This window comes from Zalophus californianus, chromosome 3 (assembly GCF_009762305.2).
Source record: "Zalophus californianus isolate mZalCal1 chromosome 3, mZalCal1.pri.v2, whole genome shotgun sequence".
Classification (NCBI taxonomy): domain Eukaryota; kingdom Metazoa; phylum Chordata; class Mammalia; order Carnivora; family Otariidae; genus Zalophus; species Zalophus californianus.
In genome coordinates this window covers 128817303-129085315 of record NC_045597.1, presented here as the reverse complement: position 1 = coordinate 129085315, position 268013 = coordinate 128817303, and the positions used below count along the sequence as shown (strand labels likewise).

Genomic DNA, 268013 nt, shown 5'->3' with positions numbered 1-268013 from the left:
TAAAATAAAATAAATAAATAAGACCAATTTCGGAAGTTGTCACTACATTTGGAATTATAAAGTGCTTCTTAAATTAAAAAGAAAGGAAGGGCATAGTATCTTTACACACTAATGTAAACATCTAACAATACATTTCCATCAAAGGTACGGACTGGATGATACCCATGTAACTTGTGAATTGGATCCTTGTCCATGTAACAATTTATGATAGGATCTTTTATCTCAACCCTAACTTGAACCATCTTCAAATATCAGGGAAGGTAGACCTCTTGCCTCTGCCTGTTTCCAATGGTGTCAAGCAGTAATGGTTGCCTCTTGTCTTTCCTATAAGAACCCTGAAATCCAGGTTATCCAACTAAGAAAATCCCCACTAGTCCTCTGCTGAAGACATATTGTACATATCAATTTAATTAAAGATTAACTTATCGGACAGGAGTAGGCCTCTTTCTGGTTTATCTTCTGCCATCTTCTCAGGAAAGCAATATTAGTCTGTGTGTTTTGTTTGTTTGTTTGTGTTGTTGTTGTTGTTTTTATGAGAGCTGGCCACTGAGAGGACCTGGTGTTGCAGGGTATTCCAAAAGTGGCTCAAGCATGGGCCAGCCAGCGACCATGAGGTAGGGTACTCATAAATACTTCACTAACTGTGGTGGGGGTAATAATTAGCTACACCAGTCAGATAAGCTCCTTTAAGAATGTATAATAATTCTGAAAAGTGTATAAAGAATTTACCCTGATAACAGAGCAAACATGCAGAATGGACGAGAAATACCTTGAGCTAGGGACCAGCTAGACTGGGAGAGAGAGGAAAGAGCACATTCTCTGGAGCAGTGGTTCTCAAACTTCAACATGTGTCTGAATCCCTAGAAGGACTAGTTAAAACACAGAATCCTGGGCCCACTCTACAGAGTTTCTGGTTCAGTACTCTGGGGTGAGGCCTGAGAATTTGCATTTCTGGAAAGTTCCCGGGTGGCGAGACTGCTGTTGGTTCAAAGATCACATTTGAATAAGGTTGGAGGTTGGACATAAGAGAGTTGCTAGATGGTGGTATCTGTTTAGAGGCAGGGCAAAATAAAAGCAAGATGTAGAAATGCCATGCTGGAGCTCAGGGAGGAGACCGAGATTGAGGATAGCAGAAGGAGAGCTATTGGCACATATTAAACGTCCTTATGCTTTGTCTCTGAAAAATCATTTGGAGAAGCTTACAGAGGGAAGAGAAGAAACCAAGACCATAAGATTAGTGAAGAGTAATGACAAGGGAGGGGAGGAGAGTTAACAAAAAGAAACGGAGATTACAGCCTAAAGTCAACACAGCTGCAGTACTGTAAGCCTGGTTTCGAGCCTACAGGCATTCAGGGAAGATTGCCTGAGCTTCATAGGAAGAAAATAGGGAAGGAAATATTCCAGTTCCTCAAAAGTACACCAAGTTTTCCTAGGACTGAACTCTCAATGGAAAGTCTTACTTGGAAAATTACATAGGGAACATGAGTATCACTGGGCTGGATTCATAATAACATCATGCAGATAAAGAATTCCTGTAGCAGTCTTGGATAGGACACTTTAATAATCATTCCACTAATGTTTGCTCAACCACAATGAATATTATCAATAAATTTAGCTTTGGAGTTTTTATTATATTATTCATTTATAATAATATGCTAAGTGCTCTTTTAAAACACGTGTGACACACACACACACCACACGGATTTAGTCTGACATTTCTAACTTCCACCTAATTCTGGTCCTTACCAACTCACACCTAGACTAATGTCACAACCTCTTACCTAAGTACTCTGCCTCTAGTCTGTTCTTCCTTCAAGGGATTTGTTTGTGCATCACTCTGAGAATCATCTTATTAAACTGACATTATTAACATGATGCTTGGTAACACCACTTGCTTGTTCAAAAGCTTTCCAATGAACTCTTATGCTTATAAAATAAAGTACAAACTCCAAACTCCAGTCTGTATTCAAAACTTTCATAATAAGGCCTCAACATGGCATTCTGGCCTTATCTCCCGAGACTCCAGGAATGGACTCTCTAGTCTAACATAACGAAAGCATTCCTTTACACTGACACTGCTCTGTGCCGCTTTTGCCTTTGCCCCTAAATTCTTGGCATTCTCTTATTTGAATATCCAACCCCTTTCTCCCATCAAAATTCTATCAGTTCTTCGATGTTCTCCCTGTGCCCTACCTGACAACTCAAGCTGCAAGTCAGTTCTTCCTCCTTTGGGAATTCTGTAATTCTTATATTATATGAGGAAATCCTGTCTGTCTAACCAGACTGAAAGTTCCTTGAGGACCAACAGTGTGCTTTAAAGCTTCTTTTTATTCAAATCTCATGGCAAGGAGCCTTGTAGTAAACACGTATTTGAAGGGAGATTAATGGTGTAAAAGGGAAAATGGTTAATTGTACTAGTACCATATACATTATTTTATTGGATTTTTTTTCAGCTATAATGATTGTCATTATAAAGTATAATAGCATTTTAATGTGATGTAGTCAATCATCCAACAAGCTGATTTAGATAATTAAGTTGGGTCTCTTATTTTGCTTTATTATGCATTGAACCTTCAGAGAAATTATTTGGGATATTCTTAAAAGGACTCTTTGAGTAAATACCAATCAGGACATATCTTTTCATTTCTTTTGACTGCTAAATAAACATTTGCTTGTCTCTTTCTTAATTATAAGCTCCTTGAGACCTAAGACCATATCATGTTTAGTTTTCTTTTTTGCCAGTGTATGCTCATATCTTATTCATAATGCTTGATAAACATTGAATGACTTGACTTTATCTAATTTATATATATTTAACTCAAATTTATAACCCACCAAGAAAACTCACATTAACCCCTTTATTTAAGATTATTCCTTAAAAAATGAAGCACCAAAACTTTAAACCAAATGTGTTTATGATTTAGGTACAATTATCACCTTGCCTAATCTCAGCACACAGCTCAATAATTTCATAGAGCACTGAAAAGAAGAGGTGATTTAGGAACATACAGGCAAAATTTAAGAACAACACTTCAGGCAACATATCAGTTTGCAGTTTTAAGTTTGAAAGGCTTTGGAAATGTTTATATCCAAGATACAGTGGCAGCTATGTATTTATCATTTTTTAAATTTCATTCTGCCAGAGGACAAGGCCAGTTCCTGAAAAACAAATCCAGCCCAGGCTTCTTAGAGTCAGGTCCCATTGCAAAACATTGTTCTTTAATCTTTATGATCTGAGAGAGAAAATAGTAAAGCATCCACAAAAAAAGTCACCGTTTGGGTGACTTCTGACTTTTCTTGCACAAGTTTGCATTCTTGTCAAGTCTTAAAAAGAATTTTCTACATTACAACTTTTAACTATTGTTCCTCCATGTACAAAACGTAGATAAGCTGGAAGTTGAGTGAAATGATCTTGGGTTTTATGTGCTCTGTCTCACAGCATTTCAAAATGAACTTAGATTTATTGAAAAAGCCATAAGAATAGACAAGGAAAGGAAATTACCTTTAAACATTTAGAAAAATAGGGCTTAGGAAACCCTGGATTTTCTAGAAGGGGCTGCTTGACTGCATAAACACAGTGGGAGAGTCTCCCTATTCTAGAAGACAATCTGACCTTTTAAAGTAGACTTTTTTTTTTTTTAAGATTTTTTATTTATTTGTCAGAGAGAGAGAGCGAGAGCACACTGGAGAGAACAAGCACAAGCAGGGGCAAGGCAGGCAGTAGGAGAAGCAGGCTCCCCGCTGAGCAGGGAGTCCGATGCGGGGCTCGATCCCAGGACCCTGGGATCATGCCCTGAGCCCAAGGCAGACGCTTAACGACTGAGCCACCCAGGCACCCCTAAAGTAGACATTTTAAAATGAGAGAATAAGAAAGTAAAAATATTGGCTTCAGGTGGAAAATTTCCTTGGAATAAATGCTTTTATATGTGTAATCTAAATGGCACCTGAGAATTCCTTGCCTCCAAGGGATCTGGTTAAACTTGATATTAAACCCCATTCTGTAGTCAGGCGCTTACTCCATAATTTCAGCAAATTCTTCTGACTTACTTTCTCATGCTTCTCTATGCTATCATAAACCAGTGTTCTTTTGCTCTTTATCTGTAAAATTCCACAATACTGCAGATGCAAGACACAATCCCTTCATCAGTTTCCATAAAAATCCACTCACATCATGCATTGTGTAAAGTTTTAATTGTTGCATCTTTTGAAGATTTAGAGTGATTATAAGGAAGGGTCACATGCTGGAGCATGGCTTTTGACCAATCTTTAGGCTTCACCATGTAAGTGCCTCCTTTACTCCTCTACTTTGTGTCTTCAGCCATTGTAATTTTTCACTTCAACACCAGTACTATTCTCCAAATAACAGCTGTGTGTCTGCCCACTTCCTTTGCAATCTTGATAAATCTGGCCTTTCAGAATTACATTAGAGCAGGCCCAGCAGTAGTGGGTGGATAATCTACAGTAAGGAATATCTGAATATCCGAAAAGTTTCTCTACTCACTTTCTCAAATATCTTTTATGGAATGATACCAAGGTGTCTGACATATTGTTGATTGCCTTTCAGTATATAGAACACAGACATCCCTTAATACTGGGGCATAGATTAGAGGATCCAGATTAACAATTAGGAAGAGTAGCTCTAAATTCTAAGCTCTAAGGGTGGCTCATGAGAATGCTGCCCTCCCCACTCCTTGCCACCTCCCTAAATTCCAGCAGAACTTCAGATTTTGCCCAAATGCCTCCTCCCCTGAAAGGTCTTCCCAGCCTTCTCCAGCAGACCATAGCTGTTCTTCTTCTGCAAGACTATAGGTATAATCTGACGGTTAATAGAAAGAACAATCCAGTATAAATAAGAACTTTCTAACAATTAGAGTTCACTAATGTTGGCATGGGCTACCCTGGGATTCAGTGAGCCTTTTGTGCCTGGAACAACTTAGAGGTTGGAAAAACAATTGCCCACAATGTGGTAGGGGCAGTTTATTGTTGAATAAAAACTGAACTTGATGATCTTCAAGGTCTCCCCTAATGTTGTTTCTAGTTACTGCCTTGTTCCGCTGATGAAATAAAATACAGAGCCGTTCTGCAACTACTTCATTATTTTTGCATGTCTTTTTAATTTTTTTCTAAGTAAATATGAAACAGCTCAGGAGCAGCAATCTTGTCATTCATTCCTTTTCAGTACTTAGACCACCTTGTACAAAAAAAAAATTTATGAATTGAAGGGAGGTTAAGAAATGTAAGGGAGGGGGCACCTGGGTGGGTCAGATGGTTAAGCATCTGCCTTCGGCTCTGGTCATGATCCCGGGGTCCTGAGATTGAGCCCCACATTGGGCTCCCTGCTCAAGTGGGGAGCCTGCTTCTCCCTCTCCCTCTGCCATTCTCTCCACTTGTGCTTTCTGGCTCTATCTCTCTGTCAAATAAATAAATAAAATCTTTAAAAAAGAAAAAAAGAAACGTAAGGGAGGACAACCTGGAGACAAAAAAGGAGATATGGAGCTACACCACAGCATGACATTTTTGGGATCAGGTCCCACTGAAGGACAGGAGCTCACAGAGCATTAGAACAATCCTTCAACAACCTCAATTATTCTACCACTAGGTCCATGCAGAAATTATTGCTGCCACTGCTGACCAGCATGCAAAAGCAGTTCTCATTCTCTTCCTTCTTTCATCATTCCTGATTTTCTACATATTGAGAAAGATATTTGCAGGAAGCACTAAATAAAGTGTTTAATAATTATGGCAAATATATCCATAAATTCTTTAATTGCCCCCCTTTGATTGGAGGAAATTCCATAAAAGAAGAATAGAACCCAGTCACAGACAAGATAAAGACAAATACATCAAGTCCATAATTGGGTTCACAGTTGTGCAGCATCTACTGGTGATTAAAAGCTGGGAGGTGGTTATACTGCCTTGTGCTGAAAAGAATGGTTTGTGGATCACCAGCATTGGCACTGCCTGGGAGCTCTTTAGAAATGCAGAATTTCAGGCTCCGCTTCAAACTTACTGAACCAGAATCTGCACTGTAACAGCCCAAGGTTTTTCCTGTCCAACTTTGAAAAGCACTAGCGTACAGGGCCTTGTCTTTTGGGAGAGGGGCTGATCAGAATCAGCTAGGAAAATTGGTTAAAGAAAAAGCACCTCCTGAAGAGTCTATTATGCCCACACTAGTGCTTCTGTTACTGATGAGAATTGTGATAACATATTTCTGGGGATTTGGGGAGGAAAAAATGATTGTAAATCATTGACCTGTGGCTATAACACTGAAGCCCATTTCTGTTTATTGTGTTTTTTGCAGAACAATCATGCAATCAAAAATGAGGGCTTTTTCCCCAACATTGTCTAAAATTGAAACAAACTAGTCATACTTTTTCTTTAGATCAAAATGGCAATTTCTTTTTAACAATGCTACAAATGAAAAATTTTAAGACATCCTGTTGACTTCTAGTTGGTATGTAAAAAGCCCTAATGAATAAGTCAGAAAGTTTTTAGCATGGGAATGTGCTTTGAATTTATGAACATATCTGGGGAGTGGAGAGTGGAGAGGATTATCATTGCATTAAATATTTAAAGCCTGAACATAGCATTTATATTTGCTATAATTCGTGGAGAGGATAAGTTAACAGGTAAATGTATGAAAGTCACCAAAAATACTCTTTATGTTGTTTCTAGATTAAGCAGTTGACTAAACAAAATACTCACTATCATAAGACATGTTCTCCAATTGAAGAACAGCTTAAAATACATTTTTTAAAATAAAGATGAGCATGTAATTACTTTGTTAACATTAAAAGCTTAATGGAAAAATATGCTCTATTTTGAAGCAAAAAATAACTGAATAATATAATGTAATTTAAATTTAGTTAGGGTCTGGTATTCAGAGAATGGAAAACATTGCTCATTCTAATTTCAAGAACTCTTGACTATGAGGGGGAGCCACAAAAAAGTTCCCATCTAGGTGACAGCCACTCAGATTTCCTCAGTCATCGGTGTGAGAGGTCATGAGGTCTGAGTTCAAAGTTAGAAGAGTGAATCTCAGCTTTGTCCTTATTCTTGTAAGCAAGTAATTTAACCTTTCGATCCTCACTTTTTTATCTGTAAAATGAAGAAATCATTATATATGATTTCTATGAGAGTTTTTTCATATGTTTATTGATAACATGAGTTACTATATATATTACATTTACTTATTGTCTCTCATTGTGGCTTTTGCTTTTTTTTGGATGAAATGATATCATGCCTTTATGAACAATACATGAAATAATTTTAAAAATTTGGTATTTACCTTTTAATTTTGTTAATCATCATTTTACCTAACAGGTTTTTAATTTTATATAGCCAAATATATTGTTTTTAAGATTTTTCAATTGTTCTCATAAGTCATCCTTTAGCTCAAGAGAAGATAATACTTTACACAAATAATCTTCTAGATTTGAATTAATTATAATTTACTCATGTCTTTTAAAGTACTTTTATTATAAAATCATAAAGTGCACATTGTAAATAAAAATATTTTGGTTTTGCTAATATTTTGCCATATTATGGTTAATATTTTGGTTTATTTCCTTTTAGTCATTTCTCTATGTAGATTTTGTCCAAAATTGGGACAATACTATTATGACATAATAAGAAATATATATTTGGTCTCTGCCTCCAATTCCTGACAGGGTTCCTAAAACCCTCATAATATTTTATAAGTGATAGAGATGCTAGGAGCATCTTCTCTTCTAATATTTGGTCTTTGACCCAAATTCCTGACACAAGAGCTTTTAGACCCTTGGAATTTCTGGGGAGATAAGGGTCTCTTTTTGTATGCTAATGAGATGACTGGTGGCTAGGGGCCTCTAGATAGCTTCAGGTTGGGGGTTGTTCACCAAAAAGACTAAGGCATGAGTAGAAGGTTGAACTATCATCCCTACCTTCAACCTTTGGGGAGGGGAGACAGGGTAGACTTAATCACCAATGGCCAATGATTTAATCAATTATTCCTAAGTAATAGAACTTCCATAAACACTCTAAACAACAGGATTCAAAGTGCTTCTTGGTTGGTTAACACATGGAGGTGCTGAGAAGTTGGTATGCCTGGAAAGGGTGTGGAAGCTCTGTATCATTCACCATCCCCAATACCTTGCCCATGCATCTTTTCCATTTGGCTGTTCCTAAGTTGTATCCTACATTATAAACCAGTCACAGTGAGCAAACTTTTCTTGAGATCTGTGGGTTGTTCTAGTAAGTTATCTAATCTGAAGAGGGGTTATTAATATATATATATTAATATATGCTTCAATTTGAAAGTATTTTATCTTAAAAGAATTAAAAACTTATTTCCTGGCTCTGTCCACTGCAAAGGCTTAGAAGTAATGACCAATACATAACATATTAAGCACAGCAATGTCAAACTGTGGTCTCCAAATACCTTTCCCACTAAAAGGAACAAGGGCTCCTTAGAAAAATGTCTCAATGCAGAAGTGGAACAGAAATGTGCAAGGTAAAAATAGAGCATCATTTGATAACAGAAAACAAACAAGCAGAACCATCAAAAGAACTTGGAAGTCAACTTGAGGGGCTTTTTCCATTGGTCAAAGATGAGAGAGCATGAGCATCAATCAGGATAATAGCAGTGGTTTGAAATAAATCCTGTATGTGTTTAAAAAAACAACAAATAACTCATTTATCATCTTTGGAGGGCTGGAAAGAATGAATGTATTATTTGAAAACTAATAAACAAGGAGGAAATCAAGTATTTTTGTAGTCTTCCTTTATAAGCTGCATTACTGGGTAACCAAAGATTCAGTGGGAGAAAATTTCTCTTTATTAAAGTATTCTAAATAATAAATGAAAAGGAAATAATAGAATTAAAATATTACCATTTTATGACTTCTAATGAATGAATAAATGCAAGCAATGATCATCAACAGTGGTAACATCACAAAAAAAGATAACCTGATATGGTTTATCACCAATGGAAAAGCCACAACTCCACCTATCTAGTCGTCAAAAAGAATAAATAAATTAAATAATTGAAACTCAATTATCAAGACTCTAATATCTAACTTCTAATTTTTAGAAAAGAAAAATACAGAAGAACCTATTAAATGATATCATCGGAATTCAATTGGCAAAATTCAGACTATGGAAAATTCTTCAGAGCAAATAACTCAGTTTCTTCAACAAATTGTAAAAGGAAAAAAACACAGGGAGAGGAGGAGGGAAGGAAAGAGAGGAGGGCGAAGAGAGAAGAGAAAAGAGGAGAGCCTATTAATTATCAGAAACTGAAGAGACATAGAATATACTTCATTTTTTACAGATACATACTGAACTATTTATGGGTGAAATGATATCTGAGATTTGCTTTCAAAATAGTCCATCAGGTAGAATGACTTCCATTTTATACCAATGAAGGTATAAATGAACCAAGACTGTCCAAAGGTGATAATTTTTGTATAACTGGGTAACAGTGACATGGGCCTTTATTATACTAATCTCTCCTTTTGTATGTGTTTGAAATTTTGTACAATAAAAATATCTTAAAAAAGAATAAAACACTCTTGGAGTATTCCCCATGAGAAGAGAAGAAGGAGTGAATCTAATCACAAATATCCTTCCAGACCCACAGAGAAGAAATTGCATAGTCTGAATTTTTTTGAACTATTTTTTGAGCATTAAAAAAAAAAACAAAAACGTGTGAGCTCATAATCGTCTGGTCTTCGTGAGAGAAATGTTATCCTTGAGCCAAAATGTGTGCCCAACTTGAAGAATAGTGTAAGACAATGGAGATAGCTCTTAAGAGCTCAAATGATATTTATTTTTTTTTAAAGATTTTATTTATTTATTTGAGAGAGAAAATGAGAGATAGAGAGCACGAGAGGGAAGAGGGTCAGAGGGAGAAGCAGGCTCCCTGCTCAGCAGGGAGCCCGATGCGGGACTCGATTCCGGGACTCCAGGATCATGACCTGAGCTGAAGGCAGTCGCTTAACCAACTGAGCCACCCAGGTGCCCTCAAATGATATTTATTAATGATACTTATTTTCTTGGGTGCAGAAATGAAGTAGAAGTGAAAATATGGTCATCAAATATTCTCCTTTCTTAGCTCTCATTATTTCTTTTTTAAAATTAAAAAATAAGGGCGCCTGGGTGGCTCAGTCGTTAAGCAACTGCCTTCGGCTCAGGTCATGATCCCAGTGTCCTGGGATCGAATCCCGCATTGGGCTCTCCGTTCAGCGGGGAGTCTGCTTCTCTCTCTCCCACTCCCCCTGCTTGTGTTCCCTCTTTCGCTGTCTCCCTCTCTGTCAAAAAATAAATAAAATCTTTAAAAAAAATAGTTTGCTAGGAAAAAAAAATTGTTTGCTAGAACACAGACTAACCAAGCTTATCCTCTACGTTGAAGACTTACAATTATTATCTGCCGTGAATTTATTTTTTTAAACTGTTTGCCAGTGTGCGAATCAACTAAAAGACATACGGTTTCCAAATGGAGTCCTCAAATTTGAGGCACGAATTGATGTCTCTCCTCAATGGGGTCCCTCCAACACTTGCTTTGAATAAGTTTCTGGATAATCACAGGAGATCACAGTCTTTCTTTTCTCACTTTTCTTCCCAGCAATACCCAACCTTGTGCTGTCCCCAGAAATGGGGAACCCTCAGGATGCATTAACATACACAGAACCATAGACTGAAATATCTGAAAAGGCTCTGAATCTTTGTTACAGGGTGAGAAAATTTCAGAATACAAATTATATAGGGTTGAGGTAATTTACAAGTACACAGTCTCACATTCCTCGATTAACTTGGCACAGGTTTAAAGCCTTATCAGTCTGTTGTTGGATGGCTTCACTTGTATTCTTCTCGAAGGCAGCTGGTCCCGCCTTTGGCCTTGACTTAGGGTCAATGTCCTTTCTTGCTAGGCAAACCATCACCCGAGGCCTCCTCTGAGTTTTACTTCTATAGGTTTCCTAGGACTCCAGAGAGGCAGGCTACTTTCCATCTGAAAGCCCAAGTCAAGTTCTCTGCACTCACATGGAAACTGTTCTGGCAGCTCCAGATATGAGCTAAGAATTTTCTGACCAGCCTTCCTCTGGAGTCTGGGCAATGACAGTTTACCTGAGCTAAACATCCTCCCTTAATGAATATGTTCTACATATTTTGTATTTTACTTTTTCCTCTCCTCCCTATGCTTCAAATTTTCAAAGACCTTGTATTATCCTCTTTTTTCTATTCCTTATCACAGACACCTAAGGGCTCCCTACCACCATTCTCCACTCCAACTTCAATCACAGTTTCCAAGAAAATGCCCAAGCTCTAAATATATCCTTGGACTTGTAAACTCTCCCTCACAGTTGAACCCTTATCATAGACACTTTGGCCCAGCAAAACGGAGAATCACATTTCCCAACTTGAATGAAGATCCGTGACAGTCCTGGGTAGCAAATACCCCTGGGAATCACCTAGCCCCTTGGATCCTTTCTTTGGAGAACTGACCTTGAACTGGCAGAGCCCCTTCTGCCCTTGCTCTTTGTACAGAAAAGTGGAAGTGCCTGAGAAGCATTACATTCCTGGGAAAACCCATAGCCAAGTGCTGACTTGTGTAGGAGTTTGACAGCCTAGACTTTGCCTCAAAGTGGGACACATCTGAGATGTCATTTATGTTCCAGGGTACCCATGAAATCAGTCTGAGGGTGAGAAATAACTTGAAATTTCTCTCCTGCTCATTTCCTTCCCCCTTTTCAGTCCTGCTTCTTCTACTCCCTTACCTGCTTCTCCTGGGAGCACTTCCTTAATAAATTCTGAATATTTATATATGAATTCTTATCTCGGAGTCACCTTCTGGAGAATTCAACCTAAGAGATCATTCAACCATGCCATAAAAACATTTTTTTAAAAGATTTACTTATTTTCTTTGAGGGAGAGAGAGAGAAAGAGAACACACGAGAAGGGGGAGGGGCAGAGGGAAAGGGAGAAGCAGACTCCCCGCTGAGCAGGGAGCCCGATGCAGGACTCGATCCCAGGACCCTGGGATCATGACCTGAGCTGAAGGCCACCCAGGTGCCCCTATGATATAGTACAGACAATATAACCAAAGAAAATAGCAACATTTCTTAAAATATGTAAACTCACATAAGTTTTTTTTTTAAAGATTTTATTTATTTATTTGAGAGAGAGAGAGAATGAGAGAGAGAGAGTACGAGAGGGAAGAGGGTCAGAGGGAGAAGCAGACTCCTCGCCGAGCAGGGAGCCCGATGCGGGACTCGATCCCGGGACTCCAGGATCATGACCTGAGCCGAAGGCAGTCGCTTAACCAACTGAGCCACCCAGGCGCCCAAACTCACATAAGTTTTATTGATTTCCCAATACATCTACTATAGTCCATAAAGAAAATTTTAGAGGATGGTTGTTTATATTGAAAATCACAAGCTATGCTTCCCCAACCTAGTAGATGGCCTGATACTGGAACACAATTCGTATTTGCTAAATAAATGATGCCTTATGGTTAAAAGTAGCTTTTATTTAACCTATTGTGTTAATCAACTGCTTAGGCAAGATATTTCACAATGAGTAACAATAGGTGAGGCAGGCTTTTTGGTGCTTATATTACATATAGAAATTCAAAATTAATATCCACTTGTAAAAACCCCTGAAAACCTTTAAAAAGGAACATCTGTACTCACATGAGCATATTGAACATTAAACAGAAATACAAGAATTTCATGTTTGTATCCCCTAAATGCAAACATTAATGTGGTAATAATTTGTTTGAGGTTTACAGTTATTGTCATAATCTTGCTATCATTTCAATATTTAGTCACTGCTTTTAATATTACAGTTCTAAGGAAAGCCTTTAGTTATGAAAGTGCTCTATTGACTGTTGAGCACATTTGATTTCAATTTCAGGATCCTCATACTTCAAATGTGAACTTGCCTTAATCCACTGGAAACAATGTGGAGACTTATGGAGCCAATTTAAGAAGTCGAGCACTTTTATTGGAAGAGTTGTATTCTCATATCAACACTAGATAAAAAATGGCTTAGTGTTGATGTAAGAATTTCAGTCATTTGCAGGAGACTTTCCACAATTATTCTTCCCTTACATTTTTTTCAAATATATTAAATATGTGACATTTTTATATCAACACTCGAAAAGCACTAAAACATCTATAATAGCAAAATATCACCGAAGTATAACACCCCCCGAATTTTCACTCAGTCATCACTGACATAGCAATTTTTTTGGTCCAGCTGTTCTGTCTTCCAAGAGTAAAACCATAGCAAGAATGGGTTTAATTCTCAGCAACAAAAATGAGGCATCACAGTAAAAGCAGTTCTAAGAGGGAAGTTTATAGCAATAGACACCTATCTCAAGAAGCAAGAAAAATCCCAAATAAGCAACTTAAACTTGCACTTAAAGGAATTAGAAAAAGAACAACAAACAAAACCCTAAACTAGCAGATGGAAGGAAACAATAAAGATAAGAGCAGAAATAAATGATATAGAAACTAAAAAAACTTGGGGCATCTGGGTGGCTCAGTCGGTTAAGTGTCTGCCTTCGGCTCAGGTCATGATCCCAGGGTCCTAGGATTGAGCCCCACATCAGGTTCCCTCCTTCTCCTTCTCCCTCTGCCTGCCACTCCCCTTGCTTCTGTGCTCTCTCTTGCACTCTCTCTCTCTCTCTCTCTCTCTGTCAAATAAAGAAATAAAATCTTAAAAAAAAGAAACTAAAAAAAAACAAAACAATAGAACAGATCAATGAAATCAAAATCTGTTTTTTTGAAAAAAATCAATAAAATTGATAAACTTCTAGCCAGATTTATTAAGAAAAAAAGAGAAAGGACTCAAATAAATAAAAGCACAAATAAGAGGAGAAATAACAACCAACACCACAGAAATATAAACAATCATAAGAGAATTTTATGAAAAATTATATGCCAACAAATTGGACAACCTAGAAGAAATCGGTAAATTCCTAGAAACATATAAACTACCAAAACTGAAACAGGAAGAACTAGAAAATTTGAATAGACTGATAACCAGCAAAGAAATGGAGCCAGTAAATCCCAACAAACAAAAGTCCAGGACCAGATGGATTCACAGGCAAATTTTACCAAACATTTAAAGAATTAATACCTATTCCTCTTAAACTACTCCAAAAAACAGAAAAGGAAGGAAAGCTTCCGAATTCATTCTATGAGGACAGCATTGCCCAGATACCAAAGCCAGATAAAGACACCACAAAAAAGGAGAACTACAGGCTAATATCCATGATGAACACAGATGCCAAAAATCTCAACAAAATACTAGGAAACCAAATTCAACAATATATTTAAAAAAGAATTCACCACAATCAAGTGGGATTTATTCCTGGGTTGCGAGTGTGTTTCAATATTCACAAATCAATCAATGTGATACATCACATCAATAGGAGAAAGGATAAGAACCATATGATCCTTTCAATAGATACGGGAAAAAGCATTTCACAAAGTACAACATCCACTCATGATAAAAACCCTCAACAAAATAGGTTAGAGGGAACAAACCTCCACCTAATAAGGGCCATCTATGAAAAACCCGCAGCTAACACCATCCTTAATGGGAAAAAAACTGAGAAATTTCCCCTAAGGTCAGGAACGAGACAAAGATGTCCACTCTCACCAATTTTATTCAACATGGTACCAGAAGTCCTAGCCATAGGAGTCAGATAACATAAATAAATAAATAAATAAATAAATAAATAAATAAATAAATGGAATCCAAATCAGTAAGGAAGAAGTAAAACTTTCACTATTTGCAGATGACATGATACTATATATAGAAAACCCTAAAGACTCCACCAAAAAAAAAAAAAAAGACAAACAAACCCTGCTAGAACTGATAAACAAATTCAGTAAAGTCACAGGATACATAATCAAGGTACAGAGATCTGCATTTGTATACACCAATAATGAAAGAGCAGAAAGAGAAATTAAGAAAACAATCCCATTTACAATTGCACTCAAAATAATAAGATATATAAGAACAAACCTAACCAAAGTAGTTAAAGACCTATACGATAAAACTATAAAACACTAATAAAAGAAATTCAAGATGACACAAAGAAATGGAGAGACATTCTATGCTCTTGGATTGGAAGAACAAATATTGTTAAAATGTCTATACTACCCAAAGTAATCTGCACATTGAATGCAATCTCTATCAAAATACCAACAGCATTTTTCACAGAACTAAAACAAACAATACTAAAATTTATATGGAACCACAAAAGACCCTGAATAGCCAAAGTTATCTTAAAAAAGAAAAGCAAAGCTAGAAGTATCACAATTCCAGACTTCAAGTTGTATTACAAAGCTGTAGTAATCAAAACAGTGTGGTAATGGCACAAAAATAGACACAGATCGATGGAACAGAATGGAAAACTCAGAAATAAATCACAATTATATGGTCAATTAATCTTCAACATAGCAAGAAAGAACATCCCCAATAGGAAAAAGACAGTCTCTTAAACAAATGGTGTTGAAAAACTAGACAGCAACATGTAAAAGAATGAAACTGGACACTTTCTTACACCATACACAAAAATAAATTCAAATGAATTAAAGACCTAAATGTGAGACCCAAAACCATAACTATCCCAGAGGAGAACACAAGCAGTAGCTTCTTTAACATCAGCCATGCAACTTCTTTTAAGATATGTCTCTCGAGGCAAGGGAAACAAAAAGCAAAAATAAACTATTGAGTCTACATCAAAATAAAAAAGCTTCAATACAGAAAGAAATTGAAAGAAACAATCAACAAAACTAAAAGACAACCTACGGAATGGGAGAAGATGTTTGCAAATGACATATCTGATAAAGGGTTAACATCCAAAATATATAAAGAACTTATCAAACCTAACACACAAAAAACAAAAATTCCAATTAAAAAATGGGTAGAAGACATGAACAGACATTTCTCCAAAGAAGATGTCCAGATGGCCAACAAACACATGAAAAGATGCCCATCATCACTTATCATCATGGAAACGCAAATCAAAACTACAATGAGATATCACCTCATACCTCTCAGAATGGCTAATATCAACAACACAAGAAACAACAGGTGTTGATGAGATGTGGAGAAAGGGAAACCCTCTTGCACTGTTAGTGGGAATGCAAACTGGTGCACCCAATGTGGAAAATAGTATGGAGGGGCCTCAGAAAGTTAAAAATAGAATTTCCTTATGATCCAACAATCACACTACTGGGTATTTACCCAAAGAATACAAAACATCAATTCAAAGGGATACACACACCTCGGTGTTTATAGCAGCATTATTTACAATAGCTAAGATATGGAAGCAGCCCAACTGTCCATCAGCTGATGAATGGATACAGAAGATGTAGTGTCTCTGTGTGTATGTGTATATACACTATTCAGCCATTAAAAAAAAGAATGAAATCTTGCCATTTACAATGACATGGATGCAGCTAGAGAGTATAATGCTAAGCAGAATAAGCCAGTCAGAGTAAGACAAATACCATATGATTTTACTCATATGTGGAATTTAAGAAACAAAACAAACAAACACAAAAAGAGAGAGAGAGAGAAAGAGACAAAGCAAGAAACAGATTCTTAATTATAGAAAACAATCTGATGGTTACCAGAGGGGGGTGGGGGTGGGGGAGATGGGTTAAATAGGTGGTGGGGATTGAGGAGTGCACTAGGTGATATATGAAACTGAAACTAATATATATACTAATATATTGCACACTTGACACTAATATAACACTGTAGGTTAACTAACTGGAATGAAAAATAACTTTAAACAATTCAGCATCAGATAAAGCTTCATAGAACAAAAAACAATGAAAAAGCTGACTTAATATGAGACATGCTACCATAGCAAGAAGGTCTGGAGAGTCGGTCTCAGGGCATCTGAATAATAGAATAACTGTCAGCATGTAGTGGACATAACTGGCTTCATGCAGAACTATGTCATTTCTTGAAGACACTTCCAATTGCATGAGCTTGTGATTATTTATGGAGGAAATTCTTTTGTATCATTTATAAAAAGTTTGACGTCTACAACTTCAGCTTTATGGAAAAAGTTAGACAAAACTATTTTCCAGGCAATGATTTAAGAGGGAAAAATATTTACGAGGTACTAAATTGTGATGTCTTGTAATGTAAGGTGCAATAAAACAAATGAGTTTTTTCTTCATCCAAGAGGTAGTTTTCATTGATTCAGATTTAAAAATATATAGTTAAGTACATATGTACATTAATGAAGTATTTGAAGGGAGAGTTAACATTTTAATATTACATGTGATTAACGATGTCTTACATGAAGTCCAAGCAAGAAAAGTCAGTGTGAATGACCTCTGAATTGAAAAAAAAAATGCATGCTGAAATGTCTTCAGTGATTATTTTGGCTGCATAAAGTCTGAAGCAATGAGAGAGGTTTCAAAGTTCTTTTATAGAACCCATAGGACTTAATATATCATAAGCAATAAAGTCTTGGGAAGAATTATGGCTACTTATTTAGATTAAAGTATGACAACTAGTAATAACATTATTCTAGTTGTAGTCATCATGCACAGCCCGCCTTTGCCAAATTCATGAAGCAATGAAAAACGAAAACAAAAACTTTTTGAGTTATTCTAGTAATTTTGTACAGCTGCAACTAGTCCATGAGAGCATAATCTTGCCAAAGATATTTTGTCATGCCCTTTATTTATCATCCAGTCAAATATTCCTTATATTTCAATACCAGTTAATCTTCTTTCTTATTTCTCAGAAATATGAATGCAACTAGCCAGGCCAAAGACGGTGTCAAGCTTTTCATACTGTCTCTTATTCATTAATCGTACATATGAAACACCTAAGATATTTAACTAATTAAGATCAACACTTAGGTTGAAATCCTGGCATGGTTCACTGCCACAGGGATGAAATGTAGAGCACCCCAGGGACTAAGCATTTCTCCCAGTGTGTGAAGGCCCGTTGTAGCACTCTTTGGGGTTTTGATGTTTGTTCAAATATAAGCGAGTAAGTTGTGAATTTTAGCTCATCTGTGTCCTTAGCCAGTTTCCTTTGCCCTACATCCCTCTCTTCTACTTAGAGATTCACCCTAGCTGACTTTTCCAACTCTAGTCTGAGGAGTGCCCTCTGTTGCCCTGGCTGCACACCAAATTTACCCAGGAAAGGCCAAAACAAATAGCACCATTGAGAGACATTACAAAATGGCTGTCACTTTGCCAGAAGCTCCAGCAGACTCACAAGCCCTCAGGGGTCTCTAGGGATGAGTTGAGTCTAACATTCAAGTCTCCAGACTTTCTGAAACTCTGCTGCCCAGGGATCAATGCTTTTCTCATAGGTAGAAGGTGAGGATAATTTCAGGATGACTTTTCTGACTCATGTACAGAGCTAGCCCATGGCCTCTGAGTAGAAGAAAGGTAAAGACAATGTCCTTTCAAGTGGAGATGGGTAGGTAAATGGCTGCCTGGTCACACCAGGAAAGCAAAAGCACTTCAAACTCACTGGGTTATGCCTACCCAATAAGACCCATTATACAGTATTTTTGAGTAATGTTACTAATCTAACAATGGACAACCCCTGGACGACTTTGAGAAGAGAAAGTGTGTTTTTAAAAGGTTATTCTGGCTGCCCTGCTGAATATAGACTGAAGAGGCCAAGAATGAGAGGGATGAGATGAGTCCAGAGTCCACCATAGTGGTATGGGTAAGAGAGGATGATGGCTTGGTTTAAGGTGCTGTTATGTGGGCAATGTCTACAAGAAAACAGTGTTCCATTTTAGAAGAATTTTATCTGAGGACCTTTTTTGTGGAAATAATCACAGAGCACAGCTGATTACAAAGGCCACTTCTAGTACCCTAAAATGTAACTATGTCATCTATATATAGTAGTGTGCCCTTAGCTAACCTCTCTGTGTTTCAACTTCCTCTTCCATAAAATGGGTTAATCATACTACTTACCTCATGAGATTGTTTTGAGAATTAAGAGCATTAATATATGTAAATCTCTTAGAACAGAGTTTTGCACATAGAAAGTATAAATAAATACAGCTATTATTAATTTTCTATTCTCTATATTACAGAGCGACAAGTGGGAGGGCATAGATAAAAGTCTTTCAAAATTTGCACAAAATCATTACATTTTACATTATAATGTAAAAAAAAAGGATAAAAAGACAACCTTGCTTTACCACATTGATAAATATTATCTGATCTCTTATGAACTAATCTTTATATTTACTGACTCTGACCTTGCAGACTGTCACTATTGAACAAAATTCAGTTCAGGTATGGCTAATTCCTGTCCTCAGTATCAAAACACAGAAGAAGTCTTCGAAAGACTAACAGTTCTCCTTGCAGGGAGAAGTGAGGATATTTCTTCTCTTCTTGTGCCCTAAGGAATGACAGTGCCCATATCTCCTCCATGGCTCCAGCTCTTGCTGGTAGCACCCCCAGCCCTTGTCCCCAGCAATCACTGCTCATTATTATCCTAGCTCCACCCTCAATCCAGCTTCTGGTTTCTAGTAACCACATATTCATCTGTTGTCCCTTCAGACTAAGAATGATTAGAGCTTCTCTGGGTTGCCTTAACCGACGCTTGTTTATCTTTGTTTTCCATCACCTTGGTGATCACTTCCCTGTATTAATTCCCTCCATCTGAAAGATGGAGGGAGGCTTCTGTTTTTCTGGCTGCATGCTGAATGATAGAATGTTCATGGAGGTGATTAAGTAGAACACACTGGCAAAGATCAGATCCCACTACACACAGAATTACATAAACTTTTGGAGGCAGGAAATTTGGGGAAGATACTTTACCATGAGCTTTCAAAATAATTTTAAATGATGTTTAAAGTTTTGTTATAAAGATATGGCTGCTGGGGTGCCTGGCTGGCTCAGTCAGTGGAGCATGAGACTCTTAATCTCAGGGTTGTGAGTTCAAGTCCCACATCAAGTGTAGAAATTACTTAAAAAATAAAATCTTTGGGGTGTCTGGGGGGCTCAGTCAGTTAAGCATCTTTCCTTGGCCCAGATCATGATCCCAGTGTCCTGGGATTGAGCTCTGCATCAGGGTCCCTACTCAGCAGAGAGCCTGCTTCTCCCTTTCCCTCTGCTTCTCCCTCTGCTTGTGCTCTCTCTCTGTGTCAAATAAATAAATAAAATCTTTGAAAGAAAAAAAAAGATATGGCTGCATTTTTTAGAAAAACACAGAAGTGTCAAATAAAAACATACCTATTAATTACTATTAATATACCTCTCCTATATTTACTGTGCATTTTACAGTCATATTTGGGATGGGTGCCAGGGAGAAGCAGTATTTACATTTAACCAACTAAATTATGGCTTGTTAGATTTGAGCTATTTAAGATAGCATAGATACAAATTTAACATTAATTCTATGATACCAAAGCTTGAAAGAGGTAGGAAGGAGTAGAATGAGGATCTATTAATCAAGAATCATTTAACCCCCTCTTCTGCTAAATGAAACTAGCAGGACGCAGTGGCAATTACAACAGAGGAACAAGTAGTCTTTGTAATCCAGGGGCTTTCTGCTAGCACGGAACAAGAAAACACAGAAGGAAGCTTCCAACTTCATAGTCCACCTTAATTCCTAAATAATTTCTCTTCAAAAACATACTCTTGAACTTTCTCTTTTTATCCATGAACACTCTACATCACATATAATACGAGGATGTTGCTCACAGGATTTCAGTTTAGTCTTACAAATTAATTATATTCTTCATGGTAATAGATATATTCCAAAGATCTCAAAAAATATATATAAATTAAATGTTCGAGAATCACTCAAGTTGAAAGAACTTACCTCTAAAAATATAAAATATTCTAGAATTTGAGGGAATGTAAAGAATTTATTGCATTGATCATTTAGTCAACCAAGAAAGTCTGTATGCCAACCAAGAATCATTATGAATTCATCTATAAAAATCCTCATTAAAATGCATTCCTTAATTTCTCTTCATTACTTGCTTTCTTGTTAATGGCTATTCTATCACCTTAGGATTCCAGGAAGAGGTCAAATAGCAAATGGGGGTCTTGCCCTCAAAGGGAAGAACTTCCTTAATTTTACAAAGGCTACAGACAGCCTGCCTTCTGTTCTGGAGGTCAGAGAAGAGTGAAGCAAACTCACTGTCCTGTTGGTAAGGTAGAGCTGAGTTGGCAGTTCCTCTCTTAATGACTGAAACCCAAGGCCAAATAGCTCGACAACTTCTTGTTGTACTAGCTTCGGTTCCATGGAGCACAATTTGGAGTGTTCCATTTTTTAAAAGATTTAAAATAATAATATGTTTTACAACTTTCTACTACAGTAGTTTAAAATCAGAATATGTTATCAAAGTGAGGATGTGGAGAAAGGGGAACACTCTTACATTGTTGTTGGGAATGCAAGCTGGTACAGCCACTCAGAAAAATGGTATGGAGTTTCCTCAAGAAATTAAAAATAGAGCTACCCTACAATCCAGCAATTTCACTACTAGGTATTTACCCCAAAGATACACAGGTGTAGTGATCCAAAGGGGCACCTGCACCCCAATGTTCATAGCAGCGATGTCCACAACAGCCAAACTGTGGAAAGAGCTGAGATGTCCATCAACAGATGAATGGATAAAGATGTGGTGTATATATATATATATATATATATATATATATATATATATACACACACAATGGAATATTACTCAGTCATCAGAAAGGATGAATACTTAAGTATTTATATTGATGTGGATGGAACTGGAGGTTATTATGCTGAACAAAATAAGTCAATCAGAGAAAGACAATTATCATATGGTTTCACTCATGTGTGGAACATAAGAAAGAGGGCAGAGGACCATAGGGGAAGGGAGGGAAAACAGAATGGGAAGTCATCAGAGAGGGAGAAAAACAATGAGAGACTTAACTATAGGAAACAAACTGAGGGTTGCTGGAGGGGAGGTGGGTGGGAGGATGGGGTAATTGGGTGATGGGCTTTTTAAGAGGGCTCATGATGTGATGAGCACTGGGTTTATATGAAACTGATAAACTATTAAACACTACATCTGAAACTGATGATATACTATATGTTGGCTAATTGTATTTAAATAAAAAGGGGGGGGCTGGGTGGCTCAGTCTGTTAAGTTTCTGCCTTCAGCTCAGGTCATGATCTCAGGATCCTGGGATCTAGCCCCACATCGGGCTCCTTGCTCAGTGAGGAGTCTGCTTCTCCCTCTCCGTCTGCCTCTCTGCCTAGCTGGTCTCTCTCACTCAAATAAATAAAATCTTTAAAAAAAAATTAAAATTAAAAAAATAAATAAAAGAATATGTTATCAAAGGTCATCTCAGTTTGACATTGACAATAAATTATCAAGAAGTATTACAAAATTATGAACCAACCAGCACAATTAATCATATTTTCTACTGGAAAGCTCTTTCTCTTTTTATCTCTTGCTGCTTCTTTCTTTCTCTTCCTCCTCTTCTCCTTTCTCCCTTTCATTTCACTTCTCCTCCTTTCTGCCCTCCTCTTCCTTCATATTTCTTTATTTCACATAAAACCTGGTCCCTAACACTCCCTCAAGTTCCAACCCCATTCCTGACACCTAATTATTTCCTTCTCCACAAAATGTCTTAAAGTTTTATCTATACTCACTTCCTAGCTCTTTAAACCACTTGAAATCAAGACTTTACCACCACATTTTAAAATTTAAATTATTTGTGAGTTATTGACACTATCCCAGTGTCACCAGCAACTGACAAAATCAACAATGACAATGTTAGAATATCATTGAGAAAATTCACCAGCTATTGGAAACCAGTTGCAATGTGCCATATCCCAAATGTGATCTATACACTATACTCAGACTCTAATCAGGTTTTATATTCACATAACAAAATTTCTGCAGATATTAGAATAACTCAAATCAAACCAACTTTGAGTGATAGACTAGTAAGGGTCACAGGCATACTTGGGGTGAGACCTGAGTGTCCCTTAAAAGAAATTAATATTGCTGTTATCAATCATGGGAAATGAGGAAATGAAGCCTGGGGGAAGGATGCCTTACAGCGGGGCGAGGAAACAAATATTTAGTCTTTCTCTAGGGCTGGTGGTCAATGTGGACTCGTAACCATAGTGAGCTGTGGAAATTCTGGTGGTGGGGGTGAACAGCCCAGGTCATGTGGCAGCCAAGAAAATAAAGCTTGAAGCCAGTGGGCCTGGGCTTAGAACAGTTGTAAATATTCTCCGTGTTTTCCTTCCATTGTATAATTCCCTTCACTTTTGCTTTTTTTTTTTTTTTTTTAAGGCATACCCTCATCATATTTGTGCAATGAGTAATTAGAAAAAGTTCTGTGTCTCAGTCTGGACTGAAAAGGTAGTGAATACAGCATTTCCTCTCCCAAGTCTGAATTGGGCAGAATGGCAGTATCAGCAACAGCAGAGGCAGCAGCTCAGGGGGGAAATGAGGAGGCCTAGCAGAACCATATGGAGGTGGCCTTGTTTCTACAGACCCCTGAGGCAATAAACAGAAACTCAGGAAGAGCAGAGGGTGCTGGTTCCTGACAGAATCAATTGGAGCTCAAATTAGTGTGGTGTGGATTGCATTTATGTCTATATCAAATTTAAAGACGATTAAAACTAATTCATAGGAAACTCAGGCAACAGAAAACTGTACAGTGAGTTTTATGGATTTTAATCCAACACAGTAAACATTCGTTCAGTGTTTTTCTATGTATAAGGAAGGAAGTTATAGACTGTGCTTTTGAGAAATTTACAATCTACAATAACAATTCCAAATAAAGGGGCGCCTGGGTGGCTCAGTTGTTGGGCATCTGCCTTCAGCTCAGGTCATGGTCCCAGGGTCCTGGGATTGAGCCCCACATCGAGCCCTGCATTGGGCTCCCTGCTCAGTGGGAAGCCTGCTTCTCCCTCTCCCACTCCCCCTGTTTGTGTTCCCTCTCTCACTGTGTCTCTCTTTCTGTCAAATAAATAAAATCTTTAAAAAAAAATTCCAAATAAAAAGAGGAAATAATAAAAGACTTACAAGTAGCTCAGAATTTAATGGGCATACAGAAGGAAGAAAATTTTATTTCTGAGCCGGGTATTCAGAAAAGGTTTAATGTGTATCATGACAGGGCCGGTGATGATGTAATCCAAAAAAGAATTCAGGCGACAAAGCATAGGTGTGAAACACACTTCCATCATGCACCAGTTGGAAATTGTGCTCAGGTATAAACAACCGAAAACCCCATGTGTAAGTGAACTGAATTGAACGTTCATCTTTTTACCCAACAAGAATTTCTGGACAGGTGTCAGTGCAGTGGCTCTCAGAGCCATCAACATCCCAGGATCTTTCATCTTTCTGCTCTACCTTCTTTAGTGTTCCAGTGTTCCATCTCAGCCAGCTTTCTAAAGGATAAGGAGAAAGAACGAGCCATGGACGAGACAAGAAAATGTTGCCAAAACCCCCAGCGGACTACCATTTACGTCTCCTTGGCTAGAAGTATGTAGAAAGACTTCAGTCCTTAGGGCACCTGGGCTGTTCATTCAGTTAAGCACCCGACTCTTGATTTTAGCTCAGGTCATGACCTCAGGGTTCTGATCTCAGGGTCACGAGACTAAGCTCCACATTGGGCTCTGCAGGATTGTCTCTCTCCCTCTGCCTCTGCCCCTGCCCCCTGCTCGCGAGTGCGCTCTCTAAAGAAAAACAAAAAAAGGCTGGCTCCATGTTATCAGGAAGATTGAGATATGTACTTTTTGTTTTCTTCTTGTTTTAGCTGATCACACTGTTAATACCCCTTCCAAAAAAATAAAAATCAGGGTTCTGCTACAGAAAAAAAAGGAAGAAAGAATATCAAGTTGGTAACTACCCAGATGTGCCAACATCCCACTCATTAACTATGCAGCCTAGGGTGAGAATCACTAACATTTCTGTATGGCAGTTTCCTTACCTGTGAAATGGTTATAATAATATATTCCTAGTATGTGTTTGGGTGGGGATCAGGGACTATGTATTCAGGATGTTCAATATAGTCCTGACAAGTTAGGAGAGTATGATAAATTGTAACTGCTGTTATTGTTTGGTTAATTGGTTTGTTGGTTGGTTGGTTAGGAATTGAAGGAGGAATCGGGTTTCAATAGGTAAATATTGGAAGAATAAAATTTTAGATGAAGGAAACAAGAATGCAAAAACATGGAACTAGAAAAAAATATGTAAGAAAGTTTAAAGTGTGTTCAGGAAATTTTATATAGTTCAGGAAGACTGTCACTCATGTGAAAGGGAGAAAGTGAATGGTAACGTTTGAAAGTTAGGTTGTAACTGGGTCATATGCAGAGTGTTGGCAGGTGGTGGGGGGGGAACAGGGGTATAAGAGCCAGGTCAAGAGGTATGGATGCCTTGGCAGATAATGTGGAAGCAGTGAAGGTTTCAAGGCAGGATTAAGTGCAAGCTGTGCTTCATGCTGACCACTTTGACAGCAGTGCATAAGATATACTCGGGAGCTGGAGAGAAACCAAAGCAAGGAGAAGAGTAAGGAAATTAATTTATATCCAAGCCAAACGTAGTAAGAGCCTGAAGTGAGACAGCAGCAACAGAATGGAAAAGAGGGACTGATTCAGGAGTCATTTTTAAAGCATTAATTACAGAATTTGGCATCCAATAGAATAGAAAAGGTCAGGGAAAAGATGGTGCCAAGGTGATGAGCTAAAATTTCAAGCTTAGTGGTGTCATTACCCAGGGAGAAAGAGGACCACATTTTAAAAAGTGGAAGGAAAGAATGGAGAGAGAAGTTGAAGAGGGGAGAGATGGAAAAATACTGAGAGTAGAAAGATTTAGTCATGCAAAATAAGATGTATAAAAATGGTTATATTGCAAGGGGTTATTTAATCCATAAAAGGAATTTTCTCAGGCAAATTAATGAATCTGTAACAGCTAGATGCCTAAGCTGAGTCATGTGCTAATCTGGCTGTGTGGGGAGGCACCGCCCCTGTCCACTTTAGAACATTTACTTGCTGTTGCAACAGCATTAGCATAGAAATAGTCCAAAAGTATGCAAACAAGTTTCTGAAGGAAATTCCCACTACTTAGTCCTTCACTCTCATTAGGATGCAAAATTATTCCTCTGGAACTATTTGGGCACAGTTTTCCCTTCCCAGAGGCAGAGGGATGAGTTAATTTACCACTTTAGGATCCCTTGCAATGTTCAGATCTTGTGATCAAGGGCTCTGGGCTCAGTTTCAGCAGTTAATGGTCACAATGGAAAGCCAAGGCGAAAGCAGACGGGGAATCGCTGCTGGAATTAAGGCACTTTGTCACATTGAGAAAAACAGAGTAAGGAACATTAGTGGTCTATTGACAGTATCGTTTGCTTATCATTTTTGGCGCCTGGCATTTAAAAATGGGCAGGAAACACCTTTGAAAATGATCATCCCAAACAGTTTAGACTTAATACAGTATATTCATCTCCATTTCTGGGATTTGGGGTCATTTAGATTTTAACATTGTAGCCTTAAATCACCTAAATATATTCTTAAGTTTGCAGAAAGGGATAATTAGATTCTAGGATCATATTTTTGAAGAATTATTCTGAAAATGCTTTTAGTGAAAGCTTTTATACAGACAAATATTTTCAGTAATTATTCAGCATTATTTCAAGTAAAATGCTAGTTTGTTTCAAACTTCAGAAACCTCTTTAAAAACATCATGTGTTTTCTTCTAGTATTTTGGTTTGCTTTAGAGATAATCATTTCTCCCTAAATGAAGTCACTGGAATTTACTACAGTATTTAATTTGGTACCTGCTCTGTCTCAGGCACTTAATCAGCACTGATGTAAAAAGGTACAATTTGATTATGCTAAATTATCTCACTTGTGATTAGGACTAGCTAGTTTCAGGAGTCAAAGTGATTGTAAATAAATTCATATTAGAGGGATGAATGATTGGAAGTCATGTTTTTCTCATCTTTTTCAATGTTATTACAAGTGAGGTTACAGATCCCATGAGTTTATGGCACTTAACCTAAAAGCAGTAAAAGTACTAAGCTGGGTATATAATGATATTCATAAATCACCTTATAATAGAAAAAGACTGTTTGTAGCATATCTTCCAGTTGGTAGCTGTCTACAATGAAACTAAGCAGTCCTCTTTTCTCCTTCCTATTCATGCAGGTTAATCTGCTAGTTTGCATCTCACTTGAGGTTCCCAACTCCTTTTTTTTTTTATGTTATGTTAATCACCATACATCACATCATTAGTTTTTGATGTAGTGTTCCATGGTTCATTATTTGTGCATAACACCCAGTGCTCCATGCAGTACATGCCCTCTTTAATACCCATCACCAGGCTAACACATCCCCCACCCCCCTCCCCTCTAGAACCCTCAGTTTGTTTCTCAGAGTCCGTTGTCTCTCATGGTTCATCTCCTCCTCCGATTTTCCCCACATCATTTTTCCTTTCCTGCTATCTTCTTCTTTTTTTATTTTTAACATACAATGTATTATTTGTTTTAGAGGTACAGCTCTGTGATTCAAGTCTTACACAATTCACAGCGCTCACCATAGCACATACCCTCCCCAATGTCTATCACCCAGCCACCCCCTCCCTCCCACCCCCCACCACTCCAGCAACCCTCAGTTTGTTTCCTGAGATTAAGAATTCCTCATATCAGTGAGATCATATGATACATGTCTTTCTCTGATTGACTTATTTCGCTCAGGATAATACCCTCCAGTTCTACCCACATCGTTGCAAATGGCAAGATTTCATTCCTTTTGATGGCTGCATAATACTCCATTGTAAATATATACCACATCTTCTTTATCCATTCATCTGGTGATGGACATCTTGGCTCTTTCTATAGTTTGGCTATTGTGGAGATTGCTGCTATAAACATCAGGGTACATGTACCCCTTCGGATCCCTACATTTGTATCTTTGGGGTAAATACTAAGTAGTGCAGTTGCTGGGTCGTATGGTAGCTCTGTTTCCAGCTTTTTGAGGAACCTCCATACTGTTTTCCAGAGTGGCTGCACCAGCTTGCATTCCCACCAACAATGTAGAAGGGTTCCCCTTTCTCCGCATCCCTGACAACATCTGTCATTTCTTGACTTCTTAATTTTAGCCATTCTGACTGGTGTGAGGTGGTATCTCATTGAGCTTTTGATTTGGATATCCCTGATGCCGAGTGATGTTGAGCACTTTTTCAGGTGTCTGTTGGCCATTTGGATGTCTTCTTTGGAAAAATGTCTGTTCATGTCGTCTGCCCATTTCTTGACTGGATCATTTGTTCTTTGAATGCTGAGTTTGTAAGTTCCTTATAGATTTTGGATACTAGCCCTTTATCTGTTATGTCATTTGTAAATATCTTCTCCCATTCTGTCAGTTGTCTTTTGGTTTTGTGGACTGTTTCTTTTGCTGTGCAAAAGCTTTTTATCTTGATGAGGTCCCAATAGTTCATTTTTGGTCTTGCTTCCCTTGCCTTTGGTGATGTTTCTAGGAAGAAGTTGCTGCGGCTGAGGTCGAAGAGGTTGCTGCCTGTGTTCTCCTTTAGGATTTTGATGGACTCCTGTCTCACATTTAGGTCTTTCAACCATTTGGAGTCTATTTTTGTGTGTGGTGCATGGAAATGGTCCAGTTTCATTCTTCTGCATGTGGCTGTCCAATTTTCCCAACACCATTTGTTGAAAAGACTGTCTTTTTTCCACTGGACATTCTTTCCTGCTTTGTCGAAGATTAGTTGACCATAGAATTGAGGGTCCATTTCTGGGCTCTCTATTCTGTTCCATTGATCTATGCATCTGTTTTTGTGCCAGTGCCATACTGTCTTGATGATTACAGCTTTGTAATAGAGCTTGAAGTCCAGAATTGTGATGCTGCCAGCTTTGCTCCTTTTTTTCAACATTCCTCTGGCTATTTGGTGTCCTTTCTGGTTCCATACAAATTTTAAGATTATTTGTTCCATTTCTTTGAAAAAAGTGGATGGTATTTTGATAGGAATTGCAATGAATGTGTAGATTGCTCTAGGTAGCATTGACATCTTCACAATATTTGTTCTTCCAATCCATGAGCATGGAACGTTTTTCCATTTCTTTGTGTCTTCCTCAATTTCTTTCATGAGTATTTTATAGTTTTCTGAGTACAGATCCTTTGCCTCTTTGGTTAGATTTATTCCTAGGTATCCTATGGTTTTGGGTGCAATTGTAAATGGATCGACTCCTTAATTTCTCTTTCTTCTGTCTTGTTGTTGGTGTATAGGAATGCCACTGATTTCTGTGCATTGATTTTATATCCTGCCACTTTACTGAATTCCTGTATGAGTTCTAGCAGTTTTGGGATGGAGTCTTTTGGGTTTTCCACATAAAGTATCATATCATCTGCAAAGAGTGAGAGTTTGACTTCTTTATTGATTTGGATGCCTTTGATTTCTTTTTGTTGTCTGATTGCTGTGGCTAGGACTTCTAATACTACGTTGAATAGCAGTGGTGATAGTGGACATCCCTACCGTGTTCTTGACCTTAGGGCAAAAGCTCTCAGGTTTTCCCCATTGAGAATGATATTTGCTGTGGGTTTTTCATAGATGGTTTTTATGATATTGAGGTATGTACCCTCTATCCCTATACTCTGAAGAGTTTTGATCAAGAACAGATTCTGTACTTTGTCAAATGCTTTATCTGCATCTATTGAGAGGATCATATGGTTCTTGACCTTTCTTTTATTAATGTATTGTATCACGCTGATTGATTTGCAGATGTTGAACCAGCTTTGCAGCCCAGGGATAAATCCCACTTGGTTTGGGTGAATAATCCTTTTAATGTACTGTTGGATCCTATTGACTAGAATTTTGGTGAGAATTTTTGCATCTGTGTTCATCAGGATATTGGTCTGTAATTCTCCTTTTTGATGGGGTCTTTGTCTGGTTTTGGGATCAACGTAATGGTGGCCTCATAAAACGAGTTTGAAAGTTTTCCTTCCATTTCTATTTTTTGGAACAGTTTCAGAAGAATAGGTATTAATTCTTCTTTAAATGTTTGGTAGAATTCCCCTGGGAAGACATCTGGCCCTGGGCTTTTGTTTGTTGGGAGATTTTTGATGACTGCTTCAATTTCCTTAGTGGTTATAGGTCTGTTCAGGTTTTCTCTTTCTTCCTGGTTCAGTTTTGGTAGTTTATACATCTCTAGGAATCCATCCATTTCTTCCAGATTATCTAATTTGCTGCCATATATTTGCTCATAATACGTTCTTATAATTTTTGTATTTCTTTGGTGTTGGTTGTGATCTCTCCTCTTTCATTCATGATTTTGTTGATTTGGGTCATTTCTCTTTTCTTTTTGATAAATCTGGCCAGGGGTTTATCAATCTTGTTAATTCTTCCAAAGAACCATCTCCTGGTTTTGTTGATTTGTTCTGCTGTTATTTTGGTTTCTATTTCATTGATTTCTGCTCTGATCTTTATTATTTCTCTTCTCCTGCTGGGTTTAGGCTTTATTTGCCATTCTTTCTCCAGCTCCTTTAGGTGTAGGATTAGGTTGTGTATTTGAGACCTTTCTTGTTTCTTGAGAAAGGCTTGTATTGCTATATACTTTCCTCTTAGGACTGCCTTTGCTGCATCCCAAAGATTTTGGACAGTTGCGTTTTCATTCTCATTTGTTTCCATGAATTTTTTTAATTCTTCTTTAATTTTTAATTCTTCTTTAATTTTAATGGGTTGACGCATTCATTATTTAGTAGGATGCTCTTTAGCCTCCATGTATGTGAGTTCTTTCCGACTTTCCTCTTGTGATTGAGTTCTAGTTTCAAAGCATTGTGGTCTGAAAATATGAAGGGAATGATCCCAATCTTTTGGTACCAGTTGAGACCTGATTTGTGACCTAGGATGTGATCTATTCTGGAGAATGTTCCAGGCGCGCTAGAGAAGAATGTGTATTCTGTTGCTTTGGGATGGAATGTTCTGAATATATCTGTGAAGTCCATTTGGTCCAATGTGTCATTTAAAGTCTTTATTTCCTTGTTGATCTTTTGCTTAGATGATCTGTCCATTTCAGTGAGGGGGGTGTTAAAGTCCCCCACTATTATTGTATTGTTGTCGATGTGTTTCTTTGCTTTTGTTATTAATTGGCTTATATAATTGGCTGCTCCCAGGTTAGGGGTATAGATATTATAATTGTTAGATCTTCTTATTGGATAGACCCTTTAAGGATGATATAGCGTCCCTCCTCACCTCTTATTATAGTCTTTGGTTTAAAATCTAATTTGTCTGATATAAGGATTGCCACCCCAGCTTTCTTTTGGTGTCCATTAGCATGGTAAATGGTTTTCCACCCACTCACTTTCAATCTGGGGGTGTCTTTGGGTCTAAAATGAGTCTCTTGCAGACAGTATATTGATGGGTCTTGTCTTTTTACCCAATCTGATAGCTTGTGTCTTTTGATTGGGGCATTTATCCCATTTACATTCAGGGTAACTATTGAAAGATATGAATTTAGTGCCATTGTATTGCCTCTAAGGTGACTGTTACTGTATATTGTCTCTGTTCCTTTCTGGTTGATGTTACTTTTAGGCTCTCTCTTTGCTTAGAGGACCCCTTTCAAGATTTCTTGGAGGGCTGGTTTTGTGTTTGTAAATTCCCTTAGTTTTTGTTTGTCCTGGAAGCTTTTTATCTCTCCTTCTATTTTCAATGACAGCCTCACTGGATATAGTATTCTTGGCTGCATATTTTTCTCATTCAGTGCTCTGAATATATCCTGCCAGTCCTTTCTGGCCTGCCAGGTCTCTGTGGATAGGTCTGTTGCCAATCTAATGTTTCTACCATTGTAAGTTATAGATCTCTTCTCCCGAGCTGCTTTCAGGATCTTCTCTTTGTCTCTGAGACTCATAAGTTTTACTATTAGATGTTGGGGTGTTGACCTATTTTTATTGATTTTGAGGGGGGTTCTCTGTGCCTCCTGGATTTTGATGCCTGTTTCCTTCCCCAAATTAGGGAAGTTCTCTGCTATAATTTGCTCCAATATACCTTCTTCCCTTCTCTCTCTTTCTTCTTCTGGGATCCCAATTATTCTAATATTGTCTCGTCTTATGGTATCCCTTATCTCTCGAATTCTGCCCTTGTGATCCAGTAGTTGTTTATCTCTCTTTTTCTCAGCTTCTTTACTTTCCATCATTTGGTCTTCTATATCACTAATTCTCTCTTCTGCCTCATTTATCCTAGCAGTTAGAGCCTCCATTTTTTATTGCACCTCATTAATAGCCTTTTTGATTTTGACTTGGTTAGATTTTAGTTCTTTTATTTCTCCAGAAAGGGTTTCTCTAATATCTTCCATGCTTTTTTCAAGCCCAGGTAGTATCTTTAAAATCGTCATTCTGAACTCTAGTTCCAACATCTTACTAATGTCCATATTGATTAGGTCCCTGGCAGTCAGTACTGCCTCTTGTTCTTTTTTTTTGAGGTAATTTTTTCCATCTTGTCATTTTGTCCAGAGGAGAATAGATGAATGAGAGAACAAAATGCTAACAGGGTAACAATGACCCCAGAAATATATACACTAAACAAATCAGAAGAGACCTGAAAGCAGGGGGAAAGATAAGGAAAGAAAGAAAAAAAGAAAAAAAAAAAGAAAAAGATAAAAACAAACAAACAAACAATAAAAAAACAGAATATGATCAAATATGATCAGGCTGGTGCATATATCAGTGCCACACACTACATTTTGGGTGTATTTTGGTGTGTTAGAAGAAAGTGCCTCTCAAAATTTTAAAGAAAGAAAAACTTATATATGTACAAAAATAAGGGTAAAGACGATGAAGGGATGGAATATGACTGTAAAGATGAAAATTATAAAAGATTTTATAAAAGGAATTGATAAGATGTTGGTTGAAAAAAGAAAGAAGATTAAAAAAAAGGGGGGGAGAGAATGTGATCAGGCAGGAGACTAGAACAAAGCCATACACTAGACATTTAGGGTATATTTTAGTCTGTTAGAAGAAACTGTATCCCAAAATTGTAAAGAGAGAACAACACACACACACACACACACACACACACACATATATATATATACACCAAAAATAAGGTTAACTACTATGCAGGGATAGAATATGATTCTAAAAATGAAAAAAAAAGATATTTTTAACAAGGAATTGATAAGATGTTGGTTGAAAAAGGGAAAAAGCAAAATTAAAAAAAAAGAAAGTAAAAAAAAAATTAACTTTGAAAGACTAACGAATCATGGGGAAAAAGCCATGAATTCTATGTGCAGTAATCCCTTACGGCTGGAGTTCTGCCATTCTCATTGATTGGTATTGGTCTTGGCTGGCTGTTCTTGCTGATCTGGGAGAGGGGTCTGTCGCAGTGGTTCTCAGATGTCTTTTCCAGAGGCGGAATTGCCCCGCCCTTGCTGGGTCCAGGCTAAGTAATCTGCTCGGGTTTGCTCTCGGGAGCTTTTGTTCCCTGCAAGCTTTCCGTACAGCTTTGAAGGACGAGAGTGAAAATGGTGGCCTCCCAATCTCTGTCCCGGAGGAGCCGAGACCTCGGGGCTCCGCTCCTCAGTGCGCCCCCAGAGAAAAGCAGTCAATCACTCCTGTCTCCCTGGTCTCCGGCGCACTCCGTGCTCACCCGCCCTGTCACCGAGTGTTTCTATCTCTGGCACCTGACCCTGTGTGGAGTCTCCAAACCCAGCAGATTCCTGTGATGTGCTCCCACACCGCTTCTCCCAGGGGAGAAAGGGGAGTCTCCCCGGATCTGCCGCTTGTTGGGTCCCTGCTGGAGGAGCAGTGGCCCGACTGTGCCATGGATCATGGTTTATGGCAACCCTGAGCTGAGAGCCCACTCCTCGGCTCCGTCTCTGCACCTGGCTTCCCAGCTCTGATCCCTGGGAGCTCTGCCACACTCAGGCACCCCCGGTCTATCTATGACCCTGAGGGTCCTGAGACCACACTGTCCCAGTGAGGGTTCCACCCCCTGCTTATCCACTGGAGCAATGTCCCTCAGCGGAGCAGACGTCTAAAAGTTCCGATTTTGTGCTCTGCTGCTCTATCACTTGCTGGTAGCGGCTGACGGAGGCCCCCTCCCCCGCCGTCTATCCTCCCGAATATCACCTCGGATTCACTTCTCCACATGTCCTACCTTCCAGAAAGTGGTCGCTTTTCTGTTCAGAGAGTTGCTGCTATTCTTTTCTTCAATCTCTTGTTGAGTTCTTAGGTGTTCAGAATGGTTTGATCCCTATCTAGTTGAATTCCTGGGACCAGACGAAATTTAGGTCTCCTACTCCTCCGCCATCTTGTTCCTCTAACCAGAGGTTCCCAACTCCTAAAGTAATAATATCTTGACTGTATGTAAGACCTTCCTTGTAGAGGTTTTTTTTTTTTTTTGGCAAAAACACCAGTCAAGAAAATAGGAGATGTCTATTATAATCTCTTTTTACATCCCCATAACCACATATTTTATAGACTTAAAAAGTAAAGATTAAGTCAAGGTCATCCAGTTAGAGATTAATTTTTAACACAAAATCTAATGTTCCATTCATTACCTTATCTTTATTACCTTAAAAATCACACTCAGCATGTATTATGTTTAAGCTTTAAAAATCACAGGTTAGTATATGAATCAGGGTATCATGCCTTACAAGCAGCTTTCTTAATAAATCCATTTGCTCAGTATATAATGCCAAGTTAAAAGAATTTAAAGAACTCAGATTAGGTTGCTTTTTAGTAATTCTCATTGTGACTTACTAAATTAAATTACAGATTGAAATGCGGCTGAAATAACTGTAACTGGTGCTGTTATGGTTAACGAAAAGGTTTCAATCTCTAACACCCATCTCTGGAACATTTATTTTCGTGAAAGTCAGTTCTATTCACCAAGTACTAATGAGACATTTGTTGGGCTAAAACTTTGTGTTTGAATCTTCATTAGAAAATCACAGCAACAAGCTCAGAGAAGTAGGGGGTATGGATGGGATTCTAATTAGTGCTATTCCAATTAGCACGGATTTCAATTAGTGCTATTGATCTTCAACTACATGCCAGAGCCTGTGCTAGCCACCTTCATGAACATTATGATATTTAATTCTCCCTCAAACATGATGGGGTAGGCATGGCAATCTCTATTTCACAAATGATAAAATTTCAGGATTCTGAGATTTAGTTTGATGTTCTGTCCATAAGCTTCACAGTGGCAAAATAAGTTGTCTGAACCTTGCACTGGGGCCCAAGGATAGATTAGTATATATTATTTATTATGATGATAATATTTATCATGAATTGGTTAATTCATTTATAAATTGGGCTGATATTATTAGCAAACAAATGAAGCTATACTTGAATAAAATGGAACTTCAGTAGGGCTGTGGTAATGGAACATATTGTGGAACTTTATATATTTTTATATTGCTTAAATGTTTATTAAATACTAATTGTAACTAAAAACAAGCAAAATATAAGAAAATGATAAGAAAACTTTGGGTAGATTTACTTGAAGTCTGGGGATGTCCACTTATTTTCATTTGATGCTGGGTGGGTCTCCATAATATGTGTGGTGGAAATCAGTAACAACAGCAACAACAATAATAATAATTGCGAATATGTATGTTATATATATTCAACATGTTACTGCATGGCATGTATATTCTACATATATATATATTTTAAGATTATTTATTTTAGAGCGAGATTGTGTGCAAGTGGAGGGAGGGGAAGAGAGAGAGGGAGAGAGAGTGTCCTTAAGCAGACTCCCCATGGAGCACAGAGCCCAAAGCGGGGCTCAATCCCAGGACCCTGAGATCATGACCTGAACCAAAATCAAAATCAAGATTCAACCACTAAGCCAACTAAGCCACCCAGGTGCCCCTGTTCTCTCTATATTAACTCATTTAATCTTCACAACATTTTGAACTGGAGATAATTATCCCCATTTTAGAGATGAGGTAATTACAACACAGAGAGGTTAAAGAATTTTTCAAATTTACACATATAACAGGTAACACACATCCCAAGCAATATGCCTCCTAAATACAGGTCCTTTAACACCTACCCTCTGTCGTCATACCTATTTGAACTCTCCTATGGTGTAGTTCAATGACTATTAGGTAATGTATCACTTCAATAGTTTCACTTTGGCATTGAAATCACAAATTCCTGGGACACCTGGGTGGCTCAGTTGGTTGGGTGTCTGCGTTTGGCTCAGGGCATGATCCTGGGGTCCTGGGATCGCGTCCCACGTTGGGCTCCTTGCTCAGTGGGGAGCCTTCTTCTCCCTCTGCCTGCTGCTTCCCCTGCTTGTGCTCTCTCTTTCTCTCTGATAAATGGATAAATAAAAATCTTTTTTAAAAAACCACAAATTCCTAATCCTTACCTGATTTAGTGATTAAAGAACCAAATTACTTTCAATTCAATTAAGTACATATCTGTTGAGAGCCTGTCAGATGCCAGACAATCTTCTGGATGCTTAGGATATATATATCAGCTACCTTTGAGCAGCTGAAGTGGTAGAAGGAAAAAAAAATTATGTGCCTGAATTCTTCATAAAGTAAAGCCTGTAACCAAGACTTATGTAAGTATAAGTGGATAATTTAGAAGTATGATCTCAGTGGACAAAAGTTAGGGGCCGGGGGAATAAAAGAAGGATGGTGGAAGAATCAAATATTGGATGCAATAAATTGACTGCCACTCTTGTTCTATAACCAACGGGATACTTTGTAAAAAGTATCCAGGAACATCTGCCTGAGGGAATAACATACCCACTTCCCTTGGCCAAGAATAGTCCTGCAGGATCAAGTCCCCCCACCTTTAGGTTACACTAATTTTGTACCCAGCAGTTTCCTACAGGCAGTCTGCCCTGTCAGAGAAGCCCTAAGACAGGAATTTAAGATGTGAGTCTGAGGTAAGGCACTACATGCCTGAGTCAGGCTGCAACCGCCTGAAGCTTGTCAAAGCCCTCAGGGAACCAGATGACCTCTGCCAAAGCCGGAATCATAGGTGAGGCCAGCAGGATTGAAAGCTATATACAAGCTAAACAATGTAATAATGAACAAACATAAGTAAATCACATAATATTAAGAAAGTGACAAATGCTATTGATAAACAAACAAAAAAAAAAATAAAGCAGTTTAAGGAGATTTGGAATGAGGATAGTAAAAGAATTAGGCTGAAATCTAAATAATGTGGTCAGCCTTGCCTCATTAAGAGGGAAATAATTGAGCAATGATTTGAAGAAGGTGAAGGAACAAGCCACGCAGATAACTGAAACTTAAAAATAATCTGAATACTGTCAATTATTAAGAACTGTTGAATAAGTCCCTTCTCTAATCTTTTTACTTCAACATCTCTAGTTGGAGAGAGGTTTAAAGCTCTAATTAAAATCTATGATTAATTAGAACTTTTGGTTTGGTTTTCAGGCATTCCATTAACTTCTTTCAATTTACTGTTCTTGTTTCTTTCCTCTCAAGTAAGGCAAGCTTCTATTACTCTTAGGTAAGAAAGACTATATGGTAATGATGTAAAGAATGTACACGTCCAACCCAACTTCTCTCTTGGATGGCTGACCCATAGATCGAACTGCTAGTGACTTAGCATCTTCACATGGATGTCTAATAGACATTTCAAACATATCATGTCCAAAATTAAGCTCCGGATATCCACCCACCCCCTTACTTCAAATGTGCTCATTTTACTTTTAGTTGAGTACAATTCCATTTTTCAAGTTTTCAGTGCCAAATTCTTAGTGCCATTTTTGATTCTTTTCTTTCTCTTACTTTCTATATCTGGTTTGTAATCAAATTCTGATGTCTCTAATTTCAAAATATAGCCAAAATTTAGCCACTTCTTCACAGCCAGAGGCTTGGTTTAAGACACCATCATCCCTCATCTGTATTACAGCAATAACTTCCAATGGTCTCCTTTTCTTGCTTACTCTCCTACAGACTGTTAAAAACTTGCTTCAGATCATGTCATTCCTCACTTAAAAGACTCCAATGGCTTCCTGACCCACCCTGAGTAAAAATCAAAGTCCAACTCTGACTTAAATGGCCCTATATATTCTAACTGCTCATTATGTATCTGACCTCATCTCCTACTACTTTCTTGTTCCAAGCAGACACACTACCTGCTCTTAAGCCTTTGAACTTGCTATTTTCCCCCAGATATCAGAGGACTAACTCCTTCAGTTCCTTCAGATTTTTCTCAGCAGTCACTTTCTCAATGAGACTTTTCCCTCACTATGGAGAACCCAACACTTCTACTTCTCTTTCTCTGCTTTATTCTTCTCCATAGCATTTATCACTTTCTAATACCTTCCCTATCTCTCTCATTTATTGTCCACCTCTGCCACTAGCATACAAGCACCTGAAACTGTGCTGAGCACATAACATATGCTCAATAATTTTTTGCTGTATGAAAGAATAAACAAATGATTTTGGAGGCATCCATTCACCTCCAGAATAGTTATGAGGATTACAGTAGGAATCCAAAAACAAGAAAACATTCAGCTTTTGAAAACCAAAGTGTAATTTTTCAGCTAGTCAATAGGCTTGAGTATCAAAATTTGTTAAGAAGCAAAATATTTTCCAAATTTCTTCAGCTCCCATTAATATATTAAGAACAAGGTTGTGCAAACTGGCTGTCAAGATTTTATTATATACCACAGGGAAGAGGGAATCTATGATCTGGCATCAGCAAATTTCTTTCAGAAAGGAAGGAGCAGAAAGCCTTTCTCTTCCAGGAAAGGTGATATTGGGAAGGAAGAGAGGCAGAGAAAACAACCCGTTGGATGTGTGTTTTCTCTCATGTTAACATCACAGGGAGTGGGATATTAATTAGGTTGAAAGGAAAGCCAGAAGCAGGAGCTTTGGCCCATCTCCCACTGCGTACCCTGAGACCATCTTCACACTGATACTGGGGCAGGGAGAGTAGAGTTGTAGAACAGTGCTCAGGCACTGGAGGGAAGTGGTTTAAAAAGTGGTTACAATGAGGAAATCAAAGCACTCCTAGAATAAAAAAAACTTCAGTGCAGGCAGACCAGAGCAACCAGAGAGCATGTGGGAGACTCACACATGGGTGTGGGAGACACACCCAGAAGAAATAGGGGATCTGTAGTGCCATCTAGAATCAAGATAGTACATAATTGAGGGGAAACAATTAGGTTCTGATTTAGTCAGGTTAGACAAACCATAATTTCTTAGCCATAGATTTCAATGATGAACACTAACAAGATCCTCATGGACTGGACCAGATTGAGCACAAGTCAGCGGTTATCAGTATCAACCACTGTAAATCCAAGAGTTAGACCAACACAAAAACCATCATGAGGCACTCCACCCATCTGATGGGTCTTAAACTTTCCCCTCATCTAGATAGATTCCCTCTTATGAAGGGGGCAGGCACAGGACAAATAGTCCCGAGAAAGAGCGGGTTATTTAATTGACTAAATGTTTACCTAATCAAATTGTTTTTAACTAGAAAGGAATTATGTAAACTGAGAGAAAATGATGTATACATTGAATGGTAAACTGAAGTTTTGATCCCTACCACAGTTACTCCTGAGAATAAATTGAGGGCTCGGGACCATTTTATCAGTTATAGGTAAATAAAAAGCCACACACATTCTTTGTATGTCTGTATAATAATGAATTTTCTACCCTACAACCACAGCAAATACATCATCCCTTGCCTCCCTAACCAGTCCTGAATTAAAATACTATGGCCAGTCTGAAACCAACCTAATCAGTTTCTCACTTGCTCCTTCACACTGACCATTATTGGACAGGACAGAATTTCAACCCTGTCTAGGCTCTTTAGTCCACCCTTCTGAGAAAACTTACTCAGACGGGAAAAATAAGCGTTTATAACAATGGAAATGTTGGTTCTCGACATAAGTAGGAGTGCCTCAAATACAAAAATATGTATGTAGAAAAAAGATATCTACAGAGTTTAGTCAACTTTCTTCTCCCATGGTTCCAAGGAAATTCAGGACGCACTTTCCTCCATATTCATCATTTCCACCATATTCATCATGTAGTCAACCAATATCCAAACTAGGAAATGACACCCTAAAATGTTTCCAAGTGAAACACCCACCAAATATATAGTCATGTGACTTCAGGTAAAAAGTATAAATCAGGATATCCCTTAGTAAATGTAATACTTCTGAATGAAAATATTTTCTTTGAAAACAATGTAAAATACCTTGTTTTTATTTACAGGAAACTTCTTACTTTAACTCTATGTTTATCTGGGAAATACTAGTTCAATGTCATCTGTAACAGTGTCTCAGCTTTAGCATTGATCATGTAATAAAAGAATTTAACCTGTCATTTGCTGAATTTAATTGATACTTCTGAAATAAAAATAAGGAGTTATATCCTGTTGTTTTTGTTTGTTAGTAACTGGCTAAAAGACTTTCTTGGTTAAGCAATCAAGCTAATTCCATAGTAATTGCTTAAATTATAGATTGGTGTCTAAGACTTACTGGGGAAAACTGATGGTCATGAAGACTTATTGACTAATCAAGACCAACAATTCTATCCATCTTATAAAATCTCTCTCCCGGATAAGACAGGTAAGAATAATTGACATATCATTTAACAAAATACAATTTAATCTAGGTATTCAAGTCATTTAAAATACCGTTACTGGTTTTAATGTGTACATCAAAACGAAAGACATTCTGTAAGAAAACTAAAAATAAAGCAAGAAATATACATATTTTATTGTTTTTCCCATGTGCAATTTACTAAAAATAGTGTGAAAAGTTAAAAAAAAATTTACCGCTAATATCACTATCTAGTTCTCCTAATGATCACATTCTATACTCAACCATTGATATTTACTCCTCTTTCTCTAGGGCCAGCTCTCATTTACCCAATTACAGTTGCTCTTAAATAGTAGCACATCATACTTCCTATAAGCATGATCTCTCAGGTTTCTTTAACATAAAAATGACTATAAGTGAATGTAAATATCAAAGTTATCAATGAATTTACTGATTGGAAAAACTATTGCAAACTTAAGACAAGCAAGGAAACAATAAATTACCAAGAAACAGATATGATTTTTAGGTTCAAAGACAGTGATAATCTAAAATCACCAGTTGGTTTAGAGAAATATAATCTTTTACTCTCATTTAACATCACAGAAATTTCCAGAACCAAGAGCAAGGTAATTATTAAGTTACAACAGTGTTTCCTTGAAGATTTTAAAAGTTAACGGTTTAAAAAGAAAAGTTAAGCAAACTTTATGTCAGTAAAATTCCAATGTTAAAAATCATCAATCACAATAAAATTATGAAGTTAGGTATGAAACCTAAAGTGGATTTAATTATATTTTTGATAATGTGTCATTTTGAAAAAGCTGAAAACATTACTCTAACACAAATGTAGAGTCAACATGTACCAAAACTTTATTTAGCTATTACATAGGGAAGCAGGATGTTAAATCTGGTTCCAGTGGCAGAAATACCCAAAATTACTAGAACCGATAAAAAAATGTGTTCTCTCCAGTGGGCATAAAATATTTTCCAATTCACTTGGGCTCACAAATATACAAACAAACACCAAACAAATAATCCCCGAAGATTATTCTTGAAGACAAGAGAAGGCTGGTCTCATTTTATCTTGACACGTGGGTGTAGTAGAAGGTGTTAATTAACCGCAAAAGCCTCCTTGCTGAGGTGAGCTCATCTAGAGCCATATAGTGTTGAACAACTACCCATGCCAGGAAATTAAGTTCTGTGTAAATTTCATAAAGAATCTCAGATTGCATTTTCAATAACCTCTATTATTCCAGATATAGTTTTTGAATTGTTCTTAATGGCTGTTTTATTCTGAGACCAAGAAATTCATCTCAACAGAGTTTACCAGAAGAATCTATAAATTTGGGTAGATTCTTCTCTCCTCGAGGTCCTGAAAATACAATGAGATTTCTGGGCTGCCAAGGAGTGACGTTATTTACAGGCTGTAAGCTCTGGAACACATATCAGACCAATTTTCTGGGACTGTTTTATGGGCATTGGTTTCACCTGTGAAGTACAACCTTCATTCCTTCATGGTGAGCTTGTCAGAACTGATGAAATGAGATTTATTCTCATACAGTATGATACTTCCAGGTATGGTCTTGGTTGCATAATCAACTTATCTAATTGTGTCCTGGTAAAAAGGAGGACGGATTCTGGTACTAAACTGGTACAGTTAATTAACATTGCGATAAAAAAAGCTAAAAGGCTCAGGAAAGTATTTGTTCCTGAATTCTGAAGCCTCACGGAGAATAAATTACCATTTAGAAAACGTTTTATTTCAATTTGCAAAAGCAGAGTCTACTAAATTGAGGGCTAGGGAGAGATCAAGAAAAGAAAAAAGGTTTTCTCTTCTACTCAATCAGAAAAAAGAGCACTAAGAATATTATCAAAATTAGATTTCACTCCTATTTGAATATTAGAAATTAGTTCAACAGTCCTGCTTTCATGAGAGGTCCTCTTCAGGACTAAAAAGAGTATTAATAATCCTGACTTGGTCTTTTAGTGTCTGACAGTTGTCTAAGTAGTGACATTTTTAGATTCATATCTTATACCCATAAGTGTATATCTTGAAATATCAAGATAGTTAAAGGGTGCCTGGGTGGCTCAGTTGGTTAAGCATTTGGCTCTTGATTTCACCTCAAGTAATGATCTCAGGGTCATGAGATCCAGCCCCATGTCAGGCTCTGCTTTCAGTGTGGAGTCTGCTTGAGATTTTCTCTCTCCCTCTGCCTTTACCCTTCCTCCCACTCCCTGTCTCCCTCTCTCAAAATAAATAAATAAAACTAAATATATATATATATACATATATATATAAGAAATATCAGTAGTTGGGCACCTGGGTGGCTCAGTCAGTTAAGCGTCTGCCTTCAGCTCAAGTCATGATCCCGGAGTCCTGGGATTGAGTCCTGTAACGGGTTCCCTGCTCCACGGGGAGCCTGCTTCTCCCTCTGCCTCTGCCTCTGCCTCTCTCTCTCTCTCTGTCTCTCATGAATAAATAAAATCTTTAAAAAAAGAAATATCAATAGTTAAGAGTATACGGTACAGTCTGAATTTGTTTTCTACTACTAGTACTACTATACCCAAGTATAGCAGCTTAAAACAACTTCCACTTATTATCTGTAAGTTTACTTACAGATTTTAACTGTAAGTAAACTTTAACTGTAAAGTTCTATAGATCAAAAGTCCTGTTGGGCTCCATTGGGTTCAATGGTCAGGGTCTCACAATTCTGAGGTCAAGGTTTGGCTGGGATGGGCTCTTAACTGGAGGCTCTAGGAAAGCATCCCACTTCCAAGCTCATGTAGGCTGTTGACAGAATGTAGTTCCATGTAGCGGTAGGTCTGAGGTCTTCTTCTTCTTTTTTTTTTTTAAGAGAATATTAAATCATTTATTGATTACACATGATAATGGATGATACACGAGTTTTAATCCCATCTATAATTTTAACTGATACCATAATTCAATTTACAGATATTGCATAGGATGTGCCAACAATCATATTAATAACCAAATAAACTCTAGGACTTTGCTTGGGTGACCCTTTTAATGGTGAACTCCATCACAACCCATTAACTGTCAGTTCAACTACACCAAGGTTTGTGGAGACATTGGCTTCTGTGCCCAAGCAGGTTGCAAATAAATTTGGAATGGAACGGGGCATCACCTTGAAGGAATTCTAACTTCACACTGTTAGGGTAGTTTACTGTTCCAATTTTAGTGTATGTGCTGCCGAAGCGAGCACATGTTAGGGTAGCTTACCAAGATGGCTTCAGAGTAGATTAACTTTACACAGCACATTTTAAAAAAAGACACATTTATTCAGCATCATGATCAGACTTACATTTAACAATCAACAGCATGGGTGCAAAAAGAAAAAAAAAATCTAGATTAAAACGCTTTGTTGGGATGCTTTACACTTTCCACAGAACAGAAACTAAAATAACCTGTTATACAATTAGTCACAAATACAGTCCTTGAGTTTTTTGCCCAAAGACATGAGTATTGTCTAAAACATGTCTTCTTTGTAGCAGCTAGGTCCTGCCACCACTATGCTTGGCTGAGTTCTGTTGTAACCTGTAGCTTCCCTGTCACTTCTCTGGCTCTCCTCTCCTGCTAAGCTTTGTTTCCTGGCAATAATTAAAACCTTCTGCCCCTTCCACAGCTACCGCTGCTGCTGGAACTGCCATAGTCAGCTTGGTTTCATGGTTTGGCAACATATTGGCCTCCACCACTTTGGAGCTTCTGCCTCCAAAATTTCCTCCTTTCACGGGTCCAAAATTTGAGGATTGATTGTTTTAATTGCCAAAATCATTATAGCTTCTGCAACCTCCAAAGTTGCTTCCATCATTACCAAATCCATTATAGCCATCCCCACTGGCACCATAGCCACCACCAAAGCCACTTCACCCACTGAAATTCCCTCCACAACTAAAATTGTCATTCTCACCAAAACCACCTCCATGACCTCTTTGGCTGGCTGAAGTACTAACCATCTCTTGCTCAGATAGGGCTTTCCTTACTTCACAGTTGTGGCCATTCACAGTTTGGGATTTTTGAATGACAATCTTGTCTACAGAGTCATGGTCATCAAATGTTACAAAAGCAAAACCTCTCTTTTTGTCATTGCCCCGGTCAGTCATGATCTCAATCACTTCAGTTTTCCCCATACTGTTCAAAATAATCTCTTAGATGACATTCTTCAGTGTCTTCTTTCATGACACCAACAAAAATCTTTTTCACAGTTAAGTGGGCACCAGGTCTTTGAGAATATTCTTGTGAGACAGCCCTCTTTAGTTCCACAACTCTTCCATCCACCTTGTGTGGCCTTGCATTCATGGCTGCATCCACCTCCTCCACAGTGGCATACGTGACAAACCCAAAGCCTCTGGAGCACTTGGTGTTTGGGTCTCTCATTACCACACAGTCTATAAGCCTTCCCCATTGCTCAAAATGGCTTCTCAGACCCTCATCGGTTGTTTCAAAGCTCAAACCTCTGATGAAGAGCTTCCACAGCAGTTCAGGTTCTTTGGAAGACTCTGACTTAGATATGGCGGCAGTGGGAGAGGCGACTTTAACGATATATACTTGGTGGCATCCGTGTGCAGAAAGGAGTAATCTAATGAATGTATCTCTGTCTGAGGTCTTCTTGTTGGCTGTCAGCCAGGGCCCACTGTCTGCTCCTAGAGGCTGCCTGTATTCCTTCTCACCTCGCCCCCTCCATCTTGAAATAGCAACCATGAATTGAATCCTTCTCACACTTTATCCCTGGCTTTCCTTTCCACTACCAGCTGGAGAAAACTTTTTGCTTTTAAAGAGCACCTGTGATTCCATTAGGTCCAACTAGATAGTCTCTTTATTTTAGGTCAACTGATTAGTAACCTTAATTACCTCTGCAAAATCCCATTTGTGGTGTAACAGCATAATCACATGGCTCATCATATTCACAGTCCTGAGGATTAAGAGAGAAACCTTGAAAGTTGGGGAGGTAGCAGCATTTTAGGATTCTGTCTACCAGGTAATACTTTTCACAAGGCTCTTAGAGCTCTTGCCTTCTTTCTAGCCTATAGTTTAGAGCAGTCTGCAAAGAAGAAAGAGGGGAAAGGAGAAGCTGCATGTTGATGATATACCGAATGAGGTTAATTTATTAATAACTAACAATATCAGAATGGAAAAGATCCTCTATTGGGGTGTCACTTATAACTATTTCATATGGATTTGATCAATGTTTCTCTTATGAAAAAGAACATATTATGGACAATGTGGGAATTGGCAATTCCACATAGAAATGTTCTGAGTGTTACTAATAAATTACTACTTCATGATTTCAGACTCGATACTTTGTATCTACAAATGACAATTTCAGGTTACTTGGAGTCATTAAAAAATGTTAGTATGGGAGATATTTACATGTTTCACATTGTTCTTAAACTTCTCTCAAACACATGGAAGATGCTGATTTGAACTCTAGCCTCTTCTGCAAACCCCACAAAAGATGTTAAAAGAGAAAAAGCAGTTAAAGGCTACACTCCATTTTCTTTTTCTTTGAGTTCTTGCTATTCTGTCACACCAAATCATTATTTCCTTTAGAGAAACCATCCAGGTAATAACAGCATCTGTTCTGGAATAGCTTCTTTGTTAAAAGAAAGAAATGTTGCCTCTCAGAACTCCTATTTGGTAGTCCTTTGTTCTCTTCTTTTCCTGTTTGTCTCTTATTTTTAATTCACAATTGTATTATCCCTCCACATCATCCACAGAGCACAACATGCCCTACATTAGAATAGAACAAATACTGTTGTATTATTTTCTTAGGCCTTTTAAAAGGTTTGAAATGCCCGTATTTATTGAGAGCCCACACGGTAAGAGGTTCTACAAAAAAGGTGTCATATTTGTTTTCAAACATGATGCTATTTATTCTTCTCAGTAGGACAGTCAATAGTAAATTATTACTCAAACAATGCTGGGGAAATTCTACAAATCCACCTACAGATTTTTACCCTACATTTTTATGACTACTGCCAAGAATTCACTATGAAGTTAGAGATCATGAAACAAACTGATCCGTGTGATGTAGAATCTGTAGCCTAGTAAAAGAACGTGTGGCATTGGATTTGATCATTTTCTCTTCCAGGAAAGTATATTCTAAACCACTGTGCCTATGAGATTGTTTTTTCCAGATTTACACAATATAAATGTTAAAAGAGAAAATTTGATGTTTCATGTTGATGTGATAATTCACTATATCAGGGATTGGCAAACTTTTCTGTAAAGGGATAGAAGTTGAACGTTTTTTAGGCTTTTCGAGTCATAGAGTTTCCAGCACAGCAGCTACTTGATTCTGTTGTCTCATGAACACAACCACAGAAAATACGCAAGCAAATGAGTGGAGCTGTGCTCTAAAAAAAAATCTCACTTTATGAACACTACATTTTAAATTTCATATAATTTTCACATGTCTCACATTACTTTACTTTTGCTATTTTTCAACCATGACAAAATGTATAAACCATTCTTAGCTTGCATTTGTTAAGCCCTGCATTATATCATACATCAGGCAAGCTCTAGCATTTCTCAAGGTAGTATCCAGGAGTCGTGGGGACAGCTGCTCTCATGGAACACTACAGCCACAAAACTCAACCTCTTCTTAGGGTTGATAAGAATAAACTATTGAAAGTCTGTCACCTCCATTTCTTGGGTCCTTTTCTTACAAGAAAAAGTGGTATATGTTAGTAATTGCTGTTATTATATTTGTCACTCATTCCCAACTATTGTTAACACCTACTATGTACAAATTACTCTGATAGGTATGTTGGGTGCCTGACATTATGGGTAAGCATATATCAAAAAGGAATAAGGGAAGAACAAATAAAGACAGAACCACACATAATAAACTAAGAGACCATGCAACTAACAGGAAGGCAAGAGCTCATATATTTGGGGATGGTGAGTGGATTTTTTTAAGGAAGGCTATCAGATGGAGGTACAATTTTGATCTGGCTTATAGAAGGGGTACAATATCAATATTAAATACTGAAAAAGGACATTCTGATTGTAATTTAGCTAATGAAGTACCTTAAAAGCCCTGTGCACGAGTCCAAATCACCTCTTTTCTTAACAAGTGATACTTATCCACTAATAATCTATGAACTCAAATATTAGAAAGCACAAAGAAAAATACTTCAAGCACCCTAAAAGCCCTGAAAGTTTCATATATTTATAAAAATCACCAGTATTTACTAATTATTAAACCCAGAAAAATCCATCCACTTCTCCATTCAATTCAATCCAGTGTCTAAACCAATGAATTTCCATTTTGTGTGTATCTGTATAATACTGCATAATACCGTGTTTTGATTTGTGCTGTGAACTCAGTGTGTAAATAGTACTAGCTATATGGAGATGTTTGTACTAAACAACAATAAGCTATGTGCTGTGTAAATAGATAAGATTTTCTCTTTTGTATGTTGTATATTTGATGTTGCTTTACGCATTAGATGTTATTCCATTAAATGCTCACAAAAAACAAACAATAGAGTATGATATCACCTTTTTTTCACTGACTTACAGGAAAATTTCAGAGATACTTAAACACTGAAGAATTTATTTCAGATTATTGTTACAACACATTTATTTTAAAAATCCTAGCATTTATTTTTTTTTAAGATTTTTTTTTATTTATTTGACAGAGAGAGACACAGTGAGAGAGGGAACACAAGCAGGGGGAGTGAGAGAGGGAGAAGCAGGCTCCCCGCTGAGCAGGGAGCCTGATGTGGGACTCGATCCCAGGACCCTGGGATCATGACCTGAGTCACCCAGGTGCCCCCCCTAGCATTTACTTTAAAAATCCCTCTTTATACACATATTCTCAAGATTTGCTTACATTTCTACCTACATTTTTCTCTAAATTAGAGAAGCCAGCTAACCTTTGAAAAAACTCTGATCAAAACTAGTCACCCTCCATTATCCAGCTGTTGGTAACAATATTAATTTCCTGTGAGCACTGCATTAGCTGCAAACAATTTCTCATATGATGTACTTTAATTAACATAAAGTTTGAAATATTTCCTAATTGCCCTTGTGATTTCTCTTTTCACCCATGAACAATTTAGAAATGTGTTAATTTCAAAGTATTTAAGATTTTCTCTCAATATCTTATTGTTACTAATTTCTAGTTTTATTCCATTACATTTAGAGAATATACCCAGTATGATTTTATTGCTCTTGAATATACTGAGTTTATTTCATAGCTCCATGTATGGTCTATACTGGTGAACATATCATGCAGTTTTAGGGTATACTGGGCTATAAGTGTTAATTAGGTTTTAATGGTTTAATGTACAGATCATCTGTTTCTTTATTTTTTGCCTAGTTAATTAGAATTAAATATAATGCATCTCCCCCCCCTTTTTTTTTTTTTGCTCCAGTCAGGTTCTTACAGGTACCATGTTAAAAAAAAAAAAAAAAAAAGGAAGAAAAGCAATACAAGAGAGCAATAACTAACTTTAAAAGGAGTTGAGTTTATTTTTTTTTAAATTTTTTTAGAAGGAGTTTAGAATAAAAAGGAAAAAAGGAATGATTCACACATTTGATGAAAAGTGGCATTTTGGTTTTGTGGTTTGGGTTTTTGGTAAAGAGCAGGCAGCTGCTGGAGTGTTTCTTAACTGAAAAAACTTCTATGATCAAAGACATCAAAGATAGCCATCTCTGTGTTCTCAACCACACCACTCCCTATCTACAGCCAGCCAAATTGTCAAGTTGAAAGAGAACAGTTAAAAAAAGAGGGTGAGGATGGAAACAGTTGCACAGAATCAGAGGATTGGGTATGAACTTCCTCACTCTTTTTTCTCTTTCAAGACTGAATCAAGCAGTGGTTGATCATCCCTTTCTCTGCCCTGTCACGAATAAGCACATTACGTTGGATGCCTCTGTGCGCTTAATGGAAGTTTTGGCTGAATCATCCTCATCCTCATGAGATACCCCTGTGAGTGACATGGCAGGGGGTTGATGAAGTAATCTTACTGCCCCCTGTGTCTTTTAAATGATTCAGTCTCTTTCAAGTACATGTTCAGTTTTTCAGATTCCTATCTCTATAACGTGGCCTCTGGGCATATAGGGGCTTATGTGAACTCATGGAGGAAAGTGATAATGGCTCCAGAGATCCACATGTATTATCTTCTGGATCTTGCTGGGCCTGGAGGATCCCTGTACTTGTTACCACTATGATGCAACTGATGCTTACTACATTTGATCATCCTCATACACTAATGCTCTTTGTCCTGACCCCAGGCCAGCCTATATTAGGCCCCTAGCTCCCTTAACACCTTCTAAAAGTTCTGGCTAAGGAATATGCATGAGGGCAGGAGCACTGTGTTGAGCTCGCTCATCTCTCCAATCCTTTTCACCACTGCACCACATTGGATGTCACCAAGCTGGCTCTTACTAGAGGCCTCAGGATATAGGTCACATCTTTACTGTTCTCAGGTTATCCTGTACTTATCTGAGTGTTTCTAATACATTCTACTTCTGGAATTTCCACCTTTGAAGTGGGGAGATGAGGACACACAGATCTGACCTTCTTCCTCTGCCACTAAGTTTTCCTTACTTACTCTCCTAGGCTGAAAAGCTGTTTTCTACATCCCTTTCCTCTCTGCTAACACTTCAATTTAGTCACAGCCTTTTTCTTCAAGGAACACTTAGCCTGTTGACTTAGCATTAATGGCAGGTGCTGTTTCTCTACTCAGTGGAAGAAACTAAGATCTGGGCATAACAGGCATGTGTTCAAAATGCAAGCTGCTGCATCACCAGGATCTGAAGATGCCTAACTGTAAAAATGCATTGGTGCATTGTATCAAATACAGTATTTTTATGACGGATGTCTAAAAGTTTCCAACATCTGGGAACTTACTTGCTTTTTAAAGCAGGGTGAAAATATTTGTGGGGAGACCATAGAGTTGATTCTTTCTTTTCCTCCTAAATCATGAATGAGGTTGTGGATTATATGAGAAGGAGAACTTTTTGTATATAGACAAAAAAGATACATATTGTGTGTGTGTATATATCTTTTTCTGTATATATAAATCTTTTTTGTATATATATTTTTGTATACACACACACACACACACACACACATATATACACACATATATATATATCAATACCCCTCAAAGAGTCAAATTATACAGGAATACTTATATCAGACCAAATAGACTTATTTTTTTTAAAAGATTTTATTTTATTTATGTCTGAGAGAGATAGAGAGAGAGCACAAGTGGGGGCAGGGGGGGGTGGCAGGCAGAGGGAGAAGCAGGCTCCCCGTTGAGCAAGGAGCCCAATGTGGAACTCCATCCAAGGACCTTGGGATCATGACCTGAGCTGAAGGCAGATGCTTAACCAAATGAGCCACCCAGGTGTCCCTAAAATAGACTTTAAAGTACAGACTACACCGAGAGACAAAGAAGGACACTACATAATCATAAAGGGAATAATCCAACAAGAGGATATAACAATTGTAAATATTTATGCACCCAAGTTGGGAGCACCTAAATACATAAAGCAACTATCAACAGACATAAAGGAAGAAATTGACAGTAATACAATAACAGTAGAGGACTTTAACACCCCACTTACATCAATGGATAGATCATCCAGACAGAAGGTCAACAAGAAAACAGTGGCTTTGAATGACACATTGGACCAGATGGATCTAACAAATATATTCAGAACATTCCATCCAAAAGTAGCAAAATACATCTTCTTTTTGAGGGCACACAGAACATTCTCTCAAGTAGATCACATGTTAGGGCACAAATCAAGTATCAATAAATTCAAAAAGACTGAAATCATATCATACATCTTTCTGACCACAATGGTATGAAACTAGAAATGAATCATAAGAAAATATGGAAAGAACACAAATACATGGAGGTTAAATAACATGATATTAAACAATAAATGGACCAACCAAGAAATCAAAAAATACATGGAGGCAGATGAAAATGAAAACACAATGGTTCAAAATCTTCAGAATGCAGCAAAAGCTGTTCTAAGAGGGAAAATTATAGCAATATAGTCCTACCTCAAGAAGCAAAAAACAAAACAAAACAAAAACAAAAACCACAAACAATCTAACTTTACCCCTAAAGGAACTAGAAAAATAAAAATAAACAAAGCTGAAAGCCAGTAGAAGGAAGGAAATAATAGAGATTAGAGTAGAAATAAATGAAATAAAGACAAAAATAAAACAAACAAACCAAAAAACCTACAAGAGAATAGAGCAATGAAACAAAAGTTGGTTCTTTGAAAAGATCAATAAAATTGATAAACCTATAACCACACTCATAAAGAAAAAAAGTGAGAGGACTCATATAAATAAAATCAGAAATGAAGGAGGAGAAATAACAACCAACACCAAAGAAATACAAACAATCATAAGAGAATATTATGAAACATTATATGCCAACAAATTGGATAACCTAGAAGAAATGGATAAATTCCTAGAAACACATAACCTCCTAAAACTGAATCAGGAAGAAATAGAAAATTTGAACAGACTGATTACTAGCAATTAAATTGAATCAGTAATCAAAAATTCACAACAAACAAAAGTTCAGGACCAAATGGCTTCACAGGGGAATTCTATCAAACAATTAAAAAAGAGTTACTATCTATTCTCAAACTATTCCAAAAAATAGAAGAGGAAGGAAAACTTCCATATTCAGTCATTGAGGACAGCATTCCCCTGATACCAAAACCAGATAAAGACACCACAAAAAAAGAAAATTGTAGGCCAATATTGCTGATGAAGATAGATGCCAAAAATCCTCAAAAAAATATTAGCAAACTGAATCCAACAATACATTAAAAAAATCATTCACGATCAAGTGGGATTTATTACTGGGTGGTTCAATATTCACAAATCAATTAACATGATATATTACTTTAACAAGTGAAAGTAAAAAAAACCCATATGATCATCTCAATTGACACAGAAAAAGCATTTGACAAAGTACAACATGCATTCATGATAAAATTCTCAACAAAGTAGTTGTAGAGGGAACATACCTTAACATAATAAGGGCCATATATGAAAAAGCCACAGCTAATACCATACTCAAAGGTAAAAAAACTGAGAGTTTTTCCTCTAAGACCAGGAACAAGACAAGGATGTCCACTCTCACCACTTTTACTCAAAGTAGTACTGGGAATCCTAGCCACAGCAATTAGACAAGAAAAGGAAATAAAAGGCATCCAAATTTATAAGGAAGAAGTAAATTTTTCACTTTTTGCAGAGGACATGATACTATATATAGAAAACCCTAAAAAATTATATACAATAGAAAAACCACACTCATTCCCATTTATTCATTCACTTAAAAATATTCAAAACCTATGATTTGCAAGAAAATTTACATTTAAAAAATTTTTTACCTGGAAGGAAAACTGTCACCAGCCAATTAGTGGGTTACCCCTGTACCATCTCCCATTAGTTGGAGCAGAACACCTGGACTTAGGAAACCCAAGAAAATTAGAGGAGAGCCCATGCTTGGTTTGCTTTGGGCAATGGTGTTCCTGTAGCTTCTTTCTGCTATAGAGGACAGTGGTTCCTCAGTGTGAGCCAGGGGACAGGCCCGCAGGTTCTCTCCAGGCACTGTTCAAAATGCTGGAGAGAGAGCAGTGTAAAAAGCAATTAGCACCTTCACCCTCATGGAGCTTTCCTGTAAGCCAAGGAAATGTACACTAACAAGCATATAGGGGTAAAAATGATATCCTCAGAACTTCATTACTATGGGAACCATGTAGAGATGATTTCCAAGGCAACATTATTATATTGCCTTATAGGTGACACTGTGATCCTTACAGTGCAGTTAAATTTCTATTAAAAAATATTTGTTGATCTTTTATCTTAGTGGGAATGAAGACGTTATAATGTCTTTCGTGACCACTGTAATGATCATAAAGTCATTTCCTGCCTCCAGACGAAAAGGCTGGCACATGTTTTCCTAAGTGTTTTTACATTATTTTTTTTTTTTTTTAGGATTTTATTTATTTATTTGAGAGAGAGAGATAGTGAGAGAGAGCATGAGTGGGGTTGGAGAGGGAGAAGCCAGCTCCCTGCTGAGCAGGGAGCCTGATGCGGGGCTCTATCCCAGAACCCCAGGATCATGACCTGAGCCGAAGGCAGATGCTTAACCAACTGAGCCACCCAGGTGCCCCATTTTTTACATTCATTTTGATGAAGCACACCCTACTACTAGAATAATAAGTGCTGGCTAAATACTAGTTTTGATTATTTGTGCAATGACATATGCAAGGTGATGTGAACCAAACAGTAACAGATTTAAGGGTTGAAAGCTTAAAGTATTACTGAGAATTGGGAAGTCAGTAAAAGTTAATGAGATTGGAAGGAAAAATAATGACATAGATTTCAAAAGCTAGAGGTCTATGTTATTCAAAAGATAATGACATATTAGTCATGAGAAAAGTATGAAAACAGTAATGAACTCTGATTTCAACTTGTGAATTTTTACAATTTAAATATCCAATATATTAAGTGATTTAAATTATTGTAGGTGTGGATGTAAAGTTGGGATAACCATTGGTGTAGATTTGGGAGTTATTAAAAACAGAGGCTAGGCGATGTCACAAAAGCAGATGAGTTTCCTCAAAAAGTTTATACGAAACTGAAGAATATGGGTCCAGTATTAGTACTGAATGCATAAATGGGAAAAATAAAGTCAGCAAAGATATTTTCATTCATTTAGAAGTAATTCTTTAACTGCCTGCCAAACAAGGTTGAAGTGCTAAAAAGAAATCCAACCAAGAAATATATAGCAATGAAAATTTATCAGAAATGACATACTCTTGAACTTGTCTAACCACTTCTGAACATTAGTAGAAGTAGGTAAAAAGGACAGCATCATTTTACTCCCCAAAAAACCTGCTTTGGCAAGCTAGCAATCTACCTTTGCTCTCTTTTGGGTATATGTGAAACCCTCAAGGTTGTGTGCTGAGTATTTGTTCAGTTACACATTTTTTAAATTATCATTTATAAAATAAAGTTGGCCTTTTATATGATATACACATCCCACCTTTAAATTCAAAGTTGTCCCTGAGTTTCAAATTTCATTCTTCAGTTTTGTAATCACAAATGCCCCCTTTAGATTGGGTCTACGTTGTCTTTCAGACTGAGAACTTCATTCAGTGACTGCGTATCAGGTCAAGCAGCTTCCACAATCAGGAATGTTTGTGCATCTGCATTTTATCTATCCAAATTTACGTCTATTGAGGGCTCTTTCTTTAACAAAGCCTTACAGAGATTTCCTCCTAGTCAGAACTTCTGCAGCTTGCTTTCTGAGCACCTGTTGCAGTGCTGTCCTTTTCTGTGGGCATGTCTTATCACACCCAGGAAAAGGAGCAAACTACTAGAAGCAAGAAACTTGTTTATTCTTTATGTTTTTACTTTGTCAATTCAATAAATGCATGATGGACCTTATGCCCACTAAACTCTGTGCTAAGCACTGGGGATAGGAACATCCTTAAGGAGTTATGTCTACAGTCAGGAATCTCACAGTTATTTGGTGTATCCCCCAATTTCTGTCTCAGGAGAGACAAAAGATGGGCAGTAGCAGATTTTTTTTTTTTTTTTTTTACTATGGCTTAACTAAGAGGTTCTCATATTTTGAAAGGAGAGTACTTTACACTTGGGCTGTACACATGGAGGGGCAGGGTGAGAGGAAATGGGAACACTAGGAATCAATATTTTTAACATGTACAACAAGTCACTATGCTGCTCAGCTAAGTGTGAAATCCTCCATCACTGATAAAGACCAAATCCTAGAAATTTCACAGAATTATTAAAATCCAAAATTATAGCCTTATCTAAAAGATAGATATTTATCTTTTATCTCTGCTTTTGCAAGATTTTATTAACATAATTAGTGGCCAATGATTAATTAAACATTTTGAATTTACATTTTAAAAATATTGGCTCTGCACCTTAGTCTGGGAGTTTGGGCATGAAATCTTACCTCTCTGAGAGTCAAAACGGGGATTAGAATAGGAATGCTTCAAGATTTTTGTCAAGATAGTATTTGAATCTTGACATTATTTATTGGTGTAAATCATTACAATAAACATTTATCAAATAACAAATAGTGCATTTTGTTTAGGTCAGGATATTACTTTCATTAATATATTTTTATTAAATATCTAAATAGTAAATATAAATACATAAACAAAAGTAAATAATAAATGTATCAAAGTAAATGTATAATACTATTATAACAGTAAAACATATACATAAAATTAAATTAATAAATAAAACTAAATGGATAAATACTAAATAGTAAATTTATACTACTGATAATGTAGAAATACCACACCCTGCAAATATTCCCTCCCACTCACCACCCAGCTTTTGTTTTCAAAGATTTTTATTTATTTATTTATTTATTTATTTGGGGGGGGGAGAGTGCTTCAGCAGAGGGAGGGGCAGAGAGAGAGGGAGAGAGAGATTCTTAAGCAGGTTCATAGCTGGCATGGAGCCTGATGTGAGGCTCGATCTCAGGGCCCTGAAATTATGACCTGATCAGAAATCAAGAGTCCAGCGCTTAACTGACTGAGCCACCCAGACACCCCAGCTGTTGTTTTAATAGCTCCTCAATCTCTCCCCATTTAGTATCCAAAACTCAAAAGTACTAGGTAGTTAATATCATCTGTGAGCTTTTACACAAGAAGGTTAGCTTTAGTAAACTTAAATAATATGACAAAAATGAACGGCATTTTGATATATTCTTTTAAAAATGATTTATCCATTCATCCTTTTTTTTTTTTTTAAGATTTTATTTATTTATTTGAGAGAGAGAGAGTACACACAGAGGGATAGTGAGAGGGAGAAGCCGACTCCCCGCTGAGCAGAGAGCCTGCTGCAGGACAGGATCCCAGGACCCTGAGATCAAGACCTGAGCGGAAGGCAGAGGCTTCACTGACTGAGTCACCCAGGCGCCCCCCATTCTTCATCCTTCCTTAAAGGATTCCAATATATACAGTTGATGTGGGAAACAACGGCAGAAGGAAATGTAGATAAAATTAAATGTCCTTATAACCTGCAGCCAAATACTTGAGACAGGCAGAGTATAATGCTCCTCCAGAAAACTCTTAATGTTAATGCCTTGCTAGAGGGGAAAACAACTTTAGCTTAACAACAGAAGGCCTCCAGTACCCTGGGGGTCTTCTTTAGCATATGAAAATCCTTTTTGGAACTTCCCTTATCTTTTTACTTCCCCCAACCCCAAAGTATATTAATGGCTGCTCCTCACAATCCTGGGGTAGGAGCTCTTCCTGCCCATGGCTCCTGTCCCTGTGCTTTAACAAAACCACCTTTTTGCACTGAAGATGTCTCAAGAATTCTTTCTTGGCCATCTGCTCCAGACCTCAGCAACATTCCAGAACACATCAATAATTACAACTTCTTTAGAGATTGAACAAGTATTATCAATTTTATGTCGACAATTTTGAAAACTTATATAAAATGATTAAATTAGGAATTTACATGAAAAGGATAAGTTTACTCAAGGAGAAATGAAGCAGCTTAAGATCTTTGGGCCACAGTGACCTTGTAAGATAAGGCCAACTCAAGAGCCCCCGGGCCTCAGTTTAAGGAAGCCCCCTAAGTGATATACCCTGTTCTTTCTGTAACTGAATACAGTGTCAAAGTCTTGGATTTAAGTTACTGACAAAAGTGAATACAGGTTACTTGTGGTAATAAAAATATATTATAAAATACGTGAGAATCTAAAACATCACGTTTAGGTACGAATAGGGCCATAAGATGATACTAAATCAAATTCTTACTTTTTCCTAGCCAAGATTTTACTTAAAAATGACTTGAATGATTGACTAGAAGTATTCAGAAACATGCTTTGAGGAATAGCTGCTATTCAGCTCTGGTTAACAGTGGTGATCAATTGAGTTTCTTATGTTTTAGCAAAAAATTAAAAAAGAAACTCTGATTTGTAAATGTAAGCACTTTTTTAAAATTCTGAGATAATAAAGTAATTCAGAGCTTGGTAACTAGAGTCAATAGATTCAAAGCTTTCCATTTTAAACGGTTACATTGTTTCCAGTTTCTTATGAAATTATGGTTATGAAATATAGTTATTTTCTTTTCTAAAACATGCTACTACAGAGGCGCCTGGGTGACTCAGTCAGTTAAGCATCTGCCTTTGGCTCCTGTCGTGGTCCTGGGGTCCTGGGATTGAGCCTAGCGTGGGGCTCCTTGCTCAGTGGGGAGACTACTTCTCCCTCTCCCTCTAGCCCTCCCTCTGCTTGTGCTCTCCTGCTCTCTGTCAAATAAATAAAATCTTTAAAAAAATAAAATAAAATAAAACATGCTACTATATAACAATCCTTTGTAGGAGTATCTGCAAACTCCTTAATTGTTCAGATTCTACTCCTGCCTCAGCATTTAGCTAGCTATATGCCTTTTGAAAAGAATTATGACACTCTTAGTGTAGGATTGCCAGATAAAATACAGGATGCCAGTTAAATTTGATTTTCAGATAAACAACAAAAAATTATTTTGCATAATTAAATATTGCATGGGACATACTTATGCCAAAAATTATTCACTGTTACCTGAAATTCAAATGTAACTTGGTATCCTGGGTTTTTTTTTTTTTTTTTTTTGAGGAGATAAACCAATTTTACTGTCCATTACTATGTTATATAAACATCTAGGAATAACAGATGGGTACAGAAGAAATAAATGCATAGTAAAGAAGAGGGCAATGGAAATTGTTTAAGTTTGGATTATTTTCCAGGATGTTAGGCTGAAAACCATCTCAAAGCATGTGTGTGACTGATTACAGAGTCGGTCTGTTCCCTGGGCAAGGCCTGCGATAAATTGAAAGATGTTCAATGTCTTTGTGTGCTCTAAACTGGCTCTTGACAAAACTTTTGAGATCTATGAGAAAAGTAATGTATTCCTGGTGGGGCTCCAGGGCTGTGCTGAGCTCCACTAACTCATCCGCAGAAGTGTTATCCACCCCTCAGTCGGCCAAGAAATCCATCAGGGGGTCATCTAAGGCTTAGGTCATGGAATTGGTGTTGAGTGTCCTTTCACACAGACTCGCCAATGGACTGAAAGTTCATTTCCCTGATAGAGAAAATGTCACTCTTGTCCTCCTCTTCTAGCCCAACCTCATCTTCTGGGCTCCTCCTCCCCATCAAATGTTGGCAGGATGCTCTTGTGAATGTTGAAAGAGGCGGTGATCTTTTCTCTGGCAACTTTCTCCAATAATTTGGCTTCTGTCCCATTCACTTCCAGCTCCCAACCTCCAGACATCTTGGGAAGGGACTTAATGCTCTGTATCTTCTTTTCCTCTTTAATTTCATCATTCAGTAATTCAACAAAAATTTTGTCCTCCTGGGTGTGCAGAGCGTTGCAACTGCACCAGGCCCAGGTGCACACAGAGTAGTCCAAAGGTCTGCACGTACTGTCGGGGCAGCGGGGTACATCTGGCATGGAGTCCAGCTCCAGCCAAGCCCAGCCTGAGTGGCTCGCAGCACCTCAGAGGCAGCATCCCAGCAGCAGACAAGTGCAGGCGGGAAGGAAGACCCAGGCTGAAGATCCTGACCCATGTGCTGGGGGAAGTCCTGCCCCTGGGCATCCTGTATTTTTATTTACTAAATCTGACAACCCTATTTTTTTAAAAAAGATTGTATTTATTCACTCGAGAGCGAGAGATAGCGAGAGACAGCACGAGTGGGGTAGGAGGGGTATAGGGAGAGGGAGAAGCAGGCTCCCCTCAGAGCAGGGAGCCTGATGTGGGACTCCATGCCTGGGACCATAACCTGAGCCAAAGGCAGGCCTTTAATTACTGAACTACCCAGGCTCCCTGGGTAGTATAAGTCTCTGTTTTCCAAGAAATGTAATGGATGGTTCTTTTTCAGATTTAACATCGTATAATTCCTATCTGTGACAGTTAGACTTCTTTATACAGTACCATCATTTGTTACTTATTCATAATTCAAACTTTCCAACTGTAGAATATCATACCAATTTATCACTGTCTTACTGATGAAGAAACTAAAAGTTATGAAATTATTTTCCAAACTTTCCTTCAGATACGGGGATTATGAATTCCCACTAATAAAACTGTAACTGTAAAATGACTAGCTTCACTGAATTGCCTTGACTTTGAAGTTTAATGACATGCTAATGCTGAAATAACTAGGTAATTTATTGGGTTTTTTGCTAAACTTCTACAGCCAGTATCATTTGAAGCACAGAACTCACAAATGGAAGGATTGTATTCCAAAACTACCATTAGCATGTTCTACCAACTCACTTTTTAAATTCCTCAACTTCCTCTAACATTATAAAAAACAAAAAGTGAGATATTTCAGAAAGAATTGGAAGGAAGCTCTTGACTGTTGAAATAGTGTTAGCAATAGCTCAGCTTGTTCTATAGCATTGACAGATTGCAAAATTTATAACATGCACAAGAATCATGCCTGCAGCTATGAGGCAATACTTAATCCAAATCAAAATATATAGAAAATAGCCTCATATTTGCCTGACATAAAACTATGTTTTAGTAACATTCCAAATAAAAGGTCACTGATAGTCATAAATAGTTCCCATGCAGTCAGGGAATTCAGAGGTTAAAACTGATACGGTTGTATATCATTCCTTCGCACCCTCGGAAAGAACATCTTAATTCCATTTTCATGTTTTTATTCCAAAGATAACTACATATTATTTACTTAGTACATTCCCAGATCTCTGTATGAGAATATTTGTTCTTGTTGACCAAAGTTATCCACCTTATTTATTACAACAGAAAACTGTAAATACACATCTAGAAAATATATACTAACTAAATTTATACAGTAGCTCCTATAAATGATCATACAAAAACACACCAAAGAAAATCACCTTATGCAAATAATCTTCTACCTAAGTATCTTATAATGTCTGATAAATGCTATATACCCAGAAGAAAATATTTTAGTCAACAATGGTCTGCATAGCTCCTTCTACTACCTTTACTTTTGAGTACTCTTTTTTTTTTTTTTTTTAAGATTTTAGAGCACAAGCAGTGGGAGTGGCAGAGGGAGAAGCAGGCACCCCGCGGAGCAGGAAGCCCCGATGCGGGGCTCCATTCCAGGATCCTGGGATTATGACCTGAGCCCAAGGCAGTCGCTTAACCTACTGGGCCACCCACGCATCCCTGGATACCCTACTTTAAAATCAACCTTTGAGTACCTTTTTAATTCAGACTTAGACTTGTATGATCAAAGCTGCCTGAGTACCCTCGATGTGCTAGACATTCTGTTCAGTCTGTTAATGAAATAGGTATTATTTTCTCCATTAACATATAAAAAGGACTCAAAGTTGGCACACATATATAGTTTATAATTCCACCCTTTTCTGTTTCCTATCACATTTTTCCACTTCTACCACAGTCACCAGGGCAAAATAGTTAAAATAGCAATAATTAATGATAAAAAAATGAAAAAAACTATACCTGATATGTGCTAGATATAGTAATTTCTATTACTTTACCTGGACTTTTAGTAGTGTGCTTTTTCCATCATACCATCCATATTCCAAATATATAGTTTGTGAGTTATTTTCCTTGACTGGCTGCCTTTGATATTCCCAGGTAATTTTTTTTTTTTTTTATCTTGTAGGTAGAGGGAAATATACAGTGTAATTAATTTAGGTCAAGGGTAGCTCACTCCAGAATGCATCTGAATTTCTGATCATCTTTAAATTTTTGTGTTTTGCCTTTCTGACCTTCATATTTCTTGGATGAAACTGGAAACATTCACAGTCTCAAAGTCTCCCCAAACTAAAGTAGGTCTTTTGGGACAAGGCAGGTTTAGGTAGCCAGTACATTTGACCTAGGATTCAGAGATGAGAAAGGATATTCAGCATGGTATTTATATAATAATAATTTTCTGTGGACTAACCCCTTGCAGCAAGGTAACTGTAATGTTACTAAAAATAATAAAACAGAAAAAAATAACTTTTGCTCCTCATTTTCCACTTCACTAGTATTGAGTCCTCAGGCAAGTCATTTGCTTCAATTTGCAGAACTGTAAAATAGGGATATTAGTGTTTATCTCTGCAAACTCTTAAAGGACTCAAACTAGACTCAGTGAAAGAAAGCACTTTCCAAGGTGTTACAACATGAAGTTTTGTTATTAATAGTCCATATATATAAATTCAATAGTTTTTAATGCAATGAATTTGATTATTCAACACAGCTGGAGAGAAAAAGAACTGAGACTCATTATAGAGATAAGGAAACTGAAGATTCAATAGTTGAATGACTTGACCAAGGTCATCACAGGCACAAAAATCCAGAAGCTCCCAGCGTGAAGCAGGAGGAGTTCTGCTTTACAGACTAGGCCTTAACCAAGACAAAAGTGGCTCCCATTCTTTAAGGGTTTCCATCACCCTTACTGGATGCTTATTTTGCCTTCACTGAATGCTTATTCTCTCCCAGAAACAGTAACTCTTCTAAGGTTACCTAGATAGTGAGTAGCCAAGCCAGGGATGTGAACCCAAGTCTGTCTGGCTCCAGAGCCTGAGCTCTTAACTGCTGTGGTACTTAGTTAACCACATACATGCTCAGCCTCTCAAGAGAAAAGGCAGAGGAGTTGGATGAGGAGCTCCTGGCAGAAATATGCTGAGACTTGTTAGGTTTTATGTCTGGAAAGCCAGAGTCAGTGGCTGCCTCGGCCAAAGTTGTACATTTTGAGATATATGGAAACCGACAAGTATTAAGGGCTTACGAAGCTCCTTAAGGGAGAAAAATAGCTCCCATCTATAGTTACAATTCAATAGGCCATATTAAGATATAATCAAATTTACTTTTTTGTCCTTAGCCTATTTTTTTTAAGAAAAGGGAGAAAACATCCATATAAGAATGGTGTTTAAATTATAAATTACAGGGCGCCTGAGTGGCTCAGTCGTTAAGCGTCTGCCTTCGGCTCAGGTCATGATCCCAAGGTCCTGGGATCCAGCCCCGCATCAGGCTCCCTGCTCCGCGGGAAGCCTGCTTCTCCCTCTCCCACTCCCCCTGCTGGTGTTCCCTCTCTCGCTGTGTCTCTCTCTGTCAAATAAATAAATAAAATCTTAAAAAAAAATTATAAATCACCAGGTTAATTTTAACAGAGCTGATAATTTTATTTTGAACTTTTAATTTCTTTTTCCATTTTTTAAATTCAGTTAATTAACATATAATGTATTATTGGCTTCTGAGGTAGGGGTCAGTGATTCATCAATCTTATATATCTAGTACTCATTACATCATGTGCTCTCCTTAATGTCCATCACCCAGCTACCCCATCCCCCACTGCCCTCCCTTCCAGCAACCCTCAGCCTGCTTCCTATGATTAAGAGTCTCTTATGTTTTGTCTCCCTCTCTGATTTCGTCTTAGTTTTATTTTTTCCTCTCTTCCCCTATGATCCTGTTTTGTTTCTTAAATTCCAAATATAAGTGAGATCATATGATAATTGTCTTTCAAACAGAGCTGATACTTTAACGACATAAAAGGGCTATTTTCCAATGAGTTAGACAATTACTGCTAATAACAGAATTATAGAATCTAGAAACAGAAATTCATTTTGACAAAAAGACATCTTAGAGAGGGAGTAAGAAAATGGATTCCAGAAAACTTGGTGTTGATATAGCAGAATCTGTAGCTTGGAATTTGGATGGGCACTGAAAACTCTGCCCTCCTGCATGCCTATAGTACGGAATATTTTACATGTCTGCATGACCATGTATGTTTCCAGAGGCCCCTCTTCTATCCTGGAATGTGTGCATGTTAATAAGAGTCTTTGCTTAGAAATATATATGATATTATAGAAATATAGTGCCATTTATAAAAGCCATAGCACACTAAACTCAGGCATTTCTTCTTTTGATAATTAGGTTTGAAAAAAACGTTTTATTTTATCTATTGGAAGAGAGGTAGGGATCCTACAAATGACTATTGACCAATTTTCTTTAAATTTTCACTTGATTGAGTCCCACAAAAATATTATTGATGAACCCAGTGGTCTTTCAGCCCCTCCAGGGCAGAGGCAGTATCTTTGCCATCTCTGTTTCTCAAACTCAATGCTAGGTATTACAGATATTCAATAAATACTCCTTTTATTCAAAATTTAATTCATAAATATATAATCTACTTGGAAATTCTATGCTAAGAAAATATACAGGGATTTTCTAAATTTTGAAAGATAAAATATAATAAAATTGACAAGAAATCATATTTATTTTGGTATTTTAATTTTTTAATTTTATTATTTTAAATTTATTTTATTATTAATTATTATTATTATTTTATTTCAGTACTTATAGTCTCTAGGATGCTTGCATATTAGTGACCCCCAAAAAGATAAATGATATAACATGGTAATATAATTCCAAACATAAGGCTATGAAAAGCACAATTTACATTTTATTTTATAAATAGTACTATTCTTATTTTCTTCAAACTCTGATACAAGTAAACGTTAAACTTCATAGAAGAAAAATGGATTTCCTGATATTTTAGAAATGGTATAGCCATATATGACCTCTTCTGTTTAATAGTATAAAAAAACCTATAAAAAATACAACATCCTCCACACGCAAGTACCCTCCAAAACCATACGTGTGGTCTACAATACTTAAAGAGGAAATATGTATTAAACACTTAAAAATATAATCATTATATTACCATTTCATTTGAGTATGTTACTTATTTCACATACTATAAATTTTATGAACATTCTTTACACATAAAAATGGCTATGATTACCATGGTTATTAAAAACTACATAAACAATACAACCTTTAGTTATTGTATATGCTTTTAATTTTTTTTTTAAGTAAGCTCTACACCCAATGTGGGGCTTGAAATCACAACCTTGAGATCAAGAGTTGCATGCTCCATGGACTGAGCCAGCCAGGTGCCCCTGTTTTGCTTTTTTTTTTTTTCAAAGATTTTATTTATTTATTTGACACAGAGAGAGAGAGACAGTTAGAGAGGGAACACAAGCAGAGAGAGTGGGAGAGGGAGAAGCAGGCTTCCCACCGAACAGGGAGTCCTATGCGGGGCTGCATTCCAGGACCCTGGGATCATGACCTGAGTCAAAGGCAGATGCTTAACGACTAAGCCACCCAGGCGCCCCCCTGTTTTGCTTTTAAATAAATGTAATTAACAATTGCTCCAGAAGTAATTTCAATGGACAAAACTAATCTGTAAGTTTTACATACATTAGGCATTAGACAAACACACAATCATTTTAAAATTTAATCATTTTTCACACATTCCTGCAAATATATTTGTCTTCAGAGCAAAGAGTGTGCCCCCTCCGCTTGTGCTCTCTCTCTCTTTCAAATAAATAAATAAAATCTTAAAAAAATGAAAGGCATTAAAATAAGATGATAAATAAGAGAGGAAGGAAAAGCAGTTATGCCAATGGTAAAGACAGAGGCAGTGGTGATTAAGTAGAAAACCTGTCAAAGAATCCCGGCTGCCAGAGGGAAAAAAAATGATTTGGGTACTTTAGGATAAAGCTCTCTCATGGAGTATTTATATGGAAGACACTGACTTCTAACAACACTATGTTTTAAGTCATGTAGGAGTACTCTGTAAATTATAAGAACACTATAAGAAGATAAAAATGATAATAAACTATCATGTATATATTCCAGACTTGGGAATAAAGCCATGAGCCTGACTTTTAGCTCTCTGTTGTCATCAATAAACTCTCATAAAGACCTTAATAATAGGGGCTCCTGGGTGGCTCAGTCGTTAAGTATCTGCCTTCGGCTCAGGTCGTGATCCCAGAGTCCTGGGATTGAGTCCCACATCGCTTCTCTCTTCTACTCCCCCTGCTTGTGTTCCCTCTCTCGCTGTGTCTCTCTCTATCAAATAAATAAATAAAATCTTAAAAAAAGACAATAATAATAATAATAATAATAATAAAGACATGCTTGCCTGAGATTAAGGGGCTTCTATTAGATACAAAGTCTGAAGAGGTTCATTAAAATTGAATACTACCTTCCAACATCTCTGATCTTGCTATATAAAACCTCACACACACGCACACACATACATAATCTAGGAAGACATAAAATAAGCACTTTCTTTAGGCTATACTATGCAAAGTGAAGCGCATATGAAGATACTTATCACCTCTGAAGTATGATTTTTGTTTTAAATAAATCTATTCAGTGGCACGTATACTCGAATAAAAAAATACTTAAATATTAAAAAGTTTTTCATTGTCCCAAATAGTTTACAAAATATTTAGACAAACTCCAATTCTATTTCTCCAACAATTTTTGCATTGCCCACTTTATACAGTGTTTGCTTTTTATATGAGTACATACATATTTATTATGTAAACCTTTTTCTATTTCAATACTCTCCAAGCAGAAACCTGAAACCTGAACTATCATTCAAAGAGATATATAGCTAAATGGATCTGCTTTCTACCTGGTGATTTCGAAACTAACCCCATCAGGTAGCTAACCACGTGGAGAATAAGTCTCTCCCAAAAGGGACAAACTCACTATCTGTTCCATTTAAAATGGTCTACCAGTTATTTTAAATTGAAAACACCTGTCCTGATTTAAGCTCCCACGTGCCTCTTAAAATTCCCCTGAGGAATGGAATCTTAAAGGATTTCTTCACTCCTTTATTCATTCCACAGATATCTGCAAAGAGCGTTCAGTGTTCTGGGCAATCCTTTCAGGACACAAAGGATGAGACAGGGACCCTTAAGTTCACCCCCACTACACACCCGGTTATTGTGTAACTGAAAACTGAAAATATCATGGGGCCCAGGCACCACCTAACAGAATTTACTGGGGCTAAGAAAGGGAAGGACTAATTCTACCCATGTAGTCAGGAAGGTCTTTCAAAAGAGAAAATACCTAAGTACACACATTAAAAATGGTTGGATGGAATGAAGGGAGGGAGATTTCCAGAGAGAAACTGAACAAAATCTTGGAAACTTGGGTAATTTTGAAATGGCTTAGCGTAACCGGAGGGAAGGATTGGGAGGAGGTAGTTTATAGCAACTGTGATTACTGTTTTGCTAATGAACTATGTATGTAACTAGCAGACTCTAGGGAGTGTAGGTTAGTACCATATGAGAAGAACATCAGGTCTAGCCTATTAGTGATTCGGAAAGTTGTCAAACATGATTATACCTAAGGAAGGCTAAGTAATGCCGGGAATGCCTCCAGGATACTTCAGTCCTGTGCCCTTCCATCTTAATACTCAATTCCACGATTGCCGCAGCTAGGAAAGAGAGCATAGAGTCAAGCACTGGCCCTTCAGTGATTCCACCAGGAAATGAAATGTTCATGTCTGTTCACATTTACTTCCTAAAACAAATTACATCGCTATACCTAATTTCAGTGGGGTGGAGAGTGTAATCCTCCCTATGCCTAAAACTAGGACAGGAAAAATTGGTGATCAGGAAAATGCCTACAGCAGTTATGAAACGTTATGAAAATGATGTTTCAGGTTAGACAAATGGAGTCAACATTTATTAGCATGTCATAAATTAAAATCAAAACTAATTAAAGTTTAATTTTGATTTTTGTGATCAAAAGTCAATAGACTAGTTTCACTGTTACTCAATGCTTGCATTACTGTCTGTGCAAGCAACTGTAAGTCATTTAGAGGCATGATTAATTCATGAAATTGTTTAACCTTAATTATTTAGAGACTAAAAGCCAAGCACATTTAATTTGAGTAATATTTAAATCAGGTAAAATATTAAAATGCAACTTTTTCTGATTCGGTTTCATTATCTAAATAAGCTACTTCCCCCCCCCTTTTCCTATGTAAAGATACATTGAAAGGAATGTATTGTGCACAGAAAGGAATACATAGTAATGAGTGCCCATAACAGACAAATGGCATATTGCCAGGTATTTAGTATGTTAGTTTCAGCAATCTTTTTGATTGCTACAATGCTTAGATACTAAGGAGCATTTAGTCAAGACTTAGTTTTACATATCAGTTTAATTTTTACCCCCTGTCAAACGTTATCCTATCACTGGGGTGAAGTGGCCAACACAGAGTTGTTACGTGATGCTAATATCACAACAGAGGCCTCCTTTACCATGTTTTCACCTAGTCTTTGCAAGTTTATTGAAATATTTTTATTCTTAAACTGTAGTCTAAGGTTAATTTCTTAATTTCACGTTATTTTCCTGAAAGCAAGCTTTTGGGCCCATCAAAAATGCCTTGCACCTTACAATTGGCATTTGTAATATACAGGATATGCAAATATACCTCTTTGTCAGGTGTAAAGAACCATCTACAGAGCAGGCGCATAGGAACTAAAATGTACAAACAAGCACGCAGCTGTGTCTGTGATTCTTTTATTCCTGTAAAATTTCCAAGAGGTGAATAAAATCGATCATTTGTCCTTAGTTAATAGATTATCATCAGACATTATTTTCCATTCCTCATGTCACAGCTGTTATATGCTTAAAAAGCAGGAAAGAAAGAAATACGCCTCTGAAGACAGGGCAAGCTTAAACCTGCCACCGATTAGAAAAATCAGTGTCACAGGGGCGCTTTTAAACGAAGAGCAACCTTAGAGGTCAAGTTGGCGGGGGGTGGGGGGGAAGAATAGAAACAAACCGCCCTGGATGTGGAAGGTCGTACCACGGGGAGAGCGAGCTGCAGGCCCTGTTGGGCGAGTTTCTCTCCGCACTTCCGCGGCAGCCCGGGTACTCCCCTCCGGTCCTCTCAGGGCAGGTACCCTCCCTTCCTCCCCACCTGTTCGGCTCCCGCGCGCCGGGCTTCCCGAAGCGACGCCCTAGCGATGGGAATGGGAACTCTCTGCACAGGAGTTTCCTTTCCGTTCCGCTCCCCCAGCCGGACCCCAAAGACCCGAAATCGGGTGGGAGGGAAATTCCTACCCGGTCCTCGCCCACGCCCGCCCGTTTTTGTCTCCGGCTCACTGCCTCTCTCGCTCCGATGCCACCGAGCCTCGTCGCCACTTTTGGGTGGCCGACCGGCGGAGGTGGCGGCGAGCTCCGGAGCTCTGGGCAGGGAAATGGGACAGGGTGAGTGAGCCGGCTAGGGGAAGGCCCCGCGGCGCCCCGTAAGGGCCAGCCACCCCGCCTGCAAGGCAGGGGGAGGCGCTGCCTCGGCCCTGCCCGCGCGGGGCTGAGCCTGGGAGAGGCTGCCGCGCTCTCCTTCAAGTCCTGGCTTGAGAGACCGACTACGAGCGCGCGGTCCGGGGGAGGGAAGGGTGGGAGAGGAAGCCGCGCGAAAGAACAGGAGAGCCACTGGCTCCTTCTGAAAAGAAAGTAGGAGCCCTGGGTGGGAAAAGAGGAATTAGCCCTTCCAACTTTTCTTCGCGAAAAGTTTTCCCAGGGCGTTTTGTTTGTGCAAACTCGGCCAGGGGAGCCCGGAGACGCGCTGCCGGCGTGGCGGCGGTGCCTGTAAGCCTCGCTTCTTACCCTACTCCTCCTCCTTCCAGCCTGGGCAGCTCCTCTCCCGCCCCGAGAGGCGCCAAATGGCTACCCAGTAAGCCCCACGGGGCGGGGGCTGCAGCGCCGCCTTCCGCCGCCGTAGCAGCGGGCGGCAGCTAGGACCTGAGGCGGGGGAGCCCGCGGGCTGGGAGGCTCGGCCCGCAGGTGGGAGCGCACCCGGAGGCGGACCGGCCGGGGGCTGGGGGGCTCGGGCGGGCTCTTGACGCGCGGCCCGCACCGCTCAGGCCTCCAGTAGCGCGCGTCCCGCCCTGACCAGCCGGCCTCTCCCACTTTAGTAGTGACACGCCGCCTCGGAGCTGGAGCCCGCGCCGCGCCCCGCAGGGCGATGGACAGCCGAACCCCGCGCTCGCAGGACGCCCTGGCGGCGCCCACACCTCCCACCGCCCCAACTGGGTAAGCCTAAGAGCGCCGCGCCGAAGTTCTCCGGGGAGGGCGAGGGCAGCAAGGCCGCCGCAGCGCGTTTACCTGGCTGGCAACTCGCTGCGCTGCCAGCTGCCTGACTCGGTGCGGGATAGGCAGCCGAGGAGGCTGCTTCCTCCTGGCCTGCTTGGAGGCCGCCCGGGCGCGGGGGCGAAGGGATATGGTAGTTTTGATTGCTTTTCTGTTGGGGCTGCTCTGAGTTGCCGAAGGGCAGCTGAATGCTAGGAATTGGGTCAGAAGTCCTGGAGCAAAAATTGTAACAAAGAGCCCCTTGTTTGGTGCTCTGGAAGAGCGGCAGACGATACCTGTATGTGAGCTCTTGGGAAGGGGGAAGAAAGTTTCTTTGGCTGAGGGCTGAGGCCCAGGCAGGTGAGCAGTGTCAAAGTGACTGTAAGGAAGGGGCTTTCTGCGAGCGGTGGAGGGCCGCGGGAGGGCGTACCAGCTGTCAGCCCGCATGACAGTTCCGGGACCCGGCAGGGTGAGCGCCTCTGATTGGGGGTGTGCGTGCCTGTGGCCAATTGCTGGTGCCAAAACGTAGCGCAAAGTCAGACTGCAAACAACGATACTTTTCTTTGTGTCCTCACGTGTTTGAAGAGAGATTGGAGGGGAAGGGGCTGTCACATGGTAAGTTAATATTAAATGAAGCATGTCTTCCTGCCAGATATGCTAATAATCACCTTGCTAAGCGTTTGGGTAAACAGTAATGAGAACAGGTAGTTCTGCAAGAGATGGGGAGAACCTGAAAATAACCTTCGTCTTGGTAAACAGTGAAGGCTGTTTGGGCGCTCTTTGAACTTCTGAAGTGGGAACCCCTTTGATGTAGTATAACTTTTGCTACATATGTTCCCCCAACTCAGTTTCTTTTGTGATAGTTAATCTGAAGGCTCTAATGCCCTAAAGAGAACACAAATATTCCAGAAAAGAAACGCTAAGGAAAAATCGACTTTGTGACTAATGAATGAGAGTTGTGCAGTTTCCCTGATTGAAGAGTAGAGAAGTCATTTTTCCCTGAAACATGACAGGCGTTTCCTTAGAAGCAAGTCACAGCATGTTTATTCATCAGAGACCATGCGAACATTGGCAGTTGTCTAGAGGAAACATGGAAAAGTCTCAAAGCAACATGACTAATATAAAAGATATTTAGTATCATGCTTACGTAGAGGAAACATGTAGTGTATGAATTCTTTCATTTGTTCGAATTGTCTTCTCCCCTCTGCAAATAGCCCTGTTACTGTTGACTTCTGTTCCTACTTTCCAAGTGTTTTCGTTGTTCAGTATTATATATTCTTCCATTTATTCTCACATCAGGATGTGTGAGTAAAGAAATATATTGGTAGAAGGATCTTAGTCATCAAAACATGGGCCTCTAAATGGAACTGCCGAGATACTTAAATTGAAGATGAAACTTTCAGGAATACAGAAATGTATTTGAGTGCCACAAAATAAGATAGTATTAAACTGGTGGATTTGAAAATAGATTAAGTTAAGGGACAATTAAAAAATGATAGCATATGCATATACATGAAATATACTTACTAGTGTCCAGAAATCAATACTTTGAGTAAAATAGGTGAGATCAGATGGCTTTGGGATGAAGGAGTGGAGAGAGCTATCTAATGATAAGAACGACTTCAGATTTCACTTTTGAGAATTTAAAGCTTAAGCTGATACATTCTTGAAAATGTACAAAACTACTTTATCTAATTCTTCAACTATGAAGAAAATACTTTTAAGGAATTTACCCTTTCTGCAAATTTAAGGTGGGACGTCTGCAAAAATGCTTCAACATCCATCTATAGTAACACCCTGGCTGTATCATTTTACCTTACATTCTATTTAGAGAAGTGATCAATATCTGCAAAGTATAAGCATAAAAAAAATAATGTCATCTTTCACTTTTCTATCTTGTCCCTTGGCATATCCCAAGTGCCTGTTATATTTGTTGAATATTCAGTACATTATTGCTTTTGTTCTTTTTCTCAATCCCAAAACGTTAAACATGCTTTAATTATGGGGAAAGAAGTATCCTAGATATGGGTTTATGGGAGGTGGCAGGGAGCAATCTCAAAATGTTACAATAAATTATTGGGTTTGGGAAGTAAATTCCTTACTATAAAATTAATTAAACCATTACTCATCACTCTAATAACCTCTGAGGCCTAGTTTAGTCCTCCTTGGATATCCCTGCTGTAAGGAATCCCTCTGTAATTTTCCAAGTTTTACATTGTTGTAACAGGTCATTTTAAAGAAATCTAGTGCAACTCTATATTTTACAAATGAGAATCTGAAGCCTGGAGACACTGAGTGACTTTGCTGAAGTCCCAGAACAAATGAGTGGCAAAACCTGAAGGAAAACCCAGGACTTTGGTTGCCTAGTTCATTGCATTTTTTTTTTTTTTTAATCTTTAACTGACCACTGTAAGATACACTTAAATTTCAGAGAGTCATTTTCGGTACATTATCTTTAGAACTACTACTGCTTGTGTTTTTTACTTGCCCTGTCAGATACCCCCATTTGTTTTTTAATTTATTGAAATTTAAATGTCAAAACTAAATGTAGTTAACCTTGCTTTGAGGGACCTTAATATTTTGATTCTGAAACAAATTTTCAGGAATGGACCGGGGTAAAAAACCTTTATAATTTTGCAGGTTTGGAGTTATGGAGTTCATTGCAGGCGTAGAAAAAATTAAATGATTTAGCAGATACTTTTTTAAGCTATTATTTAGATGCATTGCTGGCTCTAAAATTTTACTGATTGTATAAATTGAATTCTTGTTAGGTAACATTTATTGACTACTTAGAAGTTGAGTATCTTAGTTGAGGTTGCAACATGAGAATTACCTAGAGATCTTTAAAACTAACACCCATGGTCTCACACCTGCTACCCGTTCTGATTTTATTTGGCCTATGCTGGGACAAGCTGTGGAGAGGTTTTAAATGCGGCTTCATTGATTGTAGTGTGCTGTCAGATCTGAGAACCACTGATTAAGTGTCAACATCTGAGATGGAGGGGAAGCCATAGATGGAATAAGGGTTGCTATTAAACATTTTTAGGCAACTCAGGATCCTCACTTTCAGCTTTAGTTTGCTTCTTTAAAGATTCCATTTAGGTTCTTTATAGTAATATTTAAAAAAAATTGCTACTCCTCTCTGAGGAAGTATATTAATACCACTTTGCACTTGTGGAAACCGAGGCTCTGAGAGCTAAACTAACAAACTCAGAGCCACACAGCTTTAAGTGATGAAAGAGTAACAAAAACAAGATCTGATCCCCATTCCTGTGCTCTTCCTCAGTAGGCATGTTGGCACCCAATGTTTGCCACTATGGATTACTCTGAATGGCCAAAGTATTTTTATTTAGAGTGGCTTTATAAGTGTTGCCCTGACTCTTTTTAAAATCATGTTTATATGTTTAAAAACTCCTGCAAATTCTAATGCATATGAAAAACCCCAATGCCTAGGATTTAAAAGGAACTTAAATGTTTGGTTTATGTCTTCAAAATATTGAACATTTTCATGTGTTCGGGATATTTAACACATAGTTAACTGACAGCCTTCTTTTGTCATATGACAAACTACTTATTTTTCCTATTAGGTGGCTATTAAATTTATAGTGTACTTTCAAATTAGGAATTTTTGATTACCAAATAAGAAAAATGAAATTAAGGTAATATTAGACTTTTTGTCCAAAGTCAAATTTCCTCTAAATGTGTTAGAGGATACTGAATAACGTTATGACCTTATTACAGTATTGAAATGCCAGGTGTATTTATATAATACACGTTTCATGTTATTGAGACAACTGCTTTCATTTAATTAGTCAAAACTTGTGACCCCTTACTTTATATAAAACACGTCTTCTAATCACTAGGAGATTGGCTGCCGATGTTAAGAGCTTTACCAAAGAAATTCTCTAAGTCTGCAGGAAAAGAACATGATGTTAGTATAGAAATGGTACTTTCATGTTAGCTTTAAAACATTATGTTTATGCTTCAAGCTTAATATATAATAGCTTAACTCTTTGATCAGCAAACTATGGCCAAGCAAAGTCAGTCCAGAAGACTGAAATTCACCTATTTGGTTTTAATTGTAATTTTTTGTTGTTGGTAAAATGCATATAACAAGATTTATCTTAAGCATTTTTAAGTGTATAGTTCAGTGGTACATTCATATTGTTGTACAGCCAGTGCCACCATCCGTTTCCAGAACTCTTTTTTTCATCATGTAGAACTGAACTTCATACCCGTTAAACATAGCTCCCACTCTCCTCTCCCCCATCCCCTGGCAGCCACCATTCTATTTTCTGTCTCTGTGATTTTGACCACTCTAGGTAGCTTGTATAAGTGGAATCAAAGTCTCTATTTTTTTTTTTTTTTGTGATTGGTTTATTTCACTTAGCATAATGTTCTCAAAGTTCATATTGTAGCATATATCATAATTTCTTTTTTAGGGCCAAATAATATTCTACATTGTGCTTATCTGTGGATGGACACTGGGTTGCTTCCTTATTTTAGCTATTGTGAATAATGCTGCTAGGAACATGGGTATACAGATATCTTTTTAAGACTGCTTTCCGTTCTTTTGAAGTAGAATTGCTGGATCAAATGGTAATTTTATTTCTAATTTTTCGAGGGCAACCATACTCTTTTCTATATTGGTTGTACTATTTTAACATCCCAACAACAGCGGTTGCCAACCCTTGTCGGTTTCTGTTTATTTTTTTTTTAAATAGTGGCCATCCTAATGAGTGTGAGGTGGTATCTCATTGTAGTTTTGACTTGCATTTTCCTAGTGATCACTGATGTTGAGCATCATTTCATGTCCTTATTGTTTATTTGCGTATCTTCTTTTGAGAAATGTCTAAGTTCTTTGCCTATTTTTTAGTTGGGTTTGCTTTTTTGGTTGAATTTTAGGAGTTTTGTATATATTCTAGATATTATTCTCTTTCTGTAGAGTTTTATTGGCACACAGCCATACCCACTCATTTGCCTATTGTCTATGACTGCTTTCTCATCAGAGTTGAATGGTCTAGACAGAGATCATATGGCCTGCAAAGCTAAAAATATTTACCTTGGCCACATATAAAGTTTGCTGACCCTCCTGGCCTAATTTATGAAATTGATAAATGATGTAGTGATTATTATTTAATTCAAATTTATTTACTGGCAGGATGACTTTTAAGTATTAAACTTAAATATAAATTGGGACAAAATGATTAATGATTAATGTTCTGTTTGCATATAACAAAATATATCTTATAGTAAGAGATTTTGCAGAATGGTGATTAGTGATTGATTTTTTTTTTTTTTTTTTAAGTGAAGACAGGCGTGGTCCCTTGGTAAGCATTGCAGAATTTTAACATGATATTGGAATATATTTTAAAGAGAAGTTCTAAACTTCTGTGCTGGAGATACTTTCATGAAAACTGACTAATACATAGTTAAGATGTTTTAGGAACAAAGCTGAAAGAGTTCCTATCTAGGTCTTTGAAAACTCAAAGCTACTTTATGACTTAAGTCAAACTGCCTTTATAATTTCTAGCAAGTGTTTTTGTTGTTGTTAAAGATATTTCATATCTGTAAGCTTTTAGTGTTCTAACATTAGTATGATTGTTGTAAGGCTTTTTTTTTTTTTAAATGACTGCTTTGCTAAATTTTCCCTCCATCTGTTACAGTAAAAATAAACTAAAAGTATGGGAGAAAGAAGTTTCCCAGGACTATTTATAAAGGGCCAAATGTCTTCAGTTTTGCATACAAACTTCCATATCTGAGGAATGAATCCCCTGGAAAAGCTTCTCAAAGACTGACTAGTCTTAAGAAAAAATAATGGAGTGAGTGTGGGTAATTTATTATTATTTTAATATAGTTTAAGTTCACAATGCTGTTTATATATGTAAATAAGTTAAAACTACTTAATGGCTTTATGCATAAACAAAGCTGTAGAGTTGAAATGTGGAGTAATTTTACAAAGAAAGTACTTTAATTGGGATGGTCATCTCAGGATTAAGACAGCAAAGAATGCCAAGGCAGGAGAAAAAGTCTATTAAGCTCAACTCCTAGAATGCTGAAAACTTGGTACTGTTTGTAAGTTTTAATACATTTTAAATCGTGATAAATCCTTACGAAGGTCAGAATTTCCAGGTTTCATTAGCAATAAATTACGGTATTTGGGTTTCCAGTATGTGCTGTGCCCTATGTTGGGCGACATCCTGATTATATCCATGCTTTTCCATGCTATATAACTCTGGGATATTGCTCAGAAACAGGCCTTCAGAAATTTGGTGGGAGGAGGACACATATACTACTGAATCAGGTCGGTTTCTTAACTGCTTACTCTTTAGAGAAAAAATAGAGCCCCGTTAAGGCTTTCAGGCTTGTGGTTATGAGGTGGTGACAACGGAGGTGCTAGGGAAACAGAGAGAAGAATTGCTTCAGAGCCCTCCTTTTAATTCTCCCTGCTTACTCTTGTTCTCTCCCTGTTAGAGACACTCTGCCCATTGAAATTAGAGCTTCAGAGATGATGTAAACAGTTATACATAAAGTACCATAGTCTTCCTCCCTGTCCCTTATCCATGGGTGATGTTCCATGTGTTCCAGCCCCCAGTGGACGCCTGAAACTGGGGACAGTACCGAACCCTATATATACACACCGATTTTTCCCCCTGTGCATACACACCTGTGATAAATTTTAATTTACAAGATGGGCACAGTAAGAGATTAACCACATAACTAATCATAAAATAGAACAGTCATAACAGTTATAAGTTATATGTAGTGGTCACTTTGGGGCAACAGGTTGGAGCAATGGGATGTCGAGCGGGTCCACAGAGACCACTTGGCTGAAGACAGACGGGCCCTTCAGGGGACCCACCTCAGACTAGCCATAGGCCCTAACTAACCAATGGGCTGCTTACAACCTGGCACAGTTACCAGAAAGGGAAAATTCCTTACGTCCCCAAACTTCCTCAATTTCCCTCTTTAAAAGCAGCCCCTACCCATTGCCTTCTCGAAGTCAGTCCCTCCCCGGCTGTCCTGCCCGAGGCTCCCTTGCTGCTTATTCCGTAAACTTTCTCCTTTGTTCCGCCTCAGGTGAATTCTTTCACCGCGCCCAGCCTCTGGCTTCCACTTGATCCTCGCCCCACATTTGGGGGCACCCATCCGATGGGGACAGACACCACATTATATAATATGTAATAAAACTTATGTGACTATGGTTGGGCTCTCTCACTCCCGCGTGTGCTCCTGTGTGCACTCTCTATCCGCCCCTCCCCCACATTAGGGGACTGTACTCACCCTTCCAGTGATGACGTGGGTGAGAGAACGCCTTCCCGAGGAGATGAAGCGAGGTGGGTGACCCAGGCCCTGTGACGCAGGGTGAGGCTACAGCTGACCCTTGGGAGGATTCCTCAGAAGGGGGGGGGGGGGTCGTCTGCTGACCGCTGGCAACCGAAACTGTTGATAATGGCGACTACCACTGTCTGGGTTAATAGGAGAGAGGTTTTCTTTTGTAATTGCCTCAGACTTGTAGAAAATTACTTTGGGCAGAATTAAGAGTGAAATACCATATTTTGGGGGGAGGGGGATTGACTTGTGAAAATAACAAAAGTGGTTCAGAGGCGACCCTTTGAAGTGGGGTTGAAAAAGCACCTGAATTATAATAGTTAGGTCCATGCTATGGTTAGGTTGACTTTAAACAGGGTTGAACGCCAGTGACATCAGAATATATTGTTAAAATGGTAGTGTCATCGGAAAAAGTGCTTTGTTTTTCAGTGTGATTAATTTTGGAGGATTAACACCAAGGTATGCATTCCACTGTACTTTTTAAAATTATACCATTTTACCTTGTAGCCTATTATTACAGCTTCTGCACTTATACCAAGATATATTTATAAGGAAGTAGAGTTAAGATGCTGAAACCTAAATGGGACATTTATCACCAGTCCTTGAGGATTTTCATCTCTCTAACCTGCATGCACATGTACACATGCTATTATTTCTGGAGAAATGGAAGTGAGGAAGTATGAGATGACCCCAAGGGGAGTTGTGGTGACAGGAGCCAGAATTTTAACAGCTGCTGTAGTTGTGTATCAGTTCAGATCTGCTGGAAAAACAGGAAATTGAGTTGCTAAATCGGAACAAGGCTACCACCCTACCATTCCCAGGTCTAATGGACATGCTGTAGTTTCTAGGCCAAATTAAGTCAACAGTGGTCAAGATAATTATAAGAGCTGCTGAATTTATTATTTCCCTTGTGCTAAAGTGGAAATGTCAGAGAGAGGAGCAACCCTTTGTTTCTCTCTTGTTCTTTTATGCCTGCCAGTCAAGTATCACTGCTTTAATAGGAAGGAGACAGGGTGACTGTCTTAAAGGACCTCATGGTCTCAGGCAGCCCCCATATTCTCGGGTATTCATGATTTGGTCATTTGCTGACAGCAAAACTCCTGAGTGAAGTGCCTACTAGATTATGGGCATGGTTTCTTCCAGTCTTCACTTTTATTTTAAATGTCCATTCCGAGAAAGCAGCTAGATGCTTTAATTTCAAATGAATATCTTTTTGCTCTGCTTTAGGAGAGCAAAGCTGGAGGTGGCAGAAAAGAATTTTAGCATATGAAAATAAACTAGTTTTTAAGTTTTATGTTGTGATCCCATGCTACCAGCCTTCTATCTTCAGTTTCCTCTTTCTCTGAAACAGGGCAGGTGATAGTTTTATTACCTGTGAACATTTACCCCTGTAGGAAAGTTAGGTATGACTTCACTTGAAAGACCTGAGTGATCTGAAAGGGGAAATAGACTGATTTTTCCCCTCACATTTTAATTGGGACAAATTTTTATCTAGAACTTATTCCAACCTGTAATTTACTCCAGTTTACATATATCATTTTTGAAATACAACCTTGTCTGAAAGGAGCAATGTCTAACTTATGTCTAATCATCTGTGATCCTGTGTGTATGTAGAAAAACATAGGAAATTCATTCTTAGATGATGCTAAGAAAATTTAGTCCTGAAGTTTGTGCTGGTATCCTTGTGAAGCCTAGGAACTTGTTTCCAACTAACTTGGTAGTTAGAAGTGGTATAGACTTGAAGAACTCTAAAAACGCCCATTAGTAAATTCTTTTTTTTTTTTTTTTTTAAGATTTTATTTATTTGACAGAGCATAAGCAGGGGGAGTGGCAGAGGGAGAGGGAGAAGCAGGCTTCCTGCTGAGCAGGGAGCCCAGTGCAGGGCTCCACCCCGGGACCCTGGGACCATGACCCGAACTGAAGGCAGATGCTTAACTGACTGAGGGAGCCACCCAGGCATCCCTAGAGTTTTTCTAATCAAATTCAGGATTTCGTATATAAGCTGGGGATGCACCACTTTGGGATTTTCATTTTTTTTGTGAATCATAGTGATTTAGGACACTAAGCAGATTATGCAAGTTCAGATTAGTGGCAATTCTGAGAGTTGTCTGAAGGTGTTGAATGAAATTTGCTGCTATTTTTGGTAAACCAAACCATTTATTTTTTGTGTTCTTCCAGATATTGAGCACATCAAATTGGCGGTGATGAATATTTGAATATCACGGATTTGGATTAGTTAAACTTAGGCAAGGTAGAGACCAAGTTTCTGGAGTCACACAGATAATTGGAATGGTTTGAACACCAAGACACTGTTGGTATTAAAGGATCAGCCATGGGATACTAAGAAATGATGGGCTTGCTGAAGGCATACACAGCTTGGGAGGCGGGAGCAGTACATTGATGGCTATTTAATTCCATCTTTTACCATCTGTTGATCTTCACAGGGAATTTCCTAAGATTTCCTGTCAAGAAGCAATTTTAAAAATTCTGCTGGCAGTTGGCCATTTTGTTTTAATAGTTAAAGGCTATCTAGAATGCCTTGCTCTCTGAATCAAACCTAGTCAAAACTTCTGCTTATTGTGCTGATGATTCATGCTGGTGTGTGGTCTGTGTGACTGGTGAGGAACCTGTCTGTCTTGGGCTGAGTTGTGGATGGCTTTGCACACATTCTCTCTGTGGCCTTAGGAGTATTTCCTCAAAATGATCTTTATCAGTGCAACCCTAGGTCAGACATTCTTGAGGAGTAAGAAAAGGAGGGGTGTGCTTTGCAATTGGGAATGGTGGCTTCCCCCCCGCCCTTAAACTTAATACTACTAATTAAAAAGTTTTCATTGAGGGGCGCCTGGGTGGCTCAGTTGGTTAAGCGACTGCCTTCGGCTCAGGTCATGATCCTGGAGTCCCGGGATGGAGTCCCGGGATCGAGTCCCGCATCGGGCTTCCTGCTCAGCAGGGAGTCTGCTTCTCCCTCTGACCCTCTTCCCTCTCATGCTCTCTATCTCTCATTCTCTCTCTCTCAAATAAATAAATAAAAAATCTTTAAAAAAAAATAAAAAAAATAAAAAGTTTTCATTGATATATGCATTTTAAGCTCAAAATGAGCTATGTCGGGGTGCCTGGGTGGCTCAGTTGGTTAAGCGTCATCGAGCCCGCATCGGGCTCCCTGCTCAGCAGGGAGTCTGCTTCTCCCTGTGCCCCTCACCCTGCTCTTGTGCTCTCTCTCAAATAAAATCTTTAAAAAAAAAAGAATAAATAAAATCAGCTATGTCAAAGCAGAAAAAATTTCTGAAGTTTTTTTTTTTTAAAGATTTTATTTATTTGACAGAGACACAGTGAGAGAGGGAACACAAGCAGGGGGAGTGGGAGAGGGAGAAGCAGGCTCCCCGCTTAGCAGGGAGCCCAATGTGGGGCTCGATCCCGGGACCCGGGGGTCATGACTTGAGCCGAAGGCAGATGTTAATGGGACTGAGCCACCCAGGTGCCCCTGAAGTATTGTTTTTTTTTTTTTTTTTTAAAGATTTTTATTTATTTGACAGAGAGAGACACACAGCGAGAGAGGGAACACCAGCAGCGGGAGTGGGTGAGGGAGAAGCAGGCTTCCCGCGGAGCAGGGAGCCCAATATGGGGCTCGATCCCAGGACCCTGGGACCATGACCCGAACTGAAGGCAGACGCTTAACGACTGAGCCACCCAGGTGCCCCTGAAGTACTGGTTTTTAAAATGGGAAAATTTGAAAGAAATAGTAATACCCTTTACATATGCAATCTGATTTTTCATTTTATATTTAAATACATTAAGCGTCTCTCAGTCGTTGTATATAGTACTCATTTACTTGAGCCCCCTGTGATCTGCTTATGTTTTTACACTACTGCTTCATGGGAAAAAAATTAATTTTGTAAGGTTGTGAAAGGGAATATTTCCTGATTCTTCCCCCCACCTTCTTCACCTAGCCAAGTAGATGCACTCAGTGCTAAATGGAATTGTAGAGATAATTAAGTTCTTAGTTGGGGATATAAATGAAGACAGGAACAAGAAAATGGGCAATATATTCAATGAGTGGAAAAATGAAAGAGAACAGTCTCTGGTGGTGAAAGAAAAGGCAGTGGTGTTAAATGCTAGATTTTGCTAATTTAAGCAGTTAGAGGCTTGACGTCTTTAATCTCTTGTGCTCTTATGCTCAGTTGGTAACTGCAGTTTGTGAAACACTTCTGTGATCTTAGGTTGTTACAGAGCATTTTCTGCCAAAGACCATGTATAACCTCTTCAAAAGTACCATATATGCTTTTGGGAGGAGAGATTCCATCCAAAATATAATTCATAATTATTCTAATGTCAGTAATTCTTTACGTTGGTGTTTATAGGTCACACCTCTTATTCATTATTTTTTAATAGGCAATATATCCAAATGGCACAGAATTCAAGAGGAAAATGACCAAATAGTGAGAGACCTCTCTCTAGTCCCTTGGTTGCTGGCATCCAGGTTTTCTCCCCAGAGGCATCAGTGTCACCAGTTCTTTCAAATCCTGGTAGGATACTGTTTATCAGTGCTGTCCAGTGGGAATATAATGGGAACCATAAATACAATTTAAAATTTTTTAGGCACTACATTAAAAAATTCAATTTAAATGATATATTACATGATGCAAATTAATATGATTCTAGTTCTACAAAACACGAATGTTATCTTTAACAAAATATTTTGCACTGAGTCAGTTTTGAAATTTAATTACATAAAATTGAAATTTAAATCCTTAGTCACACTAGCCACATATCCAGTGCTGAAAAGCCTTATGTAATTATTGGCTAGCATATTGAAGAGTGCATCTCCTTACACTCAGGAGGAAACAAGTGTATGTATGTATATTGTATCTCTCTTATACACAGTTAGTGCTGCTTTGTACCCTGCTTTTTTTACTTAATCATAATAAGTTGGTAATTATTCCATTTCAGTACATAAAGGACTCTATTTCCCCCCCCTAGTATTATGTCTTCGTGGGGATGAACCATGACTTATATAACTAGTCCCCTATTGATGGATACTGGATTTATTCCCCCCATACCACTCTTTGCTATTAACTGGTCATTTTAACATTCTTTACACAGTTTAAAATTTACTGTGCTAATACTCTTTGCTGGTATTTTTTTTTTTTTTCCTTTCCTGGTGTGTTTGAGTAAGTTAAATAGATTGTGAAAACCTAGAAAGCAGAGGCCATGTTCTTGACTTCTTTTGTGTATACTGCTGGGTTTAATTGAATTTCCTGCACGTACCTAGACACCTAATGATGAGTTATTGGATAGGTATTATTTGAATTTGTGTGAACCTGAGCAAGAGGTCAGTGCTGGGGATGAAGACCAGTGGGTTACTTGTTCACTAGAGGGGTAAAAGCTCAGTGACAAAAAGCATCAAACTGAGTATTTAACATTCATTTTTGTAGCCGTTAATCAAAATGAATTGTTAAACCACCATCAAATGCTACAGCATTAAAAGAGCTGTTGTAAATCTCTTAGCACTCTGTTATAAAATTCCATTCTTGGTCTGATAGAATCTTTTAGCATTATTCCCTGCAGTGATGTTTATAAGAGAAATATGCATTTCATTAGTAGTATAAGTGAAAATTCTGAGTAATGTTTCCATCTTAAACTTAGACAAAACCAAATGTTTGGCTATCATGGGGAGGATTGTTTAACAGGACATAAGTGGTATATGGTTATATACAGCCTAAATATTCCTGTTTGAATAATGATAGCAGAGTAACATTTGATTTGTAGAATATAGGTTTTGAGAATGAAGCAATTCGTCATTAATTGCATGATTAATTAGTGCATAAGAATTCCACTCATTTGTGTCAAGACCCCAAAACGTAAATGGTCAAGAGCCTTGCTATTTTGATTGTTATTCTACTGGTATAAGAAATTAGTCTTTTGATGTGAACAATAGTAGCTAAAGAAAAGAACAAATAATAAAGGGTGTTTTCTTCCAGCTCGTGAAAGAAGAGTTTGAGAATTTAAACGTATCATGAGTGGAAGAAATTGTCGAAAAATCAGTACGAGTGCTCTTTCTTCCCAGTGTTTTTGGTGAAAGTTAAATTTCAAGATGTGTACAAAACTATAAATTATTAATAGAAAACAAGTTTGCTCATTTTATTTTTCTAAGAATATTTTTGGCAGCAAATCGACATTTTACATTGTCTTCAAATAAAATGAAATTCTAAGCCAGAATTCATCAGAAAAAAAAAAAAAACCTTGAAAAAGTAAAAGTTTAATGTATGGCCAGGTGTACAGCGTTCCATAAAGCATTTTAAGTGAGGCTAATTCTCTCCATTTAACTCTGCAGTCTACTTTATAGTTGTCCAGTGTGGTGAACCAGTGTGCCTTCCAGAAGCCAGAATAACACTCAGCAGGTAGCTGTTGCAGAATGGACTTGGTGACAGAGATCTGGAACCCAGTCTCTATTCTGCCACTCGTTGGCTGGGTACTTTCTTTCCCTCATTGGGCCTCTGTTTCCTCTGTGGTGGAAGAAGATAATTATATAGCATGAAAGTGTGGAAGTAACACCAGCACATATCAGGTTTTCAGCTTATGCTTGTTAAATTATTAACATTACCTGCTTTTTAGGAAACAGCATTGTGTAATGCCGACATTGTTACTGTACTAAATGGAAACCAAGGAGTGAGAGAACGTGTCTGTTCTCATTTTTCTATCCCAGGAAATTGAAGATGGGTTTGGTTTTCTTCATTGGTCCCCCATGAAATCGCTGTGCCAGGTGCAGGGAAGTTATTCTTGGAACACTGAATACAAAATGGGTATGAATCTTAATGAAAATCACATTCCTTTTAGAGGAGAAAAATGCCCCCTCTGAGATTAGGAGTATGTTACCAAGGTGATTGCAATTCTGATTGTTTCCTCTCTTTGCCATTGTGGGAATTGCCTTATATTTTAGTATTTCACTTCTCTGTAAGATGAGAGTAACTCTAACTGCATTTCTTTGATTTTGTTAGTACTGATACGTAGTGACTGAAAATTTTCTTTTGTAATGTCATGTATAAGAACATCATTATTCAAAAGAGGGAATGGGAATTTGAGACATTTTCTAACCATAGGCTCTCACATATCAAAGAAAATCTTTTTTTACATAGTGATGACAGTGACTATCATTTAGGATGGGAGGCTAATGGGCAGCATTCGTTCTAGATTGTATAAAGCTATAGCTCTTTAGGTTCTGGTGGCAGCATGTTAGCATGGTCTGAAAGTTAACCCGACATACCCTTGACTAAAATCCTTTATTAGAGCAAATACAATTAAATAGTCTTATTAATATTTTTCTGGATTTGCTTTTTTTTGGTAATATAGGAATATTTTTCATATTCTTGCAGATAAGTTTGGATGTCAAAAAGACTTCAGAATTTAACATAAATAAGATCTGCTTTTTCTTAGTATAATGAAAAACTTTAGACAGAATGAATTATACTTATGCATAGACTCTGCACTTGGAAAGTTTCTTGAGCATTAAGGTGTTCCCAGTAAATTTTCTTTTAAATAATGTGTTTTATAAGAGAGTAGGTAAAATAATATGGAACCTTAGTTACTTCAGGGATTGAACAAATATTTTTAAATTCAAATTTCCAATAATTAAAAGGATCAGAGTTATAGTAATTTAGGAACAATGGGTAGTGGCTTACTGGACTCTGGTCATACAAGCATTGAGCATTTACTGAGCACTGACTATTCGCCAGGTACTGTGTCAAGTGCATGACAGGTGCTACTGCATTTAATAGTCATTAATCACTCTGTAAAGTAGATGTAGTTGTTATCCAGATTGTGTAGAAGAGGAACTGAGGCTTACGGTGTAATTTGTCTAGGATCACATAGCCAGGCAATGGCAGATCTGAGTGGAACCCAAATGTCATTTGAAATCCATATGGTTTGATCACTTTGCACCTGCTCTCCTGTTCCCCACACCCTCCCTCCAGAACTTCCAGGGGTGGCAAAGCCAATATAATAAATAATAGTAGGAGTGACAGTAAATGGGACTAAACACTTTCTTGCCAATTTTTTTCTGATTACAAAATTGACATGCTTATCGTAGAATATTTGAAAGCAATAGGAATATGTAAAGAAAAATCATCATTATCTAGGCTACCTGGAGATATTACAGTTGTTAACATGATTTGAATTTTAGCATTTCCCAAGGTGCTGCCTTGCACACAGGGAGGGGCAGAGGGAGAGAGAAAATCTTAAGTAGGCTCCACTCCCAGCATCGGAGCCCACCAGGAGGCTTGAGGTCAGGACCTGAGTTGAAATTATGAGTCGGAGGCTTAATGGACTGAGCCACTCAGGTGCCCTTCCAAGGTGCCTTCTGAATAAGATAGAAGTCAACTTGTTTCCTGTAAGAACAACTTCCATGTTCAAATAATTCTGTGATTGTATGAGTTCAAAATTGATCTGTTTTCTTCTCTTAAAATCTCAGAGATTTTAATGTAATATACAGAACGGACTTCCCAAATGGAAACATTGAAAATAACATTTTCCAAATTTGTTTATCAGAAGAACCCTGATTTATATCTTAAAACCAGTGTTCTTTCAGATATAGTTTAGGCAATGCTGTGGTGTGGATAGAATGCATCCTTCGAGACTTCTAAATGTTTGGATTTTTAACTATGTATTATTTTCATATTCTTTTTCTTCAGGATTATATGTTATTTCAGTTATTTGAAATGCATTTAAAAATGCTTTTTTGTGTCGGACGCCTGGGTCACTCAGTCGGTTAAGCGTCTGCCTTCTGCTTAGGTCATGATCCCAGAGTCCTGGGATCCAGTCCTGCATCAGGCTCCTTGCTCGGCAGGGAGCCTGCTTCTCCCTCTGCCTGCTGCTCCCCCCCCCCCCCCGCCCCGCTCATGCTGGCTCTCTCTCTCTCTGACAAATAAATAAAATCCTTAAAAAAAATCTTTAAAAAATAATAAAAATGATTTTTGTGGGGCACCTGGGTGGCTCAATTGGTTAAGCGTCTGACTTGATTTTTGGCTCAGGTCATGATCGTGTGGTTATTGGGCTCTGCCCTCAGCAGGGAGTCTGCTTGAGATTTCTCTCCTCTCCCTGTACCCCTTGCTCAGTTTGTGCTCTCTCTCTCTCTCTAAAATAAATCTTTTAAATTGCTTTTTGAAATAATTGTGCAACAAATCTTTTGCTTGCCTGTGTGTATATTTACATTTTTTTTTTTAATTTTCACCTGTTAGTGTTAGATATTTGGATTGTTTCCAGTGAAATCATTAACTGTGCATGATAGGGTATAAGTTTTAGATTTGGGTGAATGCAATTCCAGAACTGAGAGACTGCAAAGTCTGCAGCAGTGAAGAAACCAGTCCCAGAGTTTTTTACAGTTAGAAACTGAAAGCCTTTGCAAGTTTCAGAGAAATCTGTGTGGAAGGTCCTGTGACTTGAGAAATACAGATTTTCTTAGACCTAGGATGGGGTTATGTCCCAATAAACCCATCATAAATTGAAAATATAGGAAGTCAAAAATGCATTTAATACACCTAACTTACTGAATATCATAGCTTAGTCTAGCTTACCTTAAAGGTGCTCAGAACATTAGCCTACAGTTGGGCATAATCATCTAATACAAAGCCAATTTTTATAATAAAGTGTTGAATATCTCATGTACATTTAAGATTTTGTTTGAGAGAGAGTGCATAAGCCTGGGGAGCATAGAGGGAAAGGGAGAAGCAGGCTCCCCGCTGAGCAGGGAGCCTGATGCCCAGCTCAATCATGACCCAACCTGAAGGCAGATGCTTAACCGACTGAGGCGTCCCTCTCATAACATATTGAATACTGTACTGAAAGTGAGCAACACAATGGTTGTGAAGTGTATCAGTTCTTTACACTTGTGATCACGTGGCCGACTGGGACCTGCATTGCCCCTGCCCCACATCACTAGAGAGTATCTCTCTACTGCATACCTCTAGCCTGGGAAAAGATCCAAATTAAAATTCGAAATAGTTTCTGCTAAGTGCGTATTGCTTCTGTACCATCATAAAGTTGAAAAGTTGGAAGTCAGGGACCATCTGTAGTCAGTTATTAGAGTAAGCTGGTAAGTTGGGTGTTTGTGTGTGTAATTACCTACTTGGTTTGGAAGTACTGTATATGTTTTTTCAAATGCACTATGTGGTCCCTGGGCCAGGCTTGGTCTTTTCCCAGCAGCACTGGGGGAGCTTGGACACAAGGAGATCTTTGCTCTGGTCAAGGAGGATGAGGGCCGGGAATCTTGAACTCCACTGAAGGATGAAGAAGCTGAACTTTAGGACAGGTATGGATTTTGAGAGGGGGAGTTTTGAATTTGAATTAGTTGGGGAGGATTGGGTTTGAAGCTACTTAAGAGGTAACCAAGTATAACAAGAATAAGGCATTTTCCTGAAAGTATCAACAGCTCATTAATTTTGTTTTCATTCAACAGATACTTATTGAAAGCTTACTGTGTGTCAGGTACCCACCAGGCTGGACACTGGCAGCTAATTGTATTGAAAATATTACTATATATACATGGAAAATGTATTCATGGAATAAAATCACTTTGGATTGAAAATATGATTCAATCTTATTAAAAATACACATCTTTGAACAACTTCCAAGGCAGTGTAAACAATACTCTCTCTGTTTTAAAATAAGGAAAGTCCAAATCTCTGAAATGCCAATTACTATGCAATTTTTTTTTTTTTTTGCCTTGGTTAACATCATGTCTGGTTTCTCAGATGTCTTAATGAACCTTTTCAGAATCTTTATGCAAATATAGAAGTTGTAAATATCTATGTGCCCTTTTCCCACCCCCTTAGCACTTCCCCCTGAGATTAGTTCTTCTCATTGGACTCTGGGAAGTTGCTAGCACTGACTTTTCTTAGCCAGAACCAAGTATCAAAACTGTCTTTCTAAGCCTGGGATTATTAACGTGAGACTGGAGAATGCTGCCGTCACTGGCGCAGTGGATTGCAAGGTCCATCGGGGTGCCAAAGGGAAAATTCTTAAAGGGAATATCCAACAACCCAGGAGGCCTGAGGATCATTGCTATGGCAGCAAGAGGTGGTTCTGGCCTATTCCTTCCGTGGCTGGGGCTTCCAGGGCCCCTGGCTCAGTAGGCACAGGGCAGAGCTCCAGTTTGATTTCAGGCGACAATGGGGGTTATTCTTCATCTGACCAGACTCGAGCAGTCACCTTTGTTGCCTTAAACTAGTAAGTTCTCTGTGTGAAGTGACAGTCAAAGACATTCTAGGAATAGTCTAGGGGCTATAGGCTTGGCATTTCAGGGAGACCTGGTGTTCAATCCTGGCTCACCCATTGAGTAGTTAGGAAATTTTGGACAAGTTAACTTCTGTATATCTGCTTGCTTTTTTTATTCTTTTATCTGAAAATGAAGATACTTATCTCATAGACTCATGTCTGGGATTAATTGGAAGTATTTATACTTAAAACCTTGAAATACTACTACAACTCCTCGCCTATGATAGTAATTTTACAATTAACAATTTTGAACATCACTGTATGAAAGTTCATAAGGTTGGTTTAAGCTGCCCACTCTCAGTTTTTATTCAGTACATTAGTAGTTAATATTTGGTTAAGGATCATTGTTTCCCAAATACAAATAATGCTGTTTTGTAACTCATGAGTTCATAGAATATGATTCTTTGTAAGCAGATTTTCTGGCCCTTTACAATCATTAGAAAAGGCTCTACCTGGTAGATGTGGAGATAGTGAGCACACAATGTGTATATTGTAGACCTTTATCCCTTTTTCCTTTAGGGAAAAAAATAGCCAACTAACCAAAGATGTTCTTTTGCTGAATTTTATTGTTGGCAATGGTTCCTAATGAAAAGACCTTATCTTTGAGACCACAAGACTATCCCTCATGTATAAGAAGACTAGATTTTTATTATTTTTATTTTTTATTGTTTTTAAAGATTTTATTTATTTATTTGACAGAGAGAGACAGGATGAGAGAGGGAACACAAGCAGGGGGAGTGTGAGAGGGAGAAGCAGGCTTCCCGCTGAGCAGGCAGCCCGACTGGGGCTCGATCCCAGGACCCTGGGATCATGACCCGAACCAAAGGCAGACGCTTAACGACTGAGCCACCCAGGCGCCCCAAGAAGGCTAGATTTTTATTTTGTAACTTCCCTATCCACAGCTCAGATTCCATTCCTTTTTCAGGAAGCTGAAGTAGCAGAATACAGGGACCCTCCCGCTATTAGTCACATACTTTCCACATCTGTAAACCATAATCAGCCCCTTTACATTAAAAATGGTACCTAAGATGAGACCTGCTTATGGGTTGTTTGTTGATAATACATGTCTTAAAACAAAGTGAGTCCGTTTGAATAAGTTATGCATTTCCTTTCTAAATTCTTGATGAGGTTAGTTCTTTTGACAGCACACATTCTCCTGGGTATGGAGTGTGAGGCGACATCTGCATGAAGGTGTTCTTTCTCATTGAGCTTGTTGGTGCCATATTCTTGTCGTGTCGGATTCATTTCCACATGGATACACATTCAATTAAAAATTGTTAATGCCATTTCCAAAGAAAGGCAGGTTATTACTTTGGTCATAAAGAAGCAAACAGCTGCATTTTTTCTCATTAAGGTATTCTAATCAGGTTATCACTGGTCATAAACTATTGAAAATTGGTGAGAACTGTCAAGGTCATAGAGAAACAATTTGTGATCCTAGAAGAGGGTAGCCCACTATAATATGTTCACATTTCGATCTGGTGTGTATTTTCTAATAAATACAAGCATTCTTACTGAGACTGGCTACAATTTGAACAGTATGAACACTTGTCACGCATATTATCAGAGATATAGACAATTTTAAAGATTTGTTGAGCATCGTTGAGTTCCCTGACGGTACTTGTATATTTTATGAAATAGTGTGTATTTTATGAAAATAACTGTATCTTGTTCTTTGTACTAGACTGTTCCAAATAGAGAATTCATAGTTAAAAAAAAGTCTAGGGGCAAAACTAGAGTTTCTGCCCACTGCCCCCCTCCACCACCTACCTACATCTGAAATAACTAAAGAAAAACCTTTCCAAATATTCCATCTTTTAAAAGTCAAGGACACACTTTAAATAAGAGTCAGTGAAAACCTGTCCTCAAGATTATACACAATAGAAACATATCAAGTGTCTGAACAATTGTTTCCTTCTCTACTTAAAATGTACTTTGTGTTTGACGCTTTGGCACATTTCCTGACATTGCTGAGCATTCATTGCATTTTTCCAGTTTGATTAAAAAAAATTTCTACATTGTCAACCTTGATGGTTTTGTCTGATAAGGGAAAATGATTTTGATTATTTTAAATTTTATTTCTTAGATCATTACTGAGTTTGAGAAACTTCGAATGTTTAATTTTCATTTGCTTTTCTCTTAAAAATTCATTTCATACTTTTATGTTTCTATTTTCCTCTTATTTTGTAAAAGCTCTTAATATGTATTTTACACTAAATATGTAAAACCTTTTGTGTCTTACATTCTAAATATTCCCCCTGTTTTATCATTTATCATGCAGCTTTGTTTATGGAAGCATTTTTAGTGTTTTAGTTTTATATTAGAGGCAATTCTATGTGTTTTCCTTTGCTTAGAAATGCACGTACATTATAAGTCTTTAAAATATTCCCTTATCTTAAATTTATGATAGATTAAATATTTGACAGAAACAAACCGAAGTTTATTCTTTTGTGGTATGAGGTAGTGTCTAAATTAAAAAAAAAAAAATTGCCTCAACATGATCTATTGAAGAGTTGATCTTTTCCCCACTGAGTTTTAGATGGCACCCTTATATATTAAATTTATTTTTATTCATGTGTTAGTGGGCTTTGCATTCAGCTCCATTGATTTTTCTGCTTTTCTATCCAAAATGTTTTGTTTGCAGTGTCTCTATAATATGTTTTAATGGTCTGGTAGGGTAAGTCATAATGGCCAATGTTCTTTTTAGAAATTCTCCTGGCTGCTCTCAGGCCTTTGTTTTTTCACATTGAAGTTAGAATTGGAAATGAGAATTGATTACTTGCATTCAGTTTTCATATAAATTTCTAGGGAATTGGTATTGTAACTACCTTTTGTTGAATTTTCTCATTCGAGAACATGTCCCCAGCACTATTTTCTTCCCCTGTTGTCTCACTTTTGTCACAGAACATGAGATTTTACCGTTAGGAAGGTATGCCTTCATAGTTGCCCCTGTCAAGAGCAAATCATCTTGAGGGCTACTGAATTATCCGGATGTCTTCAATGAAGTAATTTACTTTGTTATGGTGGTATAGTGTAGTGGTTTTCGAAGTGGGTCCCTGATCAGTATCAATTGGGAACTTGATAGAAATGCAGATTTTCAGACCACCTCCTGACCTGCTTAATCAGAAAGTGGGAGGGGGGAACCCAGCAATCTGTTTTAATAAGCCCTCCAAGTGATACTGATGCATGGGAAAGGTTGAGAACCACTGGAGTCGTGGATAGAGTGTAGCTTTGGAGTTGTATAGTCTACAGTCTCACTTTAGGTCTTTATTCCAGTGTAATTTTGGGTATGTGACTTGTATATTTAAGTCTAGATATCCTCATCTGTAATATGGACTGTTATGAGAATTATCTATCATAAAGGGTATAGACAATGAATAGCAATTGTTATCAGATTGCTTTCTAGTAAGGGCTGTAGTAACGTATAATATGAGTTTTAGTAGTGGTAGTGTGCAGGGGAATGGAGGGAAAGTCTGGGAAATAAGGGGTATTGCTGATTTTGATGGGTTCTGGATAACGGGTAGATGCCCAGGAGGGCATAAAAATGCCTGATCTGGGGTGGTGAGGATAAACACTCTGTTTTGTTCAAGGCTGGCACTTTTTAAGTGGGCAGACACAGTAGGCTACTGTTACTGAAATCCCCGGATTTCATTTTAGCAATATGTGTGGGATTAAATTATCATAGTCCCACTGTTGAATAAAATAAAATTCGGACCTATTTCTCTAGTTTTAAAATCTCTATCGTAGCAAATTTCTAAGACATTGAAGGAAGGATAAGTAGAATACGCAAGTGAAATAAAGATAAATATCTTCATTCAAATGTAAAAGATTAATAAACAAAAGTAAATACATAGAGGGGCACCTGAGTGGCTCAGATGGTTAAGCATCTGCCTTCACCTCAGATCATGATCCCAGGGTCCTGGGATCAAGCCCCACATCAGGCTCCCTGCTCAGCAAGGGGCCTGCTTCTCCCTCTGCCTCTCCCCCTGCTCATGCTCTCGCTCTCTGTACCTCTGTGTCTCAAATGAATAAATAAAATCTTAAAAAAAAAAAAGTGCATAGAACCTTATCAATCACTGGGAAACTGGAACAATGTTGATTTGCTCAACTTATCAATAAGTTACTTTATGCCAGAATGTGGGCTAGGTAGAAGCCATAAAATGCTGAACATAAGTTTTAGCTATGGCTCTTGAACTGTTCATAATTGGGTGGTAGAAATTGCCAAGTGATGATACAGTTTACGGCAAGGCTAGGAATAAAGGCAGACATGGATGTCTGCCAGAGCCCCAAAGCTTCTTGGAAGAGGGACCTCTTGAGCTGATCTTGAAGATGCTATCACAGGAGAGGTATGTAGAAAATGCTCTAAGAACTTATTCAGTGACTAGTTCTGCTTGAAGGCACTAAGGGGTCTTACAGTGTAGGGTGACTTGAAGGATAAATGGGCATTGCCAAGCCAGAAAAGGAAGATGTGTATTGTAAATGGAGGCATAAACACACCAGAGTACCCTGAGTATTAGAGAATGTGGAATAGTCCAGTGTGAGTAGAGCATACAGGCTGGGCAGAAACAGGTAAGGCTACAGGTAAAACTGGGCCCAGTTGTGCAGGTTCTCCTAAGATTATGGTGGACTGAGAAAGACTTTTTGTTTAATATTTTGTCTTGTTTTTGGATAAAAGTGTTTTATCTTAGTTGGTGCTAGGTTGTTTTTTTTTTTTTTACTATCCTTTGCCATTACACTCACATTAGATAAGGAATTTAGATGAGTTCAGAAAACACTGTGATACAAGTTCATGCTCATGTAACACTTATTTATTATTTTTTTAAAAAGATTTATTTGTCAGAGAAAGCACAAGCAGGGGGAGTGGCAGGCAGAGGGAGAGGGAAAAGTAGGCTCCCCACTGAGCAGGGAGCCTGATGTGGCGTTCCATCCCAGGACCCTGGGATCATGACCTGAGCTGAAGGCAGATGCTTAACTGACTGACCCACCCAGGCATCCCTGTAACACAGTTTCAGTATGGGTCTTATTCAGCCTTTTCTCAGGATTGAAGACTTTCTAGCTATGGGTTCAAAAATTGGTTAATCTAGACAAAGCCTCTTGTACCAGTGGCCGTGACCTGGAATTATTCTTGTTACCTGAATCTCCATTGTTAAGTGTCCTCTCAGCACCCAGTGACCAGGTCTTCCCCACTGAGCTCATAGATATTTCTTATATCTCCCTGGAGCCCTGCCCTGAACTTCAGGCAATTTGGCTGGGTCCTGACTCCCTGGCTAGCTAATTTTTTCCTTTTGGGGCCTGGATTTCTGTGGCCTCAGTAACCAGCTGTGAGCCTGCTCTAAATTAGAGCGACACGCCCCACCTGCCCCCAAACATTGACCACGTCCCCAGCCTAACTTCTACACATACAAGTGCCCTGAGACCTCGGCTTTTGTGTTTCATCTACCAGATGGTATCCCTTTATTATAATATGGATGCTCCTTATAACCAGTATCAAACCTGTATTTAGCAAATTTGGGGGAGTTACCTTGATTTCGGGCCACACATCCTAGTCAACCTTGTTTACCCCTAAATCCCAACTCTGCATACTATTCACTTTTACCCGAGTAGAAGAAATGTATTTGTATATTATAAGGATTATAGATTGCTTAATCCTGTGGGCTCTTAGAATATAGTATTCTTTTTGATTTCCATTTCTTTTTTTTTTTTTTTAAAGATTTTATTTATTTGACAGAGAGACAGCAAGAGCAGGAACACAAGCGGGGGGAGTGGGAGAGGGAGAAGCAGGCTCGATCCCAGGACCCTGGGATCATGACCTGAGCCAAAGGCAGACGCTTAACGACTGAGCCACCCAGGCGCCCCTTAATTTCCCATTTCTTTTTTTTTTTTTTTAAAGATTTTTATTTATTTGAGAATGAGAGAGAGCATGAGAGGGAAGAGGGTCAGAGGGAGCAGCAGACTCCCCGCCGAGCAGGGAGCCCGATGCGGGACTCGATCCCGGGACTCCAGGATCATGACCTGAGCTGAAGGCAGTCGCTTAACCGACTGAGCCGCCCAGGCACCCCTTAATTTCCCATTTCCTGATGTTGTAGGTGAGGCCTGGACTATTTTGATAGCCCCTTCTTGCTCCTAGTTTTTATTTTTAATATTTATCATGCTACAGGATATTTTGAAACCATGAGTCAGTTCCTATCAGGCTCCCCTACTCTCCCCATAAAGGTCTTTTTGCCCACATAGTAAGGCCAGACTCTGGAGTAGGCATTGGGAAGGCATGGATGCCTCATCCTAACTTTCCTTTCTGGCCTCATCTCCCACTGTCTCTTTCCACCTAATTCTTTTCAGACTTGGAATATGGACTGTGGCTCTTCTGCATCCCGGGGAGTTTCAGCCTCCTTGTTTCTGTTTAGAGTTTCTTCAGTGTGGAATTCTACTGGCCCAGCTCACTGCCCAAAGGAATCCACACATTTTTCAAGGCCCGATTCCAAATTCCACCTTTTCCTTGAAGCTTTTACAGATCCTCAAGTCAGATTTTTTTCTTCTTCCATTTTGCTTTCATGGCCCTTTACCTCTAAGTCTGTCAGAGCAAGTATTACCTTGTCTTCTCTTTGTGTTTTGTTTATAAGCTTGTTTTCCTCACGAAGTTGTAAGATTCTTAAGAGCAAGTTTTATCTTTTTGTCCACAGTAACATTTGCTACTTTATTGCATCTTTTTATCTACAGTAGTACTTGTTCACGTTATTTTGTTCTATGTAATGGGTTTTTTAATTGTTTTGTCCATATTAGGATTTTGGTGGTCTAAGAAATCTTAGGCCTAGAGGGGTGCAATGGAGGAAACTGCCTGTTTCTTCTAGGCCTTTCTTTTCCTTCTCTCCCTCATATGTATCAGATGGAGGAATCTGGATGAATTCTAGGGGCTGTGTGAAGAGGAATGGTTTGGGATAGAATATTCCCCATGGACCTTTAACTAGGGTAGTTGTAATGCTTTGTTTAAAAATTGTTTGAAAATCATAATCCTTATCATTTATTAATATTAATACCATGGACTGCGGCAGTACTTTCACATACACCCAATACCACCGTGGGGTTCATGTTTTATCTCTTTATACAGGAGGAAACACTGAGGCTCATGCAGTTTTCTTAACTGAGATTAATTTAAGGGAGAGAACCAGGCTTTCATGGGAGGTCTGCCTAATTCCAAAGCCAACATTCTTCATCACTGTATTCTCCTGCTTTACAGGAGCCTTGGGAAGTATGCATTTCTGACCCCACCTTCCTGCACAGAGATCAAATCAAGGTTAGCTTCAAGATCAGCTCATACTAGAAAAAGTGGTTTCACTGTGTGCCTTTCTTCAAACTAGTGCTTATCAGCTTGTAGATGGTTAAGATGTCAACAAGGTAAATTAACCTATCAAGTTGAATTATAAATAAGAGAAGTTAAAAATGTAAATATTGACTCCAAGACATTTGTATAATATACAGTCAGCAGTGGACAAACACAAAGAATTAATTGATTTTGGTATTTCCTTCTTTGCTGTATGACTGAACTGGTAATTAAGAGAGCCTGTTGAAGAGTGGCAGATTTCCGAGAACAGTGAGAATTTATCTGTTTTTCTAGAGTTGGGAGTGGAATTACTTTCAAATGGAGAAGAAATGGAGGTATATGAATTGAGGTATATTTTGCATGCATGTCTGCCTAGTTTTCCTTAACATGATACATGGAAGTTCTGGATCCCCCTGCCCCCACCTCTTTCTCTTTAACCTGGGACTTCCTATGAAGGATCTTTTGTCTTCCAAGAACTTTTGATTCAAGGCATTATTGTGGGGAAAAAGATCAGCAAAAGAGATACAGTATTTTTTGACTATCAATACTTACACATTGAGATAAAAATGAATGGAAAATTATTTGATGATTTATTTCAGTATTTGTTGAGCACTTACTATATTCCAGACTCTCTACTGGGACAGGGGAAAAGATAGACCCAATAAGTTCTTCAGACAATGCTCAGTTGATGATCCAACAGAGACTAAAGACTCTTTAATTTTACATATGACAGCAAGAGTAATAATACAGAAATTGACAAATACTAAGTTCTTCTTTAGATGCTGGGTTTTATGCTAAGGATGTTAAATATATGAGAGCATTTTGTCTTTATAACAACCTTGTGTGAGAAATCGTACTTTCATTGTCCTTAGCAGATATAAAAAACAAAACCTGAGAGAATGAGAGATGAAGCAGCTTCTCCAAGATTATTCTTGGTACCTTGCTGCTGTAATCAATCCAGTCAAAATACATATGATTTTAGCATGTTCCATGTGAAAGACTTTTCTTTAGAGATTAGTTTTCCAAAACATCTTAGAAAATAGCATTCTGTCTGTACTGACTTTGTCACATAGACTCGGGTCTGAATCAGAGTTGTGCTATTTTCTTATTGGGTAACCTTTGGCAAGCTACTTAACCTCTCAGAGCCTTGGTTTCTTTGCCAATAAAATGGGGATTAAAATACATTTTGGATGTGTTTGAAAAACACAGGTCATAGGGCTCTAAAATTTTAGTTTGCATTCATTTTCCTCTTTTACTTTTCCATAAAATGACTCAAAACAATCATGTGATCCTGTAAAAAAGGTATTAGTGAGTTTTTCGGCTTGACCACCAACAATTTTCTTGTAAACAGCTTGAGGAGTTCCAGCAGACCAATAACGTCCGTTGTGATGCTGGAGAGTAAACACTGGACTCCAAACTGTGTTTAGTTTGCTACCTTATTGTCCGTTTCTTATTTTAAGAGGGATGGAAATGCTTTCATTTAATAATGAGCTCATGACTTTTTATTACTTTTGTAGTCAGACAAAGAGAAATAATCAGTACCTTCATGTTCCACCTGGGAGATGGGAGTCAGTTACATAATGGGAATAATGCTGTTTCTATCTCTTTAGCTAAACCATAATTCTAGATAAAATATTTCCACTGATAAGCTTCTTGAATGCCTAGTTTGACTTTATAATTTCGTAATGTTTGGTTACCCCCGTGAGGTCTTTTGAAGGTACATAGTTGTTTATCCAGTGGTTAAAGTAAATGAATGACTATGAAATCTTTGTTGTTGATTAAACAAAGATGTCATAGGACAGTGTGGATTTTCATTAGGGTATTGTTCTGTTTAGCTGTGCTGAAAAACTATATTTAAGGTAGCAACTGACAATAAAGATGTGTAATACTGTATTTAACATTTCCATGTACATCAATCCATTTGATGATATATAAATCATAATTAGAAGTATATGTCACTTCCTAAAATATAATTCTGGAAAAGTTGTTACAAAATCAGTTTTTTTTTTAAAGATTTTTAGGTAATCTCTATGCCCAACATGGGGCTCAAACTTAGAACCCCAAGATCAAGAGTCACATACTCTACAGACTGAGCAGCCAGCTGCCCCTAAAAATCAGTTTTTTTAAAATTTGGAAATCTAGGGGCACCTGGGTGGCTGTCATAAGGTGTCTGCCTTCGGCTCAGGTCATGATCCCAGGGTCCTGGGATTGAGCCCCGCATCGGGCTCCCTGCTTGGCGGGAAGCCTGTTGTTTCTCCCTCTCCCACTCCCCCTGCTTGTGTTCCCTCTCTCACTGGGTCTCTGTCAAAGAAATAAATAAAATCTTAAAAAAAATTTGGAAATCTAATGTTTGATCTTATGTACTGAAAGATATTATTTAAAGGAACTAATTGTGAAATCTTTGAGGTGAATAATCAAGCTCAAATTTATACAAATTATATAAAAATTTGCATTAAATAAAAAAAGACTATCTCAGTATACAGTGGATTGTAACCACATAATAACACTTAAACAATAATTTTTTTTTAATATTTATTTGTCAGAGCACAAGCAGGGGGAATGGCAGGCAGAGGGAGAAGCAGGCTCCCCACTAAGCAGGGAGCCCGATGTGGGACTTGATCCCAGGACCCTGGGATCATGACCTGAGCTGAAGGCAGATGCCGCCTAGGCATCCCAATAATTTTCTTTTTATAAGATTCATTCTATGTTAAAGTAAATCATGACCCTACTTTTTAACATGAAAATCAGCTAACAATTATCAAGTGTTTACTATAAGCCAGGCATTGCACCAAGAGCTTAATATGGATTTTATTTTTGTGGCAATTCAGAGATGGGTGCTGAGATGCTTGTTTTACAACTAGAGAAATTTAGGCAGAGAAAGGGGCGTTCTTACCAAAGTTAGAAATTTGGAAGGTGGTGGGAGTAGCAGTGTGGACCCTTTCACATTCATTAACCACTAGTCTATTCTCTAGTATTACAAAAATGTTCAACTTTTTATGAAGAGTTTTTCTGTGTAAATAAAATTTATCTTTAATATTTTATTCTAGAATATAAATAATAGATGTGAACTTACGTAGATTATAAAACCGGAGGAAGACTAGGACAATGTATACCTTACCAAATCCCTGTATAAATCATAAATGCCTAGCACACAGTAGGCTAGTTGATTCATTTATAAATACTGAATCAATTAAAATGTTTTTGTAGAATAGTGATATGAAAAAAATCACACATATATGATTTAAATTTTGTTAGTCACAGTTGAAAGGCATTCAAGCATTCTTGACTGGTCTAGAAATTAAAATGGTTTTGTTCTCTGTGGTACTGGGTGTTGGTGAAAATAAGTCTCAAAATACCTTTAGGTAGTTGTGATGTCTTATAAAAATGCTACCACAGAGAATTATGAGTTTAGATTTATAGTTGTGAGTAGATTCATTTAGAATTTGACTTGGAGAATATAAATGAAACGTTTTTTTCGCCTTGAACTTTTGTAGAATATTGTTCAGGTTCTTGATTTATTTAGTCTTAACTTGGTTACAGAAACCTGGATGTACTTTTTGGGTGTGTTGTTTTCTAAACTCTTATTGATTCCATTTTTAATGTTTTTTAGATAGGTTTTTTTTTTTAATGTAACTTTTTTTTTTTCCTGGAAGTCAGAATACCTTTTAAAAATCAGTTGTGGGGGCATCTGGGTGGCTCAGTCGGTTAAGTGTCTGACTCTTGGTTTTGGCTCAGACCATGAGATTGAGCTCTGAGTTGGCCTGCACGCTCAGTGTGGATTCGGCTTGTCCCTCTCCGTCCCTTTCTGTTCCTCCTCTGCTCCTCCCCCCCCCCAAAATGAACAAATAAATCTTTAAAAAAAAATACAAATAAAAATCTGTTGCAATAGAGCCAAGAAAATTGAAAAACTGGTGCACGTATTTGCATTTGAGTGTAGAAAATCTAACCCACTATAGAACACTGGTCACACATGCTGGATTTTAACCCTCTACCAGAGTCGTTTTTAGACATCTTGTATTTCACTGAACCTAAGATGCCATCAAATTTTCGAATCACCATTATTTTATATACTGCTAAAAGAAGAAAACTGCCAATTAAACTGGTACAGTGTTCTTAAAAATTTTTATTAAGTAATCATTTATGGTAAAATTTACCTAGTTTAATGTACTGCAAGTTTTGTCAAAGCTCTGTAGGTTTTAACATGCAGTCATAACACACCTTCACAACCACTGGCAAAATTGAGATATAGAACAATTCTATTATCACTTAGTTTTTAAATTACATTTAGTGAAATTGAAAGGGATTTTAAATTAATTTGACACATTTTCATTGTATCCTTCTTGCACAGTCATAAAAAGGAACATACAAACAAAATTTTTTTCGTAAACTTCTTATTCAGAATCTGACTCTTCTTTTAAACTCACAGTTGTCAATGACTGACTTCATTCAGTCTTGTCCTCTGTAGTCAAGAGCATGGAAGGTGATATAGCACTTCTAGAAATACGTTCTACTATTCTGGGATTTTCTTTCAAGTTGATTATGTCCATTATACAAGTTTAGACTACCATTTTCTTATTTGACTAACTTTAGTTTTTAGTTTTGTTCTTTTTTTTTTTAAAGATTTTATTTATTTATTTGAGAGAGAGTGAGTGAGAGAGCTTGCATAAGCAGGGGGAGCGACGGGCAGAGGGAGAAGCAGGCTCCCGACTGAGCAAGGAGCCTGATGTGGGACTCGATCCCAGGACCTTGGGATCATGACCTAAGCTGAAGGCAGACACTTAACCGACTGAGACACCCGGGCATCCCTTTAGTTTTTCCTCAGTTGAGTAACATGCCACTGGAATAGTTAAGCAGCTTCTGTTCAAAGTCTATAGAAACTTTCTGACTAATTGATACTTGAAACCTTAATGTTAGTCTTGCTGGAGGTATAAAGTCATCATTCTCATCAACTGTTGCTTTAAATATCTTCATCTTCTCCAAGAGATTTGGCATTTTCTTTGCCTTCTGTTGTTTTGCTTGGTTGGCAGTACCAATATGCATAGCAGTAATGTTACACATAATTGCCTGGAGTTGATGACAACATAGACACCTGGGACCACGTGTGGGCGTGCCTGCATCATGGTTGTCACCTGGACAATGGCAACTGTAAGATGCCATTGAGTGTAAGACACAACTAGATTTCATACTTGTTGAAAAAGTGAGAAAAGTGTGGATTAGAACTGATAAGGTATTATGTCCACCACTGCACGTTTTCATGCATGAGGAGATTGAGGGTATACAGGTATCAGTTTAGGGTCATAGAGCTCTTTGGGAGCAAAGCTGGACTGGCTTTCTGTCTCCTAGCTTTAAGTTGTTTTCATAATACTCTGGGAGAGATGTTCTGCTCTCGCAGGAGGCTGGTGTGGTAGCAAAAGTATTAGTTTGGTGGTCAGACTAGTTGATTGTATTCTGGTTTTTGCTTATAAACTTGTGGCTCTGGAAGTTATGTTATCTCATTTTGACTTTAGGGTCAACATGAGTTTTTGTTTAAGTTTTTTTTTAAGTTTTTTTATTTATTTGTCAGAAAGGGGGGGCGCACAAGCAAGGGGAGTGGCAGAGGGAGAAGCAGACTCCCTGCTGAGCAAGGAGCCTAATGCAGAACTTGATCCCAGGACCCTGGGATCCTGACCAAAGCCGAAGGCAGATGATTAACTGACTGAGCCACCTAGGTGTCCTTTTAACTATTTAAAAATGTTAGCTCCTGAATTTTTATTTTATGACAATTGCAAATATTTTTGTATTGCTACAGTCTTCATTAAATTTTTAATACCTATATCATATTCAATTGCATTGATGTGTCATTTAACTCTTATATGGCACATACTTCATTATATAATTACTTTTAGATTATTTTCTAGTAACTTGGATTTTGATTTATCTAATTTTTCTGATAACTTGGATTTTTATAAATGAAACTTTTTAAAAACCAGTTTCCTGATAAGTATTCTAAAAATATGGTATGTAAGGCATATATTTTTTAAAACATAATACCCCAACCCCAAATCCATTTTTCAAATCTCTTAAGAAAAAAGATTTTGAATTTATAGAATATGGCTCAAATACCAGAAAAGGAAAATATTCCATACCCAAGCATCCAAAGATATGTTTATTTGCTAATATTAGAAAATGTTAGTATTTTAAGATGATACAGATTCAGACTAAGATCTATAAAAGTGAATAATTCATTTTTTTCTTATTTTATTCTTATATTTTTTCTTTCTTTGAAAAAATATCTGATGATATGAATTTGATATTCTTTTTTCTGAGATGAGTACAATTTTCTGAACATTTGGCATTTATTTTAAAGACTCGACTTTTTGTTAAAATTGTTTACTGGAAAATATCAATGAATATTACTAGAATTATGTGACTTTAAATTTAAATATTCTAGTTATAGATGTGAATGTCATGCAAATATATTTATGGCACAAAATTTTGAGCTGGAGTATGTAAAGGTACTTATGTTTGAAAGATTACATACCATGCTCAGAGCAACTCAATACTAGAAGATGGTAACTCTGAGCATTTCAAAAGTAATACATTTGTGATATATTCAGTGAAAATGAGGATGATAGTGTGTAACTGGATAATTTATTTAGATATTTACAACATGGTATTTGTTTATAACATTGAAGTTCAATTAAAAAACAGCTCAAGAGAATGCTCTATCCTGTTATCAGTACGCCAATACATTTCAGTCTAAAATTGGTAAGTGACCAGTGTCTGGACGAAAGAGTTGCAGGTTTGTTTTGTCACTATTTATGTTCTTTAGAGAAAAATAAAATTGCTATGATAAAGTCAGTTACTTAGAGTAAATGTTGTCTTCTCATTGTCGTCTTTGGATTTCTTAATACTCTGAGGCTTGTCTATTAGTTTTTGAAAGACCAATTCTGTAATTTTGATCTGTTTTATATTTAGCTTAGGCAACTAATCCTGTAGAATTTAAGACCATGAAATGATGTTTATATTTATCTTCTGATCTTGCAGATGAAAAATTGGGACCCCCCCCAACATGACTTCTACAGAAATAAGGATCTAGGGAAATTTTATTATATAGTGTAGAAATAAATCATCAGATTTGTTATCTAATAATGAATTTTTAATTCCTTTGTAGTCCGCCACTTATACCAAAATGGTTTCTATGAATATTATTTAACATACCTACCAGAATACTAAAATATATAACAGCATATATCTTTCAACATCACGGTTTCTACAGAAATGTGGCAATAGGTTCTTGCTGAAGGCTAATTCTTAAAATTCATCAAGTGTAGATTTTATTTATATCCAATTGGAATGATATGAGTTATCCTCTAAGTCAACAAAATACTGTTTTAGATTAGCATGAGCATATTTGAGCTACTTAATGTATTGGTATTTTTTGAGGATAATATAGTCTGATAATTAAAGAATTACAAGTGTAGGGGCGCCTGGGTGGCTCAGTTTGTTAAGCATCTGCCTTCGGCTCAGGTCATGATCCCAGAGTTGTGGGATCAAGCCTTGCATCCGGCTCCCTGCTCAGCAGGGATCCGGCTTCTCCCTCTCCCTCTGCTTGTGCTCTCTCCCTCTCTGTCAAATAAGTAAATAAAATCTTTAAAAAAAAAAAAAAAAGGAATTACAAGTGTGGTCTAATGCTGTTGACTAATGTACATTGAGACTATTTAGGGAATGTTGTAGAAGGTACCACATTGTTTAGCTATAAAAAGAAACATTGTTCCTACACTTTTAAGACTTTGTGAGTAGAGCAACAAACTGGCTATGTCTGGTTGAAACAATTTCACTTAGTCTCTTTCAAATGCAGCGATAAAGAAAACACTATACTTTAAAATACTGTGAACTTTTGTGCACTATACTTAAGACAAAATTTTAAACTTAAAAAAGTCTGTTTTTATTTTTTCAAGTTTCTGAAGTACTTTAAGAATCTTTTCTGGGTGGCTCAATCAATTAAGCACCTGTCTTTGGCTTGGGTCATGATCTCGTCATCCTAAGATCAAGCCCCACATTGGGCTCCTCACTCAAGTGGTGAGCCTGCTTCTCCCACTGCCTCCCCCTCACCCCGCTCATGCTCTCGATCTCTCAAATAAATAAAAAAATCTTAAAAAATAGAATCTTTAAAAATACTTAAGTACTTTAAAGTATTTTATTAATATTAAATACTAAAGTTACACTGTACTTTGGAAAACTGAACTGAAAGCAAGGAAATAGGTAAATATGGTCAGAGTAGCTAAAGCAGATGTCATAAAGTTTAGTCATTTTTCTCAAAGATCACTAACAGATTCCTTACTCAAGTTTCAGATTTTACTTGACATTTAACCCTGACAGATATGACTGATTTCAAAAAGCAACACCGAGGGGCGCCTGGGTGGCTCAGTCGTTAAGCGTCTGCCTTCGGCTCAGGTCATGATCCCAGGGTCATGGGATCAAGCCCCGCATCGGGCTCCCTGCTCCACAGGAAGCCTGCTTCTCCCTCTCCCACTCCCTCTGCTTGTTCCCGCTCCCACTTCCCTCTCTCGCTGTGTCTCTCTCTGTCAAATAAATAAATAAAATTAAAAAAAAAAGCAACACTGATCTCTTATAAATTTGATGAAAAAGAGAACAAAAGTGTTATAATGGATTCCAGAAGTTTTTATAAGAAGAAGAATGATTTATGTTAATAGGTGAGAAATTCCAGATGAAATGGATGACCATCTAGAAAATATATAAATTAAAATTTTGAATCAAGAATTAGAGCTATTGAATCAATGAACTGTAGAAAAAATGAAAAAAGTTACCAGAGGTCTATCTTCTAGAAGGTTCTGGCATTAGTTATGGAGGCAAGACTATTTGGTTTTCTAAGGGATAGATAATACATTCTTTATAGCTTTACAGAGCGCAGAAAAAGCTAGGAACTTTGCGTTTATTTTACAAAATTAGCACATTGCTATTGGCCTTTTATAAAGAAATTGCACAAAGCGAAAGAAGCTATCTTATGAATATGGCTATAAAACGCAAAACTTAAAATGCAAATAAAATTACATTCATCAGTATATTACTCTGTCACTCAGTAGGATTACTGCAGGAATTTTATTTTTTTTTTAAGATTTATTTATTTGACAGAGACACACAGCGAGAGAGGGAACACAAGGGAGTGGGAGAGGGAGAAACAGGCTTCCCGTGGAGCAGAGCCCGATGTGGGGCTCGATCCCAGGACCCTGGGATCATGACCTGAGCCGAAGGCAGACTTAACAACTGAGCCATGCAGGTGCCCCTACTGCAGGAATTTTAAAAAATGGCTTAATGGTAGAAAACTATTCATATATCACTTTAATAAGTCCAGGAAAAAAAAAATCAGGCTCAAGGTTACAGAGTTTGTAAGTGGCAGAACTAGATGTCAAACTCAGTGTTGTAATATACAAGTTAGCCAATCATTATCCAGTCCTGGGAAGTCACTCTTCTTTCTCCTTATGAATTAAAATACTTATCCTAGACTTCTCTGAGGTCACCTACCCTATCTCCCAGTTTTAGCAAATGACCATCTCACTCATGCTGAAGTAACTCCAAGGCTAGCGGCTAACAACCTTCTCAGCAAATCTAGGTCCATGACCTCATGGTTGTCCATTTGTTCTGAGAGTGTTTATTGAGTGCCTGCTCAGGACCAGCCACTGTACCAGTGTGGGAGACAAATGTCAATAAGAGGTGGATCCTGCCTGGAAAAACTCCTGGTCTCTGAGTACTTCCCAGTATTGTAATAAACTGTTTTTGAGAAGATATGCTTTTTTTGCTTTTAGTGATCATTTTTATTCTACCCCATTAGAAAGCAATATAAATTCGTGGGTTTGATGTTATTGCTTAGAACAAAAGTTGATTAACATATATATAAAAAAACATTAATAGTACCCTAATATGACAAGTCGGTGGGTGGGTGGGGGAATATGAAATGACTCACTTGTATGAAAAAGAAAATATTAGAACTTCTATTAATATGTAATGTAAAAGAAACAGAAGTTAAGCTTTATCAGTATTTTTTTTTTTAAGGTTTTGTTTATTTGAGAGAGAGTGCAAGCATGAGTAAGGGGGGGCAGAGGGAGAGGGAGAAGCAGACTCCCTGCTGAGTAGGGAGCCCAGCTCGGGGTTCGATTCCGGGACCCTGAGATTATGACCTGAGCTAAAGGCAGCCGTTCAACCTACTGAGCCACCCAGGCCCCCAAGCTTTATGGGCACTGAGGACATCCCTCATGTTGTGGGTCAAAAAGGCTATGTGTGATGTTGGAGATGCATTGTGGGAAGAGGGTGAGCATGCTGTGCTGGGGCCACCTTGCTAGCCTCCCCTGGTTATTACCTTTTAGTACAGTGCAGTTTACCTGTGCCTGCCAAGTGTTCTACGCATCATATTATTTATAAACTAATCTTCATGATGGTCAGGTATGCATGCCTGCAAAGAAATCACACATTGAATATGATTAAAAATACAAGCACAGTGAACCACAAGGAAATAGCAAAGCTGACAGTTATGGTCTTAGTATAAGCTTTTTGTCAGATATATAAGAAACAATCAGATAATAATAAGTGTAGCCCAAGTCAGCTTTTTCCTTTCACTGATGTTGGAGGTTGCTGGTCTGGATTATTATTATTTTTTTCAAGATTTTATTTATTTATTTGACAGAGACACAGTGAGAGAGGGAACACAAGCGGGGAGTGGGAGAGGGAGAAGCAGGCCCCCTGCGGAGCAGGGAGCCGGACGCGGGGCTCCATCCCAGGACCCTGGGATCATGACCCGAGCCGAAGGCAGACGCTTAACGACTGAGTCACCCAGGCGCCCCAATTATTCTACCTGGTTTTCCTCCTTCTGGTCTAATTTTCCTCCAGTCTGTTCTTATCAGCCAGGCAATGCACCTAACATGCAACTCTGATTGTCATTTTCTTGCTTAAGACACTTTTTTTTTTTTTTTTTTTTTTTTAATGCTAAGGGCCAATTCTGTTTTTTGTTATATATACTGGTAGGGGTCCTGCCTTCCTTTCCAGCCTTACCTCCTCCCCTCCCTGTTTCTAAAGGATCTTTTTCTCTCTTACCTGTGCCTAGAGGACTTGCATCTCTCCCTTCACTAGGCTGTATCCTTCTCATTATTCGGGTATGCTGAGCTATCACTTCTCCCAAAAGATCTTTTCTACCTCTAATCCAGGTGAGGTGTGCCCTGATGCAGCCCATTGCCCAGTCAGCTTGTTGTACACTTGCTCTATGGCTTCTCTCCATTTTGATAAACTTTAGCAAGTATCTCTAAGACTTACCTCCATGACCGTCCTGGTGTGTGTAATACATATTTATGATTAAATTGATTAAAACCGTGTTTTGGAAGCAAAGTGAGATGTGGAAAGGAGCCTGTACAGTATTAATTGATAGAAGATATTATAAGCTTTTTTTAATCCCAAAATATAGTGAAGGATTATAAGCAATGCTAATTTTGTTTGACAAACTGTTTTTTAACTTTTCTGTTTTACCACTTCTTTTTTTAAAGATTTATTTTTTTGACAGAGAGAGTGAGAGAGGGAACACAAGGGGAGTGGGGGAGGGAGAAGCAGATTCCCCACTGAGCAGGGAACCCGACGCGGGTCTCGATCCCAGGACCCTGAGATCATGACCTGAACCGAAAGCAGATGCTCAATGACTGAGCCACCTAGGCGCCTCTGTTTTACCACTTTTTAAGGACAACATCACATATTGTTATTAATAATACGTTTATTGAAAGGCAGAGAAGTGTGCAATAACTTAATGTAAAATATTTAAATTAATTTCTAAATTCTTCCACAGAGTTTGGTTCTTTTTCTATGACCAGATTTACAATCTATGATAAGATCACGATGGTTTTGGATAGAGGGAATTTTTTTTTCTTGTATTTAAAGAAATATTTATGTCCTTTAAGTGAATTAAAACCCTGTACTGTAACCTTTTTTTATTGAAGTGTCAATTCCTGTTCTTCATTTAGCACTACTATGTCACCTGATTATTGTTTGATTTTGGACACCTTCTAGTCCTGTCTTCCCTTAATTATTCATTTCTCTTTTTGCCTCCCTCTCTCCTGTCCTCCCTTTCCTTCCTTCCTCCCTTTTTTGAGTTTGATTTTTAAATGTTATTCCCAACTTGTTGGTAGAAAATGTAATTGCATATTTCTCAGGTCACTGTACAGAAATTAAAAAATAGTTATATGCCAAAATACTGGTATTTCAAAGAATAAAACCTCTTAGTATTAAAATAAATTATCTCTGAATTCTACTTTTAAGTTTTTACAAGATTCCTCTAGCGTATGTCCCTGAACATAATTATGTTCTGACGTCAGCACATCATCCAGTGGACCTTACTTGGAAAGTCAGTCAACACTGCCTGATGAATAATGGAAGCTGGGCACACAACCTTCTTTTGACTTTAGTAGTCCCCATTCCTTGCTTTTTCCTGCTGCCCTAGGCCAAGTGCACTTTGTTTTCCACATTTAGATCGTTCCCTGCCCCTATATTTATTACTGGTGGGTGCACAAATGTTTGCATGCATGAATTGTTAAACCTTCAGGGTAGAGGTGAATATTTGATCTATTGGCCTGATGGTCAATATTCCTGTTTGATGATATTAGATGATACCATGTAGAATTCTGGTGAGTGCTTCCCATATGCCAAGAATTACGTTATGAGCTTTACAAAAATACAAATCTTTTATATATATATTTTGCAGATTCTAAATTGTAATTTCCCCACAAACATACTTTTCCTTTTGTTACTAGCATTCATTTGCGAATGTTAATCTGTTGTCTAGATAATTGAGAGTTGACTGTAAATAACAAACATAAAAGATGTTAAATATTTTATGTCTTTTTTTGGCATAAATTTTGATTTAGTTGCTAAACTGTATTTCTAGGTTCTAAGCTAAAATGAACTTTTACATTTATGTCAAGTGTAACTACAAAGAATCAGAAAAGACATTATGCTTATTTTTTCCTTTTGAATGCTCAAAAAATATGAGATTGAAATGACTAGATGAATTTCTAGGAATTTGTACTGTCCTATCTCCCTTTAGCCCATTATTCAAATATACAGCATGTTCATCGATAATGGAAGTAAATATGTTATTTATTTGTTCAATTCCTTTCTCACTTTAAAGTGGAATGGAGGCTGAACAAAAAGAAAATTATGTGTCAATTCCCCCCCACGCCCTTTTTTTTTTTAAAAGTAGACTCCATACTCAGGCGTGGAGCCCAGTGCAGGGCTTGAACTCACGACCCTGAGAGCAAGACCTGAGCTGAGATCAAGAGTTGGATGTTTAACTGACTGAGCCACCTAGGCGCTCCTTAAACATTTTTGATTAACATAGGTAAATTGACTTTTATTGGATGTATAGTTCTAGGAATTTTGACCCATTTAGAGTTTCTTGAAAACTCCACCCCAGTCAAGGGATTTTTTGCCATTTGTAGACCCTCTTTAGTCAACTAAGTCTTTTGATGATTTTTAAATTGGGCTGGTTGTTTTCTTGTTGAATAGTTTTTTATATATTCTGGATATAAGTTCTTCATCTAATGTGATTTGTAAGTATTTCCTCCAGACTGTGACTTGTTCTTTCATTCTCTTAACTGTATATTTTATAGAGCAAGTTTTTAATTTTGATAAGGTCTAATTTATCAAATTTTTCTTTTATGAATTTTTGTGTGTCTTATCTAAGAACTTATAATACCAGATCATAAAATATTATGTTTTTTAAAGTTTATTGCTTTTCCTTTGTATATAGATCTGTTATTCATTTTGAGTTAAAATTTTTTAAGGTATAAAGTTTAGGACTAGGTTCCTAGGTTCCTTTTTTTGGTTAGCATTCACATGTCCAATTATTCCAACATCATTTGTTGAAAAGACTCTCCTTTCTTTATTGAATTTGAACCTTTATAAAAGTAAGTTCTTCACATTTGCATAGATTCCATTGATCTGTGTGTCTGTCAAGACCATACTGTCTTGATTACTGTAGCTTAATAGTCTTGAAATCTAGTAATGTGAGTTCTCCAGCTTGATCTTCTTTATCAAAATTGTTTTCTGTTCTGATTCCTTTGCTTTGCTATATATTTTAGAATCAGCTTGTCTATATCTACAAAAATCCTGCTAGGGTTTTGACTGGAATTGTGTTAAATGTATAGAACAATTTGGGAAGCATTGACCTCTTAATACTGTGTTGAGTCTTCTAATCTATGAACATCGCATGTCTCTCCATTTAGTTCAGTCGTCTTTGATTTCTTTTATCAGTGTCATGTAGGTTTCAGAATATAGATCCTATATACATTTTGATGGAGATTCACCCAAGTAGTTCATTTTTGTGATATTTTAAAATTGTTCATTGCTATTATATAGAAATACTTTTGGTTTTTGCAAAAGGAAATAAAAAAGGCGTTTTTAATCTTTCTGTGCATTGAAACCCCTTTCCTGCTCCTTGACTCTGAACCACAGGGTTTTTTCTTGCACTCTGTCTTTGCATTCATTGTCTGCTTCTGAGATTTGAGCTGCCTTGAGTCCTGGCTGGGGTATAGTGGAGGGAAAAAGTCGTTAACTTACTGCCAATTTAGTGGTACTTTGAATTCTGGTCTTCTCCAATCCACATACCCCAATTTAATTTCAGAGACCTCAAATTGTTTCTTCATGAATTCTGAGTTTCATAGCTATATTGTAGTTTGTGCTTATCTTTCTGAAACAAGAACCAAGACCGCTCTCTTGCAGAGACTAAAATTAAGTCTTTATAATCACATCTGAAATTTTCTTTACTTGTAGCAGGCAGTCCACCTATGTGTTGAGATTTTGTAACATTTCTTCCTTGTCTACTCCCTGTTAGGAAAATTACAGTCCAGCTCTTTTCCCAATTCTGAATACTCAGCTTTTATTTATAGTCTTAAAATATTAAGGGAAAATAGAAAAATTTTGGCTTGAGTAAATTATAATTGAAGATGAAATGTCAGAGTAATATACTTGTGATGATTTTCCTTAAAGAAGAGAAGCCATGGTTATATCTGAAAAATTGTTTGAATTCAGACTGCTTCTGCTGGTAGCCTTGGCAAACTTTAGAAAGGATTGGAGGATTGATATTTTAAAAACAAATTTGTGTGTGTGAAACAAATTGTGTGAAATTTGATATTACACATTTAAAAAATTTTATGTAAGTGATGAGACATAGAGGCAGATATTTTAAAGGAATAAACTCCCCAAATTTGCACGAGCTTCAGATTTTATTTCTTTTTTATTCACTGCTTTAAAAAATGCTGATTTATCTAGCCAGAAATTCTGCAGTGAGAGCATTGACAATTTTCATATTAAAATTAGGACAAATACATTTTCTTTTCAGTTTGTTGGCCACTTTATGCTTAAGATTTGTTTTAGATGTGCCAGGCACAAGTCAGTAGAACCATGCATTTCTGACCCCATGTTCAGGAATAACTGATGCTTTCAATGTAAATTTTAATAATTCTGTAGCCCAGCATAATTATTTAGTGTTAGAATTATATAGCTTCAGTTTCAATCTTGTTGTGCCTGAAACTGAAAATATTTAGTAACATTTGTATCTATTAAGGCATGTTCTTACATGGGGAAAAAGGAAGCAAACTAAAGGTCAATTCTGTGGTAGAGGAAGAAAGTACTCACCTGCTTTTAGAAAGTGGGTTAAGAGTGCTCTATATTTCCTCTTGTTTTTCTTGGAAAAGAAATGTATCAAAGTCCAAAAAACAATCAAAGCCTTGAAAAGACTAGCTGAGAACATATTTCTGTTGTGCCTCCCTTTGGTGAAGGATAGGAATTGGAAGGGCGGAATGGGTATGTGGTCATGATGAAATGAAAGAGCATAGATTTTGGGATCAGAAAGATCTGGATTTGAGGGATGCCTGGGTGGTTCAGTCATTTAAGCAGCTGATTTTTGGTTTTGGCTCAGGTCATGATCTCAGGGTCCTGGGATCGAGTCCCATGTTGGGCTTCATGCTCAGGGAGGTCTGCTTGAGGATTCTCTCTCTCCCTCTGCCCTTCCCCCTGCTCTCTGTCTCTTGCACTCACTCTCTCTCAAACAAATAAATCTAAAAAAAAAAAAAAAAAAGATCTGGGTTTGAATCTAAGCTCTGTCACTGAAATGGTGGATATATTGCTTAATGCCTCTGAGTTTCTTCTCTTGATTACAGTTGCTTTACCTCCTTAATATGTAGACTTGTTTGATGAATTCAGCAGAAACAGTTGTAAAGGGACCTAAAACTATGCCTGGTGATAGTGGTGTACTCATTAAGAAATCGAGCCTTGGGTGCCTGGGTGGCTCAGTCCGGTACGTGTTTGCCTTTGGCTCAGGCCAATGGAGTCCCACTTCTGGCTCCCTGCTCAGCAGGGAGTCTGCTTCTCCCTCTGTCCCTCCTCCCACTCGTTCTGTCAATCTCTCTCTCTTTTTCTCTCTTCCAAAAAAAAAAAAACAAAAACAAAAAATAAAAACCCCATAGAGCCTTTATTGTACAATATCTAGAGCATAAGAGGAAGTAGTTTAATAGCTGAGAACTTTCTGAAAGAGCATGTGCTAATGTTCAACCTTGATGAATAGCAAGGAAAATGATTAGCTTATTTAATAGGGTTCCTAGGTTTTGGCCTGAATACCCAGGTTTGCATACATTCCTTAAGACTGAGATAGTACTACAAGATAGTAATGGGTTTAGAGTAAGGTTTGGGCAGGATGGTAGCCTTGCATCTGTGGGTTACGAGGCTCTTTTTTTCTTTTTTCTTTTCATCTTCCTTTAACTTCTCTTTTGAGTACATAAACACATATGTTCTCATAAACACATCTCATAAATACAGATTTTTTAGCCCCATCTCACCTGTCTCACATGATAGTATAACTTGTGACCCACAGAGGATTTGTTTAGACATTTCAGTCTTTAAGGTGAGCTTGTGATGATGTTAGACTGTTAAGAGAAGCTGTGGCAGAATAAAAAGTAATGGACTTACTGGTGATGATATGAATTTCTTACTGCATGTGCCTGAGAAAACTGACCATTTATGTGGCACCTGGAATCTATAGCTGTGTGGGTCCAATTAGGAGCTAGAAGCCACATGGTAGGTTTGATGAAAAACTTTATATAAAGAATTACTATAAGAAAAAGAGTAACTATAATATATAAAGAAACACTGTATAGTACCCTAGGCTGAGGGAGAGTAACCAAGGAAGGACAAACTCATAAAGGATGCAAGACCTCCTTAGAGAATAGTATGGTTCAGCACCCCCAAAAACAGAGAATCCTGCTAGTTTAGCCAGGTTGGAGCTGCTCTGGAGTTATTGGGCAAATAGGCCACCCTTTGCAGTGCAGGTGGGGAGCAGGTATAGACGTGCCCTGGAAGTCTTAGTGGGGTAGTGGGAGGTGGGGGAGCAGAAGTTTTTTCCATTGCATGAGTTGGTGGGGATGGGGAGGGTCAAGATGATAAAGGTTGGGGAGAGGTGTTGTAGAAGGAGCCACTCATTGGGAATGACCTTCCAGGCCATAAGTGACTGTGTGAAAGCTGAGAGGGGCCCTGCCAACAGGCTCTACATAGGCAGGAGGCATTCAGAGCCTTCAGTCTGTGTAGGGGCTCTGGTTTCTATGTCAAGAGGAACTCAGGTTATTTCCAGGAGGAGAGGCTGCAAGATCACAGAGGAATGGTGTTCTGTGCCCATGTCTGGGGAAGGCTTTACCAGATATCTCTCTATACACTCACACTCCCGAACTCCAGCCCAGGCAGGGAATTCCAGGAAGCCCCTCTATAGTGTCTCTCAGTGCTCTCTATACAAAAAGTTAACATTGTCTACTTTAAAGGAGAAATGCTTAACGGTTAACGGAATCCCATTGTTTATCACAGGGCCTGCATTGAAGGGTGTATTTGGAACTGAGATGCAGTAAATTGGTAACTCATACAGTATCTTCTTTTTTGAAAAAGTGAGGGTTTATGCCAGTATATAGAATCTATAAGCTATGTAAATGTTAACTTGATCCTCATTTTGCCTTACATACTACTTCCTATCTTCTGAAGGATTGATTTATAAAACTAATGAGAACTAAAATCATACCAGTGGTACATATGAAGGACTTGCTGAACTTTGATCATAACATCCCTTAAATCTGCTGGAAGCTGTTTAAGTTTTCAGCAGCTGGTCTCAAGTTACTGATAGTCATTTGGTGGCAGATGGTGTTTTGGGTTGTAGTTTAAGGGGAGAAGCTGCAGGTCTGATTTCCCCTCTCTATTACCCCATCACTTTCTCCTCCTACCTCACTTGGCAAATGCCAGCCAGCAGAGACCTAACATCGCCTAGCTTGGTGATGCTTACACATGAAAGGACTTTCCGTTACATTGATATTTTACCTGTAACTGATGACATCAACGGGATTCCTAGGAGTAATGCCTCATTTTCCTTCTAGTCTCATGAATAGCATTGACTTTTAGAATCTTTACAGGCAATACTAGATGTGAAAGAATTTCAATTAATTTTTTTCCTTCAGACAATTTTTTTTTTAAAGATTTTATTTATTATTTGACAGAGACACAGCAAGAGAGGAAACACAAGCAGGGGGAGTGGGAGAGGGGGAAGCAGGCCTCCCGCCTAGCAGGGAGCCTGATGTGGGGCTCGATCCCAGGACCCCAAGATCACGACCTGAGCTGAAGGCAGATGCCCAACAACTGAGCCACCCAGGTGCCCCAGAGACAATTTTATTAACTAAACTCCTTTCTCTTCATTTTAGGAGGCCAGCAACTCCATCTATCATTATGCATATAAAATAAGAAATTGCTTGCCTGGACAGAAACCCAGCCTCTTCTTAAGGCTTTTATTGATTATAATAAGTTCATGTTAATATTGCCTTCCATTGTAGAAAGTTAGAGGATATTAATAAGCAAAAGTAAGAGAAAGTAACATTCTCTTGCCTAGAGATTATCCCTATTTATACTTCAATATGTAGAATTCAGGATCTGTTTATTTCCACATATATCTGTTTTTACCCAAATGAAATGCTGTTTTGGTCATGCTGGTTTATCAACTGCCTTTTTCTTTTAAAGCTTGTCGCCTTTCCATGTTGATAATCTTATGTAATAATTATGTAATCTCAGTCCATTGTCACACTGGCTCAGTTGCCTCAAAAACATTTACAGGTACTTTGTTCTAATTAGGAGATAATAGGGACTTTGCTTGGCATCTGATTATGTCCTGTAAACTTCTCCAAGTAATGGCCCTGACTTTGAAGAGAGCAGACAATTTGCCCTACACAGTATTGCACTTTCTGGATTTTTCTGTTGCTTCCTTTGGCGGTGTGAGTGTGTTCTTAGATGCCTTTTTTTTTTTTTTAAGTTAGATATAAACAACATGGATTAAAATTAAATAGTATTTGACTAGAATGTACTGTAGGTAATGTCCTATATTTCACATGGCACATGAGGACCACCATCCCTGTACCATGTTCTTCAGACCACAGTGCCCATGCTGCTTCCTGGGTCTGCCCAGCTTCTAGTTCTTGTATTTGGTATTACTACATATTGAAAATCCTAATTTTTCAGCCTGATAAAAACCTTACACATTTTCTTTGAAAGCATTTTAAAATGTCTGAGTGAAACTTTGAAATAATTTTTAAAGAAAATATACATTTTAAGGTTTTCAGTACTTTTCAGAGCTTTCTAAGATTAAGCATGTATTATTTTAGACTTTTTAATGCAGGATCTTTGGTCTCAAGAAAATTGGAAGGCATGTTAGATATTTTAGATATATGTTCTGTATGATTTTCTAAAAAGGCCTACTATGGCAATGTATAAATGCTGTAAGAGGCTGTGATGAAGATACTGCATACAGTCCTGGAGAGAGTGAATGTAATCAGGGGGTGGCCATTGGTCAGTCTGTTTCTTCTCAAAGCAAGGAAGGTTTAAGAGATAATTGCAATGGTAATTTTAGTGAAATATATGGAAAAATGGAAATGATTAGTAGTAATACCATGAAAAATATTTTAAGTAGCATTTATTTTAATTTTCTAAACCTTGAGGAACTGCAAGTTTTTATCAAAAGTAAAAGGTATCATTTTCCCATTGCAATTTCTGTTTCTCTCAGTCTCTCTCTGCATGCGTGCATGCACACACACGCATCATATTCCTCTTCAGTTTCTATATCCTTTCAGTCTTCTTAGTGCTTCAACATACTGTGTTGCTTTAAAAAAATTTTTTTAAAAGACTTCTCCTTTTAGAAATGTTGTTATAAAGGCATAACTTTAAAAAGAAGCATCTAGGGTAGTTTCCCTTTCAAAATAAATACATTTGATTACTTGTTATGTGGAAGCAACTTTTCCCTAGAGATGAAGAGGAGAAGAGTCCTAGAAGGAAGTGGGCTTAGTGAAGACTGGTAACTGTGATAAGTATTTCTCACAATTCACTTTTGTTTGTATTGGCTCTTGCCGTTGGCATTGATTTAGAAGACTTAAACATTCATATTCCTCACTTTTCTTAACAATACTAGGACTTAAAGACTCACACATGTTGGGTGGGGAAAGGATTTGTGAGTTTAACAATGTCTTTTGCTCTTATATATAAATGGTGTAGACTTAATAAGAAAACACTAGAGCAACCCAGAGCAGGGAGGGTAGGGAAAGGGGTGTGGTGGGAAGGGGGTTGTCTCTGTCTTTGAACCATCAGCCTTTGTGTTGAGGGATGAAATTTCCTTGTGCTTCCTGGTGAGTTCATGTACCTGTGCTGTACTGGTACTGAGTCCCTGTTGTTTCTCTTCTGCTATCACTGCCGGTCATTCTGGATTGAGCACCTGATTGAACAATGGAATTTACCAGATGGTATGAAATTCACTGGGCCATCACTGTGCCTAGTAAAGGGTCACTGAAATGTCAGAGTTCTAAATATGGCATTGTATAATTCTTCAGTGTGTCTGCACTTTTCCCTCACCTGATTTTTGTCTTCAGTACCTGCCTCGCCCCATCTTCTCTCAAAAAACACCTGAAAGGAACTTTTCTTTGTATATTTCTGAAAGTTCTAATCGGGATGTCCCCCAGGTATAAGCTATGTCCCAAACTCAAGGGCATTCTTTTTACTCCTTGTAAGTAGCATTTAGACAAGTACAGTTTTCTTTTATCTCCTATCTATGGAATACTTTATGGTATGCAAAATTTAAGCCTTATAATAATGCTGTGAGAATAGGGACTGCTCTCACCAGGATACAGATGAGAAGGCTCTGGCACAGCCTCTACCCCTTCAGTTTTTGTTTTTTTTAAGATTTTATTTATTTATTTGACAGAGAGAGACAGCAAGAGCAGGAACACAAGCAGGGGGAGTAGGAGAGGGAGAAGCAGGCTTCCCTCTGAGCAGGGAGCCCGATGTGGCACTCGATCCCAGGACCCTGGGATCATGACCTGAGCCGAAGGCAGACGCTTAACGACTGAACCACCCAGGCGCCCTCTACCCCTTCAGTTTTGAGTTTTGGATTTTTCAGAGCGATTAGCACATTAAAAAAGGCAGACAATTCTTTAGCTTAACACAGAGAGCTCTGCTGTTGATTTCCTCAAATTCATTCTTCCTCCTTTAAGTATGTAGGACCTGGTGCTTGCAAATAGAAAGTCAAATGATTTGGAGGGAGGTGGTTCTAATTATGTTTAAATAATTAAGTTATATAAAAATTGTTTTCATCATCTGGCAAAACTTTTTATAATGCGAATTTTAAGACACACACACACACAAATCTTTATAATTGAAAAGTGCTTTTCTGGTACATGACCCTAATGATTTTCATACTTCGTAACAGTTTACAAAGGAAAATACTTATGATCTTATTAGTATTCCAGATACACAAAATGTTACTAACCTGAGTCTGCTATAAAATAGGTACTTATGTTTAGTTTTGAATTGTTGAATGGTTCCTCCTACAAATATTTGTCTTATTATATAACATACTAGGGTATTTTTATTTTTGTGTCTTTGGATTTTATTCTTTGCTCTATGTGGATCCATTAAAATTGGAAAGGAATTTCACATAGAACTTAACATGGAAGCTATAAAAACAAAAGTCTCTCAAAGTGCAACATGCTTCCAGGTCACTAGTGATTTCAGTCATAAGAATCTGTGCAAGAACGTAGATAAATTATGGAAAAACATTATAATAGTCTCCTATTTGTTTTCCTCTAATATTTTCCAGCAAAATAAATGTCAAGATTACATGTAAAAATACTTGAAATTAAGTTTTGCTTACTAAAGTATATAACATTTATAAAATGTTGATTTTTGGTAGTGCTGGAAATCTTAAGTTGGTATGAAATCCCCTCTTTTTTATTTTTAAAGAAAAGGCTACAACCTTTCTTTGACGGGTTTATAAACCACTGTCATGTAGCAGAGGTTTGTTCCATCTGGAAAAGATGTCCCATTTATTTCTACAATTTAAGTGGTGTAGAAGTCCCTCCAGAAGGAATAAATTGAGTATTTTAAAGATCTGAATCATGCTATGGATTGGGTCCAGCCCATAAGGGTAAATTTAAGAGTTTTTGCTCCTTGGTGGGGGGACTGCTTTTTGGAAGTAAGAAGCAGAAGATAAACTTGGTAATTCTTTTTTCTCCCAAGCTGAGTAGTGATCCCTGTTTGGAAATTTAGTAGAGTTTTGTGGTAAGAATGTTTATGGGTGGGAACTGTAGGGTGTGTCTTCCAATGGAATGTCCACTCCAAGGAGAGATTTCAGGGTATAGTCAGCCTTGGAAGGGAATTAATCTGGGGGTAGAGCAGCAGCAGGTCATTTAATCTTCCTAAATATTGATTTTTAGAGCAGGAGTGTTTGAGGGGCAAAGATCTTCACAGAGAAAGAGTATATGCTCAAAAGTGTTCTCTCTGTATACAAAGCATTAGTAAAAAATTGATATTTCAAAAATTTAAGTATTACTAGAAGTCTCTTTGAGCCAAAAAAGTTTTAAGTGACTTGAAAAGGTAAGGAAACTTTTTTCCTCATGACATCTAGTATTTGTCTAGGTACTTTACATAGGCAATTTTAATACAAATGCTGTAGTGATTTGTACTGCTCAATTTGAAAGTTGAAATTGAGGCTTAAGGAGGTTAAATAATTTGCTCAAGGTCACATAGTGAGTATTGGAGTCTGAATTTGGTCTTAGATTTTTTGAACTTGGGTTATATGTTTCATAATCATGATCCTATGTGAAAAGTTGACCGTTTACAATTATGAGATAATCAAGACCCTAACTTTTCTTTTAGGAGCCCATAGCAATTAGCTCAGGAAGTGTATCTACTTAAAATAGTATCTGTTATTTGTTTATCAAAGGTGGATTTGGGTTAAAAAATAAAATGAGCACTTATCCGATCTTTTTTGATATCTTAATATAAATGTGTATTATCAGTTTTTAGTTTTAGAACAGAAAAACTAGCTGTTTTAAACAAAAAAATACAATGATGCTTATAAAAATGTTGGCAGTTTGGAGAGGCAATTCAAAATGGCAGTATAGGAAGATCCTGAACTCACCTCCTCCCAGGGATACAACAAATATACAACTACATATGGAACAATTCCCTCTGAAAGGAACCTGAGAACTAGCAGAACACCTCACAACGAAGAATAAAAGTTCCACACTGAGATAGGTAGGAGAGGCAGAGACACCCTTGTCAAAACCCCATCCCTTGTGTGGCAGCCTTCAACAGGGGTAGGGGGAAAGTGTCTCAAAAAAAAAAAAAAAAAAAAAAAAAAAAAAACAACCAAATGAAATATAAAGGGTAAAGAGTAAGGGGTTTATAACTCATATCATTCATCCCAATCCTTGGGTCCTGCACTGGAGAGACAAAACCCAAAATCTCTGGCTTTCAAAACCAACAGGGATTATGTTCAGAGGAAACATAGGGCTATAGGCAATGAAGATTCTGCTCTTAAAGGGCTTGTGCACAGACCCAGTCATCCCAGGACCCCATTGCAAGAGCAGCAGTTTGAAAACAGCCTAGACCATAGGTGAAGGAGATTCACTTGCTAATAAGCTTAGTGTCTACAAGAAGAGAAGTCTGTGGGGACACTTTGGGGACTGAATGCTGACAGATACCATTTTTATAGGCTCCCTCTACGTTGCTGGCCCCAGCGCTGGGTGGCCATTTTTATACTATCACTATAATCACTTAGCAGCGGGTAAATGGCCCCATCTCCATGAGCCACTGGAGCAGCCCTGCCAGACACAGCCTTCTGAACTGCTTGTGCAACACCGCTAGCTGTAGTAGGTGAGCAGCCCTTCCTATCACTCCCATGCTATTTGCACAGCTCAGTCAGACAGTGGGCAAGCAGCCCTGACCCTCTGTGCCACTGATGCAACCCCACCAGAGCCAATATGTATATGCAGGTCACACAGGGGATGCCCCTTGGGCACCAGGCTCAGGTCACCAAAGAGGATTGTGTTTCTGGACCCAAGGGGTCTGACACAATAAAGAGAGAGGGCTCTGATAGACAAACAAGGACTAGGGTAAAGATAAATGACAGGGTTCATGTCCTACACAGAGGTACTTTTTCAAGACAGGTAGGGATCACTGTTTCACAATATATAGAAACAAACATAAGGAGCCAAACAAAATGAGGAAACAGGAACATGTTCCAAATGAAGGAACAGGATAAAACCCTAGGGAAAAAAACCTTAATGAAATGGATATAAGCAGTTTATCTGATAAAGAGTTCAAAATAATGGTCTTAAAGATGGTCATTGAACTCTGGAGAAGAGTGGATGAATGCACCAAGAACTTCAACAAAGAGATAGAAAACATTAGAAAGTACCAAACAGAACTCACAGAGCTTAAGAATAGAATAATTGAACTGAAAAATACACTGTAGGGAATCAATAGCAGACTAGATGATACAGAAGAACAGATCAGTGACCTGGAAGGCAGGGTAAGGAAAATCACCCAAACAACAGCAAAAAGAAAAAAATAATTTAAAAAACGAGGATAGATAAAGGGATCTGTTGGATAGCATCAAGCATACTCACATTATAGAGATCCCAGAAGGAGAAGAAAGGAAAAAAGGGCCAGAAAACTTCCCTAACATGGGGAAGGAAATAGACATCCAGGTCCAGAAAGCACAGAAAGGTCCAAATAAGATGAATCTGAAGAGATCTACACAAGACATATTATACTTAAAATGTCAAAAGTTAATAAAAAGGAAACCTTAAAGGCAACAGGAGAAAAGCAGCTAGTTACATGCAAGGGAAACCCCATAAGACTCTAAATAAGTTGATTGTTTTTTCACAGAAACTATAGGTTAGGAGGGAGTGGCTTGATATATTCAAAGGGAAAAACCTCCAACCAAGGATACTCTACCCAGCAAAGTTATCATTCAGAATTGAGGGAGAGGTAGTTTTTCAGAGAAGCAAAAGCAAAGGAGTTCATCACCACTTAACCGGCTTTATAAGAATTGTTAAATGGACTTGTTTAGGCTAAAAAGAAAAGGCTGTAACTAGAAATAAGAAAATATATGAAAGAAAAAAATCTCATTGATAAAGGCAAATATTATAGTAAAGGTAGTAGATCGACCACTTACAAAGTGGGTATGAAAGTTAAAATACAAAAGTAGTAAAATTAACAATCAGGAAGGAATACACAAAATACAAAGATGTAAAATATGTCAAGAACAGTAAACATCAAGGGAGAGTAAAAATGTATTTACATTTTTTATATTTTTTTATGTTTAAAGATTTATTTATTCTAGAAATAGCTTGAGCAGGGGGAGGGGCCAAGGGAGAGAATCCCAAGCAGACTCCCTGCTGAGCATGGAGCCCAGCATGGTGCTCAGTCCCACAACCCCGAGATCATGACCCAAAAGAAATCAGGAGTTGTGTACCCAACCGACTGAGCCCCCATCCAGGCACCCCAAAATGTAGTGTTTTTAGAATGCAGTCAAACTTAAGGGACTATCAACTTAAAGTAGATTGCTGTATATATAGGTTATTATATATGAACCTCATGATAACCAAAAACCTATAGTAGATACACACAAAAATACTGAGAAAGGAATCTAAACATACCACTAAAGAAAGCTATCAAAATACAAAGGAAGAGAACAAGAGATGAAGAAAGGAACAGAAAAGAAAATAACCAGAAAAACAGTTAACAAAGTGTCAATAAGTACATACTATCAAAAAATACTTTAAATGGACTAAATTCTGAAATCAAAAACATAAGGTTGGCAAATGTATATTTAAAAAAAAGATCCCTCTATATGCTTCCTACAAGAGACTCACTTCAAATTTAAAGACACACACAGACTGAAAAGAAAGGGATGGCCAGAAGAAATTCCATGCAAATGGAAATGATAAGCTGGGATAGCAAGACTTATATGAAGCAAAATAGACTTTAGAGCAAAGACTGTAACAAAAGACAATGAAGGGCATTACATAATGATAAAAAGACCAACCCAACAAGAGAATGTAACATTTGTAAACACTTATGTACCAACATAGAAGTAACTAAATATATGGAATAAATAGTAACAGACATAAAGGGAGAAATTGACAGCAATACAATAATAGTAGGAGACTTTAATGCCCTACTTACATCAAGGGATAGATCATCCAGACAGAAAATCAAAAAGAATGATTGATCTTAAATGACACATTAGACCAGATAGATTTCATAGATACCTATAGAATGTTTTATCCAAAAACAGCAGAATACACATTCTTTTCAAGTACAAACAGAACATTCTCCAGGATAGATCACATGTTAGGCCACAAAACAATTCTCAATAAATTTAAGAAGATTAAAATACTTTCAAGCATCTTTTCCAACCATAGTGGTATGAAACCAGAAATCAATTACAAGAAAAAAAAAACTGGAAAAGAATACACATGAAGCCTAAACAATGTACTACTAAACTAATGAGTTGATGAAAAAAATTAAAGGGAAAAAAAATCCTGAGACAAATGAAAATGGAAACACAATATTCCAAAATTTATGGGATGCAGCAAAGGGAAGTTCATATTGATACAGCCCTACCTCAAGAAACTAGAAAAATCTCAAATGAACAGTCCAAATTTACTTCTAAAGGAACTGGAAAAAGAAGAGATGAAGCCTAAAAGTAATAGAAGAAAGGAAATAATAAAGATCAGAGTTAAATGGAATAGAGGCAAAAAAAGAAAACAGAGAAGCTCAGTGGTAATAAGAGCTGTTTCTTTGAAAAGATAATCAGAGTTGACAAACTTTTAGCCAGACTCATCAAGAAAAAAGGAGAGGGCCTAAATAAATAAAATCAGAAATGAAAGAGAAGTTACAACTGGTATCACAGAAATACAAAGGATCGTAAGAGACTTCTGTGAACGATTATATACCAACAAATTGGACAACCTAGAAGAAATGGATTCATTCCTAGAAACAGTTTTCCAAGACTGAATCATGAAGAAAAAAATAATTTTTGAATAGATCAAGATAACTGGTGAGATTGAATCAGTAATCAAAACAACTTCTAGCAAGCAAAAGTCCAGGACCAGATGGCTTCACTGGTGAATTCTATCAAACATTTAAAGATTTAATCCCAATCTTTCTCAAACTATTCCAGAAAATTGAAGGAGAGGGAATGCCTCCAAATTAATTTTATGAGGCCAGCTTTACCCTAATGCCAAAACTAGACAGACACACAATAAAAGAAAATTACAGGCCAATATCCCGGAAGAACAAAAATCCTTATCAAGTTATTAGCAAACCAAATTCAACTACATTAAAAGGACCATACACCATGATCACATGGGATTTATTCCAAGGATGCAAGAATAGTTCAACATCTGCAAATCAATCAACATGATACAACACATTGATCATTTCAGTAGATGTAGAAAAAGCATTTGACAAAATTTAACACATTTATGATAAAAACTCTCAAGGTATATGTAAAGAGAATGTACCTCAACATAATAAAGGCCATTTGTGACAAACCTACACCTAACATACTCAACGTTGAAAAGCTGAAAGCTTTTCCTCTAAGATCAGGAGCAAGACAAGGATGTCCATTCTCACCACTTTTTTTCAACATAGTTTTGGAAATTCTAGACAAGCAGGCAAGAAAAAGAAAGAAAAGGCATCCAAACTAGAAAGGAAGAAGTAAAACTGCTACTATTTGCAGATGATATCGTATACAGAAAACCTTAAAGACTATACCAAAAATGGTTAGAATTAAATAAACGAATTCAGTAAATTCAGGATACAAAATGAACATACAGAAATTTGTTGAGTTTCTATACACTTAAAACAAACTAGCTGAAAGAAAAATTAAAACAATCTCATTTACAATTGCATTAAAAAAAAGTACCTAGGAATAAATTTAACCAAGGAGGTGAAAGACTTGTACTCTGAAAACTATATGACATTGATGAAAAATATTGAAGACACAAATAAATGGAAAGATATATTGTGCTCATGGATTGGAAGAATTTATTTTGCTAAAATGCCCATACCATCCAAAGCAATCCTTATCAATGTACCAACAGTGTTTTTCACAGAACTAGAACAAGTAATCCTAAAATTTGTATAGTGCCACAGAATGCCTTGAATAGCCAAAGCAATGTTGAGAAAGAAGAACAAAGCTGCAGTTATCATGCTACCTGATTTCAAGCTGTTCTACAAAGCTATTGTAGTTAAAACAGTATTGTCCTGGCAGAAAAACATGTAGATTAATGGAGCAGAATAGAGCACCCAGAAATAACCCATATAACACATATATTATTAATTAATCTATGTCAAAGTCACGAATATACAATGGGGAAAAGACAGTCTTTTGGGATGGTGTTGGGAAAACAAAAACAGCTATATGCCAAAAAAAAAAAAAAAATGAAATTGGACCACTATTTTACAACATATGCAAAAATTAACCTAAAATGGACTACGGACTTGAATGTAAGACCTGAAACGAAACCATAAAGCTCCTAAAAGAAAATATAGGCAGTCAGCTCTTTAACGTTGATCTTAGTGATGGGTGAGACCTTACTTTGTTTTACATGGCCACATTTCCTGACTTTCCTTACCCTCAGCCCTCATTAAAATATCACCTTTGGTTCTTTTTGGGGTGATGAAAATGTTCTGAAATTGATTATGTTGATAGTTGCACAATTCTGAATATACTAAAAAACATTGAATTTTATATTTCAAATGGGTAAATTTTACCGTATGTAAATTATATCTCAATAAAGCTGTTATATTTTTAACATCTAAAAAAATCACCTGCTCATGTGTCCTGTGGAAGATTTTTTAACCCTTCCTTTCTGGTATTTCAAGATATATAGGTGACAATTTTTTTCCATGCCTCTAGAGACTTTCTCGAATAAATAAATGTATAAATATTTAAAATAACTTGATTAATAGATGCAGCTATACTTTTTTTTGAGTCTGATGTTTTTCTTTTTTCTTTTTTAAAAATTTTTATTGTTATGTTAATCACATACATTACATCATTAGTTCTTGATGTAGTGTTCCATGATTCATTGTTTGTGCATAACACCCAGTGCTCCACGCAGAACGTGCCCTCCTTAATACCCATCACCAGGCTAACCCATCCCCCCACCCTCCTCCCCTCTAGAACCCTCAGTTTGTTGTTCAGAGTCCATGCAGCTATACTTTTTCTTTTTTTTTTTTTTAATTTTGAGAAGTTAGATATTATAGCATGTGCAACAGGGAATGCTAGAGCTAACCTCTAGTTCTTAATTCCCAAATACCAGAAAAAAATAGCAGATATAACTCTGGGAGAGTGTTCTAAACCTATTATATCTCTGGAAGAATATTTTTCAGAGTACTTTTTTAGAGATAAGCTGCAGAGAATCAAGCATGAGTACACAATGTAAACATACCTTTATAGTTATATACATTTTTTTCTGAATGGAAGTAATTTCGATATGCATTTTCCTGGGGATTTCTGAAGGGAGTTATCCTGTGGAAAGTACATGAGAAGGTAATAGTTCAAGTTTTGCAGAGTGTGGAAAGGAAGTAATTTCTAGGCTAGTGTTCTGTCTTTTAGCATTGTTTTTAGTTCAGGTGCTTAAACCTATCAAAAGTTTAACTGGTTTCTAGAGAGAAATAGTTCTCCAAAGCACTTTCCCCTCACTGATGGATGCTATATTATATAAACCATTTTTTTCTTGAGTTCCTTGTGTAGTCGCTTCCTTTTTTTTTAAAGCTTTTATATTTAGTAAGCAAATATAATACCAGTTATTAAAGCTTAAGGGAAAAAATTGAAGGAGTCTCTTCATTCATGTTTAGTTACAAAGGGTATTTATATTTGATATTTTTATCTTGATATTTATATTTTTGTCTTCTGTTTCCTCTCAAAGCATTTGAGTATAAGGAAGGGGGAAAAAACTGGTAAGCTTAAACGCACGCACGCGTGCACACACACACACACACACACACCAAAAAACCCCCAGCTGGCTGTTTTGGAAGTGTTCATGGTTATGTAATCAGGCCAATATGTATAAAACATCCATCAACTTAAGAGCAAGAAAGTAAGTAGTAATCTTAGAGAATTATCCATTTGTACTCAATTATTAGTTATTTTTGAAAATGTCCTATAAAAGAGGTAATTGCAGAGAGAATATCTGCAATCACAATCTAGATTTTGATATGAGAAGTAGGCTTGCTGATTATAGGTTTTCAGGTAGATATTTAAGTAATAATTAAATTACTCTTATATTTTCACCTGTTCTGAAATTTGAATAGAAATAATACAAGGCTAAAAACAGAGTTTTGAGAATTAATGGGTTAGCTACCACTAATGGGTTGGCTACAAGACACATAGCTGTTGTTTTCTAAACCCGTGCTCTCTGACAGACACGGCTTCAACTTCCCATTTCCCTTTATTTCCTCACATGATTCTTGTTTCTTCAAAAAGATTGCATTTCCTTTGGAAGATATTTATTCTCCTGGGCACAGAGGTAATATTAATATTGGTTTTTCCTTATGCCCTCTTTTTTGCTTCATATTTTTCTATGTTCTTGGAAGAGAGGGCATAAAACTCAAGAATGTCACTGCCTTGGAGCTTCATACCATCTGGCCAAATACTCTTGACCACATTCATAGCTGCTCATCTACAGTTTTTTCTCTGTCCCCTCTACCCTGCCATTATGATCTTTATTAAGATAGGGTATTTGACCCATCTACCACCCTATCTTAATGTTTTTGTTTTTAATCAGAAAACCTCTACTGTACTCCTTTAAACCATCTCTCTTGTTATTAACAGGAATTAGCATACCTCTGATACAATAAATTCAGAAACTCCACTCTACAAATTCTTATTCTCTTTTCTTTCCTGTTTAACCTATTCTCTTTATATATCTTTAACATATTTTATTTTTCTGGTTATCTGGCTTCTCATGCATTTATGTCTCTGTTCTGTCTAAATTCCAGGGTCAGTCGTTTTAACTTTCTTCAATAGCTGGCTCAATTTCCAGCTTTCTCTTTTCCCTAGACAGACTTTTGTTCAACATGCCACCAACCATAAAACTGAATCAGCCTAAATTGTAGTATCTCCCATTTCAGTTCTCCAGCTGATGGGTGCTACTGGAGGGAGAAGGTGGGCCTAGATAACCCAGTGGTAGAGTGTTTGCATATATCTTTTGTAATTTTCATAACTTCCATGGAAGCTATCATTATCACCTTTTTCTAGATTAAATAGAAGGGAGGGGAGGGAGAAGAGGAAAGTTGGGTTTGAACCCAGGCCTTCTGATGCATGATCGCACAAAGGATGCAGCAGTTCCAGATGTCACATCTGCACATCAGTCTTTCTTCAAGATTGTCAGACTCCTGGGCTGCCCTCTGGACCAGCTTTAAGACAGTCTCCATAGCAATGCTTATGGCTAGAGTAATGCCAGCCTCTAATTGAGTTGGTCTTGAGTTATTGTCAATCTCAGTGGTAAGGTTGTGAGATTTTGCTACTGGTTTTAGGGTAATTAGGGCCCACTTATGTGGCTGGTTAATGGGAATCAATCCCAACTAGTCACCAGGATAGCTAAACTGTGTAAGAAGTATGAAATTGATGCTAGGGAAGCAATTGATAAGCATTTGTTATGGTGGCTGATACTTTTATTCAATATAAAAAAAATTTTCAAATTCTAATAGTTTATTTCCAGTTTGCTTACAAAATTTTAGAAAACTAAATCATAAGAGGAGACAGTCTGAAATCAATGAAATAATTTTATAGGGTTTACTTTCTTGAGACAACTCATATGGGAGTAGGGAAGATATTTGTTATTTTAGTAATTCCAGTTTGGGATTTTATGAGCCATATAAGCTGGAGGATAAAGAATGCGAAATAATAGAGATTGTAGTTGAAAGTTGAAATCACTCAGGTGATTTGCCAAGTAGTGTATGGTGGGTGGCAAGTAAATGAAGCTAGGTTATTTATTTGAGGGGTCAGGTTCATGGGGTGCAGAGAGTAGGTACAAGATTTGAAAGGTGTAAGAAGTTATAATCAGGATAGGATATTAAAGTTTGACATATATCATGTGGTGAAATTTCAGGTAATTACAAGGTCCTGTGGTGGTGGAGTACAGGTGAAGAAGTCAATGAAGTAGATAGGGTGTTGAGTGGACCATCAATATGAGCTCTGAAATTTAAGTGAGAGCAAACGGAGGGTAAGTTTACTATGAGCCAGATGTCAAGTTCCTCAATGTAGAAGGCGACCTGAAGTTAAGTGATTAACGTGGGTAAAGCAGCAATATACCTGGAGGGCCACCCCCTTGGAGGAAGAGGAGTGTTGCTCTTGAGCTAGAGTAATGCATTCCTGTGGAAGGTGCAAGAGGGATTTAGGAAGATGCTGACTCTGCTCCCTTCCCCTGATCTGCCATTTGGAGTTTGCGATGGAAATGGCATAACTGAGGAAAAGGCAGTCTACATAAGCTTCTTGGGCATCAGAAAGCAATTCCAGAATTCCTATTGAAAGGGCTATGGGTAGGGGTTGGTGTGAGAAAGAACCTGGAAAAGTGACACGTAAGCCACTTGGTGGCAGTAATTACGATTCTGAGGCCGAGAGGTATGGAGTTAGGAAATAGACTTCATTCAGGCTCATTGTGCTGTGATTTGAGACTTTTGTTGTTGTTGTTTGTTAGTGTTATCACTGGCTATTTGAGCCACTCCTGCTAGACCACCCATAAAATGAGCTACTTGCTATTTTCCAAGTCCCGCTTATGCCTGTCTCTGCTCATATATGCAGTTTTCCAAATGTCTCTCCCACTCCATCTCAACGTCTGTAATCAAACTCCTGTAAAACCATGTTAACCCTCACCTCCTCTGGGATGTTTTCTTCATAGATATATATTCTCTGTTTTATTTGGCATGACTCTTGAGATGCTTTGTGTGTATTTATGGCAGGACTGCATATTTTAGTTCATTTCCAGTACTACTGAGCATGAGTCCATTCTCTTTGTGTGTGTAAAATACCTTGTTGAATATGGCAGTCAAAAGGGACTCCCAAGTGTAGAAGGAGCCCTCCACGTTCCTGGAGTTTTTTTTTGTTTTTGTTTTTTTTTTAAAGATTTTATTTATCTATTCATGAGAGAGAGAGAGAGAGAGAGAGGCAGAGGGAGAAGCAGGCTCCCCACCGAGCAGGGAGCCCGATGCAGGACTCGATCCCAGGACCCTGGGATCATGACCCGAGCCGAAGGCAGTCGCCCAACCATCTGAGCCACCCAGGCGCCCCGTTCCTGGAGTTTTAATCCATGTGATCCCTGATTCATTTCTCCATACAGTAGGGTCAACTTTGTTAACAAGAATTATTTGTATACTTAGAAAAACTCTAAATTGAACCTAAGACATATATGCATCTGAAAAGCTAGATTTATTTTTATAATGTCACTGTTTCATTTCAATCTCTTTATCTTCAGCTGCCTTTTGGGGGGGTGGGGATTTCCTCTAGCTATTTATTAATCAAAGAAGACTTCAGCTGTAATTCATGTATCAGCTTCCTATTTTCTTCCTGGAGAATAAGCCACAGATTTTTTTTCCCCCCTTTCTTGGGCTCAAACAGCACTGAAAACCCCCAGCAAGTAGAAAGCATAGTTAAAGGATGACTGGAATATCTGTACAAGGTTTATTTTTGCTACCATAGCAACTACCAGCAGTTACATTATCTCTCACTTTTGGAGCTCCTAGCTCACATGAAAAATGTTTGGTGGAACTGGTGGAACTTTCGGTATTAACCCCTGCTGGAAGTTGTGGCTCAGTCCCCGGTTAATCATGAAGAGCTTTGCCTTTAAAAACAACAAAACAAACAAAAACCAAACAAAAAAAAGCCCAACTCTTTAAATCTTTGACTACTTCAATTCATCATGGGAGTCTCTAGAAGTATTCTCATGACTATCTGACTACTTTTCCAGATAAATTTAGCCTTTATATTCATTATTTTAAAAATCACTTATTGACTCTTCTAATACCAATGGAATAACAAAATGAAAATCACAAATTTTTTGCCTTAAATAATCCATAATGTAGGATGGGAAATAGATGATGTGTAATAAGTGAGTGTCCTTTTCTAAGTGTTCAGTGAACACAGGACAGGGAACTAGGGTATTCAGTGGGAGGAAGGGGGAGAGATTGGGGGTGTCTTAGAGGAATTAACATTAGAACTGGCCTTTTTTGGAGAACGAGTGTTTTGGACAACAGATGCGCACATATCACTAAGGGTTTCACAGAAGGAGCTGTACAAAATATGTATACTGGGAACTGGGTATATGCTTTAGCAATGTGTAAGGAACTTGTGGGACTGAAGAAATATCTGTGAATTCCTTAAAGAAAGGAACTAAAATTTAATTACAGATTCAAAATACAGACACAAACATAGATCAGTAAGACAATCTAGGATTATATACATAGTGTTTGAGTAGCTTCCCCGTGCTGTGCCTATGGTAATAGCACTCCCTTCCTCAAGGATCTTGTTTGAGAATATAAAACATGCATAAATGAAAACTTAGCATTTTAGTCAGTCTATAAAATTAATATGAATGAAGTTAAGAGTTAAGTGCTGTGAATGCTGTGAAATGAGAGAAATCACCAGAACCTGAGGGGAGAAAGGAAGCCATAGAAGGTTTTGGTGGCCCACTTGGACCTGCTGCTTCTCTTGCCTAGATCCTGGTCTTGCCCTGGATCCTGGTCTTGCTGCTACCACCCCTTCCTCAAGTCGGCCTCAAGGCAGAACTAAGTTTGTGCACCTCAGCACCTGTGGAGTGTGTGATAACATCCACTCCCATGATTGGGGTTTGATTTTTTTTTTCCCCTTCCCTAGATTCTATATTTGAGAGAGAGAGAGAGAGAGAGAGAGAGAGAGAGAGAGAGAGAGAGAGAGTACACACAAGTGGGGGGGGGAAGGGCAGAGGGAGAGGGAAAAGCAGAGTACCCACTGAGCTCGATGTCCCCCACATGGGTCTTGATCCCATGATCTGAGCCAAAGACAGATGCTAAACCTACTGAGCCACCCAGGTGCCCCTGGTGTTTGATGGTTTTAACTTTGTGTCTCTTGAATTATAATGTCTGATCTAAATCTCGGGTGTGTTTGGAATGTCTGGGATGGAAGAAGAGATTTTAGTGTCTGGATTTTTAGTATCTAGATCTGGCCAGGCAGCCAGAACATGAGTTCCTGACACTGCTGGGGGCCACAGCCCACAACCCAAGAGGCGTTTGTCCTGCCTCTCTGAAAGAACTGTGGGATTTTGTCACTTGTTGGATTATTTCATGGAAGTCCCCACATACAGTCATCATAATCATATACTGAAGGCTTAATCTTCCCTTTGCATAATATAAGGAAAATAATCTTGAAAAGCCAGACAATCTACTGAACTATTGATAACATTTTAAACATAACCATAATAATACTGAGAATTAAACACTATAATTAAGATTATAGTCATTAAGATTATTCATACTTGGGGCACCTGGGTGGCTCAGTTGATTAAGCCTCTGCCTTCGGCTCAGGTCATGATCCCAGGATCCTGGGATCGAGCCCCGCATCAGGGAGCCTGCTTCTCCCTCTCCGTCTGCTCCTCCCCCAACTTGTGTTCTCTTTCTCTCTCAAATAAAGTCTTTAAAAAAAAAAAAAAAAGATTATTCATACTTTTGTAATCTGGAAATCTAAAATTATAAAACATAAAAGGCAATACAAAGTAACAAGGGAATTAGAAGTATTGTTTAAATGAAAAATGCCCTAATAAATTATAAGGATAAAAATTCCTTTTTTTTTTTTTTTTAAAGATTTTATTTATTCATTTGACAGAGAGAGACACAGCGAGAGAGGGAACACAAGCAGGGGGAGTGGGAGAGGGAGAAGCAGGCTTCCCGTGGAGCAGGGAGCCTGATGCTGGGCTCGATCCCAGGACCCTGGGATCATGACCTAAGCAGAAGGCAGACGCTTAACAACTGAGCCTCCCAGGTGCCCCCAAGATTCCTTTTTTTCTACTGGATAGTCTTCTCGGAGGTTAAAGAAAAAACACCATTAAGAAAATAATGCATGGCTTTGTTCAGTTTAAAAAATATATACACTGATAATGTCATCAGTTATTTAGGAAATAATTTTTACATTTTTTCTAAAAAGCAGAGAGATTTGAATATCTTATGCTCTTGATATCTGTTGAAAATAAATCAACTTTATTGGTTTTTCCCTGTGCATGTAGTTCCCTCATGCTTTAAAAAATTTTTTTTTGAGTACGGAGTACCTATAGATAAGTCATTTCACAGTTCAGGCCTTTAAAATAAAATCAGGTTGGGGCGCCTGGGTGGCTCAGTCGTTAAGCATCTACCTTCGGCTCAGGTCATGACCCCAGGACCCTGGGATCAAGCCCTGCATCGGGCTCCCTGCTCCGCAGGAAGCCTGCTTCTCCCTCTCCCAATCCCCCTGCTTGTGTACCCTCTCTAGCTGTCTCTCTCTGTGTGTCAAATAAATAAATCTTAAGAAAATAAGATCGGGGTGGAAAATTTAATTTGGAGCACATTTGAAATTTATTTAGACTTTAAGTTTAATGGATAGAGTATAGGTTCTGGATTCAAATACTGCCACCTAGGTGCCTCATTGACTCTCTAAATAGTTCCTATCCTCAGGTATCTCACACATGAGCAGAATGCCTGTTTGGCTTATTGTGCGAAAGGATGAAAGAATGCTTGAGAAGCACTTTACAAAAAGCCTCGGCTGCAGTAAGTGCACAGTGTGTGGGATCGTGACGATGCCAAAGCATTCTTTTATCTAAAAATTAAAATGTTAGGGCTCCTGGGTGGCTCAATAGGTTAAGCATCCAACTCTTGATTTCAGCTCAGGTCATGATCTCAGGGTTATGAGATCAAGCCTGTGTCCGGCTCATGCATTGGGTGTGGAGTCTGCTTAAGATTCTTTCTTTCCCTCTCCCTCTGCAGCTCCCCTCCCCTGCAAAATGTTAGCTCAGTACCGCTACTATTTGTTAATAGCAATTTTATTTTTAGTGACCTTTTACAGAACTGCTCCAGCCTTATCCATTAGTATCCATGTACTTTTTTGGGGGGACATAGGGCATTATTGTGCCTTTTTTGTCCTATGGATATAGAACACCTAAAAAATAAAAGTCTTTCTGATAAAAAAAAAAAAGTCTAATAAATCACTGCAAAGAAGATAAATGTCTGTTTTTCTCTATGTGGTATTCATTATGATGTGCATGTAAGGTGCTGGATCTTTGTGCTTTTGATTTTAAAGTAGTGAAAATTACTTTCACAATTAAAATGAAACATGAAATTCAGAATATTATGGAAGGAAACAGATTGCTCACTGCCGGTAAAATTCTGGAGGGGGCAAGTGTCTATTTGAAATTCTCCCAAGACGAAGGATAACGCCCAGGGGAAAATACGCACATCACAGGCAAGGTATTCTTAAAGGGTGTCTGTTCTGGCGTTTGACTAAGTGGAAGAGCAAATTATTGACTGAGAATTATATTTACTTCTTGCCCAGAGACCGCACAAGGCATGTCTTCATGAAAACATAGCATCTCCACTGTGTCTGTTGCTTACTCTGCCTTTTGGATTTCCACTTCACCCAGCAGAGACACTGGCAGTGCCTCCCAGGGCAAACATCATTTGGTTTCTAAATAAGGCACAAAGATGAAAATATACAAAAGTAGAGTGGTTGCTAAATGAATAGGAGTACTGCAGCTTCTGTCCGTACAATGCAGTGATAATAATATAATAATATCTGTGTCTTTGTAGAGCTTATAACCCAATATCCTAGGAACAAAGGAAAATAATCATATTTAGCTTTAAAATTAATGTTTAATTAATTATTTTCTGAGAGGAAGCCATGCTAAAAAAGTTGATCTAGAAAAAGCCCTCATGAAAAATCTCATAAAAATTTTCCATGCATTCCACCCAGAGGCCTTTAAAAAGAAGTGTGTCTATATTTATGTTTGTATCTTTAAGTGTAAATTGACTAATAAGTTATAGATTTACATTTTTTAAACTGATACACTCTTTTTAAGGGATTGCATAGAATTAATTTTACTGTCAAAAATGTTTATCGCAAAGGCCTGCTTCTGTTTTCTTTTGGGGCATTAGAATGGTCAATAAGTAGTAGCGATTTCTATGCTGCAGACACTGTGCTGAGAACTTTCTTTATATTAGCATATTAAACCCCTGCGTAGGTATTATTATTACCCCATTTTACAGAAGTGGATCTAAGATAGAGTGAGGATAAATAACTTGCTCTAGATCACATGACCAGTTAATGGTTAAGCTAGGAATCCGCCCAGGTAGTCAGCACTATCTTGCCAGACAGCTTCCGCATTTAAGCAAAAGTAGCACTTTGCTTGAATTATAGGATAGTGGACTATTTAAACTACAGAAAGAATAATTATATCATATTTCTGCCTTTTAAAATATAAGAAGTGCATGAAGCAAACTGTTCTCAGTAGGCCAGAGTGCAGCCTAGAGAACCTTCCCACAGATGGGGGCCTACCCCATATTTCCTTCTTAACACATACATCTCTACTCTCCTTTCAATTTTGCATCTATACTGGTAGAACTCTACCATCTTAGCTCTTCTCTCCTTCTAGACTGGTTTATTGAAACGGTGGCTAGGAGAGGAATCCCAGTCCATGGGGTCTCTGCTGCAGGAGCTAAAGGGCCTTATTGCTAGAGGAGCTCCCAGGGACCCTCCTGTTCGGACCAGATAATCCTGCCAGGATCTGAGTGTCTATGGGAAGCTGGGAGACATCCTGCAGTGGAAAGACTAGCAAGGTATCTCTTCCCAGAATTTTGATTCTAGGGAGTGGAGGAGGGATGGGGTGGGAGCAGGGTTTTGTGAGAACAGCCAGAAAAAATAAATAGAAGAAAAATAACAGAGATAAATGCTTTAATGAGAATTAAAATAGGATGATGTATGATTTCACTAATATGAGGAATTCTTAATCTCAGGAAACAAGAGAGTTGCTGGAGTGGTGGGAGGTGGGAGGGATGGGGTGGCTGGGTGATAGACATTGGGGAGGGTATGTGCTATGGTGAGCGCTGTGAATTGTGCAAGACTGTTGAATCACAGACCTGTACCTCTGAAACAAATAATACATTATATGTTAAAAAAAAGATAGTAGGAAGGGAAAAATGAAGGGGGGAAATTGGAGGGGGAGACGAACCATGAGAGACTATGGACTCTGAGAAACAAACTGAGGGTTCTAGAGGGGAGGGGGTGGGGGGATGGGTTAGCCTGGTGATGGGTATTAAAGAGGGCACATTCTGCGTGGAGCATTGGGTGTTATGCACAAACAATGAATCATGGAACACTACATCAAAAACTAATGATGTAATGTATGGTGATTAACATAACAATAAAAAATTATTAAAAAAAATAAAATAGCAAGTGAACTAAAAAAAACTAATGATGTAATGTATGGTGATTAACATAACATAATAAAATGCAAAAAAAAATAGGATGATGTAATAGCAAATGGTTTGCTGCTTTAGACAAGATCCCTGAAAGTCTTTATGAGAAGTTAACATTTAAAATGAGATCTGAGTGATGAGGAAAGAGGAAAGCACAGGGGGAAAAGAATTCTAGGTCTGGGGAAGAGCAAAGGCAAAGCCCCTAAGGTTGGGATGCTTATGAATGACAGACCTACAAGAACGTCCATGTTGCTAGTGCACAGAAGGCTAATGAAAGGCGTGCGAGACCCAGATAGGGCCAGTCTGGTTGGGTTTTATGCACTGATGAAGCTTTGGGATTTTTCTCTTAGAACCATAGGAAGCCTTTGGGGGATTTACAACAGAGAATGAGTTGACTGAGTTTATGTTTAAAAACGATCACTGTTGAAGTGTTTAGAAGAGATTGGATTGCCTAGTGAGAGCAGAGGCGGGGAGACTGTACTGGTGGTATGTGTGGGAGGGGTGGCAGGTTGACCCGAGGTTGTAACGGAGAGTGAGTGTATGGATTCAGAACCAATTTTGACCTACATGTGAGGAGAAGAAGCAAAGTTAATTCTTAGATTCTTGGCTTTCCTGGGGCTGTTTATTGAGATGGGAAAACTAAGGGAGGAGAAGGTAAGATTTCGCTTTTGGCATTGCCAGATTTGACACGCATAATTAGACAGCCAAGAGAGATAAAAAGAAAATGGGCTGGAGCGTCTGAGGGGCTCGGTTGGTTAAGCATCTGCCTTTGGCTCAGTAATGAAGTCAGAGTCCTGGGATTGAGCCCCAAGTCAGTCTTCCCGCTCAGCTGGGAGACTGCTTCTTCCACTCCCTCTACTCCTCCCCCCGGCTCATGCTCTCTTTTAAATAAATAAATAAAATCTTAAAAAAAAAAAAAGAAAGAAAGAAAATGGGCAGTAATACCCCAGGTAGGGTGACCATGTAATTGATAATGCAATGTGGAACACCTTTGAAAATGAAGCAGGGGTGTGGTGGGATTTGGGTTTTACTAGAACTCAACTACTATACTAAAGCAGGGACAACAGAGGCAAATTGTGGCTCTCTTGGCAAACCAGAAGGTATGATATGTAGGAATCTAGTTCCAGGAAGAGATTTCAGGATTGGTAATATCAGATATTTAGATTAGTGCTAAGAAGTCAAGTGAGATAAGAACAGAAACAAGGTCTGTTTTTACCCAGAGCAACATAAGGGTATTTGGTGATAATAAAACTATAGGCCAGTTATCAGTAAGGGTAGGAATGCCAGCCAAATGGGAGTGGACTCATGAGCCGATATGAGCTTAAGGAAGTAGACATAAAAAGTATAGACATTCTTTTAAAGAGGTTTTGCTGTGGGAGAGGGATGTAGGTGAAAAATAGCTGGGGCTCTTTTGGAGACCATTGATTCCCATCAAAACTGGAAGGGTGTTCCAGTGGAAGTCCTTGGTTTATTTGAGGCCGTAGCTTGCATCAAAGACAGTACTGCACATGTGGAAAAAGAAATAATGCTCTCTGAGTGAAAATAATGGGACATGTAATTTTGGACCACAGTTTCTGTTGCTATTATTTGAATAATCTGTATTTGATTTTGAATATCCTTAAAAAATCTGAATTGTTACAAAGATGACCTTTGATTTATAAAAGGACTTTAAAATCTAGCCTTTCAGATGCTACTTCATTCACTTCAGGGCCATAGTCTTCTAGTCTGGTAGGAGTAAAACCATATAACTCAAGTATCAGCTTCCATTGGCTGTATTGGGTTTTTATGTTGGGAAATGGTGTTTGCCTTGAACAAACTGAGAGAAGTGTTAGGGCTTCTGCAGGAAATAGGCCTGTTCCCTTTTCATTTTTACAAAATCAAATACCTGAGCTTTTCTCTGAATTTTAATTTTGTTTGTTTACCCAGCTTTCTTCAAATTACCATCCTACAAATAGTTTTAAAGATTTTTCTTAAATATCCTACAGATGTGTTTCTGAGCACTAGCATCTAACGATTAATTAAATTATCTAGTGAGGTGTGACTTTAAAATTTAAAGAATCGTATATGTTGAGAATCTGCAAGAATTTGTAATTTTATATAAACATAAAAACAGTGAATTCTCTAGTTTTTAAACTGCTAAATAAGGAGCAACTTTTTAAAACTATACATAAAACACATTCTCTTTAGAAAAGGAACCTGTGAAAATGTTACATGATCATTCCCAAAATGATTTTGAAAGACCAGTAAATTCCTTCTTTTACATATTTGCCAGAGGTAAGGAGTGCCTGGCACTGACGCACAAGATAAACAGTAGAGTCAGTAACAGAACAGGACAGTTGGTGTAGCATTCTCTAAGAGTACATAGCCAAAGGAACGGTACCATTTCATAGAGATTTTATGAAAGAATTGTAAGTACCTATGACTTGTAAACTTATAATAACTTAAACTTCCTCAGCCTCTGCTTTTGAAAATGGTCTAATGTTTTTCTTTGAGCTATTACTACTTATAAACATTTTAATATATCTGAGAACTCTGTCAGAATTTTTATAGAAAAAGCTGAAGAACTTAATGGTTTTGGGAATTGACAATTTATACATTTATTTTCCTTGACACATTAGATGTATATGCAATGATGTAATTTATGCTTTTTGGAAAAGAAGAAAAATTTAAATATACTTAATCCATTAAACTCTGTGTGTATATATAATTACTGTTGTGTATTATATTTTTATTTGATATACTTTCAAGCTTTAAGCCATGGTGACATTCCTTTCAAATTATGAACATTTCAATAAATAATATAATTATAGTTATCTAGAGCTTTCAGTTTTACCAAGTACTAATCACTGTCTCTTATAATACAAGAACCCTATAAAGCATACTTAAAATATTTTCTTCATTCAATGTCAGTAAATAAGTAAACTGAGATTAGTGGTATTATGTTACTTAACAAGAAATTCAAACTATAATTAGCATTTTGAACCCCAGGTTGGTGTTCTTTTTTTCAAGACCATACTGGCATGGGTTCTTTCTGTATTAACACCTCTTTAGTGAGTAAAAATAGCATTCAGATTTGCCTAAATTAAACAAACACAACCTGTCCTTCATACATTACTCTTAGAGCAGACCCTGGGTGTAATATTAACTCTGTCAGTATGATCCATGAATAAGAAGGTTGTGAGTGGAAATTATGACTTGGTTGGTACTTGATTGTATGATTTTGCTTACTTAACTAACCAAAGGAAACAACCCAACTCATCATTTTGCTCATAATACTGTATTTCCTTTGTAAAAATGTGTGTGCTAAAACTTCATTCTCTTTTTAGGGACCACACTAACCTCATCCTTTAAATAGATGCCTGGTGTAATGTAATCTTAAACGTGAAAAGTCTTTTTGTGTATGCTCAAATTTTGGGGTGGAATATCTGTGGATAATCAAAATGCTCCCTTTAATTGAAACTCCAGATAGTTCCCACTGGAGTCTGTGGACTTAAATAATAAGGTAAAGAAAGTGAACTAACGTTGTCTTGTGGTACAAAGTATTTTTTCCCAGCTTTATTAAGATATAATTGGCATATAACATTGTATAAGTTTAAGATGTACAGTGTGTTGATATGATACACCTATGTATTGTGAAATGATTCCCACCAGAACTTCAGCTAAGTTCACATCACATAATTACCACTTTTTTTTAAAATTTATTTTAGAGAGAGATTGAGAGAATGGAACAGAGGGAGAGTGAGAATCTTAAGCAGATTCCACACTGAGCTTGGAGCCCAGTGCTGGGCTCAGTCCCACAACCCTGCGATCACTACCTGAACTGAAACCAAGAGTCAGATGCTCAACTGCCTGCACCACCCAGGCACCCCCGTTTTTTATGGTTAAGATCTCCCTTAGCACTTTTCAAATATATAATACAGTATTATTAACTGTAATCACCCTGCTATACATTACAGTTCCAGAACTTATTCATCTTGTAATTAGAAGTTTGTACCCTTTGTCTAGCATCTCCCCATTTCCTCCACCCCTTAGCCCCAGAAACCCCCATTCTAGTCTCTTTCTGAGTTCAGAGCTTTTAGATTCCACATATAGTGATATGATACAGTATTTGTCTTTCTCTGTCTGACTTATTTCACTTAGCATAATACCCTGAAGTTTCATCCTTGTTGTCATAAATGGCAGAATTTCTTTCCTCTTTTCATGGCTGAGTAATATTTCATTGCATTTATATGCCACATTTGCTTTATTCATTCATCCATTGATGGGCACTTGTTTCCATGTCCTGGCTATTATGAAATAGTGCTGTAATGACCATGGGAGTGAAGTTATCTCTTTGAAATCCTCTTTTCATTTCATTTGATAATGTATCCAGACATGGGATTGCTGGATCATACGGTAGTTCTATTTTTAATTTTTTGAGGTAACTCTATACTCTTTTCCATAGTGCCTATACCAGTTTACCTTTCCACTAACAGTGTGCAAAGGTATTTCCTACAGCTATTCAGCATTTATTTTATTTTTTATTTTTTTAATTTTTTTTTCGATTTTATTTATTTGAGAGAGAGAGACAGAGATAGTGAGAGAGCACAAGTGGGGAGGAGAAGAAGAAGCAGGCTCCCCACAGAGCAGGGAGCCCGATGCGGGACTCGATCCCAGGACCCCGGGATCATGACCCGAGCCGAAGGCAGACGCTTAACCGACTGAGCCACCCAGGCGCCCGCTATTCAGCATTTAAAGAAGTCTTCCTAGAAGTTATAAAGTGACAAAAACCTTAGAGAATGGAGAAGTAACAATTATTTGTACCCAGGAAAGATTCTAAGTGTTGAAATTATAAATGAACTTGCTGTTATAAAATATATCTAAAACCTGGAAAATAATTAATTCATTAGGATCAGAGTGGTTACTTTTTTAAATAGGGGCTATGTTTCTGAATACCTTGTAGAAATCTGACTTGTGTAATTCAGATTTAGTTTTCCTATAGAAATAAATACATGAGATTTATGTTTTTCAATTTTAATCACAAACCTTATCACATTTAAAACACACATATAAAAATAACAGAAAATGCAGTCTCACCATATTTTAAAGATCAAAAAGATGTATCAAGTTATTATCTGTCTGGTTATTTGCTGCTAAGCACACACTGAGGATTATAAACTAAGCAAATCCATTTATCCATGTAGGCCATGAGGTCAGATAATTGAGACTATAAATAGGCAGATTTAATGATGTCATTAATAAGAAAGAGGAGAATATACCTCTGTGGTATCTTATTTACTCCCACAAAGCATATGTTCTTTAGAAAGCAAATTACTGAACCAGATGGAATAAGGAAAAAAACTAAGGTGAGTAACAGAATTATTTAACACAAACTCATTATACATTCAACATTAAGAGTATGATTATATTGCATTTTCATGTTTGAAATGATTATGCATCAGACTTTAGGATTAAATTTGGGTGTTTTCTGCACAGTCTTAGAGTTATATAGTCATGACTTTAAATGGAATGTTTAGATGCCTTCCTAGTGCTGTTTAACTTTGTCAAAGGAAAGAGGATATTTATTCACACAAAGAAAAGAGGCAGTGGTTAGTCCAAAAGCCGTATATATGGAGATACACAACTAGAAACTCATTCTTTCGAAACCCCAACTGTTTTCAACTTTCCCACAATGATGTACTTAGTAATGACTTCCCCTCCCCCCTTTCTTTTAAACCTTAGCCTATTGTCAATTATATCCTAAAACTCTCAAGTCATCTGGATGGTCCACTGGTGATTCCATTTGTTGAGGTAACTTGTTAAAAGTTTTGACTTTTTGTGAAAATGTAGCTAAGTTCTATTTTTTTCCCAAAGAGAAATGCTAGAAAGCAAAATAAAACTATTGTTTAAATAAAAAAAAATTTTTGAAGATTAATTGATGAGTGATTACATTTGGCTGTTTTTTTTTTAATTATTCTTGTGGAATCACAGAATCATGCTTTTCCAATTTTCATAGTTGGAAAACAAGTTGGTCAAAGTCAGCTATCATTTCTTGAAGTGCAGACATAAGATATCCCATCAACTTCATGAAAATAAGCCACAGTCCATCAAAAAGAAATAAAGGATTAGTTTTGCTTTTGTGATAAAATATAAGTAACAGTCTTTATATTTTCTAATTTTTATTTTTTACTTTTGAACTTTTCCTTAAGAAACATGGTAGAAAGAGATTAAGACACTAGAGTAAGAATAAAGTGAATGATACTTATGAAATTTTCAGGACAAAAAGTAGCATATAATGATCTTTTTGTGAGAGCATTGCAATATATCCAATTGGTTTTTATTTTAGGATCAAAAAGTGAACGTCAGTTATTATTTTAGCTCCTTTATCTTGGCATTCATAATACAGGACACACCTATTATACCAGAATTCTTGTGCTAAAGTTGTTTTAATGGCTTTGATATTCTGAGAGCTATTTTTGAAGACTTTGTGCTGTATTGACCACCAGTACTTGGCATGTTATATATGCCTTTGTTTCTAGGTCCGCCTATTTCCTCAGGGAAAGTTTGTATAAATGAATGAGACTACTGTATGTTTCTTTGTCATTTCCTTCTGTTGTTTCTTGGGAGGAAGAATTGCAATAGATTTTACAGTATTTCTACCCTAAATTAGCTACCTTTCTGTGACGCTGAAATATATGGTGGTTAGGAGGGCTGGAAATAGTATTTTAGGTTGCTTAAACCAGGCAGATGACACATAATTTACTTTTCAGAATGTGTGTGATTTCCTTTACTTGAAAAGACTAACTGTGGTTTTATAGATTGTGAAAGTGTGGTTCTAATGAATTAGTCCTTAGCATCCACGTCTCATGGTTTTCTTCTGGTGAGCCCAGGGCTTCTTTTAGAGATTGTTCCGGAGAAAATAATAAATTATATTTATTGAATAGGTTCATACAGTTTTTTTTCTGTCATTCCAGATAGAATTTTAAGACCTCAGATTGTTGTTTCATCAGTCCCAGACACACAGTAGGAGATTCAGTAGTGGAATGGCGGGGGAAAGGAAATGGGTGCAGAAATCAACTACCCTGAGTTTAAAAACTAGATCTGCAGTTTACTGTGACTGAGGACAAGTTAATTCTCCTCTCAGGAATTCATTCCTTATGCTGTACCATACAGTAAAAAGCAACTCTGCAAGGTGGTTGTAAGAAATAACTATAAGGCATACATAGTTTCCCACCTATTGTAGCTTAATGAGTTGCACTATTGATGTTATTATGGGGGCTTCACCAGTGCTCATTGATTGATTAAACTGAAGATAGAAAGAGAAAGGGAGAACAAGGTAACATCTGGGACTTTTCAATTTGGGACTTTTCATGTATAATTGAGTAAAATAATAAGCTATTAATTTTTTGAGTGCAGGAAATGCTGTTTTTCTACCCAAAACTAGTGATGGTAGCTTAATAAATGGTGTTGTATGGTAGTGTGTGTGGGAAAAACTCCTATTACCTTCTGGTTCAGAGTTCTTTCCAAAGTATTATTACTTTTTTTAAGACTTTATTTATTTCAGACAGAGAGCAAGGGAGAGAGAAAGAGAGCATAAGCAATAGGGAGGGGCAGAGGGAGAACCAGATTCCCCTCTGAGCAGGGAGCCTGACACAGGGCTCGATCCCAGGACCCTGGGATCATGACCTGAGCCAAAGGCAGACACTTAACTGACTGAGCCACCCAGGGGTCCCCTAAGTATCATTCATTACCTTTAACTTTATGCTTACTCTATCAGTGAGCACATTTTAATTCATCTATCATTTGACCTTTTTCATACACAGGAATATAAAATACATGGCTGATATTGGGGAGAATATATATAAAATAATTTCTTTGGGGGAGTTGTCAAACTAACAATGTGAGAAAATGTTAGTGAAAGTTAAGACTCTTTATGATAGACGGGAGGAGGAAGAGAACTCTTAATGGTTTATAGATGTTAGGAATACTCGTGGTTGGTTGGTTGTCTACATTGCTTAACAACCAGATTTTTTATGATTGAGAATAATTTATTCCTTTGCAAGTTCTCCTTGTTTTCTGAGAATCGGGGTCAGATGGTGAAACTTTCATTTCACACCAAATATATCAACTATCATATTTCAGCATGTTGTTAAGAAATTAGAATTTTTTTTTTGATTGGGAAAATATTTGAGCACCTGACTCAGTGTGTGTGTATCTGAAGAGACATCATTCATTCATTCAACAATATTTTATTAAGCATCTTCTCTGTGCCAAAAATATTCTAGATCCTTCAGGAGGTAGCACTAAACTAGAGCGTTAAAGTACCTGGATTCAGCAAGCTTCCAGTCATTAATAAGATTTCACTAATTTGAACTGATCTGTAGTCAGAATTGTGAACATTTACAGTAAGCCATTTGAACATTGTTGCTGTATGAAAAGTATATAATATGTAAACAGGGATTGTTTTGCATAATGTGCCATTCTGTGCTTGCAATAAAGAAACACCAAAAAATAAGGAGATAGGAAGGCAAACTCTTTCCTAGAGACCTTTCTTCCTCAGTAAATATTATTTGGTTTTCAATTTCATTGTGATTTTTCAGTTCTGATGATGCATGCAAGATTTTATTTCTAGTTTTTTTTACTTTTTATTAGATTATTTACTTTGGAATTGAGAATAGTTATAAAAGCATTTAATTAATAAAAATAGGATAGTTCCAGATTATTCCTTCCCCAAATAAAAGGGATTATTTCTATAGAAGGATAAAAATGGTGGTTTCTGGAGAGTTACACTTTATGTATTTATATCTTAATACTGCTTGGATTACTATCCTATTGAGAGAATTATTAGTATAATTTCTGACCTGTGATCTGATCCAGTGTTCTCATTTTTTACTACCTTTCTTACAGGATTAAGAGGTAGCTGATGTGTTTTTTGCTTAGCCTGCAAGTGTTTGGATGAACTATAAAAATGAGTTTGGGGCCATGATTTCTTAAAGATTTCTCAGTGTGTGGATCAAAGTGCTCCAGCAATCTTATGTCTAGTAATACTGTAGACGCTCTTAAACTTCAGTGAACTCTCTCACAGAGTCAAATAAGACTTCCACCTCCTTGGTAAACCATGCTGAAATGGTTGTGCTTGGCACAATGAACCCCTAGAGCCAATAGGCTACTTTCTAGATTGCCTGCTGGTACCTCTTATTATATTTTATAAAAAATATACTGTTGAATTTTATGTGAATGAGACCTGAAAAAAATAAAATGATAAAAACCAAGGAATTTACACTCATGTTGCTTGCAGGTGTCTTGAAATCCTTAGGTCACTTAAAAAAGACTGAAGTGGAAGGCAAGCCATTGTGTGCTACTTATGCAAGACCAACAGGATGAAAATTCAATCAGTGTGTACATTGGCAAAGATAAGCTTTCACTCTACATCAAAGATCAATGAATGAATTTACATCTGTGTATTTTAAGTCAAAATAAAGTGCTTAAGGTTTACTTGAACTTTTGATTTCACATTTTAAGTGGTGTTTTAAATGAACTTCTGATTAGATGGAGGGTTTTTCTTATATTTGTGTTCCTTCTTGATCATTTTCCCAAATCATTATTCCCAAGGTGTTTTCTTTGTCAATACCTATATATATATATTTATATATATATAATATATATTCATTAATACCTATTATATATATTAAATATATATAATAATGTCAATACCTATTATATATATTAAAATGAGAAAAATTTTCCCCAAATGAATTCATTAAATATGTAGGAAAAATATAAAAACATTTCTACAGTTCTGAGTTTAAAAGTACAGTTTTGAACTACACATTATTGTATAAGCAACACTTATGGGGGAATCCCATCTTTTCTGGGTTTAGGTAGTGAAATCAGTACAGAAATGCGGTTATGTTGTGTTTTCATTATACCAGCTATCTCTTTTTTTGTTAGATGTGTTAGTCTATTCATTGATTGCTACTTTGTATCTTGCCTTAAAACAAATTAGTTTCATTATATTCAATATATATATATATATAGCACATTTAATATTTATGCTAACTCATTGATCTGCAGTTGAAAGAAGAATGGCTTACGGAAAAGCAGTTCTTGAACTGTTTGAATTTTAATCAAAATGTTTCTTGGATAATCAATTTGTGTCTGAGGTTGTGTTTTGTATAGTCTGTGTGGCTAATAATTCTTGAATCTCTGTTAGTCTTTAATGAATATGTTGTACCTTTAAATGCCGGTGATGTCAAATAACTGGGGAATCATGGCTTTAAATTATTTCCGTGCGCATGGAGGGATCTGGGAGGAATTACACTGAGTACTAGGAACATGCTATATAAGTTTTGTTGTGAAGTCTTAACAAGAATGATATACCAAAAAGGGGTATGTGCAAAGACTTGCCTGTGAATGTTTATAGCAGCATTATTTACAGTAGCCAAAAAGCGGAAACAACCCAAATGCCCATCAATTAATGAATAGATAAATAAAATGTAGTATAGTCATATGATGGAATAATATTGGGTAATAAAAAGTAGTAAAGTACAGTCACATGCTACAACATGGACAAACCTCAAAACTGTTATGGTCAGTGAAAGAAGCCAGAGAAAAGCCAAAAGAAAAAAAGCCAGAGAAAATCATATTTTATGATTCCATTTATATGAACTATCCAAAAAGGCAAGTATATAGAGACAGAGAGTAGATTAGTAGCAGCCTAGGGCTTCGGAGGGGTTAGGATAGGACACAAATATGAAAAGAAAAATGATGATCTTCGCTCATTTAAAGCACTTACCGAGAACGTTAGAATGGAAGAAACTTCACAAAGTTTTCAGCATAGCTCCTCATTTTGCATACAAAAAGGCAGAAGTGACCGTCATTTAGGAGATCAATATATATTTGATCTAGATGTATTCTAAATATGCATTTTTGATTAGCCTTAGTAATTTCTTTTTTTTCCCCCAATTATTTCTAATTGTTTTGTTCTTCTGTACCATAGGACAAAAGATTGGGGGGGTCTATATTAGTAATTTGCAAACACAAAAGGAGAGAGTATTCATTACTCATTACTCAGCTTCAAAAATCACTTTTGATCTTGCTTTAGCTTTCTCCTTCCCTGCCTCTGCTTTCTTCCCCTTCTCTCCTTTGAAGAAAACCCCCCCATAGCCTTTTTACTCATGAGTATTTTATTATATATGTATGAGTGATAAGGACTTTGTTTTTAGACATACCTTCCGTGGTATTATTGTATCTACCAAAATTAACATGTCCTCTAATACTCCGTTTTAATCCAAATTTCTCTAGCAGTCAGTCTGTCCATACTGGATTCAGTTTGCCACATTCCTTTGGTGGTTATGGCACTTAAAATCTCCTGTTCTATGTCAGTTCTTGCCCCAGTCCCAGTTCCCCAGTTTCCCCCACCCCCATTGTCAATTTGTAGGAGAAACTGAGCTGTGTCTATCCAGATTCTAGATTTTGCTTATTATTATATTTGCTAATTATTATATTCAACTATTCGAGCATAAGTTAAAAAATGGCTTTATTTTTTCCATCCAAAAGAATTTTTCCACAGAATTGAGAGCAATTGAGCTAGCTAGCACTTAAGAATTTGTAGTAACTCGGGGCACCGGAGTGGCTCAGTCGTCAAGCCTCTGCCTTTGGCTCAGGTCATGATCCCAGGTCCTGGGATCGAGCCCCGCATCGGGCTCCCTGCTCAGCGGGAAGCCTGCTTCTCCCTCTCCCACTCCCGCTGCTTGTGTTCCCCCTCGCTGTGTCTCTCTCTGTCAAATAAATAAATAAAATCTTAAAAAAAAAGGAATTTGTAGTAACTCTTTTTTTTAAAGATTTTATTTATTTGTTTTTTTTAAAGATTTATTTATTTATTTGAGAGAGCGAGAACGAGAGAGAGAGAGAGTGCATGAGAGGGGGGAGGGTCAAAGGGAGACGCAGACTCCCTGCTGAGCAGGGAGCCCGACGCAGTACTCGATCCCAAGACTCCAGGATCATGACCTGAGCCGAAGGCGGACGCTTAACCAGCTGAGCCACCCAGACGCCCAAGATTTTATTTGTTTGACAGAGACAGAGACAGCGAGAGCAGGAACACAAGCAGGGGGCGTGGGAGAGGGAGAAGCAGGCTTCCCGCTGAGCAGGGAGCCCGGTGTGGGACTCGATCCTAGGACCCTGGGATCATGACCTGAGCTGAAGGCAGCCACTTAATGACTGAGCCACCCAGGAAGATCGAGATTAGCAGACTTTCAGAAATGGTGTTCCAAGACTTGATTTATTCTGTTTTATTGCTGCACTTCCTTTGGTAAAAAGATGAAGGGGGAGACATTGGGAAACTGAATCATTCCTCCCTGAGGTAAGGTGAAGCCTAGTAGCTGCTTAGGACAGAGACACCCAATGTAAATGCAGAAGTCGTGGGTCTGGGGTTTGAAATGTGCTTCTCTTACCAATCCCTGTGAATGTCCTCTTAAGGGAGAATAATTGAATGATGTTTTAACAGATTGGGTTTTAATTTTTATTATGTTACATATGGAATAATGTCTGGGTCTTTTCATGTTTTTTTTTCCTAACAAAAGAAGCTTTTAAATCAAATGCTTTGATGCTTGTTAAATGTGTGTGTGATTTGCCAACAATAGTTTTTTTTATATAGAAGTACAAGTAAAGGACCTTTAATGGACATTTAAAAATGTGGCCCTTGTTTCTTATTTGGATATGTTTCCTCTACATCTCTTTGTTTTAATAACATGTATTTTTTTTCTTATAACAGCGTTTTCACTTCTTTATTGATATATCAGATTTTTGTTATAAATAATAGTATTTGTGCTTTTAAAATAGATCGAGAACTAATTTCATTTGCATGTCTTTTACTGTGTCTATAAATGAGAACCTCTTAGTTCAGTTAGTCTATGAATAAGGGTCTGTATAGGTAGGACTTGTTTAGTAATTGGCCATTAAATAGAATAATATGTATTGAGGGATCATATTTTTCCAATACCTTTGCCTTTATTTTAGTCCAGTGGTTCTCAAAGTATAATGTGCTGGATTACCAGTATATATCACCTGGACCCTATATATAGATTCTATTTAAATAGGTACAATGTGGCCCCACTCAAGCAAATCTAATTAGAAACAAGTTCCATGGGTGATTCTAATGCCTATCAAAAGTTTGAGAATCACTGTCTTAGATAATCTATTTTTGTTGTAACTTTTTGTTTTTAAATAGTTTGATTTGCTAAAAGTTGCAAAAATAATGCAGTTTCCCTATGCCTTTCTCCAAGCTTCTCCTGATAATAATATCTCACATAACTATAATACATTATTAAAACCAGGGAAGTGACATTGGTGCAATACTATCAAGTCAGGTACAGACCTTATTTGGACTTCATCAGCTTTTACATGCATTCTTTGTTATTATTATTATCTATTGTTATTTGTTTTGATTTATAATTCTGTGACTTTTTACTACATAATGTAGATTTGTGTGACATCCCACAATCAGAATACAGAACTGTTGTGTTGCACAGGAACCCCTTTGTATCACCCCTTAACAGTCACACCCTGCCTCCAGCCCAGGCAGTTGGTGATCTGTATTCTATGACCTTAAGTTTGTCACTTTAGGACTCTTACATAAATAGAACTTTACAGTACATAACCCTGTGAGACTGGCTTTTTTCACTCTGCACGATGCCCTTGAGATCACCTGAGATGTTGAGTGTATCAAGATTTTGTTGTTTTTTATTGTGGAATTCATTATATGGATGTCCACAATTTGTTTTATTCGTTCTCACACTGGAGCACATTTGGGTTGTTTCCAGTTTGGGGTTGTTACAGAGTCAGCTGCCATAAACATTCATGTGCAGGTTTTATATGAACATAGGTTTATTTTTCTCTCATGCAAATACCAAGAGTAGATTGCACGGTCATATGATGTGTGTGTTTAGCCTCATATTACACTCCCAGTCTTTCCCGAAGTGGTTGTACCATTTTGCGTTCTACAAGCCACAAGTGAGAGATCCAGTTTCTGCACACTCTCGTCTGCACTTAAAGTTGTCAGTAGTTTTCGATTTAGGTGCATTGTGGTATCTCATCATAGTCTTAATTTGCATTTCCCTGATGGAGAATAATGTTAAGCATATTTTCATGTGCCTATTTGCCATTCATACCCTCTTTGGTAGTGTTCAGAGTTTTTGCCCATTTTATAATTGGGTTGTTTTCTTCCTCTTGAGTTTATTTTTTTATTTTTTTGAAGATTTTATTTATTTGATAGGGAGTGTGCATGCACGTGGGTACACATGGGAAGCATCAGGCAGAGAGAGAGAGGGAGAAGCAGGCTTCCCAATGAACAAGGAGCCCAATGCAGGGATCCATCCTAGGACCCTGGGAACATGACCTGAGCTGAAGGCAGATGCTTAACCAACTGAGCCACCCAGGCGCCCCTCTTTCTGTTGAGTTTGGTGGGCTCTCTATATTTTCCAGTATAAGTCATTTGGGTATATGACTTGCAGATATTTTCCCCTATTCTGTGGCTTGTCTTTTCATCCTCCTAACAAGGTCTTTTTAGACTTTTAATAAAGTCCAGACTTTTAATTAAGTCCAGTTTATCGATATTTAAAAAAAAAATAAATCTTTTATGGATTGTGTCTTTAGTGTCATGTCTAAGAACCTTTTGCCTAAGCATTGGTCCCAAGTATTTTCTCTTGTATTTTAATAAACACTTTATAAGTTTATATTTTACATTTAGATCAGCGTTAGGTCAATTTTATAATGTGCTACTTTAGATTTTAGTATTTCCAAAGTTTGAGACACTATTTCCAAGTAGTTTTTCTAGCCAGTATTTGATAAAACCTCTAGTTAGGAAAATTCATTCCAAGGACTTTATTAGTATGCAGTGAAAGTTTTGTTTGAATGTGGTTCACCCTAACACACCACTCCCCAACAAAAATTTAAAACTTTAACAGAGACTGACTAAATGCTGTTTAATATTTACCAAAGTACATACATACATACCTTGTTTTATTGCGCTTTGCTTTATTGCGCTTTGCAGATACTGCCTTTTTTTTTTTTTAAACAAATTGAAGGTTTGTGGCAACCCTGTATTGACCAAGTCATTGCCATCATTTTTCTAACAGCATTTGCTCATTTTGTGTCTCTGTGTCACATTTTGGTAATTCTTGCATTATTTCAGACTTTTTCGTTATTTGTTACAGTGATCTGTGATCAGTAATTACAACTCACTGAAAGCTCAGATGATGTTTAGTATTTTTTAGCAATATACTATTTTTTAAAATTTAATTTTCTTTAAATTCAATTAACATATAGTGTATTATTAGTTTCAGAGGTAGAGTTCAGTGATTCATCAGTCTTATATAATACCCAGTGCTCATTACATCATGTGTCCTCCTTAATGCCCATCACCCAGTTACCCCATCTCCCCATCTCCCCATCCCCCTCCCCTCCAGCAACTCAGTTTGTTTCCTATGGTTAGGAGTCTCTTATGGTTTGTCTCTCTCTCTCTGATTTTGTCTTGTTTTATTTTTCCCTCCCTTCCCCTATGCACCTCTGTTTTGTTTCTTAAATTCCACATATGAGTGAGATCATATGATAATTGTCTTTCTCTGATTGACTTAATTCGCTTAGCATAATACCTATCCTCTAGTTCCATCCACATGACTGCAAATGGCAAGATTTCATTTTTTTCCGATGGCTGAGTAATATTCCATTGTATATGTATATACCATATCTTCTTTATCCATTCATCCATCAGTGGATATCTGGGCTCTTTCCATAGTTTGGCTATTGTGGACATTGCTGCTATAAACATTGGGGTACAGGTGCCCCTTCGGATCACTACATTTGTATCTTTGGGGTATGCTGAGGCTAGGACTTTTAGTACTATGTTGAACAATAGTGGTAAGAGAGGACATCCCTGTCATGTTCCCAACCTTAGGGGAAAGCTCTCAGTTTTCCCCCGTTGAGAATGATATTTGCTGTGGGCTTTCATGTATGGCTTTTATGATACTGAGTTATGTTCCCTCTATCCCTACACTGTGGAGAGTTTTAATCAAGAAAAGATGCTGTACTTTCTCAAATGCTTTTTCTGCATCTATTAAGAGGATCATATAGTTCTTGTCCTTTCTTTTATTAATATGTTATATCACCTTGATTGATTTGTGGGTGTTGAACCACCTTTGTAGCTGAGGAATAAATCCCACTTGGTCGTGGTGAATAATCTTTTTAATATACTGTTGGATCTTATTGGTTAGTATCTTGGTGAGAATTTTTGCATCCATGTTCATCAGGGATATTGGGTCTGTAATTTCTCCTTTTTGGTGGGGTCTTTGTCTGGTTTTGGGATCAAGGTAATGCTGGCCTCATAGAAAGAGTTTGGAAGTTTTCCTTCCATTTCTATTTTTTAAAGCAGCTTCAGAAGAATAGGTAATAATTCTTCTTTAAACGTTTAGAATTCCCCTGGGAAGCCATCTGGCCCTGGGCTCTTGTTTGTTGGGAGGTTTTTGATAACTGCTTCAATTTCCTTGCTGGTTATGGGTCTGTTTAGGTTTTCTGTTTCTTCCTGTTTCAGTTTTGGTAGTTTATACATATCTAGAAATGCATCCATTTCTTCCAGGTTGCCTAATTTGTTGACATATGTTCTTATAATTGTATTCAGTGTTGGTTGTGATCTCTCCTCTTTCATTCATGATTTTTCTTTTTTTTAATTTGGGTCCTTTCTACCCAGTTTCTTTCTATAGCACTGAGCACACAGTGGGTGCCCAATAAATGTTGTTGACTGTCTTGTGACACATTGTTTATATTGCTTTCAAGTCTGTTTTTCAACTTTGCTCATTTGTTTTGATGAATTTTTTTATCTCCTCCTTTGATATGCACATTTCTACTGGAGGCTTTCCTTATCCTACCTTTGTTGATATTTGACTTTCTTAACTGAATAAAATAAACATCCCCATTAGATATTTAGAAAAGCCCAGAGACAAACTGAAATTGCAGCAACAATTATGGAACAGATGAGAAATTAAATCTTTAATTTTTAATTTATAGATACATTTTTCTAGTCTGTCTTTGTGTGGTAGTTCCTTGAGTGTGTATATATGAAGAAGAATGTATTCAACTTAGGGGCATCTGGGTGGCTCAGTCGGTTAAGCGGCTGCCTTCGGCTCACAGGTCATGATCCCAGGGTCCTGGGATAGAGCCCCACATCGGGCTCCCTGCTCAGCGGGGAGCCTGCTTCTCCCTCTCCCTCTGTCTGCTGCTCTGCCTATCTGTGCTGTCTATGTCTCTGTCAAATAAATAAATAAAATCTTTAACAACAACAACAAAAAAGAATGTACTCACTTATATCTGTACATTTTTCTGTATTATACCTCAGTGAAAATATCAAGGGAGATTTAGGCTTTCCTTTCTTTTGTATGGAATTTCCTTATTTGATAAAAGGAAGCAAAAATACTATGGGGGTTTAGATTTGGAAAAGTTATTACAAAACTTTTAAGACTACTTGTAAGATTTGTTATATTCAGTGATTCTGAGACCTTCCTAAATTTATACAAAATGGATTGACCTAAGTAGCAGCCTTTAGACAGTGTTTCAGCATTTACAAAGTTCTTATGAAGGTATATCGTCAACTTTAATTGAATACCTATTATATGTCAGGTTCTATATAGTGGTTCTCAAACTTGGCTGCACTTTAGAATCACTTGGGGAGATTTAAAAATTCCCCCAAGCCAATTAAATCAATTTCTGGGAGGGGGACCTTTAGGCCTCAATGTTTTCTAAAACTTATCAGGTGGATTTATCATGTAGCCAAGTTTGAGAACCACTGGGCTAGACACTATGCATTACCCATTTAACCCTCTCAGCAACCTTGTGAGGTGGGATATATTGTCCAGTTTTGTGACTGAAGAAATTGTTTCAGAGAGATTAATGACCAACTAACTAATAAGCGCAGACCCAAGCACAAACCAAGATCTCTGACTTATTTCAAAATCTTGAACTCTATCAGTACCTCTTAGTGATTCATACGTAGGTTCTTTTTCCTTTTTAATTGCAAATGTGTACTTTTTTTCTATCCCCTTGTTCTTTTCTACATGTAATATCTTAATGTTGTCACAGGGAGATTATACTATATGTATCTAGTGAGATATTTTTGTTTTCCCCCTGCCATACCACCGATACCCACCCCTCCAACCAAAGAAGGTGAAAACCAAATTATGCATTTATGATCTCAAGCATCACGAGTGTGTGTGTGTGTGTGTGTGTGTGTGTGTGTGTGTGTGTGGATAAGACCTTGGCTTAGAAACAGGAGTAAATTATTGTCCTAGCGACTTTGATAAAATGTGATATGTTGTGTGGTTTTTAGCTATTTTAGATATATAAACAAAATGCAGACTAGAAATCAGGCTTTTGGTATTGAGAATGTTCTTGGATATCACTAAATGTTGAAGAAATTTCTCAGAAATCACCTGGTGATAAGTAGAATGGGAGTGGGGAATGTGAATTATGTTATTTAGCATTTCATTAGCTGGCTACCATAGTGAATATTAAATGTTTCCTCACTAGAAATAACTTCTGGAAGTTTTATTTCTGCTATTGTAATGGATATCTGATTAAAATAGGAGAAGGGAGCCCCTTCTGTTTCTGAGTATAAGACAACTAAACCACAAAAGCTTCATTTACTCATGCTGATTTATCCTGGAAGGCCTGGTATTAAAAAGAGATTCTATTATGTCCCTGAACCTCACTTTACACAATTGCTAAGTTCCTAAAAGTAGTAAAAAAAAAAAAAAAAAAAAAAAAAAGAAGACTTGAGAGAGATATAATAAAAAATGAATAAACCAAATGAAAACTATAGTTGAATAGTTCATTCTTTAAGAAATAATTGAGCATACTCTGAAAAAGGTGATGTATTAATCAAAAATACAAAAAAGTATATTCATGATTTCTGCTTTAAAAATATCTTCTGGCAGATAAGGTGGGGTACATTGAGAACTATGCTCTAAGACACAAGGCAGCCTGGAGTACTTTATTCCTCTACTGTAATTAGTTATTTGGCTTTCTCTTTATTCTCTCCACCATACTGTTAGTGCTAGAAGGGAAAACTTCTTTGGATTTACCCCACTTCATCTACGTAGTGTGTTAAGTTTGATAGCTCATCATAGCTACTTATTGAACAAAAGGATCTATACAAATGTCCTACTATAAATATAAACAAGATACTGAAAGATTTTAAAGTAGAAGGACTTCCGTGTGTAAAACAAGAAAGGTTCTTGAAAGACAAGGCATCCAAAGAGAGGTTGATTGTAAAGAGAATGTCCTCTTTGTGCATTGCATGAGCAGTGGATGCTTTTGAGCATAGCGGGTATGTTCAGATCGCCTGATGCCAGAACTGAGGCGGAGGGTTTATTTAGAATCGTACTTCTCTAGATTGTTGGTTAAGGAGGTGAGGCTGCAATCAAGATGTCACCTGGGGCTCAAGTCTCAGCCTAGGTGGGATCAGCTTTAAAGCTCACAGTCATGGCTGTTGGCAGTTTGCAAGTCCTCCTTAACTGTTGGCCAGAGACAAAGGGAAGCTGACAACATGGTAGCGGGCTTCCCTTAGAGTGAGTGAGTGTCTAAAACTGACACCACAGTCTTTTGGTAACCTAATCTCAGAAGTGACATTCTTTGCTACATTCTGTTCACTGAACATGAGTCACTAAATCTAACCCACATTCAATGAGAGGGGATTACACAAGGAGCCAGGGTTACTGGGGGCCATCTTAGAGGCTCTCTATCACAGTAATATATGTCATTTAACAAAGTATGTAAAAAATTATTTGGTATGTAATCGATATAAAAATATTACTAATAGATATTTAATATTTTGGTACTTAGCTTACAAAATGCAGTGTGTATTTTACACTTACAGCACATCTCCATTCAGATGGTATATTTTCTTTCTTTTTTTTTTTAAGATTTTATTTATTTATTTGACAGAGAGAGGCACAGCAGGAGAGGGAACACAAGCAGGGGGTGTGGGGGAGGGAGAAGCAAGCTTCCCACATAGAAGGGAGCCCGATGCGGAGCTCCATCCCAGGACCCTGGGATCATGACGAGAGCCAAAGGCAGATGCTTAACACCTGAGCCACCCAGGCACCCTCTTTTTTTTTTTTTTTTTAAATTGTATTTATTTGAGAGAGAGATCACAAGCAGCAGGGAGGGGCAGAGGGAAAAGCAGGCTCCCCGCTGAGCAAGGAACCCTATGCGGGACTGGATCCCAGGACGTCGGGATCATGGCCCGAAGGCAGACATCCAACCCATCGAGCCACCCAGGAGCCCCAGATGGTATATTTTCATTTGAAGGACTTGATCTGTATGTAGTTATCATAAAATTTATAGTTAAAAAATAGATCCACACACCTGAGTTCCAAATATACTTAAATGCAACTGAATCAAGTATCGGTTTTAAAATAGAAATTAAATTGAACTAAAAGTATAATCCCTCAGTCACACTAGTCATGTCTCAAGTGCTTAATAGCCACATGGCTACCATACTGGGTATCAGAGTTCTGGAAGTTTGGCTGCAAAAGGAAGGAGGGAAATAAAATGATGCTTGGAAGGAACAGGAAAGTGGAAATTATGATAATAGAAATCAGTGCACTTTGTGTGTGTGTGTGTGTGTGTGTGTGTGTGTGTGTGTGTGTGTGTGTGTTCGTGTTCTGGGGAGAAGGAAAGAAATCTAGGGTGATAGAAACCCAGGATATAGTTAACATGTTTGGATTATTGATCAGATTTGAGTGGAGGTGCAGTGAGTACAAAAACCCTGAAGTGATGAATGGCGTGTGGTAAGTACCTTGTATTCTGAGTGTTGAAATGTGAAAGCATTGAGTGTGGGAGACTGAAACCAGAGGCTTTTCAAACTGTTTTTTGAGTTTGTCACTCTGTTCATTATTTTTTACTAGTGTGTATGCCAAGACAGAGAAAGGCACTTGGAAATGGAACCATTTCCTGTGAGCTCAGAGGAGAGAGACCCTTTCCTGACCAGGACCAGAGTGTTCTCAGAATAGAAAGAGCTCCCTGGGCATGGAGTTTCTGTCCATGCCACTCTTTCAATCAAATGTTATTTGTAAATTATCACAGAAAGTTTCTTTTCCTTTTCCATTTTGGTGACCAATAGTACTACTGTAGTATGCAGGCTAGATGGCATGCAAAAATACTACTTGTGCCCTGCCCTCAGGTCTAAGATATCTGGGCTGCCATTTTTGGTCTCTAAACATTATTATGCACAGATCTCTGTATGTTAGATGTGGAAAGGGACCTGAGATCATCTAGTTTGATACCTGTATTTTGTAAATGAAGGAATGGAGGACCAGAGAAATGATTAACTTAGGGTAACACAAGTAGCATTTAGGATCCTCCCGTGCTTTTTGATTCCCAGTACATTGTGTCCACAGCTCCACCTGGAGAAGTAGCAGTTTCTGTTGGTGTGAGTGGGCATTTGCACATCTAGCATCTGCATTCCTATTTAAATATCAGGGATTATTTAGATGGCCCTTGTTAAGGTTATCGAGAGGGTTTGGTACCATGTTCCGTGCGCGCTTTGGAGCAAGTTTCTTAACTTCTGTAAACCCCAGTTAAAGGGCAATGACCACTGCCTCATGAAATCAAATGGAGCAAAAAGCCTCCTGCACAGTGCTTAGTGGTAGATATTAAGTAATGGCTCCCGTTTTTCTTCTCTACCACTTGGCTTCTGCTCATTCATTTTTTGTTGTTATTTTGTATGAATGTTTCAGCTCCCAAAGGGATGATATAGTATAAGGGTTAAAAGAGCACTGGCTTTAGAATCCAACAACTTGGTTTTAGATCTCCATTCCAGCACTGATAGCTAAGGTCTTTAAACACGCTGCACATCAGTTTTCTACATCTGGAACATGACAATGGGCGCACTTACCGTATACAGGGCTGTGAGGATGAGTTAGTAGGGCAATTTCCACCACCAAGTCAGCACTCAAGTGTTCTCTGTTGTTGGTGATGTGGTAATAAAATAGGATGAAGCTATTTTATTTTTCTATTGTGTCTGTTGGAGGCATTTTGGGGACATGAAGGCACTAGCACTTAATAAGTGCTGACTTTGATGTGAAGAATACCTTTGCCTCTTTATTTGGTACATTATGCCAGATGTATCCGAGAGAGGAGTTCCATTAAGTTATTCTTCCCTCATATTAATCACGGTCCTCACTGGTCACGTTAAGCCGTAGCTATAACATCTGAGTTCTGACCCACAGCAAGTTACTGGGCAAAATGGAGGAGGTTTCTTTCCAATCTAGAATTCAGTCTGTTCCAATTTAATCCTGTCTCCCCACCCCCTTCAATAGGCAGGAGATTTAAAATCTTCCTGAGGATTGAATACTTTTAACTATGTTGGTCTCTTTGAACTTCTTATATCTCTGACTGGTCATAAAATAGTTGATTCTCAGCAATCCACCAAGCTCTCATTCTCCTGTGAACTCATGGAACTGATATAACCCTCCCTCTTCTCTTTTCTTCCCTCCATTAAATTGACAAACACTTATAGACCACCCTGTCTTGCTGCACTTAACATTCTAGGTGCTAGCAGAGAATGAGAAAGGCCAGGTCCCAGCTGTCACGGAATTTTCATTCTAGAGGCTAACATCAAATAATACACAAGTGAATACATGAATGGACAGGATGATATCAGATAGTGATAAATGTGATGAATACAAAACAGTCACGTGACAAATAGGGACAGATGGGTGGAGATCGACATTGGCTTGTCTTTTGTGTGGTCAGAGAATACCTCTATCAGGAAACATTTGATCTGTAGTCTGAATGAGGTCAGGGAGCAGGCAATTTGAAGTTCTATGGTTAAGAGCACTTTGGTTAGAGGGAGCAGCCATGTGAATCCTCAGAGAGAAGGGTTTGGTCTGTTTGAAGGAAGCCAGTGTGAATTACACGCGGAGTTGAAACAGAGTAATCTGAGGGGAGCTCGAGGTTTGCAGAGTCTAGGTCAGTGCTTTTGGAGACTCCCATGCATCAGAATCACTTGGGAGTTGTCAAATGCAAGTTGTAGGGCTCTACCCCCAGTGTTTCTGTTTATGTGGGTCTGAGGCAGGACCTGAAAATGTGCATTTCTAACAGGGTGCCTGGCGTCGCTGCTTCTGCTCTGAAATCATACCTTGACAGCCACCAAGATGGCTCATCTAGGGCCTTGGAAGCCAAGGATAAGAATTTGGGTTTTATTCTCAGTGCATTTGGAGGCCGGTGAAGGATCATAGGTGGGAGGTGATCAGATTTACATATTTAAATGATCACTCCTGACTACTGCAGAGAGTAGATTTTAAGGCACAAGAAGAAAAACAGGAGAGACCAGTCAGGAGGCTATTGCAACTGTCCAAACAAGAGATGATGCTTTAATTGCCAGGGTGGTAACAGAGAAGCTGGTGACAAGTACACAGATTCAGGGTGTGTTTAGAGTTAAGAGCCCACAGGACTTGATAGTGGCTTGGAAATAGAAGAGAGTGACAGAGAGGAATCAAAATATACCTAGGACTTTTGCTTGAGTTAATGGGATGTTTAGTATAGTGCCATTTACAGGCATGGGGAATAGTGGGGGAGGTTTGGATGAGAATGGGGATGAGGAGTGGAGAGGAGAATCAACAAGAGTATGGGTTATGAGATACATATTGAACATCCAAATGGAGATGACCATGAAACTATTGGGCATATAGATCAGAGTCCAATAAACAGGTCAGGATTGGGCAAATGAATTTGAGAGAGTCCTCAACTTAACAGATGATAGTTAAAGCCTTGGAGTTTGACGAAATCATCTGGAGGTGAGAGTTGTAGAAAGAGAAAAGGGCAGGGAAGGAGCCTGGGCAGGGAGATGAGGGCATTGTGATTGAGGAGTGACAGTGAAGAAGGAAGAACATAGTAGATTGTGTTGTCACACAAAGAAGCTGAGGGAAAAGAATTCCAAGCACAGTTGCTGCACAGCTATGAAGTGTGTCCTTATTGGAATTTAGGAACTTACTCAAATGTAACTGAGATGACTCAGGTAATTGTCTATTAGGTTTGGACACACATAGGTGATTAGTGACCTTGACAAGAGAAGTGTCTATTAAGAGTCATATAATTTTTGGGGTCTCCTTTTGTTGCCTTTCATTTATTGCTTATCTTTTAAAGCCACTTTGCTGTATTCACTCTACTTCATATAAGCTCATCAAGAAAGGGACCTTTTGTTGTTCTTTTTTTTTTTTTTAAGATTTTTATTTATTTATTTGAGAGAGAGAATGAGATAGCATGAGAGGGGAGAGGGTCAGAGGGAGAAGCAGACTCCCTGCTGAGCAGGGAGCCCAATGTGGGACTCGATCCCGGGACTCCAGGATCATGAACTGAGCTGAAGGCAGCCGCCCAACCAACTGAGCCACCCAGGCGCCCTGGACCTTTTGTTGTTCTTAATTGCATTCCCTCAAGCATGTAGCACAATGTTATGCCCACCATTGGAACAGATTTTTATTGAATACAATCTTCTCTTATTTCATTAAACCCAGGAAGAGACACTAAGAAATTGCTTTGAGGAATCGGTCTGCAATTTATAGCTGAAATGCGTGGTTTAGGGGCCACCAGACATGGCCAGTTATTTTGAAGGGCTGCCTCACCAACACTTACAGTCATCATACATCTTTTTTGGGAGCCCTCTATACTGAGAGAGGGTGGCTGTTCAATTTCTTTTTGGTCATTAGAATGTAATATGTAAAAAACCTATTGTTTTAAGACTTATTATTCCACTTTTACATTTTTGTCTTTAATATTGAAGCTGTATTTTGTATAGTACTTACCTGAGTGAATCTATAGGAATACTCTATAAATATAGCAAACACATGAGATCCCACTGAACTTGAGTAGCTTCTTAACGGATGTACATATATCTCATAGATAATTTAAAGCTTCTTTTTGTTCAAACTAAAAGGTATTTGAGTAGATTTCTGTTGTTTTGCTGAACTCATTTATTACTTCTTTTCATTTCTTTTAAGGATATTAATATTGACAGAGATGGAATAATGTTTACAATGGGCACATGAGGAACGCCTGGGTGGCTCAGTCGGTTGAGCAGCCAACTCTTGGTTTAGGCTCAGGTCCGTGATCTCAGGATTAGAGACTGATATGGGGCTCCACATTGGGGATGGAGCCTGCTTAAGATTCTCTTTCTCCCTCCCCCTCTACCCCTCTCCCACTCCGTGTGTGTGTGTGTGTGTGTGTGTGTGTGTGTGTGTGTGTGTCTCAAATCTTTTAAAAAAATGGGCATATGATTTTGAAGTGCTTTATAAATCAAGTGATAAAAAAACCAATCAGTAGTAGTAGGATACCGATTGAATTCTGTGTTAAAATTATGTTTTGATATTTTAAAAATGTTATTGCCTAGGGTGAAATTGTACCTTAATTTTCATTATGAAAATTGAATATAATATTGAGATAATTTTAAGGAATAAGGCAATATTTTTTGGGGGGGTGATGTATACGTTTATTACCTTGATTATGGTGATGGCAACATGAGTGTATGCCTATGTACAAACTTATCAAATTGCAACATTAATAATGTGCAGTTTTTTTGTATACCAATTATACCTCTAGCTGAGGGGGGAAAACAATTATGTGCTTCAAAGAGAAACATGCATTCATATGTAAATCAATTGTAAATGAGAGTATAGATGTAAATAATACTACTCAATTCACCATATTCATTTGTGAAGTTATATCTTGTTATTTTTAAGCCTTGATTAATGAATTTTTGTCCAGACCTAGAGGAGTTTTCTGTATCCTTTCAGTATAACTTCCCCTCCACCACCCTTGTGTGAAATTTGCTATTGTTTTCTGTTATGGGTAGCAGGCTCTATAGTGTGAAAACTGATAGTCAACCTAGGCCACTGGTGAAGAAGAGCTTATGTGAAAATCCCCTGGGTAGGAAAACTGGCTCAAACATTCCTATTTAAAAGGGATGGGATGGGGTGGGGGTGGGGGGGTTGCCTGGGTAGCTCAGGTGGGTAAGTGTCTGCCTTGGGCTCAGGTCATGATTTCAGGCTCAGGGTGGATTCTCATGGCTGGAGCCCGGTGTCAAGCTACTCCTTTAGCAGGGAGTCTACTTCTTCTCCGTGGGCACTGTCCCCCTGCCCCACCACCACACACACCCCGCCCTGCTCCTGCTCTCTTGCTCTCAAATAAATAAAGTCTTAAAAAAATAAAAGGGATGGGGGCACTTCAGTGACATTTACTGTGACTTTAAAATATTAATGAAAACTAGTATTCTTAAGCAGTAAATTATAATTGTTATTGCCTGTTGATGTCTTTTTTTTTTTTTTTGGTATTACCAGAATTTCCTACACCTGGATTAGGTTATAAATTTTGATTATTTTCACTATAGCTTTGGCTTTGGGTGACATTTAATTTTGTTATTGCTTCAGAGCATCTCAATCAAAAAATTAAGAACATTGGAAGAGATGTGAGTAGGTAAAAGGTATTTTAAAAATTTTGCTGGTGAATAAAAGGCTGTTAAAGTCTAAAAGCTTCTCAGGATTCAGACCAAATCCAGGCCTCGACCCAGTATTCTTCTTGCTAGACTACATTGTGTAGTAAGCAAACTTTAATTTGCAGACACATTCCCAAATTTAATGTAAATGGATCACAATAAAGAACCAACATACAAATGACCCTACAGGTTCTCCCTGCCTAAAGTCTACTTTTCTTTCAAGAACTGAGTCATATATCTCTTCTCTATGAAGTATACCTTCCCACCCCCATAAAGCTAGTTTCAGCATGCTCTCATTGCTCTGAATTTTTAAGGTTACTCATCTATTTTATGACACTTATTTTTTCCTTTGAATTCATTATATAATTACTTAGACATTGCATCTACCCCAGTTGAATTTCTGGTTCACTGTAGGAAGATCTTGGTCTGATGACCAATATGCTTTCCAATTATCACGGCCAAACGTGACAAATACTTTATTATTTGAATAATAGGGAACACCAAGATTTTTTTTTTTTTTAAGATCTTCTTTATTTGACAGAGAGAGACATGGCGAGAGGGGGAACACAAGCAGGGGGAGTGGGAGAGGGAGAAGCAGGCTTCCCATTGAGCAGGGAGCCTAAAGACATGTGGCTCGATCCCAGGACCCTGGGATCATGACCTGATGAGCCGAAGGCAGACGCTTAACAACTGAGCCACCCAGGCGCCCCCAAGATTTTCTTAATAGAAGTTCTATGTAACTACTATTTTAACTAGTGCTTTGTTCTGCTCTCCCTTTATAAGTAGGCTTATCTTTAGTAATTGAAGATGAGTTTTCATCACAGACTCAAAGTACTTTAAGAAATAAGAGTCACACATAGAACGTTAAAACTGTTAATCAGAGTTCGTTGTGGTGTGCAGTAGAAAGGAAAGACGTCCCAGGGAATTGTGACTCACTCCAGACCTTGAAGGATAAAGAATATGTGTAAATGTAGAGTGGATGGGGAAGGATGGGCCACATTTGGAGATGAAATAGTGCCTGAAGTGATGAAGGCCAGCTCTGGGCAGAGGATGGTGGCAGCAGGAGGTACCTGTCAGACCCCAGTACTGCCACTCTCTGAAGCCAAGTCCACTGTGAACAGAGTTGTCCCTGCTGCTTTACCTCCCTGCCTGTGGCAGTTGGGCTTCTCTTCAGCCTTCCTGATGAAACCCTTAAAGCCCTCAGTTTCCCAGTTATTTCTTGCTAATAAATCCCATGTGTATTTTTTAGTACTCATTGTCTTAAAAATAAAATATAATCAGTGTCTAAAAACCCAACAGGTGATTCTGATATAAAAGCTCATTCTCTTCCTTGGTGGGGCAACTTTTTCTTCCCAGTTATATGCATTTAGGTACCTCTTCTTTTGTGGGGAATAATCACTGATGTAAACATTCTTTCATTCATTCAATAAATGAGTGTCTGCTGTGTGGCAGGCATTGTTCCAGAAATTCTATGCATTTGCAAATATGTGTGACACAGGGCAGTCCCTACTGTCATGTAATTAATTACTCTTTAATGGAAGAAGACATGATAAACAAGTATGTTACTGGCTGATAAGTCCTAAGACAAAAAATAAAACAAATAGAGGTACTATCTTAAAGTTAGGAGCAGACCCTGTGAGGATCTTGAGTCAGGAATGTAAAAATAGAGGGGGTGGGGATTATTCTAGGTGTGTTCAAGGAAAGGGCAAGAGATACAGTAGTGGAGGGCCATGAGCCCAGGGAAAGAGGAAATTGGAGAGACCAGAGGTAAGAGAGGACAAATTAAAGGACTCCAGGTCTTATTCTGGGTGAAGTCAGAAGTCATTGGAGGGAATGAGAGGGAGCATGGTGATCTGACTTAATGATTTCAGAGGATCCCTCCGGCAGCTATGTTGAGAATAGAATGTGAAGTGGCTATGCTGGGAGCTGGGAGACCGCTTAGCAGCTTGAAGAGAGGTGTTTGTCGATGGACTGGATTGCAGCTCTGTGTGTTAGGGGATTTTTTTGGCTTGAGCAACTGGAAGAATTGTGATTTACTGAGATGGGAAGACTTAGAGAGAAAAGGATTTGGTTTGGAGGAGCTGGGAAGAGGAATCGGAAGTTAAATTAAGTTGGAGATTCCAGTTAGTCTTATGACTCCAGATGTCAAGTAGGTGTTGGATTTACAAATCTGGATTTGAAGGGAGAGATCCAAGGTGAATATTGGGCGTTTAAAATTTTCTTCATACAGATTTTGCAAAATTCTTGTTATATACAATTTTTCTAAGATTCATTTTTGTTGCTATTGTAAAATAAGTTTTTTTTATTATACTTTCTGACTAGTTTTGCATTTGTTTATATAGGCCATTGACTTTAGCGTGTTTATATACCAAGCTGCTTTACTGAATTCTCTTATTTATCAAAGTTTTAAAAAATTGATTCACTGATTTCTCACCTCCTTTGACTTTTCTGTGTATTTTTACCAAACTCTTCAGTTCTGTGAAGTACCAGTTTCTTTCATGGCTCCATTTGATGTCCTGTGCCTGAAATATCAATTATTTCTTGTTTTATTTCCTGTGAGTTTCTATTCATTCCCCTAAACTCAACTCATGTTTCCCATCTATAAGACATTTCTGGGTTCCTAGGAAAGTTTCTCTTTCCATGAGCTTCTCTTTCCATCACCTGTGTACCTACATTGGAGCAATCATCAAACTTTATCATGATTTTGTATCTATCCATCAGTCTGTTGGAGGTTTGAACTCTTTTAGGGTAGGAACTGGGTCTTACCATTTTTACATCCCCAGTGTTTAGCTGAATCTGCTACATAATTGTCTGTTACAAGGTTATTGTATGTTGAATACATGAGTAGTTAATTTCTACATATTAAAAACATTTTGAAATTTGATAAAGTTTTTCTTTATATAGATTTTATAAATGTGTTAAATTTATTGTAACTTTTAAAAATTCATTTTTGTCACTAGTGTAAAAGAAATATTTTTCTCAAGTGCATTATATCTCTGCAATTATATTCTTAAAAATTGAAGGGCTATTATTAGAAAATTAATATACAGTGTAGGAAACTTGTTTCTGCTTTTCGTGCTGTCAAGTGCATAAAGGTGCTTGGATTTATGAGACCTCAAATTTTGAAAATACTAAATGGGTGGATGTTACATATTTATTATAAAGAAGCTCTTTTATCTTGTTTGGTTTTTACTTTGTGTAAGAAATGGGGAGAGGGAGGAATTAAACTTTATATTTTTCTGGAAAGCAGTAGTAGTTATTCTTTGAAAAGCAATTAGCTTTTCATAAAGGCAACATTTTAAAAGCTTTAATTTGCATTACTTAAAAATAGGTATATGTCATTACTAGTAGTTACTTTATATTTGTTTTTATGTTTTATTTTTTCAACCCATCAAGTCATTGAATTGGCCCATGTGAATTTTTTCAGGATGTCTACTACCTGTTTCTGTTATAAATAGGTTAAGAGGTTGCCCTAGTGACACTGTAACATTTATTAGAGTAATTATTGATAGAATTTTTTTCACTGAAGCAGAAATATATTTTATCAAATAACCAATCACAGTTCATTGTTCATTGCTAAGTGCAATGGAAAATATAGCATGCTTCTTTCTTGCAGGGAGTTATAAATGTAGGCAGAGAGAGGAAACTGGTACCCAGGAAAAAAATGGAAAAGATGTTAAATTTATGGAATGTTGTTTATGCTATATAGGGAGAGACTCTCTATGTTGAGGGGTGAGAGGAGGGTAGTTTCAGCTAGACCTCAAAGAGTAGGTAGGGGTTATCTGGATAGAGAGGCAGAACACAATAGATTGGAAACAAATAGAATGAAAGGCACATAGGTAAGAGCTGTTTTGAGGTGTGAGAATGAGATGCTGATCTCCATCCTGACACAGTAAGGATTTTTATAGTTTATCCCATCAAAGAAAATGTTACACTCTTGCTTTACTGTAATAAAACCACATTAATTGAACTTAATGGAGGTGAATATCAAATCTGTTTATTATCATGTTTCTTTTTATTACCAAATGATGAGGTCATATTGTTGAAAACAAAAGAAAATGCCAATTAAAGAAGGCAAAAAAAATTCTTAATTCCAACATCTCTAATACACAGTAAACATTTTGGTGCACTTTTTTTTCTAGATGTGAAAAACATGGACACACACATTGTGTTTTTATTAAGTTAGATCATATTAGAAAGTTATTTTAAAAATCGATAGATTTTATTTTCTGTGTTTTGTTTTTATTTAAGGAGAAAACCAAAAGCTAAGGCACCACGTCCCCCAGCTGAGACCAGATATGTTGATGCCTCTTCAGTTGATGATCCTGTAGAATCCTCTGCTTGCATCATGGAACAGAAAGAAAACACGACAGATAAAGACATTGAACTCTCAGTGGTGCTACCTGGGGATATTATCAAATCGACTACTGTTCATGGCAGGTACAATGCAGTAAATGAAAGAGCAGGAATTCCTTTTCTTCTTCTGTCATTGATACCCTCTGTTGTATATGTACTTTTGATTTCTTCTTTGACAAAATACTTCATTCATCACTCAGGTATCTAGTCAATATGCTAAAAGGTGATAACTTGTTTCTAATAATATTTTAGCACCAATGCTATGAATTCCACAATCCCAGTCAAGTGACTCTTGAAATTTAGAACCATTTTTTTCTTTTGCTACTTATTTAATAAGTTTTCTTTAAAAAAAAAAAAAAGTCTTTCCCAGAGGAACCGTCATTGGTTATATTAATTTTGTTCAGCCCAACTTAGAAAGCCAACCAGACCTATAAGAAAATTCTTTCCCTTCCTCTTCAAATTATTCCTTCTTTTTTTAAGCTGCATCTCTGAATTTGATTTTGCAGAAGTTGCTAAGTACTCTTAAAATACTCTTCTTATGTATCAAAACAAATAAATCTACCTGTAAAACTAGTAGGATTTTTTTAGTTCTTTGAATGATTTCATTAGTGTACTAAAAATGTGTATAAGTTTAATAGTAGAAATGTAAAATTAAACTTTAACCTAGCAAGAAGTGAAAATGTGATTTGGGAGACTGATATTTTTAATACCTGCATAAAAATTGGAAAAATGGAATAAAGCCAAGTGTAATTTTCCATTTCATTTTGAAGTGGAAAGTTACATGAGTTGTATACTTGGTCTTGTTCCACCTTTCACCTTCAACTGCCCATTTGTCATCAGGAGTCCTGTTTTAGAAATCTAAGCTGATTTGACCTTTGTATAGAGAGAGAGAGAATGTGTGAGTGTGTGTAGAACAAAAGAATAAGTAAGCAACATATTGGGTGTTGCATTCTTACAGTGTGGTTTTATCTAGAAGAAACTCATTCAAGATAACCTTAATCTTAAGATTTACCATCAAGTTTAGGTGTAACTTCACAAATCATTGAAAGTATGTGAAAATAGAAAGGTTCAGCATTAACAAACAATACATAGTATTGTGTGTGTTAAATTCTCATTAAATTTAAGTAAGTTGCGTTTTGCCATTTATTTTGTATGGAGAGTGGTTTTGGAGATCATGCGTTGAATTGTATTGAGGAGGTTGAGAAATCTGTGATTTTCCTTGGTGGGCTTCCAGCTCAGAGGCAAGTAATCACCTGGGTTGTGCTTCATTTAGGCAAGGAAGGCATCTTGTGAGTTTGGGACTCTGGCTGTCATCTTCAGTCCTTGAAATAATATTACCCTGATTTAAAAATAATAATGATAATGGATGTGACTAGGGGTAATGAAGGCAGTTCCTCTTATTTCCTCTGAAGTCAAAGTCCTTTTTAAAAAAGTCAGTATTTTTCCTAGTTCTTTACTGATGCTGAGAGTTAACAATGGTTTCCTCACCAGTGTTCCTCAGACTTTCTTCTTAGGTAGAATTTTCCTTCCCTCCTCCCCTTTGAATATCTTAAGCTTCAGCCTCAGGACTCTTTTGTTCTAGAGTCTACTTTTCCCCGTCCACACCTTTTTGAAAATTTTTCCATCTGGAGTACCTTACCACCCACATTTTCTCCAGTTAGTTTATGTAGCTCAAGTGACATTTTTATTTATAAAGCCTTCCTAATCTTCCCAGAATGAACTGTTACTCCCAACTCCAAACTCTCTTGACATTTTATACCATTGAGTTAATCATATGTTGTTTTGTGCTGTAATTAATACACATGTCTCGTCTTCTTGAGTAAACCACAAGATCCATGGGGGCATCATTATTTCATAGTGCTAAGCACAGTTTCTTGCAATATAATAGGCATTTAATAAATACATTAAAATGAATATTGTCTCCCTAAACTCTTTTTTTTTTTTTTAAAGATTTTATTTATTTATTTGACAGAGAGAGACACAGCGAGAGAGGGAACACAAGCAGGGGGAGTGGAAGAGGGAGAAGCAGGCTTCCTGCTGAGCAGGGAGCGCAATGTGGGGCTCAATCCCAGGACCCTGGGACCCTGATCTGAGCCCAAGGCAGACACTTAACAACTGAGGCACCCAGGCGCCCCTCCCTAAACTCTTATATGTTAGTTGGAGGTAACAACTTAAATGGTATGTTCTGAAGAGACATTTGTTTGGATAGTCTCTGGTTCCTTTCCTAGGATCTTTCAAATAAAGACAATTTTTCCACGTAGAGAGCAAGGAAGTTATGTCCCAAATTCTGATTGCTTTTTTAAAAATTTGTTTAGGGCCGAAAAATTTTCCTGAGAGAATTTGTTTCATATCGGTGTTTTCACTAGGGGGTTTGATTCAGGGACTTGTTCTTAATAGTTTTATCATTCAGGAATGACTTAAATTGTAGATGCAGTGACTAATTTTTTAATATTAAGTGTTTATGATTAAAAGTGGTTGTATGATTTGGGATTTCTTAGGAGTGATTATAAATATTTTAAGCTGCAATTTGGGATATCTTAAGAATATAATTTGGAGTGGAGCGCCTGGGTGGCTCAGTCGGTTAAGCGTCTGCCTTCAGCTCAGGTCATGATACCAGGGTCCTGGGATTGAGCTCCATGTCGGGCTCCCTGCTCAGCGAGGAGTCTGCTCCTTCCTCTCCCTCTGTCCCTCTACCTGCTCATGCTTGCTCTCACTCTCACTCTCTGTCTCTTTCAAATAAATAAAACCTATTAAAAAATAAAGTATATTTTGGAGTATCTTGAATGTTGTAGTTATGGTTGGCCCATGGTTAAAAAGCAAAACAATGTTTAACTATAACAACAAACTGTGCAAAATACAAATGTTAGTTACCTAAAGTGAAAACCCATGACATGGATAACTTAAATTTCTTCTTGGCTTTGTTACTATAAATGGAGTAGGGAAAGTTTCAACAAAATAGTACAAGAATTTGGTGGGAGATTAAGGAAGAGTAATTTTAAATAAGTTTATATATATAGTGTTTTCTTAGATAAATCAGAGTTCCATATTGTCACTGTGAATGGTCTTTAATAGAATTTTTTGGGACCATCTTTTCTTAATTTGTCTAAATATTCCTTGTGTATGATATTTATTTTGATAGTATTTATATGCATTTCCTTTGAAGAATAATATTAGTATTAGACTGGAATAAATAGAAAACTTATATGCTTCATTTAACTTTATATATATATATATATATATATATAATGTAAATAGATATACATGTAAATATATATATTTTTCCCCCAAAATGTCTTCTTGGGGAAGATTTTTAGAAAGTTTCTCTCTTTCTTCTTATACAACTTATGCAGAGATATGCTCAGAATGTTCCATTTGGAGGAATGTGAACGCATAGCATTATCTTCAGAAGAATGCCCTTATTTGTACATTGATTTTTCACCAAAGAGCTTATTCAGATTAGGGAATACAGTAAGGTAGGAGGTGGTAATAGACTTTATGCTCAGGGGGAAACTAAAAACTTGTCCTGAATTAAGTTGATAACCTTGCTCTGACTTATCAATCTTTTGGTACTAGAGCTTAATGATAATGCTTCTTTAAGGACCAGAAGTCACCCTTTGCCACCTTGCCTTTGCAATCCTTTGTTTACATTGAGGGTAGCTACAGTGCCAGTCTGCAATCCCTTGGGCATTTCTGTGTTCCTGTCATGGATGATTGGATTGAAGGGAGATGGAATTAGAATATTTACTGTAGCGTGTGTGTATGTGTGTGTGTGTGTGTGTGCGTATACGTATATACACACATAAACATATCTGTGTATGTGTGTGCGCACGCGTGTGTGCTGCCAAAGTCAACAACCTTTTTCACCAGGCAGAGCTGCTCTGTGCTTTACTAAAAGTAAGCATTAAAGGATACTGCTGTTAGAGATAAGCTTCCTAGGGGTTGCCCTCCTCAGGAAAGGCTGCACTAGGCAACAGCATAAGTAGTGGTGTCTACAGGTACTTGGCAAAGTAAATTTTTAATGAAAATGAGCTTATGGGCTTAACTGTTATAGACACTACAGAGAATAAGGAAATATGTGGGTATGTTTGCCTATCACTCTAGATCCTTACCTTATAGTCAGGTGTCTGTCCAGTATGTAATTATTCCTCACTAAATAAGTGTTCCTTTTTCCTCTGTTCTCTCTGGGACACTTTAAAAATAGTTTTCATTTGGGATATTTGGTAAAAGATGACATTAATCCTCTTTTTTTAGCCGGTGGAGAGAGCACTGTGTAGCTCTACTAGCACACTGTCTCTCCTGCAAAAGGGAGGCATGGAATCAACACCATTTATAATAGACAAAGATACAGTTTTCTTGTATGCACCTACCATAAGTAGAAATTGGTTTTGATTTGAGCAAATCTGAGAATGAAATGAATGAAAACACAAATAAAGAAAGCATAGAACTTGAAGTTAGAAATACTATAGTTGGTTCCGTAACTTGCCGTGTGACCTCAGGCAAGTCCTCTCACCTTCCTTGCCTTTGCCGTAAAATGACCCCGAGACGTGATACACATGATCTGTGACCTGGTTTACCTGTCCAACAGCACCGGTTTAGAGCAGAGTTAAGAGTAAGCCCAGTTTTGACTGGCACTGGGTGGGTCAGATAACTAGCTCAGAAATGGTTTACGTGGATTAGGGCGCCACCTATTGGAAAAAGTAGACTATGAAAATTGACAATACTGGATCAATGTGGGTCAGTTTTGTTTAAAAAAAAAATCAGTAATGCAACAGTATGGATCTTGGAAGAGTTTCACAATTTCATATCATACTTACACTTATTGAAAAGTGTCAAATAATGACAAATGTGTAGTAAATATATAATAGGTGAATAGATTTCAAGAACACACTGCTAAAAATCCATTCCATGGCACAAATCATGTTGAACTCCCTAAGGATTCTTAAATTTTGGTTTAGGTACTGATTCAGTTGTAGCTGCTTAAAATAACAGTTGGAATTGTAACTGTTAAAGTATTTTGGTATACCAGAGCTGCTTGAGTTTTTATTGGTGAGACTGAAGAATCCTGTCATCTGGGCTCCAGTTCTGCCCTCCACAGCCCTGAGCCAGGGAGCACATAAACCTCTGTGGGCTGATTGCTCTCCTGGTTGGTTGGGAAAAGGTGGCAGAATACTCACAGATGTCCTCTGATGTGTCATTCCTAGGTGGACTACCCTCTTCTTTCTTTCCTGGTATCCCTGCCTTATAACAATGATCCTTGTTAGTTTTCTTTTTAATTTTTTATAATTACAAATGCAGTACTTGGACACTATTATATACAGTAGGAAAATGCAGATAAACTAAAAAAGTTAAAACACTATGTCATTATTAAACAGGCAGCTTACAACTATTAACATTGTGGTATATAACCTTTTATTCATATAGACATGCACAGACACACAAAAAAGTATATGTACACACATACCTATATAGTCACTTTTTTTTTTTACCGTTATCATGTTGCACATGCTATCTTGTTAACCTATCCTTTTTTCAGTTAGTGATTTCTAACTTTTGTGTCAATACAATTTTATCTTATCCTTTGTCCATATTTGAATTATCCCAATTGCAGTGAGATATATTTATAGTACTCTTTTTTTTTTATAAGGGGTGTGTATGTGTGTTTAATAGGTATGTTATTAAATCACAGTTTTTGTGAAGGTAATTATTTATGACTAGCTGTGAATGTAACATTCAAGATAAATGACCAAGTAGATTTAGCCTAAAGTGGTGAATTTCATTTTTTTTTTACTTTTAGAAATATCTATTTTTAGCATTTGATGTAAGAACTTTTGTCAGTTTAATACTGATCTAATCTATTATTGTCTTCAAATCTTAATTCTGTTACTTTCTTCAAAATGTTTCCTATAGCATAATTCAGTAAGCATTCTCAATTTTGAGATTAGGTTTATTTGTTTTATGTACCTGATCCCCTTCATTTCATGCACATAGGAATAGTCAGAGAGCATTAGTTCATTTGTGAACTCATTACTGAACTAGGTTGGTTAGCATACGATAAATAAATGTCAGCCCTGCAGGAGGTGTTCTAAAAGTTCCCATACAATCATTGGTAAGTCTAATTGGGTTGTTGGTATACATTTGTAAGGGGCAGCGAGAACTAATTCAACTCAAGTCAGTTTTGAGGATGCATTGAAAATGGTATAATGCTTTACTGGATACTAAGGCGGATTTAAAGAATCATAATAAGGAAGAATCTTATTCATAGAATTCAGCCCCTATCAGAAACTTGAAATCTATCTATTCATAATAAGTCCTTATCATGCATCCTCATTTTCCTATGACAGTCCCTGTTTATACCTATTATCCCAGATTAATTACAAATAGTGCCCCCCTTTCACTCTCAGGTGTCCCAGATTGGATGATAAATTATATAGCCCCCCTATTGGTAAGTGGCTTTGTTTAAGCACTTCCAGGGGTTGGAAATTCACTGAGGCAGTTATTAGACATCTTGCTAATCTGAGAGCTCTTTGGTAAATGATGACCTTCATTTTTGATATACAGTTGGATCTTCGAAACACAAAAATGGAGGTCTTGCCTTATCTAGCAGGTAACAAATCTAGGACAAGATTACCCCTAGTAGGCGTCATGAATGCAGAAAGAGTCACCCTAGGATTTAGGGGGTGATTTAGTGATGTCATCATTCTTTGAAGTAAAACTGTAGCAGATAGCAGTTAGCCTGTTACAAACCATCCACTCCATCCTGAATCCTGATTTATGGTATTATGAGGCTAAAATATAGCTCTGTCAGGACTCAGGAAATTCTAATTTTGACTGCACCTTAATTGTGTATATGTTCTTCATTATCTGGTCATGTAACTTCTCTAACCTCAACTTTTTTTCATTCGTAAAGTGGGAGTAGCTTTTGTGGTGGTTGTGAGCTTAAATGAGGTAATAGGTATGAAATTCATACGAGGAATTGTCATTTATTTCTAAAGGGAGTAGGAAATTTCATAGGGATTTCTCCATTTCAAAGAAAAGAGTTTTTAGAGTCTTAAAAAAAAATCTGCCCTCCAGGAAATTATTTTATAAGAGAAAAAAAATCTGAAAATAATAATGCACAGTAGCCTCTCAAAGAATAGAATAAACCCAAATTCAAAGTGATGGGGTGATATGGAGGACAATACTATTTCTTATTTGATTGAAGAAGTGATGACCTAATTCAGCCAATCCTTTTCTACTTTTAATAATCTGGCTCAAGTTTTGGGTGGACTGTGGGCATGTGTTCCTGCTTTAGCAAATAGGAACGCAGGCATCTTTCCTGGGTTGATTCTGGGGTAGAACCTGTTAGCCAGCTGCCGTTTGGTACATCAGCTTGGGATAGTTACCCTCAAAACAGAATTGTTGTTTTCGCTAGAAGTAATTTGGCTTCCAGGGGGATAATTCTAAACTATACTCAGGAGATGACTTTGTTTTCTGTGGGGCAGTTTGTGACTGGCGAATCCTCAGCAGTCCCATTGCATGCAGAGCCTGCTTAAAGGTTAATGCCCTACTTTTATAGTGCTAAGGCTCCTTTATGAGAGAGTTAAGACTGTAATTCCCACTCTTAAAATCAGCTAGGTCTGGAGCACTGGGTGTTATGCACAATGAATCATGGAACACTACATGAAAAACTAATGATGTAATGTATGGTGATTAACATAACAATAAAAAATTTTAAAAAATCAGGTAGGTCAGGATCCTCTCTTCTGTGCTTTTAGTGCCAAATGCTGGGGCTTCAGTGAAATACTTTAAGCATTTGAACTAGTCAGGTTATTTTTGGAAAAGGTCTTAACCCAACTTAATGCTTATATCTCACCTCTGTGTAAAGATGTCTTGACTTTAGATACAGTAAGGCTACTCGTCCAATTTGTAAATTAAGCAAAAACAGCTTTCATGCCTATGTGTGTGTGTGTGATTTTAAAGCATATGAATCTCTTTTCAGTGACTTTGCCTTTTCATATACCTGATACCATGCAGAGAACTCATATATATTGAGTTGTGTGTGTGTGTGTGTGTGTGTACTGTTGTATACTGTCTGCTATGTGTTTGAGATACCAGAATTAAGAGATAAATAATCACTTGTTCCTATAATATCCTTTTCAGTGATACTGACCTCACTGTGTACAGACATTGTATTAGGTCCTGGGAATAAACATTGCTAAGAGCTGGTCCTGCAAGAAAGGAGTTCATATCTGGGTATAAATTGAGCCCAGGTAACATCTTGAGGCTACTCTTTTCCCTCAGGTCTAGATAAGATTGGCCTGAACCCCTGTTCTAGATCTTGTGGAAAGTTCAGTCTCCTTTATATTATTGTAAATTTCCATTTACAATATTATGCTAATGTTCTTGGAGCCTCCTCTGGCTCTGACTTTTTTTTTTTTTTAAAGATTTTATTTATTTGACATAGAGCACAAGCAGGGGGAGCGGCAGGCAGAGGGAGAGGGAGAAGCAGACTCCCCGCGGAGCAGGAAGCCCAATGCGGGGCTCCATCCCAGGACCCTGGGATCATGACCTGAGCCGAAGACAGACGCTCAACCGACTGAGCCACCCAGGCGCCCTGGCTCTGACTTTATATCTTGTTTTTGGTTTCTTACTTCTTAGTCCCTACCTTATGAAATTTCCTTTCTTTTCTTGATTTAACACCTACCCCTGAAGCTACCAGGACCTTAGTGCTGGTCTGTGGGTCACCAGGGAAAGGTGAGTAAGGGTATCACATAGCAAACCATTTAAATTAGCACTTCAGGCCTCCAATTGGGTCCTTTCAGCAGCCCCCCACGTTCTAGTGTTCCTGTAGTCCTGGCCTCTTCCTCTGCTTAGCTCCTTTTTGTGTTTCTGTGTCTTCTTACCCTTTTCTTCTGGCATTGGGTTTAATCCTATCAGCACCTCACGAAATAATCTGAAATCTGACAGTCCCTGTCTCCCCCCAAAGTTTTGCAATGGCTTTGTAGCTGCTCCCCCAGACTATTCTGAATATAACAACAGCAACAAAATAAAATTATCCTTTAAGCCACAGTAAGTAAGTAAATAAATAAAACAGACAGTGGCTTCTTAAATCATGTATAACCCCTATTATTTACATTTGCTTTTTAGTTTTACTTTAAAAATAAAACATGCCTTTTTCTCAAGTCAAAATAAAAAATGAATACAACAATCAGCATATAATCCTTTTAGATGTAAAGTAGACCCCGTTGCTCCTCAGAACTCCAGGGGTTTTCTCTTTCACTTGGTAAAATCCCAGGTCACTCTGGTTTCAGTCTACCGCTTTTACCCCAGCAGACTGCTTCCTGTTTTCCCTTAAACACGTGGAGCCCATTACTGCCTCAGGTCCTTTGCAACTTGTCAACTCTGCCTGGAATGTTCTTACTCCAGATAACCCATTCCATTCAGCTCTCTGTTCTAATGTCATTTTTTTTTTCCACTTAGAACATTTCCTAACCTCCTTTGTTATCTTATTTTTCATCATAGCATTTATCATTATCTGACATACTATATATTTTACTTGTTTCTTTATCCTCTTTTGATCGCAGGTTGGGAAACTGTAGCATGTGCATGAGAAGTGGCTGGAATGCTTGTCAAAGCACATACTGCTGTGGCCCACTCCCAGAGTTTCTGATTCAGTGATCTGGACTAGGGCTTGAGAATTTGTATTTCAACAAGGTCCTAGAGATACTGATGTTGCTGCTCCATGAATCACACTTTTAGACACCAATGTACCAGAACTACTCTGGCCCATACAGTGGCCACTTACTACATGTGGTTATTTAAATTGAGTTTAAATGAAAAATTTAGTTTGTCAGTCCACTATGTCAATGTATTTCAAGTGCCTAATAGCCACATGTGGTGAGTGGCCACTGTATCAGCACAGATATGGAAAATTTACATATTTCAGAACAGTTGTACAGCACTGCTCTAGAACATAATAAACTACATAGAGATGGATTTCTATTCTGCCACTGGCCCCCGCAGAGTAATATCCCAATATTTACATATCTGGTCCACTTAGCATTTACTTTAGTGTAAGGCATAAGATGGATACATAAATTTTATTGATCAGATGGCTAGTCAATTTTTCATACCCATTGTTGAAAATTCAATTCTTTCCCCAGAAATTTGGGATACCTTTATCATATGTAGTATTAAATTCCCATCTGCGTTTATAGAACTTTCTGGTCTGTTAGATTTGTCTGTCTGGATATAGGAATATTTTCAAGACAGAATTGGCTTCTGGAATTATTGAACAAAGAATTAAACAGAATTATAGAATGAATCAAAGAATAAAGTCATAAACCATTCTATGATTTTTAGTTGCCACTTAAAGAGACATCTTTATTAGAAAATATTTAGGTGGTGGTGAGTTCAAAAGGCATGATGTAGGTCTACTCAGCATGCAGCCTTTTTGCCATGAAGTCTGATATTGTATGCAAAAATTATAGATGACCAAATTGACTGAAGGAATGCCATTATTATAATATTGTTGGCCCATTATGCACTTCTTTTATTAAGTTAGAAAACTAATGTCACAGATAAAAATACAATACTTCATTAAGACATATCAAAACGGTTAAATAAGTATATATATAGATTGTTAAATTCTTACCTTCTAAAAATGGAAAATATCTTTTTCCTTAAATGTTTATATTTTTGTACATAGGAAGATGAAAAATGGTAACACTAATAACTATTTTTATCTTGTTAACTTTTGTGTTTTTCTGGCAGAGATTCTAAAGAATGCACATTTAAGAGGTAAAAGATGTTTATAAGCGTTAGTGGTTTTTACATTTATTACTTGGCACATTTATACATGTAGAGAGAGATACAATCTGAACACACCACCATTTATTCATAGACATCCATTTTGGTTGTCAGTGAAAGTTCTCTCCTCTTCCAGCTTTATTGTATTTATAATTACATTGTATTTACCTAGACGTTACCTAATCTTTTTTAACTTTATTTACTATCAGAGAAAGGTGGTACCATTTCCAAGTCAAGAATTTGTATGTAGCATCAAATTTTTTAAAATTTTTATTTTTTGTTACCAAAAAATAAACTTGGATAATACCATTATGCTAGTCTTGATGTGGATGAAATTTAGTATCTACTACTCAATGCCAAAATTTGGGTGATTATAGACGAATTTACATATGAGCATACTAAGTAGCTCAAGAGGACATAAAACTCCTAAGTTATTATTGTGGAAGCATCTAATAAAGATATAGGGAACATATTTTGAGGACTGAAACATATTCCAGAGAACTTTTTTTTTTTTTTAACTGAGGCACTTAGGTTTTTATTATTTTTCTTGATATATTTATAGTGGGATGCTACTTGTAAGTGGGAGAGGAGAAGAGATGTTAAGAAATGGGCAACAGCCACAGAATTCGAGGGTGAGGTAGGTGGGTGAACACAGGTGATGGTTTGAGGATCCATATAAAGTGTTGTTTAACCTCAAGACCACACAATGTCAGACAACTAACCCTCTTCCAGGAGGAGACTGCCTTTGTGGAAAAGCTAAACCAGAGAGGCCACAGATCAGGGAACTCCACTTAAGAAAGTAGGGATGAGGTGCATATGAAAACAGGTGTACTAAATTAAAAATATCATACTGAATGGTGAGATTCCTAGCCTCATTTCCCTGTCAAGTTCCTGAAAGCCAGTAGCCTAGGTTCATATTATATAGTCAAGAAACTGGAGAATTTTTTACTGACATTTATATTTCCCCATGGGAAAAAAAGAAAAAAAACGGCCACCTGATTACCATCAAATGAAGCCCATCAACCTATACCTTAATTCATGAAAATAGGACTTTTACAGAGTGTTTTAGTGCCTCGGTCTTGAATATGAACTAACAGCTTAAGATCACCAGACATTTGAGGAAAGCACATACCACAGAACATTTTTTAGTGTTCTTTTCTTAAAGGCTGACAATTAAGAAAGACTCAGAGACCACATTGTTCTGTTGTGGGTGTGAATGGAATTTAACACTTAATCACTATTTGACATTATACATTGACTTGGTTACTTTTTAATTGTCAGAGCACAAGTGCCCATAACGTTTTTCTGTCAAGGACCAGATGGTAAATATGTTAGACTTTGTGGGCCATTCAGTTTTTATCACATCTACTCAAATCTGCCGTTGTAACACACAAGAAGCCCTAGCTATTATGTAAACAAATGAGCATGGTTGTGTTCCAATAAAACTTTATTTACAAAATATAAGCCGTGGGCCCACTTTGACCTGCAGATTGTAGTTTGCTGACACTTGGCCTAGTCTATCTAGTAGTGTAGATCTGTGGGAGCATAACACTTTATTGTGTCTCCAAGGGCCTAGAAAATATTAAATGTCCTTTGAATGAATTAAGAAATCTATACTTTACTTTTCTTGAGAATTTTGTGGGCTTCTGTAGATACTCACTGTGCTTTTTAAAGTGCAGAGTGGTGGTAGTTCATTCGTTTGTTCTTTCTTTCTTTCTTTTTTTTTTTTTTTTTAACACCTGAAGCAGTGCTTGATCTCACGACACCAAGATCAAGAGTCCCATGCTCTACAGACTGAGCCAGCCATGTGCTCCGGGGTGGTGGTGGTTCTTAATGCTTCATTTTTATGCGATCTTTGGAATATAACCAGTTTATAAGCCAAAGACTGCTGGTATTCAAAATATTGTAAAGGGGAGCATTTGCTGAACTAAGTGCTCTTGGGTAAGGAAAGGACTTTTCTTAAAATTTATAATAATAGGATGACAACTTGGCAGATAAAAAATACAGATAATTATTAAACCAACACTAGGATCTAAGCTGTTTGAATATTAATCAGGACTTTTTAACTATTATAATTCTGTCCACTTAGTTAGAGAGATACTTGGAGTCCAGGGCCTAGGCTACCATGTATATATCTCCTCCTGCAGTGGGGGAAAAAATGATCTTGTAGCTAGATTTTTAAGTTGCTTTCACACATACTATTTTATAGCCTTGTTTTATCTGCTGAAAACAAAAAGGCTATAAGAAAAATGCTAGGAACAATAACTTTAAACTTAATGAAATTGTTTTATGGACTTTTATGATCACTATTACTTCTGTTTTACAGTAAACCTATGATGGACTTGTTGATATTCCTCTGTGCACAGTACCACTTAAATCCATCCAGTTACACAATTGATCTGCAGTCAGCTGAAAATAATGCCATTAAATTTAAGCCAAACACACCAATAGGAATGTTGGAGGTGGAGAAAGTCATTTTAAAGCCAAAAATTTTGGATAAGAAAAAGCCTACGCCTATAATACCAGAGGTAAGAATGTCACTCTGATTTTGATGTCTCCTGGCAAAAATACTAAATTGATTTTTCAGTCATTATCTGCAGCTTATATTTATTTCAAATGAAATAAAAATGGACTTTCCTGGTTAAATTTGATGTGAACATGGCTATTTTGCTTGCCTTGGCCACTTTGTTAAGGATTCATTTGGTTATCAATCTTTGGATTAACTAGAATTTGGGGAATACTTTTGATTTTAGACACTCTAAAGTGATCTATAGGACCATATCAGAATCTGACAATTTTAAATGATCTACATTTTAACTTACTCTTTTAAAAAGTATTTTTTTTTTAAGATTTATTTATTTAATAGCATGAGTACACAAGTTGGGGCGGGGGAGAGGGAGAGAGAGAGAGAGAGAGAGAGAGAGGGAGAGAAGCAGACTCCTCACTAACACGGAGCCCTCTGTGGGGCTCGATATCACGGTCCTGAGATATGACCTAGCCAAAATCAAGAATCATACACTTAACCAACTGAGCCGCTCAGGTGCCCCAGAAAGATAATTTTATTTAGAGGAAGGTTTTAGAATCTTTTAATGAGAATTTATTTAAGAATTTATTAAAATATTTTTTGGCTTCTCTGTACTTGGTAAAGTGGTGGTTTTAACTTACTCTAAATTGTTAATTCAAGCTATATAATGACTCAGTTTTCTATAATATATGAATTTTAAGCAAAAAATATTTTTTCAAAAATTTTTAACCACTATTTTAATATCAATTATTTATAAAATTGTTCTGTTTCTATAAGCTATAGAGGTAGAATTTTATGGGTTTCAAGAAATATTTTTTTCATTAGGAATGTCAACTTTTTTAACTTCAGGAAATATATAAAGGCCAATATATTAAATTAATAGTTTATTTACATGACTTGAGTATATATATTCTCATATTTTCTTCATATTGTTATGCAGCTTTTTATAAAGTTAAGAATTCTTAACTGTATAGAACACATTTGTGTTCTACAAAATACTGATATTAAGAATTAATTAGGATATTGGGCTATTACCAATCTAGATACATATGTATCTAGGTGGAAATAGTATTTATTTTACAGCATGGGATTATACATGGTGTTTTAGTTTAATGAATACTTGTTAAGCTTTAAGAATCTGCAAACTGTAGGTTTCACTTAGCATGGTAACATGTTTCTAAGTTCCATTTGTATATAAGAGTTAATTACATTAAAATGATATGTTTAAAATCCTCTCAATAATTTTAATTAGTACTAGATATCTAAATCAGGGTTATCTTAATAGTCTTTACTAATATATTAAAATTAGCCAAAGTATTGTCAAATAATAGAGACAGTAGGTAATCACAATAGCTAATGTTTATTTGTTGATAGTTTACTATGTGCCAGACACTATGCTAAGTTTTTTTATATGGTTATCTCATTTATCTTCTTTTCAATAGAGAGTAGCACAAAAATTTTATATTTTAACCAAAATACTCTTTTTTTTCATTGAGACAACAAACAAACCATTAGATAAATATTCCTCAACTAAAGCATAAAATAGAACATGTATAACTCTGTATTATTATGGGTGTTTGCTCATTTTACAATAAATATTTTAGGGAACAAACAGAAATATCAGTAGTATCAGATATGAGGCTTTTATGTTCCCTTTTAGATTTAAAATCTAATACCTTACAGGGATTATGGATTTAATCTAGATTATTTAATCATATTATTTCGTATTCTTAGAAATAATGAAAGAGGGCGCCTGGGTGGCTCAGATGGTTAAGCGTCTGCCTTCGGCTCAGGTCATGATCCCAGGGTCCTGGGATCGAGTCCCGCATCAGGCTCCCTGCTCTTTGGGAGCCTGCTTCTCCCTCTGCTCTCTCTCTCCCTCTCTCTCTCCTCCTCTGTCTCTCATGAATAAATAAATAAAATCTTTAAAAAAAAAATAATGAAAGAATATGCTTCAGGAAAGAAAAATAATAATTTCACACCAAAATAGAAAAATACTGTTTATTGTATGACTGTATAATTGTAGATTCACCTCTTATTGTAGACATCGTTGTAGAAAGTTTTAGTAAATAAATTATGGTAATAACTATGGCTTTAATCTGTGTTTCAGAAAACTGTGAGAGTAGTGATCAATTTTAAGAAAACACAGAAGACAATAGTGAGAGTTAGCCCTCATGCACCACTCCAAGAACTTGCCCCCATTATATGCAGCAAATGTGAGTTTGATCCACTGCATACACTGTTGTTGAAAGATTATCTATCTCAGGAGCCCCTTGATTTGACAAAATCTCTTAACGACCTGGGACTAAGAGAATTATATGCCATGGATGTCAGCAGAGGTAAGACTTTTCGTTTTATTTATTTGACAGGATGTGCATATAAGAACATGTATTGTGTTTATGTATAGGGTTTCTGAAGTTCATAATGGCGAGTTAATGGATCCTATAAATAGAAGTCAATACGTGCCATTGAGAATAAGAGACAATGAAATGTAATAAAATTCAACTTGATTTCAGTTTTTGAAATTAGAATAAAAACTTGTCTTTCTTAGTTGTCATTCACTTTTTACACTTTTCCATCAATCTATGAATATTTTTGGTGGGATTTAACTTAATTCTTTGTGGCTATAAAATTTAAACAGAAAATAAAGATTTACATTTAAATTCATTGTTGTTTTAATCAAGTGTGAATTACTGTAGACTCACCATGGTTTTGTCTGAGTCTTGTCATTCAGATTTCTAAGTTTCTTGACAAATTTTTTTCTAGGTTCACCCAAAATCAACTAGCTTATAAAAATCTAACTCCAAAAATATTTAAATAAAAATAGCTTGCAGTATTAATCTGTAGAAATAACTGAGTGTATTAAAATTTGGAGATCTTAGATAATGTTTGTTTCTATGCTAATAGACAACTGCAAGCTTATTTATTCAATATGAATCTGTTTTATTGGAAACAAAAGTTTAGTGAAGGATTACTTACTACATCCTTTGTGCATTGAGCCCTTCAAACTTTATCCTGAAATTGTGGATTTATATAATCCATAGACAGCTGTTTCAACTCAGTGATGTTTTATACTTGAACAAACATCATCTTTACAGTCAATTTACCGTCTTTTACCCCCTCCTTCTGTAGCCACTTCTGTTACTGCCTTCAATAAATCATCTTTACAAGGTAAGACATATGAATCAGTAGAAAAAATTATAACATGAAATTTCTACTTTTATTGGATAAATTGAAAATAAGCTTCTAATTTTACCTGTTTTCTTAACATTACTAATGTGTACATTCTTTAAGAAAACCTTCGGCTTTTATTTCCGGAAAAATAATTTATAAGCCCTCCCCCTTGATTTCTGAAATTAATACAATAATAATATTTCAATAATTGATTAAAAATATCATCCTAAGAATGTGAAAAACATTTTTTTTAAAGATTTATTTATTTGAGAGCGAGAGAGAGCATGAGCAGAGGGAGGAGGCACAGGGAGAGGGAGAAGCAGGCTCCCGCTGAGCAGGGACCCTGGTGTGGGGCTTGATCCCATGGGATCATGACCTGAGCCAAAGGTAGATTATGTTTAACCGACTGAGCCACCCAGGCGCCCAAGAAACATATTTTTGACTCTCAGACAAGAAAAAATGATTTTGCTGGGTTCTTTAAGTATAGTTCCTGATAGTTTGGTGGTACCATGGAAGGATCTCAGATTATTTACATTGAACAGTTATTCAGAGTAATCAGGGTATATTCATCATAGGGAATTATTGCAGTGTTAAATTGTGAATATAATAAAATGGAAAATGCTCATGCTAGCTTTTAAACCATTTAAGTGTTTTTAATACAGTATATAAAAAAATTTTTACATAAAATTTCTGAAAGGAAGTACATAAAAATTTTTAATACTGGTTACCTTGGGTGGTAGGGCTGTGGATGATTTTTTTCATCCTTTTTTTCTTTATATTACAGAACTTAAGAATGCGAATTTAACTTTATTATAAATTAGCCAATAATAATAAAGTCTGGAAGCCTTTTTCCTCCATTAAAAAAGGATAAGCTCAGATAATTGATTACTATAATAATTACCACTCTACTAAAAAAAAAAAAATAAACTATACACATTATGTGTTATTGGAATCTTCTTTCTTTACCACTTCCAATTTTCCCATAACACAATAAGTCTGTATGAGTAATAGTGTGATTATTTATTATTAGTGGCTTGATTCATGAAGACTAGGTTAATCAAAGGAGCTGGAAATTGTTATGTTCATAAAGCATATACTGGCTAATAATCAGAAGATAGACGTTTTAATCCTGAAACTGCATTAGCTGTCAAACTCATTTAGCAAGCCAATAGGGCAAATAGCTTTTTATCTGTCTGCATCACACTTCCCACTTCTATAATAACAGGTTGGAAAAAGTGGTCTCTGTGCTTTTTTTCCAATAGCAACATCCTGGTACTTGTACTTGGCTTTTGCTCCTACCATTGCCATTCTCTATATACATTACTCAAAGCAAATTCCATAATCTTATTGGCCTCATTTTGAAGGTGTTGAATGCATTGGTTTGTAATAACCCTTCCAGACAAGAAAGTATGTATTTATTTAGAGTACTAAATGTTGTGAATGTAACCTTACAAGATTGGATAAGAAAATTAAAAAAGCTCATTTTACGGTGTCAAAATCTACAAGATCAATCCAAATGCTATACATGCCTCTGCCTCCTTATTTTGTCTGATATTATCAGAAGTCTTAGTACTTTGTATGCAGTTACTTACAGCCTCTCTTCTGGAAACAGGAAACTGTAAATTTGAGTTGTTTTCTAGTAAGCTCAAGTCCTTGTGTTTCTTAGTGTTTAACTCTGACTTGTGGTGATCTCTGCCATAGAGCTGTAAGTGAAGACTTAGCTTAACTAGTATGGAGGATGACAGGGTGCCTGGAAATTGCTTTACCAAAAATAACTTCGCTTATATTTATTGCACTGTACTACCATGTGAAATATCTACATTCAGTTAGTCTTCATCTTAAAATGAAATAACATTTCTTAAAAAAAAAAGGAAAAGCCAAAAGTATTATATATCATCGATGAGTAGATATTATATTGAATTTTACCATTTAATGTCTGTGTGTCTTGGTGCAAGTTATTTAAACTGTGGTCACCAGGGCTTCCGATGTATAATGGGACAATACTATCTGCTTCCATTTCTTTACATTCCCTAACTTAGAAAAAGGACTCAGAATGATAACTTGTGATAATTTCTGATAATCCTCTTTGGATTGTTCTAGGAAAGAAATTAGGCATGTGAAAAAATCTGTAACCATAAAGTGCTATCCACATGTTCATCATTAGTTAGTATTGTCAGTAAACTCGTACAGAATGCATACTGCTTATTTAAAATTTAAAGCATCAGATTTATGAGGTTTTAATTTGTGAAATATTCTTCTTTATCATGTTATTGAAGCATATTGCATTTATATACTTATTGGCATTAACTATCTTTGCTTTCCTGGAGTAGCCCCTATTTTGTCATAATTTATTTAATTTTTAAACATTTTTTTAAACAAAAAGACTGTACATGCAGTCCTAAGAGAGGGGTATATATTTAAGATTTCAATGTATTTAAGACCATACATTTACCTCTAAGTGCTGCTTTAGACATATCCCACAAATTTCAATATACAGTACTTTGTTTCCAATATCACTGAAATTATATTGTGATTTATCATAAAACACATATGTGCTCCTTAGTAGAATGTTTTCAAAACTGATATAGTCCCCACTCCTTGTTTCTCTCTTTCTCTCTCTCTTTTAAAATTTGTATTTCATTTGTTGAAGAAACTGGATCTTTTATCTTACCGAATTTCCCACATTCAGAATTTTGTGGATTGCATCCTTTGGTGCCATTTAACATGTTTCTTGATTGTCTCTATTTCTTGTAAATTGATTGTTAAACCCAGAGACTTGATCAGATTTGGGTGAGATATTTTCAGCAAGAATACTTCATAGGAGGTATTATATATTTCCATTAGTAGCCATGTAATAGCAAGTTACATTTATGTATGTATGTATGTATGTATGTACATAATCTCTGCACCCAATGTGGGGCTCAAACTCATGACCACAAGATCAAGAGTCGCATGCCCTACCAATTGACCCAGCCATGCACCCCACAAGTTATCTTTTTTGATGTTAGCTATCGATAATCATTGCCTGAATCTTGATTAGGAGTTGGAAAATAATCATAATCTGCAAATATTCCTTTAATTATAAATTGAGATATTTCAGAAACAGCAAATTTCCCCTTTCAGCTACTTGTCTACCTAGATAGAATTCATTCAGAAGAGGCAGGAAAAAAGTGTGATTCTTTTCCTTCATCAGTATTTATTTATTTATTTATAGAGATAATTTTTTAAAAGATTTTATTTATTTATATATTTTAGAGAGAGTGAGTGTGGATGGGGTGGGGGAAGGGCAGATGGGCGAGGGAGACCATCTGAAGCAGATTCCCCGCTGAGTGCAGAGCCCAGTGGTGGGCTCGATTTGGGGCTTGATCTCAGGACACTGAGACCCAAAACCAAGTCAAATGCTTAATGGATTCAGCCACCCAGGCATCCCCCTTCATCAGTTTTTAAAATAACAGACTGGTTCCTTAGCAGTACATAGAGGTAAACAGTAAGGATCAGTTATTTTTTCAGCATCACTACAAATCATGGAATTAAACATATGCAAAATGTTTCCATTTATTGAGTAGTTCTATGATGCCCAAACTGTCCTGACCTTGGCCAGTAAAAACGATATCTGATTGATTCCTGTGCCCTTTTAAAATGACCCCAGTGGACTCTGATTTCTTTCTCTTTGCTATAATTAGAAATTCCAGACTCGTCTTTACAATCCTTGGTGTGGACAAAGAATCAGCCGTTCTTATGTAATTGTGGTCCCTTTTTAGTGGGAAAAGGTGTTTAGAGACCATCTGGGCCAGGGCTACTCAGCACCACTGGATTTGTCATTGTTGTAGGCCTTTTCAGTTGACATTAGGAAATACTTTTTGGAAAATGGAATGTTAATACGTAATCATGAGGTTTGACATTTGCCATTCTGATTAAAATGTGGTTTCTTAATTTTGACACTATTGACATTTGGGCTTGGATGATCCTTTTTTGTTGGGGGTCTATCTTGTGCATTCTATTGTGTTCAGCATCATCACCGGCCTCTAAGATGCTGGTAGCACATTCTCCTGCTCTACCCCTAGTTGTGACAATCAAAATTGTCCCCAGACAATGTCCAGTGTTCTCCGGAATGGGGGTGGGGTAAGATTGCCCCCTAGTTGGGAACCAGCATATTGAAGAAATAATGTTTTGGAAACACTTAATAAAGTACTAAGTAATTACAGTGAATCATGTTTTAGAGAATAAAATATTTCATAATTGTTTAGCTCTGAGACAAAATAAAAATTCAAAATAAAGGGACAAACTGTCGATAGCTTCATATCTCATTTAATTCAAAGTGTCCATTTTACTTCTGAAATGTTGGTAATTATGGATGGAACAGACTCTGAGTCACAAAGAATTGGGTTTATGTCCCATCTCTGTCATTGCTTGATGGTTGGCCCCACGTATGTATATTCGTTTCTTAATCTTCAGATTGCTCTGCTGTGAAATAGGAACGATAATAGTAAAACTTCCTTGTTGCTTTGAGAATTAAATAAGATATAAGATGCCTAGCAGAGTGCATGGTTCATAGTAGACCATAATTAGTAGCTTTCATCATTATATAAATTTTTCAAGGCAAAGAAACTGAGGGAAAACTTGGAGGTAAATCTACAATCCCATTTACATAAGTAAGAGGCTTTTCTTCTATTTTAGAATCCTGCCAAATATCACAAAATCTAGACATTATGAAGGAGAAAGAAAATAAAGGGTTTTTCAGCTTTTTTCAGCGCAGTAAGAAAAAGCGGGAACAGGTAAGTATTTTCTTATGTAATATTTTATAAGATTCTTCTCATCTGTTTTTAATTGCATGTGCGGTGCTTTTATATCTTGAAATGACCTATAGGTTTTGCCTTTTCATTCTTTATTAGACTGCAAGTGCCCCTGCAACTCCTCTAGTAAATAAGCATCGCCCAACTTTTACAAGGTCCAATACCATTTCCAAGCCATATATTTCAAACACCCTGCCATCGGATGCACCCAAGAAGAGGCGGGCCCCACTGCCTCCAATGCCAGGGTCTCAGAACGTCCCCCAGGACCTTGCTCACATCCAGGAGAGGCCAGCTTCTTGTGTAGTGAAATCCTTGAGTGTGGACGAAACAGAGAAGGTACATAATTGTGTTTTGTTTTGTGTTTTTAGGATGGGGCAGAGGACCATCTATTTTTCCTCTTGGCTTTTCCACATAGATTGCTAATAAGATTAGTAACAGTCACTAATACGTAATAAGATGAATAACTTGTTATTGATAACATTGGCACTGGGAAGAGTTTACATATGTATCGTTCTGTGATGCAGTAAAGAATAAATGTGTCAATTTTAAGTAACTTTTATCTTTAAGCAAATAAATCACCCATAAACCTTAAAGTCCTGGCTTACTAAGGCCCAACCAGAGGTGCTTGCTTGATGCATGTATTGGGAATGCAAATACTCAGTTTTGAACTTTTTGTTAACATAGCACCAAAGTCTTTATGTTGCATTCATGGGTTTCTAACTAGATGTATCTTCTTGACCTGACTCTGGGATTCTCACAGGGAAATCCGGGTGTCTTGTTGGTACATAGACACTCTATAGTTTAAAAAGAAAAAAAGGTATTTTTATATAGAATATATTGCAGTTACTTTTATATACTCTTATGTTCAAAGCAGTGTTCTGGGTATTTCTTTTCCCCATACTGACTTATTGCTTCTTTGTACTCCCACATTTCCCTGGACTATGCTGTTTTGTGGAAATCCATTTGCAAACTACTTTTCATGCCTATAAAATGTGTACATTCTTTGCTTTTTTTCATGTGGACTATAAATGAAGTTTTAAGTAAACATGATTAAACATGAGACTATATATTTTGTTGCTTGTAATCAGACAAATTATTCAAGTAGCTTTGAGAGCAAATTTTATTTTGAGATATTTGAGACACTGAGAAGTTTTCTTGTATCTACTTGAAGGGTTTTTATTTCCCCTTGGAAGTTTAGTAAACTAAATGCTTAAGTAAACTAATGCCTCCCAACCAACTAATAAACTTTTCTGTGTTTTCTTAACTTTAAATATTTTTAAATGTAGTTTTTTAAAGATTTTATTTATTTATTTGACAGAAACAGCGAGAGAGGGAACACAAGCAGGGGGAGTGGGAGAGGGAGAAGCAGGCTCCCCGCCGAGCAGGGAGCCCAATGGAGGGCCTGATCCTAGGACCCTGGGATCATGACCTGAGCCGAAGGTAGACACTTAACGACTGAGCCACCCAGGCACCCCTTAACTATAGTTTTTAATTGTAATTTATAAACTATCATATGTGCCTTTAGAAAGTAAATAGCAAGGTGGCTGGGTGGCTCAGTAAGTTAAGCGTCTGCCTTCAGCTCAGGTCACAATCCTGAAGTCTCAGCATCAAACCCTGTGTCAGGCTCTCTGCTCAGCAGAGACTCTGCTTCTTCCTCTGCCTGCCTCCCCCCTGCCCCCCGCCATGCTCATGCTGTCTCTCTCTCTCTCTCTCTCTCTCTCTCTCTCTCTCTCTCTCGTTTGCTCGCTCTCGCACACTCTCTGTCTCAAATAAAATCTTAAAGAAAAAAAAAAGAAAGAAAATAGCAACCAGGGTAGAAATGAACAAAAAAATGCTTAAACTCAGTAGGTATTTGAAAAATCATCTATTAAGCTGTCTTCTTATAGAAATAAAATTTTCTTGTCTAATGTCTCTGGTATAAAGTCTCACCTTAAAAATCAGGAGGATAGTTGTATTTCCAAATGATAGAATCATTTGCTACAAAGTTTTCCAAAGTAACTACTTGGTAGTTGGGTGAAGGGTTACAGAAGAGGCAACAGGAACCATGTTCAAAGACATGGGAATGTGAAGACTATGGCATGCCTGGGCATGAACAAGAATCAGAGATTGAAATTGAATGAGATGAGCAGAGGCCAAGTCAGGGTCTCCAAAGACTTCATTTTGTGGATGTAACTCCTTTACATTTCTTCATAGTAAGTCATTTAAAAGGTAGCACTTTCAGTATTGTTTTAAATTTTTAATTACCAAAGTCTGTCTTTTCTTTATGTAGAAATAAATCTTAGCTCCTTGTCACAAATCTTTATTCCCGGTGACCTCATGCATTCTATTTCAGTAAACTTCCTCTGTGCTTGGACCTGAAGAGGGTCTACATTGTCCGAGAAATAGTCTGCTTCTTAAAATTCTAGACTGTGTTTCCAGTGGCCTCACCAAAAGCCATTTCTTTTGATTCTCACCCTCTGCTTTATGACCAGTTGATGCTCCCACGTTAAGTAATCTTTTTTTTTTTTTTTGTATGTTGCCTTTGGCAAACTGGACATCTTTATGTAATTTTCTAATTATTTTTTTCTTTTGATCTGGACATCTGGGTAGTTCTTTGATGTATTGTTAAGTAGAACCCAGAATTATTTGTTCCTCTCTAGAGAAGCTGAAGAACCATTTTTTATTTCTTCATTATAACAATTAAGCCATGGTTCGGGGTGTGTGTGTGTGTGTGTGTGTGCGCGCGCGTGCACATGCGTGTATGTGAACTCGTGCTTTCCTAGGCATCTCAGCACTTATTTCCTTAACTTCTTCACCATATTTGATATGCCAGATCACCCCTTTGGTCTTGATTTTTCTCTCTTCCTTGGGTCTGATTCTCTTTTTATATCTCAGCACTCTTTTTTTCTTGCCCCCACTTCATTTACCTGTTTTCTAAATTTGGAGGTACCTGAATCCATGGTCTTAGCCCATATTTACTATACTCTTTCAGAGAAGATGTGTTCTTTGTTGAGTTCTCAACTGTAGTGGTTTGAATAGTGTCCCCCCAAAAGATATGTGCAAGTCAAGGATCTAGAGATAAGATCATTGTGGACTTTAGGCTGGGCCCAGATCCAAAGACTGCTGTTCTTGTAAGCGGGGAGGCGCATGCACAGAGATAGAAAGGAGAAGGTCATGTGCTAATGCAGTAGAGATTGCAGTTATGCTGCCATAAGCCAGGGAATTCTAGGAGCCACCAGAACCTGGAAGAGGCAAGGAAGGATTTTCCCATTGTACTTTCAGAGAGCTATGGCCCTGCCAACAGCTCGATTTCAGACTTCTGGCTTCCAGAACTATGAAAGAATAAACTTCTGTTGTTTTAAGCCACTCGGTCCCGGTAAGTTGTTACAGCAGCCCTGGGAAACTAGTATATCAACTTTGTAATTCCAATCCCAATATTTTATTCCAGTTGCAGACTGAAGTCATGGTTACTTATTTACTCATCACTACCTGGAAATCAGCATACTGAAAATCAAGCTTTATTTTTGTTCTCCCAGATTTAAAAGCTCAGGATCATTTTCAGTGTGTTTTCTTTTTATTTTTGCGTCCAGTTAGTGAGTCCTTCATTCAGTCTCCCTTCCTTGTCTTTTCTTGTCCCCTTTCCTTCTGCTGTAGTCATGCCAGAGGGAAATCCATGGTGCAGAGTAAGAAGACCAGGACTTATCTTCCCAGTTCAGAAACTTTGCAACTGGCAGCTGTTTTTGAGGCATTCAAGGCCCTCTACAAACCAGTCAAAATGGGGGGGGGGGGGCAGTTCTACTTTTCTTTCCTTCTTTTCAGCTTTGTTGAGGTATAATTGGCAGAGAAAACTATAAGATATTTAAAGTGTACATTGTGGTGATTTGAAATACATATACATTGTGAAAGAATTCCTGCCATCTGGTTAATTAACACATCCATCACCTCACATATTTATCTTTTTTTTTTTTTTTTTTTTTTTTTGAGAGAGAGAGAGAGAGTGTGTGCGCACCCGAGCGTGAGTGTGCACGCAAGCCCGGGGGGGGTGGTGGGGGACAGAGAGAGCAGGAGAGAGAGATCTTAAGCAGGCTCCATGTCCAGCTTGGAGCCTGATGTGGGGCTGGATCTCATGATTTGGAGATCATGACCTGAGCCAAAGTCAAGTGTCTGTCGCTTAACTGACTGAGCCCCCCAGGTGCCCCTCTACTGCTTGTTTTATGCTTAAGATAAAAAAAATAGTCATTATTACTATAGACATTTTATATTAAACAACTTAGTTTTGAATTTGAAGCTTTAAAAAGGCACTGTTTTTGATGATTGAAAGTAATAGGCTGGGAAAAAGTATCTGGAAAAAAATTATTTTCAAATCCCTGAAGAATTTTGGATATATTCTTGTCCTAGAGATTTTTATTGTTCAGGAGTCAGAATAAGCCACAAGGGTGCGCTGTTTAACAGACCTACAACAGTCTGATTTTTACACTTTCTTTCCCCCACCAAAGCATCCTTTAATAGAGCAGAAAGAAAATAATGGAAATAGTTACATTATATTAGAAATAGCAAATGCTTATCTCTTGTGTGTGAAGTGTCAGAAAATAGAGCTAGAGAGATAAATAACAGTAATGCATAGCAAAGTGATTTCTAATTAATGCAGTTTTCTTCATTTTGAGCTTTCACTTCATGTTAGCGTTCTCTCAAGTAGTCATTGATATTCTGTTTGCCTTACACAGGCTTACAGATAAGTCAGTCTACCTGTAGCTTGTAAAAAATCTTGTTCACCACGTCTATTTTATGCTTTTTGGCTGTCAGTATTTAATAATTAATCTCATTTCTGTAAGGCATTTTCTCCATACTGGCAAATTAAAGTATTGGATAGTGATTTTGGAGCTTAAACTGAAACTCTTCACATAAAAGGCGGTTGGTTTTCTGAGCTAATTTTGGCAACTGATTGTGCAGTTTCCAAAGAGGATTCAATAAAAATCCAAGTCAGTAAAATAATTTATCCTAACCTGTTTTTTTTTAATTTTTTTATTGTTATGTTAATCACCATATATTACATCATTAGTTTTTGGTGCAGTGTTCCATGATTCATTGTTTGTTCATAACACCCAGTGCTCCATGCAGAACGTGCCCTCCTCAATACCCATCACCAGGCTAACCCATCCCCCTACCCCCCTCCCCTCTAGAACCCTCAGTTTGTTTTTCAGAGTCCATCATCTCTCATGGTTCGTCTCCCCCTCTGACATACTCCCCTTCTCTTCCTCTCCTGTTATCTTCTTCTTTTTCTTTTTTCTTAAAATATGTTGCGTTATTTGTTTCAGAAGTACAGATCTGTGATTCAACAGTCTTGCACAATTCACAGCGCTCACCATAGCACATACCCTCCCCAATGTCTATCACCCAGCCACCCCATCCCTCCCACCCCCCACCACTCCAGCAACACTCCGTTTGTTTCCTGAGATTAAGAATTCCTCATATCAGTGAGGTCATGTGATACATGTCTTTCTCTGATTGACTTATTTCACTCAGCATAACACCCTCCAGTTCCATCCACGTCGTTGCAAATGGCAAGATCTCATTCCTTTTGATGGCTGCATAATATTCCATTGTGTATATATACCACATCTTCTTTATCCATTCATCTGTCGATGGGCATCTTGGCTCTTTCCACAGTTTGGCTATGGTGGACATTGCTGCTATAAACATTGGGGTACACGTACCCCTTCGGGTCCCTACATTTGTATCTTTGTGGTAAATACCCAGTAGTGCAATTGCTGGATCGAACGGTAGCTCTAATTTCAACTGTTTGAGGAACCTCCATACTGTTTTCCAGAGGGGTTGCACCAGCTTGCATTCCCACCAACAGTGTAGGAGGGTTCCCCTTTCTCCACATCCCCGCCAACATCTGTCGTTCCCTGACTTGTTAATTTTAGCCATTATCCTAACCTGTTTTTTTTGGAACAGTTTTGCAACTAAAATTATTTGATCCTCCTAAAGAATACATTTTAAAGAATACATAGTTTACTGTCATTGCTGTCATATTGTTTTTTTTCATGTTCCTAAATTTCTGTGTACTCTTTTACATTTCAAGCCTTGTGTCCTGTTCCTTATAAAGGTGAATATACTGTCTTCTATGGAAATGTTCATTTGCAGAAGAAAACTATCCAATTAGAAATTTTCCAGCAGTTTTTCTCCAATTTCTTTGAGCATTTTGTGAATATGATTCTGCCTAAAGATTAGAAATGCCATTTATGGAACAACATGTGTAATGGATGGTTCCTACTGTTTTTTACCTAAACCGTATCGCATGTATTACTATATAAATGCATACAGTTATTTACAATAAGATTATATAGTTATTTATACAGATTGTCATTTATTTCACACATGACAGAAGTCAGAAATGCAATGACATTGACTTAAATTGAAAATCACTTAGAATTCTGGGATTGAAACTAAGTTCAGAAATCCAGTATTTGTACCATGTTCGCTGACCAAATTTCTGTGAGGAGCACATTTAATAAAATCTGTGGCCAAAGGATGTCCTAGTATTATTGACAAATCAGCCTTTTATGAAGGCTGATTTTACAGTTGAAGAAGAGGAGAAAGAGTTGGACATGAGTTGCAGATAATCTTGACCCCCAGAATCCACAGAAACTTTTGGAGAATTCTTTATTTTTGCACATTTGGTATGGTTTTGCTCTTTGGAGTTATGTGTGTATACAGCAGTAAAGCGGCTTTTCCCTGGCTACTAGAATGGTACCTCATTTTCTTTAGGATATTGGCCTAACACAATAAGGAATTATCTTGAACTTTTTATTTCATCTCATTTTGCATTCTGGTGCAAACACTCAAATGTTGAGAAATGGAAATACTTTGCCATCCAGTATTATGCAAGTGAAATTTAATACTTAGAGTGTGTTCATTTTTTAACAGCTGATTTAATTGTTTTTAAGAAATATTTGACATTGTTAATTTTTTACTCAATTTTACCTTTTAATATTTATGGTTTATAAGCAAGTAAGATGATAGATTGTCATATGTTTATAAAATGTGCAAGAATATATTTGGTCTTAGTTTCACTTAGTTTTAATCCTAGATGTTTTATGCAGAGTCATTAAGGTTGATATAAAAAGAACATATTTGTCATCTTTAAGTAATCTCTTTTAGTTTTATTTCTCTAGATTATCACACAACATTTGATTTTCCCCGCCAGTTTCCACTTATATTTATCATATAGAAAGAAAGCCACACACATAATTCCACAATTGCCTAGGAACAGTGGTTGCCATGGCATTTGTAGTTGGATATACGGGATACAGCTGTCTGTATTTCCAAAAATATGACTTGTTTCATTCAGTAGAGAAATGCACCAGTGCGGCATAATAGAATATAATCTGCTTCCCCCTTTTAAGGCTTTCCCATATATATATATATATATATATATACTTAGTCTTGGTAGTTTTAATCACATTTTCAAAGGGTCTTAATCACAAGAGCAAAATTAATGACTAACACTTACATAGCACTTACTAATGTTTGAGACCAGGTACTAAGCACATTACTCATTTAATGCTCTTGAAAATCCTCTGAGCCATTACTTTTTAGGTTCCTGCCAGCTTTACCCCTGACCCAAATGTAAGGAACTATGCTCATTATGAAGTTGTTAGACTTTAAAGAGTAGTACTATTCAAAGAACAATAGGTCTTAAATGGAGTTAATGTGGATTTCTCTCCTTTATTTACCAGTACACAAACGTTGTGTTTCTCTGAAGCACATACTGAATTAATAAAATATTTAAAGTAATCAGTGTTAGGAATCTTCGTTTACAAGTTCCTATAGTATGAAGCTTATTTAGGCTTTCTACCGCTATGACATTTGGGACCTCATGGGGGAGAAAATGCCTTTCTTTGGTAACCAGCATGTACCAGAGACCAGGGCAGAGAGAAGCAGGCCTCTTTCCTGGAGCCATGGGGATAAAACTATGGAGTCACTTGGATAATGACTGCCATACAGCCTTGGCCCCCTTTCCGAGATGAACTGAGATGATCCCAGTTTGTTCCCTTGATTGCTACTTTACTCTGGTGGGGTCCCTACACTCAGTTAATCTATAGATGTTCACTACTCCTCCACCCTACCCCTAGACACTTCTTCTTCTTCTTTTTTTTTTTTTTTTTTTTAAAGATTTTATTTATTTATTTGAGAGAGAGAGAATGAGAGATAGAGAGCATGAGAGGGAAGAGGGTCAGAGGGAGAAGCAGACTCCCTGCTGAGCAGGGAGCCTGATATGGGACTCGATCCCAGGACCCTGGGATCATGACCTGAGCCGAAGGCAGTTGCTTAACCAACTGAGCCACCCAGGCGCCCAACACTTCTTCTTCTTCTTCTTCCTTCTTTGTTCTTCTTCTTCTTCTACTTCTACTTCTTCTTCTTCTTCTTCTTCTTCTTCTTCTTCTTTTCTTCTTCTTTTCTTCTTCTTCCTTTTTAAGATTTTATTTATTTATTTGACAGAGAGAGAGACAGCAAGAAAGGGAACACAAGCAGGGGGAGTGGGAGAGGGAGAAGCAGGCTCCCCACTGAGCAGGGAGCCTGATGCGGGGCTTGATCCCAGGACCCTGGGATCATGACCTGAGCCGAAGGCAGCCACTTAACCGACTGAGCCACCCAGGAGCCCTCCCCTCCCCGACACTTCTTTGTTCTGATCACTGACCAGGAGAACCTTGATTACCACCATCATCTGTATTTTTAACTTGACCTGAGCTCTGATTTCTCCTGATTTATCTTCTCTTTTTTCATCGGAGATGTATTACTGAGTTAGGCCCTCATCTTTGGGCATTTAAAAAATGTCATTAGTAAGGGATTACCACTAATAAGACTTGGTTATATGATATCTCAAAGTATTATAGGGTTGATTAAATGAAAGCACAGGTTACTTTAGGGAGAAAAATTTAAAAACCTTGCAAGAGTATAACCCAGGTTGTAAAATTTGTGGGTTTTTTTCTGATCCACGTGGAGAAGGGCTGAAAAGGAAGTATATTATGGCAGAAGCAGTCCTACTCTGGCTTGAGAGAGTCTTGAATCTACCAATAGGTCTGTTGTTGTCATTATTTTTCTCATTGCCTTCTTTGTCTTCTACCTTGAAGAGCAAGCCTTTGAACTTCTTTGTGGCTTGGGTTTCTCCTCTGTACATAAGATTTTGTAACTAAATTTCCAAAGGTCTCTTCCAACTCTAGTGTGATCAAATTATTTTATTCTTCTGTTGTCTTTTAAAATTGGCCTTTAACAGATAAAAGTGCTTTGTTACATGGATCTTTGGTTTGATCAGTGTTAATCAGATAGTGATACCTAGTCCTGGTATTACTTCTCTGAGGATTTTTGAAACTCTGAAGTATAATAATGAAATAAAACATGGATTAACTGACATCTTTCTCCCTGAACTCCTGACCATAACACAAAAGTCAACACCAGTACTTTGGGCATCAATAAAAAGAGGTGAGGATACAAAGTTTGAGGAAGATATGCTCAGGTTAATGAGTTTGTTACCTAGAGGATGCAGGTGTTATCATTGACTAATGAAGAGTTTGAATCTAGAACATTTTGAGAGAAATCTAGTGGCAAGCTTGGCCACCCAGAATCCTCTGAAGGGATTATAATTTTAGTAACCAAAAAAGATAAAAGTTAAAAGTGGTGGTGGTATTTAGACACCTCTAAGTGAATCCAGCTCTAATCTCATTACTTGATGTCATAGAATTTATGATTAAAATTGGCAGAATAGATGACTGCTTACATGGTGAGGCTTTAATAGCTCCAGGCCCTGATACCACTGCCCTGTTTCTCCTTACCCTACATACAGTAGTCTGATACCGGACATATCCCCTCTCTTTCTTACACCCCTTCACTGATAGGAGTTTTCTTCATCTAAGTTGACCTAGACAGGCTAAGACTTCCAGTGCTGTCAATGAAGGATCTTAAAACAGGTTTATTGAGAGAACATGGAAGTAGGATATATAAGTCCTAGATTTTTAGGAGTCGGAGAAATCTATTTAAGGGGGGGAGGGTGCTGAAAAAGATTCAGGGCAGCAATACAAACATTCCCTAGCCTCACCGAAATAGCATTTTATTTTTAAAAACTTCATAAAGAAAGAAATTGGCATTTAGGCCTTCATTCAATACAAGTCAAAAAAAATGCATGTATGTGTGTACTGAAGTATAGAGGATATGTATAAAGGGTTGAACACCAAAACTTCTATGAAGTAACCTGTATTTGTTGGGATTTATAGGGATTTTTCTTTTTTTTTCCCTTACCATTGTATGCATTGTTTGCATCTTATATGAGATTGTGCTAATTTTATGATCAAATCAGTAAAACTGAATTCATTGTGATTGGAAAAAAACTTAACAGCTTTGCTTATTTTGCAAATTCATTACAATACCTCATACTTCTATATTATATTTACTTTATTATAATTATATATTTTGAAGTTTAAGAAAACTGATCTGTTGTCTAAGTTGTAAAATTATTTTAGAAAGAATTCTTTCATCAAGAGTTAAGAATTCAAACTCAGGGCCACCTGGGTGGCTCAATCAATTGAGAGTCTGCCTTTGGCTCAGGTCATGATCCCAGGGTCCTGGGGCTGAGCTCCATGTCAGGCTCCTTGCTCATCGGGGAGCCTGCTTCTCCTTCTCCCTCTGCTGCTCCCCCTGCTTGTACTCTCTCACTCTCTCAAATAAATAAGTAAATAAAATCTCAAAAAAAGTTAAAGAGTTCAAACTTGACCTTTGGTTAGTTATGTAAAAGGTCACTCATTGGGATATAATTCATAGTAAATTAAATAGTATGTTTTTAGTATTTATAGAGTATCCAAGTTGGAGAAGGATAATGTGATTCTGGCACTGAAGAAAAAAAAAAAAGTATGAGTTTTTAGACAGTTTCAAGGGTGGCTTAGGTTTTCTCCTCTAACCCATTCCTCCCCACATGTGGAAATCATAAACAGAAATAAAAAGCCAAAGCTTCTAATAGAAACATTTAACAATGTCCTTGAAGTTGGGCTACTGTATTTCTGTCCTTTGATTCAAGTTTTTTTCTTCTTTTTCTATTTGCAATTTTTCCTTTACTCTTTTCTACAGAATATACTGATTTCAGTGACCCACATCTTATAATTCAACTGTGATTAATAAGTGATCTAACAACTTGTACAGAGCTAGTACTCAGTAAATCTACTGAATGCCATTCAATTCTATTTTCTTCAGCTAAATTTAGTTCCATTTTGAACCAGTAAATCCTGATCTGGGTGTGAATTCTGAGGGATTAAGTATCTGGCATGGTTTTCAACTTGACCTTGTCACTTTCGCTAGAGTGTTCTCTTCTCTATGCAGTATTTTCCTTTTCACAGACTGTAAAATTCAGTGATGTGCATTCCTGTTAGGGTGCAGTTTTCACTAATGGTAGGCAGACTTAGTGACTCTAACTAAAGTAAATAATTGAACATCTCTAATCATTAACCAAAGCATTTTCCCCTAGTAAGTAGAAACCTGAGTTCTTGTTTTGTAAACCCTTTGTATTTAAATACAGTTTTTTTTTTAAAGATTTTATTTATTTATTTGAGAGAGAGAATGAGAGACAGAGAGCATGAGAGGGAAGAGGGTCAGAGGGAGAAACAGACTCCCCGCTGAGCAGGGAGTCCGATGCGGGACTCGATCCCGGAACTCCAGGATCATGACCTGAGCCGAAAGCAGTCGATCAACCAACTGAGCCACCCAGGTGCCCCTGGATTTAAATACAGTTTAATCTCAACTTCTTTTAAAAAATTTCAGTCATAGTTTGGCCAAAGGAAATGTATCTTGGTGCTGAAAGCTAAAGACCGTTCTAAATAGTTTTTCAACTTTAATTCTTTACATTAAATTTATGAAATATTCAAATTTATGTATTGTACACATTCATATACCCATCACCAAGATTTAACAAATTAGCGTAAGTGTTGTGCTTTTATTAAATTCCTTTAAGGTAGGATGGAGCTGCCTGAGGTGACATAAAGGTGGCATTTTTACACATAATGAATTACACACAATGAATTTGGCTTATGCAGTGGACTAACCACCAGTTCCTGAATGCTGGGCACTGTTGAGGTTTTAAGGTTGATCATAATGGTGATGGACTGTACTAGGACTCTTAGCACCACCATCACTGCAAAGTACAGTCTTAGAATAAGTACCTCCTTTTATCCATACTTTTCACTCTACATTAGAACCATCATTTGCTTATTTTATTTACAGATCACACTCACATACTTAAAAACAGATGAGCTGCATGTTACATTAGTTAATATTTATGGAGCAGGTACTGTATACTAAGCACTGTGCTGAGTTTTCACACGTCATTTCACATAAGCATCCAGCCCCTTCTGAGGTTTAGGTACTCTTACTTTTCCCACTTCATAGATGAGGAGGCTGAACGTTGCAGAGACACTAGATGGCCATGCTCTCTGGTTCAAGCCCTGACATTATCTCCAAAGCTCATTTGTTTGGTAAGCATTACACTAGGCCGCCTTCCAACTTGCAAACCCTCTAGAAGCCTCTCTCCAGTTAGACACAAACTCACTTTCAAAAATACCGGGTGGCTCATGCCTGACAAATGCAAGGGTAGAGCGGTTAGGAGACTATTAGGCGTATACTCCTGAAAGGCACAGGAAAACTAGGGCTTATGCATGAAGCTTAGTTAGACACTAATGGCCTTCCTTGCCTTTTTTCTTTCTTTTTTTAAATTTTTAGCATTTTATTTATTTTTAATGTTTCAAGTTTTTATTTAAATTCTAGTTAACATATAATGTAATATTAGTTTCAGGAGTAGAATTTGATGATTCACCACTTACCTGTAACACCCAGTGCTCAACACAGGTGCTCTCCTTAATCCCCATCATCCATCTAACCCATCCCCCCCTCCCCTCCAGCAACCCTCAGTTTGTTCTCTGTAGCTAAGGGTCTCTTGGGGCGTCTGGGTGGCTCAACGGTTAAGTGTTTGACTTTGGCTCAGGTCATGATCCCAGGATTGGCTCAGGCCATGATCCCGTGGTCTTGGGATCAAGCCCCAAGTCAGGCTCCCTGCTCCTCGAGGAGTCTGCTTCTCCCTCTCCCCCCGCCCCTGCCCACCCCACCCCCTGCTTGTGCTCTCTCTCTCTCAAATAAGATCTTTAAAAAATAAAAGCCTTTTTTATATGCCTCCCTCTCTTTTTTCTTTCCCCTGTTTTCCATCTATTTTGCTTTAAATTCTACATATGAGTGAAATCCTATGGTATTTGTTTTTCTCTGACTTATTTCACTTAGCATAATACACTCTAGCTCCATTCACCTCCACATCATTGCAAATGGCAAGATTTCATTCTTTATTATGGCTGAGTAATATTCCATCACACACACACACACACACACACACACACACAAACACACACACACACACACACACACACACACACACACACTACATCTTATTTATCCATTCGTCAGTCAATGGACATTTGGGCTCTTTCCATAATTTGGCTGCTGTTGATAATGCTGCTATAGACATTGGGGTGCATGTGCCCCTTTGAATTGGTATTTTTGTATCCTTTGGGTGAATACCTAGTAGTGCAATTGCTGGGCCATAGGGTAGCTCTATTTTTAACTTCTTGAGGAACCTCCATACTGTTTTCCAGAGTGGCAGTACCAGGTTGCATTCCCACCAACAGTGTAAGAGGGTTCCCCTTTCTCTGCATCCTTGCCAACATCAGTTGTTTCTTGTGTTGTGGATTTTAGCCATTCTGGCTGGTGTGAGGTGGTATCCCATTGTAGTTTTGACTTGTATTTCCCTAAGGCCAAGTGATGATGAGCATTTTTTCGTGTGTCTGTTGACCATCTGGATGTCTTCTTTGGAAAAATGTCTATTCATATATTCGCCCATTTCTTAACTGGATTATTTGTTTTTTGGGTGTTGAGTTTAATAAGTTCTTTGTAGATTTTGAATACTGACCCTTTATCAGATATGTCATTCGTAAATATCTTCTCCTATTCTGTAGGTTACCTTTTAGTTTTGTTGTTTCCTTTGCTGTGCTTCTTATCTTGAAGTCCCAATAGTACACTTTTGCTTTTGTTTCCCTAGCATTTTGTATGGAACTCATGATGTGTTTACTTAAGCATCTGTGGTGGTTTAGTGAGTCTGCTTTCTAGAAGTAGTCATTCTTGGGTTAGGACCCTCTCTATTCTTACGTGCTGGCTACATATACTCCACCCACATTCCTCAGTATACACCACTTTTCTTGTTGTAGTCTATTTAGGAACACCTAGATCTTCTAACTTAAACGCTTTTTCTTCTCCTGTGGGCTTTTACCAAGAAAAGGATGTTTGCAGTAGATATAGAACATCCCTTTCTCAAGGTCCAGGGGTTCCTCCACTTTGGTCTTAATGGTGATGTTTTATTTTAACACAAAGCAACTCCCAAGTTTGATTTCTGTTACCTTTCCTTCCTAGCTGATTGAAATTATTTTCTAGTAGTCTTTAAAAAAGAAAAAAAAAAGCAGGGGCGCCTGAGTGGCTCAGTCAGTTAAGCATCTGACTCTTGATTTTGGCTCAGGTCCTGATCCTAGAGTCATGAGGTGGAGCCCTGTGTCAGGCTCTGTGCTGGGGATGGAGCCTGCTTAAGATTCTCTCTCTCCATCTCCCTCTCCCCCTCCCCTACGCTCTCTCTCTCTAACAACAACAGCAACAACAAAACTCTTGTCTGTCTTGAAAGACAAGAAATATATATTAAGCTATTTCCTTGAACACTAACACTAATATTATTGTACCCTAGGACAAAACTTCCATTTCCATCATTAATCTGTTGCTGATGATCTAAACTCACCATTCTTATTCCTTGAAAACTCCTGCCCTTGGCCCATCCTACATAAGTTGTTAAATTTACAGTTTTGTCATAAACTTAGTAAGTTTTAACCATTAATTATACCATGGAATCTAGTTATGACAGGTCATGTGTATCTTTCTGGTACCACTCAGTGACAGTCATGCTGTCTTAATGTCTTCTTTCTTAGTCTCTGTGATCCAGTTGCAACTCTAATAATGTATGTCCATTTATTTTCATGTTACACCTGCAAAACAGGGTAAAGGGAGTTAAGTTCTGTAGGATAAAGTTATAAAAGATGTGCTCCTTCAAAATGTTATGTGTTTTCTTTTCCCTCAGCTGTCTTCATAAATGCTATTGAAAGTTTTTTAGTAAAACTAAAATCTGTGTATTTTGACAAATTTTAAATTCTTTATCCATAGAAATATCCTGTACAAAAAAAATTTGCTTATTTTAAGACCTCTAGGGACATAAATGAAATATGTGAGTCTATTTTTATTTTGTCTTTGAGTTATGGATAGGTTCATATAAACTTGTGAGTCTGCAATATAAATTCCTCCCTTCTAATTTCTGTACCGTATATTTTATTATGACGAAAATTTAAGAGCTCTAACTCCTAAACAGATACTGTCATTTGAGAAATTCGTGACTAATTCAAGTCGTGACTGTTTTTATCAGGTAATAGAAAAGACCAATAAATGACAGTGATTGGGAATCTGGCCTAACGGGGAGCACAGGTTTGTATTCTAGACCTCATGAAAGCAATCAGTGTAAGCATGGGAACAAGTTTTCAGCATGGAAGTAGGAGGAAAATCAAATGCTGCCCTAAATTTGTGCATTCAGCAGTTACTTACTGATCACTTGCTGTGTTCTTACTGGTAAAGTAAGTCTATGAGAGGAAGGAAGCATGCTTTATTAGGGCTTTACTAATAAGTAAATTCATCTGAGAAATAAAATGACATATTCTACTGCTTTTGATACTTACATCATTATTTTGAAAAGTGAAGTGGCTGCATTGTTTTAGGAGAATTTTTAGCCTTTTTCCTAATGACTCCTAAACTTGTTAATTTTATAAGTAGCAAATGAAAGTTTCCAAACACAGAGATATATCATTAATCAATAAGAAGAAAACTTTATATTCTACTCAAAATGACATTTAAATACTGCTCATCCAGCTGTACGATACAGTGCATTTCCTCATCAGCCCTTTATTGCCAAGGGTCCTTCTCTTGATTGTTTAAAAAGTCCAAACTGCAGTTGAGGATCTGTCCCCACATCCACTTTGGAACGGGTGGGGGTTGAGGGGTGGCCCTTAGATTTAATTGGAATTGGCTTTAGTGACTGAATCAGTCTGGGTTTAGGTGGCAGGCTTTAACTCTTTCCTTGATGGATTGGCCTGAAAAGTTCTGGAGGAAGGACCGCAGTACTAAGGGGAGAGGAGGTTGGTGGCTGCAGCTCTTCCTCAGTTGGTATGGAGGCCATTTATGGTTTGACTCCCCATCAGGTCAGCCAGGTGCCACCCTTTCTGCCCCCTGTTAGGAGGAGTTAACCTCAGTGAGAGGTGTTCCATCAAGTGCCTGCCATTGTGGACCTAACTGTGCTCTGTCCCTATGAGATGACACTTAGGGCAAGAGGTGGTCGGAGAGATCTAGGGGCTAGGCAGTTAACTGCCTTAGAAGCCCTCACCCGGACTTTGGCCTTTCCATGCCAACTGGGAAACTGTTATTTGGTTTTGAACAAAGTGACCTAAACAAACAGGTTTTGATAGGATCCTTTTGCTGGTATGTTGAGAAAGGGCTGTAGGGACACAGTGTGGAAGCAGAGTCCATTTAGGAGGTTCTGGATGATAATCCAGATCATGTGGTAACAGTCAAGCTGGATGAGCCACCGAGATGGACTTCCTGTGGAGTGTGAGAGGGAAAGGAGATGGGGAGAACTCCAGAGTCACTGTCCTGAACCGATGGAGGAATGACTTGCTCTTTCCTGAAACGGGAGAGACTGTGGGAACAGGATTATTTCTGATGGGAGAGGGGAAAGGAGGGATTATCAGGATCTCAGTTTCAGACAGGCCATGTTTGAAATCGCCTTAGATATTAAGTGGAGATCAGATAGAGGTCTAGGATGGAGGGATAAGTCTGGAATTAATTGCCATATGAATAATACATAAATCCAAGGGAATAGAGGAGATTACCAAGAGAGTGAACATAGATACTGAAGAGAGTGTATGCAAGGACTGAGATGAAAAAGGACCCTAAAAGAAAATGGAACGTTGGGATCTGTGCAGACTAGGAATGTGGTGATCTGGAAGTAAGAAAAAGAGAATTTTAAGAGGGTGGTCTATTCTGTCGAATGCTGCAAACAGATCAAATAAATGAGTTCTAAGAATTAACCACTAGTTTAGTTGTGGTGGTGGTCATTGACGACTTTGACAGGAATAGTTTTAATGGATCAAAAGTTGGGAAATATCTGGTTGAAAGTGTTCAAGTGGAGGATGAGAAATTGGAGACAAAAAACTATGAACAACTCTTTGAATCAGGTTAGATGATGTGGCAGTGTGCCAGGAGGCACCAGGCAGCCTGCTAAGGCAGGCCTGTCTCCGGGTCTGCTGACGGTCACATGCCAGGCGTGTGAGCATTAGCCGTGTATAGAGTCGGTGACCTCAAATGACCTTGCTGTGGGTAGACATAGAAATTTTTGAGATGTTTGTCATTAATACGTTAGTACTAAAAAAGAAAGATTAATCAAACCAGCTGTTTTAACATACAGATATTCTTCTTTTTCACCTCTTACTTTACATCCATATTTTCTCCGTATTTTTCTTTGACAGCTAGTTTTTAACTATTATGCTTACAAGTCTTCCACATGATAATTGGTTGTTTGTATGCCATTCTTCCATCCTATTTTATTTTACTTTACATATCCATTTCCTGGCACATGGCAGATGCTCCATAAAGGTTTTCTGAATGAATGCCTCTTATGTTTCATACTGGCGTATGAAGCAGTTGATGTAAAGGTCAGCCTCTTCCTGAAGTTCGCTATTAATTTCTAAATGGAGATCGTGTCTGGTCATTTTGTTTCCCAGAGTCCCTGTGGAGCAGGCATAGTGAGAACTGGCTCACTGCAGCTCAGTAGTACATCCGTTGGCAATTCATCTTTGAAGAGGACAAAGCGAAAAGCACCTTCCCCACCCTCCAAAATACCCCTGCATCCAAGTGATGAAAGTAGTCCTGTCACTGGTAATGTTACTTTTCCCATTAACATTATGTGTGTATTAGGTCTTGTTTCATAGAGACAGTAAAGTGATACAGGTTATAAATCAGGTCTTTTTACTAAAAGACAATACTTAAACTTAGGCTTTTAATGAATTTTAATAATATTTAGATAGTCCCTGGTTATTCTCACTTAACTACCTTTTTAAAATCTGCAATAACAAAAAAAAAAAAGAAAAGAAAAATTTGTATAGCTCCCTGATCCTAAAATTGAGCATGTGATCATTTGTGAATCTCTTCAGGACACTCTCATTCCGGGACTGACTACCTGTAGGAAGGGGAAGCTAAGTCGATTAAGTGGCTTCTAACAAAGTTAGGGCTCTCTCTTCCCAAATTATATAAAAATAAACTAAGCTGCTAAGGAATTGCTACATTTCTGAATGTGACTTGTTTGTAAGTTGTGCTGCTTCTGTCCCCCAGCCCTGCAGGCAGGACGCACGGTTTCTTCGGATGGTGTTTTGGAAGCAAACTCTCCCGAGGGGCTGCTCAGCCCAGGTAGGACACCTTTATTCCACATCATGTAGCTCCTGAAAGAGACCTTTCATGGCAGTTGAGGAATGAATCTAGTTATAATGCTCTGTCTGTGAAAGAGATACAGATGCTTTGGCTCTATTTCCCAAATTTTATATTATGAAATGAAAAATTTTCCACCCTGGGTTGAGTATGAAATTGGCAGAACTCAAAATTTTAGTTCTATGATGGTACCTTAAGAACTTTCCTTATGCAGTGTCTTATGACTTATTAATGTCCTCCCTAAGAGGGATACATATTAGTCAGGAATGTACCTTAGTGTGTTCAGAAGAAACTTACACCAAGGTGTAAGGTACTATTATTTACACAACTGTACTAGGTATGAATTTGACATACATAGTGTCCTAATTTAGTGGTAAAAATTTATCATGAAGTATTTTCTATTATATGGTCTCATTTTGGATTCTCCAAATAAATGAAATGCCAATAAAAATAAATAATTTAATACTGTTTCCCTATATTTTTAATAGTAGCTATTATAAGAATAAATATAAAATTTCTTAATTCTTAGACTTAACGTTAGGTATAAATGAATCTGACAGACTAATGTCTAACCAAAAATAGAATATTACTATGACAGTACTTTAGCATGGAGATAATTTTATAGGTATGAAAATTGCTCAATGTAACCCTATCTAATTTTTATAATTAATATTCACAAACATGGGAGAAACTCAGGACACCCAAATGTCCCTAAATCTTTAACCTTAGGTGATTTTTAGGAATTTGAGATTTTAACACATCTTATATAAGAATTCTCCTGTCCTCTGTGATTAAAAACATTATCATTATATACCAAGTCATGATTTTTCTTATTTCTTAAGTCTTAGCCAGAATAATATCAATGATACTATTTTGTTCCACAAGGAATTTTATTTAAATAATATCAAACTATATAAGTGAAATGAGAAGATGCGGAAGTATTAGAAAGAAGGTGTGAATGCTATTCAAACTTTGCTTGATACCTATTTCTCTCTCTTCCTTTTTTTCCCCCTAGTTATCTCTTCTTGTTTAACGCATGGATCACTGTGAGCTAACAGATCTGATTTCTTCGAAATGCTTCTTGTTCTCTGCTTGCCTTAACTCTGTTGTCTAAGTGCCATTTCCACAGATTTTACTTCTTTGGCAGAAGCCTCCCTTGGCCCTGGGCTCCCCAGTCTTGAACACTCCACTGTGCCCAGACTACTGGATGAAGCTTCCCTCTCCGAGTGCTCTCGAATGGCCGAGACAGCCGTAGCATCTCTGACATGTAGGTGATGGGGCCTTTCCTGTCTGGTGCTTTGTTTAATGCAGATTAAGATTATCACCACATCAACATTTCATTGCTTGGTCATCCCTTGTGTAAAAAGGTCTCAAAGAAATAGTAGTTTCCCCCTTTCACTTGAAATTCTCTTAGAGGTTTGGAGTTTGATGTTTTCCCTAACCAGATAGATGAATATTGCAAGGCATAAGATGAAAAAATAAGTGGCCTTGGAAGATTTCAGCATTTTCTTCTATTTGGCTTTCTGCTTTTTTTGGCAAAACTCTTTGAACTCTATTATTTCCAGTGTTTAACTTTATGAATATAAAAGAATATATATATATATATTTTTTTTTTCTTTCTTGGAGTACTCTTTTGTTATCTAGGCATGGCTTATTTTCTGTAGTATTGCTTTTGATTGGGATTTTTATGTTAAATTTTTGGAATTATTTTGTAACCAGATGGCAAAAATGTATAGTTAGGTAATACTTGCATTTCATTATAAATAATTTTATTCAATTTTTTATTAACTCAGAATGAGTCCTTATTTAAAATTATTTAAAATTAATATATCACATACTGCTTATAATAATGCAAAATTATGTGGCCAATCTGGAAAATAGTTTGACAAGTTTTTAAAAATAAAATTTAAGCTTTCATTTTCTGTATAACCCAGCAGTCCCACTCGTAGGTATTTTCCAAGAAAAATGAAAACCTCTGTGTACACAAAAACTTAACATGTAAATTATTTTAGAATTTTCATTCATAATTGCCCCAAATGAGAAACAACCTAATGTCCCTAAACTGAGGAATGGATGAACTATGGTCAATCCATACATTGGAATGCTACCACCTACCCATACAAAGGAATGAATACTACATGCAGTGACATGGCTGAATCTCAAATGCATTATGTTAAATGGGGAAGCCAGTCTTAAATGGCTAGATGACATTCTTGCAAGGGTAAAACTATAGAGAAAATAGTTGCCAGGGTCTAGGGTTAGGGGGAGGGGATGATCACCAAAGGGTCCAGGGATTTTGGAGATTGATGGACTTGTTCTATATCTTGATTGTGGTGGTGGTCACCCAACTATATATCTATCAAAATGAAGCATTTCAACATGGATTCCAAAAATGAATTTTACTGAGTGTGAATTGTATCTCAGTTTTTAAAAAAGAAAACTACTCTGCCTGGCAGCAACTGCAATAGTATCTGACACAATGAGCATTTTTTGGATGAATGAATGAATACAAAATGTAGTTTACCAGAATAGATGTAATTTTTTTTAAAGATTTTATTTATTTATTTATTTATTTGAGAGTGAGAAAGAGAGAGCATGTGCCTGAGCAGGGAGAGGTGCAGAGGGGTTGGAAAACAGAATCTCAAGCAGACTCCATGCTAAGCACAGAGACCAAAGCGAGGCTCAGTCTCATGACCCTGAGGTCATGACCTAAGCTGATCTAAGTCAATGACCTAAGTCATTGACAGGGAGCTCTACAACGAGGTGAAGGTGGAGGAGAGCTCATGGCTCATTGAGGATGGCAAGGTGGTGACGGTGCATCTGGAGAAGATCAACAAGATGGAGTAGTGGAGCTGCTTGGTGTCCAGTGACCCTGAGATCAATACCAAGAAGATCAACCCTGAGAATTCCAAGCTGTCAGACCTGGACCTGGACAGTGAGACTGCAGCATGGTGGAAAAGATGCTGTACGACCAGAGGCAGAAGTCCGTGGGGCTGCCCACCTCGGACGAGCAGAAAAAGCAGGAGATTCTGAAGAAGTTCTTGGATCAGCATCCCAAGATGGGTTTTTCCAAGACCAAATTTTCCAAGGCCAAATTCAACTGTGTTTGCCTCCCTGAACTCTTGGGGCTGAGCCCCCAGACATCCACCTTCTTTTCCAACCCTCCCCTGCGACTTGGGGGCTTCAGGGCTGGGGCAGGCATGGGACTAGCTCAGGCACACCGGTCCCAGGGCATCATGGGAGAAGGGCTGGGGCCTTGTGGCGGATGTCTTATCTTCCCCGATTGGCCTACTGTTACACATTAAAACTATTTACTCCAGGGCGCCTGGGTGGCTCAGATGGTTCACCGTCTGCCTTCAGCTCAGGTCATGATCCCAGGGTCCTGGGATCGAGCCCCACATTGGGCTCCCTGCTAGGCGGGGAGCCTGCTTCTCCCTCTCCCTCTGCCTCTGCCTCTCTCTCTCTCTGACACTCATGAATAAATAAATAAAACATTAAAAAAAAAAAAAAACTATTCACTCCCGAAAAAAAGAAAAGAGTCAGATGCTTAACTGACTGAGCCACCCAGGTGCTCCTATGTGAAATACTTTTCATGGGCAAGAGAGAAATAGGATAACAGTAATTTGTTAAGTGTTACCTGAGTTAATCTAATTAGTAAAGAGCTTAATATATGCCAAGGGGCCATTTATAAAACACATTTGCATCTAAACCAGAACAGACATTAATTTTCTCAGGGTTTTCAAATTACATAAATATACCCTTACTGCACAAATATATGCTATTGTAGACACATAATATTGTACACTGGTATCATAATGATGCTTTCACATGTCATAATAAAACAAGACTTGCCAAAATATATTTTTTAAAAATTCACTTAAATTCAGAGTCCTTAATATTTTTTCTATTGAGTAATCTCCTTTTTTAATTCACAATGAAACTGTCATTAAAAATCTTCATATCTGTTTATGAAATAGCATAAATTGCATACTTTTCTGCCTAGAGATAAAATTAAAGACATACATTACTTTAAATACTCTTCAAATATGTTGAAGTTTTTATTAAATTTTATGGATGTGCTGATCACTATAATGCTATACCATCCCACCCCCCATTGTGGTAAAATTAAACTTTGTTCAGCTGCTATTGTGTAAATAGAAGTGTTAAATTATACTTAAATAAGCAAAGATTCAGAACCTCATTCTTTGGTTTAAATTAAATTTCACAGCTAGTGTGTACACCAATTAGGATGTCTCCTCTTTTTAAACTGTTGGCCATTTGTTGCTGGTACTAAAGGAATAACGGTAGAACACATTCTTATACAATGAAATATTAACTGCAGCTTTTGAAGAGAATCACACACACACACACACGCACACACATGCACACACATTGATATGGGATGATTTTTCAGACATAGTTAAGTGGAGAAACAGAAGGTGAAAAACATCAGTTATAATATGCTTCCATTTATATAAAATGAACCAACATAAAAGAAGGAAGCATGAGTATGCATATCTGCTTCTATGCTCATTATACTTTCCGATAATATATAGGAAAAACCTGTTAAAGGAAGTTGCCTCCGAGAATCAAGCTAAGTATAATACTTGTTTGTATTTTCAAAAAGTATATTAAGCATCTAAGTCAGTGGCTTTTAATCCTGGTTTTATATAGAATCACCTTAGGAGCCTTAAAAATTCTTGGCCCCACCCTTCAGAGATTCTGATTTAACAGGTGTGGAGAGGGTACGAGCACTGGTATTTTTGAAAGGGGCTCAGATAGTTCTCCATTGTAGTTCTCGTAACTACTGAGTCAAATTTTATAAGTATACTTGTATATATAAAATTTTAAATTATAAAATCTAATGTTCTTTTAATTAACATTTAGAGCTGTTATATGAATGTAAAATCATTTAAATTCAAAGATATATAGATATCTCTCAGAGATATGTAACTTGAAGATTATGAGTTTAAATAACTTTTTTCTCTGTCATGAATAAAAACTAGCATGATAGCATATTATTTTTAAAATTGTGTATGTCTAATTTGACTATATGTTAATGTGGTTATTCACCATTAGGAGAGTATTTTCTTATTAGTTTTGGACCAGCGTTTAAAAGAGTCCAGCTAATTTTAAAAATTCCTTTCTTGCTAGGATTGCATGGGATGAATGAGGAGGCAAATTAATATTTAGGATTATATCTTCATTTCTTTGTAGCTGGAATAAGCTCTGATCATAGCCTTGAAGAGATAGATGAAAAGGAAGAACTGTGTGAAGTGCCTAAAGATGAGGCTGAAAATATTTCTCTGAAGTCACAAGATATTCCTTCTGGATCTACTGATATAATAAATACACTGAAAAATGATCCTGATTCAGCCCTTGGCAATGTTACTGGAGAGTCCTCACAAAACTCCAAAGAAGAAAAACAAGAAGCTAGAAACACAGATGGACAGTAAGTAGTCTGTGTGCCTGAAGTGTCGGTGATAGTTTGTTTAATGAATACTAGTCTCTGAATTACAGATCTGCTACTGTAAACACAAATATAGTAGTCCCTTTAGTTTAGACTCTCTTCACCATCATTATAAGGATGCTTACTTATAAAGTATCCATTTGCATATTTTGTTTTTAAATAAAATCAAATTCAGCAATTCTGATACCCTGTGTGAGATAAACCATAGCATGTAGTTAATTTGTATGACTGAAATATAAAAGTATCTGTTTGTATTGTATAGGTTTTGCCTATTTTCTGTTTGGTCTAAATGAAACAGTTAATTTTTAATTTTCACCAAATGCTTCTCAAGAATTTTCACTGACATATAAAACAATTCTGCACATTAGATTATGATGTTAAGTTACTAATATTATTTTTACAGTCAACTTTATAATGCAGAGAGTGCACTTTCCCCTTGATCCTAGGAATTGAAATCTATACTACGGTACACTTATATTGTGTTAGACATGCCACATCATGATTAAAGATGAAATCAAGTAGGCAAACTAAACCATCTTTATCAAAGTTTTACTATAATTTGCATGGGATTGTCTCCAAATTAAACCCTTCTATTACTAAAAAAATCCCAAAAACCAAAAAACCAGTTGAAGTCAGTCCATATCCTGATTTGCCAGAAGTTGGCTTTGCCAGATGCAAGACTTAAATGTTTCATTTAGTTTCCTTTTTCTTTAAAAGACAAATAATAGTAACAAAAACACACTGTTTCTGTAAAAGTGTCCATTTTAATAAGCTTCTTAGATCCTTCTTTGTAATAGGACCGCTCTTTGAAAGCAAATGGTTCATAGCAGCATTTCTTCTCAGTTGTATTTTTTCTTTGCTATTAAATTTCCAGTATTTGGCAGAAAAAAGATGATTTCAGTCCATCTGTCTTTGGAAATTATTGCCTCTTTTCTCATCTGGGGTGTGTGTGTATGTGTGTGTGTGTGTGTGTGTGTGTGTAAATAGTATCAATATATAACATACAATATCCTCTTTTGCAGAGGGCTACATAAAATGGTATATAATACAAGCAGTGAAGAGAGGGTAGTTGACAGTGTAAGAAACTTGAAGTCATTGGGCCCAAACCAGGAGAATGGTGAGTTCCAAAAACACTAAAAGCCAATGTTTTCATAACACTTACTATATGCCAAAGGGCCATTCTTAAAACTTTATATATATATCAACTAATTTAATCTTGTATATTAACTCATTTACGGGTCTTATTATTTTTAGTTCCACTTTATAGTTAATTGAGCCACAATGATACTATGTAATTCGCAAGAGTCCCCGTAATCAGTAAGTAGCGAACCTTGGATTTGAACTCAGGCAATATTCCTCTCACGTGTGCTATTAACTACTGTGTGTACTATTTTTCTTGTTAAATCTTAGAGGTTTTTTAACCTAGATCTTGGATCTTAAAGATGTATACTCTATGCATCTACTTGTGATCTATTTCTCTTTTTTTCTTTTTACTGACTCCCAAGTCCAAACCTGTTCTGCTTCATACTCAAGTTGCTTTACTTGGGTGAAACTTGTCAGCATGATTTTTAATCTAATTATGTGATGTTTACATCTAATTATGTAATGTTATTTACCAGTATCTTCCACACCTCCACCCCACCCCCAAGTCAAGAGAGTTTCTTCTCTTTGTTATGATATATCTCACTCAGTTCTATCTTCAGGGCTATGCTCATTTTTTTTTCTTGGCAAGGAATATAATTTTCCACCTAACTTCACCCATTCAACTACTACCCAAATCCTGCCACTTCACTTAATTTTGTTACTTGATTACTCGAAGCCATGTATTTCTCTAAAAGGTCTTGTCTCCTCAACCAGATTGGACAGTGTTTTGGATCAGAGAAATTATATCCAATACTTTGAATTCCTCATAGCACCTAGTAGAATACTGACCTATTGTTAAAACATGTAAGTCATCAACTTAAGATTTTTTGACTTTATGATGGTGCGAAAGTGATATGCACTCCATAGAAACTGTACTTTGAATTCTGAATTTCGGTATTTTCCTGGGCTAGCGATGTGCTATATGATACTCTTGCATGATGCTGGGCAGCAGGAGCTGTGGCCCCCAGTCAGCCCCCCGAGGGTAAACAGCCCGTACGCCTGCAACCATTCTGTTGTTCACTTTCGGTACAATATTTAATCAGTTACGTGAGATAGTCAACACTTTATTATAAAAGAGGCTCTGTGAGAGATGATTTTGCCCAACTGAGGCTAAATGTGTTTTGAGCACATTTAAAGTAGTACAGGCTAAACTATGATATTCTGTAGCTTAGATGTAGTAAATGCATTTGACTTAACGATATTTTCAAGTTATGTTGGACTTACTGGGATGTAACCCCATCATAAGCTGAAGAAGATCTATACTTAAGGTTGAATTTCAGAAAAATGATACTACACAAATACAAGATACAAGGAATGTACAACGGTATTTTAAGGAGATACGAAAGAATTGGCTTATGAATTCTCAAAGTCCAGTCTGTTATATTAATATGCAAAACGAGGTGAAGATTCTTAGAAAACATAGGGATATACATATTCATATTTGGATAAAATGTGGATTATCCGAGTGTCACAAATCAATAGATATAGATATGTTGTTTTACCTATGTAGTATGTGTTGGTTAATTCGAATGGGTCTCTGGTTCACTTTCCCCATGGTCAATACCATCCTGAGATAAAATACTGAGAAGTTCTAAAAGTATATAATTTCCTCGTCCTTTTCCTCTTGATTTAGTTCTTCACAGCATATACTCGGATGGCCAATAGAATTTTACTGCGAAAGCATGCTGCTTCCTTCTTTTAAAAATGATAGTCAAAAATCATTTTTGCTAAGATTTTGGCATCAAGTTAGTGCTAGGGTCACAGGTATATTTCTGTAATATTTTTTTGATTTACATTTGATTTGCAATGACCTTTGTCGACTCTAGGTGGGTCTTTTTTTCTGTGTTTTAAAATTATTTAGGTGATTCTTAAAATAAATATTTCTATTATCTAAAAAGTAGTTTTATATATGTTTTTTCCTTTTTTACCTACACTATATACTTGTTTCAGTCCTCGTTTTGTCAGATGATTCATTTTGTAGATGTTGTTGTCAGTTTTGTGTAGGGAAAGGACAGGATGGCACAAAATCTATCTTTTCCTTCTACTGTATCACGGGAAAATGGCCTAACCATTCATTGACATTTGGTTAGTGTCATTATCAGGTATGTATGAGGACGAATTAGCTACTAAATTCAGCAGTGATTCTAGGTTTCCAGGCCTGTCATTGGGAATAATTGTGAGATTTTGATGAGAAATTCAAAATTAGAGAATAGCAAAAAATAGACATTTGGAGTTCTAAAAGCAATTAGGGTTTGTAGGGAAATGAATTTAAAATATGTTGATTTACTTTGTTTTGGAAAATATTTTTATTGTGTAACTGGGCTATCCCTGTATTCACTGGAAAATGAGAAATAAGCAAGAGAGAAGGAAATACATTTATGTTCATTTCCTGGTACCAGGGACCATTGTCTTTTGTGCTCATACCAGTGTTGACAATAGTACTTTTCATACAGTTATTAAAAATACTTCCCAACCAAGTAAATAAGAGCATAGGCAGAAATGTGTCTTTTTGATGAATCTTAATCAAATGTGTCACAAAATTTAATAATTATGAGTCATTGAGAGGTCATTTGTGTAGACAATAAGTATTCTGATAATCAGTTGCATTTTTTTTAGGAAGAATAAAAATGAATTCCATTTAAAAATTAGATATGTAATATAAGAACCTTGCAACATAATAGAAGATATAACAACCATGACAAAAAAAAAAAAAACATGCAGTTCATCTTCAAAGATGAAGATATATATATATATATATATTTTTTTTTTTTTTTTAAAGATTTTATTTATTTATTTGACAGAGAGAAACACAGCGAGAGAGGGAACACAAGCAGGGGGAGTGGGAGAGGGAGAAGCAGGCTTCCCGCGAAGCAGGGAGCCCGATGCGGAAATCAGTCCCAGGACCCTGGGATCATGACCTGAGCCGAAGGCAGATGCTTAATGACTGAGCCACACAGGTGCCCCAAAGATGAAGATATTTTATAAAAAATTGTATACAAATTTACCTGGCAACAGCATACTTTTCTTTTCTCTTGCATGCATATTTTTCTTTTTTCTTTTTTAACAGAGGAACTATTTAAAAGAGGTCATGACATTTTGGGCAGTGAAATTGTTTCTTTATCTTATAAGTAAAAGTGAGTGATGATACAACTCCAGAGAAACACTTGACATCCTTTCACGATTTGACTCCCAGGGCCCACATTTCACTTGCACTGTGCAAACTACCATATCTGTAAGAGGAGGCCACTAAGGATTTTGAAGATGAGGGCTAGTTGGTCATCCAGGAGAAAGAATTCTTCTGGGCATTTGACTAGAGGAACCCAGTATATAAATCTCTTCCCTGAGGACTAGACACATGGCGCACACTCACAGACCTGTGTTTCCTTCTACGTGCCTCATTCCAATCCTTTGCCATCATGTTGCTGGCGGGCAACCGTTGCTTGTTAACGTAAGACACTGCAAAGTGACTTTTGTTTTCAGGAGATCTGAATTAGAATTAAGAGGAAAGGTAATGGAGGGGAGAGAGAAGTGGTTTTCTCTACATGGACTCTGACATGAGAATAGGATATCTTTTCTCTTAGAGACAACTCAAAACCCACATGATTGTTTTTATGTAGTTGAAATCACCCATATTATGACTAAAAACAAAGTTCTCTAAGAGTCTTTAGCAAAGATACCTAATTAACAAGACAATCAACTTAGATTTTGTTTTTACTTCAACTCTTAAAGGCAATATTTCCATTGTTTGCCTTAATTAAAACTAGTTACATTTGCTGGGATTATTTCTCTTTTAATGTAAGGTGTTAAATATAAATACACTAGGGGTTATAGAAAAATACCAGATCAAAATAAAAAAAAAATATATATATATATATATTTTTGGAATTTGTCAGTTTCTTTGTCATTCTTAACATTGACTGAAATATGCAGTCTACCTATCAGGAGAAATGTAGCTATCTTCAAAAGAGTGCTTGTTCTGGGGAGTATCCTACGAATTAGCATGTTATATAAATGACATATAAAATATAATACATATTTTTCACCTTTATACATCTGAGGAAACTGGGTTTGGCTCAAAGGGGTTAAGTAATGTGTAAGTCCAGCTGGGTCCTAGACTCAGGTTTCTATGATACCAAAGCCCATGCTGGTTTTTTTTGGAATGCTACTATCTGCTTTTGTATAATTAGTGAGCTGAAAATTATCTGTAGAATTGAAACCAACCTATTTCAGTTTGGGGGAGGCGGGCATTGAAAACTTGGAGGGTTTTCTACTTTGTTCACATTTAACTTGACAATATTTTTTTTCTCTCAGTAAATCAAAACGAAATAATTGTCATTCCACCGAACACAGGAGATCATATGAAAAATGGAGTGAGGAGAACAGAAATCAATGTGGGAGGTGTTGCCAAAAATAACAATGTGGACATGGAAGTTGACAGACTATCAAACTATCAGGCACATAAAACTGATACTGCTGAAAGTTATAAGGAAAATCATCTAGCTGCTTCATTAGTACAAGACCAAAAACTGAATCAACCCAGTGAGGAAAAGACCAAAATGCAAGACACAGCCATTCAGACAGTCCCCTCCACTGAGAACTTTGATGGGAATCACCGAGATCATAATTTGTCTAACTTCAAAGTCAATGAAAGTGTGCAAACTCCAAGTAACAATAAATCAACTCAACACTCATCTTCAAGTCCCCAAGATTCTGTAGATGCCTCAAGGAAATTCAGGAGTCAGGGCCCCGTAAATGTACATTCAGAAAATCAACTCACCATAAAAGATCCAATTTGTCCACATGGTAATGACGGTCTTTTGCCTCCTGTAGATGGGAATGATAAAAATTCAGTTTTTTCTCATGTAAAGAATTATCCACTTTATAGACAAGACTATGATCTCAAGCCAAAACCTTCAAATGAAATCACAAGAGAGTACATACCCAAAATTGGAATGACTACTTACAAAATTGTGCCTCCCAAATCCCTGGAGATATTGAAAAATTGGGACTCAGAAACCGCTGGCTATAACGATGACCAGGAGATGCATACTTCAGGAGGAAAGCACACTGATGAGAGTGTGAAAGAAACTGCAGTCCAAACAGAAGATCTTGTGATCTCTGAAAGTCCAAAGGAGCCACAGGCAGACGTTCAACTGAGGCTTACCCCGAGAACAGAGCATCAGGTGCTCCGCCTGGAGAGCTCGCCCTGCGTCGCCCCGGGGAAGCCTATGGAAGCTGCTCCCAGAAGGATGAAGAACACTGGCACAGCTCCTTTCGTGCCGAATTTGGAAGATATAAACAATATTTTGGAGTCAAAGCTTAAATCTCGGGTTTCAAATCCCCAGACCAAACCAAGTTCTTTTTTCCTGCAGATGCAAAAAAGAATTTCGGGTCACTATGTGACATCTGCAGCGGCCAGGAGTGTCCACGGGGCCCCTAACCCCTTTCCAAAAGAACTAGTAGAGAAGGAGGAGGAAAAGGACACGCGAGCCCCGCCGGGGCGAACTCTTTGGCCCTTAAGTGAAACAGCTCCAGCTCTTCCACAGCCGCGTATTAATAAACACACCGAGGAGGACCGCGGCGGCCGGAAGCCTGCCGACACCTCTCCTCCTGCCGGCGCTCCGAGCCCCGCTCCTCTTCCTGCGAGTCAGTTAGCAGCACTAAATCTAAAGACTCTGAAAACGTTTGGGGCCCCGAGACCTTACTCGAGCTCTGCGCCATCCCCCTTTGCCCTGGCTGTAGTGAAACGCTCCCAGTCTCTCAGCAAAGTGCGCCCGGAGCCGAGCGGCGAGGGTGTGGCCGCCCTGACTCCCCCTGCCACAGAAGGGAAGGCTCCGGTGCATAAATCTGTGGGCATCCCACAGCTATGTGTGAGTGATGAGGTAATGTTACCTTCTTGAAAATAAGGGGTTCTAATACAGCGTGCTCTAAATGGGGGTTGACAGGCATGTCGGTATGTTTGTGTATTACTTAGCTCTGAATTCATATTAATCTAATAGCAAGCTACCCTAGGGAAAAGAGAGTAGAGATACATAAAGTCTGATTATTTACTCTCAGAGTTATTATAATTCATTTAACATGATTGGCTAGTACTCTAAAGGTCATCATTCTGTACTTGTATCATTAGCAAATATTGTCATTTAAAGTTTCTTTGCTCATACCTTTGCATAGCGTACCAGCTTATAGTTCTGACTCTATTTTCCTGTTTTGCTTATCTCAGTTTGTTTACAACTTTTCTGGATGCTCTGGTTTCTTTTCCTCTCCAGTTCTACATAATAGCAAAATAATTAGTTTTAATTATATAGGAACATAAGCGGTATTTAAAGACTAGATAAAATAACCAAACATTTCTCAGCTAGGCATTTTCGATCACATACACTCAACCTCAGTTACCAAACATTGATACATATAAATAATTTAAACTGAAGCCAGAGTTTAAATATGTAATTTTCTTCATTTCCCATTTTTGTTAATTCAGTGTTAACTTTTCCAGTTACTGGTATGTTGACTAAAATATCATTTAACCCCTGTCTAACCTTAATAACTTACATAAAAAGGGACATTTGTTGACTTCGTGTTTGGTCAACTGAGTGTTATAATTTGCTAGATTCAAATAGTATAGTCAGAGGAAAGGATGACATTTACAGTATGAACTATAATAATCCCCTTGCAATTTTTGAAAAAAAATGTTTTGTGTACCTTTAACTCTGATAGTGTTTAAAGAATACTTTCAGATTTGTGTGACAGTTCCAGAAGTATTTTATAGTACTTTTTCAAACATTCCTAGAGTAAATGAACGTTAACCACACTGCCAAGTAAAGATTTTTCCATAATCTCAAAGCAATATTCATCTCGAAGAATATTTCTTCATATATTTCACATTTATGTTTCTTAGCTTTGATATAATGTCAGGAAGAGATGTAGGATATAGAAATTAATTCTTGGGAACAAAGCCTGTGTTTCTTCTTAGGATGGAATGCCATTCCTAAACAACAGAAGTTTGATTTAGATAGTACAGTTTTTGAGTCATTGCCTGAACTCTGTTTAGCTCATCTTTTGTAAAGATGTTTGGCAGTTTAAAAAAGACATTTTTAAGATTATTTGATAATAGTTTCCAGTTAAATCAGTTACTAAATAGTCTTTCCTAAGAAGTTTAATTAAATTTTTGATTCTTAAATTTGGAAATTCCTAATATGTATTTTTAGTCCATGGGAAAAATAAAACACGGTCATCATTTAGCCCCTGTGACTTCCTGAAACACAAAATAAACTGTTACATGTAGCATAGTCATTAATATTTCTTTATTGGAAGTTATGTTAGATTTAACCAATATAAAATTGTCAATTTGTCCATTTTGTACTGTCAAAAGTGATAATTTCACCACCTAATATGTTGTAACTATAAAAATGTGTTATTTTGTAGTCTGTGGAATTTTTGTTATTAATTTAGCTCTTCTAGCCAATTCTTACTGGCAAAATCAGCATCATTTGACTCAAGGACAGTAAAATTACCACTGTATTCATACAGCAAGGAGAGGTACCACTTTTCTTCCTTAGCCTTATAAGTTCAAGAGAAGGGAAAGTAATACCCTCATCTTCCAACTGAGCTCTGGCAGCAGAAATAATCCAGTGGGTAAGGAAACTGAGCTGTGTCTAAAACACCAGTGTGGCGAATAATGATTCTTAAAGAATACTGATGATGAAATTTTTTTTTAAATGGCTCATTCTTCACTTGGTATTCATATAAATATCTTGCATTTATTTTTATAGGGAAATAACTCTGCACATAATGAACAGAATTCCCAAATACCATCTCCAGCTGACTGCCCATCACTCATTCTTAAGAGACAAAGTTCTTTAACATTCCAAAGCTCTGACCCAGAACAGATCCGACAGAGTTTGCTGACTGCAATCCGTTCTGGAGAGGCTGCTGCCAAATTGAAAAGGGTAAGTTTTCTTTATCAGATGGGTGACAGTGGGTCTATTTTCAACATTGTCAAACTAATACTTAGGGGAAATTGTTTTCTCGCTTTGGAGTCTGAATAGGGAGGATGCCAGAAGTTCTTCTTTGATGTCAAGGGTCATTTTTGAAGTAGAAGCTGAAAGAGTCCAGAGTCTTACACATACTTAAAAATATGTCCGGTCTATTTTCCACACCATGGGCCAGGTGCAGAACATGGGTTTTGCTCATTATTATATGACTATACATAGAAAGTACCCTGGACTCTTATTTTATAAATTATTTCAGCACAGTAAAAAAAATTCTTTCAGAAGGAAAATCTCCTCCTTATTCCAGAAAAGCGGCACTAGCAATAGGAACCTGCAAGGTTTCAGTCATAGCTTCCACAATGATCAAAGTTAACTACCAGTATGCGGGGGAATTGGGTGGGGGGAGGGGCGTTGTTTTATAGGTTAAACAAAAAAACGTAGGGAAAATCTAAGGAATTTAGATGACATCGAATACAGAAATTCTAGTCTACTAATGCCCTGAGTGGCTAGCTCCTCCTTACTGAGATGCAGGAGAACTTCAGGAGAGGAGGTATACTTCTTTTTGGAGCAAATGCCAAAGAAATGTCGCAGGGAATTATTTGTAGGTGAGTTTCCTTCCTCTGTCGCTTTCATCCACTCAGAGGCGACACCCGTGCTGAAGCCTGGAGCCTAGCACCCTCACTCGGACTTCCCCGAAGCTGTCCTCCGTCTCCCTAAATGTCTTTCTTGTTCTCCCCTAGTTGTCTTGGTTGCAAGTTCCTCAACACCCAAGACAAGAAAAGTACTCATTATTCCCCTGACTCCCTAGGCATTTCATTTTGTGAATTCCTTCTCTAATCATTTTAGAAGCTATTTAGAGAAGAGTAAGAGACTTGTTGAACAAAACACTGAGCTCAACAGAAATGAAATCTGCGAAGGGACAGGAATGCTGCAGAGAGAAAGAACGGGGAGGGCATCTCGGGCACATCTCCACGGCCGGCCCTGCCCGCACCGGCCACCTTCCTCCCAGAGCCACGAGGGACCGCCGTTTTCACGGAGGGCTTGGCGCTCCCAACTGGGCAAACAGGGAGACAGGGCAAAAGATTGCCTGCTGTCGGGAGTGGAGGAAACGGGGTAATTTAGGGGCTTAGGTTTGAATTTTGTCAGGTATTTGTGGAGTCTGAATTTAGGTGCCAGGTGGCAAAAAAAAAAAAAGTGTAGTTTTGAATATTAAAACTGGTATTTCACAGGTTATGACATATATATTTTTATGGGGAAATATGCCCATATAAATAAATTGTACATTCTTACTTAATGAAAATATTTCTCTATTTCTCTTTCTCACCTTGTAAATTAAGGTTGAGTTTCTGATCTAAAGCTTTCTCAGTTCAGTAAACTTGATACGCATTTTTTAAGCACAAAACACTGTACTAGGTACTGGGGAGAGGAAAGCGAATAAAATGAAGCCTCTGCCTTCTGGGTGTTGGCAGCCTGGGACTGAGAAACAGTGGCCCATCAGGTCCACGGGAGAACCCAGTAACTACACAGAACCTAGCTGCAGTGTCTTTGTACTCAAGTCAGTGGATACAGTAACCTGTTTCAGTGGACAAGGTGGCAGAAAACAGTGCATTAAGTTGGGAATGACTTTTAGGCCAGCAGAACTGCACAGGCAAGCAGCTGTGTGCTTGGTGTGATGGGCTCTGAATTGGCAGTCTCTTCACTTACAAAACTCTCATTGCTTCCAGAATGAGCTGGATGTGAATCAGCATAGAAAGCAGGCCCTAAATGATGATCCTATAATTGTATCCTGTTTATAACTCATTACTTTAGGTTCTCTTAAGGCTAAATGTTATCTCTTTCAGTAGGAGATTATCGATAGCTCTGAGTCTTTACAGTGTCAGTTCCTAAATTTTGTTTAATGAAAATTCTTTACATAATCCATTTTATTCCACTAAAAATGGACACAGGGTCTAGTAAAGTTAATAATATCCACACTCCATGATCAGTATTTTCACTTCTAATTATATACCCTAAAAAGGTGTGTGTTATGTCCTGGGACTCACATGTGAGAATATTCATGAAATATTGTTCGTAATAGCTCCAAATAAATATAACCTTAATATCCCAAAAGAGGATAAATAGTATATTCAAAGAATGGATTAGCAAATAGCAATAAATTGGGCAAAATGCAGCTAAACACAACAGTGTGTAAAGACCTATAAAAATATATGTGTGTAAAGTGTGACAACATGCGTAGGTGGCAATTATTTTTAAAAGCAAGGAAGTAATTATACAGATCATGATGGGGTTACTTCCACAGGGAAAGAAAAGGGGTTACTGCGGGCTTGTGGGAGCAAGACAGGCACATAATTTAAGAGGGAACCAAAAATCTTAAGTAGTCAAGATAAATATTAATGCAGTATTTTTTAAATGTCTAAATGATAGACATTTAGTGATAGAGAAAATGTCAACATTTTAAAGACAAGCTCAGTAGGGAGCTGGAGCTATTCTTTTCTTGGCCTGGGTGGTGGATTATATATATGTTTGTGTTTGTTTTCATTGCGCTGTGTATTTAAGTTCAGGGCATTTTACATGTATTATATTTTAAAAAAATTATATTGCAAAAGGAAGTAGAAATGGACACAAGAGGCTCTAATTCCTTGCGATCTTTGCTTAAGTCCCATATTTCTGTCCTGTACTGAACATTTCTCCTGGTTTGTTTTAAATTCTAACATTTCTTTTATAGAACAACAGCAAGAGTGCCAAATAAAATCTTCAGTGATTTTGACAGTAGATTTAGATTGTTCATCAGAAAGTTGGCTCCAGGTTTGCCTATGTTTTGGCACCCAGATGTTCAATTTAACTCCAGGTACCAACCTGCCTTATGGCTCTGGTTCATACCCGAGTAATTAACCTTCATTATAATAATTGGTTCACATTAGAACAATTATCTAGTTGACTGCTCTAGCGTAAGTGTAGTCATGAACATGCCATGTTTTTTCATATTTCTTAAGACTTTTTCCACACCTTACCCTTATTTGACCCCAGTTTAGTCACAGAGATCTGTCTTGTCTTCTTATAAAGTTTTAATAAATCCAGTTCAGTATTTGATAATGTGTTTAGTGTTAAGATTTATATGTGAATCAGCAAATTGTTTTCAGAGAATAAGAGATTAAGTAACCTATTATCATTGACTTGTGTTGAGACAAGAACTTCTTTGGCTGCTCTTGGTTCTTGTTGATGCTTCAGTTACTAAAGGTCATTACACTGTTACAAGTAGAATATAGGTTTGTAAAAATAAAGTGGTTGATATTAACCATTTCCTCAGAATGTAAAATTCATCTTTGGCTACATGGAAATCTGGAAGGAAGAAAAAACTGGATAAGTCACCCAGACTCTTGCAGGCTTGTTTTATTTGTTTAATTGGTCTGCTTTTTATTCATATTTCCTTGATTGGAATTTGAACAACCTAAAGGCTTTAGGTTGGCACTTCTTTCTGTATATTTTTAAATTAAAAATGAATGTCATAGTTGATGCTCCTCACAAGAATAAGAAAGCTACATGAATGTTCCCGAAAATTTTTAAAGGATAGACAGTCAACAAGCAGATGCTCTTATCAGTAAATTCTTTAATGTTGCTTTAAAAAATATCTTTATTGTGTCATGTTCATTATTCAAAAAACTCAAGCAGTACTTTTTTACTTTATAAATGTTTATAAAAAGTTGCCATATTCCATTCAAGAAATATTCATTGATCTACACTGTGCCAGGTACTAAAATAAACGTGTACGATGTATTAAAATAGACAAGGTTTCTGACCTCACATTACTTATGGACTAGTCTATAATGATGTCTTCTCATGCTCAAAAGTTTAGTATACAAATTTTTAAAATAGCAAACAAAATGCCATCCCCCACCAAAGTAACTGCACGTGATAGATTACTGTGAAACCTTCCAGAACACTTTTGTAGTATATAAACATATTTAAATACATACAAAAATAAAATCCTGTAAAACATTCAGGAATATCTCTTTGAAGTTTTCCATCTTATTACACACACACACACACACACACACACACACAATTCTTTTAAGACTACATAGTATTTGACTCTATGAATGAACCACGGTTTATTCCTTATTGATGGACATTTAACTGGATTCTAGTTTTTCCATTCTATAAATGGTGCTACAATAAACATCAACAATAAACATATATTAGAGTCATCGGTGTGTTTTTTAAATGCTTAAAACAAAATTTTTTTTTTTTATTTCAGGAGGATAGTGTCAACACTCTACTCCATTCTGGATTTATAGACAGTCAAGAAAGCTGATTAGTTTAGATGATCAATCTTCATTTAATAAAAGGCAACAAATGAAGCACAAGGAAATCAAATCCAAACTAAATTTGCCCATTTTATTTTCCTTTTCACTAACTTACTCTGTTGCTAGGCAGACTCTGTGGCCTTTTGTACTTCAGTTTTCTTCTTGTGTGAGAAGATGATAATGTTTGGTTACAAATCTAAACTAGCCAAATTGAAATCTAGAGATTAACCATTTTTCTTAAAATATTTGTCATGTTTATGGATAATATTTCAAAATATTATACCTATTTACTATCCAGAATGCATATGACTTTTAAAAAATGTTCTAAATAATTTGGAATTTCAAGCTAATATTTAGGAAATTCTTAGTGTATTTCATTCATTTACCATTCCTATAAATAGGAGACTTTGCCATAGAATTTTGGAATTTAGGGGTTTATTGGGAGAAAAAAACTACTTTTCATTGTGCAGTTGTTTTTGCATAACAGTCATAGATTTGACTTTTTTAGCCCTTTATATGAAAGCATTTTATTTTATTTTAAAGACTGTATTTATTTGAGAGCGAGAGAACACGAGCAGGGGGAGGGAGAGAGAGAGAGAAACATATGCCCCACCAAGCAGGGAGCCATACACAGGGCTGGATCCCAGGACCCAGGGATCATGACCTGAGCCGAAGGCAGACGCTTAACCAACTGAGCCACCCAGGCGTCCTTATATGAAAGCATTTTAAAAACCAAAGCTGTATTTTCTTATAAATAAGGGGTATCTGGGAGGGGAACTTCAAGTTAATATATGTCATCGATACAATTTAAAATTTGTAAAAATTCTTTGCTTTGTGGACTTCACTTTATTTTTCTACATTTTCCAAGGCAGTTTTGGGGAGCCAGAATTAATTTAGCAAAAAATGTTCTTCAACAGCTTGGCCTGCAGTCTGTTTGTGCTCTTGTCCTTTGAGTTGATTTGGTAATTTTGTAAAGACTAAGATGTGTTAATGGATTATTTAACTTGTTTGTTGTGGAAATAACGACTCTCTCATTTTTAATTTTATGGTAGAGTGAACATTTCTTCTTGATTATTTGTGATTTATTGAATACTAAATGCTAAATATTCTCATTTACAATTAAGCAGAAGTTAAAATGTGGTAACTGTTGAAAATTAGGTAGCTGTCCCATTTTAAATTGATGGGTGCAAAATGTGTTTCTTTCTCTTAGGTTACTGTTCCATCAAATACAATATCTGTGAATGGAAGGTCAAGACTCAGCCATTCCATGTCCCCTGATGCCCAGGACAGCCATTAAATGTTGCCTGTGATAATGCACTTCATCACTTGTACTTCACAGAACACCTTCATCCTAATGGAGAATGTTGGCAAATGTATATTCAGATGTACACTAATATATTGTCTATTAAAGTGTAAGAATTTGTGCTGTGGCTTTTAATGCCAAAAGAAGAATTACAGAATTTATAAGTTATGATATTTTTGGCCTTTTTTTTTTTTTTTGCCTTAAAAGCTGAATATGCTGCTTTAGAACTTTAAGACAAGGTGTTAATGACTTTCATTTTCTTCAAATGAGAATTAGTCACCTTTTGTTGATTTCACTTACATATTCTCTACAGTGGTGACTTAGACAAAAGGATAAATTGAGATTCATAGACTTATATTTGTGTGACACATATATAGGTAAGCAAACATAGATCTGACATTTACTGCCTTAGTGTTACAGTTTAATTGGAAATGTTTGTAAGTTATATTAAGGTCTGTTTTGGCTGAAAGTACAATATAGAGAACTAATATCAAATAAGTATATTCGGTTCAACAGTTAAAATGATGAATCACTTAGTGTGCAAGCCTTGTATGTTCTTCATGTAATTACAAAATCAATATCAAATTTATGGGAAGCTCATAGTATTTTAATATTTTATTAACATGGAACATTTGTTTTTTTAATCTTTAGAACTTAAATTGCACAAAGAACATTTTAAATATTTTTTGTATATAATCATGACATTGTTGTCACACAGATATTATACATTTATGTGCCAGAAGCCTTAGAAATCACCTTATGACAATGTTGATCTATTGTGACAATTATTTCACTTTTGATATGTAGCAAGAAATGGGGGTTAGTCCGTGTTCATACTGGAAAACTTCAAAGGCTACTTGGAGGTTCCAGAAATCCTGGTTTTAATTAAAGTAAAATGATAAAGTCTTTATGTAGTTCAGTTGCTAATATTCTAAATAATAATATATATTTACATTAAAGCTAAAACTGTTAAGCAAAACAATGCCTAATTTGTTGGCTTATAACTATACTGGGGTCGAGAGCTCATTCATGTTCTAGTCCTAATTTAAGAGTCTAATAGCTCATTTATTCTAAAAGCTTGGTCAAACAAGTGAATGTTACATTGGTTTTCACTAAAGCTCTTGGGATGTCTGCCTCTTCGGAAAATGTGTTGATTTTTTTCCCCCTGTTTAATAAAAGCAAGTTATATACTTGGCTTGTGTCAATCAGCATATTTATGAATTTCACCTGACGACCTATCTCTATCAGCCAGTAACCAAAAAAGTCATAGTAAGGCCTACCATCCATCAGTGTACATGTAAGCCCATTCAGATTCCAAAGTGCATGATCTAAGCATATAAAATGCTTAGCATAGTCCCTGATACATGGCAGATGCACATTAAATGTTAAATGTTGCTGTTATTTCCTTAAATCAGACTTGAAGAGACCCTCATATATGGAAACTTAAGTTCTATTATTGTAAACCGTTAGCCAAAGGAGGACTTTTTGTAAAATTATAATTGATTATCCAATCGGAAAAAAATAAATTTGGATCCCTACTTCAAACCATAAACAAATACATTTGAGTTGGATGAAAGACAACTTTTATTTTTTATTAAGGATTGATTTATTTGAGTGAGAGAGTTGGAGGGAGGGGGGCAGTGATGGGGTGGAGAGAATCTCAAGCAGACTCTGTGCTGAGACAGAGCCTAACTCAGGGCTCAGTCTGACAACCCCGAGATCACGACCTGAGCTGAAACCAAGAGCTGGACACTTAACTAACTATGCCACCCCGGTGCCCCTAAAGACAACTTTTAAAAGAATATTTTAAAACTTAGATGAATATATTCAAATATATTCAACATTTTTCAGACCTCAGTATGCGAAAAATTAAATAGGACACAAAAGGACATTTATAAAAGTATAAATTTATATTAAAATTTAAGACATATGTACATTAAGTACTATAAAAGTGAAAAAAGCCACAAGAATGTTTTTAATATAATGTATAAAAAAATTCCTAAAAGTCATGAAACACTACCCATTAGAAATATGCACACTGAAAAAACAAAGATTTCTTACAAGAGTAAATCTGAAAGGCCAAGAAATAAGGAAAGAATACTGTTCACTAATCAAGGAAATACTGGTTAAGACACAAGGAAGTACTACATCACACCCATCAAATTAGCAACAGTGTCGGTTTCAAAATAGCAAGTGTTGTCAAAGACAAAGCAGTGGAACTCTTTCGCTGTTGGTGGGAAAACATACTGGCACAACTATCAAATGTGCAATATCTAATAAAGATGTATTACCATGTTACTTTAAGCAAATACTTCTGCATGTGCATAAGGAGACATTAACAATGGGGCTCCTGGTGACTCAATGTGTGGGGCATGCGACTCGATCTCGGGGTTGTGAGTTTAAGACCCGCGCTGGGTGCAGAGATTAAAATACCTTAAAAAAAAAAAAAAAAGTCATGCAGCCTTGTGTACAACAGCAGAAAGGAGTCCTAACCAGCACTCAGCATTAGTACATTCATAATGATGGACTTCTGTACAAAGATCAAAATGAACAAACTGGGGTTATGCATGTCAACATGGATGCAGCTCAAAAATGAGCAAAAAAAGCAAGTTGTGGAACACTGCATGTCTTATGACACCAGTTATATAAAATATGCAAAACAATACCATATGTTATGGCTGTATCCATAGGAAAAAAAATACACAGGTTTGCTAGTGGGTACCAAGAAATTAAGATCGGACTGAGGAGACTGACAGGTGTCATCAGTTGTGTTTGTAGTATTTCATTTTATAAACTGGTTTGAAAACAAGTACATTTGACCCTTGAATAACATGGGGATTAGGCGTGCCAATCCCCTGCACAGTTGAAAATCCACATATTAACCTTTGACTCCCTCAAATCTTAATAGCCTTACGCTGCCTGGAAGCCTTACTGATAACATCAACAGTTGAACGCATATTTTGTATGTTACATTATTATGTACTGCGATTTTATAATAAGGCTAAAGAAAATGTTAAGAAAATCATAAGGAAGAGAATACATTTACACTACTATACCGATAAAAATCCGCATACAGGTGGACGCAAGCAGTTCAGACCCATTTGTTCAAGGGTCAAGTGTACTTGTATTACTCCAGATTTTAGCATACTTGAAGTAGTTTATAATTCAAATATTTTTTAAAGATCACATAGTACTTAAGGGCTATGTACATGAACCATTAATACACATACATTCTGAAAAGATTGCCTTATCCACACTATTTCAGGAGAAAAACTTGCGCTAACCTCTGTAATCAATTGGGAAAGAAATTTGAGACAAGTAGTTTTCACCAGCCATATCCTGGTGGAATTAAGATACAGAAATGACTTAGAACCAATTTTCAATTTTCATATTTAATTTTTTGCATATAGGCATTTTTCTTTTCCTTCCCCCATCAAGTTATTTCTTTATATTACATATTTCTAAGTTATCCAGATTCCATATAAATTATAGGGTATGAAATGAAATACTCTCTTTTCTGTCTTCAGCATCCCACTCCCCTCTCCAGAGATAGCCACTGTTACTATTTTTGGGTTTGTTTTTTTTTTTAAGATTTTACTTATTTATTTTCGAGAGAGAGCACATGGGTGCGAGCATGCAGGTGGGAGGGGGGAGCAGAGAGGCGGAAGGAGACAGATAATTTCCAGCACACTCCATGCTGAGAGCGGAGCCCAACTCGGAGCTTGATCCCACAACTCTGAGATCATGACCTGCACCAAAACCAAGAGTCAGATGCTTAACCTACTGAACCACCATACAGGTATATTTATATCATGTTTTTGCACTTCCTTTGTTTTTTTCTTGTCATCGTTATTACTGTTTGTAACATTAAAAAGTCACTCTAATATCATTTAGCAAGTTGCCTCTTACTCCAGCAATGTTTAGGAAGAACTTTTTGCACATAGAAATTTACCCTATCATATTTCAGTTCATAGTTCTCCTACTTTTTTCTGGCTGTGGTACACAGTCAAAATACCTGGGCTTGAATCACAGGTCTGCCACTTACAAGACATGAGATCTTGAGCAAATTACTTATTTTCTCTGTGCCTCATTTTAACCTCTGAAAAACTGCATTAATACTACACCTTCCCGGAGCGCTTGGGTGGCTCAGTCAGTTAAAGCAGCTGGCTCTTGATTTCAGCTCAGGCCATGATCTCAGGGTCTTGGGATTGAGCCCTGTGTCTGGCTCCGCCATTAGCCAGGAGTCTGCTTGAGAATTCTCCCTCTCCCTCTGCCCCTCCCCCTGCTTGCATGCACACACGCATTCTCTCTCTCTCTCTCTCTCTCAAATAAATAAGTAAATCTTTGAAAAATATAATACACCTTCCTCATGAAATTGGTTGTAAGGATTAAATGAATTTTGAGTTTGGCACACTATTCATTTTTTAAAGCTATATATATTTCTTTAAGATTTATTTATTTTCTTTAAGATTTATTTATTTTAAGAGAGATAGAACATGTGAGTGGGGGAAGGGGCTGAGGGAGAGAGTCTTCCAGCGGACTCCCTGCTGAGTGCAGCACTGACCTGGGGCTCCAGGTGGGGCTCGATCTCACAACCCATGAGATCCTGACCTGAATGGAAACCAAGAGTCAGACACTCGACCGACTGAGCCACCCAGGCACACCTAAAGCTATTTTTAATACAACTATTAGTGAACAGGTATTATTTACCTAATATATTCCCCATCCTTCTGAAGAGTGCTACCCTCCCTCCCACTTTAAGGCCTGATCTGGCCTTGACCACCAGGCATTAGCAATAGAATCCATACTCTGCTACCTGATCCAAGTCCTTAAATAAGACCAATCTTTTACCTGAGACCTGAAGTTGCTTGTACCTGAAACCAAGAGTCCCAACTGATACAATTATTTGTCCAGTGCCAGTTCATTTTCTACCCACCACCAGTAGACACAATAAATGTAAAAAGCTGAGAATCAAACTCATCATTTTTACTATCTATCGATTCTGATAAATGACTGAAAGAAAAGAACTTGCAATTAGAGGTCACAATGAAGACTTCCAAGGGCAGAATGCTTTTTTCTTAGATTATTTTTGATGTAAAAATAGCTCACTTATTTGGTGTGTTAGAGTTTACACATAATTTTTATAGTATTTGACCTACATATGGAACAAAAAAAGTACACAAAGAGATTGCTACTTTACAAAGTTCACACAAGCAGACAAGTGGCAGATTCCCACATCTAATGTTCAGTATGCTCTTTCCAATTGCCAAACTTCGCAAATGACAAAGAAATGTTACTGGAATTCAAGGGACATCAACACTGTAATCTACTTATTCTGGATCTTTAGTTGGTCTTCCTTTTCTCTTCGGTGTTACCACTTTCTTGCAAGTTTTCATTTTTAACACCTCAGACTCTTCATATGGATGGATAGATTTTGTTTATGGCAAGAAAAATGCCACCATGTGCTCCCTCAGAAGAACTTTCCTGACAGGTATTTTGAGAGGAATTGTGAAACATTCTGGTAATTTGTGTAGAGCTGTTGGCATTTCTGCCTCACAAACTGGAGAAATTCATTTGGAAGTCTTGCAAATTACTCATCTTGGGGAAAGAAAAGTGCTACATTCCAAACTTATAGTTTTCAAAACAAGCAACTTCTTTACTTTCCAATTGATTCTTATGTCCCTACCCACCCTTGTTCCTTGGGGTAGACTATCGTGGTGGCCCCAATTCTTTGCCTCACCTGCATCCATACCTTTCACTGTTTGCACTTTCTTTCACTAAAGAGACAAAGCCCTTTCCCCACCTCTAGAAGTAGGTTTTGTGACTAATAGAATGAGATGGAAATTGCACCAGTTGGGAGACTGGGCCTCAAAATTTTGCATGCGTTTGCATGCTCTCCCTGTGCCTGGAATGTTGCTGTGAGAAAGACATCTCTGAACTAGCTGGATGGTCCTCAGAAGAGAGTGAGAGATGCGTGGAGCAGAGCTCTCAACTGAGGCCAGCCTAGAACTTTCAACAGTCAGACCCCCAGACCTGAGCAACTTCAGCCAACATCAGAAGGGCCACATGGCCACCCCCTCACTGACGCTGATGTGTGAGCCATAAATAGCACCCGCTGGCTATGCCTCTGAGTTGTCATGATTGGTGCGTCTACAGAACTAATGTGGCAATAGATGCAATACATGCTCTTAAACAAACTCATACATGTATGACTTTAACCCTAATCATAAATTCATTCAATCTGTTCAAATTCACATATCTATTTTCCCCCAGAGTCCCATGGACTATTTTATTTACTAGGTCCAACACAAATCTGCCTCGGACACTCTAACTCCCAACTAGCTCCAAACAATTCTAGCTTAATCATCATCCCCTTATGATTTGTGGTGCAGAAATATTTTCTCCCTTTCTCTTTCTCTCTCATTTTGTCTTCAGACCTGTGAGCCTAAGAGCCCAAATATCAAAGAGATCCACAGCCACCTCAAAAGCTTTTTGGACTCATCTATATTTCATAAAGTTGCCAGATAAAATACATATTTCCCAGTGAAATTTGAATTTCAGATAAACAATGAATTACTTTTCAGTATAAGTATGTCCCATGCAATATTTGTGTTAAACCACAAAAATTAAAATTAAATTCAAAAATGTTTAAAGATTTATCTATCTATTTTAGAGGGGGGAGGGGCAGAGAAAGAGAGAGAGAGAATCCCAAACAGCCTCCCTGGTGAGCATAGAGCCTGATGTGGGGCTCAATCCTAGGACCCTGAGATCCTGACCTGAGCCAAAATCAACAGTTGGGTGCTTTAACCGACTGAGCCACCCAGACGCACCAGAAATTGAAATTTAACTGGAAGTCCTGTATGTTTCTTTGCTAAATTTGGCAACCGTACTTTTCCATGAAAATTTGGGAGGAGTAAATGGAAACAAGAAGGAGTATGTACCATCTGGAGAAAAGAGAAAGAACAGGCCCAGGCCCAGCTAAGTCAAGAAACCAGGAAGTGGCATTATGGAAAAGAGTAGCCCAAACTTCATTCTCCTTGATAGTTCACCATCTGAAAAACCCTCCTGTAATGAATGGGGAACGGTTCATTGAAGAGTTCACCCCGAAGAAACCCTTTGGGTGACTTCTGTTGGTGGGTTTTAGATACGTTCAAATCATCTGAAAATAATATACATAAGAAATTATTTTAATGCCCTCATTAACCTCAGCATTATTATTATGATAATTAGAACAGTTGTTAAATCTAGGTGGGAGGTATATGGATTATAATTATACATGGTTTTCACTTTTTCTGTATTTTTGAAATTATTAATAATAAAGTTGGGAAATGAATTATTGAGATACTTGTAGCAACTAGCTGCACTACACACGTGGGGGAAGGGAGAGATTTATTTTTGGTCATTTGTTTCCCTCTCACCAATCAAGAACTTTAGGCAAGTCAGGGGAGATGATATAATGCATATATTCATTTGATAAGAGCAACTTGCTGTTCACAAAGTTTACTGACGGGCTTGATGGTCAAGTGTTAACTAAAAAAAAATACACTCCAAGATCTGATTGAACACAGCATTATCTGTAAGAAGGAGGAGAGAAGTAAGGAAAATAAAATGTGTTAAGTACCATCTATGCAACACTAATCCTCTGGGTGATCTTTGAGGTAAGTTTTCCCAACCCATTTTACACATGAGCTTAGAGCAGCTAAGGAATGCCCTCACCTGGGGTGGTGCTGAGGTTAAAGACAGATATAGAATTCCATGGCCCTCATTTTTTCCACTATGCTCAGCTGCCTGTTTCCGGTCACAAATCTGTGCTTGAACAATCAATCATCACCAAGATTTTGTGGGGTTTTTTTGTTTGTTTTATTTTTTGCAACAAGCTGTCTCTTATAGAGTGTATCCCTAGCCTTTGTAACCTGATCTCTAGTGCCTGAAACTGAGAAAAATCACCATGAAGTGACCAGTATTTCTCTGAGAACAGTTATTCTGCCATTTTGAAACATGAAGGATGGCTGTAAATTTGTACTTGATGTTGTGACGCATCCCCACTAAATACGAATTGAGCACCTCATAGAACTGTGAGAGGTACTTTAGAAGACAGCGGCCCTTACCCGCAAGGAGTTTAGAATCTCAAAGAGAGAAGTGGCACAGAGGTAGAAATATGGAGTAATACAATTCAACAGTGCAGAAGATGTCCCAAAAGAACATCTGGTAGACAGAAGAGGCAGTGAAGGCTTTATGATGTAAAGATGGATCATGATCTGGACTTCCAAAAACAGACAGGAATTGGTAATGTAAATACAGGAACAAAGGTGTCCACGCTGAAAATGTGAGCAGAGACTCTGAAAGTGGTATGCATATGGTGAGTCTTGTTAACGGAGCTTACGTTATTCCAGAGAGGCAAGTCTGTTAATTTATTCAGTGAGCATTTGTTGACCATTTTCTTTCTACCGGGCACTGAGCAGAGTGATAAGGAAACAAAGATAACTAAGACACAATTACAGTCCTCTAAGAATTATAAACTAACAAGAGTTCGTGAAACATGGTCATAGAACAAAAGCGTGCTAGAAAATTATGTTGCCTATTTTTCCATTAGGTCATTTGTCCCTTTATTTTTGATTTTTGGGAATTCTTTACATATTCTTGACACTAGCATTGCAAATATCTTTTTCATGTTTGTAGCTTATTCTTTCCTATTCTTTTTTTTTTTTTTTTTTTGAGGAAAGAGAGGGGTGGGGAGGGGCAGAGGGAGAGGGAGAGTGGGAATCTTAAGCAGGCTCCATGCCCAGCACAGAGCCAGACTCGGGGCTCAATCTTATGACCCTGAGATCATGACCTGAGCCAAAATCAAGTGTCGGCCGCTTAACCGACTAAGCCACTAAGGTCTCACTGTTTCCTATCCTTTAGGTTCTGTTTTTAATGAAAAAAAATCCTATTAAAGTAATTAAGTCAATTAGTATTTTCTTTTATGGTCAGGATTTTTTTTTTATATCATATTTAAGAAATCTTTCCCTACCTTAAGGTCAGAAAAGGGTATTTATTGGAATTTTTTCTGAAAACAGTAAAGTTATTAAAGTCTGCATTCATCTGAAGTTGATTTTTTGTATGGTGTGAGACAGCAACCTATTTTCTGTTTTGTCTTCTATATGAAGAGTTCATATTTTCAATTCTATTTGCTAAATAACCATGCCTTTCTCCAGGGACCTAACACATCATCTTTACCATTTTTTTGAAGTTCCTTAATTAATGAGTCTCTTTTGGGGTTCATTTTTTCTCTTCTATCGGTCAAGATGTATATTCCTGCACCAATATCATACTCTCTTCCCTACTATAGCTTTATAACAAGCCTTCATATATTGAAAAGAAGTCACTCCTTTTCTTTCTCCTTCAGAAATGTCTTGGTCATTCTTGACTCTGCTTTTCTATTTAAATTTTAGAATAAACTTGTTAAGTTCCACAATACATGAATGGGAATTTTACAGAAGAGTTGATGTGTCTTGTTAATAAACATGAAGACTAGCTTAGCTTCATCACTAAACGAGAGAATACACCTCACAACCACAAGGAGATACCATTTGAGCCTACTGACAAAAATTCAGAAGTTTAACAATACTAACTTTTGGAAAGGATATGATCAACAGAATCTCTTCTATACTGTCACTGGGAGTGTAAATTGGTACAAACACTCTGGAAAACACGACAGAATTATGTAACGTTTAACATTTGCATAGACCCTTTTACCTCTCTAGATCCAGCGTCCCAACCTTCTCCACCCTGCTCTGTATTCTTAGAAGCTGACCTTTGTAGACTTCATCAGTGGGTTCTCCTGCATTCTGGCTTCTCACTGGGCTCGGCCAACGAGAGATCCTGGCAAAACATTGGAGAGAAGGGTAGAGAGGGAGGTCTGGGGTTTTAGTGAGATCAGCTCCCTCTCTGCCAGGCTGTTGTTTGCCTGAAAAAAGCTAGAGACCTCTGTTGGGTAGTCCTCTCCTACAGGGGCTGCCACCCCCTTTAGGCTTGACTAATCACTTCTTCCCCTTGCCTCTTAAGGGATAGACACTGTTATGGCTCCCTGCCCTTGCTAGTCCTAGTGTGCTTCATCATCCTGTAATAGGTCCTTTCTTAAACTTTCCTCAATTACACAATTTGATCTCGTTCCTGCCAGGATCCTTATTGGTACAGCCTAAAACTCCACAATTTCACTGTCAGGCATACACCCAAGAGAAACTGGAGCAGGAATGCTTTCCAGGAGACATGTTCAAGAATGTCAGCAATACACTTTGCACACTTTGGTAATTAAAAAAAAAAAAAAGTAACAACCCCAAAGCCAACTGTGATATATTTGCCCAATAAAGCATCATACAAAAGTGAAAATTAATTAACTATAACTACATGCAATAACACAAATGAGTCTTAGTGACCAAATGTCAAGGGAAAAAAATTGAAGCAAGCCATAGAAGGCTATATATAGCATGATAACCTTTTTATAATAATAAAGATTATTTATTTATTATTTTTTTAAGATTTTATTTATCCATAAATTATCCATAATTTTAAGATTTTATTTATCCATAATCTCCCATTATCCATGAGAGACAGAGGAAGAGAGAGAGAAGCAGAGGGAGAAGCAGGCTGCCAAGGAGCCGGGAGCCCGATGGGGGACTCGATCCCAGGACCCTGGGATCATGACCTGAGCCGAAGTCAGACGCTTAACCATCTGAGCCACCTAGGCGCCCCATATTTATTATTTATTTTTAAGTAGGCTCCACGCCCAGCATGGAGCCCAACATAGGGCTTGAATTCACAACCCTGAGATCAAGACCTGAGCTGAGATCAAGAGTTGGTTGCTCAAGGGACTGAGCCACTAAAGATCTATTATTTATATGTACATATATGTGCTAAAATTTTTAAAAAGTAAGGCAAAATGAGAACACGGCCGGGGCATTGGAAGAGAACAGGGAGGAAAGAGAGGCAAGGCTAGGCATTGATAGTAAGTTTGGTGGAAACACAGAAGATGAAAATGGGAGAGAGCTAAAATAGGGGCCAAGAGTGAATAATCCAGGATAGATTTTTCTAAAACAGAATTTTTAAATTTTAAATATTGTCTTTTAAGGAGATATGAAGAATTTTAAACCGTTTGATATTGTCTCTGTAGTAGCTAAACAAATACTGAATAGCTCCATGTCTTCAGCTCTTCCCCATCCTATTTACTGGAAATTGAATTCAAGAGCAAAGCTGCAACACTCCAAATCACTGCTGGGTTTGAGCTACTTCTGCACGATCAGTTATATCTATCCATCTGATAGAGAATATCCAAGTTTCCTTGTTTCTTTTTTTGTATATTTGTTTCTTTAAAAGTGGGAAGAGTATCATTAAATGATACAAAGAGACATCCTGGCTAAAAAGGTTTAAGAAGCCCTATTCCAAAGAATAGTGTAAGTTATCACTGCTTGAATGTCAGGCATTTTAAATTCAGAATACACTTCTATAACCAACACTTCCCTTTAATATCTAAATGGCACCCGATCTTTTGCATTCCATAAAAATAACAGATCTTATTAGTGAATTCGATCCTGTGGGTTGAGTTGTTAATCCTGGTACTCTATTTATACAATTATTTTTCGAGTTTATTTCCTATTTTTATCTTGTCCTTCAACTGCAGGATAGTTCAGGGTTACCTATTTTTAGTGCACTCAAGCACCACACCGCAGAATCGTTTTAACACTTCACTCTATAACCCGGGCAGTCCTGGACTGCACCTCCCTGCCTTGCAGGCTGCCTGAGCTTTTGTAATCTGTGTTTTCCACTGTAGAGGGTGAGTCCAAAGTTTCCTATTCACCTATCATAAGGAATATCCATGTTGTTACAAGAAGAAAAAAAAGGCAATAAAATATTTTGACCACCCCTGTATCTTGGAAGAAACCATCCCTCTATCTTGTCTAAGAAATGAGATAAGTCATGAATACAAATGTTGAAGGTAACATGAATAATTTTTAGTAACTCTGGGACTTGGGCTCACTCTTTGTCCAGTCTTGATTTGGGGAATCCTAATTAGTGAGAATCGTGTTGTTTTATTTTTTAAGAAAAGAAAATCATAGAAATAAGCTTGACTTCTTGAAGATGCTTTGACAGCTTTCTTTTCTTGTTAAAAATCCTTGTCTAGATGAGCTCTCTGTGGAACAAGCTGACATTCATTTAAATAGGAATCTAAAATCTGCCTCAAACATCTTTGATATCTGAGTAGGGGCCAAAATGCCAAGTGCGTTTAAGGGATATCTTGTTAATAGTTTTGCAGATTATTCCAGTTGGCTCACTTCTAGAAGGCTGAGCAGTGGGATGAGAAGAAGAAAAGAAAAGAGTATGTAATTCTGCCGTGGTGTCGTGGAGTGAGCGAGCAGCGGCGGGGTGAACGGGAATGTATGTTTCCTCCTTCTCCACCATCAGGCTGTCCATGCCATCTGTTGCATAACGTGAGGAACAACTGAGTTCCTCTTCAACAAACACTGGCAGTTGCTCTTTTCATTTCTTCCCAGAAGTACTTGCCTTTATCAGGACAAAGGTCTCGGGAGCATCACAGAGAGTTTTGCTTTAAGGAATGTAGCAACATGAAATTAGGAATGCTTTCTTAAAACTCTAAGTGGTCATAAAGAAACGAGAATAAAAAATGGAAAAATGCATGATTTCAAGGGTATCTGTCCAACACAATGCTCCTGATGTGAAATTCCGCCTGCTGCTCACTTGAAAGGGTATGATTTACCCAGGAAATATCAAAGATGTTGAGACTCAGTCACCAGGGTGCGGAATATCAAAGTGGAGTGTGGTTTCACTTGGTTGCAATAGAAGAAAATGACACATGAACACTTATTTAGAGAGATGTTACATCTGTGTTCTATTATTCGCACCATATTGTCCTTAGCACTTAACGTAAGTTTAAAGTTATAAAGTTGTTCAATTATTTAATGACCATTTCCCTCCTACTAACCCTTTTCTCCATGAGGACAGAACCACATCTATTATATTTATCCTTCATCTGTAGTCCATAATGCAGAATACTACCAACAGCAGCTAGCATTAATTTGCCCCTACTATATGCTCTTCTAAATGCTTTATCAATATTAATCACTTAATCTGTAACAATAGGTATTAATTATTACCTCCATTTAACAAATGGAGAAACTGAGGAACAGATTCTCCAAGATCATATATCTAATAAATGGGAAACCAGAACACGAACCTACATTCTGAGTCCAGAGCCCTCATTCTTCCATACTGTCTGTCGTATTAAGCATGCGATACAAATATTTGTTGAATGAATGAGCAATTCACTAATCTATTTTTGATAGTTTGCCTAAATGAGAAATAGATCATTTAATTTTTTTCTTCTACTCTCTCATTAGAAATATTGATCCAGGGGCACCCGGGTGGCTCAGTTGTTAAGCGTCTGCCTTCGGCTCAGGTCACGATCCCAGGGTCCTGGGATCGAGCCCCGCATCGGGCTCCCTGCTCCGCAGGAAGCCTGCTTCTCCCTCTCCCACTCCCCCCGCTTGTGTTCCCTCTCTCGCTGTGTCTCTCTCTGTCAAATAAATAAAATCTAAAAAAGAAAAGAAAAGAAAAGAAATATTGATCCACCTCCCTACAAATGTACGTAAATAGTGGTAGCCAAGAGGATTGACAGCACCAAACCATGACAATAGCCAAGATTCAATCTCGATACAACCATTACAGGATTTCCTCAAATTCAAAAGAGACATCAAGGAAATTTTGGTTATTCAGATTAAATTTGCTCAAAGTTGTCTTGATTTCCATTTAAACATATTATGTCATAAATACACACACATACATTAAAAAAGCACAGAATCTCTCAAAGCACTTGCAAAAATGGCTTACAGACTCAGAAGTTCCTTTAAGTGAATTCATTTATCGAATTTAAAAGCATTCACTAAGTGCCCACGCTGTAAAGTGTAATGGCTTCTAACCATTTTCTCACTTCTCCCCAAGGCCTTTATTATTCCTTCTAGAGAGTAGAGTAACTGAATGGTCACTTTCTCCAAATTTGTATTCATTGTTCATTTTAAGCTTGGCTTGGCTATTGCTTGTCTCCATTTTAATAGGTTTTCACAAAGGAATAAATTTCACTGTTTCACAAATAATTCTTTAACAATCATAAGGAATAGCAGATATGTGTATTAATAAATACATTTGTTTGTTCCAAAAGTCTACCTCATAGTAAAATTGCAGTAACATTTCAGGAGGAGAGATTTTATTGCTTTTGTTAAAATCAATTTCATTCGGGAGTGCAAAGGGTCCTGAGTGAGGCAGTGAGGTCTGCGTTCTGGGCCAGAACATCAGAGAGCTGGGTCCCAGTCCCCATAAAGCCATCAGTTCACTGGGAGAGCCTACCCAAGCCACTTAACTTCTCAGAGCCTCAGTTGCTTCATTAGTAATACTAAGGTTCTACTGAATGACCCTTGTCTCTTCTAGAAAACATATATTTTAATGAATTATCACACCAGTACTGTGAATTTAATAGTAACATGTTTTAAAGTAGCCATTTTTTGAGGGGGCGGGGGAACCTGTCTTTTCTTGAAATCTAGGTTGCATCTAAGTGATATTGTTTCTGTATGAAGAAACAGAATGAGCCACGGTGAAGTGACTTGTGTAAATGATCTCATTCGGGAGGCACCGAGGGGACAGAGACTTGTCATTGCCAAGTAAGTCACATTTAAATTCCCTCAAGCCTTGAGAAATAATGTGAGGGAAAGAGCAAAAATAGCACAGTCATTCCTTTGGACCAAGTCGACTCCTAGGCCTCCTGAGAGCACCACAGCTGTGTATTCATCTATATGCAAAGAGAAATAATAAGAATCATCTATACTTGGCACATGGCACTTTTCTATATACCAGTGCACACATCTATTAATATATTTTATGCTGAGCCTTTCAGTAAGGAAAGATACACCATGCACACTGCCTCATGCACAGACACATATCGAAGATGCTTTTTTCCCCTGGAATACAGAAAATTGCAAGAGCATAGAGCCCCACGAAACCAACCAGAATGAAACTGGAGGCAGCTGTATCTGATTGAAACCGTGGAGAGAATTGAGATTGACAGAGTTGCAGGGCTAGGAGGTTAATGAGTCCATAGTCCTGCCTCCAGGCAGAACTGTCCTGAACCATTCCAGGCAAATGACAGCTCAGCCTCTTGGAAAAAAAAAATAAAAAAAGAAATCTTCATAACGTGCTTCGGTAACATATTCCATTGTCTAAATATCCTTATCCTCATAAAGTTCTGAAAGCAATCTAAGTCCACACTCTGTGTAATCTCCATGTTGACAGATATATAGAATAATAAATTGACAGAAATGTCAAAGATGATGAGAGCCTTAGAGATGCGTCACAGGATTGGTTATCCTTACCTTTCCAGAGACCTCCTAGGAGAAAATAATTAGCAAGTCTGTGGATTGTGGTTCTAGTTACAGTAATACAGTTTTTATAAATAAGACCTATTTACCATGAGTCACTAAATGAAAATTTGCCTTGTACTTTAAAGCAAGGACTATAGGTCTAGTAAACACAATCCTGAGCTGAAACATGTAATCAAAGAATAGGTTCTTATGTAAAAAAAAAAAAAGCAGAGGAAGTACAGAGCTACAGAGCTGATGTGCACACAGACCCATACTTCTTTTTTTTCTAATTCTTTTTTGTTACAGTATTCCAGTTTATGGATACTTTCTAATATAAATGCTAAATAACAGATTACTGCCTCTCTTTTTTTTTTTCTTTCACTTCTGGGCATTATGAGTGATGAATGTGTTGGCAGCCTTCTATAGAGGAAAAGAGTAGGGTTAAGACCAGGTTTCAAATCCCTTGTCTACTACTTATCAACTGCATGGTTTCAAGTAAGTGGCTTGATCTCTGAGCTTTCCTGCCCTCACGTGTAAGGCGAGACTAATCATATTTACTTCACACTGGTCTTGGAAAACAGAATGGGACAACACTGGTAAAAGCATCTAGGATCTAGTAGGCACTAGAACAAATGTTAGTTGACCATGAATCTGATCTGCCACACTCTGCCTTTCTTGCCTCTTCTCCATTCCTTGTAAGTTCTGAAAAATGACCGAGGGACAAACCAGACTCCTCTGTGTGTCACTAGACTGTTCCTGCTTCCATTCGGCCTCTCTTCTCTGTTGCTGATCCCCATGTGAACTCATGAGGGCATTTCCCTTAGAGACATAAAGGGGAAGAGCAAGGAAACTTTCTGATGCCAAGTTAAAACGAACGCTGGATTTTAACTTGAATTTTTAAAGGATCTGTGCATATTACATTTGTGCTAAGAACAAGTAGATGAAATTCAAATTCTAAAACACTATATTCATTTTTAGAAAGCTGTAATAGAGCTGCTTTGTCCAAAGGATAAAAAGACTGATTCAAAGATAGACTACTTTTTAGTTCAAAGGAGTGAGCAATAAAGTAACTATTACTCATTTTGAAGTAGAAATGCTAATATCTACACGATTTGAAAGAGATTTAAATAGTGTTATCAAAGTAATATGTTCTTATTACATAAAACAGAGATAAATGTAGAGACATTTTATAACATCACTCCTAATTTTATGATCCAGAGAAAACCACTAGCGATATTTGGATACATCTTCTCTCTTTTTCTGCACATATTCTGATGAGCAGGATTGCTTTCAAGTTCAAGCTCTGCCACTTACTAGTCGGACTTGGTCAAGGGTTGTTTAGTTTCTCTAAGCATTTGTCATTGCATCTGAAAACCAGTATCAGCTTCAAAGAGTAATTGTGATGACTAGTGAGATAATATGCATGAAGCATGTGCATGGTACATAATAAGCATTCAATTATGTCAGCTACTCTTATTAGGATTCTGGCTATGTATTATATTTTAAACGGAAAAATGGCAATTCAAGGAGAGAAAATGAAGGTAACTAACAAGCTACTGTGATCTGGGTTTTGGAGTCTGTGCAGTACAGGAGATCTGATTTCTCACATAATAACATAACAGACAATTCATTGAATGCTTTACTATGTGGTTCCAGACCCGATGATATCATAGCTCATTTAATCTTCACAGCAGTCCTATGAGACAGGTGGTAGTATTATTATTACTATTACTATCCCCATTTTACAGATGGGCAAACTGAATCAGAGAACAGGTGAAGTAGCGTGCAAAGTCTCACAGCTAAGTGACGAAGCTGGCGTTTGAATGCAATCAATCTAGTTCCAGAGTCCACGCTTGTAAACAAATATAGAAGAGTTTAATATTGAGCAGGTATTTTTGTAAATATTACAATTTAAGTCAAACATTCTAAAAAGCACAGGATTTGCAATTAATTAGAAAAAGAGCAGATAGAAAAATACCAAGAAAAGAATTAGATGTCCTATTCTTTTAGGTAGCATTTTTTTGCGATGTTCCCAGTTGGCCCCTTATGCCCATCCAGCAAAACTACAGGACCCCTCATTCGAGCCATTTCTTCTGAACTTTGTAGGTAGCTAGAAATGGTTAGGCAGCAAGCGATGTTCTTGGAAAAAGAGATCTGTATTACCCCTGGAAACAGACTGTGTTGCAAGAAAGTCTCTGGCATAAAACAAGGCCGAGTATACACAGTTGTCTCTCAGATGGTGTGGATTTGGAAACATAAGTGGACAAGCCAAACCCTTTAAGTCTTCCTTATCCTTTGAATTGAATTCCAGAATGTGTTTTTGATGTGACTATGTAGCATTTCTGTTTATCCTTATTTATTCCTGAATGATATTCCACTGAGTGGCTGTAACAATGACTATTGAATAGAAACAAGTTTCCTCAGTCATTCCAACCTGAGTGCAAGTTCCATGCTTTCCAAATTCATCTACTCATCCCTTTTGGATAGTGGGGCAAAAAGAAAAGAAAAAGCATCCCAAAGCCCAATTATGGTCAAATGATAAAGCAAAACTGCTGTCCACTTTTCGGTAAAACTGATACATCCAGATATTGCTGATGAAAGTGTAAACTAGTAGACTCCTTTAAAAAAACAATTTAGCAACACTTAAGGAGTGTATGGGAAAATGTTCATCCCATTTGGCACAGTTCCCCCTATTCCTGGGAATTTATCCTAAGGCAATAATTAAAAAGAAAAAAAAAAAACCCATAAAAGTAGAGAGAATTCAAATGCAGTGTTAATTATAAATAAAACCTAAGGAGCAAGCTGATTGTTCAACAATAGACAAACAGATAAGTAAACATCCATGGAATATTTTGTTCCCTCAAATAATTATAAACATGGACTGTATAATAACACAGAAAAACAAAAAGTTGAAAAACAGAGCACTGAGTGATCTGCCCAGTTTGATTACACCATAGGATGTAAATAAATGCGAAGGTAGCAGTGAACAATGGAGGCAATGATGCGAAAATAGAAAAAAGGACTGTGTGATTTTTTCTTCTTACATTTCTTTAAGTATTGCTTGAGATTCGCAAAATAATTAACAAATAAGATTGCTGAAATGGATGAAGAGATTTCTTCATCATCAGAAGAGTGAGTCAGTCAATTGTCCCCTTCCCACACTCAGTGACTGAAACCAAACAACCAAACACATCAAAAAACTAAACTCCTTGCCTTCAAAGAGAGCTGGTATGTTTAGAGATTATATATGAAATGGCCCGTCTAGTTGAGAAAAGAGATTGAGAACTTCTGGAGTAGGGTCTTCAATTGGCAGTAAGATTTCCTTCAAAAAATCACATTCTTCCTTCCTTCCTTCCTCTTCCTCCTTCCCTCCTTTCTCCCTCACTTCCTTCCTTCCTCCCTCACTTCCTTCCTCCCTTTCTCTCTCTCTCTGCAAACTACAGCAAACAGAGATATGGCTCCTTTCCTCCTTCCTTTTACAAAAGCACTTCCCATAGGTGCCTGGGTGGCTCAGTCATTAGGCGTCTGCCTTCGGCTCAGGTCATGATCCCAGGGTCCTGGGATCGAGTCCCGCAGCAGGCTCCCTGCTCAGCGGGGAGCCTGCTTCTCCCCCTCCTTCTGCCACTCTCTGCTCGTGCTCGCTCTCTCTCAAATAAATAAGTTTAAAAATAAAAAATAAGATAAAATACCAAAGTACTTCCCACAATCATCAATGTAGCTTTAAGGCTTCCTTTTTAGTACCTATTCATTTTTTTTTCTTTACTTTCTATCTTGATATGACTATTTTACCTTTCGTTTCTATTTGCTATGCATAATTGATTCTCCAATATTCTTTTATTCACTCTCAACCTGTTTTGTGTCTCTTTTAAAGGATACCCTGGCTGACTGGCTATATTTTCATTGTTGGTAGTGGACAGCTTTAGGGCTTAAATAGCACTCTATTTGGTTAAATAATTTCTCAGAAGAACTAAATGATAGTGACTTCATGTCACTAAGAATATCCAATTATTCCTGTCTTTTATTTCAATTCTCTGTTGCAAACAGAGGAGATGCTTTCAATTTATTTACATTTATTCCGTATAAATAGATGCCTTGTGAGGAAATTAAAGGCTCTTTTTCACCTGTTATTAAAATAGTTTCTGTCACTTAGGTTATATAGTTTGTTGTATGGTTGATTAGTATATAGATTTTTCATTCATGTTGGGGTAAACTAGCTAGGCATCTACAGATTTGGTCTGTCTGCAGTGATTATACCCTCATTTTGTGTTGCTAGTGATTTATTTTCTGAGTTATCCACACTGGAAACATTTTTTTTCCCCAAGTGGATCATTCATTGCCCTAAAGCACTTTTCAACTTAATAAATATAAGTATAAATTGGGCTTTTTATTTGTCATGAGTCTTGATTACAGGCAAGGACTCTAATATGACTCTATTTTTTGACTTAGATCTTTTAGCATTTGAAAATGCCACATATTCATACAGAAAGTTACGCTTCTCAAATGGGAATGTACCACCATAGGGCGATTTCTCTGCTTTCATAGGTGACATGTAAATGCACTTCTGAGGCCTCACTGAACCATCACAGATGGATCCCGGAGCAGTGCCATAATGGGATACTAGCGCTCAGCCTTCATTTTACAGTACTCACTGAGAACCTACTATGTGTTAGGCTCAGTGCAGGGCCCTGGGCCAAGAAAGGCAACAAACCTCACCCTCTCTGCATCCTGTGCTCTTCACCTACAAAATGGGAAACATAACTTATCTATAAGGCCCCTTTTAAATATAAAGTCTCTGCTAAATCTAATTGTTTTTATTTTAAGAATCATAGGAGACACATTTTAGTACAAGTAAAACTTTTTTAAAAGATAAAGATATTTTAAATGATGCCTGGTTCAATATTTAGAGCTTGGTAGACACTAACTAGGGATGGTTAGGGGCATCTTTGAATATGGCTATAGATATGTGTATTTATATTTTCAAATATTTGTGTCTTGCAAACAAAAATTTAAATGTGGAGGCTGCCCCGTGCCCTCAGAGACTTGAGCAAGGCAATGAAACATGACCAACACAACACAATATGGCAAAGCAGAAGTTATAGGTTTTCTCATATAAGGTAAAATCATTGAAAAATTCAGCATACCTATTGAATATTTCTACTACCATGATACTGAGAAAAAAGGACAGTCCTAGAATATTATATACTGATTTCAGAAAATCCAATCTTGAACATTCCAAATGCATAAGAGAAGTAGGTCTATTTGTACCATGTTACACAAGGAGTCATTTGTAGATTTTCTTTAAAAGGAACTCTTTAGGATCCTTCCACTAGTACATTTATAACATGATCCGTGTGCAAAGTTTCCATTTCTGTCCAGTTTCTCAGTAACAAGTCTATTGTGTAAAGCTCAGTCTACTTGCAATCTTCTTATACCATACTAAGCAAGGCTGAGTAAACTCAAGGTCATTCAGACTGGTTGTTGGCTTCTGTAGGAAGACAGCCCCAAGCTATTTAAGGAATATCTGGCTGCTGGAGAGCTTGGAGCGAAGTTGTGGCTCATCACTAGCAAGTGTATGTTTTTTAGATATTAACCTCACTCCTGGCTCCATTTAACTTTTCCATTCTTAATTTTCCTTTACCATGTTTAAAAACACTTATTAATTTAAAAAATTTATAAATCTTTTTTTAAATCCAAGTCTTTTTATTTATTTATTTTTAATTTTTCTCTAAATCTTTCTATATGAAAAAAAAATCTCAGTAATCTGCCCTAAATTGTTTTTTGGTGCATATGTGGATGTAAATAAATAAATAGGGATCAAATAATTTTTGTTATTATTGGGAAATGCTAAATACCAGAATTTATGAAAGAGCCCATTTGCCCTTAATTTTGTTTAAGCCAATATAGAAAATAAAATAACCATTAAAAAGTGTCACTTTTTAACAGACAGTAACTTGTGTTGGTAAACACAAAGAGCTAGCATGGGAAAGTGACTTATTTAAATATATGGTTCTATTTGAAGTAATCCTAATAGTACTTATTTATAAATTAAATTCTAAACAACATATGAATCTGCATAAATAGACTATGACATTTTGACAACTCTACCTCAATCTTTAAAATGGTGTATCGAAGTTGACTTACAGCATGATCCTCATGAAAATACCTATGACATCTCCATTAGTACACACTGAAAGCATAGTAATCCGTGAAACTTCTGTGATTTCCACATGAATCAACAGTGGTGCATTGCTTAATGTAACACTCAATTACATCATGTTTAATTTATGTGGAAATGTTTGGATATGCTTAAAATGTCTGTGGTAAATCATTTTGGGATCTCAGTTGAATATTTTTTGTGATAAATTACTCCTCAATACTGACATAATATTCTGACATAACGACCAATTTATTTTGAAAGGTTCCAACAACCTCAAATCATTATATTAATCTCTTTGTATGATCCAAAGCTTGCATCCTTCAGGAATTTATTTTACTGTCCTGTAGCAAATAATTCTAACATTTGTAAAATGCTTATTTCCATCCCATAGTTGGTTATCATTTTTTAAAACCCAGAATAATTTTGATATTTTAATATATTAAATATCATGGTGATCTATAGTCTTTCCAATATGAAAAATGCTTAGAGTTAAAATTTGACACTCTTCTTCCCAATAATAAGCTACTTAATTTAATATACTAAAGTAGTAATGCTCTATTTCTAGACTCGATTACTTTATTATCAAGAATATTTAGGAAAGCAGTTCAATTTTACGGTAGAGACTAGTTGAAATGTCACTCTTATGATTAGTACAGAAAAAATTTTATGTGAGAAATAAATAAATTTGAGAAATTTATTTATTGAGAAGTAAATATTTTTAATCATAAAAATATTATCTAAAAACCAATAACTTCCCAGGTACAATGTCCACAACTATAAAATCTAGAAATGAGAAATTCTCTGGGGCCTAAATAACTACCTGATCAAACATTTAAGTCAAATAAACTCTATTTTGAAATTTTCATATCTATGTACTTGAAATGTAATACTTTAGAGTGATAATTCCTTTAAGAAATGTAATTTAATTAAAATAGATACAAATTTATATTATCCCAATAGTTACAAGCTTACATTGATCTGTGGCCTTTTGTATCACGTTCCAGAAAATGAATCAACAACAAATTAGGAGACTGTGTCTAGTCAGAATTCTTGGTTGAAAATAGGAGCAAAAACAAAGCAACATGATTCAGCAAAAAGGGAAATGGGGACTAAGTGGGCTTGTTCTGTATTGCAGCTGAGGGATTAAATGAATTTTATGACTCCCCTCCTCCACTACATTCTCCTTTGCCTTCAGCTTGAAACTCAGTGGGTCATGATTCTTGACCCAGTATGGTGAGGGATACAAACCCCTGGTGGCCTTGCTTAAATAAGGCAGTTATACACGGACATTTTCTTCCTACCCACAAGACTACCAGTAACTCTACTTTCCCTGGAGGGGGACAAGCAAACGCAGTAACACAGTGACAACAGTAACCATCTTTTCTCTTTGGATTTTTGTTTTTGCTTGCTTACGTAGGATGCGAAGAACCAAATTAATTAGGTTCAGCCTTAGCTTCTAGTTCGGTGGTACCCCTATTCTCATGGGGCTGTTAGAATCCAAAATCAAAAGGACAGAAAGCAAACAATTGGCAAAAGAGTCAGTAAGTATAATCCTAAGAGCCTCCATCACAATTTTGAACCCTAGGATTCCAGACTTGTATATTCTGGCCAAGGGGAAAAAGAACTCCGTGTGACAGTCATTTGTGCAGAGCAAAAACCATACCCCGGTAGCACATCAGACTCCCGAGGTGTTGACTCTTGGATAAAGCACATTTGAATCTTCGAGGATTCATTCCTTCTGAGTAATGGGGCATGCAATAATATCAATGAATTCCTTGAACATTAGCCCTTTGCCTTGTTTCTTTAACAAAATTAGTTCCTTTAAACTGAAGCCATTTTGCTTGGGATACCTTGGCCTTGTACAAGGCAACCAATTAATCTAGGGATCATGTAATGATAAAGAAAAATGACCAGGGAAAGCAAAACAAACCCAAACTAAATAATCTACTGCAATAAGGAAAAAACTGCTGTTCCCCACTCTGCATTGCCCTAAAGATAATAGGATAGTATCCCACACAGACAAACTAACACCAGAGAGTCCTTTGGTTCCACTGGGTATCATGGTTTTCAGGAGTTCATGATCAGTTACCGATAATAGAAAATGGAGCATTCATCAAGGCCTTAGCCAGATGGCCACTGCTCTACATAATCTTTATTCCCTCGACAGTGGACACCTCGTTCATGAATCCACTGGCCTTGCTGAGAAAGGAGGTTGGCCTGTATCTACTTAGCAGGTCATCTTACCCACAATAGAGGCCTTGTGGTGAACATATAACTTCCCGAGAAATATACTCACATTCTGGGCTCATTCTGAGAGATCATATCCATTCAACGTAACCTTTCCCCAAACTCCCTCCACAATCCTCTGATCCTGCTTTTCCAACACCTCGCCATCCAACTAGTCCATGAGTCACTGAATTGGGTGTAGGTTCCTATTCTGGTTATCTTTGCCACATAAAAATATGAACCCAACTTAGCAGCTTAGAACAATTATTTTATTATGATCATGAATTCTGCAGATAAGGAATTCAGGCGGGCCACTGGAGATGGCCTCTCCCCGCTCTGTGATGTCTGCTGCCTCAGGTAGGAGTCTTAAAGCCTGGGGATGACCCGATGGCCCTGCGGGCTAGAGTCCATCCATGGTACCTAGACGGGGCTGACTCAGGGACTCAGACTGGTGACTGGAGCGCTTACGTGTGGACTCTGTTGGTGAACACACAGCATAATGCCGCAGGGTAGTAGGATTTCTTTCCCAGTGATCACAGAAAATAATTTAACTGGATCTTTCACTTTTGTATACTAGGATCAGGCAAATCAAAATTCCATTCCTAAAATGACTAGGATTTTAAATGCCTTCACCCTCAACCAGGCCAGATGACAGTGCTGGGTTTTGCCAATTTCACTGAGGTTCTGCGCTACAACTCACTACTGGTAACAACTTGTTTTAAATTGGGGTCTTGGGTGCATAACAAAAACTGACTCTGGTTCTACTAAGCAGAAAAGGACTCCAGTGGAATAATACCAATGAATTCCTTGAACATTAGCCCTTTGCCTTGTTTCTTTAACAAAATTAGTTCCTTTAAACTGAAGGGATGGCTTACATAGTCCAAAGGAGGGCTAAAGAACCAAGCTCAGAAAGTGGGTCTGAATTAGGCGCTAGGAAGTACAGAACATAGCCAAGCTCATATCTCATGGTCAGCGTGGAGGCGACATTGCCACCAGCAGTGCTGCCATTGGATCTGTGCTGTGCCTGCTGACATGAACAGCCACTACCACCGTGACTTGACTTAACTGCTCTGTTGCCTCCAGAACAACCCCTACCTACCTCTGATTCAGTTACTTCCTCCATATCCAATATTCCTGCACAGAGCTTCCTGCCGGCCACAACCTAAGTGACATGCCTGCATCTTACTTAGCTCTTGGGGTGAGAAGAGGGGATGAAGGATCTTACAGTTCCTTTGAGGGAAATGGGGCTTTGCCTCACCACATTTACACAACAGAACTCCTACCAAATAGGAAAGGGGCTTGGATTATGGGCAGTCAACAATAAAGCGAATACCCATTGAACACGATTATCTGATTATTTAATAATTAAAATGAATGGGTGAACAAACAGTAAAGTTTAATTAGTTCAAGCAATTGCTTTAATAATAAGAGCCCACATATTCTAGCTTTGGTAATGGCGCCAAACTGGGTAAATAATTCAGCCTCTCTAGTTCTCTTTCTCACACGTAAAATGAGGGTTTGACCTATGATCGCTAATTTTCATTAGAACTAACTTCTCCTTCTTTTTAAAAATTATCGTCAGTGTTATTGGCAGAGGCTCATCCACATGGTGGAGCCATATGCCTAGGACTTGGCAGTACCCATTGCACTAGTTTTATACTATTAAAGAAACTCTTAGTGAACCAAACGGGCTAACTTTTGAAGTTACAATGGATTCTTTTTATGTGTGTATATGAAAGATTATTGACTGAAGTTGGTTATATTGGATGGTTATGCATCTAGTTTTCCATTGTGTATGCAGAAATTTGGCGATTTTTTAGACATAGTGTCATTTTGTTTTCTGAACTCCAACACAGCTTGATTGTCTGGAGATAGCCTATAGCTTGGAGAATGGCAAACTCAGGAAACACCCTCCCCAAGAGAGTGTGGGCTCTTGGTACAGAAATCTTTTCATGAAAGATTTGGTTCCAAGGTTCTCTGTGAGGGAATTTGGGGATTTTCCATTTAATTCACCTCATCTGAGTCATTCCTTCAGTGGCCTCAATATCACCTCTCAGGATGATCCAACCTTTTCAAGACAATACAGAATCTTCTCTCTCCCCTTTGGGAAAGATCACAAGTATTCTTTGGAGGAAAAGATGATAGCACTCCCAAGTTTCTCAAACTTACAAGGAATCCCCCTGGATGGATCTTCTGGCAGTCCAAACCAAACCAAACCAAACCAAGACCAAATCTTCAGGAAATATTTCACTTCCAGTGGCTTCCCCCGTCCTCCTATTTGTGAATAGGACGACACTTTCAATCTAGATCAATGTCTTATCAATTCAGAGAAACATGTATGCCTTTTGAACAAAAAAATGATTTGCCAAAATTCTGCATAATTTGCTATGTGGTTTACCATAGGATGGATCCAGACTTCCCAACAGTGGTATGACAGAGAAATCAGACAATTGAATAGGCGTTCAGAAATGGCTATTCATCCAGTGACATAAAATTTCCCTTCTTAGGAATGTTTGGTTTTATTTACCCAACCTGAGTCATGCCTGTGTTAAAGGGAAATTCCCAACGAGGTCCTGGATGTGACCATTGGGTGTGCTCCAATCTCCTCAAGCCAACACCAGACCAAAACAGGACTTCATTCAGTGAAGCTTACAGTAGGACTGGCTCCCACAATCTTGCTGTGAGACTGGCTCTGTGGTTACAGGGAAGTTCACAGAGCAGGAATATGCTTCCAGAAGTTGCTTTTTGACCAGCTACCTTAAATTCCCATATTATGGCAGTCAGTGGTGGTTGTATTTTATCATTTATCACATAGGTACGACTAAAGATTACCGGTTGGTTGAGGACTTAATATGGACAAATGATGGGTAGATTTCATAAGTGACATAGAGTTGTTTGAAACATTTTAGTTTTCTCATAATACACCAAGATTATTTAAAAAAATCATAGCTGAAGAGACCGAGAGTAAGGATCTGCTTAATAAACTGATGGAACGGAAAATCAAGAAGATGGTAAATGTTCATGCTTGTATTATGTAAAAGTTCTTCACAAAGGGCCTGGCATAAAATGATAACAATGAACTAACATTTATATTAGTTAACTTTATGACATGAAAATATTTTTGTATCTACTTTCTAGGGAGAGAAACTGAGGGACAAAAACCAAGGGAGTTACATTGTCTAAGTACATCTGGCTAGCTAGAGATGGGTGTGAGGTTTAAACTCAAATCTTTACCTTCCACAGCCTATGTGCTTAGCCAAACCACTAGCTGTGATGGATGCAGGCTGAATAAATAACCCTATTCTTTACAAAATAAATACATTAAACACATGAATGATGGAACACCTAACTTCTTCTTGGAATATTAGTTTTTAAACCTCTCCTCCATTCCTATATAATTTTATTAATTTATTTCATTAGGGTCTAAAATTCAGTTTATCAAACTGAATCAGTTTATCAGTTTATTCTGCCTAAACTTTAATAAAATCTGTTGGTTAACAGAGACATGACCTGCCTTGTGATAATTTTTTATACATGTGTTTACCTGTGATGTATATACTGTGTCATTGTCTTAATACCCAAATTTATGAATATGTAAACAAAAACTAAAGCTCTTGTATTATTTATTTATTTATTTATTTATTTTAAAAGCTTTTATATTTTTTAAAAAGCTAAATGAGGTTATTGAGTGCACTGATGACCTAGGCAGATAAAATAGATTTGCTGAGGGAATTGTTTCAGTGGTCTTTATAGATCAGGGGTCAAGTTCAATTTAGCATGGTAAACTTGTTCCAAAAATACATGTCATTTTAGGGGTCCTCTTAATTGCTGAAGGGATATTCTCATGTGCTGTAAAAATGGCATTTTACATAGCTTCCTTCATCCATTTGTCACTATTTTCTGTTCCTTTTCGGGATTTCTAAGGATTTTGATTTCTCATTATATGTCCAAAGCAACCTCACTGTTTTCCTTATAAAGAATTTTTCAGAGAAGTATACAGAAGTCAATAAACAAGCAATGAAATATTTTAGATAACTTTTCTAGATTGTTCAACTGTTACACATGCCATAAAAATAACTGTTTTTATACGACTGGTAATTAAGTAAGATGATCATCTGTATAGGAAATGGCTTGTTTTATTCACTTCCAAATTATGTCATTATATAGGCATCCATTGGTTTGGGAATGAATACTTAGAAACTACGTTGGTTAAAAGATCTTTATCAAATAAGAGGAGACTTATTTGAATAATGAAATCAGGGATTGGCAAACTTTTTCTGTACACGGCCAGAAAGTAAGTCCTTCAGTCTTTCCCAGCCATACGGTCTCTGTGATGACCACTCAGCTGTGCCGTTAGAACATGGAAGCAGCCACAGACAACACAGAAACAAATAATGTGGCTATTTTCCAAGAAGACTTTATGGTCACCGAATCTTAAATTTCATTTAAGGTTTCTGTGTCATGAAATGTTATTCTTGTGATTTTTTTCAACCCTATAGAAATACGAAAACAGGGGTGCCTGGGTGGCTCAGTCATTAAGCATCTGCCTTCGGCTCAGGTCGTGATCCCAGGGTCCTGGGATCAAGCCCCACATCGGGCTCCCTGCTCAGTGGGAAGCCTGCTTCTCCCTCTCCCAACCCCCCTGCTTGTGTTCCCTCTCTCACTGTGTCTCTCTCTGTCAAATAAATAAACAAAATCTTTTAAAAAAATTAAAAAAAATACGAAAACATTCTTAGCTGGTGGGCTTGCCAGCTATAGTTTGCTGACCCCTGCAGTGAACTGTGAAATCAGATGTAGGGTAAACAACAAAAATTCACCAATGGACTGATTTCTAAAATGTTGATGATAAAGACAGAAAGATAGTAGCATTTTAATCATTCTAATTTACTTCTACTTTTTATCTCTCCTTGCAATTTTTATCTTGAACAGATAATTCACTTTTCTTTTGTTACTCCTCCTGCACTTACAATGCATTCCAAATCCAGTATCTTTTGTTCCTGCCAACCAACCATTTTGCCCCGATCCTGTATTATTCAAACCTTGCTTTGATTTGCTATATCCTTGTTATTTACACCAGAGAAATAAATGATAACAGATAGAAATCAAAGAATAGGTTAGCTTCTTCTTTGAAGAATTTGCCCCGATGAAAGGCATCATTTTCTGTGTTTTTAAGGTTTTTATAAATGCAATTTGTGTTCCTCTGTCCTTTCATCAATATAAAATGTTCTTCCCTCACCTTTCCCTTTACTTACAGATTATCTTTAAAATATGGCCATGGTACTCTCATAATTTTGGCTGTTCTAATAATAATTTAATCTAAAATGAGGATTAATGGCTGTTTATTACATTGGCTCTGAACATTGGCCCTAGTGGAACTGGACAGAATTTGGAAGAACAGAACCAAAAGTACAGGCAGGACTATAAGTTGGGCGAAGACCTGAAATATGAATACACGAAGATAATTGTTTTAAAGAAAAGGAGGTGGAGATACAGTATGGAATGAGAGTTCGAAGCTTGGCTCTACAGCCAAGGAAGAAGGACAGGCACATCACGAAAATAACTGACAAAAGTTCCAAAAGTTCAAAAATGTCTTTTCCAAGATGAACTAGACCATTGGACACAGCTAAAGAACACGAATTAGTTGGCACTTCAATACAGATTATGGGGAAGACTCGTGAGCAACACAGTGTTTGAAAGATGTTAGTTTTATCATAAAATTACCAATATTACAAAAAATTGCAAAAAAGAAGAGACCACTTAAATATGAGCAAGTTAATGAGCTAATAGATAGGTTTGGCAGCTGATAACAGGGATCCTGAGCTGGAGAGGCCAGGGTTCAAAGATATGCGGATCGCAGGCATTGCTGGGAGCAAAGCCCAAGTGTAGATATTGGTATACAAAGCAGGATAATCAGAAAAATTGATCAAAGAAGATACCCCAGAATCTGAGTTATCAAGAATGGACTGAAATTTGCAGCAAGATTGGACTCAAAATTTGCAAGAATGTTGAGTTCCTGTCAACGCTGAGAGAACACAGTCATAGATGAGGTTCTTCTGCTGGGGAATTAGAATTGGCAGGAAAATAAAAGAGAGAGACAAAGACCTGTACTGTAAGTAACATAAGAATGAAGTAACACCATCGTTAGATGACATAGTGTTTTTTAATACAGTGAAACCCAAGTCTTTCAATTTCTTCATTTAAATTATGCCACTATTCAAATTAATTTATGTGTCATCAGTTAGAGATTAGTTAATATTTATTTTAGTCATTTCAATTACAAATATGGTCCTAGGAAATGCGTATTTGATTGTATATGTCCTAAAATCTGGTACTCATGCCCTATTTGGAGAAGCCCATTTGGTCACATACTTGGTCTCACATCTTACTGACCCATCACTGAGTCCTACCACAGCCCCTGAGCATCTCTCTACTTACCTATTTCTTTCCTTCCCCATTGACTCAACTTAGCTCAGGTCTTCAGCCTACTTTACGTGGATTACTGAAATGTCTTCTCAAATTCTATCTTCATACTTGAGCCAGAATGATCTTCACAAAACAAAAATTACATCATGCCCCCTCCCATTGCCTTTAGCTAAGAGCCCAGCTCCATTACTGCCCAGCTGTGCAACTTTTGTAAAGTACTTTTAGTCTTTGTGCCTCAGTTTCATTACCTATAAAGTCACCAGCTGTGAAGACTAAGTGAGATAAGTTTAGAGCAATATGGCACCCACATAAGCACTAGGAAAGCATTACATATTACTCTTATTTAGAATGACATCCAAATTCCTTTGTATGGTATTCAGCACCCCTCATGATCTTGCCCTTGCTTTCCTATCTGACATTAACCCTCACCACTCCACAAACCATTCCCTCCCTTGCACCAGTAACACTCTGCTCTAGCCATACTGAACTACCTACAGCTATCTCCAACTTCTTTTCATTCTTTCTCTTGGATCAGGGCCTTTGCACATACAGCTGTCCTTCTGTCTGGAAAGTCCCACCCCACATAATTTGCCTGATTAAATTCCATTCTTCTTCAGGACTTAGCTTTATGGTCATCTCCTTTGCAAAGGCTTTTCTGGTCTCCCAAGCCTGGAGCAGGTGCTCCTTCTGCCTAGATGTCCTGAAGTTAACTGTGTTTACACCTGCCTTCATAAACTCATTGTAACTGCTTACTTCTTTGGCTAGCTCCCCTCCTTAGTCCACAAAATTCACGGAGGCAGAATTCCAAGGGCAGAGCCTGTGTCAGTGCCTGGCACATACAGCACATGCAACAAATAATTTGTTGTCTTCGTTACTGAATCGGCCACTTATGGCGTAATACGGTTGTTATTGCAAAAGTGAAACAAAGCAACGCAAAACATATTGGTGGAAATTACATAATCATCCTATTTGTTTCCTTCCCAAAATATTCAGACACACTGGAAATACATAAGTAAATGTGGCATTTGGAGTATAAATATGTCTCATTCAAACGGAAGCTTGAAGCCATTATATGCATGTTTAAAATGTACTGTAAAAATATGCTTAATGTTACAAGCTACAAATTATTGCACCAGGTAGAAAAAAAAATCGAATTGGCAATTGACTAATTATATTCACATTTATAATTATTTCTTACCTTTTTTTGTTTTTTAGTTCAGGCTTCTCTCTTAACTCTGAGATAAACATGATGTTTCCTGAGCTTGACTTACTGGACTGTAACCCAGGACCGCCTGAATTGAACAAAGCACACGGGGGAGATACAAACATATTTTTATTCATTATGGCAGACGCTCTTTGAAACTTGACTTGTGAGAACAGAAGTTCAATGAATGTGTTTCACATTTGTTCTTCTGACAGAGGCCAAATGACACAGTGTAAAGATCCTCAACTAAGTATCAAGAGAAAAACTTCTTGTGTCCTGGAGTCCTCTTTGTCACTTACAATAGCCTTGTGTCCTCCCATATCTCCTAGGTTTAGAATAGAGAAGAAAGATGTTTTAAGTGGCACAGCATGGACGGTAGAAAGGATCTGATACATAAGTGCCAGGGAGTCCTGCTTTTGCCATTACTACTTGGGTGACCACTAAACCATCTGTTCCCATTTACTCTTTCCCTCCTTTATATACTGTTAAGTGCTCAGCAGACATTGTCACTTTGTTAGGGGATACAAAAATGAAATGTGTGGTTCTCATCTAGAGGAGCTAAGAACTCAAGAGAAAAGATAGAACTCCAAACCTCTAATCATATCGCTAGCCACACAGCTCAAATTTGTATGTGCATAAGAATCAGCTGGCGATCCCCTTAAAACGTAGGTTGTGACTCAGTAGGTCTGGGGTGGAGGCCAAGATTCTGCGCGTCTCAGAAGCCCCCAGGCAGTGGAGACTGCTGACCCCTGGGTGCTGGTTGGAGGAGCAAGTGCACTGAGATATAAACCGAGAGGCTCTAGAAAAGCACAGAAGAAAGGAAACTATGACCAGGAAGACCCCACAGAGCAGTTGGGATGGAGGTGAGGGATGAGGAACAGAAGGTGAAAAGGGAGGTAGTAAACACATTTGAGTAGAGGGAATTTTTCTATAGGACACGAAGTGTGAATGGCCACGGTGTGGGTGTGGAAAAAAAGAGCAAGTTGGGGGAGGCATGTAGTAGAAAGACCCATTTCCAGGAAGCCTAATAGTCCACGTGGACGATGATGAGGCCCAGCGTAACTTTAATGTAGTCATCTGATTATTCTAGCTCAGTTTTGTAAAGAGTGTGTGGTAGACAGAGCCTCAGGAAGGTGGGGCCAGTGAGCACAGAGAAAAGGAGAGAGATTTCTCCCAATACAGTCATGAGGTAAAAAATGACGGACCAGATCCCTGACTGAATGTGGCTAAGGCATGCAGGATGTTTTTGGCTCAGAGGACCAGAAAACAGGTTTGTTTTTTAACTCGGGGAGTCCACAAGGAGAAGCAGGTTTGGATTCAGTGGAGGAAGTGAGAAATAAAAATGAAATGATTCTTAAACACAAAATGTAACAATTGAGGGACAGAAAGTCAGGTCTATTTAGGTCTGAAGATCTATTGTTTCTCCCTTTTGTTAAGTCCATTGTCCTCGAATACTGTGTAGAGTTACCACTTTCTATTTAGTAATAAATAAAACAACATTTTTGAGAAAGAACACTTTACCCTCGGGGCGCCTGGGTGGCTCAGTCGTTAAGCGTATGCCTTTGGCTCAGGTCATGAGGGTCCTGGGATCGAGCCCCACATCGGGCTCCCTGCTCAGAGGGAAGCCTGCTTCTCCCTCTCCCACTCCCCCTGCTCGTGTTCCCTCTTTCGCTGTGTCTCTGTCAAATAAATAAATAAAATCTTAAAAAAAAATTTTTTTTTACCCTCATTTCATGATTCCCCTCAGGGATTTTTCTCTGCTCACTTATAAATTCTCTTTGTGTATTTCTTAAAAGTTGACTGTTAGGACTTTTAATTGTATTAAAATCTCTTTTTTCTGAACAAAGCATCTTTTTTATCTTGCCCATGGGTGGGTCACATAATACAATTCATTTTCTATGTCTCTTCCTTTTAATTATTGCCAGCATCATTTCAGCTGCTTTTGTTGAAAAGTGATTATTGACCTTTTCTCCTTTGACACCATCTTTTCATTTCTCGTGGGCTATATCTGATTATATTCCAGACTCTTTAAATAAGTCATTCTGAAACAATTGGTCATGAATAAATTATTTTAGGTAGTAAATGATATCGTGAGTCTTAAAGAAAGACTATACAATGAGATGAATTTAGTAAACTCTTGTCTCTATTGGTAGAGCTGAATTTTTTTCATAACAGGAGTTATAAAATCGTAAATCCTCAGGGCCAGAGAGGTAAATAGTAGATGAAGAGTGCTGAATTTGAGAATTCTGGCTTTCTGATGCTGTCATAATTCATGTTCAGTACTAGAGATGAAACTTGGCCATGGAGGCATTAGTGATCAGTGGGGGGTGTGGCAAACTGGAAAGCACAGGCCCCAGAGGGAGGGAAAGATATCTGCTAGTGACCGGGGATTGATCCATGGGGGAAGGCAGATGCTCTCTTTCAAGATCATGTGATTTTTCAAGAGAAGTAGAAATCTAAGATTTTTATTTTAAAAATACTACTCATAGCTGTTATGGGTTGAACTGTGTCCCCTAAAAAGATATGTTGAAGTCCTAATCCCCAGTACTTTGGAAGCGACCTTATTTCAAAACATGGTCTTTTTTTTTAAGATTTTATTTATTCATTTGACAGAGAGAGAGAGAGAGAACGGGCGCAAGTAGGCAGGGCGGCAGGCAGAGGGGCAGGCAAGGGGAGAGGGAGAAGCAGGCTTCCCGCAGAGCAGGGAGCCCGATGCGGGGCTCGATCCCAGGACCCTGGGATCATGACCTGAGCCGAAGGCAGATGCTTAACCGACTGAGCCACCCGGGCACCCCCAAAACAGAGTCTTTGCAGATGTAATCAAGTTAAGATGGGATCATCAGGGTGGGCCCTGATAGGGTATGACTGGTATCCTTATGAGAGGAGAGACGCACACAGGGAAAAGGTCATGGGAAGGAGGCAGAGATTGTAAGGGTGCCTTTCTACAAACCAAAGAACAGCAAGGATTGTCAGCCATCACCAGCAGCCAGGAAGAGAGGCATGGGGCAGATTCTCCCTCATTCTTGTTGACTTCTAGCCTCTAGAACCCTGAGATAGTATATTTCTCTTGTTGTAAGCCACACAGTTTGTGGCACTTTATTACAGAAGCCCTACGAAATTAATAAAATAGTAAATAAACATACCTGTGAGTTTTATATACAGTCTACTGCTGTGTAATATTAAGTAATTTTGTTACAGATTAAAAAAAGCTAAGGCATTTGTAAAAAATACTTCTATTTGGCTATACTTTGCTGGAATATGGCAAGTTACTTTGTGTCATTATCAACATTGCCATTTGCATAGACATCTTAATGCTACAGATGACCAGCAGTATTTAAATTTGTCTCCTCAATAAATATTAAGCAGTTACCAGGTGCCAGCTACTGAACATGGCACCAGGAGTAAAACGGTGAAAAAGAACAGCCTTTTCCCTGAAGAAATTGACCACCATAATAGTAGTTACAGTACAGGAACTGTGATCAGGGAGTAGTACAGATTGCTACAGGAAGAGAGCAACAGGTTGGGAAAAACCATCCGATTACGATGTGCACAATTTAATTGTGCAGAAGGAGTGAGATGTCAGCTGATCTGTCTTACAACCCAGCATATATATATATAATATATATAACAGCTCTGTTATATATAACAGAGCTGAGGTTCCAACCCAGGGCCTCTGACCCAAATCTCTTTTTACCTCACCACACTACTTTGGTTTTCTTCATCTGCAAAAATGAGGACAATATTGCTCCTTCAAGCTTTCCTGAAGATTAAATAAGACATATGAAACACATTGGCCCCCTGCCTGGTCATGGTAGACCTTACTAGTGCCCCCCAGATTCTGGTTCTCCTACCTGTCCTGGGTACTTGGAGGACTATATTTCCCAGACTCCTCACATCTGGGTGGAGCCACGTGACTAGTTCTGGCCAATGAGTCACAGCATAGCTGTGTGCTATGTGCTACATAAGAGCCAGTGTGCCATTTTCCATGCTCTCTTCCCCTGATGCTAGGAGCAGGGAGACCATGTGTTCCAGATGGTGGAACTGCAAATGATGAAGTTTCTGTCAGCCTGGGCCTCTGAGCAACTATCAGAACAGGACCCCTGCCAACCCATGATGGAAATAAATCTTTGTTTTGTTAAACTACTGGGACTTGAAAGTAAATTTTTTGCAGCAATTTATCTTAGTCCATCCTGACCAAAGCACTGGTTCATAATACATGCTCCACAAATTTTCTTCTTTCTTTTTCTTTCTATCACAGGGTGATAGAAATAAGACATATATTAAAAAATATCAAAATTTAGGGCCTGTATTACCTAGCTGAATTTAATATATTCTTATTCCAGATCCTGAGACAAACCAAAAACAGCTTATGATAGTTAAGAAAGTGTGTCCTAAGACTAGCTGAAATGAAAAATCCATTTGCTGTCAGAAAAGTCACCTCTCATTAAAGATCATTTCTCTCATTCCTCCCAACCAAATTATTTAAGCTTAAAAATAGCAAAAGGACCTTATGAAAAAATATGTAAATGCTAAAAATCCCAGTTTGAGGTTTCAGCCACTATTCTTAACATACCTTCAGAGGGTTTTGACTGTCATTACTACAAATAGAAGACTTCCAGGAAGAAATTATCCAACAAAAAGAAGTCTTTTATTTTCTCTACAAATTTGGGACATGAGGAGAAAGATGAGAGCAAATATAATTCCAAGTTTTCCGCTCAAACAAATCTAAATGCTTCTGTCTACATTCAACGTCTTGATGATATGTTCTCATTTGCTAACTAACCGCATTTCCCACTTTTTTCCCCTAACATAGAGTCCATTTTAATCAGTCTCCTTAAAATCCACAAACAAGCCATATTCATCCTTTATGCCTTTTATCCATTTGCCTGAAATGCCCTTCTCTCTTACTTGGAGAATGAGCTCTAGGTCTACTTCCTGTGGTTGTACTTTGTCCTCTAAGATTCAGTGCTTTTTGTTGCTGTTGTTGTTGCTTTTACTTTATTTTACCATTATTCATATATATATACTATATATAAACAATATAATAATATATATAAACTATATATATATAGAGAGAGGGTGAGACAACTGACATATAACATTATATTAGTTTCAGGTGTGGTACATAATGATTTAATATACGTATATATTGTGAAATGATCACCACAATAAGTCCAGTTAACATCCATCGATGCTTTTTTATGCCTAGTAATTTTGTCTTTTATCTGTACTTTAAGTTCTCTAAGAACAGCAATGCTTTTTTTTACACTTCACCTCCGTATCCACAAAGCTTTGACACAGTCCTGAGCACAGTGTCAAAGCTTTGACACAGTCCTGAGCACACCATCAGCAGTAAATAAATACTTCCCGGTTGATTGGTTTGTGAGTTTGTGTGGGGATGGATGGGTAATGCCGTCTGATCAGGAAGAACAGAAAATTGAAGAGATTCCAGAAGGACTCATGACTGAAGTCAAAATCAGTGTTTGGGGACGGGAGGTGGGGGACTTGAAAATCATCTTCGGTAGTAGTTTAATTTTAACGTGAGTATTACCGATTAGTGACCGTTTGACAGTCGGCATACCCCAAGTGTCCCATAGGGAATGAAAGTAGGCAACGAAACACTTAAAAACATTGCTGCTTGGGAATACCTCTAGTAAGCTGGAGAAAGAGGGCCTAAAAATGATGCTAGATCACATTTAAACATGATGCATCACACTGTCCACTGTTGCCTCCACTGTGAGAGACAGATACATGACCACTGGATACACTGTCTGTGTTATGTCATCTCACCCAAATTGTCACCTACGTTATAGACATAACACAAGATGTCTCATGTAAAAACAGGGAGTTTCCATTAGCTAATAATTGTGTGATACATAGTCATGTGAAGTGAAGTATATTAGCACAAGTACATATGAGTATTTAAGATGTGTGGGGAGATTTTTCTCAGCTGCGGAGTTGTATACTATGCTATCGCGTATCTGTTATGATTGTTGTTTTCAGATACATTAGGTTAAACTAGGTGTTGAGTTTCTAAAAGGGGACATTCCTATAAAGGAAAGGTCACACCATAGACAAGTGCCATGAACTGAGCTGCTTGAATGAGAGTTGAGGAGGGCGGGATTGAGTTAGCTGTTACATTGAGTTCAATTGATTCATTCGGTAAGTATTTCTTGAATGCTAGGCATTGTTTCAGGCACGGATGGGCTACAGGTGATCCAGACAGACTTGTCCTCTGCAACCATGGAGCTTATATTCCATTTGGGGTGGTAGACAATGAACAAATTAATAAATGATCAAGACAGATTCAGACAGAGGTTAAGTACGATGAAGAAAACACAACAGAATGATATAACAGAGTAGTGAGGAAAGCAATGGCTAGAAAAGACTGTCTGGGGAGGTTACATGCAGCAGAGGCGTCAGTGACACAAGACAGTAGCTTTACCATCAGGTAGAGGAAGAGTTGCCAGCAGAGACCATTAGGCTGGAGTGAGCTAGTACGCTTGTGTATGAGGACAGCAGAAAGGTCAGCATGATGGGAGCATGGCAAAGAAGCGATGTGGGATAAGATGAGACAGGAAAGAATGGGATGGGTCAGATGTCTAGGCCCTGGGAAAGAGTTCAGGGTTTAATGTGATTGTAGATTGGACCCCTCACTTCCTGCCTGACCAATTCTGGTTGTACTGTATGTAATCTGTTTTCACTGTCCACTTGTTCCTAGGTTATAGCTTCAGGTCCATCTTCCCTCCTTTCTCTCCTCCTAACTGCAGTTCTGAGGAATCCACCATCTTTCAAAAAGGAAGACTTCACGTCTGAGGGATTATTTAGAGAAAATACATACCCTGTGGTGCATTTGCCCTTCCTCAAAAAGTATAACTGTTCCTTATGTGTGTCTATTTTGCAACTAATAGAGTACTAGTTCTGAAACTAAAATCTCAATATGAGAAACTTTATTTCCTCTCTTACTGTGTTGGTGCCAAGGTCAACTTATCAACGTGGCACAGGACCTTGGGCCATCCATACTTTTAGGGATTCACAAAAATGTTCTAACTTATCTTAAAATTAGAAGAAAAAAATGAACTTTTAGGTTAGAGAAAATGAGTAATATTAATATATTCATCTTTCTACCATTGCAGTCATGAAATTTTAAATATATATATATTTTTTTTTTATGGAAGAAGAGTTCCATGAAGGCAAAAGTGCATAGGGCCCACGAAAGTAATAATATAGCTCTCACTGGTGCTTATATGGTAACAGATACTAAGGTACTCTTTACTCTTCAATATGATTATTATTCTCACAGAAAAACATTTTATTTTGTTCAATCTAGTTTATTGATTTAGTGAACTGTAAACTATTTGAATAGTAATTTTTTTTAAGATTTTATTTATTTGACAGAGAGAGACACAGCGAGAGAGGGAACACAATCGGGGAGTGGGAGAGGGAGAAGCAGGCTTCCCGTGGAGCAGGGAGCCCGATGTGGGGCTCGATCCCAGGACCCTGGGATCATGACCTGAGCTGAAGGCAGATGCTTAACGACTGAGCCACCCACGTGCCCCTGAATAGTAGTTTTTTAAAAAAGATTTTACTTATTTATTTGAGAGAGAGAGAGCACAGAGGGGAAAGGGACAAGCACACTCCCCCTGAGCAGAGAGCCAGACGTAGGGCTCGATCCCAGGACCCTGAGATCATGACCTGAGCTGAAGGCAGACGCTCAACTGACTGAACCACCCAGGCGCCCCAGTAGTAATCCCTTAATAGTGAAAAAATTTTGTGTATCCCATAGATGTATATTAATTTATAAAAAAATATACAGCTACTAATGTACTATTACTTTGTATGAAATACAACATAGTTATATAAATAGATAAAGGCTAGATTAAAGATGAAATAATGCTTAAATAATTTTCAGTTATTAATGATATATCAAATGTTCATTCTTTTTATAAAGATTTTATTTATTTATTTATTTTAGAGAGAGAGAGAGAGAGAGAGAGAGCAGGGGTAAGAATAGAGGGGGAGGGAGAGGAAAGAATCACAAGCCGACTGCGCTGAGCTTGGAGCCGACGTGGGGGCTCAATCTCGTGACCCTGAGATCATTACCTGAGCCAAAACCACGAGTTGGACGCTTAACTGACTGAGCTATCCAGGCACCCCTATAAAACATTTATTCTTAATAAAGTTATTGATAATTGTTTTTAGTGAAAACAATATAAGTGAACATGCTTAATTTCTACGAAAGTCTTATTTTTACAGTTAGTGATCTGAGAATTAAAGTTTCAGCTTTTAAACGTGGTTTTAAGGACTAACATAGATGAAAAAATACTCCACAAAAAATCTATATATTCCAATGGAATGAGTACATCAAGGGAAGCACTTAGGAAGCTCTGATACTCGTTTTTCAGTTGCATACCAATTATGCAAACATTTTGTTGAAATTCAGCAACTTGGTACCTTCTTGGGTACAAATCATTTGTTTTTGAAACCTAATCAGAAGTTGTTGCACTCTTATACTTTTAGGATTGTGTTCAAGATCCACTGAAATCATCATAGAGAAGATTTTTAAACAGATTATAAAATGTTAATTATTTTTTAAAATAAAGAAGCTGTTATGAGAGTATTTATAGAAGACATATTTACATCTGTTAAAATGCAGCAAAATCACATAACAATGGAAACATCTCTGAAGATTCATTTTTAAAATGCTTTTGCTATATTAATATTAATGAGAAAGAGTGAATCACTCATTATTAAAACATCAACTTAATCTTGATGGGATGAATTAAAATATTTCTTTTTTCAAAAAATATCTACAAGGTAGCATTCTATTGAGGCCCACTTACCACTACAGCAAAGTTCAGCAAATTTTGAGCACTTACCTAACTTGTAAGAGAAAAATGCATAACCTACCTTTAATTCAACAACCATTTTAAGTACCTCAACAAGATAACCAGTGAACATCTTTATATGACAAGATGATCATGGTCATTGTCTTCCTCATTATAAAATACTTAAAGGTTAATAAATTTCAAAATTCACTTAATGGAACAAGGAAACTGCAACACATTGCAAAATACTGAAAGGAACCCAAGAGTCATGGAGGAATTCTTAAAGAGCTTTGGGTGATAAAATATACCATTGGTATACCTTACACACATTGTATGATCCATGCCTTACTGATATACAGAGGCAATGAGGGCGCCAGTGTAAATATTTATATTAAAGATTAGTACAGCTTAACTTATTTTCTATTTTTTAGACAAGAAATAATTACAAACAGGAGGCTTGATATTTTCACCTTGCAATAATGAATTATTAGACTCTGGAAACCACCCTGTTAAACTGCCATTGGGTGTTTCTCATCTTTTTGTTTTTTAATTTTTATTGTAGTTGTCTTTTCCTAACATATTTACTATGACATCGATTCCTTTTCTTTTTTGCCAGTCAGAATGTTCTTTAAAAATGACAACAAATAAACACAGAGATTACAATTTCTAAGTGGTTTATGCATTTATACAGATTCTTCTCAGTTTCTCATACCAGTTGAAATTAATAATAGAGATTAATTGAAGAAAAATCCTTTCTGCAATTAAAAAGCAATTTTCTAAAGCCTTTATTATTCAAAAAGAACTAGACTAAATTAGCAAAAAAATATTCAGAAAGCTATGAAATATGCATATCCTTAAGACTGAGCAAACAAGTTTTGATCCTGAACAATAAAGATATTTTTTCACTTTTTGTTTGCTTCTATAAAAGCACTGCATACTGAAACAGTAGAAATATGTTGTATGCTTGTCAACCAAAAATATCAGAAGATAGAATAGTATTTCTATGGTTTTAGCAGTATGAAAGGCTAGAGAAGAAAATGTTACTTATGTCAAATTGGAAATTTTAAAAAGTAAAATGGCATTATCTAACTTACTGAAGATAGGAAACCAGAGGGCAAAGAGGGATTAGCATTTCAGAGACAAAATATTAGAAAAAGTGTATATTAATAGCTGAGATAAAGTCATTCAATTGACTACTTTCATTTCAAAGTCTGCTATAACATTAATTGCTAGGAATTCAATTCACATTTGAACCAAAACTTGGGGTAGAAGAATATTCCTGAATGTTTTAAGACTTTACTAGGAATCCATTATTCCTTAGTATTACCTATTACGTTTATTCAAAATAGCGGGAGAAAGTTTGGGAAAATAAGGCAGTTTTGAAGTAGCATTGTAATTTTTTTTTTTTAAGTAAATGGCCATAAAAAAATTCTATTCAGCTCATCAAATTTGCCTTGGCCTAATCCATATTTACCAACTTACTTCCTCCTAGCTATTTTCATCATTTTCTATCATTAAACTAACACACTAGTTCTCAGTCTTGAAACCAGCAGAAATAACCC

General features: G+C 37.4%; 1 protein-coding gene, 1 long non-coding RNA gene and 1 pseudogene across 13 annotated transcripts; 2 read left to right on the top strand and 1 right to left on the bottom strand.

Annotated features, from left to right (window-relative positions):
* Nucleotides 1-58339: 58339 nt before the first annotated feature.
* LOC113920363 lies at nt 58340-59001 on the bottom strand (annotated as a pseudogene).
* A 9148-nt stretch (nt 59002-68149) lies between these two features.
* COBLL1 (cordon-bleu WH2 repeat protein like 1) lies at nt 68150-227403 on the top strand. 12 transcript variants are annotated; one of them, XM_027589857.2, is made up of 16 exons: nt 68150-68273; nt 69292-69409; nt 165994-166182; nt 179213-179414; nt 181521-181749; nt 182543-182581; nt 187262-187359; nt 187477-187713; nt 205302-205455; nt 205909-205983; nt 207149-207268; nt 211219-211453; nt 212494-212588; nt 216965-218496; nt 220384-220560; nt 226117-227403. In XM_027589857.2, exons 1-16 carry the CDS (start codon nt 68165-68167, stop codon nt 226201-226203), a joined length of 3696 nt encoding a protein of 1231 aa, XP_027445658.2. In that variant the 5' UTR covers nt 68150-68164; the 3' UTR covers nt 226204-227403. The 12 variants fall into 12 exon arrangements, with proteins under 12 accessions (XP_027445658.2, XP_027445656.2, XP_027445657.2 ...); XM_027589855.2 differs by having other exon boundaries at nt 216926-218496; XM_027589860.2 differs by lacking the exon at nt 68150-68273 and adding an exon at nt 68768-68965 and having other exon boundaries at nt 216926-218496.
* LOC113919910 lies at nt 76864-87337 on the top strand. Its single transcript, XR_003519160.2, has 3 exons — nt 76864-77236; nt 86952-87077; nt 87225-87337. It is a non-coding gene; the product is annotated as an uncharacterized LOC113919910 (long non-coding RNA).
* Nucleotides 227404-268013: the final 40610 nt, after the last annotated feature.

Coding starts and splice junctions, on each gene's coding strand:
- COBLL1 (XM_027589855.2), top strand. CDS start 68,165: ATGTGGAAGGTCGTACCACGGGGAGAGCGAGCTGCAGGCCCTGTTGGG. Junction 182,582..187,261: donor CAATAAATCATCTTTACAAG/GTAAGACATATG, acceptor CTTCTATTTTAG/AATCCTGCCAAATATCACAA. Junction 211,454..212,493: donor GCTAGAAACACAGATGGACA/GTAAGTAGTCTG, acceptor CCTCTTTTGCAG/AGGGCTACATAAAATGGTAT.